This window comes from Acromyrmex echinatior, chromosome 1 (assembly GCF_024713525.1).
Source record: "Acromyrmex echinatior isolate Ae372 chromosome 1, ASM2471352v2, whole genome shotgun sequence".
In the NCBI taxonomy this organism is placed as follows: Eukaryota; Metazoa; Arthropoda; class Insecta; order Hymenoptera; family Formicidae; genus Acromyrmex; species Acromyrmex echinatior.
In genome coordinates this window covers 985,532-1,273,889 of record NC_141852.1, presented here as the reverse complement: position 1 = coordinate 1,273,889, position 288,358 = coordinate 985,532, and the positions used below count along the sequence as shown (strand labels likewise).

Genomic DNA, 288,358 nt, shown 5'->3' with positions numbered 1-288,358 from the left:
AATTGCTAAGTCTTTTGAAAAAAATAGTGTAATGTATATATGGCTTTACAGTCTTTACTGTAACCAACTCGCTTACTGTTTTACTGCTTAAATTTTTTGTGTGCCCTAATAATATGTATAAAAGTTCGTGATGCAAGAAATATTATACGATTTCTATTGTGATTGTGATTGTGATTGTTATTTCGCTTATTGCTTATGTCCTTATTGCCTTAAAGCCGGGAGCACACACTTTTGCATAACGCATTATGCAAAGGGCGTAAGAAAATTAATCAATTAGAGGCCTTTATTTCGTGTAAAGATAGGACATAAAGATTTTTTATTAGTTCGTTTGCTTTACTCTTTACTCTAAAAAATTTAAAGTATTAAAAATGAAAACAAGAATGATATTTTGAGACCTATGCCAAAAAAATATATCTCTTTAAGTCGTTAATCGGACAATCTTCGATTAATTTGGCTTAAATCAATCATCAATTAATTTATCTTTAATTGAATTCGCTCATATCAATTGTCAATTAAATAACTTCCAATTAATTTCGCTTAAATCAATCGTCAATCGAGCGATCTTCGATTAATTTGGTTTAAATCAATCGTTAATCGAATGATCTTTAACTAAATTTGTTCATATCAATTGTCAATTAAACGACTTCCGATTACTTCTGCTTAAATCAATCGTCAGACAATCTTCGATTAATTTGGCTTAAATCAATAATTAATTTAATTATCTTTAATTGGATTAATTCGCTCATGTCGACTATTAATTAAACATTAAGCGATTTTTTTTCAATTAACTCTCTTTGAGTGAATCATCAATCCAAAAATTTCAATTACATTTGCTTAAATCAATCGTAAATTGAATAATATTCTGAATTGAATTCTGTTGTATCATTTGTTAATTAGATATATGATTTAATTTGAAAAGTTATTGATTAGATCCATCCCTGAATACAGTTTTAGAACGAGTTTTAGAACTACTTCCGAAGCACCCAATAAACACATTATGCGTTTGATACATTATGCGTTTATTGAACATAAGTATGATATGAAATTGGAATTAGCATTATATAGCATATAGTTAAAAAATAGTTTATGAAACACTAACGTTTAAAATACGTGTAAAAATAGTATATAATATTTTAATTAAATAAACGTATTTTAATACGTTTATAATTTGCGAAAAACATTTTTTTAAACAATGTATTAAGAATCACTAACGTACTTAATGGTATATCGTACATATGGATTTTGTTCGGGAAATATTTGATAAACTGATGCGTATAATCTTACAAGGGAACACAACCAGTATGTTTGTATGTTTGTATGTCGTCGATTTAAATGAGCTTTTGGTATATTGTTCTACAAACAAAAATAAGAGACAAGTATTTTTTTATACGTGCTGAGTCGCATGTTAAGGGAGTGAAGAAAATCTCCTCTCCCTTGAAATCCTCCCTTGAAGAAAAATTTTTTTTTTTCGGAACAAATATTTTCGAAACTATGAGAGATAGAAAAAAATTTCTAGAATGAAAATTGAATGATTGCAAGAGTACTTTATAACTATAATAAAACAAATTTTTTTTAGTTATTTATTTATTGTATACCCCCCCCCTATACTGCTCCCTTCACTATTATTTTCAAAAATTTTTTAATTTTTTATATGACCAAAAAATTAAAGAGTATTTTACACTGAAAACAATGTGTGTATTATAACAAACGATGTGTATTTACAAATCATGTTCCGAAAAGAGATATGAACGAAAACGTCTCTATATACGCGCTCCGTACGTATTCGTCTCATATTAAGTTAGTTGCGCGAGATAGCGAGGCAACACAGTTTATCACAGTGCAGTAGTGAAATAAGTTTTGTAAATAATAATAATAATAACAATAATAATAATAACAATACCAACAGCAACAGTGACTTTGTCAACCTGCTAAAATCAGTCAAATACTTTTGAAGGTACGTTTATAAAAGAATATACAAAATATTTTGAACAATTAAAAACAAAGCATTAATAAAGAAATTAATACTTTAATAAAATTTTATTCATTTCATTTTCATCGTAGAACAGCTAATTCCATTTATATTGACATCAATAATGTATTGATAAGGCGATGTAAAAAATATGTAGATTTGCTGACATAGATAAAACAATAATTTTTGTCTGCGTATGTTAATGACATAAGTATAAAAAGGGACAAATCGTTGGAATGAATTCAGTTTCGTTTTTGATTTCGAATAAGTACTACTAATTGCTAATGTTACTGTTGGCTAATTGGCTAATAAGTATTTATTTTTTATAACTGCATTATATGTTGGTCGTACAGTAGCTAATTGCAGTGTTCAATGTTAATATGAATAATGTATTGCAAAACATTGCGTCTTATTAATCTAGACGAAAAATAGTATTCAACTGTTAGGATTTGATGAAACAATATATTTATAATTTGATAATATTTTTAAAATAAAACACTTGTAGGAAGATGTCATACATACATTGTACAAAATTGTCTTTTCCCTTGTTCAATGAATTCCTTTGAATGATAATCAAATAAGAAGATATCAAATTTATTATGAAATAGACAATAAAAACTTTTTTCTCTTTCTTTTAGTAATTATTATATTGAAAATGGACATGTAAATAATATTTATAATTTTTAGAAAATAATGCGGTTTAATCCACGAAATGTTATAATACTGCTGTTTGCAGTATTTACTGTTGTGGACTTTCCAGAAAGGTCCTATAACAACAGAAGAAGTTACGATGCAGAGAAAAATGGAAAAGATAATAAAAAAAATGTACGAAAACTACTATGAAATTGAACAAGAAGAATCGTTGGATTTTTTGAACTCATATGATGTACCAGAAGCACAAGAAATAGAACTCGTAGATGAAGAAGAAAATTATACACGCAATGTAAAAGAAATGGTTTGTGACATCGACGATATTTCAGCAGAATATAAAAAAGGAGCAGTTGAATATTGGAGAAATGATAAGTCGAGAACATGAATCTGTAAAATCAAGATTTCGGAAAGTAATGTCAGCAGACCAATTACGACATGGGAAAAGCAAATGAATGTAGGTGGTAGTAGACTTGAAAAGTTGGAACGAATTTCAGTATACACATTAGATAAATTTATTGAAGCTCGTAAAGGGGCAATGATCTATGATATTGATATTACACGATGAGCTTTGCAAGCGCAAGTAAACTTATTAGGTTTTAAAGCATCACACGAATGGGTTAGAAGATTTAAGCTCGCGCAACAAATTGTATCTAGAAAAGTTATGAAATTTATAAAAAAGCTTTAATGTCAAAGGTAGCTTTACAAGCAGACAGCAATAGGTTTATTGAAAATGTCAAATATTATATTGACCGTTATGGAATTGAAAATGTATATAATTCGGAGTGATCTTCAATTAGAATTGCATGCTGGTTGTACATTGGCACAGAAAGGTGTAAAAAAAGTAGAATCTGTAGCACAGTCAATATCTGCGATTACGCACAGTTATACAATACAACCTGTTATTTCAGCCGATGGTAGATTATTATCTCTACTTCTTATATACTTCTTAAAAGAACCTAGTGGGACATTAAGTCCTAGGATACAAGATGTTTACTGCAAATAATATTTTTATTATGTCGTCAAAATCTGGTAAACTAACATCTAATCATTTTGAAACTTGGGTAAGGGAAGTATATTATCCAAATGTTGGACCAAATTCAGTTTTATTGTTAGATTCATGGACTGATCATTGTCCGGGTATAATTCAAAGAAATAGACCAGATTCTGCACAAGATATTGTTTTATTAATTATATCGGCTGGAACAACAGGAAAAATACAACCGTTAGGATTCCGTTTAAGAAAAAATTTCATCAAGCATTTTTCAGATGTAGTCATGCTTTTAGATCTTGATGTAAAACTTCATTCTAGAAACGTTATTTTAAAATTACAGTCATTAACGCACAATCAGTTTTCATCGTCAAGATTTACTAACTTGTTTAAATACGCTTGGTACAAAAGTGGAACATAGGCCAGAATTTGACCGGTCGATTTTTGTTTTCAAAAACATTCGAAAGCAACATGCGATATTTGTGGTGAAATAGTTGTAATTATTTGCGCATGATGCAAAAAATCTCTCTGTATCTTTTTTCCATGATCATCATATTTGTAATCTGTATGAACCGTAAATATTGTAATGATTTACATGTACACATTGTAAAGAAATAATTTTAAGCAATGTCTAAAAAAAGACACATGGTGTGTGCTTTTCACGTTTTAATTATAGTAAATACAAAATAAAAACAAATATTGATTATTGACATTTTATATCAATACAAATACCATATTATATTAATAAAAACATCAAAAATTAACAATAACTTTAAAAGTATCATATCGTAGAATTGCAAATAAAGAAAGTAAAACAAATTATATATATGTATATGCTAGCCAATTTATTACAGTGATATGAAGTACAGTAATATATAATTAATTATTATAATATATAATTAATTATTAGTACTTATTTGAAATACTAATTGTAAGAGTACTGAACAACAATGCTTTTCATACTTATTGTTAAAATAAGTAATTAATTATTGTCTTTCAATATTAGTCAATATTAGATTTCTATAATACCATTACTTCTCAATTCATACTCTGTAAATATAAAAATAAATTTATGTAATTAACGTACCATATTTTTTAATGTTTTTCTCACATGCACAAATAATAGTACTTACAAATTTCCGCCTATCTACCTCAATCCTTGCAAATTCCATCGTCAGTTTTGGTAATATTTCAAAAGAATTTCCTCGACTAAAAACTTCTAATATTCGAGAAAATTCCATTGGATCTCGAGTACAAGTTCGAAATTGAGTTCCAGAGTACTTGTAAATTATTATCGGCATTCTGCGACAAATTGTTTTTTTTTCATTATTAGCTAGACGTCTCTGACATTGATTATAAAATAGGATATGCAAGTTTACACAGTTATTATAATGTTTTTTTATAAATTAATAAGTAGAAAGGAAAGTGTATTAAAAACATATATTATTAATAAATGCAATATAAATTGTTAATAATGAAGTACCTTTTTTTGTCATGAGTTCATAAGAAGTACCGCATTTACAGGTTACTTCAAATTTATATTCACAAGTTTCATAGTTGCACATTTTATCCATTTTCAATTTATATGAAGCACCGTACTTGCACGTTATTTCCATAGCAAAATCAACTGACTATGCACAATCAATGCTGCATATACTGATTTATTGCACATAGGAGCAAATCGATTTTTTGCATTAATAAGACATATCATATCAGTATCAGTGACCTCGCCCTAATAAAATAAAAGATTCAAAAAACGTCGGCATTAGTATATGGATAAAAACACAGCGATAACCAGCTAACCCTCATCTTTAAAAATACCTGCATGGAAAAAACGCTACAATCGGAAATGATAATTTTCGTTCATCAATACATTTGATTGTGATAACTGTAAAATGAACATATCATTATCATTATTTCTGGTTGTGGTAACTATAGCAATTTTTTCCGTGTGCGAAAGCATTATCAAGATGATGCCTTATAAATACATTATTGATGTCAATATTAAATAGAATTAGCTGCTCTACGATGAAAATGAAATAAAATTTTATTAAAGTATTAATTTCTTTATTAATGCTTTGTTCTTAATTGTTCAAAATATTTTGTATATTCTTTTATAAACGTACCTTCAAAAGTATTTGACTGATTTTAGCAGGTTGACAAAGTCACTGTTGCTGTTGGTATTATTATTATTATTATTGTTATTATTATTATTATTTACAAAACTTATTTCACTACTGCACTGTGATAAACTGTGTTGCCTCGTTATCTCGCGCAACTAACTTGATATGAGATGAATACGTAGGTACGGAGCGCGTATATAGAGACGTTTTCATTCATATCTCTTTTCGGAATATGATTTAAATACACATCGTTGTTTTCAGCGTAAAATACTCTTTAATTTTGATCATATAAAAAATTAAAAAATTTTTGAAAATAGGAGTGAAGAGAGCGGTATGGGGGGGGGGTATACAATAAATAAATAACTAAAAAAAATTTATTCTATTATAGTTATAAAGTATTCTTGCAATCATTCAATTTTCATTCTAGAAATTTTTTTCTATCTCTTCTATTTCTCGAAAATATTCGTTTCGAAAAAAAACCGATTTTCTTCAAGGGAGGATTCAAGAGAGAGGAGATTTTCTTTACCCCCTTAACATGCGACTCAGCACGTATAAAAAAATACATGTCTCTTATTTTTGTCTGTAGAACAATATACCAAAAGCTCATTTAAATCAGCGACATACAACTGATTGTGTTCCCTTATTAAGTTGAAAGTTTATTTGAACTATGATTTTATAAATATGAACTCGCAGATCACAACAACGATAAACATTACAATCGCGCCATATTTCTCACGCACGCACGCACGCACGCACGCACGCACGCACGCACGCACGCACGCACGCACGCACGCACGCACGCACGCACGCACGCACGCACGCACGCACGCACGCACGCACGCACGCACGCACGCACGCACGCACGCACGCACGCACGCACGCACAATACCACGTAGATCGCCCGTTTTAGCTACGCGGTGCTTGCTTCGCTGAAGTTCCTAACTCTCATCTTTCGAATCAATCAGATTCGATACCATTTTATTCGACACCATTTTCAAATTAATAGTTAAAGAAAAGAAAAAAAAACAAAGTGTTTTTAAGATATAAAATATTAAACAGATTTAATATGATATGATATCTAAATATAATACGTTAATAAAAGGTTGAGCACATATTCCCAATAAAAAAAATGGAAGTATAATACACGTAAGTACATAGAAATACAACAATATGTAATATAAATGTAATATATTAAAAGTATGACTTGATTATAACATAAATAGACAGTAAGTAGTGTAGCACGTATAGTAGAAGATTCATGATCCGGAGGTCCCAGGTTCGAGTTGCTTAAAGTAAGTACCAATAAAAAACACGATAATATTGGTATAAAGTATTTACAGAAGCAAATGTAGCACTGAGAAAAAAAATTTCCTATAAACGCGAAAAGAATTACCAAATTTAATTGTCAAATTTGTTTGATGTTTATAGTAAACTAATTTGTATATTTGATAAATATTTTGAATTTGTTGCAAATAATTTTTGTAGCGAGTGTGAATAAGAGTAAATATTTATGACACCTGCAAATAATTTGCGATCCTTATATTTGCAAATGGAATTTGCCTTTATAGCATAGGATTAGCGTTTATAGCAATTTTTATTCTCCGTGTATAATAAGTTTAACGTATATCAGTTTCATATAATTTTAGTTGCGATAACATTGCGTTTATTAAGTTCGATTTGAAATGATTAGAGAAGGACGTTAACAAAAATAATACATATAATATATGACAACGTCTATCTCAGATATTACAACTAAAATTATTATCAGAATTAATACATGTTGTATCCTTATAATGTTTAGATCTCCCGTAAATATCTAATTTAAACATATAATATATCATCTTGTTTATTGGAATCGAATTAATTCAAGAGAAAGTGTTTTTTTATCATAATTTTGTCGTATATTTTGGAACAAGATGCTATTTGATAATACATATTTTAACATAATTAATTTTTTACTGGGATTATAATGCTTTATTAAATATTTTCATAATGTTTACCACAACATTTATGATAATATTTTATAATATTTACGATAAAGCTTCATGATTTGTGCAGTCTAAATCCACAAAAATATTTGAAAAATATCTCAATATATGTTTTATAAATATTTAAATATATCTTTTAAATATTTTGTAAATATTTTACAAATATACTATATGTTGGCTGGGACATAGCTTCGACAATATTTGCTTTGAAATGTAATAGTCGATTTTTTTTTAACAAGTGTTTCAGCCATTAAAAGATCTGATAATAAAAGAAACTGAGTCTTCTATTCTTGTCTAAAAGTATTCAAATATAAACATATTCAAATTTCATCAAAATAGGAGAGGGATACTTGGGTATTTTTCGTTGTTAGTAAATGTACATTGATTGAGCTTTAGTGTTTAGTAAATTTTAGTGTAACATATATTTATAGTGTGGCATGATCTTTTAAAATATGTTTAAAAAATGAAAATGGAAATTTTAACTGTAAATAATAATTAACTGCAAATTAAACATTTACAAACAGGCGTGACATATCAAATTCATAAATGTTATATGTGATTGATGCGTACATTTACTAGCAAGAACATTCATTTTAATTTTGATGCATTTTTGTTTGTGCAATATACTTTTATTGAATCAGGTATGAAAATGTGTGCTTCTGCTAGTAAAAGTGCTAATTTGTTATTACTTCTGAATACATTTATTTATCGAATTAAAATTCACACACATTGACTGGTACATATATCCATATAAGTACTAATTCAACACTTCATGATAAAAAAAAATATTGTAATAAACTTAAAAAATTATAGAATTATATATAAAGCGATACAAAGCATATACATTCTAATAAAACAGAATTAATAAATTATTTTTAGAGCGGTTAGTAGAAATAGAATTAACGATCCGTCTTGGCGAATAAGGCCGATCGATGAGGTAAACCTCGAAATGTTGCTGCTTTCCAAGTCAAGTTAATTCATTTACTGTATCATTTAAATATTATTTTGACTCAGATTCACAACAGATATTTAACGCTTTTAATACTAAATGCAATTATTACTCTGGTGAAAATTTTTTTCATAATTTTTATACGAATTGGAACATTTTTCAAAAATATTTGGAAAGTTTATATCTTCTCTCAGAATTTCTCATACAAGTGAATTCTGAAATGTTCTGAAATTTCTCAACTCATAATTTTTAAAAAGTATTTTTAAATTTTTTAGATTTTGTAATTTCATTAGAAATTATACTTACAAAAAATCTTAAAAATCTTATGATATTTCATAATTAACATATATGAAAAATTTTGAGAAAAGATGTAGATTTTCTGAAAAATGTTCCAATTTGTATAAAAAAATGTGAGAAAGTTATAAAATTATAGAGAAATTCTGAAAAATTATATAAAAATTCTAAAAAATTATATGAAAAATTTGCGAGAAAAGTTTTCACCAGCGTAGCCTTTATTTTATTGAATTGATTAAGATCTTATCACACAATTGTTACACAAATAAATTTAAAATCAGAAGAAATATATTAAAAAATATAAGTCCTAATTTTTATAGTAATTAATAAATAGTAAGATAATTATGCAGAGACACGACCACTCCTCCGATGATCTTGATCTTGACATATGTTATCAAGGTCATCACTCCGACTGACCTTGAACATTTTAGCCATCGCTTGTCATTCGTTAAAAAATTATCGAGAAATAAAGAATCATAAATATTATATAATTTTTTGACATCCTATATGATAAAGTTATTATATTTATCATATTATGTTTACATTTCTTACTGAAATCAACTAGTGGAATGAATCAGCATAGAATAGATTATCATACAAACAACATCGAACGAATGAAAATAAAATTCTACAAGTGTCTCGCTTTAACAACAAACTACAACGAATTAATAATTATTAGTGCACCTCTTGACAGGAGGGAGGAGAAGTGGACTGAAACTCGTTTCGTGTGGAAAGTCGGACATCCCTTGGCAAGGGGAAGGTGAGGTGGATCTCTTTATGTGAAAAATCACTCCCCTGTAAGTTAAAACTTAGGACAGTATCTTTGTTCTCATTATATATAATAATAAACGATTTATTAAAACATAATATGTAAATATATAACAAGTAAAAGTTTAAAGCCTATAACGGTCGAAGTTGAATCTTAGATGCTTAAATAATATCTATGTGAATTTATATACTAAATATGTAGTTACTTGAACTACACGCCGAATTAGTTTTTCGGACTTATAAACACAATTAAACTATAGTAATATTATAAATTAACATTGACAAGCAATTTAATAATTTGATGCTTAATCAAACATTCTATTAGAAAGATGTTAATACACTGAAAAACTGTAAATAAATTTATTGCGAAAAATATTACCTCGGAAGTCCAATCTCTGGCATTCCGTGCGAGCGTCCTAAGTCTTTAGACTATACCGAGGCCTTAGTAATATTCTTGGAAATAATCGATAGATAAGAATAATAACGCATTTGTCTTAACGCATAAGGCTTAGGACGGATTGCCAAAGATCCGTTCGAACATTATTGTTATAACTTTGGTTCAATTATTTCTGTGAAAAAGCGCGCGTGAAAAGATTCATAATTTATTTCAATAATTCGTTAATAAAATTTAAGTTAAATACTTACTTAATTGTTATTTCTTTTATGATGTGGGATAGTATTCATTTTTAGCGAAGTTGTTAAAATATGCTTATAATCAGATAAAAAATTATTTAGTAAAAAGATGCTAATTTATTTTTACTTCATTTAAATATTTTTGCACAAACAATGAAACTCTAAATTCGGCTCTCACTGTTCTCTTTAGAATTTATTTCCGAATACATCTATTAAAGAAACATTCAAATCGAAATATAATAACCTGTTTTGAACAGAAAATTTACATATACATTGTCAAGCAATACGCAGCACTATCAACAGAAAGACGTAGCGAGTTCAAGGGATCCAGTATTAAAGCCGTCTGTATTACCGACTAATCATAATTTTTGTATAATAATTATTTTTTTCCCCTTTTACAAATTCAAAAATTCTTTTCCAGGATTAAAGTATACGCATTAATACGTGTCTGTAAGGTAGAGTTTATATTAAAAACGACAAAAAATATTTCTTAAGATTTTAATTTCGAAATTTTTTACTATTCTAGGAATAAATTTCACTTCACAAACACATATTAATATATATACTTTAATCCTGGAAAAAGATTTTCAAATCTGTAAAAAAAGAAGAAAGTAATTGTTATACACAAAAGACAACTTCAATTTTAGAAAATCTTTTTTGTTAGGCCTTCGATTACAATTTCATAAGCTCAAGATTATTTGTGCATATACGCTTCCGGAGAAAGTATCATTTGATACGTATAACTTATAAAATTTCTGCATTAAGGAAATTACAACCTGAGGTGATAAATGTAAGAGCTGAAATCAAGTGAATTCTTTTCTCCCGATTTTCTTGTCAAATTTAGCGTGGCCAGTTTTTTTTGCGTACTTTTATTGCGTAAAAAGATTTGGTGATCTATAAAGCCAATCCTATACATCACAGAAATATTGCAGCAACATTACAAAAATATTTCATTGCAAGATTGCAACATTGCAAAAATATTGCGAAATATTGCTGCAATATTTTAGCAACATTGCAGCAACGTAAAAATGTTTTAAAAATATTGATACGTAATGTTGCAGCAATATTACAACATAATATATATATGCAATATTAGGTTTGCGCATAGTGGAGGAATACTTGCAGTATCATTGCAGAAACATTGTAATAATGCAGCAACATTGCTGTAATATTACAACGTTACTGCAACATTTATTATAAGATTTTATACTATATAAATTTAAACATAAAAAATTAGAAGTAAGAGTTAAATGTAACTCTTACTTCTAATTTTCTCTTACTTTAATAATCATTGTATGATAATACAATGAATACAAATAAAATATAACTTTATAATTAATTATGTCTTTATATTTTATAGGCGTATTCCGATATACACTATCAGTACTGAAAATCTACAGTATACGTAACGTGAACTGTAAATTTTCAGTACTAGCTGTGCATATCGAAACATGCCTATAAAATATAAAGACATAATTAATTATGAAGTCATATTTTATTTGTATTCATTGTATGTTACATTTAACTCCTACTTCTAATTTTTTATATTATACGTCTTATATCTTATTATTATCCATTGTGCATTATATTTAATCTTTACATTTAATTGTTTTATGTCTATAAATTATAGGTACAACTCCTATAAATTATAGATATTGATTATGTTTATACCTTATGCCCGTTTCCACTAATGTAGATTAACTTTAATCTCGGTTCAACTTACTCTTCATTTTTTTCTAACATCTTTTTCTAATCTTTAGAACTAGAAAAAGACAAAGATAAGTTGAACTGAGATTAAAATTAATCTATATAGAAATGATTAATCGTTTAATAATATTCGCAGTTAGAAACTAATCATTCATTCCATTTTTCAGAGGAATATAGTTATGAGATTGGTCAGTTTCATAACTACAGATATTATGAAACCTAATTAAGTGTGCCGTGATCATTAATTCCTATTCTTCCATTATGTCCAGGTCCTTTGTTGGGTTGTACACAAATCAATATATACAAGTCTTAACACTCAAAGTGAGCTTTATAGCAGAGGCACAAATCGACACAGTGACAAGAGCCATTCTTGTTTTTGTTTTTTACTGATTTTTGAACAAGGACAAGATTACTCTTGTGTCAATTTGTGTCTCTTGCTGAAAATATTTTAAATGCTGTAACATTGCTGAAATAATATTGCAAAAAGAAGTTTTCGCAATGTTTCTCCAACATTGTATTGCAATATTGAAATGTTGCAGCAATGTTGCTACAAGTTTCTGTGCTGTATGGAATTCGGAGAAATTGACAATCTGCAATTGTCGATAATTTCTTTAGTTTAGAAATTCCCTCCTTAAATTTCTCGAATTTAAAAGACTATACAAAATAGAATAAAAGTCACAGTATAGAAAAGTTCTTAAATGTTTAAATTGTAAATAAAATAATTATTTGAAGTAAGTTCCAAGAGCTCCAAAATAAAGGTATAATATATTTTTTCAAATATGTTTACCGAGTAAATGAAATATACATTTTAAAATAATTTATTTAATATTCATACCGCTCACACACGTACGGTACTCATGGGTGCAGGCGATACAAATCGCAATTGGAGTATTCACATGAGCCTCATGTCGCCCGCACACATTCAGCACTAACACATGCGGACAATGAGAGCTTCAAATGAGGACGTGTCTGCATGATGTGTAACGATTATTACACACGCATGCGCGCACTCTACAGACATTCTGTTACTGGATACATATTACTATACTACTACATCAATATCTCCTGTATATGTATATGTAAACACATAAATTTTCGTATAACAATAACATTTTAATTAGACGTCTTCTAAGAACTCAATGTTGTTTCTTTATGCAAACTATGTACTAGCAGAGAGAAATCTAATAGTGGACATCCCGGCCTTTTTCATGTATCAAACCTCGTAAAGTAATGTTTTTATAGTTCTTTTCAATATTATTACATGGATTAGACAAAGACGAATGATCAACTTTAATTGTTCGTCCTTGTCTAATCCATAATAACATAATAGCAATAGGAAAAGAACCACGTAACAGAAAGAAAACGTAAACATTACCCAACGATGTAATTGGTTTGATACACGAAAAAAGCCGGGATGTTCTCCGGAATGACTCTCAGGTTTCTCTACTACTATAGTCTGTGGACTGTTTCGTAAGTACACATTACACAGCTTTTATATAAAGCAAATGATGTCACGATATGATAGCTCTAGAACGCCATATTGGACTCTTATAAGAAATGAAGATCTCAATTTCAAAATTTTTTCGTTCTTAACGAAAATTCCTCCTTACGAATTTAACACATATTATTGCATACACTTTAATCATGGAAAAGAATTTCCGAATTTGTAAAAGAAGGAAAAAGTAATTGTTATATTAGGTGTTGGAATTAATTCGTAGCGTTTTACAAGTGATGGGAAGTACTTTCATTAATGTATTTTTTAATGCTCATGTGAAATAAATAACATTCTTTCATTAAAAAACGCTACGAATTAATTCCAACACCTAATACAAAAATTATATAATTTAGTCAGTAATACAGACGGCTTTAGAATCCCTTTAAAATTGTACTTAAGACGGTCTTAAAATTGACTGTAAATAATTAATGTTGAAGTGTCTGATCTAATTGAATATATTGTAATAAAGAATTTAAACATTCTGTAATCATATGATTTAAGCCAGTATTCATAATCGATTTTGTATTAAGGAATGTACATCTTAAGTACAATCTGAAAATGTCATGAACTAATCAAAGGCCGGTATTCATAATTGGTTCTTATTTTAAGTATTACCATTATTAAAATATTATCAAGCGTTTATAGGTTAATTATTATATGTAAAAACGGTGCTTGAAAATAGCCAATAAGAAAACGCAACCAATAGGATATGAAAGCAACCAATAGGAAGATGTTTCGGCATTCACTCAGATAAAAACAATATGTTATAAATATAAACAAAATGTTATAAATATAAAAGCTCTAGCGCTTTTCAGTAAAAGATACAGATAATTAACACAATGTAAGACAGTGAATCATTACATCCTTGTTTGCCAATTTTAAACAAAAATAAAATGACTCAGTGTTCTATTGTGTTATCTGTAGGTGCGATCACCGACGAGATACTATTAAAGACCCTCGGCGCTTATGAAAATTCGCTTGCCTGTTAAAATTTAAGTGATTAAGGTCCGTTGTTCCAACTTTTGGTAAATTTTACCTGTTGGGTAAGTAGCAAGATTATCCAATCACATGCGCGGATTATCAGATTTACTTCACAGATAAAATATATTACTTTTAATGGTATTATTATATTACTTTTAATTGTCGACTGAGTTTTGTTCTATTGATATCGACAAAATGTGGTATCAATAATATGTCTCGAATCTATATGTACGTAAAGATTTTTATTTAAAATGCTTATACTTGTCTTTTGAAATATCGTGTACAACAGAAAAATTTGATGATATGTCCGGAAAATTTTTTTGCATGATTATTGTACTCAAATCGTACATCTGTCATTTTATTTATTTTGTTCAATTTTGTTCATAAAAATAACTTTTTAATTTTTTCTAATTCAAAATGCAATATAACAAGAGAATAAAACTATTACATAATTACACATAAGATTGATTACGTACAAGAAGATTTATTCTTCAAATAAGACGAGTCATACTTAAGGAAATCCTAAAGTCGTCTGTATTACCGACCAAACCATACAATTTTTGTACAACAATTACTTTTTTCCTTTCTTATTGATTTCAAAATTAATCCTTTTTCAGGATTAAAATATGTCTGTGAAGTGGAATCTATGCTGAGAACAACAAAAAATTTCGAAATTGAGACCTTTTTTATTATTTTTTAATTCAATAAGTTAAAAATGTCAATATCGTAACAATATTTGCTTGATAAAAAAGCTTTGCAATCTATACTTATGAAATTGAGGTCCACATACACGAGTTCACATGACAAACAACGTTGAATTCTTGGAATTAGACTTAGACGTTTTATCGCGACGAATTTATTCCTACGAAAATTGACACGAATGTGCGATTGCGTGTCATAATTTGCGTGAGATATTGATATGGTAATATATAAAGGTATGTCGATGTGTTATAAAATAGCAATGGTGACTCGTCAGAGTTCGGGCTTTACTTTAAAATTCTCTTAAAAGATCTATTCCAGATACGTTCACTTGTGCGTCAAAATAAATTTATAAACGTTAGCAATTGAGAAAAGAATATTCGATTTTTAATTATATACAGATATATGTATATACAAAAAAATACATATTTAAAAATGAGTTAATACAGCTCAATGCTGATAATTTTTATTTAAAAGAAACAATTATTTTACAAGAATAAATGCAAGTACAGTTTGCCGATAATAAGACTAATGGATTACAGTTCTTCTCGAAATAGGGAACTACTAAAGATTTTGTAGTTATTTAAACATATGACCCTCGTGCTACGAAGGATCGATATTCGCTCATAATTCAAACAGCGTGCGTATATTCCCTCCACCTCTCCTCCACTTGGCGTTGGCTCATTACGCGCACGAACTTTATTTCTTCTGCTTTAAACATTGTTTCACTATTAACCCACTTTTTGTATTTTCCATAATTATATGACTATTATTCAATTGAAAATTCTAGAAACAAACAATACGTAGCAAAATGTATCTTTGAAATTTTGAGAGGAAATCTTTTGATAAAGTGTCTTTGATAGAAAAGACGAATTAACGTCGCATAGTATAGTTAAAAAAATTTTTAATATACTACAAAGCAATATCAAGCAACTTAATGCAATCTCAAATCACCTCGTACAGTGCGCGAATAAAGTTATTTATTTTGGAATAATATAACAAACTTTGAATTAGGTGTTCTATTTACTTCTGTTTTTTTATGCACTTATTTATCGCGCTTGTATAGAATTAATCAATCATTAAAAATTATTTACGTATAACTTCTTTTTATTAAATTTTAAAATAATTTCTCTTCTTTCTCTTTTCTCTCTTTTCTATAAAAAAGAATATATATAAATTTTTTAATTTTCAATAAAAAAACTTGTTCTTCAACCATATTTTTCAGAAGTTTTAAATAGTAAAAGCTTCCTATAGCCTTGAACCGATCTATAAACATTAACATAATAAACTATTATAATTTAATAATGGATTTTATTAAATCTTATTACAAAAATAAGTATGACTTTGTACATAATTAATCTTCTAATTACTTTTAATCAATAAAAAAAGGCACAATAATCCTTTAAGAAAATTATTTTTATGTCCTTTTTAATTGCTAATGACTTTACGTACCATATATATATTTTTATGGAAGATTAATTACACACACACACACACACACACACACAGAGAGAGAGAGAGAGAGAGAGAGAGAGAGAGAGAGAGAGAGAGAGAGAGATAAAAATTCTACAATAAAAATTAAAAAGTAATCATATCTAGTAATTTTTATCCCCAATGCGATTTTTATCTCAGATATACTGTTGTATTATACAATTTGGAGAAGAAAAATTTATTAATTTATATAATTTATATGATATTAATTTATAAAAGAATTTATTTAAAATTAAATTGTAAAAAATTTGATTTAACATAAATTAATATTAAATTAATAGCTATGTTATAAGTATGCTATATGTAACAGTTATAACTGCAGCGTACTTAAAACATTTTATTTAATTCGAAAATATATTGCTGGAACAACAGAACAAAGAAGACATAAAGGTTATAATTAAATTTTATAATTATCCCGTAAACGAGAATGAAGTGAAATGGATAGAAATGAATTCATTTCAACATTTCCGAATTCACATTTCTGATCTTTTTAAGATCCTAAAGCCATCTGTATTACCGACTAAATCATATAATTTTTTATAACAAATACTTTTTTCTCTTTCACAGATTCGAAAATCCTTTTCCAGAATTAAGTATACGCATGTATGTGTTTGTGAGATAACGAAATGAAGTTTGTGTTGATAACGATCAAAAATTTCGAAATTGATTTTTTACCACTTCTTAGTGTAATATGATGTCTCAAGCTGTCAAGTCGTGACAACATTTGCTTAATACGAAAGTTTTGCAACCTATACTTACGAAATAATAATTCACATACACACAGTTTGCACGAACAAATAACGTTGAATTCTTAGAATTAGACTCAGACGCTTTATCGCGACGAATTTGTTATACGAAAATTGACATGAACTGCGTTTTTTTTTTCAATCATGACAATATAAGAAGCGATACAGCCGTTACGAACAAGCCTATTATGCAGGAACTACTTACAAGACTAATATCACTAGCACGTACTTAAAGTACATTTCCATTGCTGAAGAGAATGTAAGGTTCCCCTCATAATCACAGACTATGCGCTCATATATTAGATTATTTAGCTTATAAAGATCATAAAATTAAATTTTTTACACTTTACAGCATCGCAATAATATCGCGCAAAAAACATATAAATAAGATTGACATATAATTAGATTGTCAGCTACTGAAGCGGATTCATAAAAACTAACCCAAAACAGCAGATAGTTATGAAAAATACCTTTTCTTAATAGCTAAATATGTAATAACATAAATTGTAATAACCTAAATTAAGATACCATAAAATAAAATGACAAGTGTTACATATTGCCGTTAACTTAAATTGAATCAAATTAACATAAATAAAAGAACGAAAATTAGAACACTAGATAAACTTATTGTAATAATTGAAAATATATACTTTCGTTTGATCCGAATTGTGTTCTACAATCCTATCTCGTGATGTCACCGTAGGAAGTCAGTTTGTCAGGAAAAGCGACTGGATAATCGGAGACTTGATGAAAGCAATCTTTCACTTTGAATATTCAGCAATAATGTGATTCTTTATTCAAAGATTCACCATTTACAGTTACTTTGAGAAATGGAGAACAAGCCGTTCCGGCGCGAAAGCGGTATCGACGCGTTGATATCTTCCTGCAATAAACAATTTCGTGATACGGCTCTACCGAAATGTATTACCCATTACTGTTACTCCAGATCTGATTTTGCTCCATTGCTCCGATCTGTACGCTTGCTCTGAAGCGGCTTATTATACAATTATCGGCGCACGACAAATGCGCACGCAGAATCGATATATCAATCGATCTGTAACTACGATGATCGTTCTCGCTTTCTGACGGATCGCACAATACTTATTTCTTACATTATCATAGAGCAGATAAATGTATTTAAGATATAAATTGTATCCTTATCAATTGTATGAGGTATTCAACAGGATGAGGGAGGAGGCCTTTCGCCCTGATCAGGGCATTTTGCAATACCCGTCTCTTTCCGTAAAAGCACTACATTCTCAAAAAACATGATTTAAAGTTTCACATACGTCACATCTAACACACGATGGAGAATCCATTATGCCGAAGCGGAAAAGACTTTCTTTCAAGGATGTGTGGCCTGAACCTAATTCTATTAATAGTCGCAACTGTCCTTTTCTTTATTTTAAATTTCCTGAACCAAACATGTTTCACTCTATCAAATAGTTGTTACAATATCCTGCATCGCGAGTAAGCGACTCATTGCAAACCTACCCAAACAATTCACTGTACATCTGTTGGTTCCATAGATTTGAGAATTCAGAAACTGGGATTCCCAATTGCGTATTTCTGCCAGAGACAATAGTCTCCCTAGCCAGTCTCTGTCCGCTTGTTCGTTGCCCGAAATCCTTATATGGCTAGGAATCCATATGAGCTTGACCTCAACTCCCTTGTCTTTAGTCAAACGAAAGATGCTATCCCTAATAAAGAGAATGAGATGTGATTTATCCCAGTGATCAAATTGTGCGTTCATTGCACTAAGGACCGATTTAGAGTCCGAGAAAATAGTTAGCTTGGGCCACCCGTAGTTATATCTTAGTTCCAGAGCCGTGAGAATCGCCATTGCTTCGACACAATATGAAGAGACAAAACATACATCTTTCGGAGATAGATCGTAAGATACCACTGCAAAACCAGCATATTGCGAGTTTTCTACACATGATCCATCAGTGAAAAGACACATGGAATTAATCTCCTCGTTGAATAGTCCTAAAAAGTGACATCAGCACCATATTTACGTCTACCAAAAAATTTACCATCTTCAAAGTTAATCTCTGGACAAAAAAGCAGAGCATCGAACGACTTTGAGAAGCACAACGGACCATCATGGTTAGGAAGGTAGTGATTTTTAGCATCTACGTCTTCCTGAGCTAACACATAATCGGGGCTCGAATTAATGCAGTCGCACTGCATGGGAGCTTCTGCCAATTCTCTAAGAATTCAGCTCTTTCAAGAATTCAAAGAGATGACTTCTAGAGTTTGTTGCTAGTCTACAGGAAATTTCTCCCTAAGTATCGGAATCTAACAAGCAGGGAAATCTCCTTCGCCTCACATAGAATAATATTAATCGGAGTACTCTGTCTATAACTCATGACCAATTTAAGAGCTCGGTACTGAATTCTGTTAAGTTCAAGTAAAAGCTTATTCGAAAAATCTTGAAGCATCCCCATATTCTAGCCTAAATCTAATCAAGACGTGATAAAATAATCTAAGTAGCCTTGGATTGGCACCTCACAAAAGGCGATGCACTTTATAATTCGTAATAAACAAATACAACGACTTTAGATATAATTAACGTTAGTAGACCATTCCAAATTATATTGTAAATTCATCCCTAAGAACTTTATCTTATCAGAGTTTGCAATCACTTCTCACTGAACCCGAATCGAAAAAGATCTTCTATTATAATTAACTCCGTTATCACGCCTGACTTGAATTTTAAAAGCTTTATTATTCTTGCTAAATATCCATAATTTAATTTTCTCCGCTGGCAAGGTAAGACCAAGGTTATCTAACGCAGCAGAAATCTTGTCAGCACTTTCGATTCTATTCAAAGATTTCTCGACCGAATCCATAGCAGAAAATATGCACACGTCAGCGTACTGAATTATCTTGCACTCTTGACATTTTCCAATTCGGAGACGTAAATAGCGTATAACATAGGGCTCGATACACTGTCCTGTGGCAGCCTTTTGAAAAGCCAAAAAACTTCTTTTATTTCCCTGTATCTATACCATACTTGACACGCAGATATCAAATTGTAAATAAAGCGATAGAACATGAGGGGAATACCCAAATTCGCTGTTACTAATAATCTGTTAACTATATCAATTAAAATGTTATCATATGCTGCTTTGATATCAAGGAAAACAGTTGCCACCGGAGTATCCAAAAGCCTCTAAGAATTTCCGTATAGAGAGTTGCTAAATTATTCATGCGTGAAAGTCCTCTACGAAAATCAAACTGCGACCTAGGTAACTCATTCTCACTCTTCAATCACCAATTTAATCTATTACTTAGAATTCTTTCCATTACCTTACATAGACAGGGTGCGAGAACTATCGGCCGAAATTTCTGGCCATCTGCTTTGGTATAAATGATTAGATACTTCCTCCAAACTGACGGAAAAGATCTACTAGCAAAAATGGAATTGCAAATGCGAAGAAATATATATCTATCCATAGGAGACAGCTTGATAATGACATAATCGATACTGTCTATTCCCGGACTAGACTTAACCTTGAGATTCCTAATTACGAACAACAATTCTTCTTCCGTCAGAAGTGAGTCTAGAAACTCATTGTAGTTTCTCGCCTTCAAATGAGGGCGTCTTATTATAAACCTATCCTACCCTAAGTTCATCGATCTGTTCAAGAATTCTCTTTTGTCCGAAGAACATTCATTAGTTGTCTCCGATCGATTGTATCTGGATTGAAATCTTTTGACCGTCTTTCAAACAAAGGACGAATCCTTTCTCAAGCCTTCACAGAAATCTCTAAATTTATCTTGTTTAATTCTACGAAATTCTCGTCTCGTAATCGCTACACTTTTTTATAGATTTTTTTTTGTAGTTTATAAAGTCTTCCCTCATATCTGTCTGCTTAAACTTCTCCAAAACTTACGAAGGTGGAGTAACCTGTCACATTCGTCTGTCCACCATGGACACGGGGGAGGCATTTGACTTTGCTTCCCCTTACATTCTCGTCTCTCAGTACATCTGGATGGAGTAGCTGATAAAATCGCCTCACCAACTATGGCAGTAAATGTGAATACATGGTTTCCGTCTCCAGGTCCGTAATAAGTTTTAATTTCTCATGTATCATGTCACGAAAAAGTTCTCAGTCTGTGTCTCTAGCGTGTAGACGCAAAATTCTCCTATTCCCAATTCTGCTATCCGGCTTGCCTTGAGCCTCAATGGTAATAGGCAGGTGATCACTGCCCCATGGGTCTGGATCAACATACCAATTCAACACTAATATAAGCAAAACATTGATCACAGTCAAATCAATTACGGAATTGGTATGATAAGATGCACAGTGAAAAGTGGGGGAGCCATCGTCCAGCAATGATAAATCGCTCCCATTTATTGCCTCCACAGACTACGATATTGTGGGAGTTAAAATCTCTATCAAAAAGGACCTTATCTTGAAATTGCGAGAAAAATCTTTCCCATTCACAAGTCATAATAAAACCGGCGTTTGACGGACGGTAACACGAGATCAATATAAAGGATTCGCCCCTTACAAGGATCTCGACCGCGCAAACTTCGACTTTACCTCTACAAGTCTTCGAAATTTGTGCTCTTCTATATCTAATGTTATTCCTAATCGCAATCATTACACTTCCGCGGTCAGGTCTATCCTCTCTCACCGTATCGAATCCTCCTAATTTAAAACTTTTGTCAGGAGAGAGCCATGTGAAATTGAAATTAAATTAAAATCTTCGCAGTGTTTAGATAAGATCAGTATATTTAGACATGATGAATTTAGTGTTCCAGAATACTCAAATTACTAAAATTAAGTTTCGATTATTTGTTTGCGCCACTACAATTATCTTCTTTAACCAAACGTGTCACATTATGCAAATCTATGGTTTTTTTAATTCGCTGACACAAGACTTCCGCATCCTTATCCGTTAAAATCCGCTCAATAATACCCGACAGGATCTTTCTTGACCTTCCATTATTACTTGAGCTCAGCACCGATTTGTATGACGGAGAATTATCTGGCAGCTCCAGATAACTCCTCTAAGTTTCGTGGGCGGTAGAATCCGGAAGCCGTGAAAAGTTTCTCAGTGATTTAACTGGAGCCACTCTCAACGAATTAATGTTCTTTTTCACGAATCGTCTCGCCTCCAAAAAGAGAAGGTTATCAAAAGCCATAACCCTTACAATCTCCATGTGCTTTTTTAGTATTGGGCAGATACAGTCCGTAGTATGAGAGCCACTACAGTTAATACACTTCTTCTCTAAACCGCATGGAGCTTCTCGAGATGAACGATCAGCACAATTTAAGCAAGCCTCAGGTTTTCCTTTCACATAAATAAATATTGTTTCACAATATTTATTTATGTGACCAGTATGACCACATTTAAAGCATATCCTAACTGACTGCACATATGGAGAGACAAGTAACACCGCCTTCCAAATGATAATCTTGTCTGGTAAACTCTCGTCTCTAATTTCCAAGCACATTGCTTCTGAGTCTTCGAATTCTCTAGATCTATTGCGCCTTTTTAGTCTAAAAAGATTAGAGATCACTATGTTGGAATTCTCTTCTTCGACGGTTTTCTTTACTTCGTCCATACTCATATCTTCAGGAATCTCCTTAATCACCATTTTTCTGCTAATCTTGTATCTCAATATGATCTCCGCTTCTTCAAATAGTTTGTTTGACAGGACACTATTAGCCACAGACTTAGATAAGAATGTCACCTTCCATGTATCACGAGAGTACTTGGCAATCTGATTAAATTTAATATTGCATTCATTTAAAATGCCGGAGATTTTAATCAGCGACATTTTCTTCTTGCTAGATGCATTGTCAGATCTGGAACGCAACATGACAACATAAGATGCTCTGCTAAAAGCATCATACTTGAGCCTTTTACTGTAACTGCATTGCCAAAACTATTTTTATCTTTCTCCCTTAGGTACATCCTTATTCGTGCACTGCGTGGTAAGGTGATTCATGGCCTTCAGGTCCACAACAATTCTGAACTCCTCCATGGTATCTAGGTCAATCAGCTTTGATTTAACTTTCTTTAAGTCGCGAGGCAACTTAATCGAATGATTGTTGATGGCAGAAACATCGTCCGTCGTCGGATGACTGCGTTTCAACCGACCATGTCCACGTCTATTTCCCTATCAGATAATTCCCCACTCCATTTCTGTACCTCGAGAAGTCTTTTGCAACAAATATCTCATCAAATCCTCTCTGATTTCTTCGAATCCTGAGGAATCTACGTGCCCGCCAACCGACGGACACGTGTCTCGGAGGTTAAGCTTCAACACTTGTCCCACAAAATAGTAGGAGAGCGATAAAAAGGCCCTTCCAGAGGGCAGAAAAAAGAAGAGTAAGAGATGGAGCAAAAGTCTCGCAGTGAAATGAAATATTTCTCTAATTACCACAAGTCGTGAAAAAAATAAGCGCCTTGTCGCTAATCTCGCCCAACCGGAAGTCCGCGACTGCGTGTATTATCGCTGGAAAAATAGCGACTTCTAGTGATTTCATCAGAGTTCGAGCTTCACTTTAGGATCCTCTTAAATCTAAAAATATAATATGGACATGAATACATCCAAATTTGACGCTAATTTGATTTAAGCTCATTTCGTATTTTAATACATTTCCAAAAATTATAATATGGACATGAATATATCTAAATTCAATATGATGAATAGCACACTTCATATTTCTAGCCATTTGAATCCAAAATACTTATATCACAAATGAATTAGTCATGAATACATAAATAGAAAATTTGTTTTTTAAAACAGAGAATTTATGTTTATAAAGCAAAGAATTTGTGTAATTAAAGCAGAGAATATTTATTTTTAGGAATTAATTGATGTTACACGTGTGATTATAATGTATGCAGTATTTTATGGCAGTGACAAATTTTATAACTTGAATAATCGTCAATTTTAACGTCTTGATTAATAATTTTAATGTCTCGATTCTCAGGGCAGAGCGACACTTTTTGTTACCAGACTCTTTGGTTTTACACAAAAACGCGTCGAATGAGTCTAATTTCATAAAAATTAAAATAGATAGAGGAAAAGCGTTTTAATAAATAATTACCCTCAGATTTTATACCTTCAAATTTTATATCCTCAGATATTAATTCACTTCAGTTCATTTCAATCCGAGACTCTAAAACGCAAACTTGGATAAATTTAAATAAATTGCAATTTTCAATTCATTTTAATTCATTCTCGTTTACTGGGAGAAACGCGCGCATCATTGTCGGGTATGTTTGTATTTGTACAAGAGATTGTTGAAAATTACACATAAATAATTTTTACAATTTTTCGTAATTTTAATCTTAATTTTTATATATTATCATTTGAGTAACAAATAATGTATCTACACCGAAAAAGTCCATGTAATTTTACATAGAAATTATTTGATTACAACTAGAAAATTATTTAAATAATAACTTGAAATTTTTTTCCACATTTTTTAAAATAAAAATACATATTAATGGTAAAATATATATGAAAGCACTATTTTTATATAAAAATAATTTGTATTTTTAAAATAATACTTTTAAGCAATATTTTTACAATGTATAAACGGAAAAAAACCAGTTCAAACAATTTTATGCAAAATTACATTCACAGAAAAGATTTCTATCTTCAATGCTATTACTCCTCGATCTAAAATAAAATAAGTTCGATATAGAGCCAATCATATTTATTCTTCAGAAAAGAAAATTTTTTTCTTAAATAAAAAATTCTAAAATCTAAAAGAAAGTATTCTTAATGTTATTTCATTAATTTTCTTAATAGAAAAATTTAAGTTACATCTTTCGGCAACGAAAAACTGGACTTGGCCAGGGCTTGAGAGATCCTGAGTTCTCGTTCCACATCTCTTACCTAGCGCGCTACACCACGAGAGCTTTGTCACGACTATACTATAGCATCACATATATAACACTAGATAGACTTATTCTAAACGTATAGAATATACATGCACCGAAATTTATATATGTTATATTTATCGCAAGACAAGATGTTGATCTTATTTTATTCGAGGGAGTAAAATAAAAATTACACTAGTTTACAACAAATTTTTTTTACAATTACCTTTGACCGGATTAGTCTCTTATAAATTTTTGGATGCTGAAAACGATGCCGCAAGCAAAAAAATTCTTATACGTCAGATTTCCAAGATAATTGAGGTTTAATATTTAAAAAATAACTTTTTTTACGATATTTGACACATTTTTATAAAGAAGATTAACATTATCTTGAAATTTCGATCAGGAGTCATGAATGTATTGATCATTCCCTATAAAATGCATTTTTTTTTTAATTTCAATACTTTACTTTTTAATCATATTATGAATGATTAAAGATAGGAGCTATTTTTATGGCGTCATAAGCGCATGCGGATTAATTTCTTAGGGTCACATTTTGATAACTATATCTTAATATTTTTATACACAGAATTATGAGACTAATCCACTGGTGTAATAAAAATACCTTTCATTAGTTGTGTTACGTCCTACAGACGCCACGATTCTTTTCTTCGGCTTCAGGTCGCGACTATGGTTGGCGTCTGCGAAACTCGAGCGGAGTCTTCTGATAACGGTCCGACAGAACTGAAAAGAGGGATCGCATAAGCTCCGCGAAAACACCAATCGTAAACTCGTAAACACCAATCAACCCGGAAGGAATAACAACTTTAATGCAGGTCCAAAAAGTGACAAGATTGTAAAAGACATTATAAATGCATCGAAGTCGTGCAATAGTAAAAATCTAAGCTTTGTCGTCCCAGACTAACCAACAATTTCATCTTAGGAAAACAGGCGCCATGTCGCGCTTTAAAAAATATCATAAAACGCATGGGATAACTTCCCACGGTAGCGTTATCTAAAATCAGATTCGTGACTGACAATGGTTGCCCTGCACGCAAAACTAGTTGTGCACGGTAACCATTTGTTTACTTAGTCATATTTTCCGCGAGGATAACAGAATTCGGCATCGGTCTGGAACAATCTTGCCTCTTTAAAGAAAAACGTAAATCCTTTTCTTCTTAAAACTCCTCTAACGATGCACTTTAGATTAACAATGATAGGACGCTATAAAAATCGTAAATCTCGCGTGACATTGCAACTAACTATTGCAACCTAGACAAAGGGCACAACGCCTTTTTTTCAGAGTATAAATAGAGGTCCCGTGGAAGCGCAGAGCGTCAGTACAAAAGTCTAACTCACCGATTCACGTTAGTACAGTTCACGTCAGTGAAAAACCATGTAAGTTCACATATCTGTACTCGAATGCATCAAATCATAGTTGAGATCAACTGCTATCAGTGCGGAAATCAGACTACAAGAACCCGTGATAATCACGCCAGTTGCAAGTGCAAAGAAAAGAAAGATAAATTGTGGGCAGCAATCATCGCTGGGACCATGAGTCATTCGCCACTGCGACTGCTCTTCTAGCATTCTTCCATGGACCTCGCTCTCAGCGGTCCTCCTCGTTCATCAGCTCGCCAGCTAACGAGTAAGTCGCCCTGCCATTCCTTCCGATTCATCCACACGTCTCCCCGCATAAAAACAAACATATATATATATATATATATACACTTATACGCGCTTCTAACGAAACATATATATATTTTACACTTCGGTTATAGTGCGCGTTAGTACGTCGATTAAAAAACGGGAACGAACTTCTTACGTCAGTAGACGGAACCGTCCGCATAACCAAGTCATAACCATGCCACCACAACCGACTGGCGACCACTATCTTGAGACCTCATACTCGCCAGTCTCGGATCAGACACAACCATTAGGCCTCACCTCTCCCCCTGCCATCGATCTCCTTACCATCCAAGAAATCCTGAATTATTCCTCTCCTCCTCTCGAGGAACGATTCCCTCCCTCCCTTTTCTCGAAGAAGAATTTCTTCTCCCTCCTCTTTTAAACTCCCAACTCCTCTTCTCTATCGTATCCCGTGCCGATCGACTGGGATCGACTATTTAGACTGTATTCTTCCTCCTCCAATGAAGGGGATAGAATAGTTACAGTCCATATCCCAGGAAACCCCACCTATTACATTGTCCTATACAAGCACCTCATCCCGATGTGTTTCTGCACCATTTTCCTCGCCTCCAATAACCCTACTTCCTTTTCTCTCTCTCTCACACACACACACACATACACACACACACGCGCGCGCGCGCGCACATACACGCCCTCCATAACTAAATTCTTACTTAACCACATTAAACAAATCGATTGTAATTACACGTACAATGAGTAATAATAACGTATAAGTTTTTTCTTATTTTATGTAAAAATATGTATAAATATCTTATATAAACCTAATTTCCTTTTTTTTTTTAATATTAGTTGTACAACTTTGCTTTCGCCGTTTTTTTTTCGAAATTCGAGGCTTTATTGTAAAAAACTGATTATACATTTATGATTCAAAGTATTGTCCATCTCTGGCCACTACTTTCTCTCATCTTACGGACAGCGTCGAATCCCGCGTCGAAAAAACTGGTTATCTTTTGAGGCGATCCACGAATCGATCCAATTTTTTACTTCTTCATAAGATCGGAAGTGCTGGTCAGCCAGGCCGTGTAATATTGATCGAAACAAGTGATAGTCAGAGGGAGCAACGTCTGGAGAATACGGCGGGTAGGGTAGGACTTCCCATTTCAACGTTTCCAAGTATGTCTTGATTATTTTCGCAACATGAGGTCGAGCATTGTCATGCTGCAAAATCACTTTATCGTGTTTCTCGTTGTATTGCGGCCGTTTGTCTTTCAATGTTTTAGTCGGTTTTAACAGCTCATAATACACTACAATCACAACATCTCTCGGCTTCAACTCGTACGGCACTCAATTTTCTTGCTTCTGAATCATTTCCTGATGACTTTGAAGCATTTTGAAATGGCTTGTTGAGTCACTCCCAATGATCGTGCCAATTCTTCTTGATTTTGACACGAGTCTTGATCAAGTATGCCTCCAATTCTGCATCTTCGAAAACCTTCTCTCTTTCACCGCTATATCGGTCTTCGACGTCAAAATCACCGTTCTTGAAGCGTTGAAACCACTCACAACACGTTCTTTCACTAATAATGGCCTCACTATAAGTATTTGAGAGCATTCGATGAGCCTCAGTCGCAGATTTCTTCATATTGAAGCAGAAAATTAAAACCTCCCGCAAATGACGAGAATTTGGCTGGTAAACTGACATTTTCAATCGAGAACAACTTTATGATGCAGACACAAATCGATTAATGTTTCTATGGGGTTATGTTGACAGATGCCCAAGTTTATTGTATGTACGTCTATTTATTTCGACCACCGCTAAAGCCATCTAGGAAAACGGCGGAAGCAAAGTTGTACACCTAATAAAAGTAAGTCATTTATATTTTCCTAGCTACCATTTATTTGAATTACCTCTCGCATTGTTTTCCCTTTAAATGCCTGAGATCGTACGAGGTCCAGTCCCAGGTCAAAAAGATTAAGTTCCTTGACCCAAAAAATAGGATCGACGTTCGCACTGTTCCTCGAAACAGGTGTCATAGCGTCTCTTCGGGACATCTGTTCCATATATTGACCCATATTCCTGGACCGAAAAAGTGCGTGCGACTCACAGATGTTCGCCTCTGCGCGTATACCTGTAATATTGAGTCTAGCCGTGCTTCCATACCCTCTCCATTCTTTCTTATTGTCTCCTTCACTATTTCTAATTTAGACGTAACAGATCAAATGAATTTTTTGAGGTCTCGGAATACAAGTGCGATCTTAAGAGACAGAAATGAATACGAGAAATTCTGACAATAAATCTGAAGTAGAAAGCCTTTATAAAACCGCTATAGAAAATCTGAATAAGTTAAAGTCAAATACACAAAACACATTACACACCTCTACTTCCCTTAAATCCTCCGAACTTAAATCTGAAACGGCGGGATTCCCCTTGAATGGATCAGAAATTTCAGATAATTCTAAAATTCTTGTGTTTGACGGTTCCACCGACTCAGAGGACATAATCACTCAACTCGCGTGCGAATTCAGTGGTACATCTGAAAATAAACGTAAAACAGTTATGGCTATCCCTAAATCGAAGGAACCTGACGAAACCATGATGCACCAAAATTTGCTATCTTAAAATACACTGTCGAAGCCGTACCCTTTTTCGACGGCAAAAACATCCCTTTAAACTATTTTATCGAAGGATGCGAGAAAGCAAAATCCATATTACCGATTGAAGCTGAATCGCAATTCACAAAAATCATAAGGACAAGAATTGTGGGTAAAGCGCGCCACACTATATAAGATTAGGACTTTAATAGTATGGCACAATTAACCAAATATTTAAAACAAATTTATAGCGCTTCAAAAAATATATACCAACTCGCAAGGCAAGTTAGGCCATATTTATCAATAGAATGAGGAGGACGTAATTACATAAGCGAATCGGGTAAAAATTTTAGAAAAACAAATAATGAAAGCCCATAAAATTTCAGGAAATGCCCTTTCCAATTAAAATGTTAAACCATCTTTAAAAAAAGACATGTGTAAGTGTTTTATTGGAGAATTAAATTGAGAAATTGAGCAAAAAATAACAAGGAATCTAGGTTAAGAAACGGTAGCCGATTACGAATAGAAAGAGAACTCCATTCGATGACAGATTTGCGACAGAATCAGAAAAGTACATCGAGTAAAACGCTGAATACGAATAAACCTGAATACAAGAAACCTATCAGATTTGTTATAAAGAAGGATATTTAGCTTTAAACTGTAGAAAATTAACTTAATTTTGGAACGGAGATTTTAATATGTCAAATCTGCAAGAAACGCGGACACAGCGCTGACAAATGTCGACTTCGCGACTTCAAGCACGACAATTCATTAATATTTTACAGAAAAATAATATTATTTGTCAAATATGTTCTAGATCAAGGCATAACGCCAAAAATTGTCGAACTAATAATAACAATAGTCAGAACAAATCTTTTGTAATCTGTCAGTGGTGTGATAGGCCAGGTCATTCGGTTAATAACTGCTGGAAAAAACAGAATGAGCAACATAACGCAGTTAATAAAATAAAAATTGCTTGTCAAATCTGTAACAATTTTGGGCATAATGCTAAAAAAATTATCGATCTAAGATAGGGCAAAACGCTGTATCCTCAGATTCATTGTTCTGTCGGTATTATAAAGGCAAGGGCATCTCCTCGAAACTTGTGACTTACGAATTGCAAGCAATAACCAAAGAAAGATAAATACGAATACGTTTATGCCATTTATACGCTGGGAGAAATAATTTTACCCCTCTTTGGAGAAAAGATTACCTTTCATATTGTATCAGGTGATTTTTCAATCTTACAATCCGGAATATTAGGTAATGATTTTTTCAAACAGACTTCCTCGAAAATTGACTACGCGATGGGATATTTAGATGTATCAGAAATTAATATACCTTTCTTTTCACCAGAGACCATTGTACCATCACGATCAGAATCTTTATTTTATGTGAAAATAGGAAATCCGGAGATAAAAATAGGATATGTACCGAAATTAAAAATAGCATATGGAATTTACCTAGGAGATACAATAGTAGAAAATGTTTCTGGAAAAGCATAGTTAAACGTCATAAGCACGTTATAATAGATGAAAAAATTGAGGTACAAGTACCAACCTTGAGCCTCAAACCTCTGAATGAATTATTTGACAACGATAGTTCAAACATTGAAATGCGTGATAATCAAAATGATTGCAAATGCATAAAGTTATCTTATCCACCCAAAGGATATCCAAATTCATTTCGAAGACTTTAGTAACGATGCCAATTCAAATAATGACGGAATTACGAAGGGAGACGTTATAACAAGGACAAGAATAACAGAAAAATAAATGAAGATTTTGATGAGAATAAATTAATGAGAGGAATTAAAAAATCAAGAAAAAATTCTATTCCAAATATTCATTGAGGGGAATATTTCTATATCTCCTCTGAACCCGAAATTCTAGAATCCAAAATCCTTGGAGAGGGAAGTTACCAAACCTCTCCTAAAAATTTAAATAAGTCAGAAAATTTTAGAAAGAGACGTTATCAAACTTCTCCTGAAAATTTAAATAATCCAGAAAACTTTGGAGAGAGAAGTTACCAAACCCTTCCTGAAGAATTAAATAATTCTAGAATTGCAAAGGAAAGTTTCCATACTTCCCTGTTAAATTCTACTCCTGTCGATTGCAAGAAGGTAAATAACCAAATTTCGTTATGCAATGCGACTCAATTCTGTCAAAGAGAGCCAAAGGAAAAGAGCTCCACTCTAAAAAAAATTAAATTACCAAGGATTGGAATGCCCGCAAAAAATGATAATTATCAAAATGATGCCTCTTATATTATTATCGATAAACTTATCGATAAACTATTATCGAGAATGCAATCATGTAATCCTTATATAAATGTTCATAATTCGAAGGGAAATAAACATCTTCAAAAATCCTAGCGTCTACACAAAATCAATCTCAAGAAATGATAGACAAATTCATGCGCAAATGTAAGTCAAAATACTAGGAAAGAAAAGGAACATCGAAATGAATCTACGAAAAATATTCCACGCGAATGCTTAGTTGTATCGGAAAAGATCAGAAAGGATAGACTCACAGAAGAACTATTGCATTTGGAGTATTTGAGTTTCCAGGAAAAAACAAGTGTAATGAAACTTATAACTGACAGCCAGGACAGATTTCACATCCCTGGAGAAAAGCTGTCAGTAACGAATATATTACACCAAATATCTACAACGGATCGACCTATAAATACGCGACAATACAGATTCCCGCAAATTCATAAAGAAGAAATAATTAGACAGGTAGAAGAACTGTTAGAAGGAAGCATCGTAAAACCTTCTCAGTTACCATATAATACGCCTATATGAATAGTTCCCAAAAAAGAAGACACAAAGGGAAACAAACGATAGAGAATGGTATTAAATTTCCGAGCCTTAAACGAAAAAATTGTCGGGGACGCATACTCGTTACCTAACATTATCGACATTCTGGATCAATTAGGCGTAGCGCAATATTTCTCGGTATGCGACTTGCATCCGGATTTCATCAAATAAAGATGGATCCTGCTGACAGTCATAAAACTGCGTTTAAAACTCCTTTCAGTCATTATGAATTTGATCGAATGCCTTTCGAACTAAAGAATGCACTCGCTACTTTTCAACGATTAATGGATTTAGTATTATCAGGATTGCAAGGCGAAAAACTATTTGTGTATATGGATGACATTGTCATCTACACTGCTTCATTAGAAGAACACGAAAGGAAGTATAATTTGTTGATAGAACGTAATTACACAAAGCTGATTTAAAATTACAGCCTGACAAATGCGAATTCTTGAAAATCAAAGTCATTTATTTGGGACATGTAATTAGCAAGGATAGAGTTAAACCCGATCCGAAGAAATTAGAGGCTGTAAGGCAATTTCCAAGACCCAAAATGCCGAAAAATATCAAACAATTTCTTGGATTAATTGGATATTACCGAAGATTTATACCAAATTTTTCAAAATTAACCAAACCCTTCACCAATTTGTTAAAAAAATGATACTAAATTTGAATGGACAATAAATCAAGAAGACTCCTACCAAGCATTAAAAGAGAAATTGTGCGAACCTGTCTTACAATATTTCGATTTTTCCAAACCTTTTATTACTGATGCTTCCGGAATAGCGATTGGAGGCATCCTATCACAAGGAAAGATAAATAAAGATCGACCGATAGCATATGCTTCGCGAACTCTGACCGAAAACGAAATAAAATACGATACTTATGAGAAGGAAGCTTAAGCCATAGTGTTTTGTGTCAAGCATTTTAGACCTTATCTATATAGACGGAAATTTACTTTAGTTATGGACCAAAAACCTCTTCTCTGGTTTAAAAATGCACAGGACAAAGATGCGAATACTACGATGGAGATTAAAATTAGCTGAATACGATTACGACGTGGTATACAAAGCAGGTACAACTAATATAAATGCCGATGCATTATCACGACTTTGAAGAAGCGAACTGCAATATAATTAATCATCACAAGCCTTGAACCTTAATGACCCAAAAGATGCAGAAACGATTTCTAAAATCCTAGGAGAATCAAATGGAGGACGAAGAGGACGAAGATTCTAAATTATATTTGACTGATGACGAACTACTTGAAGACTTATTACCAGACGATCATTCACCTAAAGAGGGTACGAATTCAACATCTCTTACACAAAAGGAGACAGAAAAGTCACAAGAGTTACAAATTATGGAAAAGGTTACAACGCGCAATACTCCTCAAAATAGTAGAATGCAGACTCGAAGCCAAACAGCAAAAAAATAGGGATGCCCAGCAGGATAAGCTACCCAGAGATTTCCCACAAGAAGAATGAAACGGAAAGAATAAAATACAGAAATGACTCATTGGACGGAGAAGATGACAATGAAGAGGAAAATCAAGAAAATGAAGAATTTGAGGAAGGACATAAAATTTAGAAATTAAAAGGAAAAACGGGACCTATTATTGTTAACGACCAAATAATCAAAAATGATATTCTCGATTCTCGCGAGCTATTATTTTTGCGAAAGTTAACGTTGCATATTTTGTCGACACCAATGGGAGACTGTTGACTTAGATTCAAAAAACTATTTGAAAGAAACGAGATCCCTCGCTTAGGAGATCTCATTCTAGATAAAGCCAAAGTTGTAAAATAACAAAAAAACACTACTATTTAGCCTTGCCTATCAGCGAAGGGCAACGTGAGGGACCGACGATGATCCTCATCCAGATTTCCGCCGTAATAAAAGATTTACGGATTGTCACTGAAAAACTTAAAATTAGAGACTGTTAGCATTGCTAAAACTGATTATGTTAACAACGTTCCATGGAGCAATATCAAAATCGCATTGCAATTAGTTTTTATGGATTCAACAACCAAATTAATTATATGCAATGGACTAGTTAAATACCCATCTAAAGATCTTCGACCTTCGATAATCGGAGAAATGCATTGTTCATCGACGGGAGGACATCATGTTACAAAGACGTATAAAAGAATAAAACATAAATATCATTGGGAAAATCTAAAGTCCGATGTTCGACGATACATACAACAATGTTTACAATGTCAGTTAAAAAAACTAGTTCAAATAAAAACCTATGATAATCACCGATACATTCGTCTTTTGACAAAGTAGCCATGGATATCGTAGGATCTTTACCTAAAATCGGAAGAAATAATGAATACTAGCTTGATCAAAAAGTTTCCGGAATTCATTCAGAAAATTCAAAATACAAGTTTATTCATCAAAAGTGATATTGTCCCCTTCAAAGTACTCTCCAGCGACTGCAACGCACTTATGCCAGCGCTTGATCCAGCTCTCGAAACATTTCTGGAACTCTATTATTGGTATAGCCATCAGAGCCATCTTCGATTTTTCCATTACCTCCTTTCGGCTGTTAAAACGCGTTCCCCGCAGGTTTTTTGACTCGATCGAACAGAAAAAAATCGCAGGGAGCCATATCGGGTGAATTCGATGGCTGTTGGATGGTATTCGTTGTTACAAACTCGTTGTTGCAAATTCAACTCCATTTTTAAAACTGTAAAAAATCGAAAACACGCGCAGAGGTAGATGTACTCAAGACGGCGTAATTTTTACAAATGTCAAGCTATGGCGATAAAATTTGATGGAAATGTCAATGATAGATGTGGCAACCTAGCCAAAAAAAAGAACTCAAATCAGCTGACTCAGAGCATCACCTGGTGGTCTCTTCCGGAAACTTTTTGATCAAGCTGGTATATCTTAACCCTGCAAGACCAGTTAACTAAATTTTGCATGGGAATACCTTTACCCGGATCAGACATCAGAAACAATAGCAGAAGCTTTTGTCGATAGATTTGTTTGCGTATTAAGAGCGCTTAAAGTTATATTAACCGATCAAAAAAGAAATTTTATCAGTGAATTAATGAAGAAAATAACAAAAATATTCAGAATCCGTAAATTCCGTACAACTGCATTTCATTCTCAATCAAATGGATCCCTAGAACGATCATACCACGTATTAGGAAAATACTTGAAACACTACGCAAACGAGCAGAAACAATGGGACAGATGAATCGGCTTAGTGTTTAATTACAACACTAGCATTCATGAGGCTATGAAACATACTCCATATGAATTAGTGTTCGGTAAAATAGCAAGAGTACTGTCAAATGAATTCTTAAATCCTAAAGACAAATTAGCTAATTACAATGATTATCTAATAAATTTAGTTACACAACTCCATGCAATCCAAACAAATGCTCATGAAAACATCACAGAAGCTAAAGTTAAATAAAAAAAACATTACGATAAGAAAATTAATCCACAGAAATTCAAGCTTGGAGATCATGTATTTTTATTAAAGGGACCAAAACCCGGAAAATTTCGAGATCAATAGACCTCATGAAGTCTTGGAAATTTTAAACAAAAATAATGTTAAAATTAAGATAAAGAAAAATAGTCGCATTGTTCACCCTAACCGCTTGCAAATTTCTCACATTACGAGGCAAATCAATAAGTGCCCGTGTTAGTAATGAAGACGCAAGCTTTTCACAAAATTATTTTTTATTTTTTATCGTAATCCTCTTTTAGGAGGATACACTTTTCTCAACGATTCTGTCATTTTTTTAACCCCTCAGAAAAATACGATTTGTCGAATTCTGCAAAATAAGCCTCTGTTTTGGCGATGACCTTCTTATTCGACGTGAATTTCTTTCCACCGAGCCATTTTTTCAAGTTTGGAAACAAGAAGAAATCACAGGGAGCTAAATCCGGAGAGTACGGTGGATGCGGCAGCAATTCATAGCGCAATTCGATTTGGCTGTGGCGACTGCGGAGAAATGAGTCGATGCATTGTGAGCAATTGCGGCATCCATCGGGCCGATTTTTTCATTCCCAAGTTATTATGCAAAATATTGCCGTTCCGTACGATACGCCTCTGCTACTTTATGCACTTCGTTCGGCGATCGTACACACACACACACACACACATACACACACACACACACACACACACACACACACACACACACATACAAAGGGATATATATATATCTTTACCACTATTTTATTATTTTATTATTATTTATTTCTTCTAGTTTTATATATATATATATATATACATGTATATATTATAAAGGTTTTATACACACACACACACACACACACACACACACACACACATATATATATATATATATATATTAGGTGTACAACTTTGCTTCCGCTTTCCTATAGATGGCTTTAGCGGTAAGTGGTGGTCGAAATAAATAGATCAGATGTCATACAATAAACTTGGGCATCTGTCAACATAACCCCATAGAAACATTAATCGATTTGTGTCTGCATCATAAAGTTATTCTCGATTGAAAATCTCAGTTTACGAGCCAAATTCTCATCATTTGCGGGAGGTTTTAATTTTCTGCTTCAATATGAAGAAATCTGCGGCTGAGGCTCATCGAATGCTCTCAAATACTTATGGTGAGGCCGTTATTAGTGAAAGAACGTGTCGTGAGTGGTTTCAACACTTCAAGAACGGTGATTTTGACGTCGAAGACCGGCATAGCGGTGGAAGAGAGAAGGTTTTCAAAGATGCAGAATTGGATACTTGATCAAGACTCGTGTCAAAATCAAGAAGAATTGGCACGATCATTGAGAGTGACTCAACAAGCCATTTGAAAATGCCTCAAAGTCATCAGGGAATGATTCAAGAGCAAGGAAATTGGGTGCCGTACGAGTTGAAGCCGAGAGATGTTAAACGGCGTTTATTTGCTCGTGAATAGCTGCTTGAAAGGCAAAGACGGAAGGGATTTCTGCATCGCATTGTGACTGGGAACGAAAAATGGATTTATTACGATAACCCCAAGCGCAGAAAATCATGGGGAGTTCCCGGCCATGCTTCCACGTCGACGGCCAAACCGAATATTCACAGCTCCAAGGTCATGCTCTGTATTTGGTGGGACCAGCTCGGCGTAGTGTATTATGAACTGTTAAAACCGACTAAAACAGTCACAGGCGATCAGTATCGAACGCAATTGATGTGTTTGAGCCGATCATTGAAAGACAAACGACCGCAATACAACGAGAAACACGATAAAGTGATTTTGCAGCATGACAATGCTCGATCCCATGTTGCGAAAATAGTCAAGACATACTTGGAAACGTTGAAATGGGAAATCCTACCCCACCCGCCGTATTCTCCAGACGTTGCTCCCTCTGACTATCACCTGTTTCGGTCAATGGCACACGACCTGACTGACCAGCACTTCCGGTCTTATGAAGAAGTAAAAAATTGGATCGATTCGTAGATCGCCTCAAAAGATGACCAGTTTTTTCGACGCGGGATTCGTATGCCGAAAGATGGGAGAAAGTAGTGGCCAGCGATGGATGAAATATTTTGAATCATATATGTATAACCAGTTTTTTTACAATAAAGTCTCGAATTTTGGAAAAAAAAAGGCGGAAGCAAAGTTGTACACCTAATATATTATAATAAGGGAAGTTTCTGGGGTATAAAAAAAAATTTAGAATCACTACTGAGAAAAACTAACAAAAGATTTATACAGCTGATTCTTGCTGAAGTAAAATTAATTAAGAACAATATCTTTTCTTTATTCTTAGGCAAATTGTCCTGCTTCCCTCTTCCCTCTTAAAAGAATTTTTCTTTGTATGCAAAACTACCTGATTGTCAATCACAGTGTATAATTTGTCAGTGCACTATCACCATCTCCAGATCACTAGATCATATAAAACTCTTTGTACTCCAATTAAATGGAAAGATTAAGGTGACAGTTTCGATATTTGACCGAAACCCCAGTGCGTTACGTCACTGAAGAGACACTGGATCTGCTAAAGCATCTCGATAAAAATCTGCGACCATTGCCGCAGAAATCTCAAATAAAGGATGCTACATGGCCCTTGCCTCGTTCATAGAGAGTCTGTGGACGACTGCAAAAACTGTTCGACTTGCGATAAAATGACAATAATTGTCAAGCCGCAGAGGAATGAGTGTCGAAGCCGCATCAAAAGATTTCAGCACATCGACAAGACATTTATATCGGGAAATAAGGAGTACCTTTGATTATTGCGCGGGTCGATGCAATAAACCTTTTTTTGGGGGAGAGGGTTGGTAACTTTCAGATAATCATTCTTTTAAATATTCAAACATTCACTTGTCAATATTAAAGGAAGCACCTAAATATTTTAGTTGCATTATTGTAAATAGGCATAACAAGGAATACGAAAGAATTCTGAAAGAAATCCTATCTTTTTTTCCTACTTCTTAATGACATAAGTTATTTACGGACAGATATCAAAATTCTAATCCTCTTTATATGTAATATGCGCATATGTATACCAGGATATTGATATATATTTGTAAAATGGAAGAACGAAAGAACTGAAGAGGCGAATTTTAGAAACGTCCTATTCTTTCCTACTTCTCTAATAAACCAAAGGACGCACATGTAAGAAATAACACTTAAATGTGGGTCCGACGTTACCATGTAGTCAAACCCATCAGGTTGAGGAAAAATGAAAAGAATCGATACCTTTTCTCTCTCTCTCTCTCTCTCTCTCTCTCTTCTCCTTTTTTACAAATGTTGTGTTCTCACATCCCAACATTTGTCTAAGGCTGGGGGATGTTACGTTCTACAGACGCCATGATTCTTTTCTTCGGCTCCACGTCGCGACTATGGTTGGCGTCTGTGAGACTCGAGAGGAGTCTTCTGATAACGGTCCGACAGAACTGAAAAGAGGGATCAGACAAGCTCCGCGAAAACTCGTAAATGCCAATCAACCTGGAAAGAATAACAACCTTAATGCAGGCCCGAAAAGTGACAAGATTGCAAAAGGCATTATAAATGCACCGAAGTCACGCAATAGTAAAAATCCAAGCTTTGTCGTTCCAGACTGACCAACAATTTCATCTTAGGAAAACAGGCGCCACGCACTTAAAAAATCATAAAACGCATGGGATAACTTCCCATAGCAGCGTTATTTAAGATCAGACTCGCGACTGACAATGGTTGCCTTGCACGCAAAACTAGTTGTGCACGGTAATTATCTATTTACCTAGTCATATTTGAAGAATAAGAGAATTTGTCATCCGTCTGGAGCAATCTTGTCTCTTTAAAAAAAAACGTAAATCACTCCTTTTCTTCTCGAAATCCCTCTAACGATGCACTTTAGATTAACAACGACGCTATAAAAATCATAAATCTCGTGTGACATTGCAACTAACTATTGCATCCTAGACAAAGGGCACGCCTTTTTTTCGGGATATAAATAGAGGTCCCGCGGAAGCGCAAAGCGTTAGTACAAAAGTCAAACTCATCCGGTTCACGTTAGTACAATTCATGTTAGTGAAAAACCACGTAAATTCGCATATCTGTACTCGAGTACATCAAATCATTTGAGATCAGCTGCGGAAATCAGGCTACGAGAACCCGCGATAATTACGCCAGTTCACGTTTTTTACGCAAATGCAAAGAAAAAAAAGATAAATTGTGGGCAACAATCATCATTGGGGTCACCCAGTCATTCGCCACTGCAATTACCCTTCTGGCGCTTTTCTGTGGATAGCGGGTTCCTCGTTCATTTCAACTGATAGCTATCCGAGATCTCGTGGACTCACCAGCTAACCAGTAAGTCGCTCTGCCATTTCTTCCGGTTCATCCACACGTCTCCCCGTATAAAAACAAATATATATATATATACACACTTATACACGCTTCTAACGAAACATATATATTTTACTCTTTTGTTATAGCGCGCTAGTACGTCGATTAAAAAACAGGGACGAAGCTCTTACGTCAGTAGGCGGTAACCGTTCGCAGCCAAGTCACAACCGTGCTGCTACAACCGACCGACGACCACTATCGTGAGATCTCACTACCATACTCGTCAGTCTCGGATCAGACACAATCATTAGATCTCACCTCTCCCTCTGTCATTGATCCCGCCATCTAAGAAATCCTGAATTATTCCCCTCCTTCTCTCGAGGAATGATTCCCTCTCCCTCCTTCTCTCGAGGAATGATTTTCTTCCCCTCCTCCTCTCGAGAAACAATTCCCTCTCCCCACTCCTCTCGAAGAAGGATTTCCTCTCCCACCTCTCTTAAACCAGCTCCCAACTCCTCCCTCTCAGTCGGATCCCGTGCCGATCGATTGGAGAATCGGCTATTTAGGCTTTATGCTTCCTCCTGCAATGGAGGGAATAGAATAGTTACAGTCCATATCCCAGGAAACCCCACTTCTTACATCGTCCTATACAAGCACCTCATCTCGATGTACTCCTGCACCACTTTCCTTGCCGCCAATATCCAATAACTTTATTTCCTCTTCTCACTCACTCACTCATTCACTCACTCACTTACACACACACACACACACACACACACACACACACACACACACACACATACACACCTAACTTCTTACTCAACGACATTAAACAAATCGATTGTAATTACACATACAATGATAAGATGAAAGTTTTTTTCCTATTTTATGTAAAAATATGTATAAATATCTTATATAAATTTAATTTTCTCTTTTTTTTTTAAATAAATGTAAATCATTTATATTTTCCTAGCTGCCATTTATTTGAATCACCTCTCGCATTGTTTTCCCTTTAAACGCCTTAAACCTGAGATCGCATGAGGTCCAGTCCCGGGTCAAAAGGATTAAGTTCCTTGATCCAAAAACTAAGACGTTCACACTATCCTTCGGAACAGGTGTCATAGCTTCGGGACGTTGACCCATATTCCGGGACAAAATGCGTGCGACTCACAGAGGTGTTCACCTCTGCGCATATACCTGTGAGATTGAGTCTAGCTATCCTTCCATACTCTATCCATTCTCTCTCATTGTCTCCTTCACCGAATTTCTAAAGGTTTGGACCTAACAGTTGCTTGAGAATAAAATGCAATTTGTAATATGCAATTACATATCTTTCAAAATAACTCTTTCTCTCTCCTCTTTCTCTCTTCCCCCTTCTCTTCCCTCCCCCCTCTCTTCCACTCTCTTTCTATGTGTATGTGTATGCGTGTTGTTATTTTAAAGTGATTTTAGCGTTACTCATCCTGTATCACGCGGAGATACTTCAGCACCGAATCTATTTTCATAATGGAGGCCAGGAACAAAAAATTAAAATATGGTAATAAGTGAAATCTCTACCCAAGAAATAATAAAATAAACGTAGAACTTGGCAATTTTACAAAGAACGCAAAATAAATATATCATAATTTAATAAAAATTGAATAAAAAAATTATAATTCTTATTTTTTTATTACTTTTTTTTGTTCATCAAACGATTCTTTTCATTGATTTTCTATGAGTCGTTTTGTACATTGTGTCTCTCTTTAGATACTAACAATAGTCTACTAACATGTGTATATCCCAATAATACCTTCTCTCCATTTCTTGCAAATCCTGATAAAATCGTCCACCCTGCTCTTTGTAGAGTCTCCGAGATTTTCAGGAAACTTGTTAAAATGAGCATACAAAAAAATGAACTTTCAAACTCATTAAACATCCTAGTTCACGAAATTGAATAAGCATATGATCAACACTATTCGTTTATACTTTTTATTTTTTGTTTCCTAAAAAATTTTGAACAACGTCTTTAAAACTGAACCAAGCTTCTTTTTCCGTTGTGTTCATTGACTCGAGAAAGTTGACTCTCATCAAAAGTCTAATTTGCGTACCATCAAAGATACCTTCCTTTATTTTTGCGCTTGACAATTTTGGAAACTTACTAATTAAATACTGAAAAACTTTTATTTTCCTTGTTTAATACTTCAACAAATTGTTTCATCAAGCCGAACTTGATATGCAATGAAAACAATAAAACTTTTTTTAGATTTTTTTCAAATTATAATGTTTTATATTTTTTTCTCCAATTCCCATTTCAGTTCTTACTGGCCATTCTTTTTTGAACCAATGCAAACGTCTTGTATAACTATCCTATGCGCAAAGGTAACACAGAAATTTTGTATTCCCTAATTGCTGTCTTAAAATTACACAAAACTTTGAAATCATTACAAATCAGCCACTGATGTTCTGAATGTACTTAATTTTTTGTAGAACTTTTTTTAAACTGATATAGCTTTTCTGTATTTTTACTGAATTGGCACTGAAGCATATTTGTTGCCATTATGCAGTAAAACTGCCTTTAAACTTCTTTTCGAGTAATCAATAAACAGTCTCCATTCTTCAAGTATATTCATATATATCTAATTTTATTTCATTTATTAAACCTCTAATATTGAAACAATAAACAATAGAATCTTCTTCAGAAAAATATTTTAAAAAATTTTGTTCTCGATACCTGTAAAAAGTTATTTTAGTTTCAAAAATTACAAGATTTCTTTCTTTTAATCTTGAAGTCAACAATTCGGACACCTGTTTAGAAAGATTACAAAACGAGGAATTCCTTTATTACTTTTATTCTGTAGCTTCAAATTGGCAGCGCAATTATTGCATATCATATTAGATACCCAAAGTTTCTAAATAAATTTTGCATAAGAAAATCATAACATTTATGATAACTCTGTTTAAAATATTCAGTTATATTATTTCTATATTTCTTGACTTCGTAACAGCCATGACAAAATTTATTAACTTTATTCTTACATGAATTTTTCGGAAACATAATGCTTTATTATTAAACAATAGCTTACAAAATAAATTTTGTTTTTTGCAAAAAAATGTATATGCAATCCAGTCAATTTCTAAAGTGATGCTCATGTTCTCGCTTTATACATATTTTGCGTACTCCCACTACCATTCAATATTAGACAGCCGAGACGCCGATCCCGCATGCACATATGACGCTGCCGGAGCCTCACATTCAAAATAGCTCCTATCTTTAATCGTTCATAACATGGCTAAAAAGTAAGATATTGAAATAAAAAAAATATATTTTATAGGAAATGAACAATTCGTTACTCCTTATCAAAATTTCAAGATAACGTTAATCATTTTTATAAAAAATGTCAAATATCGCAAAAAAAGCTATTTTTTAAGTATTAAACCTCAATTATCTTGGAAATCTGACGTGCTAGAATTTTTTCGCTTGCGGCATCGTTTTCAGCATTCAAAAATTTATAAGAGACAGTCCGGTCAAAAGTAATTTTTTGCTGTAAACTAGTGTTATTGATTTAATTTTAATAAAGTCATAATTTTATACTATATACAGTTAAGCTAAAATTAAGTATGTCAAGAATTTTTTTTTTCGATATTAGAAATCCTTTTTGAAAGTGTTTATACAAAATTAAGTAAAAATGGAATTTTATATTTATTGCGATTATTACCAATCAGAAACTGTAAACTCAATGCGTCGAGAAAACAATAGGCGAAACAAAATGACTAAGTCTGGTTGCCTTTATATTTTGTATGTAAAATTCCATATTCAATGGAATCCCAAAAATACATATTGCATGTTATGTTAATATAATCTGTAATTTTTCATGTGGATTAAAACATCACATGATTATGTAAGTAAGATTGGAAAAGATTCAGTATAATCATGTAAATATTTTTCCAGCGATTATATTATAATAGAATATTATATTATAATACAATTAGCGTTCGAGTGTTAGGTTTCCACTTCAGAAATCGTAGGTTCGAATCGAGTCGATATTGTATATACGTTTTCAAAAATTATAAGACATGTGATATGTAATGTTGTAATTAATAAATTGTATTTAAAACTATAAATTAATTCTACATAATAATAATTAAAAAAGTAATGTAGATTAAAAATTAACAAACAATTTCTTTCTTATATGAATCTGAATTTAATTCTTATATAACGTTTAATTTAATTCTTATTTAACGTTGAATGTACGTATAATAATTAGTATATGAAACCATATATAGTCATACAAAATATACTTTACGTTTCTATAGATTCATATGCCTATACGAAGACGTCTGCTTAGCTGCCCTCTCCCCCTTCCCCTGCCTCCGCTTAACCACAAATCTTAATTAATAAATAATGCGCTATTTATGCGCTTTCAAAAGTCCGTAAGAAAAAATTTTTGCATTCATTTTGTTTAGCTGAAAAAAATGTTTTTCTGAAGGGGTTGAGTAGGCTGTCAGTTAGCCCCCCACGTGTTAATAACAACCAATTTGGAAAATTAAATACACATACAATTTATGCGCTATTTATGCGCTTTTTTATTCACATAATTTTAATTTTTGCGCTGCATCCCTCCCTCTTGGAGTAAACAGCCATATTCATCTCTAAATCGTTTAAATTGCAAAAATTATGTTATCTAACAAAATATTAGGTGTACAAATAAATTTTCGTCGTTTTTTATCAAAAATTAAGCATTTATTGTGAAAGAACGATACATAATGTTTTATTGATGTAAGTCAAAATATAAGTGCAAGTTCTTTTTGCGTTTGGCACGAATCTTCATTCAATAATGCTTCCAATTCCGCGTCTTCGTACACTTTCGGCCTTCCGCTATGTTCTTTGTCTTCGACGTCAAATTCACCGTTCTTAAATTTTTGAAACCATTCACGACAACTTCTCTCACTTAAGACAGCCTCACCATATGCTTCTACAAGCAATCGATGAGCCTCAGCTGCAGATTTCTTCAAATTAAAGAAGTAAATCAAAAGTTCCCGCAAATGACACTTATTCGGCTCAAAATTCGGCATTTTCGCACAAAAAAAATATATGATGCTGATACAAAATCGCTAGTATTTCAAGGTTATGTTGTTGACAGATGTCCAACCTTACGATATAATGTTTTACATCAGACAATTTTAACCATAGCTTGCTAGTGGCACCGTCTTTTGTCAAACGGCGGAAACTTATTTGTACACCTAATATTTTGTACACCTAATATATTTTTGATTTATGCGTTACTATTTTCAAGCAACTTTTGACTTTTAGCATTAATATACTTTAAAAATTGTATTCAATTGTACTAAGTCTGTGCTGCATTGTGCTCGAATATTAATATTAATATGAAGAATGCATTAAAAAATAAAAAAAAAACATTTTTTAACAGCCCCCACTTTGCGTTTTTTCCAATTTTTTAAATTGTACCAGGTTGTACTAACATTGTGCTAAAGTATTACCTTTAAACAATTATAACAACAAAAATTATGAGAAAAAATTTGTTTTCTGTTTCTATACTAGTTGCGCTAGTCCAAAAAAATGTACATTAAAGCATTTTCTGTTCCCAAAAACAAAATTCAGTGCACGAGTTCATTGAACTGGCTGCATTAGGTCTAGAATCAATGCAAGCATCAATGTACACTAGCTTCACAACCATAAAAAACAGATCTTGGTAAATAAGATAAGAGTTTACGAGATAAAATCATAAAAATGTAAATGATAGTAAGCCTATATACAAAAATATTTGTATATATATAAATATTTGTATATTTTGTACCATATCATTATCTTCAATAAAGAATATTCTTAATGGTGAAATTGTGAAACATTAGTGCTTTCATCTTCATCACACGAATCTAATACTTCCATGTAAATAATATAAGACTCCATTTTTATCTTTAAACTAGAACGTTTTTTATGCTTTGCCTGCACGCTTACTCATCAGTTCTGGATTGCAATAGTTCAGTTCAGTTCAGTTCAGTTCAATTCAGTGCAATCCTCGTACAGAAACAAAAAACAAATCTAAAAAATAATTTTTGACAAATCTAAATATAACTAACGTTCACATTCAGTTATTTAAGTGGCCTAAAACTGCATATCTTATGCTAGACTAGCACAAGTCAGCACCTTCAGATTCCTTGGTACAACAATATTAAGAGCACTTTACTCTTGCTCGCAGCCTTGGCTTTGTTGTCTATAATGCTAAGTCCACAATCTTACTTTATAAAGCCATAAGTTGTAACTTATACTTTTAGGCCGTAAAAATTAAGTTTTGCTCAATTCGTTTAAGTCTAACAATTATAAAGCCTAAAGATTGCGCAAAAACAGTTTAAAGACAGAAATTATTGTCATTTACTTTCTTTCGATTATGATTGAAGGCCTCTTAAAGCAAGTTGTGGACCGAAATTAAATTGGATTTGTAGTTACGCACTTTTAGGCGGTGGACACTCTTTGAAAAAAAATTGATTTTTCTCTTTCAAATTTTCTCTTTCAAAGTGAATATCGGAACTGTAATATTAATATAAATCGCCGGAACTGTAAAAAATAGAAAAAAATTTCCAGAATGAACATTGAATGGCTTTAAGAGTACTTTAGAATTATAATAAAAAATTTTTTTTTAGTTTTTCATTTATAATAAAAATTATTTATTTATAAAGAAAATAAATTTTTTATTATAAAGCACTCTTAATGCCATTCAATTTTCATTCTGAAAATTTTTTTCTATCTTTTATAGTTTCGGCGATATTCGCTTCGAAGGAGAAAAACCGATTTTTTTCTAAATGGTGTTTCACCCCTTAAAAGTATATATGGGCAAATATAAAAAAATATGTGTCGCTTATTTTTGTCTGAAGAATAACATACTAAATGCTCATTAAAATCGGAGAGGGACAGTCTCTCTTTTTACTTTGAGTTATGTTATCCTAGTCAGAGGAGCTGATCAAAAACTTTTTTTCCCACTTTTTAACGTAATCTTCATATTACGATTTATATTAATATTCGGGCACAATGTTACAAAATCTAACATAATTCAGCATAATTCTCAAAATATATTAATTCTAAAAGTGGGAGATTAACTTCGTATAAGCGAGTCATAAGTTTAACATACCAAAATACTGCGCGTGTTCTTAATGTAAAATGTTATTTTGTATGTAAAATTCTATATTCAATGGAATTTTGAAAATACATATTGCATATGAAATTCATGTGATCTGTAATTTTCCATGTGGACTGCAATATTACATGATTATGCTGGATCGAAAAAAAAAACAGCATAATCATATAATTTAACACAAATATTTTTTCCAATGTATGCATATACAGGGTGTCCGGAAAATCGCCCGAAATACGGGGAATGATTCGGAATCCAAAAAAAAGGAAAAAAAGCTATATAAACATAGATTCGGAAATAAATCGTTTTCGAATTACCCCCCTTTATGTTAAAAAAAAATGTAATTATGTAAGATATAGTCCACTTGGTAGCCCTATCTTTTTATTTTTTTTATTTAAAAATTTTTTTTACTGTACTAGAAGGATGCCAAGCGGGCTATGCTTCTACGTAGTGCATCTTGGGTAATGCCAAAATAGTCCGAAATGTAGTTATTTATGTTAAGGAGATGCTGGAGTGTCCTGAGTCTCCTTTTATCATTAATTATTAAAGACTCTTTTCTCTTAATTGTATTTATGGATTGAAAAATCCTTCTCCACAATTAAAGTATCGACAACAACGCAATTCGCCAGCTACTATTAAATACGAAAAACGAAAGAAAATTGAAGACTTACAGTTTTGTTATCGGTTTCTATAGTCAACTCACGTAACAATATATGCTGCGTATAAGAGTTTCAGATCTTGCATATTCATAAAAAGTAGCTGGCGAATTGTAGAAAACTTGAAAGAACAATCCTATATTTTCAGAAATGAGATAGATTTAGTATAAGAGAAACAAGTCTCCGAAAATTTTGTTTGTACAATATATTACGAGTGAAATTGACGTAAAGCCGAGCAGTAGTTTAGTTCCGCGATATTCCGACAGCGGCGCTGTCATGAAAATATACGGCCCATTCGTCCCGAGTAGAGTGGACGAAACTGAATAGAAAAGTCCTCTATCATTTTATAATGCTCGCAATAATTGACGTTTAAAGATAGCCGAATACGCGTCTGCTCGACTTACTATTGTCGAAGGTACGCGCACGACGCGCGGGCCGCGAGGAGCGGAATGGCCTAGCAGGCGCGCCGCGTCGTTTGAGTTTAGATGCTCACGACGGTAAGCCCCGCTTCTCGCGACCCGCGTGCTCGGTGGGCCGTTTCGGCAATAATAGGTCGAGAGGACGTGCATATTCTTTTCAGGCAGAAGTGGAATTCCACGACAAAAAAATGGTCTGTCTTTTGAGTCAATCCATTCAGCAATCCAATTTTCAATTTCGCTATAATTATGAAAGTGTGTATCTTCCAGAGCATGTTGCATCGATCGGAACAGATGGTAATCGCTTGGTGCTAAGCCCGGAGAATACGCTGGGTGCGAGAGATGCTGGGTGCCTCCCATTCAAGATCCAGTGTTTGTTTCACGGCAACATGCGGCCGAGCGTTATCATGGAGTAAAATCATCTTTCGATGATTTGATGCAATTGATGGTCGTTTTTGCATCAAATTATCTTTGCATTCAAACGTTCCAATTGTTGTCGATAATGCTCGGCGGTGATTGTTTCGTTCAGTTTAAGCAGCTCGTAATACACGACACCCTCCATATCCCACCAAATACAGAGCATTGCTTTGTGACCGTGGATATTTCGCTTTGGAGTCGATATTGATGGTTGGGCAGGATCAACCCATGATTTTTTGCGTTTTGGGTTGTTGAAAAAGATCCATTTTTCATCGCCGGTCACGATACACCACAAGAAACTCTTCTTGTTGTGCTTTGCAAGCAAAGAAATTGAGATGTTTAAACGGTTGGCAATGGCATTTTCGGTCAATTCATGTGGCTGCCATTTTCCTTCTTTTTGAATCTTTCCCATAGCTTGTAAACGTCGTAAAATAGTTGATTTATTCGACTTTGAGTTATTGAGACAATTCTTTGAGTGTTTGAGCTGGATTTTCTTCCAATAGAGCTTGCAGTTCTTCGAATTTTTTCGGTTGACCTGTTCGTTGTTTGTCGTGAACGTCACAATCACCACTTTTGAATCGTCGAAACCAGTCTCTACATACTGTTTCCGATGGAGCAGACTCATCATAAATTTCCGCAAGCAATCGATGAGTTTCAGCTGCTTTTTTTCAAATCAAAATAATGTAGAAGGAAAACATATCGGAAAAACAATTTATCACGTTCCATTTTAATTTAGTTATAGAAAAGCACATATATAAACAAGGATGAAGTCTGTTGATTGAATTTTAGTAGGAAATATTCACACTTCAAAATGATATAAGTAGCAGATGTCTCTGACCATAGCATACGCAGCTACTGCCATCTAAACGTGAACAGCGGCTTTTAATGCAAGTCCCTAAATGTACACATTTATAGATCAATGTATATCTTGACTAACAACAAGTTACAGTAAGTATATTTTTACTAAATGAACACTCTGACTGTGATATAGATATATCTTCGAATGCAAACATGTATTTGAAATACATGTGTATACGTGTAATATACAATAATAGTATTTTTTCCTTTATTCATAATGCCATTTTAATTTAGGATGTCAGTACATAATTACAATACACATACATTGCACATACATATGTAGCTATTTCATCTCTTTTTATTATGTTTAATAGGCCTTTTACAATAATAAACCATAAATCAATCATAAATCAGAAGTCAGACGCTAAAAATTGATTGTGATTGATCAATTTTTAGCTTCTGATTTCTGATTTGTAACTAATGGCTTATTGTAGAAGGCCAATAACAAAAAGAGATAGAAGCTACTCATACTTAGCTTTTCATGCAGATATAATATAGACATTAGTGAATACTAAAATTATATTTTATGCGCATTATGATGTACACACATTACAAAACATAAAATATATTTCTAATTCATATTCACATATGTTTAGCTACTTCATCTCTTTTTGTTACGTATAACAAAAAGGTGTACTGATGTTCTCTTTTTTCTACGTTTAAAAGGAAATATGTTTTTTTATGGTCAAATGTACAGATATTAGTGATATATGCTTTTATTTTCAATATCAGAATATACATACAACTAACATAAATCAAAGCTAATGAGAGTCAAACCTAGATGACGTAACATCTTAAAAAAAATAATCAAATTATCGAATCTCCTCTAATAAATCCTCATTTTATGTATACGCATATATACGCATTATATTAGGTATATAAATAAGTTTTAAAACGTTTTTTGTGTAACGTATAATTTCAACTTAGAATTCAAATATTTTCGCGCTCTTTTGATATGTAGTGGCGCTTAATATGTACTATTAAAAAACATAATTGACTTCACAAAATTGGAAACTTAACCTCAAAATTAAATGATTTTAAAATGGCGAGCGACAAGCAATTTATTCGACATTGCATTCGATACGAATTTCATCAAGAAAAAAGCGCTGCTAAAGCATGTGAATCAATTTGTTCTGTTCTTGGAGTCAATGTTGTATCCAAAAGTACGTGTGAGTTTTGGTTTAGGCGATTTAAAGAGGATGATTTTGACGTTAGCGATAGAGAACGTAGTGGTGCTCCTCAGAAGGTTACAAACAATGAATTGCAAACATTACTCGATCAAAACTCATGTCAAACACAAAACGAACTTGCACAGCAACTTGGAGTAACTCAACAAGATATTTCAATTCGTTTACGGCAGATGAGAAAGATTCTGAAGGAAGGAAAGTGGGTGCCGCATGCATTAAATGAAAAAAATAAAAATGATCGTCTTGAGAAGTGTTTGAATCTGTACAATAAACAGCATAGAAAATCTTTCTTGTGGAAAATCGTGACTGGTGATGAAAAGTGGATTTTTTACGATAATCCTAAAAAGAGAAAACATTATGTGGATCCAGGACAACCCACTACATCAACGCCAACATCCACAGCAGCAAAGTAATGCTATGCATCTGGTGGGACATGAAGAGTGTGCTATATTATGAACTGCTCCATCCAAATGAAACGGTTAACAGTAATCGCTACAGTCAACAATTGATCCGTTTAAATCAAGAAATCGAATGAACGAAATCGTCCATTGACTGGCAAAGGAAAACGTCCTGTGAAATTGCTTCATGACAATGCTAGGCCTCGTGTTGGTAAACCTGTAAAGGAAACGTTGCTAGCTCTTGGTTGGGAAGTTCTGCCGCACCCGGCGTATAGCCCAGACATAGCCCCTTCTGATTATCATTTATTCCGGTCAATGCAAAATGCCTTGTCCGGTGTACACTTTCGAGTATTTGAAGAAGTGCGAAAATGGGTGGATAATTTTATCGCATCGAAAGACGAAACCTTCTTCACTTCTGGAATTCGCAAGCTGCCCGAAAGATGGCTAAAGGTCATAGATAATGGAGATTATTTTGATAATTAAGTGTGTTTTCGTTTCTAAATAAATAAATATTAAATTTCATTAAAAACGCTTTAAAACTTATTTATACACCTTATATATATATATATATATATATATATATATATATATTGTACATATATATATATATATATATATATATATTCATGCAGATATTCTCTATGTCCATTTTTATGCAATATTAAAATTTTATATTATAATATATAATGTATATAATGATATAGAAAATTTAATTCTAACGTTGTATATAAAAAGACATTCATGAATACGAATTACAATTACATTTTATGTATATATTATAATGTATGTGTACACACAATGACACAAAAAATATTATTCTATTATTGACATATTAGTGAAGACATATAAACATGTTAGTGAATTAATGATATATGCAATATTAAAATTATATTTTGGGTATATTAATGTGTACATGTATATTACATATAAAATATAATTATAATTTATATTCACTAATAATGTTTTTTTATATGTTACAATAATATTAGAATTATCATAGTATAATATACATACAATTTTCTATATTGGATATACAAATCGACATATTAATAATGTAAATACTAATCTCTTTTTATTAGAGAGAGCAAAAAGAGTTACATTATGTATGTGCAATGTCATATTCATTTATTGATAATATATTATCGTAAGCTAAAATGACATTGGATGTAAGAAAAAAGTGCTACTACGTATCGATATAACTATTAATTAAAAATCTGCACTTTATGTATATTATAGACTTTTAGTACTGATGGTATATATTGAAACACGGCCTACATTGCATGTGTATATAATACAATTGTATTTCTAGCCCGATTTTACAAATATAAGATTAAATTCAATTCCAGTTTATTTTTTTCTCAATTCTAAAATTAGAAAATTTTTCAAAATAAAATAAATTTTACATTTGTGGGATTGAGCCTAATACATATTTTCGTCCTTGCTAAGATGGTAATGTAGGAAATCGAATAAAAATGTCGATAATCGATCGAATTTCCTGCATGATCATATTAACTCAGAGGGCGTAAGCATCTTATACATTGGAAATGAAAATCTGTAATATCGACCTTGATTAAATTCTGCCGACACTCCAGCATTCCCTTAACACTGAAATAAATTATGATTGAAAAATAAATTACAATTTTTTAACATATGTAAAAGTGATTATACCTCAGAAACGACTTATTTCCGGAGCTATGTTTATATAGCTTTTTTTCCTTCTTTTTAGGTCCCGAATCTCTTCTCAAAATATTGCGGGCGATTTTTCGGACATCTTGTATAATTAAGTTTCTTTTCATATATATTCTCAAAATTTTTAACTTTGTTTTCCGTAGATATTTTTCGTATTAGTGCGAATATTTAATTTTATATTGGGACTAAAAGTAATATTTTTCTGTGATTAATTGTAACATGTTACAACTTGCTCCATGTCACATCCCACAGAGCACAGCACCTTTTGCAAAACCTTCAAAAAGCGCTTCTGACTGGGTTCAATTTGAGTAGGTACTCATATGCTATAAGCTTCTTATCTTCTATCTTCTATCACTTCTAGGAGAAAGATAATGATGCTCACAGCGCGTGAGGATCCAAACTGAACGCAGCCTATGTTAATTGCGTAAACATTTTCTGAGTTTTATAAACGCTGCTGTATTATATGGACATATTCAATAACGAAAAAGTTTATTCGTAAAACAATCTAATACTAGATGAAAAATCCTTCGAGCAACTTTTTTTAAAAATTTAATTATTACTTTAATTAATAAAACATGCTTTATTAATTAAAATAACAATCAATTTAAAGAAACAAATTGTTCATTCCTTGGTTTTAATTTTTCATCTAGCATTGATTATTTTATCTTCACGAGTATGTATTATTGTTTTAGTATTATTGTTTATTCATAAAAACTAGGAAATCGGCTGTTTTTACAGACACATCTGAAGAACAAGTTCTTAAAAAATGAGCAAAAAGATATAAATAAAATGACAAACCAAATAGATAAAAAGATAAAAAGCTTAAGATGAGAAGAAACAGCCCATAAAAAGAAAAATAATAGAAGATATACATATTTGTTAAAATAGCTGACTTTTATTTTTTAATTTGTCGTCCTTCAACAATATATTAATAAGTATGTAATGTGCAATACAATATTACAATATATTATGCAATACAATTAATATTTTTGCGAAAAATAAACATTTCTTATATTATTACTACTTACCCCGATGATGTTACTTTAAATCTTAAGTTAAAAGTAATATCTAACAAAATACATAAAATCTAAAATTATGCATAGTCACAAGTAAAAATATCTTTTATATCTTTATGATATTTTAAAACTAAGAAATCGATAATTTCTTAATTTCATAATTTGAAATTAACAATTCATAATTTGAAATTAACTATTAGCAATTTGAAATTAACTTATTATATTTGAAATTAATAATTTTAAATTAATCAATATTAAACTGATAAAAAATTCGAACCTATTTTGCAAAAAATTTTACATTTAGTCTCTCTCCCACATCAAATATTGGATTTATTATTATATTGTACTAATCAACTTTCTGTTGGTTCATTAATTTTAGTACAAAATTTGTAATCAGTAACTTAAGAAATATTACGAGTTTTTGTAATATTGGATTAATTTTTTTAAATTTTGAATATAGTTTTATTATCTTAAACTTGTTGATGTTCGTACCTCAGTAACTTAAAAGATTTCTAAATTTAATGAAATAATTGAATTAAAAAATTATAGGAAAATAAATACACTATAATTTATAATTTTCTATTCATTATTTTTATAAATAGAAATAAACATAATATTACATATATTTTATCAAAGTTTTAACAATTCATTTAATTTCCAATGGAATAAAATTTTTCTATAATATATTTAATACACTATAGATAGAATAGCTTTTTTATAGTTAATAATACACTTTTTATAGTTAATAATACTTAATTTTTTAATACAATATCAAAGTTTTTAATGTGTAATCACGTGTAACATGATGGAACATTTCCAAAAGACATCTCAATGATAGTCTGACAATGAATCTAAATCATAATCGTATTTAATATTTAAAAAAAGTGCGATAAATAATTATATCTATTCTTCTTCCAAAAAGTTATTTTCTTAAATTATCAGTTCAATTCGAAAAATAAGAACAATTGAACAAATATGAATAATCGGAAACATATCTTTGAATATAAAATAGTAAAATTTTTGACTGACATATTTCTTTCATTTTTATACATTCTCGAATAATTGTCAATGAGATATAGTGAGATAAAGATATTAATAGTAAATAAATGATAACGACAAAAATTTTCTTTGTCGAGTTTTTTTACGATGAGATTAAAATATAAAATAAATAAGGTTAAACAAAAAATAAATTAAACAGATATTTGCCTATAGGTGTTTTCCAATTGCAATATCCCTAGACACTTTCGTGTACACGACGACACAAGTTGCGTTACAATTGTCCGTTATCGTCAACATTACACTACACATCTGTATTCAGTCGAAGACTGTGTAAATTTATTTTCTAGTGACAATTACATGTTACTAACTGCGGCGGCTACAAATAAGATTGGAAGACGTTGAGTGGTTGGCACTTTAACTTTTTTTGTTTAATACAGAAAAAGCTACTTAATCTAACTTTATCCGAAATGGATCTCAACCGTGCACAGCGTACACGTTCAAATTGAATCGCGTACAATGTTACATTTTGTACATTCCTGTGTACGTTTGTGTTGAGATGTTTTAAGCAATTGGAAAACACTCTTTAATACTTAAGAGGATGCTGAAGTGACCAAATTATCGAGACTTTAAAGATCGATATGAATCTCCGAATTTACTAACAAAATCAAAAATCGTTTTACAGGATTAAAATAGACACAAAATTTGATAGTGCTGCAATAGACTTTACACTAAAATCGAAAAAAAAGTTAAAAACTTACATTTTTTTCAACTCATAAAACTGTCATCTGACGTTCCCTAGACTATTGAAGAAAGAAGTTACAAATATATTTTTCGTGTAACACTAATTTACTTTTATATTTGCGAAAGTTAGTGTTATATCTCCAACAGTTACGCTAACATTTGGCAAATTACTTATTAATTATTTGTTTACATATGTCGTATTTGCATCTGCATTTAAATTCACAAAACAATTTTGTACTTACAATTCCATTCAATTGTCCAATTGGACACTTTTTACAGCATATTAAATAAAAAAACATAGCTTATGAAACTTAAATTTGTTAATGAGACATGCACTCTATATTTAAACGTGATTTTTTAGTACCGAAAAAATAAAAATTCAAGAAAAGGAGAACTAAAAATTTTAGAATTACTTTGCGAAATATTTGATTAAACTATTTGTTTCTATATTGTACAGCTATCCCTGATTTAAAAAAAAATCATGTTTCTACGTCAATTTATTGATGAAAAAATGTAAATTTAGCAAATTTTAACGCACAAAATCAGATACGCGTAAGTCGCCGAGCGGCCCGATCTTCTCCACTCGACCTCGCGCCGGCTTCCCCACTCCGGTGCGCTGCCATCCTCGCGTTCCTTACTTTTCCAATGGTTTTAAACAAACTTTTTCGGTAGCAAAAATTCGAGAATTTTTTAACAGCAAATTCAATTCTTTCTTGACAAATTGGTGCCAGAACTCTTAATCTTAAAAATTAGAGCCACAGTAATTTTTTGGAAAAAAAATTGTTATCTTGGCTCCTAATCAGAAAGTAATCTTTTATTAATAAATAAAATATAACATAATAAATTCGTAGAAAAATATCAGCTGTCGAATGCTTCATACTATTTGATATTATGCATATTAACGGAATTATTCCATTTTTTTATACGAAAAGAAGATATCCACTTTTCAAAGTCGTTTTATAATAGTTCAAACTGCAAAAAATTGTTTTGTTATTAAGTGTTACGTGATAGTGCAAAGATTTTTCTTGAAGAAGAAAAATCACCCCTATAAATTGCTATGCGATTCAAAGATAAAGGAATTAACAGGAAGTTTTCCGCAGACAGGTTTAATGAACAAATGGCTTTTTATAAAAATTAATGAACATTTCAGGGCTTGTCCGAGGCTAAATTTATTCGTCGATATGAGGGCTACATTTTTTTATGAGAATTTAAAGCTTTGCGTTTAAATCTTAATGAAAAGAGAGCCAGTGAAAAAAGGTCTTTTTCAGTGTTTAAAAATTTTTTTTCTTAATTAATAAATCGATTTTAATGTTCCACGTCTCATTTTATTGGTATTTCGAATACCTACATTTTTTTATATCGAACTTTTTTCATATAATCAATATCTTTCATCTTATAAGCGAAAAACGTGCTTTTTGCACTAATCGAGTTTTTCGCATATTTTCTTCACAAGTTTCGAGTATTAAACATACGCATTTCTTTTCTGATGGCCTTTCGAAGATTTTCATGAAGAGAAATGCTGGTTTATAATTGTTTTCGGTAAAATTTTACCTCTATTGAATTATTCTTGTTACTCGAGTTTATGAAGTAGGTATATAACGCGCATGAAAAATAGTAAACAATTAAATATCTCGTAAACTGTTACGTTTAACATGACTTATACTATTCTGGATTAATGGGAAGGGTACTACTACTACAAAAAAAAAATTAACATGTTTACATGTAAATTAAAATTTACATGTTATTTAGAATACCCCTCGTCCCTTATTGATGTCGAGGGCCACCGAGTGACCGAAATTGCCGAGAAAGCATTTTCGATTGCTTAAAACAAGCGATTAGTGTGAGAAGGAGCTCGCTGTCTCGTTCACTCTCGGCGCGCCGAAGGCGAGCACACATACAAGGAGTTGTGCTTGAATGTGTGGCTATTGATTACGCCAGACGGCCGTCTGATTCTGTGTCGCTACCGTCAACGCAGAGTTCTTGGCTGAGTAGTCAGGAGCCTTAATAAAAAAGTTTACAGCTCGTATGAACCAAACGACAGTGCAGTGCACCAAGCGTATTACGTGCACAAACAATACTGAGTTTTATGAAACAAAAGAAAGATTTATATCAATTTGCAAAGGACTGTATACGAAGATTCGGAATGATAAACAAAGTAATAATTGTGTCTAGTAGGTTCGATCTTCTAAAAGATGGCATTGTTACAAAAGGATGAATGCGTTTGAGTAAGACATAACGATATACATATAATAAATATAAGAAATGAATGAAAGATGTCACTATTATCGAAATTGAAATTAAAAAATGTACTACTCGATCAAGTTCGACCATCGCTCCAGCATCCTAAGGGCCAGTTCCATAACTCTTAACAGAGGTTCAACTTATTCATCGTCTCTTTCCAATTCTAAAATTGAAAAGAAATGAAAAACAAGTTGAACTTCGGTTAAGAGTTAACCGTGAATTGTGGAACTGGGCCTTAGAGGATTACAAAAGTGTCTATTTTATCGATTAAATACAACAATTTTCATAAAATAATATCACATTACTTCGTAATTTTTTTGCAAGATTTGAAAATCCTTTTCCAGAACTAGAATATACACATTAACATTAGTCTGTAGTGTAGAATTTGTGAACCGAAAACGATAAAACTTTTTAAGATGACCCTATACATAGTCAATAATAATACTGATCAATAATATTGAACCAATAATACTGATAATATGCATAAATATTTTCAATATTTCGGCAATCTTACATTAGAATGGATAATGTTTCACTTTAGTTTTACATGCATTTTCTATTGCACTCAGACATACTGTGACATGGATCCTAATAAAGCGATACTGATGCTTAAGAATCAAAATCTAGATCACGTCAGTATTCTATGTCAGTATTCTACATCAATCCATTGAATCAATATTAATCACACAAAATCAGTAATATTGTATCAGTACTTGTTGTCAGTATTATTGACCGTCTAGGATCACCTTTAAAATTGAGGTCCTCTTTATACATCATTCTTTAGTCCAATATAGCCGCAAAAACATCATAAAATTTTTAGAATTAGGCTTAGATATCTAATCCTATACAAAATCATTCTACAAAATTTGTATACTACTGATCAAAAAGTACCGGGACCGGTCCAATAAAATAAAACTGGGACTGATCCAATATTTTGCATTTTAATAATACGCAATTATTCTCCCAAATTTACTTTATATCTTTTAAAATAATCCTCTCCCATGCGCACACACACGCGTATGCGCACGCACGCACGCATGCACGCACACCACACGCGCGCGCGCACACAGCAATAAATTTATGCCACATTTTTTCCAATTCTCGAAGCACCTTTCATATAATCGATTTCACGTATAGCCTTCAGAATTCTCTTTAATCGAATCTATCGATTCAAAACGGGGTCCACGAAGTGGTAATTTCAGTAAAATCAAGGGAATAGGAAAAAATCACACGGTACATATTAGACAAATATGGAGCTAATGAAATAGTATTCATAGGATTTTGATAAAAAAATCACGAACAAGAAAAAATCCTGCATTTCTATACAATGCAAAATGCGACGCAGCTCATGTTCAAATTATCTTTTAAAATCGATTGACATGATTGACACTAAATGATATTCCAACATGTACAATCATATCTGGAATTGTCAATCGTCAATCATTGAGCACTATATTTTTGGAGCGCACAATTTAAATGAATCAGCGTGCGTGCGTGCGTGCGTGCGTGCGTGCGTGCGTGCGTGCGTGCGTGCGTGCGTGCGTGCGTGCGTGCGTGCGTGCGTGCGTGCGTGCGTGCGTGCGTGCGTGCGTGCGTGCGTGCGTGCGTGCGTGCGTGCGTGCGTGCGTGCGTGCGTGCGTGCGTGCGTGCGTGCGTGCGTGCGTGCGTGCGTGCGTGCGTGCGTGCGTGCGTGCGTGCGTGCGTGCGTGCGTGCGTGCGTGCGTTTCAGTAAAACAAACTCCTTAATATGTGTATTTGAATATAAAATTTCATTCAGTACATTTATACTAAAGCGTAAAACTTAAAACTTAAAACATTAAACTTTATATCAAATCAAATGTATTGAAGTAAGCAAAAGCGATTATGATACATAATTGATCAAAATCTGCGTTTTATTACTGTAATCTACAAAAGATAAATTATAAAATACATAATGTAAATGATTCAAATAATAAATTAATTAGAAATATGTTAGCCCTTCTTACATATTTCTAAAATATAAAATTAATATTAAAGAATACTGAATTGCAAATTATTAACATAAATTTTGTCTTAAAAAACATATATGTTATAACTAATTTCTTCTGATATAAACTTTGTACACGAAGTGACTCGGTTACGATATTTTCAAAATTTTTTCTCAGTGAAATAGTATACTTATATTAAGTACATTTTACTAAGTTAACTAATAAGTTTATTAATTCTGATAACTATATACATATTTTATATCTATACATATTTCATAACTTTATACATATTTCATATCTAATTATTGTCGTAATTTATGTGTGTATCGCTTTGCTAAAATACATTTTCTGACATTAAATTGATTGACTACTTTCACAATGATATTTTCAAAAATAGAGGCAATACCGATTTATTTACTGCATAAAGTATAATTAAAAAAACTATGTATTAAATTTGTTTTGATGATCATTTCAATATATTACAATATATCTTCGATCACGTTTTATATATTCGATCTTTTCGATAGAATCAGGAAAATCATTGGCATAAATAGTTAACCAGTTTTCCACTGCTTAATTATTTATTTAGTGACCTTTCGGCAAAAAAACGTGTTGTTTATCATAAATGTAATTCAAAATGAATCTTTACAAGGTCAGTAATTTTGGTAACGTAATTATGTTATTAGTAAATGCAATATGAGCTCTATATATCTCTATAAGCACACATTACATAGAAGAATATTATATATTAATATTGCACAATTTAATTCAAGGCAACATTAAGAGAATTAATGAGATACTGAATGGAGGGATTCTATTCCAAACTAATGTGATCAAATGTAAAGATATTTTCATCTCACACACACACACACACACACACACACACGTACACATCCTTTCTCTCTATCTCTCTTTCGCTCTCTAACTTCTAAATTTTATAAAAGATAATCTTGCGCCGCTACTTGTTACTTGTAAGCGAGTTTTTGGCGAACTTTCACAAAAGACTTACCGAGAGCAAACACATTTCGAAAGAGCGCAAATAGTAGATCGTTTTGTCGTGTCGCTTCTCGTAGCACTATAATTCTTTTCGTACTTTCTGTTTATAAAATTAAATCACTATTCATACGAATTCACATCAGTACTTAGAGAATGCAGATAGACAGAAATCAGATAGATATGTGAGCGGCAGACAAGTACACGCGTATGTGCACATAATACACGCACACACGTATTTTTTTGTAAACGAATGTGTGTGTGTGTGTGTGTGTGTGCGTGTGTGTGTGCGTGTGTGTGTGTGTGTGTGTGTGTGTGTGTGTGTGTGTGTGTGTGTGTGTGTGTGTGTGTGTGTGTGTGTGTGTGTGTGTGTGTGTGTGTGTGTGTGGATAAGTAGGTGGGTGCGTTTCGAGTTACGCATAAAGCGCATAATATAGGTCATTTTATCATTCTTTATTAATTGGTAAATAATAAGAACAAATGATGTATCATGCGTTTCATGCGTAATTCGAAACGCACCCTGTGTGTGTGTGTGTGTGTGTGTATGTGTGTGTGTGTGTGTGTGTATGTGTAGTAGCGCGATGACGATGGCAGCGATGATAGCTTACCACGACCTTCGCATACGTTGCGTTCCACCCGCAAGCTTACGCGGTGACTTTTGGACTGACAGAAGGGTAGTTTCGTTCGCCGCGTCGTGCCACTACATCGATGCCACCATTCGGGCATAGATGTTACTAGCCGCTACCACCGCCATCGTAGTCATCTGTTTCGCAACTACCCATCGTCTATTGTTTCGCGAAGCGATTGGCTCTCTCGTAGTACGTTTTAAAATCCGCTTGGTACACTTGTGAGTGTAAATAGAACAATATACAATTAAAAAAAAAAGAATTTTTACAATCCAAAAAATATTAATGCTTATTTTTATCAATATACATCAACTTTTAATCTGAGTTCAATATATTCACTAGTTCTAAAAATTAGAAAAAAATAAAAAATAAATTAAGAACTAAATTTAAAGTTAATCTACATTGGTAGAAACGAGCATAAAACATCTTATAAGACGTCTTATGTTTTTCTCGATTTAAGAATATTTTATAATAGATAGCATATCTATTATTACAGACAGATCATTATTGAAGTTATATAAGTATTATACATCATGATTATATCAATAACTTCCATCTCATATTCTTCCTCATGCGTTTTCATATAATTTTTATTTTTATTTTTTTATAATATACGTCTAAAAGTTATCCAAAACAAGATGTTTTAAAATGTCTTAGGTCTGATTGCACCAACGTTACTTTAATTAGCGAAGCTTAAAACTCTCTTTGTCCCTGTCTCTTTTCGATTTTAAAACGAGATAGAGAGAATTTTAAGTTTTGCTTAAAATTAAAGTAACGTTGGTGCAATTGGATCTTAAGGATGTATTATAGACGTACAATCCCTGCAAAGAAAATTAAATTTGGAAGAGGGTAAAAGCACTAGATGTAGATCAGGCACTAATTTCGGACCACTTTTTATATTTAAATAATTATAGTATTTTGCATTAAATGGTATGTACACATGACAAGATTCTTTAACATTTGTTTTATCTCTTTCAAGTGCCAATTCAATTTAATTTATTAGGAACAAAGCTACATATTTTATTGATATCGTTAACTGAATGTGCGAAGTTAACGAATAAATATATCTTTAAAAATTCATTTACAGTATAATATCATAAGAATTGCCTTATGGCTTTCCATCTGTTCCATTAAAATTCTTATTGCTAAACCTTTAATTTTCATTAATTTTTTTAATTATTGATTTTTAACTATCACTAATTTTAAATAAACTTGAATGTTTTAAAATTGTATTATGATTCACAATTGGACCGTAGAACTAGTGTCACTCTAGTGAGAGTCGAGACATACGAGGGCAAATCAATAAGTACCCATGTTAGTAATGAAAACTCAAGCTTTTCACAAAAATTTTTTTTATTTTTCAATGTCAACCCCTTTTAGGAGGATACACTTTTCCCAACGCTTCTGCCATTTTTTTAACCTCTCAGAAAAATACGATTTGTCGAACTCTGTAAAATAGGCCTCTGTTTCGGCGATGACCTCCTTATTCGACGTGAATTTCTTTCCCATTTTTTCAAGTTTGAAAACAAGAAGAAAAAAGAAGTCATAGGGGGCTAAATCCGGAGAGTACAGTGGATGCGGCAGCAATTCGTAGTGCAATTCGACCAATTTGATTGTGGCGACTGCGAACGAGTGAGCCGATGCATTGTGAGCAATCGCGGCACTCATCAGGCCGCGAGCTTTTTCATTCCCAAATTATCATGCAAAATATTGAATGCCATTCCGTACGACACGCCTACAGCCTCTGCTACTTCATGCACTTTCGTTCGATCAGCGAGAATCATGTCGTGAACTTTTTCAACGATTTCCTCAGTAATCACGTCTGCCGGGCGGCCTGGGCACTCCTTATCAAAAACAGACGAACGACCACGTTTGAATTCGTTGAACCAATATCTGACGGTTGTTATAGATGATGAAGAGTTCCCATAGACAGCATCCAACTTCGTCTTTATTTCTTCGCATGTTTTTCCATCCAAAAATAAGAAACGAATCACGGATCGATATTACTCTTTTTCCTTGTATCGGAAAACATCAAACACGCTCACTATGAATTGCTGTCAAATCAAGACTATTGTATGAATCACTCTGAAATTTTTATGGCGTCGTTTGAAAGATGATATAGTACACGATAGTAATGCCAACTTGCATCAGCAACGTCGCCTGTCTTGAAACACGAGTACTTATTGATTTGCCCTCGTAAAACAGGAAAGATGCCATCAGTTGGAAATGGTTAATAATTTTTATTTATCTTTAATAAATGACACTTGCCCTCAAAAAAATAAGAAGGGAATATGGCTAAAATTAGACTGGCGATAATTATTTTAAGATAATTAACTCAAACCGAAGCGAAAAATGTCCACCCCAGCGCGGGTGTCACCCTCTTGACAAACGTGGTATTACATCTATAAAAATTGCTCTCATTTATTTATTTACATTTACTAACACATTAACAAACTGAAACATGGTGGCACCAATCACGAAGAGGATCGCTTACATCTCAACTCTTACTAGAATGATTCTACCTAGAACTAAATGTGGATCATCAATTATAATTTTGTTATATATATATATTACGACAATTACGGTATGCATGTGCAAATCATTTTTATTATTCTTATGGAATGTAGTAACGCCATCAAAAAGAATAAAACATTTGGTGAATTAATTTGCAAATAATACATGTGGTCTAATTGTGAATAATTGTTATTATTATATTTAAATTAAATTGAAACACATAAAACAGTAATGAAATGAAATAAAATCATCCATAATGTAATCTTTATGACCAAATTTTTTTTTAAAGAGTGGTCCTCAACTAATGATTTTATTCTATGTTTAATATTTACACTTCACATAAACTATATAAATATAAAAGTTGTATGAATAAGATTATATTTTTGTTTAATAACACATTTTTGTAGTTTATTTACTTTATTTGTTATTATTTTTATTATTACAAATTAAAAATATTAAAAATGATAAAAAATATACATTTTTCTTTTACAAGTACTTAAATATTCAAAATAATTTATGTAAAGTTTCGTTGCGATTCATTGATTAGTTACAAAGATATAAAACAAACGAATATTTTGTTTATTTACTGGACAACTAGTTCATGCATCATAGTATAACTCTAAATGATCTTAAATACATAATGTATTTATACTAAAAAAAATTGAAATTTTTATCACTTATTTTATAATTTTTATTTTACAATATGTACATTTCCATATATTTTTATTAGAATACAGATTTAAATAATTTAATAATTTAATAAATTTTTTAATAATTTTGTTATCATTTTGAATATATGTATAAAAAATGCTTAAAAGATGTTTCAAATTAAAATATAAGACGTTTTATAAAGCATCTCAAAGATGTCATTCCGATAATTTTATAAAATATCTAAAAAGTTTAAGATACCTTTTGAACATTTTATAAAACGTTTTATTGTTTTGTAAGTTGTGAAAGTTATCGTTTTCTTTCTTGTTTTAGATGAAGTTCTAACAGTCCGTTGCGTCCGTAGCTCATTTTAAAGTTATTGTTTTATTATAAAAGATGAATTAAAAATTTGCAAACATGATTTTTATTAAATAGACATATTTGTTTTTATTAGATAGAGATATCGACTTTGTGAAATAAGCGTTGAATAATACTGGTAATTTTTAATATTTAAACAATGTAATACGAATTTGGACCTATAACGATAAATTGAATTATAATAATATTCAATCAAAGAGGAAATTATTGTTAGTGCTTAAATATTTCTGTGTGAATTTATGTACATATTTGATTCTTCAAATTGCACAAATTTAAAGGATAATTTAGACATAGTTTATGCTAAGACAACCAGTAAAATTTTTTATCTTCCAATTATCATTAGAACTCTTTTTTACAAAAAAGAAAAGAAATAATATTTTAACATTATAATTAGGGATGCACCGGATCAGAAAATTATCGAATATCCAAAAAAACGTATCACCGTACATCTGATATTCGGTAGAGTAATTATCCAATTCAAAACCGGATATTACCGTATACAAATTCCCCAGAATTTCAAAAACCAACCTAACAGATCAAAAACCAACCTATCACTCACGCTTTTATTCTATATAATAAAACACTAGAAATTTATGCCTTATCTTTATTTAAACACTCTGAAAGTAAGACAGGGAATATAAACTTTGCATACGCATAAAGCCTATTCTATAATTGCGTAAACATAATTATAAGTGGTTGTAGTTGTAAGAATTGACCAATCACAATCAAATATTCTTCTCATATTAGTAGTTATAATAGAGTGATTCTAACCCATGGGATTAGAGGAGAGCGCGAGGCGCGGGGGTGTACTCGCAGGCGCGGGAGGGGGCAAAGCGTGGGGAAAATTCCGGCGCTATCGCTGTTTACATAAACATAGGACTCTAGTCGATGGATTACAAACATGATGTGCGTGTGTGTGTGTGTGTATGTTCAATTTACTTTTGATTATTTTGTGTCTTAAGCAAAAAGGACAGATTCTTGCATAACGCATAATACAAAGAGCATAAGAAATTCAATCAATTAGAATTTATTATTTTATGGAAAGAAAGGAAACGAAAGAATTTGATTGCATTTTTTTGTGCATCATGTTTTAAGCTTATTCTACAATTGCGTTGGCGTGGTTGTAAGTGGTGTAGTTACGAAAATTCACCAATCACAGTCGAATATGAGTAATTATAATAGAGCGGTTCAAACACACGGCTAGAGAGGAGTGCGGGGCGCGGGGGGTAGGCGTAGGAGTACTTTTAGGTGCGAGGAAGATCCTGGCGCCTCGCTGTTTACATAAATGTAGGACCCCGGTCGATGAAATACATAAACATGATGACATTCCACTGTGCCTTTCGTACTTTTTTCGTCACCCGCCGCCGCCGCCCTCTCCAAAAATGTATCGATAACAAAGGCTTGCATACACTTGTCGCATATACACTTACCAACTCTTTCTCTCTTACGTTTCGTCATCTTTCCCGCCGCGATGTCACTCCCATTGTACCTTCTCGCACGCAAAAATATTTTATCATACGTTTTTTAATTAATGATTTAAATAGAGAGAACGCTTAATACGGTCGTGACAGTCTGTCGCAGCAGCGTTGACCGCGAAGATGCTGGCGGCGCGCGTAATATGATAGCGCTGCGATAATAAGGAAGGAATGAATAATGTCATACACCTAGATATATAGTTTAAATATGCGTTTACTTTTATATATAACGTAATTTTACAATATATAGCTCTTATTATATAATTCCTACAATATTTATAAGCAGAAACTTAATTTAATTTAATTTAATTTAATTAATTTCAAATCGAATTTTATAAGCACCTGCTTCCGATTAGCAATAAAATGTACTTTTCACACTGTTTACAATATTATCTAAAGCATAAACTATTAAATCACACTCTATATTTAACTTTTTATTATAAATTTTGCGCCAAAAATCTACAGCATTTATCGATGATACAATTTTTATATACTTAAAAGTGTTACAAAATTTTTCATTGACGATATGCATATACTGGATCAGAGTATACGTTCTCGACGCAATATTTGAGACATCACGCATTTTTACGATTTCTATCACTAGATCTTGGACCAATAATGATGAAAGTGCGATTGATTGCAAAAACCACTTAATATCCGCGCGTCTTTCAATGAAAACCTGCCACATTGCACGAGGCAAGATTATGTAGTTACTAAGGGTTGTCATCAATTACAATTTCCACAAAAGACACAGGTCCCACGACGATTCCGACATCCAGGTGTTTGTAAGTTGTAGGAATCAGTGCAAAATCTTCTTCCCAATATACAAGGTGTATGACAGGGTTTATTACAAGAAGATGCTCTGCAGAAAAAAGTAATATATATATATGTGTATATATATATATATATATATATATATATATATATATTGTATATATGTATAGAGAGAGAGAGAGAGAGAGAGAAGGAAAACAGATAAACAAACTAGAAAAAAGGTATAAAAAAATTTATAAAATAAAAACTTACTATTTATAAAACTCTTTATAAAACTATTTGTAAAACTCTTCATCTTGAATAGGAACATAAAATCTCATGAAATCATACATGCTTGGAAAGCGTTGCATCGGTCCGTCTGAATAATTGATGCAGTAACATTGCCCGAGCTCTTTCTAAGTTTCGTTTCCCCCATCACATTTCTTCAGGAATATATATGGAATTGTTCAACCAACACAAGCGAGAGCATAAAAAATGCAAGCGCCGATATGTGACAGCTTTGTTAGTATAATAAAAGATTTTTTTAAAGACATCGACGTATTAATACGACATATTTCGCGATGACATCATGAATGTAATTTTGATACATTGCAACGTTGCGTAATTGTGCGCATAATGATATATGTCTCATCCGTTATAGTCCTATACTCGTCATAGTATTCGTACTCTCTCTCTTATCCATCGTGATCCTATACTTATCATAGTATTCACACTTTCTCTTCTTCTCGTTATATTCTCTCCCAGGCTCTCTTTTCTTCTTGTTCACAATTTTATTATATATTCGTTTCACAATTTTTTTAATGATATAACTTAGCAATTATTTTAATTTAACAACTAATAATATTTCTAGTAATGTAATGTAATACAAATAACTGAGCATTCCTAATTTTTAAATCATTATAAACTATTATTGAATAGCTATCGAATACTTTGTACTACGTCGTACTATTAAACAGTATATATTATTAATTAATTCTAAATAACTATAGAGAAAGTAGATTCTTTTCCACTCGCGGTAAGGAGAAACAGGAATGTGCAGGTTTCAAAGTTACGCGACAAGCAGATGATGTCATAGAAGAGAGCGAAAAAAATATTTTAGGATTGTGGAGGAAATCCAGAAAGAAATAGAGATTAGAATTATAATTTCTTATTATTCAATTTTTATTTTAATAATTTGATTAACTTATTTGAGGAAAAATTGCACGTCTTCTTATGATATATAATTCTAAACCACTGAGAAAAAGAAGGCAGAGAAAAAGAAGACTGAAAATAATTTAAAAAATTCAATAATATATTTAAGTATCATATATACATTTTTTATAAAACATTAATTTATTTCTTATTTTAAATGTAACACAGTGTATACAATTTCATCTGAAGCGCACATTACTAATTCACACTCCATGATTGAAGTTTCATTATAAACTTCACGCAATCTTCTTGTGCACCACATTTATTGTTAATACAATTATTTTTTTAGTAGTCACAAATTGTTGATATACACAGTGCGAATGTGTTCCCACAAATATGTTCCCGGACAGGGCCTGAATCATAATTGAAACAACAATATGCATATTTTTTGGTTTTATTATTCAAAATATTCTCCTCGGGCTTCAATACACTTGTTACAGCGATTCAATAGTGATTTAAATACATGTTCTAGCTCAGTTTGCGGAATTGCCTCTAGTGCCTGTGTAGAAGCTGATTGGATGGTCGGAATGTCATCAAAAAAGCGTCCTTTCAATTTCAATTTCAATTTTGGGAATAATGAAAAGTCGCAGGGGGCCAAATCAGGTGAATACGGTGGATGGTTTAACACAGAGACACGATTTCGAGCCAAACATTGACGGACAATCAATGAAGTGTGACTCGGTGCATTATCATGCAACAAAGACCAATTTTCTAGATCACGATATTCGGGGCGAATACGATGAATTCTGCCTATCAATCGCTTTAAAACTTCGAGATAATATGCACCAGTAATTGTTTGGCCAGTTGGAACAAACTCTTTGTGGATAATACCTTTGCTATCAAAGAATGTGATGAGCATTGTCTTGATTTTTGATGGAACTTTTCGTACTTTTTTGATTGTGGTGAATTTTTTGACTTCCATTCCGCACTTTGACGCTTAGTTTCTGGATCATATTGAAAGCACCATGTTTCATCACCTGTAACAATTGATTTTAGGAAGTTTGGATTATTTTCTGCGGCTGCAACGATGTCTCTGGAATAATTGATTCTCGCTGATTTTTGATTGCTTCTTAATGTGTGTGGAACAAACTTCGCACAAACTTTCGTTTTACCCAAATCTTCATATAATATGGTTCGAATCGTTTCTCTACTCATATTTAAAGCCTCCTCCATCATTTTTAGTGATGCATTGCGATCGTTTGCAACAAAATCACGTACTTTTTCGATCATTTCGGATGTTCGAACCAAAATTGGCCGTCCTGATTTTTTGTCATCTTCAAGGATCTCTCTGCCTTCCAAAAAACGCTTATGCCACTCAAAAACAGCTGTACGACCTAGACATTAACTGCCGTAAACTTGTTGCATCGATCAGAATGTTTCTGATGCACTTTTACCAAGTTTTGTGTTAAATTTAATCACTGCTCTCTTTGTTCCATATTAAAATTTATATCTCGACCAAAATCTTGTTTAACATGAGCTGTCATATCTTCGTTATATGTCAACCAAATTGAATAAAACTTTGACAGATGATAGCAAAATGTTCAACCTTTAAAATGCATGTTTGAACGCACAGATGTCGCCACTGGTTGCTGAGATGTGGTTCGTGTCCGGGAACATATTTGTCGCACTGTGTATATTCTCTCGATTTTATTTAAAAAATATGGTATTCATTTTATGACTTTTATGATGCGATTTTACAATAAAATGATACGAGCACAATTTTAATAATATTTTAATAGTATAAGTCGATCAACCGACGCATTTTCTTATTAAGTTATTTATTTTTACGAAGATATGAAGAAGGAATAATGAAGAGATTAGGGAAAAGATAAATTTTCAAAGAAGTATGTATATTTTTTTATATAGATTTATTTATCTAATATTTAATGGAGCATGTACAATATAATTTAAACCATAGACCACAAGTTCACATTCTACAATAGAATTTTTATCATAAATTTTGTGCAAAGTGTTTACAGCATCGCGTTTATTAGTAATACAATTTTGTCTTAAAAATGATACGAAATATTTGAATTTTTCACTAACACCATGCGTACATTGATTTAGTTTATAGTATGCATGCTCGACACATTGCCCGAGTTCAAATAAGAAGAGTACGGTTTCATGTACAAGCATATATCATACAGTAACAATTTTACGTTTTTCATATAACATACTTTAACAAGTTCTACATTCAGATCTTGAATCGGTGATGATGATGATGGGACAGTATTAATTGATTGTATTAATAAATTTAAACTGAAAAATTTAAATGATTATCCAATAATATATTACCATGACAAGTAACTGATATATTATTAAAGGTGCCAGTTCAAAGTAAACATATATCAAGTGTATCCTCAAAATTTTAAACTTTTAAAAATTTAAATGATTATCTAATAATACAATATATTACCATGACAAATAACTGATATATTATTAAAGGTGCCAGTTCAAAGTGAACATACATATAAAGTTCTTAAAAATTTAAACCTTTAAAAATTATATCAGTTATTTGTCATAGTAATATATATTGTTAGATAATCATTAAAATTTTTAAAGGTTGAAATTTTTGAGGATACACTTGATGTATGTTCACTTTGAACTGGCACCTTTATTGATATATCAGTCACTTGTAATATATTATCAGATAATCATTTAAATTTTTAAAAACGTATTTAAAACTAAAAATATATTTAAAACGTACATATTGGACGTTTTGGACATATTTAAAACATCCAGATTAGATCCTTGAATATTTAAACAATGTTTTAATTAACTGTTTTGATAACACTTCTTAAAAACATCCATGTTAGGTCGCATTGGACTAAAACTGGATGGACTAATATATTAAACAAATTTTAGACCACATGATTCTTAATGAGTATTATTATTGATTAATATCTTATTCCAGAATACACATCATAAAATTATGATGAAAAGAAACATTTTTCGCTGAACTAATTTCATAATGCTTCAAAACAGTCATCCATCCATATCGCCATCCACTATCCTTGACTTCTGAAATCATATGGAAACCGCTACACTTCGATAATCCACGAATATAATCATGGATGTATAGTTATGATACATCTATTCAATATAGACCTGATAAAAATTTGTGCAGTTCAATTGAACATCCAAAGAGTCAGTTACTGTCTAATATTTAATCTTAATATTAATTATTTTCTGGTTAGGAAATCATACGCTATACTTTCACAGTATCAGTTATCATGTAAATCTCGTCTTCGACTAGAGATCGCCACAGTCTTTCTCCTGTCGATAATATACGCCGTATTGATACGGTACGGATTATGTACCATAATGTATCTAAACAGAATACAATATAGACTTTTGTGTCGTTGAAAATTTTCCACATAACACTGATGCCCTAGGGACGTTCAGAAGACGTCCGTACATACTAACAAAAATGAAATCCTCGTACGATCTTAAAAAAATTTTCACTTGTTAAGTCACCGAAAACATGTCATGAGCAGATTTAGAAAATTTTTTGCAAGAGAACATTTGTAAAATGTCTAAATGTGAACATATTTTGTACGTTGCATAACATACGTTTTTAAAACATTCATACTAAGTCCATGGATGTTCAGACTAAATAAAAACCAGATTTGGACGTCCAATAGACGTTGTCTGTCTGGGTACATAAAGTGTACATATTATCTAAATTTAATATAATATATCATAAAAAGTAACTCATATATTATTGAAAGTATGAATTCAAAACATATATATATATATATATACAAGTATAACAGATTATAATTTCATTCTAGAAAATAAGTGCGATATGTTATTCTTAGTGCATAAAACATAAAAGTTGTTATTGAGATTTGATTCGAAATTTATATTAGCCCGTACAATAAAAAATAATTGCTCGTAAGTCCAGAGTATCAATTTTTTAATGACTCGGAAAAAGAACATGGTGGCCTGCTTTTAGAAAATTTTCGATGGATGGAATATTGAAATAAAAAAGTTATGAAAATGGTTCAGATTGAAAGTTTACAATCTTTCTTCAGTAAAATTTCGAATTTTTGTATCAACTTCCTATTTTGAGTTTATACTGTACTTTCAGCGAATGATTTATTGATCAAAAAATGTTGCCTTATTGTCTGAAAAAAACGAGCAAATATAATATTAAGTAAACCCAAAATTCATAAATAAAATGTTCTCAAGTTGTTCGATAGCTGTTTATTAAAGAAATTGAGCCACGGCAGGAATCAACGCAGTATTCAACAGTTCTTTACAATTCTTTAATTGGTTAATATAAGTTACAAGAACCGGATCTAATATGCGTAAATTTTATAAATTAGAATATGATGTATGAAAAGATTGAATATAAAATTATCGTAATAAATAGGAATTGTTATTCATGAAATTAAAGGGAATATAGTCCAATGAGCTGAATCAAATGAATCAAAATTTATAATGTTACTATATACTAAGAATAATTAATAAAACTAATTCAAATTTAATAATTTAGTTTGATAAATAGTTAGATAAATAGATTCGATCTGGTTACAGAAGAGATATAATTAAAATAACATATGACAAAAAGAAACAATGCAAACATGCAAATGAGATAAACAAAATATGACATATTATACGAAGGCAAGTTAATAAGTTTTTAGAAAAACATAGTAAAACACATTTTTTTATGGTCCACAGTAAGCAAATGTGACACCCATCTTGCCTTTTTCATACCCAATTATTCGTACAAAATTGAAATCTGTGCCATGTGATATGCCTGTGGCCTCAACAAGCTCATGCACTTTCACTCGTCGATCAGTCAAAATAATATATCATGGACTTTATCGATGATTTCTGGCGTAGCAGCCTCAATTGGATGTCGACACCTGAACGAGGTGCATCACATGTGGATGTACGACCACGTTTAAATTCATTCACCCAATTGTATACAGTCGCAAATGCTAGTGCAGATGTGCTATGAACATTATCCAACTCGGCTTTGATTTCTTTCGGCGTTAAATCTTTTATACGTAGATGTTTGACTGCACTCAGCAACTGCGTTCAGCAGAAGTCAGCGCTTAAGAAGCGCTTTGTGCTGCGCTGCCAGCAGTTTGCAATTTCTGCTGAACGCACTTTAATCCTTATATATATATCAGTGTATAATCACGGTGTTGCGACTAGTGTATAAGGCGTATGACTTTGCTCATGCGGTTTTTTTCCGAAATTCGAGGCTTTATTGTAAAAAACTGGTTATACATTTATGATTCAAAGTATTGTCCATCGCTGGCCACTACTTTTTCCCATCTTTCGGGCAGCATACGAATCCCGCGTCGAAAAAACTGATTATCTTTTGAGGCGATCCACGAATCGATCCAATTTTTGACTTTTTCATAAGACCGGAAGTGCTGGTCAGCCAGGTCGTATGCCATTGATCGAAACAAGTGATAGTCAGAGGGAGCAACGTCTGGAGAATACGGCGGGTGGAGTAGGACTTCCCATTTCAACGTTTCCAAGTATGTCTTGACCACTTTCGCAACATGGGGTCGAGCATTGTCATGCTGCAAAATCACTTTATCGTGTCTCTCATTGTATTGCGGCCGTTTGTCTTTCAATGCTCGGCTCAAACGCATCAATTGCGTTCGATATTGATCGCCTGTGATTGTTTCAGTCGGTTTTAACAGCTCATAATATACTACGCCGAGCTGGTCCCACCAAATACAGAGCATGATCTTGGAGCCGTGAATATTCGGTTTGGCCGTCGACGTGGAAGCATGGCCGGGAACTCGCCATGATTTTGTGCGCTTGGGATTATCGTGAACTCATTTTTCGTCCCCAGTCACAATGCGATGCAGAAAGCCCTTCCGTCTTTGCCTTTCAAGCAGCTGTTCACAAACAAACAAACGTCGTTCAACATCTCTCGGCTTCAACTCGTACGGCACCCAATTTCCTTGCTTCTGAATCATTCCCATGGCTTTGAGACGTTTTGAAATGGCTGATTGAGTCACTCTTAATGATTGTGCCAATTCTTTTTGATTTTGACAAGAGTCTTGATCAAGTAATGCCTTCAATTCTGCATCTTCGAAAACCTTCTCTCTTCCACCGCTATGCTGGTCTTCGACGTGAAAATCATCGTTCTTGAAGTGTTGAAACCACTTATGACACGTTCTTTCACTAATAGCGGCTTCACCATAAATATTTGAAAGCATTCGATGAGTCTCAGCCGCAAATTTCTTCATATTGAAGCAGAAAATTAAAACCTTCCGCAAATGACAAGAATTTGGCTCGTAAACTGATATTTTCAATCGAGAATAACTTTATGATGCAGACACAAATCGACTAATGTTTCTTTTTGGATTATGTTGACAGATTCCCAAGTTTATTGTGTGACGTCTATGATCTATTTATTTCTATCACCACTTACCGCTAAAGTCATCTATACGAAAACCGAATGAGCAAAGTCATACACCTAATATTTTGGTGTATTTATCGGAATAATCTATGGATAATGGAAGCTATAATTTTAATAGCGATAGATGACGACTTAAATATAAACGATATAATAAATAATGTTGCGGAAGATTTAGGTCAATTATTTGATGATTTGGAGGTTAGAAGGAATGAAAGGCCATGAAACGAAAATTATTATGAAGTAATAATCCCTCAATATACTGATGTACAATTTATTGAACACTTCAGGATGTCGCGATGCACTTTTGAAGAATGTATACACATGCATATATACACATTTATTTATTTATTTATTTATTACTTAGGATGCTTTCCGTTTCACGCATGATGTATCATTTTATTTTTCTTTAATATTTGTTGAACAATAACGATACATTATGCGCATCATGCGTGAAATGAAACGCACCTTTAATCATACATTATAGAATTTTTTTACGTGAAATTACAGGAACTGCTTCATGTAACTGCTCCTCTCATAAATGATTATGAATTTGCAAATGTTAATGTAGAAAAAAAATAATGTTTACGATTTGGGTATTGGCTAAATCAGAGAGTTTTTTAGCTGTTGATGATAGGTTTAATTTGGCAAAAAGTACAGGACACGCAATATTTAAAAATGTTATAAATGCTTGGGCACAATTGATCTTAGTACGTGCAGTGGCCAAATGCAATACAACAGCAAGTATCTTATAATGTATGTTGTTAAATTTTTATATAATATTGTTAAATTTATATATATTTGACTTGAATTACTGAAAGTTTATGTTATTATAAAATTATGTTTACTACAATATAATTTTAAAATTTTAGATATTTCAAAACCGATCGCATAGATTTCCAGGAGTAATAGATGCTATAGATGGATGTCATATCCCTTGTAAACCCCCCAGGAAATGCACATGATTATTACAATAGAAAGGAATTCCATTCTATTATATTGCAAGGTAAAGAAAGATTATAAATTAAACAAAGTAATTTTTTCTCTTTTAATAGATATACATATTAAAAAATTACCTACTAAAATATAATTATAAAAATATTTATAGCAGTTTGTGATCACAAAGGAGTATTCATTGATTGTCATATTGGTATGCCAGGACGTATGCATGACGCAAGAGTCTTCAGAAATAGCTCATTATACAATCGAATAAGAAATGCAGAAATGCCTCTAATTCCAAATGATATGCATTTAATAGGAGATTCTGCATATCCTCTGATGCAGAATGTGATGGTTCCATTCAGAGATAATGGGCATTTACTACCTTCTCAAATAACATATAATGTTAAATTAAGTTCAATAAGATCCATTATTGAAATGACTTATGACCGATTAAAAATTAAGTTTAGAAGGTTAAAATATTTGGATATTGCGGATTTTTATTTAGGAAATCAAATGATTGCTGCAGCTTGTGTGCTCCATAATTTCATAATCATTGACGACAGATTGAACATAGCGGATGAAGATTATATATATGATGATGATATGGATTTACAAGAAAATAATGTAATGCATGAATATAATGAACAGGAAGCTGTACAAAAGCGTAATTTTATTGTTGATCGATTTTAAACAATTTTATTTAAAAGTTTACATTTTATGTATGCTACATATATGAATTTTCTATATAAGTACAACATATATATTCTTTGTGTAATATGAAAATAAATATTCTCTGTATAAATACAACATACATGTCTATTCCTTATGTAACATGAAAATAAATATCCTTTATGTAAATACAACATACATTCTTTGTATAATGAAAATAAATATAAAAATAATATAATGCACATATATATATTTGTACGTATGACATATAAACTCATTGTATTTTCTTTTGTAATATAACGAACAGTTTGTGTCCATAATGTTTTTTTTTTATCTTTGGATCACGAAACATATCTTTTCTTTCATAATATTTTGCTAATAAAAATTATATGCTTTGTTTCGTCCATATAAAGTGTATGTTTCCAATATTTTGACCTATATCATAATGCATATTTCTTAATATTTTTTGAATTAAAATATATTTACGTTTATGTTATGTATGAAATGTATCTGCATATATATTAGGTGTTGAAATTAATTCGTAGCGTTTTACAAGTGATGGGAAGTACTTTCATTAATGTATTTTTTAATGCTCATGTGAAATAAATAACATTCTTTCATTAAAAAACGCTACGAATTAATTCCAACACCTAATACCTTTTTCTGTTATATTGTAGATTCCGTTATACAAATTGCTTCATTTGAAGATACATGATCCTTCAAATATGTATTGCAAATTATTTAACAATAAAATAGAACGTTATATATATTGTATTTTATAGAAATTGTATTTATATACACACATCATATATGTATATATACATATATGTATGTATGTATATATCTCCATTAAGCATAATATATTAGGTATAATAAAAAGAAATCCATTATTTTTCCAATAGATGGCTTTAGTAATCCAATAGATTACTAAAGCCATCTATTGGAAAAATAATGGATTTCTTTTTACTACACCTAATACATATTAATTTAATCTATTAGAAATAACAAATATATTTTTGGATATCTACACGTACATACATCATATATAGTAAATATAGTAAATCAAGATTATATTATTATTTAACATACCATTTTGTAACCTTTCGTGTACATCACGTGGGACAACAATATTGTACAATATGTTATTGAAGGTATAATGTTGTTCAGTGTTTATATTCATGTTCAGTGTTGCCTGCTGACTAATGACTGACATAACCGTGAATAGAATTAATATTTTTATTTAGATCCATTGCAGGTTATGTTCGTTAACTCTCAACATGTTTCGCTTATTAAGCATACTTTCAGTATGCTGGAAAAAATGGTTGCCGCTTAGCAAATATGTTGGAAAAGCGCAAACCGCTAGACGGCGTTCAGCAGAGAATCTTATAACAGTTGTAAAGCTGCTTTTTCTGCTGAACACAACCAATGTGTCAGTCTAATAGCAAATCTCAAAGCAATCTTGCAATCGTCTTCGAAATGATACATATGCGGCACGATCGATAATATATACATCACGTTCCAGAACATTTCGGAGATGTGTATAGTTAGCTTACCGCTTATTGCAACTTACTGCAACTTAGCATAGTAAATTATTACACATCCTTATTCTGGCGTGTTCCATGAGAAATAACGGAAAGTGCTGAAAGGCACGTTTCAATGGCTTCCGACGTTATTCGTGAATTCTCGTGATTGCCCTATCGTCCTTCATAGGCATAATTCTGTAATTCAACGATGAGAGGATGAAATCAGGCGGCTCGGGCCTCAAGGATATCCAACAATTTTACTTCGAGGAATCAAGCGTCTCGGGCCTCAAGGTCATGCAACACTTCATTTCACTTCGTAAAATAAAGGCGACTCAGGTCTTCGTTCTTCTTACGAGTACGTAATGCTTATACACATATAATGGCGGATCTCGACGGGGGAAAGATGACACGCAAGGAGGAAGCTGTACCACAGCGCCACTCAGCGGGCCCAGCAGAGCCACACACGCTCTACATAAGCGCCACCGCCAACTGTGTGTGCCGACGAGCGCATGCAAGCGGGAAGTTTAAATAGTAGTTCGTAACACGGGTGAAGTAGAAAGAAGCTCTACAGTTAAGGGGATGCTGGAGTGTCCTGTTTTATCATTAAATTTTAAAAACGCCTTTCTCGTAACTGTGTTTTTGGATTGAAAAATCCTTCTCCACAATGAAAGTATCGACAACAACGCAAATCGCCAGCTACATTTGAATATGAAAAACGAAAGAAAATTAAAGACTTACAGTTTTGTTATTGGCTTCTGTAGTCAACACATCACAATATGTGTTGCATATAAGAGTTTCAGATCTTGCACGTTCATAAAAAGTAGCTGGCAAATTGCAGAAAACCTAAATGAACAATCTTATGCTTTTAGAAACGCGGTAGAAGTTTTAGTATAAGAGAAAGGCATATACAAAAATTTCGTTTGTATATTACGAGTGAAATTGACGTGAAGCCATGAAACTAAGCAGTATTTTAGTTCCGCGATATTCCGACAGCGGCGCTGTCATGAAAAGTGCGTCGCTGAACCATAGAAATGATCTGAATTATTGACCTACTCAGGCCCATATCAATAAACATGCCCTGGTCAAAGTTTTTTCTTTTGAGAGGAAAAATAATAAAATAAATATGATATTAGTTATTTTGTTGAAATAATTTCTTCCTAAACAAGAAACATACCATATTATTTACATATGAATACAAATGAAGATAATTATTATATTTTAATTACTATTCTGTCTTTTACATACATTTTATTTAGTAAATTATTGATGCATATATATAAAATAACACACACACACATATATATATATATGAATATGTATATGTATGCACGAATACATACGCACACGCGTGTGTATGTATGCTATTATATATACACACACACACTCGTGTGTGTGTGTGTACATATATACAACACACTTGTTTAACTTTATTTACTGAATTATTTACACATGCATATATCAAGATTCGGAACGCTATGTGTGTTCGGTTGAGCTTCCATTCTGCTCGTATGTCGGAACGACAAGCGGCGATCTTGTAGCAGACGTAGCATACAAATGGAATTTTCAAATACTCATTGCTTTTATATTAAAGCTCATAGCACGTTTCTGCGAACATAGTATTATTCTCTGAGATTTTATGTAAATCGCCAGCTACTTATTTTAAATGTGCAAGGTCTGAATTATTGTACATTTTTTATTCGACTCGGATGTCGAAATGTCGACTTAGTAAGAAGCGCCATTCCTCTTATCGCGCACAAGCGAAGTACCGCTATTTAATTACAGAAATGGATTCAATCATTGTATAAACCAGCAATATGTATATTATCGGTTGTAAAGGCGCTATAATAATAATATATTTTTATATATAGAAATATATATCAGGATCGTTGTTTAGAAAAGGAATCATGCTTGCTGCATCGGCTGATGCCAGAATCAATAGAAATCATATTCTTGAATTGCAGAACGAATTATTGAAACAGAAGTACGACAGAGTGAGATAGAGCAAAAACAAAAAAGGATAGAAACTCCGATTGTAATAGGTGAGATTCCGCACGCCGAGCTGGACTTGTCGAACGAAACAGCGAGTCTATCCTTCAGAGTCTCTCTCTCTCTCTCTCTCTCTCTCTCTCTCTCTCTCTCTCTCTCTCTCTCTCTCTCTCTCTCTCTGGTCGCTTGTTTCTAGCGACCGAAAATGCTTTCTGGAAAATTTCGGCCGCTCAATGTGTATAATTAAAAGGAGTAGGAACATTATACATAACATTTAAATTTTAATAAATTATGCTAATCCTATATCCCTCCAATTTATGTATAATAGCAAAAATAATTTCAAAACACGATAATTTACGAGAGATATTGATATTTCTATGATTTTCCATGAGCATTATATACCACGTTCATAGAAATGATTTGCAAGATCTCGGCGTGGTCTCACGCGTAAGATTCGAGATCTGTATGTTCAATTCCTCATGATCAAAGAGAGATCTCATGATCAATTCCTTTTTTCTTTTTTCATAATTTTTTTTTTTTAAATAAGTGACATTGTTAACAAACATATATTACAGGCTAAATATATTTTTATTTAATTATTGAAATTATATGTGTATTTCTAAAAGTTTTAATTTACCTTCAGAAAAAATCCAAAAAAAAATCATGTTTCAGTAATAATGTTACGTCGATCAGTACTTTCTATGAAATGTTTTTTTTTAAATTATCATCCGAATGAAAATTCTCAAAAAATGATAATCAATCAAATCGCAAAAGTGCGATTAATATAATTAATATAAGGATGATTAATATAATTATAAGGATGATGTCAATATAATTTTATAATTAACAAATCAAAAAGCCTTTATATGTGCCTTTATATGCAATATACAAATAATTTTTTATTTATCTATTAAAGTGATTCGGTATTCTTCCTATAGTTATTGGAATACATGTTAAACTTTGGGTCGACTTTTGAAGCATCGCCTTCTTTCCCCCCGCCGCCGCCGCTCAATGCTCGATGGCTGAACTGCACCGGATCGCGCGCGGATGTGTATCTCAGGAGCGTTGCACTAAGAAATATGCTCCGTATCTTCTAGCAAATTATCAATCCATTACTTTCCTTAGTCTTCTGTGATGTCTTCTTTATTGAACATGCCTTCTTTATTCACATGTTGAATAAAGAAGACATCACGGAGTTATTGAAGTTGAGTCATTCCAGTTTAAAATTACGCATCTCGTTCTGTATCGACTCTTATTAGTCTTAAATTGATATTATCAGTATTCTATATTAAAAGATATTACATTTTGTGGCACATAAGCGTGGTCAATAACTCTTTGAAAGAAAACCGAATGTATCAATGTGATGTATAAAAATAATAAAGTAAATATTTTAAAAGTACATAATATTTAGTAAAATGTATATATTTATTAATATGATGTTCAATCACTATTATTAAGAAAGTAATAATTATGTAAGAAGGAAAATATTTTTATGATAATTTTCATGCTAAAATGTTGTCATGATAATTTTCATGTTGGAAAGTATGATAGCAGCATGTTTCTTATACTGTGATGCTCCTGAGATACACGTCCGCGCGCGATCCAGCGGTTCAGCCGTCGACTGTTGAGCGGTTGTAAAGGAAAAATAGGCAGCACTTCAGAAATTGGCTCGAAATGTGTAACTAGTTCTGAGCACACTGAAGTACACATATAATTTCTATAATTCTATAAAAATATATTTGGAGTAATATGTTCATTAATAACGTTATTTGTTTAAAAAAAATTAAGAAAAAAAGGAAAAAGCAGGATTGAACATAGGATCCTGAACATTCTGATCTCGCACCTAACGCCCGAGACCACGCTGAGTTTTTGCGAATCGCCTCTATGAACACGGTACATAAAATACACGGGAAATAGTAAACTATATCTCGCCAACTATCACGTTTTGAAATCATGTTTGCTATTATACATTAATGAGAAAGGTATATGATTAACCCTTTCACTTACAATATCGTATGAGACTCGTGGTAAAGAAATCGGGCCAAACATAAGTATCATTGATGAGAGCCGTGATTTATCTATCGGGCCAAACATAAACAACACGTTCCAGATAATTATGGCACGCGCCATCGTAACTTAAATCGTAGAGTAAAGGGTTAATATAATTTAATAAAAATTATGTATTATCTAAAATATCTCTTTCTCCCTTACACGCCAAGTGGCCGAGATCGCCAAGAAAATATTTTCGGTCGCTAGAAACAAGCGACCACAGAGAGAAGGACAGAGACAGACTCATTGTTTTGCTAGACGAGCTTAGTTCGGCGTGTCCGCGCGGAGACTCACCGATTACAATCGGAGCTTTCGTTTTTGTTTTTTCTCTGTCTCGCTCTATCGAAACGACAGAAATTAAAAGAATTTTAAATCATAAACACGGTTGCCGGTTCTTCGTTTTTTTTTTTGACAGACTTCGGTTTCTTGGACTAATATTCAATACTCCAGCAAATGAAAATCTCCAATTTTTGTCATCTCTTTCTTTTTATTAAATTATATTAATCATACATTTTTCTCATATATCTTTCTATATTAATCATATATTAACGTATAATAACAAAAATGATTTCAAAACATAAACATTGATGAGATATACAATAGTTTACGACTTTCCGTGCGCTGTATGTACCGCGTTCGTCGAGGTGATCCGCAAGAACTCAATGTGGTCTCGGGCGTTGGGTGCAAGATCAGAATATTGAAGATCTTATGTTTGATCCTGTTTTTTCCTTTTTTCATAATTTTTATTTAATAAATAACATTATTAATAAACATATTACTCCAAAAATACTTTTTATAAAATTTCAGAAATTATATATGTGTATCTCAATGTGCTTGAAATTCGTTGCGCTTTTCGGGCCGATTTTTGAAATGCTGCCTTTTTCCTTCACAACCACTCGACTCTTGACGGCCGAACCACTCACGCGCAGACATATATCTCAAGAGCATCATAGTATAAGAAACATGCTGCAACCATAGCTTTCAGCAAATTGTCAAATTGAAAATATTGAAAATATTTTCCTTTCTACATAAATGTTATTTTCTTAATAATGGTGATTGAACATCATATTAATAACTTAATGCATTTTACTGAATGTAATGTACTTTTAAAATATTACTTTATTATTTTTATGATACATTCAGTTTCAAAGACTACTGATCACGTTTTTGTGCCCACAGAAAGTAATATAAAATTTTACTTTACCGCGTCATATATCTGGTCATCTAATTGTCATCTAATGGTCATCTAATGTATTTTTTTTTTAGTGGAATAAACCTGGAGAATGCACTTAAATGACGTATCAGTAATAGAACTTCAAAGATAATAGAAAGTTTTTCCAATAACATGGATTTAAATACGGTGAATGCCTTTTCTTAATTGTCGCTAAGGAGAAGATAATATGACCATAATATCGGTTAAGTATCTTTTTTCTTAGAGTGAAAAGTAAAAATTTTTTGTATGTATTAGGTGTACAACTTTGCTTCCGCCGTTTGTTTTCCGAAATTCGAGGCATTATTGTAAAAAACTGATTATACATTTATGATTCAAAGTATTGTCCATCGCTGGCCACTACTTTCTTCCATCTTTCGGGCAGCGTACGAATCCTGCGTCGAAAAAACTGATCATCTTTTGAGGCGATCCAATTTTTTACTTCTTCATAAGACCGGAAGTGCTAGTCAGCCAGGCCGTGTGCCATTGATTGAAACAAGTGATAGTCAGAAGGAGCAACGTCTGGAGAATATGGCGGGTGGGGTAGGACTTTCCATTTCAATGTTTCCAAGTATGTCTTGACCACTTTCGCAACATGGGGTCGAGCACTGTCATGCTGTAAAATCACTTTATCGTGTCTCTCGTTGTATTGCGGCTGTTTATCTTTCAGTGCTCGGCTCAAACGCATCAATTGCGTTCGATACTGATTGTCTGTGATTGTTTCAGTCGGTTTTAACAGCTCATAATACACTACGTCTAGCTGGTCCCACCAAATACAGAGCATGAACTTGGAGTCGTGAATATTCGGTTTGGTCGTCGATGTGGAAGCATGGTTTCCGGGAACTCCCCATGATTTTCTGCGCTTGGAATTATCGTAATGAACCAATTTTTCGTCCCCAGTCACAATGTGATGCAGAAATCCCTTCCGTCTTTGCCTTTCAAGCAGCTGTTCACAAACAAACAAACGCCGTTCAACATCTCTCGGTTTCAACTCGTATGGCACCCAATTTCCTTGCTTCTGAATTATTCCCATGACTTTGAGGCGTTTTGAAATGGCTTGTTGAGTCACTCCCAATGATCGTGCCAATTCTTCTTGATTTTGACACGAGTCTTGATCAAATAATGCCTCCAATTCTGCATCTTCGAAAACCTTCTCTCTTGCATCGCTATGCCGGTCTTCGACGTAAAAATCACCGTTCTTGAAGTGTTGAAACCACTCATGACACGTTCTTTCACTAATAACAGCCTCACCATAAGTATTTGAGAGCATTCGATGAGCCTCAGCGCAGATTTCTTCATATTGAAGCAGAAAATTAAAAACTCTCGCAAATGACGAGAATTTGGCTCGTAAATTGACATTTCCAATCGAGAATAACTTTATGCAGGCAAAAATCGACTAATGTTTCTATGGAATTAGTTGACAGATGCCCAAGTTTATTATATGGCGTCTGTGATCTATTTATTTCGACCATCACTTACCGCTAAAACTATCTATAGAAAAACGGCGGAAAATTGTACACCTAATATGTGTGTATATGCATACATATATCGTTTTGCGTAACGCTGTATGTGTAGAAAACAACGGCATTATACGAGTCAATCAACTGTAACCAGTATGACCCGCGTTCATAGTATCGTTACCGCAACAGTATTGTCAATTATGTAGTGTAGTAGTGTTCTACACACAACTATATATATATGTGTGTGTGTAAATATATATATAATATTTTCTATTTTGTGGACACAAAACACTATATATATATATATATATATATATATATAATGTTTTGTGTCCACAAAATAGAAATAATATAGTAGCAGAATATTGTCTTTGGTAAGAGAAAGTTATGGGTGTTTTCTAACAAGACTCACTCAATACAATACAGTATCTCATCCTTGTATTGACGAACAAGATTGTAATGATGCACCGTGTCACACTGTGTCTCTTGTTGGAAGGCACTCTATAAAGCCAGAATGGGAAAGGTTAATATCTTTATGTCATTCGTGAAAATATCACTTTTATTTATCATACAAGGGATATGGTTAAATGTTACAATAATAAATTGTGCTTTGCCTAATTATGATCCAATGTCAGAGGCATGTTTATCGTGGACTGACTATTTTTAATTTACTGCCAGAGGCGTTAATTGTGAGCTGGCTAGTTATAACAAAATGCCACAGCCGTAAAATGGCGGCGTCGAGTAGCGGTGACGGCGGCGCGCAGGGAGGGAGAAGAAGCGCTTTGTCGCCGCTCGAGTGTGTCCTACGCTGTTCGCGCGGCGCGACTTAACCGCATATTGGCTTAGACGTTTCTTTTGATAATTCGAAAACTACGAGTATCTCAAAATGGTATAAAAATTTTTTCCCTTTATCCATTCTCCACCCCCAATGTGGCCCCAATCCATCTTAAGAGACACCCTATAATATATTGGAAATACAAATTAGTTCGGTCCGTTTTTTTTTGTGTTCAAAAATGCATTTATTTCAAAACAAAATGAATGAACAGATTAATTAAAATATTGTCCATCGCTGGCTACTACTTTTACCCATCTCTCAAGCAATTTTCGAATTCCATCTCGAAAAAATGACTCGTCTTTAGAGGCGATCCAATTTTGGAGAAGTGAACCGGTGACTTGCCAAATCGTGCTGCATCTTTCGAAACAACCAATAATCAGAAGGAGCAATGTCCGGAGAATACTACGGGTGCGGTAAAACATCCCATTTGAGCGTTTCCAAATATTTTTTTACGACTTTTGCGACATGAGGCCGAGCGTTGTCATAAAGAAAAATAACTTTATCATGTTTTTGCTCGTATTCCAGTCGTTTTTCTCGCAATGCACGGCTCAAACGAATCAATTGTAGCCGATGCCGATCGCCCGTAATGGAATCGCCAGGTTTCAAGTTCAGTAAACAACATTCTTTTGGTCCTACTAGATACAGAGATGATCTTCGAATGAATGTTCGGCTTTGGTGTTGATGTTGTAGTCGATGACAAGGATTGATCGGGCTTAGCATAGTATTTTTTCTTCTTGGGATTGTCGTAGAATATCTACTTCTCATCTCCAGTCGCAATCCGAAAAAACCTTTTCTTTGTTGTCTTTGAATCAGCTGTTCAAAGAGCTGTTCGCAAGTGAAAAATCGCCTTTCAACGTCTCTCGGTTTCAGTTCATAAGGCACCCAATCCATGGCTTTCAATCGTGCAGAAACGGCTTGTTGAGTTACTCCCAATGATTCTGCAAGCTCCTCTTGCTTAGACTTTGATCTTCTTCGAATAATGCCTCTAATTCTTTGTCTTCGAATTTTTTTGACTGTCCAGAGCTTGTCTTCAACGCTGAAATCTCCATCCTTGAAATGTCGAAACCATTCCCTACATGATTTAGTTTCAGTTGGAGCAGTATCACCATAAACTTCGACAAGTATTCGATGAGCTTCAGCTGCACTTTTCTTCCAATTAAAGCAGAAAATTAGAACTTCCCGCAAATGCTGCTTGGTTAATACAAAATTCGACATTTCAAACACAGTAAAAATCAAGGTTTTTATATGAAACTCAAAGCGATATAAACTGAATATTATTAGCAAATAACCTCTAACCTCTCTCAAAATCAGCAGAATTCGCTGAAAGTTTCTGAAAAGTGAGAAACTATGAAAATTCTATCTTTAGAGACATTATTGAATTTCCGAATTTCAGTGAAATTCAGAGCCTTTCAGATACTTAAAAATAATTTTCAGTGAAATCGCTGATAATTCCTGAATTTTTTGGAGAAAGTCTTTGAATGTTACCGACGAGATACTATTAAAGATCGTTAAGGGGATGCTGGAGCGAAGGCCGAAGTTGATCAAGGTCGATATTACAGGTTTTCATTTCCAATGTATAAGCTGCTTACGCCCTCTGATTTAATATGATCATGAAGGAAATTCGATCGATTAATTATCGATATTTTTATTCCGTTTCCTACATTACCATCTTAACAGGGACGTGTATTAGGGTCGGTTCCACAATGTAAGATTTATTTTGGAAAATTTTCCAATTTTAGAATTGAAAAAAAATAAACATAATTGAAGTTAATCTTATATTTGTAGAATCGGACCTCAGAAATTTAGTTGCATTATATACATATTTAGTTGTATTATATACACATGCAATGTAGATCGTGTTCTAATATATATCACCAGTACTAAAAGCCTGTAATATACATAAAATACAGATTTTTAATTAATAGATGTATCGATACGAAGCCGTAATAGCACTTTTTTCTTACATCCAATGCCATTTTAGGTTACGATAATATATTATCATAAATAAATATCATAATATATATACATATGGATATTCATGCAGATATTCTCTATATCCATTTTTATGCAATATTAAAATTTTATATTATAATGTGTATAATGATATATAAAATGTAATTCTAGTTGTATATAAAAAGATTCATGAATACGAATTACAATTACATTTTATATATAATTATATTATAATATATGTGTATATACACAATACACAAAAAATATTATACTATTATTGAGTTATTAGTGAAGACATAAACATGTTAGTGAATTAATGATATATGCAATATTAAAATTATATTTTGTACATTATTGTGTATATGTACATTATAATACATATAAAATATAATTATAATTTATATTCACTAATAATGTTTTGTTATATGTTACAACAATGTTAGAATTATCATAGTATAATGTACATACAATTTTCTATATTAGATATATAATCGACATATTAATGTATATTGTGTATGACATATGTGTATTATATTAATGTATAAATACTATAAGTATCTATCTCTTTTTATTAGACAGAGTAAAAAGACTAACATTATGTATGTGCAATGTCGTATTCATTTATATATATATATATGAAACACGTGTCCATATATTGACAGTAATACATGTTACATCTTGACTAAACCCTAAATGATATTGATCATAGGAAAAAGTGATACTATAACTGTATTTCGATATTCACTGCGAGTACTGAAAATACGTAACTATAGATTTTCAGTATTGACAGTGTACATGGGCCTAAGCATTTTTCCTGTCGTACAATGTCATTTTAGGTCAGGATGTGATATGTATTAGCTATACATAGATATATTGTATTACATATATAATATACATAGCTATACCATTTTTTGCTATGTTTAATAAAAATATGTAGAAGTTAATCATGTTAAAATATTAGTGATGTACTTAAATATAATACACACATAGGCAATATTGTACAATATTGCATATATATATACTATAATGTGTGAATATACATACGTTGCAGATAGAAGTTATCAATGCTAAGCTGTTTATGCATTCCCTGTGTTTAAATGTGCAATATTAAAATTGTATACATATATAAAAAAAATATATATATATATATAATGCGTATATATATATATATATATATATATATATATATATATATATATATATATACACATAAAATGAGGATTTATCAGAGGATTCGTAATTTGATTTTTTTTTTTTAAGATGTTACGTCTGATCATCTGCGTTTGACTATCGTTAGCTTTGATTTATGTTAGTTGCATGTATATTCTGATATTAAAAATATAAAAGCATATATCACTAATATTTGATCATAAAAAAATATATCTCTTTTTATTAAACGTAGAAAAAAGAGGACATCAGTATCATCATCATTTGTTACACGTAACAAAAAGAGATGAAGTAGCTACACACGTATGTGAATATGAATTAGAAATATATTTTATAATGTACACATCATAATGCACATAAAATATAATTCTAATATTCACTAATGTGTCTATATTATATCTGCATGAAAAGCTAAGTATGAGTAACTTCTATCTCTTTTTATTATGGGCCTTCTATAATAACACATTAGTTACAAATCAGAAGTCAGAAGCTAAAAATTGATCAATCACAGCCAATTTTTAGCGATTTTTGACTTCTTATTTATGGCTGATTTATGGCTTATAATTGTAAAAGGCCCATTAAACATAATAAAAAGAGATGGAATAGTTACATATGTATGTGCAATGTATTTACGTACTGACGATACATGTTACATTTTAAGTTAAAATGACATTATAAAGGATTAAAGGAAAAAGTGCTATTACATTACACGTGTATACATGTATTTCAAATACATGGTTGCATCCGAAAATATATCTAAGTCACAGTCAGAGTGTTCATTTAGTAAAAATATACTTATTGTAACTTGCTGTTAGTCAACGTACATTGACCTGTAAGTGTATATATTTGCTAAAACACTTTGAATATGATATACTTACATACATTTCATAAACGTACAGCATCGTACAAAAATTATGTATGTGAGTATTGACTGTGTAATGTATGTTGTATATATATATATATATACAGGGTGATCTAAAAGTATGGAAACGGCCAAATAACTGTGGAGGAATGCACTTTGGGGAAAAAAGTTTCAGACAAAAGTCTTAGGTTTTTTTCCTGGCTATTTAATCGTGACCTGAGATTTGACCTTGACCGTGACCTTGAATGTCATTTCAAAGTCAAATTTACTTTTTTAAATAGGAATACATATTTTTGACCACAGGAATGGAAACAGCGGAAAATTTTACGTCCGCCTGTGACTTTGATCATGACTTTGACCATGCCCTTGAAGGTCAGTTCAACGTCAAGTTGACATTGTCAATGGAAATTCCTGTAAATTGGTGTCTAGGGGTTTTCGGGGTCGCTGATTACGATTTTGAAGTCGATTTTCAAAAATTCAAGATGGTGGATCCAATATGGCTGACGAAATTTGAAAAAACTATTGAATTTTTCTGCAAATTGGTATCTGGGGGTTTTCGTGGTCGCTGATTGCAAATCTGAAGTCCAGTTTCAAAAATTGAAGATGGCGGATCCAATATGGTGGACGAATTAAAAAAAAATTATTGAATTTTCCTTTAATTTGAATCTAGGAATGTTTTGTGTTGCTGATAACGTCTAGGATCTGCTATACCTGAAAAAGTAAGGTACACCCAGGATGTGCCACGGGGAAACTCCTAAGTACGATTTACATCCCATTTTTTTTTAACTTTTTTTATTTGATTGTTTTTTTTTGGTTTAAAAAATTTTTTTGTTTTTTTTGTTTTCTTTTTATTTTTTATGATGAAGTGAGCACCCAGCCAACTAAGGCAAGATGAAGTGAGCACCCAACCAACTAAGACAAGATGAAGTGAGCACCCAGCCAACTAAAGTAAGTGTTAATGTAGCGGGTTAAGATGATCTTTGAACACAAGTTTTGAAGAGAGAAATTTTAAGATGACACACTTAAAAGCTTGTGTACAAAAATCATCTTAACCCGCTACATTAACACTTACCTTAGTTGGCTAAAACCAAAAAAAAACAATAAAATAAAAAAAGTTAAAAAAAAATGGGATGTAAATCGTACTTAGGAGTCTCCCCGTGGCACATCCTGGGTGTACCTTACTTTTTCAGGTATAGCAGATCCTAGATGTTATCAGCAACACAAAACATTCCTAGATTCAAATTAACGGAAAATTCAATAATTTTTTTTTAATTCGTTCACCATATTGGATCCGCCATCTTCAATTTTTGAAACTGGACTTCAGATTTGCAATCAGCGACCACGAAAACTCCCAGATACCAATTTGCAGAAAAATTCAATAGTTTTTTCAAATTTCGTCAGCCATATTGGATCCACCATCTTGAATTTTTGAAAATCGACTTCAAAATCGTAATCAGCGACCCCGAAAACCCCTAGACACCAATTTACAGGAATTTCCATTGACAATGTCAACTTGACGTTGAACTGACCTTCAAGGGCATGGTCAAAGTCATGATCAAAGTCACAGACGGACGTAAAATTTTCCGCTGTTTCCATTCCTGTGGTCAAAAATATGTATTCCTATTTAAAAAAGTAAATTTGACTTTGAAATGACATTCAAGGTCACGGTCAAGGTCAAATCTCAGGTCACGATTAAATAGCCAGGAAAAAAACCTAAGACTTTTGTCTGAAACTTTTTTCCCCAAAGTGCATTCCTCCACAGTTATTTGGCCGTTTCCATACTTTTGGATCACCCTGTATATATATACATATATGTATAACATATATATTATATAGGATGTCCAAAAACTCCGGATTTAGGAGCTGAATATAAAGGTGACTATAACTAATCGTAAAGGAATGTGAACTTGTATCGGCATGCATAGTACGCCAAAATATAATGCGTTGCCCTATGATTCACGTTCTACGATTCAATTACGACCATCCTTGTGCTAAGGCTATTACATAACGTTTTTAGAAAAAAACGCTTCAGACAAAAGTTGTAAGATTTCAAAGAAGCTATTTACTGATATTCAGTTTTTTTTCTTCATTAGTTTTTTTGTTTCGGTTATGTCAAGCAATTAGCTTTTGATTCCATCATGACAATGCATCTATTTGCATTTCTTTAATTGCAGACGCAAAATTCTATAAATTGGATCCGTAATTGTATTTCACCAAATTTAATAATCGAAATGCTTCTGCCAATAAATTAAAAATAGTCAGTCCACGATAAACGCCTCTGACATTTATCTGTAACTAGCCAAAGCACGATTTACGGCTGTGGCATTTTGTTATAGCTAGCCAGCTCACAATTAACGCCTCTGGCAGTGAATTAAATATAGTCAACCCACGATGAACGCCTCTGACATTGGATCATAATTAGACAAAGCGCAATTTATTGTTATAACAATAAATTTAATCATATCACTTGTATGATAAATAAAAGTGATAATTTTACGAATAACATAAAGATGCTAACCTTTCTCATTCTGGCTTTATAGGGTGCCAACAAGAAACACACATCACAATAACCAATTTTGGCCTTCTAGAGTGCCTTCCAACAAGAGACACAGTGCGACACGGTGCATCATTACAATCTTGTTCGATAATACAAGGATGAGATATTGTACTGTATTGTACTGAGTCGCTTGTTATAAAGCACCCATAACCTTCTCTTATCAAAGGCAGACAATATTTTGCTACTACATTTTTTCTATTTTGTGGACAAAAAACACTATATAAATACATGTATATTTAAATATATATATATATATATATATATATATATATATACTACATGGGCTGAAAAGTCCCGGGATTTTTCAATAGGTAGTGCCACTAGAAAATGAACATGATTCATTTCGAGAGATTCATCTGTCACTAGTTTATGTATGAAGTTTCATGACATTTCGTTCATTCGTTTACAAACTACAGTCGTTTAAGTGGCGTTACTTTCGCCTTCGTAAAAAAAATTGAAAAACAGGAATATCACATCTTGATCAAACATTGTTTTTTGATGGGAAAAACTTCTGAACAATCATTGAAATGGTTGCAGAAATGTTATCCCACATCTGCTCCTTCGAGAACAACAGTTTATCGGTGGTTTACTGAATTTAAAATGGGTCGTACAAGCACCGAAGACGCACCTCGCTCTGGAAGGCCAAAAGAGGCTACGAATGCGGAAATCACAAAGCAAGTGCATCGAATCGTTTTGAGTGATCGTCAAGTGAAGTTGCGCGAGTTAACTGAGACCGTGGGCATCTCAAAAAAACGGGCGGGATACATTTTGCACGATGTTTTGGAGATGAAAAAGCTATCGGCACGATGGGTGCCGCGTTTGCTGATCATCGATCAAAAACAGCAGCGCGTTGATGATTCAACGGTCGGTTTGGCGTTGTTGCAGCGTAATCGAGCGGACTTTTTTCGACGTTTTGTGACGATGGATGAAACGTGGGTCCATTACCATATGCCTGAGTCCAATAGGCAGTCTGCAAAGTGGCTGAAAAGCCACGAAAGCTGACCAAAGCGGCGAAAAGACCAACGCTCGGCCGGGAAGGTTATGGCCTCCATTTTTTGGGATGCGCATGGCATAATCTTCATCGATTACCTGCAGAAGGGAAGAACAATTACGGGAGAATATTATGCAGCGTTATTGGACAAATTGAACGACGAAATAAAGAAAAAACGGCCCCATATGGCGAAGAAAAAAGTTCTGTATCATCACGATAACGCACCGTTACACACGTCCTTGAAAGCGATGGTCAAATTGGACCAATTACGATTCAAATTGGTTGCTCACCCACCGTCTTCTCCAGACTATTATCCCTATATAGACTATTCTCCAGACTATTAGCCCCCAGTGACTATTATCTGTTCTCAAACCTCAAGCAATGACTCCAGGGAAAGAGATTCACATCAAATGAGGAAGTCATCGCGGAAACCGAGGCGTATTTCGAAGGCTTGGACGTTTCGTACTACAGAAAGGGCATCGAAATATTGGAAAATCGCTATACCAAGTGTATCGAAGGGCAATTATGTTGAGGAATAAATATAACTTTGCACAAAAAACGCTTGTTTTCATTAAAAATCCCGAGACTTTTCAACCCATGTAGTATATATTATATATATATATATATATATATATATATATATATACATACACACACACACATATACACACATATATATATATATGGTTGTGTATAGAACGCTACTATACTACATTGACAGTACTGTTGTGCGGCAATGATACTGTGAACACGGGTCATACTGGTTACAGCTGATTGACTCATATAACGCCGTTGTTTTCTACACATACAGCGTCACGCAAAATGATATATGTATGCATATATATATACATATATATACATATATACACACATACATACAAAAAATTTTTATTTATCACTCTAAGAAAAAAGATACATAATCGATATCATGATCACATTATCTTTTCCTTAGCGACTAATTAAGAAAAGGCGTTCACCGTAATCTAAATCCACGTTATTGTAAAAAAACTCTCTATTATCTTTAAAGTTCTAAAGGGTGTCTCAAAATGAATTAACATTTTAAATTGCGCGCCATTTTTTTTGCAGTGAACGTAACGTACTAACCTCTAACAACTGGCATCAGGAAGTATTGAGGTTTAGTCATGGAGAATTACACGATCGAGCAACGCATAGAAATTGTGAAATTTCTTCAGACGAAGTTTCATGGTCGTGTTATTTCGCGCCGCGGCGTGTGAATTGGTCACCAAGATCGTGCGATTTGACGCCATTGGACTTCTTTCTTTGGGGTTTTCTGAAAGGAAAAGTGTATGCCAATGATCCACAGACCATTCCGGAGTTGAAGGAAGAAATTAGACGTACCATTAATAAAATTACTCCGCAATTATGCCAAAATGTCATTGAAAATTTTGTCAAAAGAATGAACGTTTGCAAACAGAGTCGAGGCGGCCATTTATCGGATATTGTGTTCCACATATAACCTCCATGTTTGTACTTTATATTAAACTAAAAACATGTGTACTTTTCAAATAAATAATATGTTTTATTAATACATTAAAATGTCAGGTCATTTTGAAACACCCTTTATTATTGATACGTCATTTAAGTGTATTCTCCAGGTTTATTCCACTAAAAAAAAATACAAATAGATGACCAGATGTATGATGCGGTAAAGTAAAATTTTATATTACATTCTGTGACACAAAAACGTGATCAGTAACTCTTTGAAACTGAATGTATCATAAAAATAATAAAGTAATATTTTAAAAGTACATTACATTTAGTAAAATGCATTAAGTTATTAATATGATGTTCAATCACCATTATTAAGAAAATACAATATTATGTAGGAAGGAAAATATTTTCATGACAATTTTCTGGAAGGTATGGTCGCAGCATGTTTCTTATACTATGACACTCTTGAGATACACGTCCACGCGTGAGCGGTTCGGCCGTCAAGCGTCGAGCGGTTGTGAAGGAAAAGTAGGCAGCATTTCAGAAATCGGCTCGAAATGCGCAACTAATTTCGAGCACATTGAAGTACACGTATATAATTTCTGAAATTTTATAAAAAGTATATATTTGGAGTAATATGTTTACTCATAACGTTATTTATTAAATATAAATTATGAAAAAAGGAAAAAGCAGAATCGAACATAAGATCTCCAATATTCTGATCTTACACCCAACGCCCGAGACCATGCTGAGTTCTTGCAGATCACCTCGACGAACGCGATACATATAGTGCACGGAAAGTCGTAAACTATTGTATATCTCATCAATGTTTACGTTTTGAAATCATTTTTGCATTTGCATTTTTGCTACGTTAATGAGAAAGATAGATGATTAAATAATTAATAATTTAATAAAAAGAAAATAAAAGAATTTTAATTCACAAACACGGTTGCCAGCTCTCCGTTTTTTTTTTGCCAGACTTCGGTTGTTTGGATTAATATTTAATACTCCAGCAGATGACAAAATTGGAGATTTTCACATCTGCTGGAGTATTGAATATTAGTCCAAGAAACCGGTCTGTCAAAAAAAAAACGGAGAACTGGCAACCGTGTTCGTGATTTAAAATTCATTCAATTTCTGTTATTTCGATAGAGCGAGACAGAGGAAAAACAAAAACGAAAGCTCCGATTGTAATCGGTGAGTCTTCACGCGGACATGCCGAACTGGATTCGCTAGCAAAACAAGTCTGTCTCTGTCCTTCTCTCTGTGGTCGCTTGTTTCTAGCGACCGAAAATATTTTCTCGACGATCTCGGCCGCTTGGCGTGTATCATAAGGAGGAAAGAGACATTCTAGACAATACATAATTTTTATTAAATTATATTAATCCTTTGTCCTACGATTTAAGTTACGATGGTGCGTGCCATAATTAACAACCTGGAATATATTGTTTATGTTTGGCCCGATAGACATATCACGGCTCTCATCAATGATACTTATGTTTGGCCCGATTTCTTTACCACGAGTCTCACACGATATTAGTGAAAGAGTTAATCATATACCATTCTCATTAATATATAATAGCAAAAATGATTTCAAAACGTGATAGTTAACGAGATATAGTTTACGATTTTCCGTGTATTTTATGTACCACGTTCATAGAGGCGGTTTTCTACAAAAACTCAGCGTGGTCTCGGGCATTAGGTGCGAGATCAGAATGTTGAGAATCCTATGTTCAATCCTGCTTTTTCCTTTTTTTCTTAATTTTTTTTTAAATAAATAACGTTCTTAATGAACATATTACTCCAAATATATTTTTATAAAATTATAGAAATTATATGCGTACTTTAGTGTGCTCAGAACTAGTTACATTTCGAGCCAATTTCTGAAGTGCTGCCTATTTTTCCTTTACAACCGCTCAACAGTCGACGGCTGAACCGCTGGATCGCGCGCGGACGTACATCTCAGGAGCATCACAGTATAAGAAACATGCTGCTATCATACCTTCCAACATGAAAATTATCGTGACAACATTTTAGCATGATAATTATCATAAAAATATTTTCCTTCTTACATAATTGTTATTTTCTTAATAATAATGATTGAACATCATATTAATAAATATATACATTTTACTAAATATTATGTACTTTTAAAATATTTACTTTATTATTTTTATACATCACATTGATACATTCGGTTTTCTTTCAAAGAGCTACTGACCACGCTTATGTGCCACAAAATGTAATATCTTTTAATATAGAATACTGATAATATCAATTTAAGACTAATAAGAGTCGATACAGAACGAGATGCGTAATTTTAAACTGGAATGATTCAACTTCAATAACTCCGTGATGTCTTCTTTATTCAACATGTGAATAAAGAAGGCATGTTCAATAAAGAAGACATCACAGAAGACTAAGGAAAGTAATGGATTGATAATTTGCTAGAAGATACGGAGCATATTTCTTAGTGCAACGCTCCTGAGATACACATCCGCGCGCGATCCGGTGCAGCTCAGCCGTCGAGCATTGAGCGGCGGCGGCAAAGGGAAAGAAGGCGATGCTTCAAAAACCGACCCAAAATTTAACATGTATTCCAATACTATAGGAAGAATACCGAATCACTTTAATAGATAAATAAAAAATTATTTGTATGTTGCATATAAAGGCACATATAAAGGCTTTTTGATTTGTTAATTATAAAATTATATTGACATCATCCTTATAATTATATTAATCATCCTTGTTCGAGATCGGTAATTCGAAAGAAAAGCAAGAATTCTGTCAGTCGACCGACATTAATTGTCATTGAACGCATGCATAAATTGAGCTCGTGATTTCATCTCGAGCATGATCTTAATCCTCATTAAAATCATCGAATTCGTCGTTCTTTGTTCTTTTTAAAAACAATTCGTTACACGCAAACAAGCTGTCGTTACCGGCAACGGACAATCGAAAGTTCTAGAACGATTCAATTCGCGCACGCGAGCGCCGCGCTCTGACGAATACGTCACGCGCTGTCACCAATCCCACGCACGGATTTTCTGCCGCGCATGACTGTTACGTTGAACGTCGCTAGAAAAGAATTCAAAGCGCCAATCAATTCTGTACACCTAATGCCACGTAATAATTACGATTGTGGCAAAATTTTATTGGATTTTTCCCAAAAAGGAAAGCTCAGGCCGAAAGCAATAAATGCTTCGATCTCGCCGTCCTTCTTCTTACTTCCAAAAAGTTCTTAGAGTTCTTAGAGTCATAATCTCGCTTCGTAAAATCGCCGTGCTAACCGTTTAGTGAAATCGCTATAAACCGAAACTTTCGAGAAGCGTCGAGAAAAATCGCCGAGATTTTCCATCACCGCGATTCCAAACTCAATTTGGAAAAGGTGACCGCATTTAATATTCTGTTAATCTAATCTTTAATTAATTATATCTTTTGACTTTGTAACTGAATATATTAAAGAAATTCTTTTGTTAAATTACAAAGAAACTGAGTTGATTTTACTGTCGTGCATCATACCAGCCGTGCGCCGAACTCTCACTCGAATTTTTCCGCGCGGTGCGCTCTCGCACATCCTTATAATTATATTAATCGCACTTTTGCGATTTGATTGATTATCAGAATTTTCTTTCGGATGATAATTATAAAAAAAACATTTCACAGAAAGTACTGATCGACGTAACATTATTTTTACAGAAACAAGATTTTTTTTGGATTTTTTCTAAAGATAAATTAAAACGTTTAGAAATACACATATAATTTCAATAATTAAATACAAATATATTTAGCCTGTAATATATGTTTGTTAACAATGTCACTTATTTAAAAAAAAAAAAATTATGAAAAAAGAAAAAAGGAATTGATCATGAGATCTCTAACATTCAGATCTCGCATCTTACGCGTGAGACCACACCGAGGTCTTGCAAATCATTTCTATGAATGTGGTATATAAGACTCATGGAAAATCATAGAAATATCAATATCCCGTAAATTATCGTGTTTCGAAATTATTTTTGCTATTATACATAAATTGGAGGGATATAGGATTAGCATAATTTATTAAAACTTATATGTTATCTATAATGTTCCTTCTCCTCTTAATTATACACATTGAGCGGCCGAAATTTTTTTCAGAAAGCATTTTCGATCGCTAGAAACAAGCGACCATAGAGAGATGGGGGAAGGGGAGGAGAGGAGAGGAAAGGAGAGGAGAGGAGAGGAGAGGAGAGGAGAGGTGAGGAGAGGAGAGGAGAGGAGAGGAGAGAGAGAGAGAGAGAGAGAGAGAGGAGAGGAGAGAGAGAGAGAGAGAGAGGAGAGGAGAGGAGAGAGAGAGAGAAAGAGAGAGAGGAGAGGAGAGGAGAGGAGAGGAGAGAGAGAGAGAGAGAGAGAGAGAGAGAGAGGAGAGGAGAGGAGAGGAGAGGAGAGAGAGAGAGAGAGAGAGAGAGAGAGAGAGACTCTGAAGGATAGACTCGCTGTTTCGTTCGACGAGCCCAGCTCGGCATGCGGAGTCTCACCGATTACAATCGGAGTTTCTATCCTTTTTTATTTTTTCTCTGTCTCACTCTGTCGTACTTCTGTTTCAATAATTCGTTCTGCAATTCAAGAATGTGATTTCTATAAATTCTGGCATCATCGTCGATGCAGCAAGGACGCATGATTCCTTCTCTAAACAACGATATATATTTCTATAATATATATACAAAAATATATTATTATGGCGTTTCCGGCTGATAATATATTGCTAGTTTATTTACAATGGTTCAATCCATTTCTATAGTTGAATAGCAATATTACTTCGTTTGCGCGCGACCGATAGGAGGAATGGCGCTTCTTACTAAGACTCGACATCCGAGTCGAGTCAAAAATGTGCTGTATACAATAATTTCAGACCTTGCATAAGTAGCTGGCGATTTACAGAAAACCTCAAAGAACAATACTATGCTTGCAGAAACGAGTTACGAGCTTTAATATAAGAGCAAAGTGTATTCGAAAATTTCATTTATATGCTACGTCTGCTACGAGATTGCCGCTTATCGTTCCGACATCCGAGCAGAAAGAAAGCTCAACCGAAATACATCATGTTCCGAACTTTGATATATGCATGTGTAAATAATTCAGTAAATAAAGTTTAGACATGTGTTGTATATATGTACACATGTAACATATATATATATATATATATATGTTACTTTATATATATGCATCAATAATTTACTAAATAAAATGTATGTAAAAGACAGAATAGTAATTAAAATATAATAATTATCTTCATTTGTATTCATATGTAAATAATATGGTATGTTTCTTGTTTAGGAAGAAATTATTTCAACAAAATAACTAATATCATATTTATTTTATTATTTTTCCTCTCAAAAGAAAAAACTTTGACCAGGGCATGTTTATTGATATGGGCCTGAGTAGGTCAATAATTCAGATCATTTCTATGGTTCAGCGACGCACTTTTCATGACAGCGCCGCTGTCGGAATATCGCGGAACTAAAATACTGCTTAGTTTCATGGCTTCACGTCAATTTCACTCGTAATATACAAACGAAATTTTTGTATATGCCTTTCTCTTATACTAAAACTTCTACCGCGTTTCTAAAAGCATAAGATTGTTCATTTAGGTTTTCTGCAATTTGCCAGCTACTTTTTATGAACGTGCAAGATCTGAAACTCTTATATGCAACACATATTGTGATGTGTTGACTACAGAAGCCAATAACAAAACTGTAAGTCTTTAATTTTCTTTCGTTTTTCATATTCAAATGTAGCTGGCGATTTGCGTTGTTGTCGATACTTTCATTGTGGAGAAGGATTTTTCAATCCAAAAACACAGTTACGAGAAAGGCGTTTTTAAAATTTAATGATAAAACAGGACACTCCAGCATCCCCTTAACTGTAGAGCTTCTTTCTACTTCATCCGTGTTACGAACTACTATTTAAACTTCCCGCTTGCATGCGCTCGTCGGCACACACAGTTGGCGGTGGCGCTTATGTAGAGCGTGTGTGGCTCTGCTGGGCCCGCTGAGTGGCGCTGTGGTACAGCTTCCTCCTTGCGTGTCATCTTTCCCCCGTCGAGATCCGCCATTATATGTGTATAAGCATTACGTACTCGTAAGAAGAACGAAGACCTGAGTCGCCTTTATTTTACGAAGTGAAATGAAGTGTTGCATGACCTTGAGGCCCGAGACGCTTGATTCCTCGAAGTAAAATTGTTGGATATCCTTGAGGCCCGAGCCGCCTGATTTCATCCTCTCATCGTTGAATTACAGAATTATGCCTATGAAGGACGATAGGGCAATCACGAGAATTCACGAATAACGTCGGAAGCCATTGAAACGTGCCTTTCAGCACTTTCCGTTATTTCTCATGGAACACGCCAGAATAAGGATTTGTAATAATTTACTATGCTAAGTTGCAGTAAGTTGCAATAAGCGGTAAGCTAACTATACACATCTCCGAAATGTTCTGGAACGTGATGTATATATTATCGATCGTGCCGCATATGTATCATTTCGAAGACGATTGCAAGATTGCTTTGAGATTTGCTATTAGACTGACACATTGGTTGTGTTCAGCAGAAAAAGCAGCTTTACAACTGTTATAAGATTCTCTGCTGAACGCCGTCTAGCGGTTTGCGCTTTTCCAACATATTTGCTAAGCGGCAACCATTTTTTCCAGCATACTGAAAGTATGCTTAATAAGCGAAACATGTTGAGAGTTAACGAACATAACCTGCAATGGATCTAAATAAAAATATTAATTCTATTCACGGTTATGTCAGTCATTAGTCAGCAGGCAACACTGAACATGAATATAAACACTGAACAACATTATACCTTCAATAACATATTGTACAATATTGTTATCCCACGTGATGTACACGAAAGGTTACAAAATGGTATGTTAAATAATAATATAATCTTGATTTACTATATTGATAAAACAGGACACTCTAGCATCCCTTAATGGGCCTTTTACAATTATAAGTCATAAATCAGTCATAAATAAGAAGCCAGACGCTAAAAATTGGCTGTGATTGATCAATTTTTAGCTTCTGACTTCTGATTTGTAACTAATGGCTTATTGTAGAAGGCCCATAATAAAGAGAGATAGAAGTTACTCATACTTAACTTTTCATGCAGATATAATATATATTAATGAATTATATTTTATGTGCATTATGATGTACACACATTACAAAACATAAAATATATTTCTAATTCATATTACATACGTGTGTAGCTACTTCATCTCTTTTTGTTATGTGTAACAAAAAGGTATACTGAGGTCCTCTTTTTTCTACGTTTAATAAAAAGAGGTATGTTTTTTTTATAGTCAAATATACAGATATTAGTGATAAATGCTTTTATATTTTCAATATCAGAATATACATACAACTAACATAAATCAAAGCTAACGAGAGTCAAACGCAGATGATCAAACGTAACATCTTAAAAAAAATAATCAAATTACGAATCCTCTGATAAATCCTCATTTTATGTGTACATATATACGCATTATATATATATATATATATATATATATATATATATATATATATATAATATATGTATATAATTTTAATATTGCATATTTAAACATAGGGAATGCATAAATAGCTTAGCATTGGTAATTTCTATCTGCAACGTATGTATATTTACACATTATAATATACATATATGCAATATTGTATAATATTGCCTATATGTGTATTATATTTAAGTACATACACCACTAATATTTTAACATGATTAACTTCTACATCTTTTTATTAACGTAGCAAAAAATGATATGGCTACGTATATTATATGTGTAATATATTTATGTATAGCTAATACATATCGCATCTTGACCTAAAATGATATTGTATTACAGGAAAAATACTATTAGGGCCATATGTCAATGTACACTGTCAATACTGAAAATCTATAGTTACGTATTTTCAGTATTCGCAGTCAATATCGTGTACAATCATAGTATCACTCTTTCCTATTCAATATCATTTTAGGGTTTAGTCAAAATGTAACATATATTATTGTCAATATATGGACACGTGTTTCATATATGTATGTCTATATATATAGTATAAAATATATTATATTATATATATACATATATATATATTATAATATATATATATCTATAGGATATTCATGAAAAGGACTTCATATGTAGGGCAATGTCTATTCATTTATCAATTATATTATTATTACCTAAAATGCATGGCCGTAAGGCAAAAAGTGCATACGGCTTCGTATAACTATTAAAGTTAAAAATCTGTACTTTATGTATATTACATATATATTTTTTAATACTGGTGGTATACAGGAGGGGGCTTACCGTCAATACCGTCACAAGCATCAAACGACGCGGCGCGCCTGCTAAGCCATTCCCGCTCCTCGCGGCCCGCGTGCTCGGTGGGCCGTACTTTCGGTAATAATAGGTCGAGAGGACGTGCGTATTCGGTTATCTTTAAACGTTAATATCTCGTTAATTATTGTGAGCATTACAAAATGGTAGAGGACTTTTCTACTCAGTTTAGCCCACTCTACCTGCTCGGGACGAGTGGGATCGTATATTCATGACACTCTGTATATTGGAACACGGCCTGCATGTGTACATGATACAACTGTATTTCTAAGGCCCGATTCTACAAATATAAGATTAACTTCAATTACGGTTTATTTTTTTTTCAATTCTAAAATTGGAAAATTTTCCAAAATAAATTTTATAATACATTTGTGGATCCGACCCTAATATACGTCCCTGCTAAGATGGTAATGTAGGAAACGGAATAAAAATATCGATAATTAATCGATCGAATTTCCTGCATATTAAAAGAGCATCTTATACATAGAAAATAAAAACCTGTAATATCGATCTTGATTAACTTCATCCTTCGCTCCAGCATCCCCTTAATACTGTATTTTCTCATGTAAAAATGAGAAAATGCAATACTAAAAAGTTGATAAAAAATTCTAAAAAAATTCTTAGAACTTTATGAGGAGAAAATAAATGATTTTTGTCTCTTGCAGCTTTTCTATAAAGTTGATTTGAGTAAAAAATTATTCAAGACCAATATTTGGCAATTTTTAGTAATTAATATCTTGTTAACTATTGCGAAAATTGCAAAATGGTAGAGGACTTCTCGACTCAGTCTTCTCTACTTGCCCATGAAATATTTGGCGATTATTTCCAGACACCCTGTATAATTGACATATTTTATATACAATTATATATACAATTATATATACAATTATATATACTCATATATAAAATATGTATTATACATATAGGTATTATATATATATACACATATTTATAGGCGATAATACATGTAGGTAATAATACATGTAGGCAATAGTACATGTAGGCAATAATACATGTAGGCAATAGTGCATGTAGGCAAACGTGACTTCATTTCTAAAATTTTTACTTGTGCGCAAAAGTAGATGTAGGCAATCGATCTGTAGGCAATTATTTATGTGTGCAAACTGTTGGCAAAAGTAATGTAAACAAATGGTACCGTAGGTAATCGATTTGTAGGCAAAAGCAACAATCTCATAAAGTATCATTTTATCCTTGTTGTTTGCAAAGTATTAAACAAAGATATTAGGTGTTGGAATTAATTCGTAGCGTTTTTTAATGAAAGAATGTTATTTATTTCACATGAGCATTAAAAAATACATTAATGAAAGTACTTCCCATCACTTGTAAAACGCTACGAATTAATTCCAACACCTAATAAAATAATGTAACATATTATAGGTGCAATGAAACGCAGCCTAAGTGAATATTTCGCTAATAGTTAATTCGATTGGATGCACTAGTGCACATTAAAGCTGTTACAAATTGATGTAAAAATATGTATTTAATATATTAATATAAAATTGATTAAACTGTGAAATCATCAGTACATTTTGTTGTAGATAGAACAAAATTATTTTATAATTCGAAATATTATTTTACTTTATAATCAACAAATTATTGTTCAAAAATTTTAATACATACCAGTTCTACCCATCGAATTCGCTATAAATATGAAGCAGAAATGTATATGCACACAATCAGGACCAGTAGATTGACATTAGAAGTTAACCTATAGGTTATATATAAGGGCGACAAGTTTAGAGAGGCAGCATTTTTTTTTTAATTTCTAAATAATAGTCATTTTTGCCAGACGCAAATGATTTAGAAAATTATTCTTGAACCGATGACCATTATATTTAAATCGAGGTTTTGCGATTTTTTTTTTGTCGATTTCTACCAGAGAGAAATCCGAAAAGGATTATGCCGTCTTTCTTCATATCATCGATACAAAATATACATAGAATGGAATTAGTTGGTTTGCAAATAAGTTTGCTATTAAAATAGCGCGTAAAATTGTAGTAAACAAAATGTATTGTATATAATTTTGCAACTTCTAAGTGTATATATAAAAACATTGTAATTGAGCTGAACTAGTAAAATCCTTACAAAAAATCTCTTATTTTTGTTATCGCAACTATAGGCTTGGGATATCTCAGTTCGAGAATTGAATAGGAACGGCAACGATTTAAATGCTCAAGAGCGACAGAAATCTTAATCCGACCATGCACACAATATAGATGATACAAATTCATAAGGCAACAATTTAATGTAAAAACCGATCAATTTATTCGTGATATAATAATAAAATGATAAAAATTACAAAATTTAATATATCTTCTTTATTGCAATGATATTAACTACCTTTTAGAGACAGAAAAACTAACTACACGTTCATAGGCACGTTCTGTATGAGTTACAGTTGTTGCAATGTAATAGATGCGCTATAAAATTCAATACTTTTAAATAATTCATATCTTTGAGCAGTATATCTTACTTATCATACCCCGCATAGTAAATTTACTATAGGATATTTGTAATTCTTACGTAAAATTAAAAAATGGAAAATTGATGTAACTTATTACAGTTATTTGATTATTATTAATAAGTCATTTATAATTTCTAAATGGGATAAGAAACTTAATAATAAATATTATTCCTTAATAATAAAATTATTATTAAGGAATAATATGTATTTAAACATAAACATAAACTTTCATAATCTAAGCTTTGTCCTTAAACAAAAATTTTATATATTTATTGTTTTTACAAATCTATGGAAATTTCTTTTTCATATAAAGAAACAATTACTTTTTGTGTTTGATAAAAATAATTTCAAAGTTTGTTTTTCAAATATATTGAAATGTTTCCTCTGTCACCCATAATGATTCTATATCATTTATCATTTTTACTTAAAATATATTTTAATACAAAAGTCTTTTTAGTACTGTAAGGCATAAAAGTATATTTGAAAAACTTAATAACATACAGAAAATGAAAACGTTAAATATTGGATGATTTTTAATTAATAAAATAATATTATTTTATCTAATTGCAAGGACTGGCTGGATGGTTTATTGTTCCTGACTGCAACATAATAGCTTGTACAGAAAGTGTAGATGATATAGTTGCTGCTGTCACAGCATCTGTACGATGATGGTGATGGTGATACAGCGCTGATGCGTAATACTGTTGATGATGTGCTAGATGAGGATGATGATGGTGAAGATAACTGCCCGATATTCTATGATCATTATTATTTTCATTATTACTGTTATTATTATTGTTAACAGAATTGTCATCACGACGGTTGTGATGATTATTATTGATCGTGGAGCATAATGACGAAGTTGGTGAAGAAGACGACGAATTCTGTACATTACAACTATTAGCCAGAATGTCATGTACAGTGTGAGGACTCGGCCATTGCAAAGAGTTGTTGATAGTTGTTTGATGTCCACCATTATCATGTATTGCTGGAGGAGACGATGATGACAGTTTACTCTCCGATGATGGTCCAACTAGAAATGCAATAATAACAAATAAGTAGAATGACAGCTTTTAATCCTCCAATAATGCATAGTCTTTTATGGCATATTAACTTTTTAATTGTGAATTTAAAAAAACGAATAGAGACAGGATTCGATATCGTCTTCTAAATAAACTTAGTAATGTTGAGATTGTGTACAAGAATGTCAATATCCAGTTTGTTTCGTTGCAAAGACAAATAGAAGTCTTGCCTGTATCCTCATAAGAGAACATGCTACATTGCGAAAGTGATATAAAATAACATTATTAGTAAAAGCATCACATTTACAATAAGTATTGTGTCTACTGAGTGAATCGTTCCGGAACTTTCCCGAAGATACGCTTTCGTGATACTCACGCCATGAATAACGTTTCTATAAAAAAAATTTTATTTGCAATCGATATAATCGGTCAAAAACAGTTTTCAATTCAATGAAATTCTTTCGATCGATCTTCATTTCTATTTCAATCAACTTTACCTCGTCGTTCAGCTGACAAAGCATCCGAATACGGGAAGCGCAGTCGCAACTTCCCCTACCTCTCTCGACTTGTCTCAATAACTGAGAGTTATTTTGTTCATGAATTCCCTTTCATACTGCTTTGCTCTAACCTGAACTGCTGTCACAAAATTTTGAGCAGTATATCACAAATCTTATTGAACACAGGATCTCCCAGATCTTCCACTTATGTCTTGGACTCTTGTCTCTTGAATTTTCGGGGAAAAGGAGAGGATTCAACCATTAAAAAAACAGACTCCCTAATCCTCGTCTCGGTATTTACTTAAAATTCCACGGAAAAACCGCGTATCATAAACAATCATGGGCGAAACAGTCTTCTGAGACAGATTTTCCGTTCTCAATATTCAATTTTTCCCTCTATTTTTTTCTTAAATAAAACATCATTTAAGTTTTGCTTTGCCTTCGTTCCAATGAAATGAAGATATTTTTTCCTGTATAAAACGTTACTTTTCTTTTTCGTTAACTTCACCCGTGCGTTATCTTTTTAAACTTGTTACATTTCTTCATTTGAATGTCACGTAATTATGTTCATGCGTTCCGGCAAGCTATGAGTCTCTCTCAGTAAGAAATAGAAAGCGAAGAGTTGAGCGAAGCGAACAAAGAGAATTCAGTACGGTTCCGTAGCTGAATTGAATTGATTGTAAAAATGAATCAATAATAAAGATGACATTTGTATTAGCTAGTACAGTTTTCTTTTGTCATCCCAAATTGATTCTTCGATCCGAATTCCACGTGCAGATAACGTTCAGATCTAGTATTGATCTTACCCAAACTATGAGCGGCTCTGAGTGTTTAAAATATGCTCCCGCTTTTTCCTTCTGCAAAATTACATCTAACAAGTAATTTTTGCAGAAGAATAGGTTGAAGTTAGCAAATAAGTGCTCTGATTATATGGCGCTCAGAATCAGCGCGCGCTCTTCGTTCACTTGTACTAAATTCTTGGCTAGTATTCATAAGTAATATTTTAAGTAAGATACTAATATGGCTTTGTTATGATTAGTTTACGACTGCTTAAGTATATGAAACATACAACATGTTAGGAATGGTTTTATCGATTCTTTTAAAAATTTCTTTTAAATATTTTTATAACAATTATCTATAATGTATTAAGGGCATAATTTTATAATAATTATTTATTTAAAAAAATGTAAATCTTTATTTTTTTGTACCGAAACAAATTTTATTTCTTTTTATTTCTTTTTTTAAATTTTCTTGCCTCTATAGAGATGATTGTTTTAGGTCGGTGTTTTTGCTTGAAATTGAAATGTGTCAGTATTCCATTACCGTACCTACTCCTCACTTCATTGCTGTCGTAGCGCGCGATACTCGGTCTCATGAATGACACTACTATGAAATCATAAAAAATTTTTGATCTATGTCTTTCACTATGTTTAAAAGTATTCTATTACTAATAGTATTCTATTACTTAAAGATATTATTATTCATAATATTAGGTGTACAACTTTGCTTCATTCCATTTTTTTTCCGAAATTCGAGGCTTTATTGTAAAACCTAGATATACATTTATTCAAAGTATTGTCCACCGCTGGCCATTATTTTCTCCCATCTTTCGGGCAGGGTACGAATCCCGCGTCGAAAAAACATCTTTTGAGGCGATCTACGAATCGATCCAATTTTTTCCTTCTTCATAAGATCGGAAGTGCTGGTCAGCCAGGCCGTGTGCCATTGATCGAAACAAGTGATTGTTAGAGGGAGCAACGTCTGGAGAATATGGCGGGTGGAGTAGGACTTTCCATTTCAATGTTTCCAAGTATGTCTTGACCACTTTCGCAACATGGGATCGAGCACTGTCATGCTGTAAAATCACTTTATCGTGTCTCTCGTTGTATTGCGGCTGTTTATCTTTCAGTGCTCGGCTCAAACGCATCAATTGCGTTCGATACTGATCGCCTGTGATTGTTGTTGAGTCTCCCAATGATCGTGCAATGATTCTTCTTGATTTTGAGTCTTGATCGAGTAATGCCTCCAATTCTGCATCTTCGAAAACCTTCTCTCTTCCACCGCTATGCCGGTCTTCGACGTTAAAAATCACCGTTCTTGAAACGTTGAAATCACTCACAACACGTTCTTTCACTAATAGTCTTATAAGTATTTGAGAACATTCGATGAGCCTCAGCCACAGATTTCTTCACATTGAAGCAGAAAATTAAAACCTCTCGCAAATGACGAGAATTTGGCTCGTAAACTGACATTTTCAATCGAGAATAACTTTATGATGCAGATACAATCGACTAATGTTTCTGGGGTTATGTTGACAGATGTCTAAGTTTATTGTATGACGTCTATGATCTATTTATTTCGACCACTACTTACCGCCATCTATAGGAAAACGGCGGAAGCAAAGTTATACACCTAATATATTTAACTATAGAAATATAAATAACAAAATACTTTTAAACATAGCGGAAGATACAAGTAAAAAAATTTTAACGATTTCAAACTAATATCGTCTCTGAGAGCGTCGCACGCTATGACAAAACAACAATCAAGTAAAGAGTAGGAACAATAATAGGTGTGAATACCGACACATTTCGATTTCAAAAAACATCTTGGACAGCTCTGTTTTAAGCAATACAATACGGAAGAAGATTACAATCCAGTATTCATAATTGATTTTTATAATTAAGACTGCTTTAAGCAGTAGTAAACTAATCATAACAAAATCATATTAGTATCTTAAAATATTAATTATAAATATCAGCTACGGATTACAGGTAACCGAAGAGCGCGCATCGGTCTTGAGCGCCACATAGAACGCTTACTCGCTAATTTCAGCCTGCTCTCCCGCAAAAACTACTTGTCAGACGCAATTTTGCAAAAGAAAAAAGTTGTATCTTTTAATGTAAAGTATCATGTTTTGTACTTCGGAAGCGCGAATTTTGAAATAATATGTATATTTAACAAAGATTTTTTTTCTTCGGTCAGATAATATGTCATAATACCCCTCCCCCCTTCATCCCATCGTTCTCAGCTGACCAACCGATTCTGTATCAGAATTGGTAAAAAACATGTTTTAAATATGCTTAATTGATGTTTTTAAATATGTTTTTTTTTTATAATACTGTTTTACAATGTGCTTTTTGTTCCTATTTCTTGCTTTTTGCTATTTTTTTACATCTTATCTTTTTGCTTCTTATCCGGTTTTTGTTTTATATCGTACGAGATAAATGTTAACGAACTTCGAAAGAAACAAGAAATACGTAGTAAGAAATACAATTATTGATAAAATAATTATAAAGAAGAAAAAAGCAAAAGGTAAAAAACAAGAAACTAAGAGCACATAGTAGAATAGGCTTAAGGCTAATTCTACAATATGTTCTTTGTTTCCTATTTCTTGCTGTTTGTCTCTTGCTTTTTTGATCAATAAGACAAGACACAAACAGCAAGAAACAGAAAATAAAAAGCACATTGTAGAATTAGCCTAAATCATATTTGAAACATTAAATAATATTTAAGAAAAAACATATTATGTTTTATTTAAAAAAAAAACATTAGTCTTTACCAACTCTGTTCTATTATATATAGAAGGTTCGAAATAAACTTCGCTCCGAAAATATCTGAATCGCGTCAAATACCATCGAGCATATTATCGTGCGAAAACTGGTTCGCGTGCATCGTGGGGGAAAACCGGCTATCGGAAAATAATCCAACGCCGAGAAATAAAAGACACGATCGCGTGATAAAAAGGTCTAATCTGATCCTTTTCCAGAGCACTCCAAATCTCCAAAAATCTGATCCAGATTCTACTAATAGTGAGAAAAGAAAGTAGAGCGTATTCTGTCTCCGCTGAATATTCTCAGCAATCGGCGAGTCTGACTCGTTTTCCTATCAGAGAGAAAAACAAGATAGAACATTCACTGTCTCGATCGAGCGTTCTCGGTAGCAGCATATGTTTCTACAGACTTTGACTAGAAAACAGGAGTTGAGTGTTCTCCGTCTCTACCGAGCGTTCTCAGTAGCCGCTGCCATGTATTATTAGCGCAGGAGCAGCTTAGCTACTGCACCCTGCAACCTGCACGCCTGTGCATTCGCACGAATTCGAGTTACATTATTCCATGCGCTCGTATTCTGAACTGTATACACATGCCTGCCGTGATACCACGTTTTATCAGAGCCGCACAACGTCTGACTTCATCGCGCTCGGCGAATTAGTACCATCTAGTGTAGTCGCACTCGTTTCCGCGGACCGCGATCCGATCACGCCACAAACTCAAAATCTGTGTGCGTCACCTGCAGATTAGTACTGCAGATTAGTACTTTTGTTATTATCGATTGATACACGTATACTTTACACACATATATCGCGATCTTATACATCCGACATATATATAATACAAACACGATTTATATTCTATTTCATATTTTATATTAGTGTAGCTTATTTGAGAATATTAAATAAATCCTTTTCTATATTGATATTAAACCTATATTATATTCTGTTAATATTCGCTCCACTTCTTCTCTTTTCCTCTCTCTCCCCCCCTCTCCCCTTTTCTCTCTTCCCCTCCCTCCCCCCTACGAGTCAAATCTTATTCCCAAAATCTTCCGACGAAACTAATTCGCAAATAAAATTAATGCAAATTAATTTTTCTATTTTCTTATTAATTTTAAAGCAATATTTTCGCTTCCATCCTGTTAAGTTTGATTAAGGCTTAGTTTCACAACTCTTAATCAAGATTCAACTTATCTCATTGTCTTTTTCCAATTCTAGAATTGGAAAAAAAAATTGGAGAAACAAATTGAACCTTGGTTAAGAGTTTAACGTGAATTGTGAAATTGGACTTTTACCCGAGATTCCTTCAATAAACAAAGGACACTCTGATCGAAAATATCTTTCGACATTGAGTAGGAATAATAGGCGGGTTCTAACTCAGGTCCTCTGAGGGGAGCGCGGGGCGCGGGGATACTCATAGGCGCGGGGGAGTAGGCGCGGGGAGTACTGGTAGACGCGGGGAAGGGAGGGAAGGCGCTGGAAGTCCCGGCGCTATCGATGTTTACGTCCCGGTGCTATCGATGTTTACTGATGTGTCGCCATGTGCGGTGTCACGTATTATTGGGACCGCCGCCACCCATCACCGTAGATGCTGCCGCCGCCGCGGACCCCGCGTCCACCCTAAGTGCGTTTCGAACTGTCGCCGCGGACCCCGCGTCTATCCCAAAAAACAAAAAAAAATGCGTTGCGAGATCACCACCACCACCCCAACACTCACCCCAAAAAATGCGTCCACTATAACGTGGTTTGTCTAGAAGATCGGTGGCACATCATCGATGTATCGGCTGCTACATAAAGCGCCTTCAATGAGGGATAGATGATGATAATGAAATCATACTGCGTTCTCACAATTCTTTCTTTCAAGGTCAGAAACGTTGATAATGATATTTATCTAGGAAGAACCGTGAGATCAGGTAACACATCGCTATGCGTTAAGAGAGAAACTGATAACGACATTTTTGTAAGAAGAGATCGGTGACACATCACCGATGCTGCAACTCAATAGGGAGGATAGACAAAGGGACAAAGAAGTCGCAAGTAGAATATATAATGGGTCATAAGCGCGCGGCATCTTAGTTGACGTTTTTAAAAATTACCGAATCGCAATAAGTGTAATGTGAAAAGTATGGCTGATATCATGCAGACGTTGAGGACATGGATGATGTAAATGCAGACAAGTTATTTGAAGCATTGGAAATAGAATTTGAGGACATAATGGACGATGTAGAGTTCGAGAATATCGGTAACATTGAGAACAGAGTCGACGTAGCAGAATATATTAGAAATGTGGATGAGGAACAGTTCGCGAATATTAGAGACGAAGTGTTTGATGAAGTGGAAATAGACTTTGAGAATATAATGAACCAAGAGTCGTCCGACGAAGAAATACTGTCCGACGATAGTGGATGTACTAGTGATATGAGCGAGTATGAAATGGATCGCGTAGAAAAATTCGTGTCGTCTCCAGAAATTCGTACATTGAATGCCCGTACTAAGCACTGTGTGATCCACAATTATTATACAACGGATGGTTCTTTAACCGTATGCACATCATGCATGATTCGTATAGCTGACATTAACGATGGAGGAATATATCACGTCAGGGTGCATGAGACCGGTTCTTTCGGTAGGCTAGACGGCTGGTCGTGCACCAATTGCAGACTACCTTTGTACATTATATTCTCATGCAGCATGTGTCCACTTTGCACACATTAAAAAAAAACATGGAAAACTACGAGCGAGTAGAACGCGAACTGTTGGAACAGTGCAGCCAGGTCGCTACTCTGGTGGAGTGTTTCTCATGGCTGCAACGATGCGACGAATGCATCGAGCAGCTCGAAGAACTTTGTCGTGCCAAGCGTCCGCGTCTCACCACTGGATACAGACAATCTGCGGTGACGAGAATCGCGCGACTCGCGGGTGCAAAGTTGGAATTGAAGCGACGTTTCGTGCACGTTGGTGGCGAGTACGCGAGTGGCGAGTACGCGAGTGGCGAGTACGCGACGAAAGATCTCTCGTCTGGCGAGAGATCGACGCCGCGTTTGAAAGCCGTATATCGACAAGAGCTGTGATAAACTCTAATCACATTGAGCCGCGGCGGTTTTTGGAAGACGCGAGAGAAATAGTGTACGAGACGCTGTAGAAAGACACGGTAGCGTAAAAGTGAACACCGCATTCAATAGTGAGTTCGCGACGAAGGATAAATGTGCTCATAAGAGCATAATTACAAAGAACAACGAGATATACCGATACACCGATTTGCGCGAGTGGTATGAGCAGCGTGTCATCGAGCCTATCCTAGCATCGCTCGAAGAATTCCAGGAACGTAACAGCGGATGGGCATTGTCGCGAATCCTCAATTTGATAGTGAATGTGAATAAGCATAATCCAATGCACGCGGGATGTCACATCAAAGTGCCACGAGAAATAGCGACGAAACGAGCGGTGATCAGTGTGCGTTCAACGGACAATGCGTGCTTCGCGTGGTCGGTGGTCGCCGCGCTGTATCCGGCTGAAAAGAATATGGATCGGGAATCGTCGTATCCGCATTATACGACAGTACTGAATCTCGCAAACATTGAGTTTCCAGTGACTTTAAAAGATATTTATAAATTTAAACGGTTAAACGCGGTGTCGATCAACGTGTACGGCATCGAGAATAAACAGATTCTTCCTCTGCGACTCACCAATGAAAAGAAGAAGAAACACGTCAACGTGTTGTACGTGCAAGATCCAAGCAACGGTGTTGGACCTTTTGCGTGGATAAAAAACCTATCCCGTCTCGTGAGCTCGCAGATTAGCGGGAAAAAGAACAGGAAATTTTTCTGCGATCGGTAAGTATACATGAAAAAAAAAAATTATTATAATTTTCCATCTTACTAATAAAATATGATAATAGTTATAATTTTTTCTTTTTTCAGATGCTTGCACTATTTCAGTGCCAACGAAAAATTGCAGTCGCACATAATGGACTGCGAGAAGATGAACGACTCCGCTATCCGACTGCCAAGCGAGGACGACAGGTGGCTCGAATTCGACAATTATAACAATCGAGAACGAGTGCCGTTCATCGTCTACGCCGATCTGGAATGCGTCTTACGCAAGACGAAATCTGACAAGGAAGACGCATCATCGTACGCGTATCAACAGCATGACGCGTTTAGCATAGGCTACTACGTGCGATGTGCGTACGATGACGCGTTATCGTCGTATCACTTCCATCGCGATGAAGATTGTATAGCGTGGTTCGCGCGACAACTCAACGATTTGGCGCATCTAGTGAAAAATATAGTATCCGCCAACGTACCCATGGAAACGTTATTGAAAGAACAATTGGAGGCATACCGTAGCGCGACGCGTTGTCATATTTGTGAGAAACCGTTCGCGCCGGACGATACGAGGGTCCGCGATCATTGTCATCTCACCGGTAGATATCGTGGTCCAGCGAATTCGAATTGTAATTTAAATTATAAAAATTCATTTTATATTCCGATCGTTTTTCACAATTTATCGGGCTACGACGCACATTTTATAATTAAGGAAATTGCTGCCGCGTACGATGGACGTGTAGGTATACTACGTGTAGATAACTAAAGAAAAATATATTTCATTCACTAAACATGTCGATAGCACCAAAGACGCAAATGAAAAGAATTTTCAGAAAAATTGCATAAAATTAAGATTCATTGATTCTTTCAAATTTTTAAATGCAAGCCTTGATAAATTGGCGTCGTATCTCGATAAAGATAAATTAAAAATTGTACGTTCCGAATTTCCAACATTATCGGATGAAGAATTTGAATTACTCACACGAAAAGGTGTCTTTCCGTACGAGTACATTGATTGTGTCGAAAAATTGCAGGACACGCGCTTACCACCGCACGAATTATTTTTCAGTTCGTTGACAGGCGATACACTATCCGAGAGCGATTACGCTCACGCCGCGAACATCTGGAAGCGATTCTCCATTCGAACGCTCGGCGAGTACAGTGATCTGTACTTGAAAACTGATGTCTTGTTATTAGCAGACATTTTCGAAAATTTCCGCAATAGCTGCATCGCAAGTTACTGTCTCGATCCCGCGCATTACTATACATTGCCAGGTTTCACGTGGAAAAAATTTTTTAAACAAAGGGAAAAAACGCAGTATTCGGAAAACTATGGAAATTTGCGAAACTACTTTTGATAAAAAATTAAAAAAACAAAGGACGGGGTACGCGCGGGGCCCTGCGCGAAACCGAATTTTCACAGCCCGCGTTTTTTGGGAAAAATTTTGTTGCCGTCAACCCAAAAACCGGGAAAAAAATTCCCAAAAAACCGATTCCCGTGGTATGTGCATATTTTGACAAAATCGAAAGTCTTTTTTTGTACAATTTCATCACGAGTACTTTCCCCGATAAATCCGACAAATGCAGACCCTGCCCAACCGAGGGGGATAGTCTTTTTACAAATAAATGCGACAATTTTTTCGAACATGAAACGTTTTCGCTAATTCGACCGGGCATTTTCCGGCAGTAACTGTCCCGATATCCCCTTCGGAAAAAAAAAGTACTCGGCCAAAAAAAGGGGGAAAAAAAACGGTTTAATAAAAAAAATTTTTGGTTTTAAAACAAGATTCCGGCGAGGGGGATCAAAAGGCTTAAAAAAAAAAGGGGCAAAAGATTAACGTCGAAACCGCAAACGTAAGTTCGCATTTCCGATTTTAAACGAAAGATTGAAATGACTCCCGAATCGTGTAACGCAAAATTACACGGGGTCAATTCCAATCAAAACGCTCTATTCCCCTACACAAAACAACTCGTCCCGGGCCGACGGACTTCCCAGGGGGACTGGGGGCCCTTTGTAATCAAATTTTTTTTCTATTATTTACTTTTAAACTTTACCTTTTTTTTATTTATACATATTTTTTTTTTATGTTTTACGTTATTTACTTTCATTAATACCACCCGCTTTTTTTTAAATTTTTTAAATTTCGTTTAAAATTTCTATATCTTTTTTTAGTTTTTTATCATTTTCCCCCCCTCCCAAATTTTTTCCCCAAAAAATTATAAAATTTTTTATCCCCCAAAAAACAAAGTGATATGAAAAAAAATTAAAAAAAAAAAACGTTTAAATACTTATTTTTTTTATACTTATATTGATTTTTTTTTTTTTTCCATGTAAAAAAAATTGCGAAAAAAAAATTTTATAAATCGGGTTTTGGTACCAAAATTTTGCGACCATCAACCCCAGCCACTTGACAAACCCTTTTTCTCCCTTCCTGCGCAATTTTCCCTCCACGAATCCCCGTCGGATGAGTACGCGAAAAAAACTCGTCCCGTAGAACGCCCCAGGATGGATTTCCGTAAAATAGTCTTCGAAAATGGTTAGGGGATTGGTACCTGCACTTTACGAAAAAAACCCCCTCTTTTTCCAATTTGGTGTACCCTTTTTCCCCAAAAAAATCTTTTTTTTACTTGCTCCCTTTCCCGAATCGCTCATTTAAAAATTTTTTGCTGGACCACGTTTTTTTCACGCTGTCACCAGCCCAAAACCCCCCTTTCGGCCCCCCGGGGGGAGTTACGTTGGGGGGCGCTGCCGATGTGCATGCTTCGCGCTTGTAATCTTAGAGACGGGGCCCGCTCGTCGATCCTTTGTAATTCCTTTTGAGTGAAAACCCCTTCCCCCTTCCCCTTTTTAAGCGACGAAAAAACCGCTCGCTACCCTTTTTAAAAATTTTCAAATACGGGGAATATTTTTTTAACGTGGGTTTTTTCAAGTTTTTCTGCCCCCCAAAACTTTTGAAAAACTCCTTCCCCCCCCCCTTTTAAAATTTTTTTAGGACCTTCCCTTGCAAAAATTTTTATCCCCCAAAAATCCCCCTCTCGCTTCACCCTTCCTTAAACGTAGGGGCCCACGCTTTTTTTGCTCAAAACATCGGGGGGGGGAAATAGTTTTTGGCCTCTGTTGAAATCAGTACGGAGCATCTAAACCCAATACCCCCCCCAAAAATTCGCGATCCCAACTATGCCGGGGTCTTCGGGGAAAATTTCTTCCCCCCAAAGCGGCATTCCTCGACGAGTGGGACGTCCTCCGACTTTTTTTTTCTTTTTTCCCGCTGGATTTCTTTTCTATTCACTGAATCAAAAACCAAATTTTTTTTTCCTCGCTACGCCCTCGCTGCCCCGTTTTTTTCGCCCCCTTTTTTAAATTTTTAAAAAAAACCCCGGGCTTCGCGAATTCTTCGTAATCGCACACTTTTGAGCTTTGTTCCCCCCGGGGGGTGCGAAGGTGAGAAATGTAACGACCCCCCATCTTTTGGGTGCCCGTGCCAAATCGATCGAAAAAAAAAAATTGTCTTTAATTCATTGCTTAGGTAATCCCTTTCCAAATTTCTTTCTTCTTTTTTTGGGGGGACGTTTTTAAAACGGCGCGATTACTTTTTGTACTTGATCCCCTTTCCAAAAATCGGCCTCGAAAATCTTGTGTTTGTCCCTTCGCCCCCAAGCACGCTCTTTTTTGTTCTATTTTCTTTTTTTAAAGGAGATGGGGGGGGAAAATTCCCTCTAAAAATTACTCGTAAAGAGGGTTGAACCGGCGTACGTCCCGCCCCGTTTTTTATTTTCACATCACCCACGTAAAACTTTTTTTGCCAAACTCCCCCTCCTTTGTAGTAAACCCGTATACTAATCTATACCCCTTTTCTTTTCCCGCGCCCCCCCTCGGCAGCCCGCGTACTTTCCCCCACGGACCCAAGCCGGTTTAAAACGCCTCTCGCCTTTTCCACTTTTGCAACTGATTTTGCCCCTTTTTTGGGCTACGAGTCGTCCCTTTCAAAAACTTTACCAAACCGTTTTACGTTGGAAACATCTGTACCGAGTGGGGTTTCGGTTTTACATTTCGTGCGATCGATAAAGGGGGGTTTTATCCAAATCGCGGAACGCTCAAACATCTCCCCTCTTTCCTCCTTTTTTTCCCCCCTCCCCCCTTTTCTTCCTTCCTCTCCGTTTGGGCCCGACCTGCGTCTCGTCGCGCGACTGTCTCTTTCCCGGGCACCGGGGGGTGTTAACGTTTTTTTGCAGGGGGTTTGATATAAAGGTTTAAAAAAAGTCTGCCCCTTTCCTTTCTTCCTCATTCTACCGGTTTTCAGAGGGGGGATGTTTCTTCTTCGACCGCCCCGTCCCTTTTCGATCTCTCTCCCCATTTTTTCACGCTCGCGGGAAAATTAGCCATGTTCCTCTGCAAAATATCAACAACACTTAGTCCGGGCTTTTGCGCTCGTTAAAAACCCTTTTTGTTCCCCCCGTTTTTAAGCGCAAATACCCCTTTTCCCCCTTTCTAAAATCCATATTTTTTTTTTCCCCAAAATCATGCCAACCCAAAGTGAAAAAATTTTCGTAGACATGTGGTTTCACTTTTTCTTTTTTTAAAGTTTTCAAGTTGTAAATCCTATTTAAAAAAGGAACAGCGGTTTTGCTGTCCGTATCAATGTTTTGTATCCCGCGACGCTGAAAAAGTAGAACCCACGTTCCGTGGCGCCCTCGAAAAAAATTCTCTCACCGCACCCCTTTTGTCGCATGCCACGTCCCAAAAAAAAAATAAATTTTTGGGGGCCCCCCCTTTTTGGGGGGAAAGTTCCTATTTTAAAAAAAAAAGACCCCTTTTATCGAAGATGAAATAAATTTTTGAGATATGATATTTTTGGGTGTTCAATGATTTTTGAGTAACTTACACGTTTCAAAAATCGCCATTTGGACCTCGAGCAAAATTAAAAACTTTTTTTTTACTACAATTCCCAGGGGGCCCCGAATTTCGCGCGAAGTCCCGCATTTCCCCCTGCTTACGCTTCCCCCTTTCCTCCCTCATTTGCGTTTCACTCACAGTTTGTGGGGCCTTTAAACGTCAGGGGTTTTTCGCACGTTTTTTTATGCCCACACTAAAGATTTCGCCTCTCAAACGTTATTTAAAGGTCCAAATCCGCAATCGCGCATAAAAAATGGGTCTCGCGTTGTCCCCTTCCGTATTCGAGTTTGGCCCGGCAGTTACAATATTACCAATCGTACTCTTCCCCCGTACGGTAAAAACATCGAACCTCGGGGGCAAGTTTCCCGGGGGACGTTAAAAGGGAATTCCCGGGGGTTCGAACTTATCGTCGCTGCACAACCCCAAAACCCCGGGGAAAAGGGCGCAACGCGGCCCTCCCGAATAAGGTTTTAGCGAATTCGGCGTCGGCCCCGGGGGAGTCTGCCAAAAACGAGCGAAAAACCGCTTCCTTTCGAGTTACAACCCCCCTTATGCGGCCCCGGGGCCCCGCCCTTTGAAACCCTTTTAAACCCAAAATGACGGGGGCCAAAAAAACCGCTGGACGCGGCGGGGCCCAAAAAAAACCCCAAATATTCCAAAACAACGTCTCCCCCCATAACCCGGGGGAAAAGGGGTTTGCCGATAAACGCTTGGGGCCCTCTCGCGGGTTGGGTTTTAGCGAGAAGCCGCCCAGCTGCCGCTGGGCGGACGAAAGCCCCAAAACCCAAAAATCGGCATGGGCATGAAACCAAAAGAAAACGGAAAAAAAAACGAAAAAAGCGGGTACTTCCGCGGCGAAAGAGGGGGGTTTGTTCCCCTTTCCCACCAATTTTGGGGGCAAATCTCCTTTTTTTGGCGGCAACCAGCGTGGGAAAAGGGGGAAAAAGCAACCGCGCGACGTCACTTTGGGCCCCCACGTCCCCAAACGGCGAGGAACAGGGTGCGGCTGTATCTCGCTCCCCCCCAAATATGACCGGGGGGGTACCGGCTATAAACATGGGGGGGGGGCTGCAAAAAAAAAAAAAAGGGCCCAAAAAAAATAAAATGCCCCGGGGCAACTACCAAGTACAATTGAACGACCGCGAGACTTCTGTACCATACTTTTTACTTTTCATGCGTAACGCGTTACCGACGACGGGGCGCCCCAAACGAAAACGGGGCGTGAAACTGGGCGATGCCCACGGGGCTGGGGAACCCCCGGGGACGTACCGAAAGGGGAAAAAACGCGTCATTTTTTGCTTTTTTTTAATCTTCGCCGCCTAAGGAAATGGGGGGAATTTTCAAAAGCGAAAAGGGGATAGAGTCAATCGCACGCCTTACAAAAAGTACGATCAAATTTTTTTCGGGCGATTGTCTGCGGTTTTTTTCAAACGTCGCCGTAATTTTTAAAAAAAAGACCCAGGGGTGGAAAAACTGTATTTTCGAACGCTTTTTTCATCATGTTTGAAAGCCCTTTCGCTGAGCGGAAAAAGCCCGCCCCCCGCGAATTTTTTTCCCCCCCCATGATTTGAATGACGGGGTTACGACTCGGTTTTTGGGGGTTTTTGAGACTTATCCAAAACGATACCGACGTGAACGAAACAAAAACAATTTTATTTCACCAAAAAACACGGGGAATACAAAATTTCCCGGGGGGTTTTTTTCCAAGTGCAATTAAAAGAAATTTTTTAAAAGCGCGATTTTTCGAAAACTCCGCCCCGCGACGCCTTTTAAACGTTGATGTATTTGGGGGGAAATACCAAAAACCTTATTAAAGATGAGTTTAGAATACTCGATTAGCTCCGCGCAAACTACAAAAAAAAATTTTTATTTGATGTGCGTACAGAAAAACTTTTTTAATCCAAAACATTGGGGGTGCGGGGGGGCCGTCGAAGCGGGGTACCAGCCGCGAGGTTTCACGAATCGGCGTGTCGATCAAAAAAAATAAAAAAAAACTTTTTCCCCTACAACGTGCCGCGGTTTCTACGGGACGGCAAACTGCACCGATACAAATTTCCCCCGGCTTGGGGCCGATTAGATTCAGAGGCCGACGCAAAACTTTACCGCCCCTCACCACGGAGCTACAGATTTAAAGCCTCGTCGTCAAAAGGACGAATTTTTCTCGATTTTCGAGAAGGTCCCCATTAGATTGCACTTTCGCGGGACAGAAAAAAAGTGAGCGTGAAAACCCCCTCGAAAAAAACAGCGCGCCCGGGGATAACGTACCTTTACAAGTTTGGTGACCCACAGCTCGATCGCTCGCCTCATCCCGCTCACGGGGGAAAAAAACTCAAGCACGAACGTTAAATTTTTAAAAAATTTTGGGGTTCGGTGCGCAATATTTTAGATGATGTATCTTAAACATTTAAAAAAACCGACCTTTTGATCCCTTTTTAGATTTTAACCCCCCCCCAAAACCCTTCCCAACACCACGTTTTGGGTTTTTAAACGACGAAATAAATCCCAACAGCAAAAAATCTTATACACTGCCGTACAAACTTTTTTATATGTCAGGGAAACTACGAAAAAAGCCCGTCCGGATGCTCATTTGGGGATGGCCCAAAATTGTGTCGCGTTCTATTTGAGAATTCGAAAGACCCAAAGGTGGGGATTGATCGTAATAGAATGGGGTAAAATACACGTTCAAAAAATATGTAAATGTCATCCCACAGAAGCGTGATTTTTACGAATTTCCCCGGGGGATTCGCAGACTACTGCGCCGGGTAATTTTTTTCTGGTAAAAACCCCCTAAATTTCTTTTGGGATTTTGCGAAGATTAAAACCGTGGGGATTAAAACCCCCTCAGAGTTGTTTTTTATACGGGGCCCCGAAAAAAAATTGGGCCCGGGGGAACCGGGTAACCCCAGCTCGAATTATTCAATACAGTGGCGAATGCCCTTTGTGTTATTGACGAGTTTAATCCCGTCGATGCTGCCGTTTTTAGAGCGACATATCAAACAGGGGTTTTTGCTTTTGGGTTTTGTACAATTTTCCCCTCTTGCAGAGCAAAACCCAAAGTTTTTGGGGGGGCCCTCCCAGGGGTACTCCCCGGGGAAACCGCGCAAACGTTTTTTCGCTATCAAACGGGGCAAAAAAAAATGTCCGAGGATGTAGTCGTTGGGCCTAAAATTAACCATGCAAAAATTTCAAAATTCGAATTTTTCCAACGTTTTACTTGATCTGGTTTTTTGAAAAAAAAGATTGCCATTCGGGTACAAAATTTTACGCGCTTTTTTTGAAAGGGGCACTAGGGAAATCGGTTCCGAGCCGATTTTCCCCTTTTAAACATTTTTTTTCGTAAGGGGCTTTCGGGGATCACGATTGCTCTCGACAAACGAATCAGTCAGGTGGCTCGGGGGCGTGCGTTTTAAATTTGAATGAAAAAGGATGTCCCCCCAAAATCAACACCCCATTGTCCCTCATACACGACCGCGGGGTTTTTAGTAAATCCATTGAACTGTTGTCCCGAAAAAACCCTGAGCCCTCGACCATAAAATCTCGAAGTGAAAACACCGCAATCGACCCCGTTTTCCCTCGCCTGCCGTCCCCCCGTTCGTGCCCCAAAGGGGTTCCGTTTAAAAAAAAATTTTTCATAAAAAATACCGGTTTTAAAAACAGGGCCCCTTTTCCCCTTACTTTTTACGACCCCCTGCATAAATTTTTGACAAGATCCCCAGGTTTTTCGCCCCCGGGGTTATTGCTTTCACCATGGATTGAAAGGGGACGGGCGATCCCGAAAAAAGAAAAAAAGTCTAATTCGAGGGGTGTATTTGAAAGTTGCTGTCGTGTATAAGGGACAACGGGCAAAATCGCGAAACAACGGGTTGCGATTTTTCTTTTTGAGGGGACCAAAACCCTGTAAACGAGGCCTTGGACGGGTTTTACGAAAACGGGAAAATTTTTTAATCTAATCTAATTTCAATTTTTTAAAATTTGGGGGAAAACATGTTTAAAATTGCGCGTTCCAAAAAAGTTTGAAAATATAAAAATTGGGTTCAAAAAAATTTTTTAAAAATAAAAACTTTTAAAGTTTTTTAGGGTTTCTTTTCCCTTCCTTTGTAGTATAAACGTATGAAAAAATATTAATCTGGGTGGGACTTGTATTTTTTTTTAAGTATTATAAACGTTTACGTTGTACGTGGGTACTATGTAAAACTTTTTAAAGTTTTTTAAAAATTTTGTGACAAAAAAAAATACATAAAAAAAAAAAACTTTTAAAACGTGTCGCGACGTTCCGATCAAAAGTACTCGACAACATATATGCATGTTTTGCATAAAAATTTTTAAATTTTTTTTTTTCATTCAATCGTAACTTCAGTTTGAGCGTAACCCTAGAAAGACTCGATAAAAAATGTTCAAAAGGGGTTTTTAATTTTTGAAAAAGGGGGAATTTCCCTCTCGATGCTAGATTTTATATATCGCAATTTCCCCGGGGCAATTGTCTTGCGATCTCGCTTGTACGCGATTGAAAAAGGGACAAGCCCGAAAAACCCCAAAAACCCCGAAAACGGAAGAACTGCGTAAAATGGTTTTAAAAATTCTTTGCAAAAAAACTTTTTTTTTTTTAAATTTTTTATATTTTTATACACACGGGGACGTAAGATCGTTTATTGGGGAACGTTGTCTTAAGTACGGGCTTAAAATTTTTTTGGGAAAAGGAACACGTTGTCCACCGATTTTTTGGAGGCCCCCCGGGATCATCGGGCATGAAATCCCCCCTTTTCCCCCGAAAAGGGGAAAATTTCTACGAGCAGCGATGGAATGTTTTCAAATTTTCAAAAAAATTTTAAGACAATTTATAAGTGTTGGCCCCTTAACCCCCCCGCGGGTTTCATGCTGAACGATGCTACCTCGTATCTCAAAATTTTTCGTCCCACTATGATAACCGAAAAAGCTACGCTTTTGTTTTTTTTTTACGAAAAGTTCGAGTAAAAATTTTGAAAATTAACCCCTCGTCGATACGGTTGAGTCAATTTTACCGATTCCTTTTCCCCCTCGCGTTTCCCAAAAAATAAAAACCCATAGGATTTTTTAAAAAACACCCGTCGTTGGGCTTTTCTTTTTTTTTTTTTACTAAAAAAGAAAAGAGTTTAAAATTGAATAAAAAATTTTTTTTTTTCAAAAAATTTTTTAAAATTTTTTTTAAATTTCCCTTTTTTTTCCCCCTCTATCCTCCCCCCATTTACCTTTCCGCGCGCTATAGCGATAACTTTTGTACGGGGGCCCTTTGCTAAAGTGTTTTTTTTACAAATGCCTCCCTCCCCTATAACCTAGGGAGGTCGCTTTTCAAAAACGAAAAACGATTCCAACTCTCTTTTTCTGCTTTAATTTCCCCGCGCGAGACTTTAAAACGGGGTGAAATTTTTTTTTCCCCCCCCAAAGGGGAAAAAAATCACTTTTTAGTGTTAAGAAAAATATTTTTTCCTTTTTTGTGATTAATGAAAGATATTTTTTTTTTGCGTTAAACAGCAAAAAACCCCAAAAAAATTTAGAAACTGCCTCCCCCTCCCTCCCCTCCCCTCTTTCTTAAGGTTTGAAATAAACCGTTGATCTCCCAAATAAATAAATAATTTGGAGTGTTTTCACCCCTTGCCAGGGGGGTGATACAGGGATTGGATCATAATTTTTTTTCAAAAACCCCCATCGAAAAAACTCGTAAAGGGGGGGGAAGGGGGAAAGAAAGGAAAAAAAACAAAAAAAAGTGAAAAAAAAAAGGGGGAAAAAAATAAAGAGGGGGGGCGTTTTTTCCTCCCCTCCTCCCCTCCCTTTCTCAAGGAGGGGTCCCGAGTGATATCATTAAAAAACTCACTATATCATTGAACTGTTCCATCGGTCATTGAAAAGCCGAAGGGGGCGAATTTTTTGGGTTGCGGGGGTTTAAAATTGCCTCAATACCTCTTTTTCCCAAAAACGATGAGGGTGTGGAGAAGGAAATGAAAGAAAAGAAATGGGGAAAAAATGGAAAGGGAAGGGGAAAAAAAAAGAAAAGGGGGCCCCCTCCTATTTCTTAGAGGAGATTCATGATAATATTATAATTGATCTCACTCGAATAGGCGTAGATGAATTAGAACTGTTCTATCGCCTTATCGAGGTTGCTGATGAGGCGGACGATCTCAAGCGAGTAAGCATTAATAGAATTGTGTTCAATTGTCTCATCTACAATTTCGATGAGGGTTTGGACGAAGAGGAAGAGGAATAAGAATTCAGTGGAAGATGAGGAGGAGGAGGAAGAGGAGGAGGAATAAGAGGAGGAAGAAGAGGAGGAGGAAAAGGCGGTGGAGGAAGAAGAGAAGGATGAGAAGACGGTGGAGGAAGAAGAAGAGGAAGAGGAAGAGGACTAAGAATTCAGCGGAGGATGAGGAGGAGGACGGAGAGGGAGAGGGTGTGGAAAAGATAAGAATTTTTTTTATTATATAGGTTTTTTTTTCTTCCTTTTTTTCTTTAATATTTCTTGTTCGCGTTATAATATTGCTACGCATTTAGGAATGGACTCCGCAGTGACTGCCTGAAACGCATTTTTTTTTTTGGGACGCGGGGTCTGCGGAGGCTGCGGTCCCAATAGTATATGACACCACAGCACTTTAGGATGGACGCGGGGGGTTTGTGGCGGCGACGGTCCCAATAGTACATGACCACACCACACCACACCGAAGAACGATTTTCAGCGTCAGTCTTTTGCTAAATTTGCATGTGAGTGAAAGTTTTAACGTGATAATATATAACGTGAGTGATTTTTTTTTCCCCAAAGTGTAAAAGTATTCTACTATTTACGCTAAATAGTAGAATATGTTTATTATTTATTAAGTGATAATATTGTGAATTTTTTAAAAAAATTTTTTTGTCAATTTTTTTTAGATTATTTTTCAACGATGAGCAACTTGCAAGATCTAATTCGAATTAGATACGAGTATCCCATGGAAGGAGTAAGTTGTTTTTTATCAAACATTTTAGTGATTTTTGCGCTTCATTTTAGTGATTTTGCATCTTTTTACTTTTCAGTACTTTATGGTCGACAACGAGCCGCAAGTCCGGCTACAATTACGGGATGAGGTGGGGGTGCAAATTATCCCCTCAGTAAGTATAACAAATAGATTTATTTTCTATTTTTTTCTTTTTTCCTTTTAAATTCATTTTGTTCATTTTTTTTCAGCCTGTATCTCCATCTTTTATTCAAATCAGAGGCTTCATTAACATAGCCACTTGGCGAATAAAAAGAAACAAAAGAGAATGCGACCGGGAGAATCAAATAGACATGTGGGAAGAAAGGGATTTCTTCCTAGCAGAATTATTTGGTCTCCGACCGTACGAGCCTGATCCGGAGCCGGAAGACTGGAATTGTAAGTATCATAAATTTATATGTGAATTTCTCTTCTTATATGTTACATGCTAATGTAACGCTTTTGTTTTACAGAAAAACGACGGCTATCATTTTTTTTTAATTTGGGGACGCGGCGGTGGTGGTGGCACTGGTGCCTGCGGCGGGGGTGGCGGCGTCTGCGATGATGGGTGGCGGCGGTTCCAATAATACGTGACACCGCACATGGCGACACATCAGTAACATCGATAGCACCGGCACATAAACATCGATAGCGCTGGGACTTCCAGAGCCTCCCCTCCCTTCCCCGCGTCTAGCAGTACTCCCCGCGCCTACTCCCTCGCGCCTATGAGTATCCCCGCGCCCCGCGCTCCCCTCAGAGGACCTGAGTTAGAACCCGCCTATTATTCCTACTACATTGCACTGCTAACAATTTCTCTATTTCCCTTCGCAAAAATTTAGTCTCAAAAAGTATGAATTTTTCTCAAATTTTTTTGAATTTTTAACATTCCTTCTCTGTTTCAGATTTTTCGGTAATTACAGATTATGAGACACTGTGTCGATGACCTTGATCTTGACATATGTTGTCAAGATTATAATCTTGAGTGACCTTCAGAAGGTTTTAGTTGGCAGTTACTGTTTATTAAAAAGTTATGAACAAAGAAGTTCAAAAGATAAGTATTATTTCTGCTATATATGCAATACCAAACACTATTCTACATAGGTTTTGACTTTCACACGAAGCGACTTTCACTCCCCTCTTCTCCTGCAAAAGGGCGCACGACTCTCATCCCCCCCCCTCTCTATAAAGAGATAAGAAAATCGGAGGTGAGAGTCGTGCGCTCCTGAAGGAGGGAGGAGGAGGGGGGGGTGAAAGTCGGAAGTGAGAGTCGTGCGTCCCTTTGCAGGGGAAAGGGGGAGTAAAAGTGGGAGGTGGAAGCGATTTAAAACCTATTGAAAATTTTTCAGAGTCATGACATTGATTTTAAAATTATAACTACATTTTGTGTCTTTTCTTGTTACGAATTTGTTTATAATACACGGCATGGCAGTAATATTTCAAATTAGCAAAATCTCGCGAGAGTTTTACTTTTGATTTACATTTTAGACAATCTACTTCATCTTTAAAGATACCTTTTGCAATTAAACATTCAATAAAAGCAGTATTATCGTACCAAAAACTCGTACAGACGCATGATGTGTTATCGGTGATCACAATACTACTAAATATCAACGAAAGCTTGACTGTCGATAGAAGTAAACAAAATATGTATGACGAATATTATCATCAAATCATATCCTTTTACATCGATGTTAATATTTCAGTTAATATTTATTATTCTTTCTCATTTCAAGATTGTTTTAAATAGGTAGAAATTATATTAAACTCCTATTGTTCATAATTTTTTAAAAAACAGTTACTAAAATACACATGTTTTTCAAAGTTTTTTGTTCATAACTTTTTAATAAACAGTGACCATCAACTAAAATCTTCTGAAGGTTACTCAGAATTATGACCTTGACAACATATGTTAAGGTCAAGGTCATCGGTGCGATGTCCCTTAATCTGTATAATTAATGATTTTTCTTCCGGTTCCTTTCCCGTTTGAATCTAAAATTATATTCTTGATTATTTTGTGTGAAGCTATTCCTTTGAATAATCTTTATTGTCATAGCCCTCTCAAAAAGCGTCAAAGATATTAATTGCAATATCCGTTTAATGAAACTGTAAACATAGCGATAAATTGTACACACGCAATTTTGTCTGTTATTTAGTCTAAAACAAAAGATCATTTTCGTTAATATTAATAGCCTTTTATTTAATCAATACAATTAATTGTGACGCTTTTTTCGAAACATATATATAATAGCAAAAAGAAAACGCAAAAACAAAAAATGTATATATGTGTATATATATATATAGTATATATATATATATATATATATATATATATATATATATATATTAAGCCAACAGTATATTGCCATCCTTTCTCTTAGACAAAAGTTAATATAAAATAAAATCTGACTAAAAATAGTGACTAATTTGAAATGTAAAAATACTAACTAAAACTTAATATAACAAGCTCCAAATAGTAGATATAATATGCCGGTTCTAATTCACTATGTGTTAATGTGTATACGCATATGATGTGTATGGGTGTGTGTGAGGGAGTTAGGGAGGGAGAAGTGCCTCACAGACGTTGAGAAGGGGAAAGCGCGTTCGGGGGTCCGTGTTTGGAGGAGAAAGAGAGTTTCGTTCCTTCTCTCTTTCTCTCTAACCTATTATCCTTTTTCTCCCACCCATTGTAGGATGCAGTTCTCTCTCTTCCACGGGTTGCAGTCCTATACTTATTATTTGCGCTTTCTCTTCCTCCCGTTGCGCTCTCTTTTCTTTTCTTCTTTTGAACATGATTTTATTAAATAGATATTTTTATATGATTATTTTATATGATATGTTTTATATGATTTTTTAATAATATGACTCGGCAATAATTTTAATTTAGCAACTGAAAATATGCTTAGTAATGCACGCACGCACGCACGCACGCATACTTCTCTTCTTTCCCCCCACTCCAACAAATAGCATAATATAAAAAAGAAACGGAAAAACAGCTCAGTATCAGGCTGTTCCTCGCCCAGATGAAGTAGATTGCAAGGTTCATGAAACGTTGGCATTTCCAAAAATGGATCTGGACACGGAGGTAACAAAACGCATAATCTTATAATTATTTGAAATAAATTTAAAAACTGTATAGCTAATGTTACAAATTTATCGTTGTATTTGTAAAAAGTTTGTTATTAATCACAACAATGAGACAGAACTATATTTTGCAGCAATTTAATTTTAATTCCATTTTATAACAATAAATGGTTGTCGTTATTAAACAATGATTTGGTATTATAGCAGTGAACAAAGATCGTGCAAGAGCGTTCGAAGAAATAATGTATTTATTTTTTAACAGTTTAGCCAACAATGTTGGTCTCTTATACCTTTAAAAAGAATTCATAACGTTTTTAACATTAAAGTTACATGAGTAATGAATTCTTCACGATAACTTAGATTTTGGTAACGAACGTTTGCACGATAACACTAAAACATTATATTATTCATTTTAATATTTTTATATCTACTCATATATTTAGAATTACATTTTTTTTTATTACGATTTGAAGGTGTATCATATCTGTAATATATTTAATGTAAAATTTATTAATGTTAAAATATAAACGTAACAAATTCTTCGAATTAAGTAAAAGAAACTCAGATCGCGTTGAGAAATGTCATGGTATAACTGTTTTTGCATTAATAAAAAATTACATCATATAGCTTACGTATTTATAAAGCATTAATTTAAAGAATACTTAATGTAACAATATTGTAGTAAATCTTCATTTTGTGTCTACATTCAGTAAGCGTGACAATATTCAATAACAAAGCAATATGTGCGTCATTTCTGGAATTGATTTAAAATCTCTTTGAAATATCGCTAAACACGATGACATAAGGAAAACACGTTTTTTAATGCATGCCTAATTTGATTGACTGTACAAGAATTTATCGTTGGAAGGAAATTTATCGTGAAGGAAGTGACGGTGTTTAGAAACGGAATTATTCTCTCATAACATTTTTACATGTCCCATGCCATGGAATTTCTTGATAAAATCCGAAAAGGACTGCGCTTCCTGACTTGTCATCATGGATTGCAATGGAAAGACAGGATTCCGTACAACATGGTGAAACGCCTGATTGCAATGGCTGTAATTGGTGTGGAAGAGAATAATGACAATAAGGTTCTCGTATATTTTTAAAGGATTTAAAAAACGAAGAGAATGATTGGCTGATATACTCAATAGCGACGACATTGAGATCCGGGATGCTGATTACGAAGATACAGATTCTTTTACGTAATCTGGATATTACTAATACATACTATACGATGTGGAAAACATGTTAAGAATTGTGCAATACTGAATGCGTTTAAAAAAATATACAACTGATAGTCGCAATGCCAGGAAAAAATGTATCAAATTAAAAAAATAAAGTATAAGATTGCTTTTTAAATATGTTTTGATTTCTTTTCCCAAAATTCATTTTTGAAAAGAGAATAGGAACAGACAGACTTTATTGTCGTTGGTGCCGATCTCTTAGATAAAAAAGATTCGATATCATTAGAGTGCATTCTTGTAATATGTATCTATTTGGTATCCTTCGACCACATCGCAACTGTTCTTCAAATGTATATAATGTATATAAAAAAATCTCCTACATTTTAAGTTGTGTAAAAAAAATGTGGAAGGGAACACATTGTTTCAAAGAAGAGCTCCGGACAATGTTACCGCATCAATCGTTCAGAGAGCTTCAGACAGCTATTGCGAATTATAAGTTCTCCGAGGAAATAAAATATCTCAAGCCATGAATTATTACGTTCCAATTCAACAGGATGAGGCCTGTAAGAGACAGTAAGTTTATTTAATTTTATAAAATATTTGCTTATTATGTATTTTTGTAAGATCTATTTATGTGTTTTCTTTTTTTTCACAGCGCATTTTCTTAAATATTCCAGTACATTTTCGAAACCTCGCTACATGCCTTGTATCTTGATGAGGAAATATGCATTGACATCGGCAGCAAGTTCCTGGACATTGAGATCCCATAATTAATTTTAACTTGTGCTGACAAAGGGAATGTAGTCATAGTTCTTGATACTGACAAGTCTTATTATGAGAATAAAATGTTAGCGTTTTACTTTCCGACAACAGTACATACATTTTAATAGAACGCAATCTAGTTAACAAATTGTTAAAAAACCTAAAAACATTGTTAAAAATATGGAAAGGTCATGACTTAATTTCTCAATCTATCTTTAATTTTTTAAATGCAATAGTACTAAAATTACCAAGAATTTATGGATTACCCAAGATTCATAAGCAAGGTTATCCGTTACGAATTATTGTGTCTTCCATAGGTAGTCCATTACACAACTTGGCTTCATCTTTACATAAAATATTAAATAAGAATTTAAATAAACCTAATAATTTTGTTAAAAATAGTTTTCAACTTATAAAAGAATTATCTAAGGTAACTCTATCGGATGACTCTTTCTTAGTGTCTCTAGACGTTGTTTCTCTGTTCATTAATGTCCCATTTGATCGATTTGATAGTAAAAAGTATTGATAGGTGATGACAATATATAGATAACAACATTTCATTACCAAAGGAAGAAAGCTATCCTTTAAAGCTATTATCTTGATACTTGATTCCACTTATTTTTGCTTTAACGATGGGTTTTATAAATAATCTTTTGGCGTTCCTATGGGATCTCCGTTTATCACCAATTGCAGTTGATCTTGTGATGCAAGATTTAACAGAATTTGAGGATTTATCGTTGGAAAGAAATTTATCACGAAGGAAGTGATAGTGTTGAGAAAAGGAGCTTTTCTCTCTCATTACATTTTTACATGTCCCATGTCGTGGAACTTCTTGACAAAATCTGAAAAATATTCCGCTTCCTGGCTGAGTGCTTATAACCACGAAATGGGAAGACGGGATGATATAGTATGATAAAAGTCATCTCGCGCGCGCGCGCGCGTGTGTGTGTGTGTGTGTGTGTATGTGTGTGAGGGTGTCAGAAAGGAGGAAGCGCCTCACAGACGTTGAGAAGGGGGACGCACGCACGCACGCACGCACGCACGCACGCACGCATACACTTCGTATACGTACATGCACTAATACATAGTTGGGTTAGAATCGGCATATATCTACTATATCTACTCCAAAAATATTTTTAATCTATTTAAATCAACGCTCTTGTTTTATTGAATTTTGTTTAGTAGTAGAAATAATGCAGCTCGAGTGTGTACTCATAAATTTATCCTATATGGCTTTTGTTAGAAAATCTGCTAGTTGATTTTGAACATAATAAACTGCTAGAGTATTATCATCGATTTTTTTATAAATAAAATGATACTTTACATCAATATGTTTTGTTCGTTTGTGATGTTCAGAATTTTTAATTAAGTGAATAACGCTTTGATTATAAACGTAGAATTTGGTTAGTTTCGTTACGCTTATGCCGATTTCTTGAAGGATGTTACGTAGCCATACAATCTCAGGCACTGCATTTGAAGCTACGACATACTCAATCTCTGTCGTGGATCTAGTAACGCACTTCTGTGAAATGTGTCAGGTCACAGGATCATTTCTCAATATGCTTACATAGTCGGTAAGATCTACATGTATCTCCGTCCCCAGCGAAATCAGCATCTGAATGAACAACCAACTTAACGTTTGTTTTATAAAAAATATCTATATCACTGGTGCTCTGAAGATATTTAAAAATTCTTTTAACAGCAGCTCAATATTCTAACCAGCGATTATTAAGGAATCTGCTCATCTGACCTACGGCAAACATGATATCAGGCCGAGATACTATGGCGGCGAACATTAGACTCCCAATTGCTTCGCGATATGGTTTGGTATTCATTTTTTGCTTCTCATTGACATCAATAGGATTTTGTCCATTATTGAAAGAAACTCCAGGCTTACAAAAAAAGGAACTTGATTTCGAATCTTCCATTTTAAATTTCTGAATCAAGCGACAGATGTAATTTTGTTGACTTATACGAATTTTCTTCTCTCCTTTCGATCTCCAATCCGCAGAAGTATTAGGTATAGTAAAAAGAAATCCATTATTTTTCCAATAGAAGGACCTTTAGTAATCTGTATCTCGTCTATGCGTTTATACAGATTATTAAAGCCATCTATTGGAAAAATAATGAATTTCTTTTTACTACACCTAATAATTGCCGTCTCCAATAGTAATATCGAAGATAGATCCAAGTTCTGACAATATTCTTTCCAGAATGGTGGATGGTTTACAGAGAAAAAGTCCATCATCTACATATAACGCTAACAATAAGTAGACATCCAAGTTGACGATTTTTTAGTGAAAAACGCATTTATCAGCGTTTAATTATTTGAAACGAAACATCGTGAGAAATGATATGAATTTTTCATTCCATCATCGTGATGATTGTTTGAGACCATAGATACTTTTCCATAACTTCCAGACTTGATTTGAATTTTTCGAAACAAATCCTTTGGGGTTCCATGAATACTTTTTCATCTAAATCTCCATTGAGGAAAGTACGAGGGTAAATCAATAAGTTCTTAGAAAATTTGTCAGAGGGCACTTCGCAGTGTCATGTCACATTACTTTTTGACAAGTAGCATCTTTCAGCTGATTACTGTCAAATTTTGAGCGGAATTCATCGCGTAGTTTCATTTCTGTAGACGATTAAAAGGAACAATCTTTATATTTTTTGCAAAATAGAAAAAAACGAGTTCTTGTAGTGATCAAACACCTACATATGAAAGATTTAACGTTGAAAGAAATCAAAATCGTTGGATAATGTTCATAGCACATCTGCACCAGCGTTTGCGACTAAATACAATTGGGTGAATGAATTTAAACGTGATCGCACATCCACATGTGATGCATCTTGTTCGGGACGTCCAATTGAGGTTGCTACGCCAGAAATCGATAAAGTCCACGATATTGTTTTGACTGATCGACGAGTGAAAGTGCGCGAGCTTTGTTGAGGCTACAGGCATATCACATGGCACAGTGATTTCAATTTTGCACAAACAATTGGATATGAAAAAGCTATCGGCAAGATGGATGTCGCGTTTGCTCATTGTGGACGAAATATGAATCCATTACTTCTATTACACCCGACGAAGGAACAGTCAAAATAATGGACTTCACCGAGTGAACCAGCTCCGAAGAAAGCGAAGATCGTGAAGTCGGCTGGAAAGGTGATGACCACAATTTTTTGGGATGCACGCGATATAATTCATATCGATTACCTTCCGTCGAAACAAACGATCAATGACGATTGCTACACAGTCTTATTGAATCGTTTCAACAACATTTTAAAGAAAAAATGTCCCCATTTGGCGAAGAAGAAAGTGCTCTTCCATCAAAATAATGCATGGATTCACACGTGCCCGGCCAAATTCAATAAATTCCGCTACGAATTGCTTTCCCATCCAGCATATTCGCCAGATTTAGCCCCCTGCGACTATCCTGTTTTCAAACCTGAGAAACCTGAAGAAATGGTTCGGAGGAAAGAGATTCACCATCAGAGAGCAGTTCATCGCCGAAACAGAGGCTTATTTTGAAGGGTTGGACAAATCATATTATTCGGACGGCTTGAAAAATGGAGAATCGTTGGATCAAGTGTATTGAGCTGAAAGGAGACTATGTTGAGAAATAAAAATGAATTGATAAAAAAAAATGTGTTTTACTACGTTTTTCTAAAAATTTATTGACTTGCTCGTAATTTTGATGTCGAATTATTTTGTTTTCAAGTCACGTATAACAGCGCCAAAAGAATTCTGATCGAATCGTATTGATAGGCCAAAAGATCTTCTGATAGTCAATGCTAGCCGTTTATGAGTATCCCTTGGCACATAATCTAATTTTAAATCGATCAACTGAGCCTTTTGCTTTATTCAATAGACTCATTTACAGCTAACTTGTGATTATAGAGTAATGATCACAAGATCCTAAGTTTTATTTTTCTTTAGAGAGATCATTTCTTCCTTGATGGCTTGGAGCCATTGTGATACTTCCTCGCATGCCATTGCCTTCTTCAAATGATTGTGGTTCAATTAAGATAACTGAGCAAGCGATGTAATTTGGATCTCAGAAATGAGCTGGTCGTTGAATTGTATGTCGACGTATTTTCCAAAGTATTTCCTTGCATGTTATTCCTTATTCTCTATTGCATCTTCAAATTCCTCTTTTGAGTCAATGGGTTGTTGTAATTTTAATGCATTGTTGATACTTAGTGTATCAGGCTTGAAACTAGCATAATTTTGCTCAACTTTTATACTTAACTTTGTTGAATCCTTGAATGTTACATCACGAAAAATTATTGACTATGTGGGTTGGAGAGTCTATAACTGGAGCTGTCCATTATAACTCACCATAATCAATTTTTTTTATTTGCTGTTCCATTTTAAACAAAATTGTTTTGAAGTGTGCACATACGTTATGCAATCAAGTTTTCTCAGATGCTGCAGAGATGGTATTTTATTGAACTAATTTTTTGTATGGAGTTTTATTATTCGCATTGCATGGCCGTCGATTTATATTGCGAAGTTAACAGCCTCTGCCCACATTTCCTACAGTAGATCTGAATTTAGAACAACATTGTTCGAGCATTTTCGGCAATCGATCTATTATCACGTTCAATTTGACCATTTTGTTCTAGCGTGTATGAACTTGTAGTTTCGTGTTATTCCTTTATCCTTACAATAATCTTTGAATTGTTGATTGATATATTCCGTTCCGTTGTCATTTCATATAATTTTAATCTTGTTATCTGTTTGTTTTGTTTTGCCTTTCTATTAATTGTTGAAATTCTAGAAATACAGAAAAAACATCGCTTTTGGTTTTGAGAAAATACACAAAACGGCACGAACTGCAGTCATCCTAAAGACAATATAATAGTTTGCCCCTCCGAAAAAAGGTACTGGCATTTTTCCGCTTTGATCTATATCAATGAATTCTCTTGAAATCTTGAACATAGATTTGATTTAAATGGCTTCCTACAACTTTTCCCATATTGACATGACTTGCAAAAAAGATATATCAATACTCTTTAGTTTTAATCAAGGATTAAACCATCGTCGGCCTTTTTAAAGCTGAAAAATTTATGTGGTCTAGTCTCTTGTACCAGAGTATATCAAGCATTCAATGAAGCAAGATTGACTTGTTCCATTTTTGAGAGTTTGAAAAGCATCTTGTAGCATTGATTTGTCATTTTGATATCTGCTGCTACTAAGTTTAAATTCCATTTTTTCGTCGTCGAAGTAATCTTAAGTTTTTTGCTTGTTACGTTCCGCTCCCACTGAAAATAAATTTATCTTGAATTATGGTACATTAGAATATTTGCGAGCATTTTCCATTAACCAGCGACATAACATCGATAGATCCTATTCCTTCTGCATGAACAAATAAATTGTCTCCAATTTAAATTGGAACAGTTGTCTGAACAGATTTAAATGATGTAAACTTTCTATGAAATGTCATATGCTTTGACGCAGCGCTGTCTGCTAACCATTCTTTTTCACAACTGAAAGCTGAGATATTTTTCAATTCTGCGCATAAAGCTTGATGCTCGAAATTCTTATTGATATCTGTATTATGTTTGATTTGCAATTTTCAACATTCAGACTTAAAGTGTTCTATTTGTGACAGTAATAGCATTTAAGATTACGCTTATTTACTGACTTCAAGCTTTGGTCAGTTTTTTTTATTAAAGAAGTCTTGTTGGCTAATTTTGGTTTACTGACCTTAACTGCAACTAGAGCTGTTGTCATTTCCTGAGTCTCCGCTAAACGCTGTACTTCCCTCAGAAGTCGTGCCGTTAGATTGTCAAATGTCTGTTTATCTTCGGCATATGAATCCCACGAAGTTATAAATGGATCAAATTTTGCTGGAAGTCCGCCTAAAATTTTCGCAACTTTGTCGGCATCTCCTACTGGCTCACCAATGTCAACTGGAGCTTGCATCAATGATTCCATCTTACTGATGTGCTGTATCTGTTGCAGACATTTTATAACTGAAAAATTGTTATTTAAGAACAATTTTATTTTAAAAATTGTTATTTAAGAACGATTTTATTTACTGCTGACCGTTGTTCCCCTGGTGAAAAAGTTTCGCTGAAATTATTCCACGTTTTGGAACATTTTGGAACATTCAGTGAAAGTGAATTTTTCAGTTAACATACTGAAAAATCACTGAAATCCAACCGAAATTTCTCTGAAATTTTTTGAAATTTCTTTGAAATTCTTGCTGAAATTTGTCTGAAAATTTTGTCGAAAATGAATTTTTCAGCTAAAAATCGTTGAAATTAAACTGAAATTTTTTGAAAAGTGTATCAAAACGTGAAATTTCAACATTTTTCTACTAGGATCGTGAATTATTTTGAATCGTGTCCACATATTTGCAGCATTGTCGTAAGCCATAATAGCTTGTAGCTGATAAAATTCCACAATTGAAATTAGCATTCTTTTCATCCAGGCAGTTTGATCATTATTCTGCTCTGTTGACCAAGATGTTACGCCATCAATGATACTAAGAATTCCTTCTGCTCGGAAAATTATTTCCAGTTGATACTTTCATAGCTGAAAGTTTTTACCATCAAATTTTTGAGTGTTGAAACTTTTCAACTTATCCATTTTTTCTTTTTAATTTCGATTATAAAAAGAAGAGTTATAATCTCAAAAACGAAGGCGTTACATTGCTTCTTGTTCTCAAAAAAATCTCAAAAAAAAAACAGCAGTCTTGTGATTGACTGAATCTGTTATTTAGTCCAAAATAAAGATACCACTTTTATTAATATTAATAGCCTTTTATTTATTTAATCAATAAAATTAACTATGACGCTTTTCTTAGAACACACATATAAGAGCAAGAAGAAAATGCAAAAGCAAAAGTACAATATATATATATATATATGTAATAAAAGTATAATATATATATCAAGCCATAATACAATATATTGCCAAATATACGCGATAAGCAAAAATTAGCAAGAAATAAAATCTAGTAACTAATTTGAAATGTAAAAGCACTAACTAAAATTCAATGCAACAAGCCAAATATTATTAATCTATTTAAATCAACAATCTCGCACTTTAAAAGAGACTTTCGAATTCTTTCTTTTTCTAAGCTAGATGAGACAGACGCTCAAAGGAGGACAAATCCTCCCAAATTTCTGTTTACGATTTGTACGTAAAAAGACAAAATCATATGTCCCTCTCAGAAACATAATGCGAGTCTTATTTCTAATAATAACGCAGACTCTTAAATTCCGTCATTCCGTTCAGAAGCGACAGCGTCCTTCCTCTTAAAATACAGGCAAGAGCCACGACCTTCATAGAATTATTCCAATTATTTTATTGTTGAATGGTTAGAATGAACTACGTTCAAAATTCATGGAGCGAGATGGTTCCATCATATATGTCAGATTTAAATTTATAATCTATATCCTCGTTATAATAATCATTCACGGAGACATCCTTCGCGACATTAAGATATATCTCCGAGAAATTGAGTTTGTACAGATTTTTTTGAAATTTAGATATTATGTTTAAAATAATTTTATCTACATATAGTTAAAATTTCAAAGACTCCTAGCAGTACCAAAATGGAGATATTCATCTTTAGTTTCAGTTTTTAACACGTAAACTCCTCATATCAAGCCTTTCTAAAATAACATTTTAATACTTTGAAACGAAAATCTTCTATAGATTTAAAAACAAAATAAATATAATGTAGGAATATTATAGAAATATACAAAAAAATAGGGAGGCCTAGCGGTGCTGTTTCTGAATTAGAGTAGATTAAATTTGTAATTTAATAGAATTTTCCTTCTCGCATGCTGAGCGGTGAGACAAGGACATGCTGTTGTCACATTTCAACTGTCTTCAGTGCGAATTAGTGCACACAGATACATTATGCGTGTGTGATATGTGCTCGCCTCAAAAGTTTCTCTCTTCAGAGAGCACATGTGGAGAGACATATTCGTAAGTTGTACATGATTAACTTTCTAGCGCGATTGTAGCCGGAGAAATATTTAAAAAACAGGACTATCTCGATTGAGACAATAACAATTGGACACAACAATATTTTTCAATCGGACATGGACTCGCTGGGCTATTCTGTAAAGATGCAATTTCATGCAGCGAAGGAAAGCTGGCTTTTTATCCCCATTTTACAATCAAAGCAGTGTTCAAAAGCTGTTCGCTCTTCTCTTGCTTCCTTTTCCTTATCTTCGCTGACTTTAAGTTAACGAATACACTCATTTATTTTTGCTAGCTTTTAATTCATTTTAATAAAAATGGATTACGAAAATAAGAATACATTGAGTATATAAAAGGATATATTTGTATAGTAGCAGCTACAGCTGCAGCAGAGATTCGAAGGCGACGTAAGCCTTTGCAATTGCTAATATATAATTATTAAAAAAGAAGAAATACTGAACAGCATGCATTTCCGAAAATCGCAACATGGGTTTTTTATTTTGCTCCCAAAATTAATCTTGTAAGACATACTATTCTCTCCTCTCTCCATGAACATAACATGTATTTCAGTGATGTTCGCCATTTGAACAATATTGAACTTTAAGCGCAACTGTACTATATACAAAAATTAATGGAGTAGAAGTAAAATCAGTCAGCTTTTATTAGCTATATGAAATGGTACCTTAACTCTTAACGCAAGTTTTGTTATCGTTATCGTAACATCGTTGAACAGCTTTTTTATCATGATAAATGATAAAAAAGCTGCCGATCGCACTCAATGATAATCGGACACAGACTCAATTGCACATGGACCTGATTGCACAAGGACCCGATTGCGTAGCGACCCGATTACCATTATGCACTGACCCGCATGCGCATAACTCGATTGCGCACGAACCAGATTGTGCACGACCAGATTGCATAGGGACTCAGTCACGTGTACTCGTGACTCCGTACACGATCAATTGGAACGTTATATATCAAATCATTATTGAGTGTCATCGAGTACGTGTCCAATTGGGATTGTATCCGATTGGGTCCGTGTCCAATCGAGACCATGTCTGATTGAATCTATGTTGTCGATTGAGAAATATTGTCGTGCCGATCGTTATGGTGCGCAATCGGGCCTCACTTAAAAATAGTTAAAGGAAGTGTCAAGCCAGATAATCGTGCGAGCTGATCCTCAAGGGGAAGCAGCACGGAATCTCTCTTCTGAAACTGGGAGCCTCTCGCAGCTACTGTTACAGTCTCTTTTTCAGCTGTCGTAATTCATGTGCGACAGTGAGATTATCTCTGAATGAAACGTCTGCACGTCTCGTTCTGGGAGATCTTACTAAATCAGAAAGATTAGTGTTTAATCTAATTTTGCAGAAGACACGCATCTCTCTCTCTCCCCCCTCCCTCCCTCCCCTCTCTTTCCCTCTCTCCTTTCCCCTCCCTCCTCTTCCCTCTCTTTCTCTCTTAATCTTCATTTCGCCATTTCAATCGACTTCACCTCATAATTTAGCTAATTAAACATTCGGGACACGAAGGAGCAAACGCAAGAAATGGTAAAATCTTAGGATCTTATAAATTCTGTATATTTCGACTTGAGCCGAAACATATAGGCCTCTTCGGACCCTATAATTTTTATTTGAAACAGTTTTTCAACAAAAATGCCTTATTCTGAATATATTCTGTGTCTAAATTAAAATGTAATTAAAATGTAATTAAATTAAAAACAAACATGTTCAGGCTCAAGTCGAATACAGGATTGTAAGATTTGACTTATAGGTTATATAACGTCAATTTTTTTATATCACTATTGCAATGTAGCACGTTTTCTCATTTTATTTACTATGACTGCGCCATGTAATGACATATAATTCTTGTTTATTTAGGTGTAAACAGGGATCGTATTAATAAACAAACTAGAGCAATTCAAAATCTATATATCTATATATTTAAACTTTATTAATCAGATGTACAAGAGATGGTTCTCTCCATACAAACGTCTTCTTAAATCTATTACAAAAAAAAATATTAGAAATCCGAAATACGTATATTTCCTTTTAAATAACTTTTTTAAACTTGCATTTTTTTCTGTATATCCCATAGAGGTGTGATACATAACTAGTCATGGGGAGGATGTACAGCTCATAAAAAATTTACAAATAATGCTTATATTATAAATAAGACATAAAATGACATAATAACTTATAAAGTGTGTTTACACAGTTACAGTTATTAAGAAATAAGAATGATATGTAAATAAAGTATAATATAAAATAATAGATTTTATATATATATGTACATATATATATATATACAATATATTGTGTGTATATATGTACATATATATATAAAATCTATTATTTATATATATATTAGGTGTTGGAATTAATTCGTAGCGTTTTTTAATGAAAGAATGTTATTTATTTCACATGAGCATTAAAAAATACATTAATGAAAGTACTTCCCATCACTTGTAAAACGCTACGAATTAATTCCAACATCTAATACAATTATATATATATATACAATTTATAAAATCTATTTTAAATAAAGTATATATAAAATAATAGATTTTATATATATGTATATATATATATATATATATATATATATATATATATGTATATATAATCTGTTATTTTATATTATGCTTTATTTACATTTATTATATATGCATATGTATACATATATATATATATATTATATATATACACATATGCATATATATATTATATATATATTGTAATATAAAGTAATAGATAATAATACAATCCTTTATGTTACAAGCGTTATGACACGATTACATATTTCATGTAATGCATTTATTGTGTGCACTGAATCCAGTCTACATATTTGATATGCCTTGAGCATAAATCCTATCCGCTAAAAATGCCTTATATTCCAAACAAATGGAATGTACAAGACATCAAATTGAAGAAATAATCTAAGAACTAAAACACTTTGCTATATTCCGTTCTTTATTATCCCTTTATACTTATGTACCATCAAATAACCATTAAGCCTTTTGCAATCTCTACAACACTAATATAACATAAATACAATGATTGTGTGCACATTACCTTCGCTCCATCTATTTTTTGTGATTTCTGCCGCGTAAATTTTCATGCAGCGTAAATACCGTTACCCTATATTAAAAAATTGCGTTGAGTCTGTAACGCTTATACAAGGTGTCTCATTTTAATCGATCACCTCAAACGTCTCTTGAACAGTGCATTTTAAGGAAAAATGTTTCAAACAAAAGTTTTAGAATTTTGAGAGGTACATAAGGTAGTGTCATTAGTTTGATCTTGAATGGCGTCAAGGTCAGAGCAAGGTCACTTTGAATTTTTTAAACGAAACCCCCCCCCATTTTGTATTACGTAGCTTATCTCGAGAGCTTTCCAAAACACTATAATTAAATTTATTTTCATTAAGTGCTTTTCGAGTTATAAGGCAAGTTATAGCACCGCCGACATTAGCATTAGGTGTTCGATCGACGACTAAAATCTCCTGAATGTTGTTCAGGATCATGACCTGGATAACATTTATTAAGATCAAGGTCAATGCAGATTGTTCCTCTTATTTTTATTTTTGCACTAAAAATTTATTTCTGTATAAATCAAACCTGACCTTAACGACGCCATCCAAAATCAAACCAATGGCGCCATCTTATGTCTCAAAGTCACAAAACTTTTGTCTGAAACATTATTCTTTAAAATGCACTGTTCAAGAGATGTTTGAGATAATCGAAACTGGGACACCCTGTATAACATAATACAGATATATATGTTTATTAAAGTTTCTCCACCTACGAATCATATAGCGCTATTCTTAATTAAAAATTGAGCTGAAAAATCCCTTATGGAAAATAACACTCAAAATTTGAATGTTAATACCCAATTTTGGGTGTTTACTCTTAAATTTGGATGTATATACTTCAATTGTAAATCTTTACACTGCAGATTAAATGTTTATATTCAATTGAGTGTGCGCACCTAAACATCGAGTATTTATACAGTAGAACCTGGATAATTCGAAACCTCTATAATTCGAAAAACTTCTATAAGGCGAAAATTTTGTTCATTCTCTTCTGCTCCGTTGCGGAAAACCTCTATAAATCGAAATAAAACTTATTTTAACTCGAATTATTTATTAGATATTTATATTTATCAAATTTATACTCGAATCTAAAGACCTCAGCAAATCGAAGTTTATCTCTATAAATCAAACTTTTATATCTACATAAACGTAAACATAAGACGACATTTGTCGCAGTTCTACTTCCCTGTTCTTTATAACCCTACATATCCAAGCAAGCCACGCTTTATCGTTAAGCGAAAGTACAATTTCAATTACATATTTCCGCGTCTTTAATTTCTATTTTCGCGTTTATGTTGTGCGAAATGAGCTCTAAGAGGAAACTCAACACACTATATATTTTCTGAGAAAAAAGATGTAATTGAAGCAATAAGAAATGAGACAAAAAAAGGATATCACTGTCAAATTCAGAATTCTTACTCTATCGACTATTTCAAAAAATGCGGATGAAGAGGATAGCTAGGCGAGTTTTAATCAACTATGGTTAGTACGAATACGTATATGCGATGTGTGTGTGTGTGTGTGTGTGTGTGTGTGTGTGTGTGTGTGTGTGTGTGTGTGTAGGGTCAGGGAAGGGGAAGTGCACTCAGATGCTGGGTCCGAGGGAGGGGAAGCGCGTCACCTATATTAGAGGGAAGGGGATGGTTGTTCTTTCTCTCTTTCCCATTGCATTCTAATCCGTTGTTCTCTCTGTCACGCCCATTGCGGTTGTGCACTTACCATAATATTCGCGCTCTCTCTTCCACCCGTTGCGCTCTCTCTTTCCTACGTTCTCTTTTCATCTTTTGCACACGATTTTATTAAATAGATATGATATTTGATTTTTTAATAATATGACTTGGCAATAATTTTAATTTAGCAACTGATAATATGTTTAATAATACAAATGACAAAGCATTTCTAATTATCGAATCATCATTAAAACTGTTATTGAGTAACTATCGAACACTTATTAAATACTATATACATACTGCTGAATAACTATTATTATTGATAAATTCTTAATTATTAAATTTTCTTAATTATAGAAATAGGGGAAAGAAATTAAAATGCATTTTAAAAATCTCATACTTTATTTTTTAAACTTGATATATTTTTTTCTGGCGTTGTGATCACCAGTTAGTATATCTTAAATACATTTTGTAAAGCACAATTCTTAACATGTTTTACACATCGCATAGTAACATTTAGATTATGTAAAGAATCTATATCTTCGTAATCAGCATCCAAGGTCTCAAGTTATCGAATATATCAGCCAGCCATTTTTGTTTTTCATGTCCTTTAACAAGAGCCTTATTATCGTTACTCTCTTCCGCACCAATTACAGCCATTGTAATCAGGCATTTCGGCATGCTGTACGGATCATCCGTTTTCCTATCGCAATATTTTTCTGACTTTGTCAAGAAATGACATGAGACACGTAAAAATGTAATGATGAGAGAAAATGTAATGACACGTAAAAATGTAATGATGAGAGAGAATGGCTCCTTTTTTCAACACGGCCACTTCATTCACGACAAATTTCTTTCCAACGATAAATCCTTGCAGATCTATAAATGTTAGTATAATCATGGTGAACGACTTTTCGAGACTATGCTCGATCGCAAAGAATCTTGGTTTTTATCTCTTGTATTGAAAAGAGGGGGAGGGTATTTTTTCTTTCAGTAATGATAATTTACGTAATCTTGCGTACTACGTTGGACATTGGACTATATTCGATCGCGGTCGTGTATAATGAGACAATAAGCTATAGTATTCGCGAGTACATTCTCCTTGAATTCAAATTCTTCACATAGTAGTAAAACAAGGCGAGTTCTAAAGTCCTCTGAGGGAGGTGAGGGACAGGAGAGTACGCGGGGAGGGGAGGGGGTGATGTCATTAGGCGAGGGAGAGATGTCACAGGGAAGGGGGAGGACGAAGAAAATGACGTCGCAATGGATGATGCGCGGGGATGGCGGAGCAGAAGACGAAATTACGTAGCCGGAAATTACATAGCAGACGTGTGCGGAAATTTGCATCCGTGTCGTGGAATACTTGAAATACTTACTGTTGTGCTCGACTTATGTTGAACGTATGAATACGTTCCATAGCGCTGAAGATCACTGCAAAACGAATCTGTCTGAGCAACTGATGCATCATTGCTCCAATCTCTATTTAAATCTTATCCCCTCCAATTTTTTGTGACAAAAGATTTTTAGAGACATCCAGCGATGACATTAATATAATGTGACATCGCAAATTGCAATGTCAAATTTGCAAGTTTCAATATGACTTTATCAGCGTAATATAAGAAATTTTTTCAAGGACAATTAACATGTTTCGCAATGACAATGATTAATATAATATGATTAATATAATATAATATGATGCAAATGTAACGTCATCAAATAGTGCAATATCAGCTAATATATACAACTACTTTGTCAGCGTAATACAAGAAATTTTTTCAAGGACATTAACATGTTTAGCGATGACATTGTCAATGTAATTTAATACAATACCTATAAAAATGCAACATTAGTAATTTTATCAAACTATAGCTGCTTTATTAGCGTAATTTAAGATTTTTTCAGGGCATGGGATATCTGATATGATTAATAAAAATAGTGCACATAATGATATAAAAATGACAAAATTTAGTCAAATAACATCATTAATCAATTCGACAGCGCAAGTGATATGGAGCACGAGTTGAGCAAGTTACCCTGCTTAATATAAGAGAAGAGTACAGCATGGAAATTTATAGCGATGTGACGAATTTATAGAATTATTAGAGGAGCAGAGCCATCAAAACGCCCGCGATTATCAATCGGTAATAGACAATCACTGATCGCATGTATCGCGCTCGAGAATCTGAAGGAATCTGTGCGTGGAAGATTCGCGCATGTGCGCGCCGGGTATGGACTCCGTTGACGCGTCATCGAAACGGCGTTTGAAAGCTGTATTCTAATGGACGCGGTGATAAACTCTAAACATATGCCTCGCCGATTTCTCGAAGATGCGAACGAAATTGTGTTCGAATATGTGCATAGTGTAATGCAACAATATGATTCTATAAAAATAAACAGTGTTTTTAATGACGAGTTCGTGACGGGTGATAAACACGCAAACAAAAGTATCGCCACCCAGAACTATGAACTGTATCAGTGCACCGATTTGCGCGAGTGGTACGAGTGAACGCAAACAAGCACAATCCTATGCACGTGAGATGTCATATCAAACTCCCGCGAGAAATTATGCTAAAGAAAGCGATAATCAACGTGCATACCGCGGATAATGCGTGTTTCGCATCTGTTGTTGCTCTACACCCGGCTAAAAAAAATGTCGAACGGGAATCCGTACCCACATTACATGTCGGTTCTAAATCTCGCGGGCATCGAATTTCCAATGACGTTAAGTCAAATTAAGAAATTCGAAACTTTGAATGACACATTTCCATCAACGTCTACATCAATGAGAAAGGGATTGTACCGATACTACTTGCCGACCGAAAGAGGAGCAAACACGTAAACCTCTTGTACGTGGAGGATGACAACGCGGAACACTTTGCGCTCATCAAGAATCTATCTCGATTAGTCAACTCACGACTTACCAGAAAAAAGAATAGAAAATATTTCTACGATACATATGTAATAATAATAATAATAATAATAATAAATGCGCGGTTTTTTCAGATGTCTCCACTACTTTAACTCAAGCGCTAAATTGGAGATCCACAGCGAGGATTGTGAAAAACTAAACGATTGCGCGATCAGACTACCGAGCGAGGACAGATAAGTGACTGAATTTCGACAACCACTACAGGAAGGAACACGTCCCGTTCGTTTACGCCGACGCGGAGTGTGCATTGGAAAAGACGAATGGGAATCCTGAATCAGCTACGTACACGTATCATCACAACGTGTTTTGTATCGGATATTACATGCACTGCTCGTACGAGCAGTACATAGCTCACTATCGGGCTATCGTTTTCATGTTTGATAAGGATTATAACGTGGTTCACGGAAGAACTCAATTTGGCGCACAGTGTACAGTCTATAATTTCGGTTAACGTACCCATGGCGGATTTCACACAAGACGATTGGCAAAAATATAACAACACCACACACTGCCACGTATGCGAGAAATCATTTGCACCAGATGATATACAAGTACGCGATCACTGCCACTTAACTGGGCGATACAGAGGCCCCGCGCACTCAAATTGTAATCTAAATTATAGGGATTCGCATTGCATACCCGTAGTTTTCCGTAATTATCAAACTACGACGCGCATTTCATCATTAAGAAAATTGTCACCGCGACGTTGATCTTTTATCGATAACTAAAAAAAAATATATCTCGTTTACAAAACATGATAGTACCAAAATTGATTTAAAAAATTGTGTGAAATTACGGTTTATAGATTCATACAGATTTCTCACTATTCTATTCTCACTTCTTATTTCTAGTTTAGATAAATTGGCGTCTTTTTTCAGCAAAGACAAGCTACGAATACTGCAACATCAATTTTCGAATATATCAGAAGAAAATTTTAATCTTTTGACACAAAAGGGCATCTTTCCGTATGAATACATTAACCGTTTCGAAAAGTTGAATGAGTTGTGTTTACCGCCTCGCGAATTGTTTTACAGTTCATTGACAGACGACACTGTATCTAAGAACGCTTACACGCATGCCGTCAACGTGTGGCAACGGTTCTCCATCTGGACACTCGGTGAATATAGTGACTTATATCTGAAAACGGACGTATTGTTGTTGGCCGACGTCTTTGAAAATTTTCGCGACAGTTGCGTCGCGAGTTATAGGCTCGATCCCGCGTATTATACATCTTACTGGGTTTTACGGGACGCTACGTTAAAGCACATGGGTAAGATTTGACATTGGTCATGTTTATCGAACGTATATATACGCAGTGGTCTGTGTTCGAACAAGTACGTGCGAGTCAACAATAAATACATGCGATCGTACGATCCATCGAAACCGTCATTGTACTTGATGTACTATAACGTCAACAATCTGTACGACTGGGCAATGTGCCAACCATTGCCTTACGCCAATTTTCGATGGGTCGACGACATACAAAATTTTAACTTTACGACCATCGCGTTAGATTCAGCAACAGGTTATATTCTCGAGGTGGACGCGGAGTACTAGCAACATCTTCATGATGCGCACACTGACCTACCATTCTGTCCAACGCGTGAGAAACCACCCGGCAAGCACGATGACAAGCTCCTCGCAACATTATGCGATAAACAGCGTTACGTCATGTATTATCGTAACCTGCAGCAGTGTATTCGTCACGGTCTCCGTATCACAATGGTTCACTGTATATTGCAATTTACGCAATCTCCATGGCTACGCGATTATATAGAACTAAACACAAAATTTAGAACTATGGCCAAAAATGATTTTGAAAAAAATTTATACATACTTATGAATAACGCGGTATTTGTCAAAACCATGGAGAACGTACGCGATCGCGTCGACGTAAAGTTATTAACACAATGAGAAGGCAGATATGGTGCCAAGGTAATGATCGCGAAACCAAATTTCCACAACCGTAGTCTTTTCGGAAAATTTGGTCGCGATAGAACTGCGTAAGCTCGAGGTGAAGTTTAACAAACCGATATATATGAGTATATGCATCCTCGACATATCCAAAACATGTTTGTACGAATTTTATCACGAGTACATGGCATTGCTGTTTCGCGAAAAATGCAAAAATATACATACCGATACTGATAGCCTCATATACCATATAAAATGTGACGATGTCTATGATATTATGAAATGCGATATAAGTAGATTTGACACGAACGATTACTTGAGCGACAACGCGTACAGCATTCCGCTCGCGAATAAAAAAGTTTCCTGGCCTTATGAAAGACGAGAACAACGATGCCATCATGACCAAATTCGTTGGGCTTAGAGCGAAAATGTATGCCTTGTGTGTAGAAGGAAAGAAGGATACGAAGAAGGCAAAGGGCGTCAAAAGCAACGTTATAGCGAGGTCTATAATGTTCGAGAATTACATGCGATGATTGACGCAATCAAAATTCTTTTCCTCTGTCAGTATGCAAATTTTTCTTCCATTATCTCGAATTATCTTTGCCGCCATCACATCGTTCCCGCTCTTAGCTTTAAGCGGTTCGGCTCATGCGTGCTTACTTAACACATCGATAACGGTGAGAATATAGTGGTAATCCTTGTTGAATCGTATATAAGGACGCATCTCGATCACATCCGCCTGCCACAGGTTATTGTATCTGTGTACTATGATGTGTCTCCACGGAAAATTTCTTCTCGCCGGAGCGTGCAATTCATCAATCAGTAGATGTTTCTCAGACATTATGGATAATTATTCGGCACGATGCACTTCTCGAATCATCTTTTCAAGTTCATTTAGCATAACTTGCACATTATTTTGTAAGGCTGCAATCTTCCTCTCGATTTCCTTAGACGATCTTTCAAATCTTGAACACTCTGCTGCACTGCTCGTTTGTTTGCTGCGTCAGCATCATCTACGGGTAGCGCTACTCGTCGAATCTTGTGCGACTTTGCGTCAAAATCGGTTGCGACTATACAAAGAGCACGATTATGCATTATCACGCACTTAATTTCTGAGCAATCCATGGCATTGATAGTGCGATTCCCTCCCTCTTCCTCCAAGCAATAGTTCAAACTTGTTGATCGGCATTGCGATGTCAACTGAACGATGTATGTAGAACGAAGTTAATAATCATCCAGCTTCGCGAAGCTCTTCGATAATCGATAGAATTTCGTTGTCGTGTCCATTGTGACCCGCGTGGCGCAAGGCCTCGAGCAATCGCAGACGATCCGCAGACAATTTCGTTGGAATTGTCCCAATGAATATAGTCGATCTTGTTATCGTTTAGCGTTATCGTATGCGGTAAATCCACTCTTTTGTTTATTCCTATTCCAATTTTTTTACCCGACACCAATGGTGCTATTATGTTCTTATATTTGTATCCCTTACTACACATTATTTGATTATTCGGGCTATGACCGTGCCGGTGAGCATTTGTCATCAGCAGAATGCTCTTGTAGGTCTGTACGTCATCATTCATACAAATACTTTCGTTGGGAAATTTCATGAAAATTAACTCATACAAGCCCGGTGTTCTATCGTATCTTTTCTATCTATAATTATGTCATCGTTTTTGTGCAAGGTGATACGTTTGTCACCAAGCATTCCCTCGTCGCTGAAATATACTCCATACATAACGTCAATGTTGACGGCTTTCTTACCGTTTTCAGATATTTCTATCCCAACGGACCATAGTTTGCATGCAGCTTTTCTTGCCCTTCGGATGTTTGAAGCAGGTGTCGAATAGAAGTTACGAGCGGAGATTCTCGAAAATTTCATCGATGGTGGGAGCGTGGTCATACAATAAATCGCGCGGTTGTATTATTTCAGACACTTTGTTCAAAGTGGATGGTTTTCGATTGATTCGACATTGATTTCACACAGGCATGGAAGCCTGTATAAAATTGTCATACAAAGCACTCGGTCGTTTTCTTTTGGGTTTTGATTCCTCGTCTTCTCCCGAAAAGAATGTTTCAATCATGATAGGATCCTTGGAGGATTCAACAGTGTTTCCAGCGGATCTATGATAAATTTGAAGTGCTTCTCCAATGCGATATCCTCCTCTATTTTACCAGTCTTCAAAGCACGATACTTTTTGCGAATCGAATCGCTCGTTTTCGTAATCTCCTTAACTATCTTTTCACGATCTTTGCTGTTATCAACGTATCGAGGTTAACTGATCACACCACGGTATTGCAAAGTCATTAAATCCTTTTCTGTATCGCCCATCGATAAGTTCTTGCGCACTGTCCTTGTCAATCACTAGAAATCCATACTTTTTTTTGCTGCCAACATTTACGACATAAATCGCAGAAATCCTCATAGGACATATCGGTATTTACGTGATTGTTATACACGTGTTTCAGATTGGTACTATCCTGTTTGAACAGGATCAACAGATTTGCATTATCGCGTATAAGATTCTTCGATATCTTTGCGTACGTCTGACAGAGATAGAAACAGTCGATGTCCGCGTGTCGTCCCATTGCAAAGTATTTTCTTATCGCGTCCTGCTTGTCGCATGCCACGTCGTCAAAGATAAAAATGGAATTTGGAAGCGCCTCGCTCGATGGAATGATGTCGCTGTTATTGGAGAATGTAAAATAACTAATTTCCTTGATCGGTGCTAACAAATTTGCCAGGAATCGATATTTCAGTTGCGATTTCGAGTATACACTTTCTCGAATCGTCCGCCGTGCGGACTTTCGAACAGGTTTATCAACATGTTCGTCTTGCCTCAATTTGATGGTTCGCAAATAACACACATATAGATATATATGCCGGTAGCATGTCGTCATACTTGCGCGTCTCTTTATCGGTTTGCACTTTGTCGTCAAGATTCATCACTTTGATCGTCTGCGACTGGCGCACGAACTGCATATTTTCTTTTTCCACAAAATATTGAAAATATTATCGCGAGCGGGCCTATTTATAGAGCTGCGTAAAGCGAAATCTAATCAAAATTCTCGTCGTATCGGATAATCTACACAGTAACCTCAAAAGAATTGGAATACATACCGAAAATTGTACTGCTGCGGGAGTTTGAAAATTGCATAGATCTGTTGTGGGACAGATTACCAGAGCATATATGAACAGATTCGGAGGTACGACGATCGGTGCTTGAAGCATTATAATTTATCGAGTCATCAAACGCATATCGACGGTTCAGCGCCTTTGATAAAGAATTGCAGCGAATGTCGTCGAGAGGCTTGTTAAATCGCACATAAACGAGCTTCCATTCGAACATATTCCTGAATCAGTTTTGTAGTTCAGGAACGCGTTTAGAGAAGCGATTGACTAGAGGTGATCAAGGAAATTAATTCATTGGATGCTACGTGTTGCGAGCACGACTTAGCGTATTTGCACAGCAACAATCTCGCTGAACGACATGCGGCTGACAATATACTCGCCGAAAAGAAATGCATTACCGCGAGTGATTCGACTCTCAGAGAGAGAACTGCAGTCACAACAGTTTGGGCAGCTATGAAGCCAAAACAAAGATTGGTATAGATTTGAAAAAGAAAGAAGAAAAAGAGCAAGCGGATACTTCCGATAGCGAAACGCGGCGGCGTCCTGCCAGTTCTACCGCTGCTCGGCATTCTTGGGTCATTGGTCGGTAGCGCGGCGAGAGTCGCCAAGGCAGTAAACGATAACAAAGCGGCGCAGCGTCAGTTGGAAGAACTGCAACGTTATAATCGCGCCATGGAAAGCCGCGACGTTTATCTCGCTACAAGCGCGGACAAGGTATCGCGCGTAGAAAAAAAAAAACATCAATGAAAATAATTAAAAATGCCGAGAAGAGTAACTATCGATGTGCAATTGCAACAACTTGCAAACCGTATGCGCATTCCATATTTTAGAGGCATCTTTATGCGTACTTACATTACTGATCGAAGGAGTACGTCAAAATGAGAGCGGTATCGTAAATCTAGACAATACCGAGGGACCTGGTACGTATTGGATAGCGTATGCGAAAAGAGGAAATCGCGTCCTGTACTTTGACAGTTTTGACAATCTTCAACCGCTGAAGGAACTTGAATAGTATCTGATAGTGTAAGTAAATAGTGTAAGTAAATGCTAATATGAGATGCTTGAACGAACAGTCGAAACAGACGAGATATACATCTGGAAAGACTACACCTGGAAAGAAACTCACTGCATCCAACATTGCATTCTTAAAGTCATTGGATTTCATCGTACGAAATGATATCCTAAATATTACCGGTGAGCCGATCTTTAATGACTGCATCGTCAAGATTGAGACTTACACGTACAATCCGTACGCCAACACTACGTTTGGACATAGTGACGAAATACGGATATCCATACAGCAGCAGGATTTGTACGTTGCCGTGCGACAGTTTTCTCTACATTGAAGGAAGATTGATTGTGAAGAAGAAAAACAATCAAATGTCGACGACGCTTGAAAATAATTGCGATCATATTTGATGAAATTCGACGGTGTGGAGATTGACTGCAATAGAAACATTAGAATTACCAGTACTATCAAGAACTATGCATCAATGACGTACGACAAAGCTTTGATTGTCTTGAATGCAAGATAGAACTGTAGATCCGACACGGAGGAAGGATACTTTAATTTTTGCGTGCCGCTCAACATGCTGTTGGGCTTTTGCAAGGTTTACAAACGCGTGATCGTCAACGCTCGCCACGAATTAATTTGGATATGATCGCACTACGATTACAATTGCTTGGTGGAAAATCCTGTAACGGAGCCTGAGATTGAATTATTCAAAGTGCAGTGGCGGATGCCTCACGTTGCGTTAAACGAGATCAATAAATTGGCAATGCTGCGAGCATTGGAAAGCGTTGTTATTTGAGCATTAGTTTTCCTTGTAGGATCTGTACGAGTATCCTCTGTTACAGAATACCAAGCATGAACTGTAAAAATGGTGACTCAACTTGAGAAGCCGTGATATATTATCTTTGCTCTAGACCAGTCAAAAGAAAATCATGTCACGAGATGTTAACATGTTCGACGATTGTAATTTAAGTAACGTGAAAGTATTTAAATTCAGAATTTTATCCGTATGACAATTTAAATCTGGATTTTGTCAAAAAGAGATACGCCGTCCGATATGTACGCGCATTTTCGTAAAGCATATTATGGAATCAATTGCTTCGAAACACTGCTCAACGTGCTCTCGTTTATCAAGAAAGGACCTTTTGCGGTCATTGATTGCTCGCGACAAAACGAATCCGTCAAGAGCACCACTGTAGACGTACGCACAGAATTTAACTGCAAGGAGAATGTGCCTTAATACTATCGCCTATTGCCTCATCATACACGATCGTGTAATCGAGTACTGTCCGTTGTCCAACGTAGTGCGCAAGATTATGTAAATTGCAAGGTCAGTAAGTATTTGGAACTTTAAAAAGAAGAGAAAAACCTGAGTGAAGCACAGTCTTGAAGAATTGCTCGTTATGGTCATACCAATGTTTGTGGATCTGCAAGGATTCGTTAATAAGAAATTAATCGTTAAAGAAGTAGCGATGCTAAAACAGGGGACCATCCTCACACATTACATTTTTACGTGTCCCGTGCCGTAGAAATTTTTGACAAGATCCGACAGGTGTCTTGCGCTTCCTGGTTGAATGTTTATCATCATGGATTGCGATAGGAGAACGAAATGGTCCCGTTTAGCGAGGCAAAATGCCTGATCACGGCTGCGGTATTTGAAGATAATGCGTACGTCAAGGAACGTGAGAAACAAACGTGGCTGTGGAACTTGTTTCTAGACGATGAGCGAAAATGCATTTACATCGAGACCTTGGATGTAATTTACGAAGACATAGAATTTTTAACTAATCTGGATGATTGTAATACTATACGATGTGAAAAATATGCAAAGAATTATGCTTTGCAAAATGTATTTAAAATATTTAACTGATGATTGCGACACCAGGAAGAATTGTAAGATTATTAAATAAAATGTATGTTATCGCAATAAGATGTTTTTATTTCCGCTACCCTTACCAGTAGACATGTAAATAAATATATATATACATATATATATTATATATATTATATATATAAAAAGAACAAAGAGCTACGAGCCTAAAACAATCAACATAAAATAACAATTTGTATTAAATAGTTAAAAAATGAAATAAAACATGTCATGAAATTAAAAAACGTAAAATTTAATTTGACAGCAAGTGAACAAAAACAAACTTTTCGATCCCTGTTGGATCATTTTCAATGTGACAATAAGATAATAATAGAAATGTTACGTAGATAAAATATATAAAAATTAAATAAAAAATTCGCTTTCAGATGCAGTATCAACTATAAAACACACTCCAAATTGAAAGAAAGCCAAACAAACAATTGTAGTTGACAATAATGTGTTCCTCCGAATTGTGTGTGTGTGTGTGTGTACAAGGACGAACATGTTTCTTATTATGTGTGTCAAAATGATGTATTATCGATTAGACAATACGATGGGAATCAAAATTGATCATCTCTCTAAGAAGAGATAAAGTAAAGTACAACATATAAAGACAGACAGATTGAAATGGAAAACTAAAAAGGAAGGGGAACATAAGGAGAAAATAAAGTAGAGGGGAGAGAAAGTAGGGAGAGAAGAGATGGATAGGAAAGGAAAGCAGTTAAGAAGGAGAAAGAGATTGGATGATCTGTGAATAGATTTCAAGTAAAGATTCGATATCATTTTGTCTATTAAGATCCTGTTTCTGTCTTTTAATATGAATCATTTCAGACGTCAATCTCTTATTATAAGAAGATTTGTAGTCTAAAATTTTCATATCGTTCCACTTAAAATTATGATCAAAATTAATTCGATGATCAGTTATGACAGTAGGAGAACCCGTATTCTTTCTAATGTCAGAGATATGTTCGCGTAATCTCTCAATTTTCTTTTTGTCTGATGAACATAACTCGCCTCACAATCATCGCGGGAGATCTTATAAACAATATTCTTTGGATTGGATAGGATCAAGCTTATCTTTTCCTCTCTTTATAAAGCGTTTTAATGTGTTGAGAATAGAAAAGGCTAATTTACAATGAAACATATTAGAGATGGGAAGGAAACTTTCAGAAATAGATTTGACATAAGGAATCGTAAAATATTTGTCTTTCTCACATGAATAATGTGTAATATATTTATTATGTATATGAAACTTTAATCTACGATCAATTGTAGAGAAAATAAAGAAAAGAGGATAACAGTTAGTTATTTAAAGTTATTTAAAAAAGATAGTATAAAAGAAGGGCAAAGAGCCAATAACGTAGAAAAGAATTGTAATTTAAATAAGCAAAACTAATACAAAACAATTAAAATAAAATAAAACAAACGTTTCAATTCCAATCGAGTCATTTTCAATGCAATTTTACAATAATATAAATATCGTTCTAAATTAAAAATTTGTACCTAATCTTACAATATTCTTACAAATCCTTAATATAAAATTTCTTCTTTCTATGTAATACGCTGCGAGTCATTTTTATCAAGAATTAACAAAGTCATAAGAAAATTCTGGAAAAGTAAATAAAAAGAATTAATATTAATCACATAAAAATTAATAATATGATAATGTATCTTAGTAAATCTGTTAAGAGTCCAATAATACACAACGAGAAAAAAATGTAAAATGTAGTCCATTTCGTGGTACAATAAAATAGTCTTTTTAATTTAATAAGTTATTATAAGCAAATTAGCAAAGGTAACAAGCATCTGACTTACACGATGTCAAAAAACGAAATGTCAAGCAGAAAAACATTATCGAGAACGGAAAACGGAAAAATAGGGGGAAAAAGAAAGAAGATGTTAGAAAAGAGAAAGAGAATGTATAATGTCAGAATACAAATCCGGCAAAGACTACGTGTCATTTTGTCTATTAATCCCATGCTTCTGTTTTTTAATATGGACCATTCCAGATATCAACCTTTCAGACGTTTCAGATATCAACCTTTTATTATATGAAGGCTCTACATCTAATATTTTCACTTTATCCCATTTAAAGTTATGATTCTCCTCAATATGATGGTTGGAAATCACTGATGGAGATTTTGAACTTATATTGATATCAGAAACATATTCATGCAATCTGGTCTTTAATTGTCTTTTAGTTTGATCAACGTAACTGGCATCACAATCCTCGCAAGATATTCTGTAGATCACATTTTGATTCTGAACGTGTTCTAAATCATCCTTTCCTTTCCTTATGAAATTTCTTAATGTGTTAGGGATAGTAAAAGCCAATTTACAATTAAACATATTAACAATAGGTATAAATCTTTCGGATATCGTATTAACATATGGAATCATAAAAAACTTCTTCTCAATGTCATCCTTATTCTTATTCAAATTATTAATCTTATTAATGTGATATTTGATTCTATTATGAATAGTCAAAAAAATAAAACGTAACGGATACCCATTCTGTAAAAAAATCTTAATAGTGTCAATCAAATTATTTTGTTGGAATTTCGGATGACACAAACAAAAAATCTTATCCACGACTCCATAAATTACACCTCTTTTATGACAAAGTGGATGGTGTGAATGGAAATTAAGAAATCTGCCGGAAAAGGTTGCTTTACGCTATATATCAAAAATGAGATTCTGTTCTTCAATAATCAACATCGTATCTAAAAAACTTATTTGTCCATCAAGGCCAATCTCCATGATGAACTGCAATCTAGTGTGTAACGAATTAAAAATATTCAAAATATCACAAACACTCTCAGACGGAGCGGCTAAGATAATATCATCAACGTATCGATAATAAAATAGCAGTCGACAAGGCAGCATTCCAATAGCCATTTTTTCAAAGTCCTGCATAACAATATTTGCAACAACAGGTGACAAAGGTGAACCCATGGGGGGTTCCAAATATCTGCTTGTATATTTTTTTATTAAAAATAAAAACCGTCGAATTTAGAACCATCCGAAAGGCAATCAAAAACTCGTCCAAAAGAATTTTAGTCTTCTTGGATATAGCATCTCACTTTACAACCACACTATCAGATGCTAAATCTAGGTATATTAGTAAATAGAGATACCACATTCAAGGAAACCAAAACAGAATCTGGTTCCAGTTTAACATTCTTAAGTTTATTAATCAAGTCAAAGCTATTTTTTATGAAACTAGAAGTCTCTGGTATAGAATCTATAATAACGTTATGCAAAAACAATGATAGATTATATAATGGGCTATTTAAAGATGAGACAATGATTCTCAGAGAATAGTTTTGTTTATGTATCTTCGTCAAACCATAAGCTCTAGGAATGATCCCATCAGTCGTACGCAACCTCCGATATGTCAAGTCATCTATTAACCCTTTTCCTTTCCACCTACTAAGCAAATTACGTAAATCAACCGTAAGTTTTTTTGTAGGATCTTTAGTTATTAACTCATATGTATTTTTATCCGAAAGTATCAATTCCATCTTGGATATGTAATCTAATTTATTTTGAGCAACGGTGACATTATCCTTATCAGCTTTGGAAATTAATATTTCAGGATGATCTTTTACAAATAATTTCGTTGTCTTAAACCAATCGAATAATAACTTGTCATTCGAGCTGGAAAATCATTCCGAAACTTATCCATAATTGAAACACTATTATTTCTAACAAAATTAACATTCTCTTTCTCCTTTCTAACATCTTCTTTCTTTTTCCCCCTATTTTTCCGTTTTCCGTTCTCGATAATGTTTTTCTGCTTTTGCTGACATTTCGTTTTTTGACATCGTGTAAGGCAGATGCTTGTTATCTTTGCGAATTTGCTTATAATAACTTATTAAATTAAAAAGACTATTTTATTGTACCACGAAATGGACCACATTTTATATTTTTTTCTCGATGTGTATTATTGGACTCTTAACAAATTTATTAAGGTACATTATCATATTATTAATTTTTATGTGATTAATATTAATTCTTTTTAACTAATCTGTGCTTCGCAGGTTTTCTCCATGTCTTGGTCCATTCTTGATGTGCCAACGTTTCGTGGGCCTTGCAGTCCACTTCATCAGGGCGAGGAGCAGCCTGATACTGATAGAGTATCGCTCCTCGCCCTGATGAAGTGGACTGCAAGGCCCACGAAACGTTGGCACATCAAGAATGGACCAAGACATGGAGAAAACCTGCGAAGCACAGATTAGTTATATAGAAAGCACCCATGGAAGCATCAAGAAGATTATTAATTCTTTTTGTTTACGGTTACTTTTCCAGAATTTTCTTATGACTTTGTTAATTCTTGATAAAAATGACTCGCAGAATATTACATAGAAAGAAGAAATTTTATATTAAGGATTTGTAAGAATATTGTAAGATTAGGTACAAATTTTTAATTTAGAACGATATTTATATTATTGTAAGATTGCATTGAAAATGACTCGATTGGAGTTGAAACGTTTGTTTTATTTTATTTTAATTGTTTTGTATTAGTTTTGCTTATTTAAATTACAATTCTTTTATACGTTATTGGCTTTTTGCCCTTCTTTTATACTATCATTTGTTTATAAGTACAGAGCCTTTTTTATTACTTTTTATTTTAAAAAGTATGAATAGCCTTTATCAAATTTTTTTGTTGGAACCGTGGATGTGATAATAGGATAATTTTGTCAATGAAACTGATGTAAAGGCAATTATGCGATTGGAGTTAAGAGATGCTTACTGCCATTTATATTTAACCAGAAACGATATTTTCTTCCTTTCTCTGACATTTTACCATTCTCTGTAGTTGATCAATTTTTTAAATATTTGGATCATGTCATCAATTCTCACTTTTCTAAACAAATGTTCAGAATCAATGAAAAAATAGATTGGTTGCGACAAAAAAATTTTAAATTATCAAAATCTAAAATGAGACCAATTTCTTATTATTTCTAACGACACGAATGATTACTCTTCAAATATTCAATTTGTCGATAAGTTCTCGCATAATATCCATTCTAAGTTTGAAAGAATTAATATTAATCCCGATAATTTTAATGAGGCGCCTCCTTTGGATACTTTACATGGAAAATGGTTTATCAACTTGAGTGGCATTGACATTCTCTTAGAGGTTCGGTACTTGTTACAACTCGGTGAAAAATTTGGGCTTCCTATCAATAAATATAATAAAAACAGTACCTTGATCGAATTTATAAAATATATTGAAAATAATATAATTGGTCGCCTAATAATAATTAACTTTGTTAAGAATAATTCTTTTCCAATATTCAATAGATTCCATAACAATTTTCCTTCTCCTACTTTTATTGACAAACTGATTTTGGAATGATTACGTATAACAAAAAGATTTATTAATAACCATCCCAATATACTTATCACAAACGCCGATGATAAGGGTAGTGTTACTGTTGCTCTGGACAAGGATGCCTACGTATCAAAAATGGAGGAGATTCTCTCAGACACTAACATTTACGCTACTGTTAATAAAGATCCAAGTAAAAAATTGATTCAGGATTTACGCACTTTGTTGATGAGATGGAAGCGGGATCATTTTATTGACGAACAAACATATCGTAGATTGTTTACAACTGATGGTGTTATACCTAGAGCTTACGATTTGACTAAAATACATAAGGATGGTAACCCGTTGTGTCATCTGTTAATAGTCCGTTATATTATTTTTTTCTTTTTTTGCATAATTTAATTAGTAACAGTATACCAAAAGCTCCTAGTTACATTAAAGACAGTCTTCATTTGGTTGAGCATTTAAATAGTACTGTTTTTGATCCTGAATATGTTTTGGCTTCGTTGGATGTAGTATCTTTTTACTAATAATCCTATTGAGCTAGCATTAAATAGCATCGATAGGAGATGGGTTTACATCTCAGCGAAGACAAGCATCTCAAAAAACGAGTTTATTATTGCTGTTAGATTTATTTTAGATTCTATCTTTTTTACCTTTAATAATAGAACTTACAGACAGGCACTTTGATGGGTTCACCGTTATCTCCGATAATCGCCGACATTGTAATGCAAGATCTAGAAGAAACAGCACTTAAAAAATTGTCAGTACAACCTTTATTTTATTTTAGATATGTAGACGATATTCTTCTCGCGCTTCCATCTGATACTATCAATGACACTTTAAATATTTTTAACTCTTTACATACGAGATTGCAGTTTACTTTGGAGGTTGGTACAAGTGGCAGATTAAGTTTTCTTGATACAATGCTTGTTATAGATAATCAGAGAATTATATTTGACATTTATTATGAAAAGACGTTTTTCGGAAGGTTCCTCAATTTCCATTCAAATCATCCTCTTTGCCAAAAAAAAGGTACTATCATCAGTTTCATTGACAAAATTATCCTATTATCACATCCACGGTTCCAACAAAAAATTTGATAGAGGCTATTCATACTTTTTTAAATAATTGTTATCCTCTTCCCTTTATTTTCTCTACAATTGATCATAGATTAAAGTTTCATATACATAATAAATATATTACACATTATTCACGTGAGAAAGGCAAATATTTTACGATTCTTTATGTCAAATCTATTTCTGAAAGTTTCCTTTCCATCTCTAGTATGTTTCACTGTAAATTAGCCTTTTCTATTCCCAACACATTAAAAAGCTTTATAAAGAGAGGAAAAGATAAGCTTGATCCTATCCAATCCAAAGAATATTGTTTATAAGATCTCCCGCGATGATTGTGAGGCGAGTTATGTTCATCAGACAAAAAGAAAATTGAGAGATTACGCGAATATATCTCTGACATTAGAAAGAATACGGGTTCTCCTACTGTCATAACTGATCATCGAATTAATTTTGATCATAATTTTAAATAGAACGATGTGAAAATTTTAGATTGTGAATCTTCTTATAATAAGAGATTGGTGTCTGAAATGATTCATATTAAAAGACAGAAACAGGGTTTTAATAGACAAAATGATATCGAATCTTTACCTGAAACCTATTCACAGATCATCCAATCTCTTTCTTCTTCTTAACGGCTTTCCTTTCCTATCCATCTCTTCTCTCTCTCTCCTCTACTTTATTTTCTCCTTATGTTCCCCTTCCTTTTTAGTTTTCCATTTCAACTTGCCTGTCTTTATATGTTGTACTTTACTTTATCTCTTAGCTTCTTAGAGAGATGATCAATTTTGATTCCCATCGCATTGTCTAATCGATAACACATCATTTTGACACACATAAGAAACATGTTCGGCCTTGTTCACACACACACACACACACAATTCGGAGGAACACATTGTTGTCAACTACAATTGTTTGTTTGGCTTTCTTTCAATTTGGAGTGAGTTTTATAGTTGATACTGCGTCCGAAAGCGAATTTTTTATTTAATTTTTATATATTTTATCTACGTAACATTTCTATTATTATCTTGTCGTCACATTGAAAATGATCCAACAGGAATCGAAACGTTTATTTTTGTTCACTTGCTGACTATCAAATTAAATTTTATGTTTTTTAATTTCACATGTTTTATTTCGTTTTTTAACTATTTAATATAAATTGTTATTTTATGTTGATTGTTTTAACAAGGGCTCGTAGCCCTTTGTTCTTTTCATTTATTTTAATTTATTGAGTCTTATTATCTTTAAAATATATATATATATATAGAGAGAAAGAGAGAGAGAGAGAGAGAGAGAGAGAGAGAGAGAGAGAGAGAGAGAGAGAGAGAGAGAGAGAGAGCAAATGGAGTTGAAAATGGACTAGTAATGGTCTGATATCAGTCTGATAGCTGTTTATAGCTATTAAATATTTGTCTGATTAGCTGTTCATAGCTTTTAAATATCAGTCTAATAGCTGTTAAATATCAGTCCGATAGCTGTTAAGTATCAGTCCGATAGCTATTCAATAGATATACGTTTAATTGCGCTTCAATGCGAAGTACTGCAAGCAACAAAAATGCTGAGGTGGAATCTTTCGAGCATGACGTCTTCTCGTATATTTTTGGCTGAGGCATACGCTTTTATTCGAGGCACTATACTTTTTATCGCTGATATATTGATTATGACGATCTAATAACTGATGATCTAATTATAATTGATAAATGCTGAAATTTATTCGTGGAATCGTTCGAATTCGTAATATATTTTTTAGCTGAGGTATAAACTTTTGCTCGGGACGTTATACTTTTCTTTGTATTAAGCAGGCTATCTTGTTCAACCAAATCGTGCTCTATGTTGTCACTTGCGCTGTCGAATTGCCTAATGATGTTATTTCACTAAATCTTGTCATTTTTATATCATTATGTACATTATTTTTATTAATGATATTAGACATTTCATGTATTCTGAACAAATTTCAAATTACGCTAACAATGCAGCTATGATATACTTTGATGAAATTGCAAATGTCGCATTTTACAGGTGTTGTATCAAATTACATTGATGATAATGTCATCGCCAAAACATGTTAATGTTCTTGAAAAAATTTCATATATTACGCTGACAGAGCAGTTGTACATTAGCTGATATTGCACTATTTGGCAACATCACATTTGTATCAAATTATATTCATGATCATTCTTGAGGAATCTTATTAGGTGTACAAATAAGTTTTAAAGCTTTTTTTGTGTAACGTATAATTTAAACTTAGAATTCAAATATTTTCGCGTTCTTTTGATATGTAGTGACGCTTAATGTGTACTATTAAAAAACATAATTGACTTCACAAAATTGAAAACTTAACCTCAAAATTAAATGGTTTTAAAATGGCGAGCAATTTATTCGACACTGCATTCGATACGAATTTCATTAAGGAAAAAGCGCTGCTAAAGCATGTGAATCAATTTGTTCCGTTCTTGGAGCCAATGTTGTATCCAAAAGTACGTGTGAGTTTTGGTTTAGGCGATTTAAAGAAGATGATTTTGATGTTAGCGAACGTAGTGGTGCTCCTCAGAAGGTTACAAACAAATTGCAAGCATTATTCGATCAAAACTCATGTCAAACACAAAACGAACTTGCACAGCAACTTGGAGTAACTCAAGATATTTCAATTCGTTTACGGCAGATGGAAAAGATTCTGAAGGAAGGAAAGTGGGTGCCGCATGCATTAAGTGAAAAAAACAAAAATGATGAGTCTTGAGAAGTGTTTGAATCTGTACAATAAACAACGTAGAAAATCTTTCTTGTGAAAAATCATGACTGGTGATGAAAAGTGGATTTTTTACGATAATCCTAAAAAGAGAAAACATTATGTGAATCCAGGACAACCCACTACATCAACGCCAAAACACAACATCCACAGCAGCAAAGTTATGCTATGCATCTGGTGGGACATGAAGAGTGTGCTATATTATGAACTGCTCCATCCGAATGAAACGGTTAACAGTGATCGCTGCAGTCAACAATTGATCCGTTTAAATCAAGAAATCAAACGAAATCGTCCATTTACTGGCAAAGGAAAACGTCCTGTGAAATTGCTTCATGCTAGGCCTCATGTTGGTGACCTGTAAAGGAACCGTTGCTAGCTTTTGGTTGGGAAATTCTGCCGTACCCGGCGTATAGCCCAGACATAGCCCCTTCTGATTATCATTTATTCCGGTCAATGCAAAACGCCTTGTCCGCTGTACACTTTCGAGCATTTGAGGAAGTGCGAAAATGGATGGATAATTTTATCGCATTGAAAGATGAAACCTTTTTCGCTTCTGGAATTCGCAAGCTGCCCGAAAGATGGCTAAAGGTCATAGATAATGATGCAGATTATTTTGATAATTAAGTGTGTTTTTGTTTCTAAATAAATAAATATTAAATTTCATTAAAAACTCTTTAAAACTTATTTGTACACCTAATAAATTACGCTGACAAGACCATATTGAAAATGGCTTGCAAATTTGCTGACATTGCAATTTGCGATGTCAGATTACATTTATGTCATCATATATTTATGTCATCGGATGTCAGTGACCTGTTTGAATGAATACTGAGTTGAAAGAACGCGATGTCAATTCTTAAATTGATCATCAACCGTCTGTAAAAACTGTAGACACAGTTGTTCACAGTTATTTTGATCTTAACGTTGATAAGGTGTATGATTATACTCGATTTGTGTTACATCCAAATATCGCACCAATTCCTTCGGTGATTGAAGATTGCTATAAAGTAAGCAGCACGATATGTTATAAGTAATAGCCCTGCTTCACGTACACCACCCAATGAGTACCTAGTCCATCAGCATTATCCAAATTTACGATACCGCTCTCGTTTCAATACATTCTCTCTGTTGATAAGATATTAGTACGCATAAAAATCTAAAATATGGAATACGCATACGTTTAGCCAATTGTTGCAGTTGACCGTTGGTAGTTACATTCTTCGGCATTTTTGACAATTGCTTTCTTTTTCTTAATTTTTAAAATTTTTTTCCGTTGTGACTCCTCATCCGCTTGTACTGAGCAAAATAAATTCCATGATCTTCCATGACGCGGTTATAACGTTTCAGTTCTTCCAACTGACGTTGCGCGGCTTTATTATCGTTTATAGCTTTTGAGACTCCTGCCACGCCGTTAACCAACGAGCCGAAGACTCCCAACAGCGGTAGAATAGATAAGATACCACTGTGTTTGCCACCGGTAGTATTCGTTTTTTGGTTAGCTTTTTCTTCTTCGTTTTCAAGCCCATACCAATTTTCGTTTTGGCTTTCAGCCGCCCAAACATCTGTGGCAGCAGCTCTCTCTCTTTCTCTAAGAGTCGAATCTTTTACGATAATTCATTTCTACGCCTTCTTAGCGAGTATTTTGTCAGCTACGTGTCGTTCTGTAAGATCTTTGCTCCGCGAATAAGCTATGCCATGTTTTGCGACACACCGCGTCCAATGGATTAATGCCTCTAGCCAATCGCTTTTCTAAATGCGTACCTAGATCACAAAATTGATATTCGGAAATATGCAACTCGATCGAAAATGCATTTATCGCGTGATTTAAAAAACCACAATCTTTTGTTGTTGACATTTGCTACAATTTCTTATGAACAGCGCTGGATCATCAATATGCGATTGATGGCAGGGCAAATATATTATAATGTTTCAAGCATTGACGATGTTACTGAAACTCTGAATTTATATGATAAATCGGATAATCTGTCCCACAATTGATCTATGTAATTCTTGAACTCTCGTAGCAAAATAATTTTCGGTATATATTCCAACTCTTTGGCGATTATACTATGTATATCACAGTTGTCCAACACGATAAGAAGCATTTTAAAAACTGAGCGGTTTCGCTTTACGCATTACTAAATACATCCGCTCTCGATTTTTCAATTATCAGTGTCATGAATGAAGAAGATATGAAGTTCGTACGACAATCATAGACGATCAAAGTGACTAATGTCGACAATAAAGTACAGACTGAAAAAGAAATACGCAAGCTTAGAAACATGCTGCCGATTTCTATACGCGGAATCATCTGCGATTCATCGAACTACGGCAAAACAAATGTGTTGATAAATTTATTGGAAAGTCCATGGCATATGTTTCGAGAACGTGTATGTGTACTCGAAATCATTGCAACAGCAAAATACAGATACTTAGAGAATTTATTATCACCAATTGAAGAAAATGATTATTCTACATTTTCCAATAATCACGTAGTACCATCGAACGAAGCCCTTCGAAATTCCATTTTTGTCTTCGATGACCTGGCATGCGACAAGCAAGACGCGATTAGAGAGTTTGTGATAGGTCGACACGCGGACGTCGACTGTTCTATCTGTGTCAGATGTACGCAAAGATACCGAAGCATCTTATACGCGATAATGCAAATCTGTTGATCCTGTTCAAACAGGGCGATACCAATCTGAAACATGTATACAATGATCATGTAAACACCGACATGTCTTACGAGAATTTCTGCAAACTGTGTCGTTGTTGTTGACAACAGAAGTATGGATTCGTAGTTATAGACAAAAACAGTGCGCTTACGAATGGACGATACAGAAAAGGTAATTAATGAGTATGCGATACCTTAACGTGATTAGTCGCTGTCAATAGGTCAACTACACAACATTTCCTTTCGAGTGCAACATGAATAACAGTAAAGAGCTCAAGAATCACAAGAGGATAGCGAAACAAATTGCGAAAACTAGTGACTTGATTCATAAAAAGTATCGTGCTTTAAAAACCGTCAAAATAGAGGAAAATATAACATTGGAGAAACATTTTAACCCTATTGTCCAACTTCTAAAACAGATTGTCGAGAACCGCTAATGATGAATCAACCAATTAAGAAAGAAGTCAACATTGTAAAGAATAAAAATATTAAGAAAAAAAACCTAAAAATAATGAAGATGTTCATGATGAAAATGATAATGATAGTGATAGCTTCTACATGAATAATTCATGGCTTCGATTAATATCGTTGTCTAAAAAGCAACGTACAAAAGAATCAAATGTTATGTCAAATTCCAATTATGCATCGCCTGAACCACGCGAATTATCGTACGAACGTTCGCACGTTCCCTCAGTCGAAAACATTTATGCAAACATTTATGAAAATTAATGAAGTGCTTGAAATGTTAGTTAAACAATCTTTGCAAACGCGACAAGTTCGTGAGAAGTTGCATAATCAATTGGGGACACTTGGACAAAGATACGTAAATGCTTCTCGGTGGTGACAGAGAAAAGGCGATCGATCACGTATACCTTCAGCGAAAACGGAACTCGGTAACAAATTTTTCGATGAAAACACGAATGACTTTGTGATCGTAAATGGAATACAGTACAAAGGTCTGGTTTGTATGAATTAATTTTCAAAAGAATCCCCGATGACACTATTTACACAAAGGATGATAAACTAGCATATAAAAGTATACTGTTGGCAACGAATGCTCATAGACATAGCGGATAATCCAATATTGGGTAACAAAGGATACAAATATAAGAATATAATAACACCCTTAATATTAGGTAAGATACAAGTTTGAACAAGTATACCACGCGCTAGGAATCTAAACAACAAGTCAGATAAAAGAATCGGAAAATGTGTAATACTACGCACCATAATCCTAAATAACAATAAAATCGATTATGTTCATTGGGACGATCCTAACGAGCTAATGGATCGTCTTCGATTGCTTGAGGCTTCGCACGCAGGTCGCAACGCCCACGATAACGAAATATTGTCTATTATCGAGAAGCTTCATGAAGCTAGCTTTATTATAAATTGAAACGGAATACACACTCATTTTAGTTGACATCAAAATGCCGATGAACAACGTTTGCGTAAGAACGTACGAATTTACTTTGTAATATTTTACACATTATATAGCAATAATTATAACATAACGTAACATATCTGAGAAGAAAAGCCTCGAAAAGTGGCGACCGGTGGAAGAACTGCACGCTCCGACGAGAAAAAAATGTTCACGTGTCATAGTTTATGAATATAATGACCTGTGGTAGGCTGATGTGGTCGAGATGCGTCCTTACATACAATTCAACAAAAGTTACCACTATACATTCTCATTGTTATCGATGTGTTGAGTAAGCACGCATGGGCCGTACCGCTCAAAATCAAGAGTGGAAATGAGATGGCTATAGCGATAGCAAAGATAATTCGAGACGACGGAAAATGTCCGAAAAATTTGCAAATCGATATGGGAAAAGATTTTTACAAATACTCTTGAAAAAACATAATATAAATCATTATTCAACGTATTTTATAATGAAAGCATCAATTTTCGAACAGTTCAATCGCATGTTGAAAAACGATATATGGAAACAATTACACACAATGGAAATTACAAATGGATCGACTTGCTACCGCATCGGAATACAACGCACGAAAGCATCGAACTATCCGGTATGCGGCCCATCGATGTGACTCCTACGATCGCCGACAAATTCTTAAACACGGTGTACAGTAGCGTAAAGGTCGCATTCCCGCGATTCAATGTGGGTGACTTGCTACGTATGAGCAAATTCAAAACGATCTTTGAGAAAGGTTACACACCAAATTGGACCATGGAGGTGTTTAGAATCAAGGTACAGAAAATTAATTCTGTGACGTATCTTCTGGAAAATTATCCCGGAAAACCAGTCGCTAGAGGATTCTCTGAATATGAGCTGCATCGCGTCGCTAATCCCAACATATATCTAGTTGAAAAGGTGTTGCGTAAAAAAGAAGACAAAGTTTACGTGAAATGGCTTGAATTTAATAATTCACACAACTCTTGGATACACAAGGATAATGTGTTATAAAAAATAAAATTTATTACAAAATTTATTACAAATTGTATAATTCTTTTTTCCCATGTAAATTATATATATATTAATTATATATATATATATATATATATATATTAAATATTATATTAAAAATTATTATATATATATTAATTATATATATATATATATATATATATATATATTAAATATAAATATATTATACATATTATACACATTACACATATTATATTATACATGCATATGTATACACGCACATACATGCGTACGTATATATAATATTCATAATATTCATATTAAACACATATTATACACTATATACAAATGTGTTTTATTTAAAAAATATATAAATACGAAAAAAAGAAATGAATTTATAATAATATTTTATAATATCTCCATGGCAGCGTATCGGTAGAATCTGATACAATATACTGCTTATCAACATAAGAACTTGGAGCGATTTTCGTTTCGGATACTGTATACACATCATGCAATTTAGATCTTATAGAGAGATTGCTGTCACTTCATTTCGATTTCGTTATGTAGACATTGCGTGTAATCATCGAACGTTATTGATTTCACTATAACGTTATATTTAACACCTTTTGCCTTCTTCGTATCCTTCTTCCCATAAACGCATAAATACATTTTCGCTTTAAGTCCGACGAATTCAGTCATGATCGCGCCATTGTGTTCGTCTTTCATCAAGCCCGGAACTTTTTTATTTACTAGAATGTTATAAGCATTGTCGATCGCGTAATCGTTTGTATCGAATCGATTGATATAGTGCTTCATATGTCGTCGCATTTGATATGATAAATTAAATTGTCCTTGTCAATGTACATAACTTTTCGCGAAACAGCGGTGTCATATACTCGTGGTGAAACCACGTACAAACACATTTGAGATATATCAAGGATGCATATACCCACGTATATCGGTTTGTCGAATTTCACCTCGAGTTTCCGCATTTCTATCGCAACCATGTTCTCGGAAAAAACGCTTCTATCGTGAAAATTTGATTTCGCGATCATTGCCTCTACATCGTATCTCCCGTCCCAACGGGTTACGAGTCAATATGGTTACGCACATTCTCCATGGTCTTTCCGAAAACCGCGTTGTTCATTAATTTGAATAAGTTTTTTTCGAACTCATTCTTTGCTAAAGTTTTAAAATTTGCATTGAGTTGGATGTAACTCGCGAAGCTACGGAATTGTGCGAATTGTATTGCGATGGATCTTTGTAATGCAGAGACCGTGATGAGTACATTGCTGCAGATTGATAATGTATGATGTAATGTATGACACTTTTTATTATACAATGTCGCGAGGAACTTCTCCTTTCACTTGCCGGATGGTTTCTCGTGCGTTGGACAAAACGGTAGATTGGAATGCGTATCATAGAGATATCGCGGATACTCCAAGTCCACCTCGAGAACGTAACCCGTCGGTGAATCGCAATGGTCGTAACGTCAAAACTGTCTACGTTGTCGACCCAGCGAAAATCAGCGTATGGCAATGGTTGACACATTGTCCAATCAGATTGTTAATACCAAAGTACATCAGGTACATTGACGGTTTTAATGGATCGTACAACTATATGTACTTGTTGTTGGCCTGCGCATACCTGTTCGAACATTGACTCAGATCGCCACGGATACCACGTTCAATGAATAAAATCATATCAATGTCGGTAAGAAGTTCGAAATTGATACGTAAATATATTTCAACATCGCGTCTCATGTAAAACCCGGTAGTATATAATAATAATGAAATCATCAACTATACTTTTTATGCTTGAACTTGACCGATGAACATGTGTATTCCTATTTATATTATTGTATGAATAGTGTAAGAGATAAATTCAAATATTTCATGACTTATTTACATCAAAATTGCATTATATTACGAATAAATTTGTAGTAAATATTTTGCGCAAGATTTATGATAGAAATTCTAATGTCAAATGTGAATTGATAGCATATGCTTCAGATCATATTGTATGACGTGCATTATATGAAAAATGAGAATATTAAATAAATGAATATTAAAATTATATTACTCTTTGTAATATAATTTAAAATTATTAAATTCTTTGTCTCTCAATCATTCCTTCTTTATATCTCTATATTGAATTATTTGATAAGAAAGCATGCTTGACCATTTGTATTATTAAAAATACAATATTATCAGTTGTTAAATTAAAATTATTGCCGAATCATATTATTAAAAAATTGTAAAAAACTATAATACTATATCTATTTAATAAAATCGTGTGCGAAAGAAGAAAAGAGAACGTAGAAATTGGAGAGAGAGATAAAGAGCGCAACGAGTAGAAGAGAGAGCGCGAATACTATGGTAAATGCACAATCGCAACGGGCAGGACAGAGTGGATAACAGGTTAAGAGAGAGAGAAAGAACTATTATCCGAGCCGGCGAGCGCCACGTCACGCTCTGGCTCAGGAGCATCTCTGTAGTTTAAACGTGCAGAGATAGTACTTTACGTTATTAAAGAATATTTTTCTTGCAAAATAATTTTTATGTTCTTAAAAAAATTAAATACTAAATTTTCTAAAACATTTTGTCATAATAATTCTTGCCTACCAGAAACTATTCAATGTTATAAATTTACATCGAGAAGTTTCTATAACAGACTTGCGAAGATTGAAGTTAGGAAATACGTGAATCTGGAAATTCCATATTTTCGAACTATTGAGAAGAACTACTATTAAATTATTGAGAAAACTAATCAAATAATTATTGGAAAAATTAATTAATTCAGTTTATTACCAAAATAAATATTAATGTTTAGCATCATATTCCAAAATACACAAGACAAAATTATGATTAAAAAAAGATTTCGCCCTGAACTTGCGACCTAATTTCATGCTGCTCTCAAGCTGTCATCTATCTAAAGCTGTATGTCATCTAGTGTTGCTTGACCTCTGCGATCGTATGGGAACAGCTTCGACCAACAAATTCTTAATGTTTATAAATGTATAACTGTGACACATTTGCTCAATAGATATTATCAAAAAGTTCACGTATAGTTAAAATATACGTGAATATTTAATTTCATAAACAAGTCTAAAAAAATTTTAGTTATATGTCCAACAAATAGTTTGACTTCAAGGATGATTATTGCAAATACTTTGATCACTGATATGGCATTATAGTATCTTGATTATAGGCATAATGAATTAGACGCAGTTTATTTAAATAGTCACTATTATGGATAGTTTTAACTACTGAAAACTAGTAATAATCATTTATATATATATAACTATTATAGTGCGCTGTAGTGATCATTACGAATAATCTGATTAGAAAATCAATAATCACTCTAAAAACTATTAGGGAGTGATTATTGTGAACAATCCGATTATTGGACAATAAATAATAATTATTAAAGAACGGATAATCACTATTAAAATCCAATAGTTCATTTTTGTAAGAGAAGGCGATGATGACTACGACGTATCTTAAATTGTATATTGTAGATTATAAATTTTAGGTTCGGTATTTGCGTCGCGATATCTTCGTCGTAAAGGACTTAGAAAAAAAATAAAAACATTTATTATATCTTTCTTATGAAAGATATGAGCGTACATAGAACTTAATCGCCTTTTCAGCCTTTATTGTGATTTGATAATGTTAAGCCCAATTTGATAATGTTAAGGCGCAGAATTTCGCAGATCGCAAAACTAGAAATTAACCTAATGTATTGTAATTATAATAGGACGCAAAACGTAGAATGTAAAAAATTGAGTGATTTCAACTTTTGCGTCCTGCATCTGGCTTCCCACGTATTGCGATCTGCAATCTATTGCAATCTGAAATACGTTTCATTTGCGACCTACATTTTGCGTCTTATGTAGATCGGACTGTAGTTTCTCGCAACTTTCGGCGGTTCGTGTAAAGTACAGTCTCGCGCTGTATGACACCATTGCGCTTGTCAATTATTAGCGCCGCTATCATATCTCCTAATAAAGTTCATTTTTTATCATTTTTTAAGGAAATTAATTAAAGTAATAATCTTTTAACTTTACTTTGTCTACAATTCTTTCAATGAAGTGAAATGTGTTTTATAATACTTTTGAAGTTTTCAAGGATATTTTTTCTTCAAAAATACCAGAAGCTTTGTGGGTTATCAACATATTTATTCATTGCTAATATCAACGTTTCGTGAAGCTTGCTGTTCACTTCATCAGGGCGAGGAGTTCACTGTACAATATATTGAAAAAGTGTACTCCTCGCCTTGATGAAGTGAACAATAAAATTCACAAACGTTGACATCAGTAATGGATCACGGCGATAATTTACAAACTTTCTAATGTCTTTGGAATGTATTTTAACTATTTTATTTGGAAGAAGCCTATTACATCTATTAAATATCATACTAACTAATGCTGCATTAATAAATATTACAATTTATCTGAAGATTAATGCGTTTCGCGAATTTCCTCCGTGTCCAGATCCATTTTTGGAATGCCAACGTTTCGTGAACCTGGAAGTCCACTTCATCAGGGCGAGGAGTAGCCTGTATGTAAGTATCAGCCTTGATAAAGTGGACAGCAAGGTTCACGAAACGTTGGCATTCCAAGAATAGATCTGGACACGGAGGAAACCCGCGAAACGCATAATCTTTATATAGAAAGCAGTGAAAGTCTCAAGAATATTATAATTAATCATTTAATAAATAAATATTATATACAAAATATATTTGTTAGACTTACATTGTTGAATAAGAAATAATAATATTAATGTAACATTATTGTTAGTTAAGGTTCATTAGATATTTTTAAAATCATTTATTTATTCTGAACATTACTTTATTTTGTATTTATAAAGTAACCACCTGTTGATATGGAAGGAATTCTATTCGAATACTCAAAGAATGTCTAATTGTAAAAAATACTTAGGAATTTTAAACATAGTGCATGTAAATTTTTTAGATACTTTCAATATGTTTTCCTATAAATTCCTAAGGAATTATCATTCAGAAAAAGAGAAAATTTAAAGAATATTTTGTGAATGTATTGTGTTATCTGAATTGTTGTACGGAAGGTCCCTGAAAGATTATTTTCTTTGGTAAAAATTTCCAAATTTGAAAATAATCAGAAATAGTTAGGAACAAATAGGACTTCTAACGGGTTTTCACGGATTTCTGTTCGTTTATAATTATAAGCTTGAAGAGAAGATTCAACCTCCTATCCGTTTCTATAAGCATTACTGTATCTAAAAATGCAGACAGAAAATGTAATGATATGTAACTATATCTAATGGAGATCTATCGAAGTATCTATAATCTTTTGCAATAAAAAAATTTACCTATTTCCATCTGCAATCTGTATACAATGGATGCTTACGATATTTATTCGCAAATATGGATACCGTGTTTATCTGCAACTGTATATGTCGACCTGCAATAATTTGTCTGCACTCTGGTAAAAAAGTTTCGCTGAAATTATTCCACGTTTTGAAATATTTCAGCGAAATTGTTGAAAATTTGCTGAAACTTCACTGAAAGTGAATTTTTCATCTAACATACTAAAAAATCACTGAAATCCAATCGAAATTTTTCTGAAATTTTCTGAAATTTCTCTAAAATTTTTGCTGAAATTTGTCTAAAAATTTTATTGAAAATTTTTTGAAATTTTGTCGAAAATGAATTTTTCAGCTTAAAATCATTGAAATTAAACTGAAATTTTCTTGAAATGCTGAAATTTTATTGAAAAGTGTTCCAAAACGTGGAATAATTTTAGCAACATTTTTCTACCAGGGCAACTACGAATAAGATTTTTATTTGTTTCTGTCTGAATTATATATTATAGATACAACTATAAATTATAGGAATCCGTTTGCTGTGCATAGTATGTAGTGCTGCTATCACGAGAAGAACACGTTTCTCATAAAAAGAAAAAAACGCCATGACGAGCGTCTTATAAAAGATCGTATGCAAATCAAACTTTTCATATTCCGTAAGCTCTTTCTAACTGCTTTTCTATGCGTTTCTTTTCGCAATAATTACATACAAAAGCAAACGAAAGATAAAAGAGGTTTTAAGTAGCGGTCACTGTGTTTTTATTGATAAATTATTAACAAATAAAGTCTAAAAAATATCTCATTTCTGCTATACTGACAGACATATGACTTTTCACACGAAGGGAAATCCACCCACCTCCTCTTCTGCCATAGGGCTTTCCAAGTGAAGCGACTTAAGTTCCACCCCCCCCCCCCTCGGAACATTAGATTTTAGACTCACGCGAAGTGAGTTCTGTTAGATTACGCGGGCTCCACTATGACGACTCGTGATCCGACTAGAGGCACTCATCCGTGTTCTTTCTCTGTGCTGTTATCGACACTTCACTGTATTATTATTATTGCCGGTCTTCTCTCTATGCACTGAGTATCGTGCTCGCGGTTTTTATTCGTCTTTACAATAAACGTGTGTAATCGTTTTTCGTATACGCTTGATTACCATTTCACATCCGCTCATAGGTTATGGCCCTAGGTATCGCGGGTTGATATAAGCAGTAAAAAAGAAATAACGAAAAGTTTCAGTTAGTCACGCCACGTATCTCAAGGAAAACGAAGAGTATACACTGCTGTAATTTACGAAGATGAATGCGTCATACTTCACTCGTATTGAAACTCTCAGCCGAGATAATTACGACACGTGAAAGCTTCAAAAATAGTGCTCATGAAAAACGATGCATGGGAATATGTAAGCGGCGAGTGCGTGAACTCACACTGATACCCGACAACGCGGCTTCGGCAGAGGCTCTTAGAAGATGGATAAAGAACAACAGCAAAACAACATCGGACATTATATTGTCGATAAAGCCATCTGAACTGAAGTAGATAAAAGGATGCGCTACGTCTCGCGAAATATGATTAAAGCTCGAAGACACGTATCAATCCAAAGGACCAGCGAGGAAAGCCACGCTGTTGAAACAGCTCACGCTGCAATGCATGGAAGAAGGAGACGACGTACGTAAATACGTTCGTAAGTTCCACGACACGACAAATTGGTCGAAATGAGCATAGACATGAACCCTGAATTGCTCGCGATTATGCTACTATACAGTCTATCACCTTCGAGAACTTTCGGTGCGCTATCAAGTCTCGCGATGAGCTTCCATCATCAGAAATGCTGCGCATTAAGATCATAGAAGAAAGTGACGCTCGCAAAAATGATACCCGCTGTTTGGCGTTGCCCAAAATATATCTTCACAATATTTGCCAAGGAAAATCGCCGCAAATTCGAAGGGTTATCGTGTGTGGAAGAAATGCTTGAAGAAAAGAGGATCAGTAGATCGCGAAATTTCTGGAAGATCGCGAAAGTTCACCCGTCGCAGTCCTTAAGAACTTCGCCGCAAATGTTCCTGTTCAGAAAGAGAATAACTCGTATGTGCTTAATATCTTCCCTGGAGAAGCCGAAATTGAGGTCAATTCAATTGATAACGATCGAAACTGTCTCTCGGACAACGATGCGGTCGTTCTGGATAATGCAGACGATGAAGACAATTACGTCAATGTCGATATCACTCCAAGAAGAGAACCCGACAGACCAAAATTATTGCGAACGAGAGGCAGACCTAGGAAATTGTTATCAGAACCTCTCAATATGACAAATATCGTCTCCGCGAAATTCGCTCATGCTGCTGAAGGGCCTATTATAGAAACCAAATCAGGTCCAAATGCCGAGGATTGGTATCGCGCCATGGCGGACGAGGTAGTGTTCATTTTGAGGAACGATACTTGGCAACTCGTCGAACGACTAGAAGACCAAGAGATCATTGGCAGTCGCATGATTTTGTGAAACAAGTACAAACCTGAAGGTACGCTGAAAAGAAAAAAGGCTAGGATCGTCTCTCAAGGATTCGCGCAACGTCCCGGCATTCACTTCAATCAGACATTCCTCCTGTAGCTCGATTAAGCTCTATTCATCTACTAGTGGCTTTGGTTTCGAACTGCGGAATGACCTTGAGGCAGTTTGATGTAGTCACAGCATACCTAAACGGTACAATCGAAGAGGAAATTTTCATGGAACCGCTACAAGGGCTAGCTTCATCTTTGGATTGCATCATCAAAACCGAAAGCCAAACCGAAAACCTTGACAAATGACACGAGACTTGACTTGATGAATAAGTTAAGGAAAGGAGACCGTGTCTGTCTTCTAAAGAAGTCGCTGTATGAATTGTATTAGGCTGGAAGAAATTGATACGATAAATGATATACTTCATAAGTTTGACGTTGTTTCCTCCAAGTTAGATCCCTACTTTTATTCTGTTGGTGGAGGGGAAGAGTTCTTTCTCCTCATTGCAATTTATGTGGACGACATATTTATTGCATCTCGAAACGACAAAATCATGAAGTTTAAGCGACATCTCTCGCAGGAGCTTGAAATCAGAGATCTCGGTGAGCCGAAGTCATGTTTAGATACCAAATTTATCCGGAACAGAAATAGAATCGCTCTATATTAAAAGGAGTATATCACAGGCCTTCAGGAACGGCATGAGCGATTGCAGACCGGTGAACTCTCCTATGGATATTAATGTAAAATTCTCAGAACTAGCTGAAGAACCAAAAGACGACGAAAAGAACCTGCTCTATCGCGAACTTGTTAGGGCGCTGATGTATCTGGCCGTCTCTACTAAACCGGACATCGCTCACGCTGTGACCTCATTAGTCAGTTTAACAATCGATGCGGGCATAATCATTGGACAGCAACAAAACGCGTCTTGCGTTATCTTAAAGGAATGGCCGACCTTGGGATCATCTACGAATCGGCGAAGAAATCATTAACTGGTTACGTAGATGTGGATTGGACCGGCTGCCCGGTGGATCGATGATCTTACACAGATTATGCTTTCACGCTGAACGGCATCTCCTGGAATTCTAAGAAGCAGGAGACCATCGTCTTGTCTTCGACCGAAGCCGAGTACATGGGTCTAACGGAAGCGGCCAAAAAATTCATGTACCTTTGCGAGTTTCTCAGACAGGGTTCGAGAAACTCACATCCATCAAGATTTTCAATGACAATATGGGTGCTCTTAGGCTAACTGAAAATCATATCTTTCATGCTAGAAGTAAGCACATCGATTTGAGGCATCACTTTCTTCAGAATGCCATATGCAACCATCTTCTCGAAAACGAGCATATTCTTTCTGAAGACATAATGGCTATGTGCTAACCAAAGATTTGTCGGGACTTAAACATCGATGTTGTTTGCATGATTTCAGCCCTGCTGTACATCCTGGGACGACCACGAGACGAGTATTAGATTACGCGGGCTCCGCTATCATGGATGATTCGTCCGATTAGAGGCGCTCATTCGTGTTCTTTTTACTCTGCGCATTTATCGCGTGGCACTTCACTGTATTATTATTACTTCTTCTCTCGTACTAAGTATTGTGCTCGCGGTTTATATTCGTCTTTACAATAAACGTGTGTAATCGCTTTTCATATACGCTTTATTACCATTTCCTCGCATTTTATTAACATTCCCTCACAAGTTCCACCCCATCTCTCTCTGCCACAGGACGTATGGCTTTCCATGCGAAGTAAGGTCCACTTCATTCTCCGATCTAGGAAAAAGTCAGTTGCCCCTTGGTTAAAAGAAGATGGAATGAACCTCGTTTCGCGCGTGGAAAGTCACAATCCGAGACAGGGGGAGATGGAATGGACTTCTCTTTGTGTGGAAAATCAAACACCCTTATATAGGAAAAATATAGAGTAATTTTTAATATTGTATATGGTAAAAATAAGATATTATTTTTTAAACTTTATTTGTTAATAACTTCTGAACAAACAGTGACCGCCTAAAACCTTTTGAAAATTACTTAGAGTCATGACCTTGACAACATATATCAAGGTCAAGATCATCGAAGAGATCCTCTAATGTAAAGGTTTATCACATTAATTAAGAAATCCTTGTAATTCTTGAAATTATCAGGATTTAATAAAGTGTATATGTTAAACTGTAATAATATAATGGCAACTGATCCGTATTAAAGAGAAATGTTTTGCAAAGCGTTTTTTAAATACTTTGCATTAAAATAATTTATAATGTACTTGGTAATTTTTATTATGTAGTAAGTAGTTCATAAAATATTTTTTGTATATTTTAAAAATTCCTATGTTTACGATAATATTATTAAGCTGCCAAACTGCCCCATGTTTATCACTAAACATGATAAAAATAACAAATTTTGCGGTAAAATATTATAAAAAATTCTCTCCGTATAGATTTTATGTATTTTTTGAAAATTATGTATAAAAATGGCCAAAATTATAACCTAGAACGGACATCTTTAAAATCTATACAGTTGTCATTTTCGAAGTCCGCATATTCATGAAAAAAAGTTTATTTGGTAATTATATAGATTAAGGGAGACTGCGCCGATAACCTTGACCTTGACATATGTTGTAATCCTGAGTGACTTTCAGAAGGTTTTAGTTGACGGTCACTGTTTATTAAAAAGTTATGAACAAAAAAAGTTCAAAAGATAAGCATTATTTCTGCATTATTTATGCTATATATGCAATATCAAACACTATTCTACATAGGTTTTGACTTTCAACACGAAGCGACTTTCACTCCCCTCTCCCCCTGTTTCAAGAGCGCACGACTCTCATCCCTCCTCCTCCCTGCTTGAGAGGCGCACGACTCTCACTTCCGACTCTCTCTCACCTCCTCCCCTCCCCTCTGCAAAGAGATAAGAGAGAGTCAGAGATAAGAATCGTGCGCCCCTTTGCAGGGGAAAAAGGGAATAAGAATGGGAGGTGAAAGCCACTTAAAACCTGTTGAAGGTCTTTCAGAGTCATGACACTGATTTTAAAATTACACCACATTTTGCGTTTTTTCTTGTTATGAATTTGTTTATAATATACGGCATGGCAGTAATATTTCAAACTAGCAAAATCTCGCGTGAGATTTACTTTTGATTTACATATTGGATAAACTACTTCATCTTTAAAGATATCTTTTGCAATCAAAAATTCAATAAGAGCAGTATTATCGTTACAAATTGTCAAAAATTTGTACAGACGCATGATGTGTTATCAATGATGATCACAATACTACTGAATGTCAGCGAAAGCTTGACTGTCGATAGAAGTAAACAAAATATGTATGACGAATACTATCAAAAATCATGTCCTTCTACATCGATGTTAATATTTCAGTTAATATTCATTATTCCTTTTCATTTCAAGATTGTTTTAAGTAGGTGCAAATTATATTAAACTCCTATTGCTCATAATTTTTTAAAAAGCAGTTACTGAAATACGCATATTTTTCAAAGTTTTTTGTTCATAACTTTTTAATAAACAGTGACCGTCAACTAAAACCTTCTGAAGGTCACTCAGGATTATGATCTTGACAACATATGTCAATCAAAGTCATCGGTGCGATGTCCCTTAATCTGTATAATTACCGTTTATTTATTCAGTAAGGCTTGGGAAACCTTCCAAAAATAATAAAATAGGTCGTTTAAACGTTCTGCAAAAAAACTTATTTGTCTAATGAATGATGATAGATTTCGAAATTAATGATATGTCTACATTTAACACGAGTTGGAAATATTACAAAAATAAACTAAAAGAAAGATCAATAAATATATATATATATATATATATATATATATATATATATATATTGTGTGTGTGTGTGTGTGTGTATATATATATATATATATATATATATATATACATATACATATATATTATATATATATATATGAGGTCTGTTCAAAAACTATCGCGAATTTTGTGTTTTTTCAAAAATTATTTATTTATTCATGAATATCTATTTTGTCCCCTTCAAAGTAATCCCCATCAGATATTATACACTTGTGCCAACGTTTTTTCCAATCCTCGAAGCACTTCAAAAAATCATTTTTTGTGATCTTGTTCAGCTCCTCCTTCGATGCCGTCTTTATCTCCTCAATCGTAGCGTAGCGTCGTCCTTTCATGGGCCTCTTCAGTTTCGGGAACAAGAAAACCACAGAGGGCCAGATCTGGGGAATACGATGGCTACGGCATCATTAGTGTATTGTTTTTGGCCATTAATGCGATGCTGTTTTTGGTCGAAATTGCGCAATTTTGGTATGAATTTCGCGGCGACCCGTCTCATGCCCAAATTATTGGTAAAAATCGAATAGCATGAGCCAATCGATATGTTTAGGTCCTCAGCAACTTCTCTAACGGTGATTCGACGATTGGCCAATACTATTTTCTTCACTTCATCAATGTTTTCGTCTGTTGTTGACGTGCTCGGGCGTCCGGCACGCTCTTCGTCGTTCACATCTTCTCGGCCCTCTGAGAACATTTTGTACCACCGATAAACGTTGCTTCGGTCCAAGGTAGCTTCACTATATGCCACAGTCAACATTCGGAATGCGTCCGCGCATTTAATTTTGTTTTTCACACAAAATTTGATACAGATTCTTTGACCCATTTTTTGGAATAGACAAAAATCGAAGACGAGCCAAAACACGTGCAAGCAAAGCAGCTGTCAAAAATTAACTGAACATTCAAAATGGCCGAACTTGTCAGCATAAGTGAGAGACATGAGTACTAACATAACGCCACAAAAAAATCGAAAATCGAATATACGTAACCCGCGGAAATTCAAAATTCGCGATACTTTTTGAACAGACCTCGTATATATATATATATATATATATATATATATATATATATATATATACACAGGGTGTCTCTTAAGTAAGATCCGCATTGCGGGCGTGAATGAGTCAAGGGGAACGAAAAAGTTATATCATTTTGAAATATCCGCTGGCTCAGGCGTTTTTTTTTTAATTCGAAAATTACAGCAGATATTTCAAAATGGTATAAGACTTTTTCATTCCTCTTGATTTATTCTACGCAATGCAGCCCGGACCTTACTTAAGGGACTTGAAAATATTATATTAGAGGTTTTAGTCGAATATCTTGCGTAATGCTATTGCAGGCGATACTGTTTCAAATTTTATAACTCGAAAAGTACTTAACAAAAATAACTTTATTACAGTAGAGTCTCTCTAAATTTGGCCCATGGGGGGTAAGAGTGGAATGCCAAAATTATAGCCCTCTCTACACGAGTCTACTAATCACCACGTACTTGCGCGAATGCAATTGCGCATGCTAACCTGTCAAAGTGCACTACAGTGTATATAACCTTAGCAGAACAAGTCATATGTACATATATAGCACATATTATATATCACAAAAGAATACATTACACAAATAGTTATACATAATCTGTCTATGGAATTACATTGCATACATTGTGAGAATCTAGTACAATTAGCAGATGCGCGCGTAATGTCCAATCTACTATGATATGGAAGGGGCATGATATTATGTAAAAATATGTTTGAGGAATGCAAAGATTAGAGTCAGAGAGACTAAAGATTACAGAAGTCAAATTTAGAGAGACTCTACTGTATAGTGTTTTAAAAAATTCTTGCCAGCTATTAGATTTCATAAAAAAATAGAATATTCTATTTAAAATAATCAATTTGACCTTGACGTGACTTTGGCGACGTTACCCAAGGTCAAGCGAATGTAATCAATAAATAGATCTTTTTAAAGTGCACAACTTTTGTCTGAAATATTTTTTTCAAAAATGCTTTGCTTTTGAAATATTTGACCATTTCCAGACTTTTGATACACCCTTACACATATATATATAGTTTTTCTGGATAAATAAGCATTCTTTCATAAATGTACTGACTTCCAAAATGACAACTGCATAGATTTTAAAGGTGTCCATTCAGAGCCAATTTTGGCCATTTTTACACATCTTTCTTTGATTTTAAGTACAAATTATAAATATGTGTAATGTTAAAAAGATGAGTTACAAATTACTTTAATATTTTCATAAAAGAAAATTAATTCTAATTTGCATTAAATATTTCCTAAATGTAATGTTCTTAAATAGTAATGCTGCAGTAATGTGATACCTTGCACATGTAAATATAATTAATTTTTAATAATTTTATGTTTCAGAATATAAGATTTATTTATTTTCAAACATTTTATTACGATACGTAATGGAGTGATACATCAAATTATTTTATGTGAATTGAACATTTGGACTATAAATTATACATAGAGTCTTTATCAAAATTGATAAGAAAGAAATTAATAAAAACGTAGAAAAAGAAGAAAAAATAGAAAGAAAAGCCTCTCATTCCTATATTTAATTTTTATATTTAAATTACCAAAAGTTACATAAAGTACTAACCTTGATGATGATGATGATGTGGAATGGAAGGCGGCGCTGTCGGATGATAAGATGTCGGTGGATACGGCACTGGACAAAGAGCTGCACCAGCCGCTGCTGCAGCTGCATAAAAATGATGATGATGATGATGATGATGATGAGCTGAATGATGTGAATGATGATGCATAGTTGTCGTTGTGCCAACTTTATTTCTTAATATTCTTGATATACTGGATACTGATGGGACATTATATTTGTCGCAAACGCCATCAGACAATAATCGATCTCTGATCTCCCATGCAAAAATTCCTGGATCTTTTAATTTCAATTGCTTTATGTATTGCACAACTTTTGGTGTAGTCACACGTGGCTTGCTGCCACCAATTGCGCCTGGTAGAATACTACCCGTTTCATGATAGCGTGCCAATATTTTACTGACACATCCGTGACTAACACGTAATTGGCGTGAGATATCACATGGTCTGATACCCAATTGTGCAAGCTCGACTATTCTCAATCTGACTGCATTGGGAAGTGGTCTTCCATTAACGAATACACCGCCTAATTGATTTACTTCTCCATATTGTTGTTGATGTTGTTGCTGTTGGTGCAGTTGTGGTTGTTCCCCAATTTCAATGCTAGTGTTTTCTGTAACATAATTAATTAATATTTTATTACACAGATTATAAATTATTAGTAAGCATAAATAAAAATAAAGACCTTATTTTAAAAGGTTGGTAAACACTAAAACAATTCTGGAAGAATCGATTACAATTTTTTTCTTGTTTAACACATAAATAAAAAAATAGATATATATATATATATATATATATATATATATATCTAAAAATTGTAATTGATTCTTCCAGAATTGTTTTAGTGTTTTCAAGCAATGTAAATATAATCCAAGAAGAAATATGCTCTTATATGCTCATATAAGAAGCAATCTTATTTGTTCATGTATAAATTTTAGCTTGATAAGAGTTTATATGTGGTTATATATATGATTATACAAGACTATATTAGGTCATATTTGGATATAGTGTATTTAAATAAGTTTAAACTTTTTAAATCTTATTTTTAGACTGTATATGTGAGAACATCAATAAGAACTAGAAGTTAAATTCTTATTACGGTCGAAGTTGGATCATTAATGCTTAAATAATTTAATGTGAATTATGTACATACTATATATGTACATGCATGTACACTATATATGTATTCATTCGAACTGTGCACCGAATTGGTTTTTCGGACTCATAAACGCAATTAAACTACTACAATATCACAAATTAAATTAAATTGACAAGCAAATTTTAATAATTTTGATGTTCAATTCGGTATCATATTTGAAAGATATGTTAATATGTTGAAAAATTGTAAATTAATTTATTGCGGAAAATATTACCTCAACCGGAAGTCAAACCCGGATCTCTTGTATTTCGTACGAGCGTCTTGAGCCTTTAAATTACCGAGACCTTGTAATATTCTTTGCAATAATCGATACATGTATGAAAACAATGTCTTTCTTTCAGACCTCAGTAATCTAAAAGCTTAGAACGCTCACACAGAATGTAAAAGATCCAGGTTTAACTCTGCCAATATTTTTCCTTGTAATATTTTTGCAATAAATTTATTTATAGTTTTTCAATACATTAACATTTTTTTAATATTGCCTGATTGAGTATCAAATTATTAATTGCTTGCCTATTTTATTTAATTTCTGCTATCATTACTGTAATTTAATTATGTTTACAAGTCCGAAAAATTCAATTCGGTGCAATTCGAACTACACATATGGTATTATATGCATGATACATATATATGTATATGATACATACACATGTGTATATATTATACAGGGTGGTTCACTTAAATCAATAATCTGAAATATTTCGCTTATTTTTGATGATATAAAAAAATGTTTCAAATAAAAGTGGAAAGATTTCGAGATGGACATATTTTGATCTTTTTTTTTTTAAGTGGAGGCGTCAAAAAGATAAAAGGTTACCTCTACTTTTTTAAATGGAATTGTATGATTTTTTTTACACAATATGATATATTCTTCTAATTATTCTGCATATAAAAGTATTAAGGTAGTAATATAAAAAAACCAATAATTTACGAGATATTTTACATTTTAATCTGACACATATTGACATAAAATGTTAAATAACTCGTAAATTATTGATTTTTTGATGTCACTACCTTAATACTTTTATATGCAAAATAATTAGAGGAATATATAATATTATATTGTGTAAACAAAATCATACAATTCCATTTAAAAAAGTAAAGGTGACTCTATCTAGAAAAAAAAAACAACATGACCAAAATACGTCTCCCTCGAAACCATTCCATTTTCGTTTGAAACATTTTTTTGTATCATCAAAAATATTTTAAATATTCAAGATGTTCGATTTAAGTGGACCACCTTGTATACTCAATTCACATTGAATTATTTAAGCATTAAAGATTCAGTTTGGACCGTATAGGTATTTATAATATCTAATTCTTAGTTAATTATGTTTAGAAGTATAATATCATGATCCGATTATACAAGTATGTACACTTAATTTCATATGATTATATAAGTTTATATGTAATTAGTAATATATATATTTAAAGTTTAAATTAAAATGTATATTTACAAAAAAATGTAATTTATAGAAAATTGGCCTTATGTGGCCAACTTAAGAGGACCAGGTAATAAAAAAATTGATTTTTTTAAATTTAATTTTTCGAAAGTTTCATCTTTCTTAAATAAAATGCCTCTTACAATTAGTAGATGTCGCAATTTGCGAAATTATCGACTTGGCAGTTGAAAAGATCGAGCGACTAACAAATTCTATTTTATCTATTTACAGATAGTTAAAAAAAATTGAAAAAAGGAACGGATACAAAAAGGACTGCCGCTCACTTAATCGTATAGTATGTATGATAATAGCAACAGACTATGTCTTAGAAATATCTTATTACTCTTCCAGAGATGCGTATTAGTAATTGTTTGAAATCTTTCAAAACTTACGCATTTTTCGCGAAATTTCTTTTTCTCTTAGTTCTATCCTGGTAACGAATAGACAGAAGTATATACAAATCGATTTAAAAAAAATTCTAAGTATAGAACACGTATCATTTCCCGTCAAATTTCCAATATTATATAATCTACAAAAATTCGAGTTTTTCTTAAAAAAATTTAAATATTGCCTTTTAACCGTCATCATAATAATTTTATTCCAATTTTTTTTTTATTTAGAAATTACTAATCTGATGAACAATATTCCGCACAAAAAATGTTGGTATTTCACTTTTTAAACTTTGTATCGCAACAAGGATAAAAGGTTTTTTCAAATTCCTATATGGTCATACTATAACTAATTAACGACAACAGAGAAAAATATCAAGGCGCTCCTCGTCTCGATCCCAGGCCTGTTCTCTCCTCCGAGTTGATAGACTTTCGCTCTGCCACTGAGCCACACAGCCCTGACGTTGTTGATATCTCTATTGTGTGTATATACCTAGTGAATTTCTTACAATGCTATTATCACGATATTCTTAAAATATACAGTGGATGCAAAAAAGTATTTATATAGAGAAAATATATTTTTTTTTAAATCTTTATTATAAAAAATATATATAAAATATATTTTTTTAAAAATCTTTATTTTTAAAAAGTAAATATATTATCCAGCGAAAAACGAATCATCGAATTGATGTCGAATCCGCTCCTCTTCTCTCCAGTAGGATCATAAATTTAAAATCTTCAAGGGTTTGGATTAGAATTCTAATATCGATATTAATGGCTCAGAATGTTGTCAGCCTTTTTTTATGACAAAAATATTCATGAAGTGGAGCCGTCCATTCTCTTCTACGTTCATGGTAAACCAAATACTGGGATGTTGATTGTTGAAAAGGTTTAGGTATTTATGTTATACTTCTACCATGAACAAGAATAGAAATAACTCGTTATATATACTGGTAATGAAGTTATAATTACAAGTTACTTTTTTTTGGTAACTTATTGATAACTGCGTTACTATTCTTTTTTAGTAACTGTAATGGTAATGTAATTACATTATTTTGGTAATAGTAATGCATTTTATAGATACTTTTACGGTTATTTTTTGTATTTTGAACCTATATATTTATGACATAATTTTCATTTATTCAATTTGCAGTTTTTAGATAGTATTCATATGTTCTGATTTCAAGACCGTTTTAATCTTAAGATGTTAAAACGTCTGTGTGATTATTTAGTATTTTTACAAAATTTTTCAGAATTTTTTATCAACTTTTTAGCACAGTATTTTCTCATTTTTACCAACATGAGAAAATACGGTATTAAAAAATTGTGAAAAAATTCTTAGAATTCTATGAGAAGAAAATAAACAATTTTTTTCTCTTGCAGTTTTTCTGTAAAGTTGATAAAGTAAAGAAGATAAAGTTGATTTGAATAAAAAATTATTGAAGACAATTTTCGCAATTTTTAGCAATTAATATCTTGTTAATTATTACGAAAATTGCAAAATGGTAGAAGACTTTTCTTCTCAGTTTAGTCCATTCTGTCCCTGTGCGAAAGACTTATCACTAATTTCCAAACATCCTGTATACATAAAATTCTTTAAACTGCGCACCAATTAAATTTTCTGTCTTAAAATACAATCCTAATTAAAACTGGAAGCAATATAACAAATTAAATTTACAGGTAATTTAATCACACACACTACACCACGCGCGCGCGGTGGTACAAATGAGCCTAGGAGCGCGTCGATCTTGAGCGCTTCATAGAATAGAGCGCTAATTCATTAACTTCAACCTACTCTCCTGCAAAAACAATCGGACGCAATTTTGCTAAAAGAAAAAGTTGTTTTTTTTTTAGCATAAAGTATTATGTCTTGTACTCCGCGAATGCGAATTTATGGACACACTGTATATTGTATAACGTTTTTGACACAAGGATCGTCGGACCTGATCAGAATAACGTGACATTTACCTCTTAGATCTTCTCGCCTCGGGAGAACGAACATATCTGCACTTATCGAGATTTTGAGCAACTATTTTTGTTAATTTCCGCATATTATTGTCGTTTGCGAGTTCTCTCTGGGATAATTGGCGGTTTCTAAGTACGGTTAACTAGAGTGACCAAATTGTCGAGACTTGCAGATCAATATAAATTTCCGAATTCACTGAACGGAATAAAAAATTCTTTCACAGGATTAAAGTAGTAACGCAAAAATTTGATTTTTTGATGCTACAGTGAACTTTATATTAAAATAAAAAAAAAGTTAGAAACTTACATTTTTTTCAACTTATGAGAGCATTTGATGTAGATTTTTAATACAAAAGTATTTTTTTAATACAAAAGTTTTATAGCTCCTATGGATAAAACAATAAATTAACACCCAGCGCTTTACGTGCACAAACAATACTGAGTTTATGAAACTAAAATTAAAAGCTTAAAGAGAAAAATTTATATCGATCTGCAAATGATGTATATACGAACGCTAAGCGAAGACTCGAAATAGTAAACAAAGCAATAATTGTCTAGTAGTTGATATTCGATCTTGCAAGAAATGGCGTTGCAATATATTAGATAAGACCAGATGTATGCATTGAGTGAAATAGAACGATAATCTAAGAAATGAACTAAAAATGTCATTATTATCGACCTTTTTAATTTAAAATTTCAAAAATCTGTACTATCAACATCAATCAAGTTCGATGATCACTTCAGTATCCTGAGCTAGGTGACATTTAAAATAGTTTCATTTTATATATGTATTTAAAATGAAAACGTTATTTTGTATTTTCTATTTTAAATAGTTTTTGAAAAACCATTTCCATTTTACATTTGAAATGGAAATTATGTTTATGTATTTTATTACGCATAATGTATTTGTATTAGTTTGGTAATATTATACTGTAATATGTAATATTTCTGATATATTAAAATATTACTGTAATATACATATTATTGAATATTACTTGCTATATGTAATTATATTAGGTGCGCAACTAAGTTCTCGCTATTATTTTGATGAAAATGCAACTTTATTATGAAAAAATGGCTTGGAAATGGCTTGGCGGGTAACTCCTAATACTGAAGCAAGCTCTTCTTGCGTTTGGCACGGATCCTCATCGAGCAATGCCTCCAATTCAGCGTCTTCGAAGGTTTTTGGCCTTCCTTCACGCGGACGGTCGTCAACATCGAAATCACCGTTTGAAGCGACGGAACCAATCTCGGCACGTTGTTTCACTTAGAGCAGCATCTCCGTAAATTTTTTGGAACTCTCTATGCGCTCTCTAGCCGCCGTTTTCTTCGAATGAAAGAAGAAAATCAATACTTCCCGCATATGACGATTATTTGGCACAAAATCAGACATTTTCACACAACCAAAAGAATATGACGTAAAAACAAAATCACTAATGTTTCAAAGCGATTTGTTTACCATATGTCTAAGCTTGGTTCATGACGTTTAGGTTATGTCAGAATCGACCAGCACTTACTGCTGGAGCCATCTGTTGACAAACAGCGGGAACTTAGTTGCGCACCTAATAATATATGAAATATGTCTAAACATCCTTTTTTTAATATTACTTTTTAGAATAATAAATATAATAATAGTAAAAAAACATAAAAAATAATTTTAAAAATAATTTTTGAATTATATGTTCGAAAAAAATCAAATTTAAAGAAAAAAAACATTCATATATAATTATATATACAATAATTAGAGTAAAAAATCATTCATATATAATTTTTTATATCTACATAAAATTATACATAATTATGTGTGAACAATTTTTTTTACATTTCATTAAACTTTATTTTTCCTAAAATCAATGCGAAATATCCCATTTTTATGTTTTATTATTATTATTTGCATTACATTAAAAAATAATTTTACAAAAGTAAGAAGGATTTATTGTTTACGAATATTTATGCGTGTATATTTATACACATTTATATACATATATTCATGAAAATTTTTTTACGGGATGTTGTACACAATCAAACTAATTACATATTATATTAAAGAAATTTAATCTTAAACATAGAGGTGTTCCTGGTTGTACCTTTAACCATTTGAATGTATAAAAAAATCTATTAAATATTTGTAAAAGTAAAAATATGTAGTTTGTAGAATATGTATTAGAGATATTTCATAACTTATAATTATAATAATGCAGGAAATTATACTCCTATATGAAAAATCATTTATTGTTTTCAAGCATTCGAATAAAATAATTTCAAGATGTTTTTTAATCTCATAAAATTTTATTGAATATATATTCTGTCTTATGTTGAAATTGTCTAAAATGTTAAATAGATATTCAGAAAAAATTATTTAAAACTTAATACTGTCAATTTACTTAATCTATAATTTATAAAAGTAATAATAAATAGAAAGTGAGCAAGCGTTATATCTTTAACCAGTAACTGATAGTGTACCTTTAATAAGTCAATACGATGTCGGATAATCATTTAGTTTAGCTATTTTACCTCCAATATTAATAAAATTATACTCATTAGCGATTTTAAATAAAATTAATGAAGGACACTATTTTTGTCAGATTCAATCGGTTCGTACAAAAACGAAAATCGAGTCTTTGTATGATAAAATTTATTTTTATATATTATATATATATAATTATATGTGGTGTAAAAAAACGAAGAAAATTAAAAATATAAGAATATAAAGAAAATTAAACTTTTGTTAATATCTTTTTATATATACATTTTATACATATTGGTTAAAGATATAACATTCCCTGGACACATGGGTGTTGTACCTCTGACTATTGTACTTTTGACCAAAATTCAATTTTTTTCTAATGTAAAAAGATAACAATTTAAATCTATAAAAAATATATATTAGTATCAATAAATCAAAAAATATTTTTGAATTTTTTTGAATTTTTAAATATCAAAATACAACAAAGCACAAAAAAAAAGTCAAAATTAGTCAAAGGTACATCTTCACCTACTCTACATATCTTGTTTACACAACACACGCAAGAAATTAAAAGGAGAAAAGAGTTAAAAAAGGTCGATTTTTGCTCATAAATGTGAAAGTAAAAGGAATAGCGTTTTTTATAGATTTTGACTTCTTTAACGATAATGTTAATAAAAAGTTCGGGGTCGATAGTGAACATTTTGAAAATTGAGCATAAACATGATATATTTGAACAAATTTCAATATTCTTACTTACTTTTCAAGGTGTTCTCCAAATACCACGAACTTTTTAATAATTTCATCATATTCAAGAGATCAAAAAATCTACAAAAAACACTATTTCTTTTACTTAGAATAAAGTCGATACGACATACCACATAATTTTTAGACAATATTTCTTAAACAACAAGTAAAAATAAAACTTTAAAAACATAAATACAAACTAAAAAATGTCTTCTATGAGATAATATAAGCAGTTTTTGTAATACTGTTTACAATTTTGCAATAATTAATTTTTTCGTAAGATAAGCAAAAATGTACGTCTGACAAAATGGGTTCCAAAACTGACATAATAGGCAGTAATACTATGTATTCTTATTCTTTTTCTTTTACAAGAATTAAAGTACCTGTAAAGTATACTGTATACTGTAAAGTATACTATAAAATACCTATAAATGAATGTACATAAAATTTTCCAGAATTTGTTTACTTCATTATAAAACATTTTTATTGAATCATGTATATATATTTATTTTATGCTGTTCATGATATAAATATGTAACGCGAGAGTTTTTCAAGAATTTTTCTATATATGCACGATTGTCTTCAGCTCTAATAGAACTATTTGATACTATAAAGCAATATTATAAACATTAAATTATAGTCTGTTTTACAGACAGATGTGACAGTTTATCCCAATCTTAAATTTAAAATCATATTATCAAAAAATTAAGAGAAAAAATAATATAAATAAAACTGATTTAAGAAAATAAAACAACATAATATTATCAATAATATAGTCACTATTACTTAAACTACGCAATTTGCAAAGAAAAATCGTAAGAATTTTTATTTTCGCATTTGTAGAATTCGTTTTTAACTAATTTAATATATAAATATACGAATTATGAATTTGTACTTTTTTAATTAGCTAAAGATCATAATTTTATTAGTATTAACTCTTATGCTACAAGTGGGGATCACTAATGACCAAGCGATTCCTGTTCGTGCAAGTTTCTCGCAACCTCGATAAATTCGGCGCTTGTTATCTCCCTGTAAAAAAAGTTTGTGGTGGGGGAGATCTGTGCGCGGCGGGACGATCCCGGTCGTCAATCTGACTATGACTGGCGTGCAATTCAAGTTGACGTGAGCCGCTAGTGACTCCCATAAGTATACAAAGTGCTTTTTGTGAAAAATATAATAAAAATTGTATCAAAATCATTATAAATATTTTCACTCTAAATTAACGTGAATGTTTGTTTTCATTAAAAAAAATTTTTTTTTTTAATTTATTTTTTAAACAAAATAGAGCTGGAGAGTCGAGTCACACTTTCTTTACATATTTATTTAAATATGTATTTACATTTTATATTTTTTTTTATTAAAAAATATATTATTTTACAGAATAAAAAATGCATATTTTAACTCGATTTTTCCTATTTATTGAAAATCCCTTGTTGAAAATTATTCATATTTATATGCTCAAATAATTCAACTTTTTGTAGAATTCAAAGTCCTAGTACTTTTTTTCCAAAACTTCATATCTAAACTATAAAACCATCAGAGTCATTTTTTTATATTCATTTATTATGTAAAGTTATAATTTTAAATCAAATGTCATTTTTTTCCCTTATCTTTTAGTAATTATAAATTATATTACATTTTATTATTTTCTAAAATAGTTTCAATATTTATTATAGAAGTTGAAAGTATGTTAGTGAATTTTTAGAGATTTTTTTAATCATTTTGAATAGATGAAAAAACGAACAAATTCTAGTGATTCCCATTTGTATGGATGAGACACCAAATTGTAGCTTGTACGAGGATAAAGTGTAATAGTTACTTTTTGAGAAATAAGAAGATGCCGCTTTAGAAGATCTATGTATCGGCAACTTTTCCTTACATTTTTTTGAGCAAAAATCTACCTTTTTTTGGAGGATATTAAAAAAGGTCCGATTTTTGTCTAAAAGAATATAAGTAAAAGAAGTAGTTTTTTATAGATTTTGATTTCCTGAATATGATAAAATTATTAAAAAGTTCGTGACACTTGGGGAACATCTCGAAAAGTAAGTAAGAATATGGAAATTTATTCAAATATGTCATGTTCATGCTCAAGTTTCAAGGTGTTCCCTGTCGATCCCGAAATTTTTATTAACGTATTTAAAAAATCAAAATCTAAAAAACGCTTCCTTTTACTTATATTATGGACAAAAATCGACCTCTCTTAAACATCCTCTTTTCTCTGAAATTTTGTTCAGTGTGGTTTTTTTCAGTAAAAAATTCTCGGTAACATTTTCTATACTGCAAGCAATGTACAACACTTGAAGTGGGGAAAACGGCATCGAGATGACAAATATTATAGTGAAAAATATAATCTAATCAGTGTTTTGAGGTGCAGTATTACTCGCTTTTGATGTCATTTGGAATTAAGTTTATAAATAAATTATTAAAGCATAATTGATTTTATAAGGATGCGAATAAGGATTTTATTCACTTTATTTTAATGTATCAATTTTTTCTTAAATTTAGCGTTATTATAATAATTATTTTCGATTTTTATGAAGTTTTCTTATGTATCTTTCTACATAAGAAAATATAGAAATAAAACGATCTCCGAGCGATTACAAAATCCTTGAAAATTTCTATCCTCCTTTGTACTGTTATGTATATCCATGTCACATATATGATATACATGTACAAGGTCTGAACATGTAAATTATTAGATTTTTTTTTCAGCAATGATAAATGGTCGAGATCAAAGGTTCCGACATGTGCAGTCATTTTACACGCGTGTAACACACATATCTAGCGAAGAAGAGACGACTACACATAGTCTGCGTATTGGTGACGATGTACGCAAGTATAAATATATGTGCGAGACAGCGAACTGTTCCAGCTAACTGGTACGAGGGTGAAGACATTTCGGCTCTTTCCCAAAGCAGAGAAAGAACATCGTGTGTTTCTAATTCTATAATTCTAAATATAATTTGTAATATTAACTTTATTATTGTAAACGCTTCTTAAAATTTTTATTTCATATAATAAAGCTTATACTAGGAAACAAATTTTCCATATATAACTATAAATGGAAAAAATATAATTATTATATTTAACCATTATAACATAGCCGTACATAATTATATTAGGTGTTGGAATTAATTCGTAGCGTTTTTTAATGAAAGAATGTTATTTATTTCACATGAGCATTAAAAAATACATTAATGAAAGTACTTCCCATCACTTGTAAAACGCTACGAATTAATTCCAACACCTAATATATAACTGATGAGAAAAATGAAAGTTGTAATATTAATTAATCCAATTTTATTGCTAAAATAAGTATTATTGATTAGCATTATATTCCAAAATGCACATAATTAATACTAAAAAAATGTATTTTCATGAATACAGAAATTAATTTCATTGTGTTCAGTTTCATTCCAATCAGTAATCTATTCCAAGCTTTATTCTATCTAGTATTGCTTGACCTATACGATCGTATGGAAGTTGCTACTCAATAATATATGAACCTTGAGTGTCGATAGATTTATGATATATACATCTAGTTAACAGATGTCATTCTAACAATATTATAGCAATATTGCAACGATTCAATAATATTGCTGTAACGTTGCAACAATATTATATTGTATAAATATCTTAATAATTCTGCTTTTTATAATTATATATGAAAAGTTATGTGTGAAAAAAGCTTCACATAAAATTACTACGTACAAAAAATTAAATTATATTCATGTATAGTCTCTTTAATAGATGCCTATTGAGCATCAAAATTTAATTGCGATATTACTAATTGTGATTTAATTGTGATTTGATTTAATTGTGATTAATAGTAGTTTCTAAGTCCAAAATTAAATTAATTCAGTAGTTCAAATGACTACAAATATAGTGCATAAGTATGTACATATAGTAATTAACATGAAATTATTTAAGTATTATAAAGATCCAGCTTTAATCATTATAGGTCGTTATTTCCTATTTCGTATTTATTGTATTTTCACATGTGCGATCCAATAAAATTCTCATTGTTTATATTACACCTGAAATAAAGACACTGTTTCCATATACTAATTTTTCCGAAGAATATTACCAAGGCCTCGATTTTAATAGATATCTATATTGAACATCAAAATTTAATTGTGATATTACTATAGAAGTTTAGCTGCGTTTCTAAGTCCACAAAAATTAATTCAACGTGTTCAAATGATTACTAATATACTACATGGGCTGAAAAGTCCCGGGATTTTTAATGAAAACAAGCGTTTTTTGTGCAAAGTTATATTTATTCCTCAACATAGTTGCCTTCGAGGGCGATACACTTGATATAGCGATTTTCCAACATTTCGATGCCCTTTCTGTAGTACGAAACGTCCAAGCCTTCGAAATACGCCTCGGTTTCCGCGATGACTTCCTCATTCGATGTGAATCTCTTTTCCTGGAGGCACCGCTTGAGGTTTGGGAACAAATAATAGTTGCTGGGGGCCAAGTCTGGAGAATACGGTGGGTGAGCAACCAATTCGAATCGTAATTGGTCCAATTTGACCATCGCTTTCAAGGACGTGTGTGACGGTGCGTTATCGTGATGATACAGAACTTTTTTCTTCGCCATATGGGGCGTTTTTTTCTTTATTTCGTCGTTCAGTTTGTCCAATAATGCTGCATAATACTCTCCCGTAATTGTTCTTCCCTTCTGCAGGTAATCGATGAAGATTATGTCATGCGCATCCCAAAAAACGGAAACCATAACCTTCCCGGCCGAGCGTTAGTCTTTTGGCCGCTTTGGTCGGCTTTCGTGGCTTTCCAGCCACTCTGCAGACTGCCTATTGGACTCACGCGTATGGTAATAGACCCACGTTTCATTCATCGTCACAAAACGTCGAAAAAAGTCCGCTCGATTACGCTGCAACAACGCCAAACCGACCGTTGAATCATCAACGCGCTGCTGTTTTTGGTCGATGGTCAGCAAACGCGGCACCCATCATGCCGATAGCTTTTTCATCTCCAAAACATCGTGCAAAATGTATCCCGCCCATTCTTTTGAGATGCCCACGGCCTCAGTTAACTAGCGCAACTTCACTTTACGATCACTCAAAACGATTCGATGCACTTGCTTTGCGATTTCCGCATTCGTAGCCTCTTTTGGCCTTCCAGAGTGAGGTGCGTCTTCGGTGCTTGTACGACCCATTTTAAATTCACTAAACCACCAATAAACTGTTGTTCTCGAAGGAGCAGATGTGGGATAACATTTCTGCAACCATTTCAATGATTGTTCAGAAGTTTTTCCCATCAAAAAATAATGTTTGATCAAGATGCGATATTCCTGTTTTTCCATTTTTTTTTCACGAAGGTGAAAGTAACGCCACTTAAATGACTGTAGCTTGTAAACGAATGAACAAAATGTCATGAAACTTCATACAACTAACTAAACTAGTGATGAATCTCTCGAAATGAATCATGTTCATTTTCTAGTGGCACCACCTGAAAAATCGGGACTTTTCAGCCCACGTAGTAGTATATACAATAAGTCAAAAAGTATTTATACAAGAAAAATATTTTTTTAAAAATCTTATTTATTCATAAAAAGTTATTCATAAAAAAAGAAATGGATTACATATTTCTCAAAAATATATACTAAAAAAATGTGCATTAATTGTAGACAGTACATCATATTAAAAAATGAGCGAAAAAATTGTATTGTTTGGACGTTCAAAAAGTATTCGACGTTCAATATCGGACGTTCAATAAGTATAGTCGAAAAATTTAACTTATCAAATCAGGAATATACATGAAGCTTGTTTGTTTATGTTAGAACAGAATGTATTCATTGTAGGAAATTGCTAATTAATGTTTATTTTCTATATATAAAACTTTTTTATAACAAATTTCCTTGTAAAAATGTTTTGCACTCACTGTATGTTATGTACACATATAACACATACAAATTCATATGAAATTATTTAAGTAATAAATTATTTTTCTTCAAATTTCGTTGCTATCTTCTAACTATTAATTTCAATTATTCCATTTTAATTATCATGTTTCCGTTTTCGATAATTTTCATTAATAAATCTGTAAAAATATTGAATTTTTCGTTCCCACTTCATTACTTTTAGATATTTTTATTATATTAATTTTTCTCAGAATTTATAAGATTTCAGCATATTTCATGTACAATAATCTGTAAAAGTATTATATATATTGTATTTTGGATTACCTTTTTAGGTATTTTCAATAATTATCCTTAGAATTATGATATTTCAATATGATTCAGTATTCAATATGTCTAAATAAATTAAATATATTTTATTATTTTTTGCATTAGTTTTCATTACTCGTCACTAATTTCCATTAATTACACAAGCCTAAAAAAAAATCTTTTTTTATCCAGAAACGGCAGATGTAATCCCGAAGGTTTTTGACATGCTAAAACCAAATCCATAGCCAAAATTGCTCCATTACATCAGGTTTACGAGATATTTAATCTAAAAATGCTCAAAATAAGTTTGGCACTTTGGGATTAGAAATATCTTTGAAATCTGACGTGATGAAGCAATTTTGGCTATGGATTTTTTTTAGCATACCAAAAACCTTCAGGACTACATACTGTCATTTCTGAGTCAAATATCGGCCTGTGATATCATTAAAGTTCATAATATTTCAATATTAAAAATATTATTTATGCTGAGATATTTTTCACAATATTTCAGCGATTTCCATTTCTCATTTTAATTAACGATTTTGATTTTAACAATTTCAGCGACTTTTTTCACCAGAGCATGGTTGCAGTAATGGGAAACAGAATCATATTCTGCAATAATTCAATTTTTTTTATACTATTATAAATGATTATTATCTATTAAGCCATAGTTTTGATATATCATAGCAATGAACTTAAACCAAGCGTTCGAAAAAATAAAGTATTTATTTTTAACAGTTTAGATTGAACAACAATATTGATTTTTTTAATTAAAAAAAATTGTTATGATGTTTTAATATCATATACATAAGTAACAAATCCTTTTCAAACTATTAGGGTAATATAGATTTCGATGGCGATCGTTTATAAACATATTAATCGACATTTTTAACATTTTATATTAAATTTCAAATTCGATTTTTGTTACCATTTAAAAATATATTATGATTGTAGAATTTAATGTAAATATTATTAATGTTAAAAATGTAACAGATTCTTTAAATTAAACAATAAGGAATAGGAGTAATGACCCTAATGGTCAAAGTTAGATCTTTAATGCTTAAATCTTAAATAATTCAATCTGAATTACTACACTAAAAAATAGAAACCTATTTAGTTGAATCAATTAATTTCTTGTTTGGATATGGGTAAACAAATCCTTGATTGATTCAACTAAATAGATTTCTTAATGTATATACTATACATAAATGTACATGCACATATACGAAAGGCTGAACTTTTGCATCAGTTTATCTTTTTTTTTCTTCTTTCCTCCTGGAGAGAAAAGAAAAAAGATGAACTGATGCAAAAGTTCAGCCAAAAAAACAAATCTTATATTATAGTCATTCGCACTGCGCACCGAATTGATTTTCAGAATTTATAAACGCAATTAAACTACTGTAGTAATATCATGAATTAAATTGACAAGCTATTTTAATAATTTGATGCTTAATCAAACATTTTTTTAAAAAGATGTTAATATGCTGAAAAACTGTAAATAAAAATTTATTGAAAAAAATATGTATTACCTTGACCGAATCCGGATCTTTTGTATTCCATATGTCTTTAGATTAACTTAGAAAAACTTAGGTTGCGATGAGAGATATCATGATATAACCATTTTCGCATTTAATAATAAACATTTATATTATAACTTAAATTAATATTTTTATATGTAAATCAAGTCCCCTTCTTGACTGTATATGCTGAAATGTAGTGAATTTTATTCTATTCTATTATAGCTTATAAGGCTTATATATTTATAAAACATTAATTTAAAGAATTTTTAATGTAATAATATTTTAAGTAAATCTTTTTTTTTCTATTTATATTTCTGTATGCATGATAATATTCGATATCAAGGGATATGTATGTCATCTTGAAGTATTGTTAAATATGATGATCTAAACAAACCATTTTTTTAATGCATGGCTATTTATTTTAAAAGTTTGAGGTATGACACAACACATCTCAAAGATAATGCTTATATTTAATTTTTAAATAATGGTAAAATATACATATAAACATGGTAAAATATACATATAAAAAATGTTTTAGAATCAGAACTTTTTACATACTTTATAATGTGTATTTAAATTTTTCAAAAATCTTGTTTTTTTTGAAAATACTCGATTATTATTTTTATGGAAGCATATTTCTTCTATGAGTGAAAATTAAAGGTAATTTTATAATACATCCATATATTCGAATTATTTTGCATTATTATACATATATCGCGTTACAAGGGTAAGACTTCCGTGTATCAAGTCCGACTTCGATGAAATTTTATAGGTATGTAGTACTTTTACAGGCATGTAGTACTTTTATAGATATGTAGTATTAAATGTAAAATTCATAAATGCGAATTTGCAGTAATGCTTAGTTTTCGAAATATTTAAAATTTATTTAATCGACTTAATTAACTAAATTTATTATTTGGTAAAACTTTCCCTTTAGATATTCAGCTCTAAATGACCTTCAACTTGAAGGTCATTTAATCTTGACCTTGACCCAAGAAGATCACTGACCTTTTCCGTCGCAATATATTAACATAAAATTATCTAGTCAACAAAATAAATAATTTTTAATTTAATTTAATTCTAATTATTTCTTCATGTCAAAATCTTTAAAAACGTTAATTAAATCAATAAAATTTGAATAGTTCAAAAATTAAACATTTTCGCAATTGCGCGTTTATGGATTTGGCTACATTTAGTTAGAACTGCATCCCTATAAAATTTCATCGAAATCGAGCTTGGATACGGAAGTTGAACTAATACAAGTCTTACGCTTCCTGGCTGAGTGTTTATCACCATGAATTGCAAGGAGAAAACGGGATGATCTGAATGTACGGCAAAACATCTGATTGCAATGGTTGTAACCGATGTGAAAGAAAACGATGACAATAAGGCTCTCGTTTACATTAAAGAATGTCAAAAACGCAAATAGCGCATATACTCAATACCGACGACTTGACCACTGAGATGGATGCTGATTATAGAATTTTTAAATAATCTAGATACTATGGCAAACATATTAAGAATAGTGCGCCACAGAAATGTATTTAAAATATATAACTAATGGTCGCAACGTGAAACTCACCAAAAAGAATTGTATCGATTTTAAAAAATAAAATGTGTTCTTTCTACATATATACCTTTTAATTTTTTCCCTCTTTTCCAATCTATAATTAAGAATCAATCAATAATGATTATAGTAATAAATAGATATAGTTCAATGAATGTTCGATAGCTATTGAATAATAATTTAATGATAGTTTAATAATGGTTCGATAATTAGGAATCCTCGACTTTTTGTGTGTGTTTTATACCCAGTCTTATACTATTAAAAATCTTAAAATTGCACTCGTTTTATATTATAATTCTATTGTTAAATTACATCATAAAAAATACTATAAAATAAATATTATGACTATATAATATTTTAATAAAATATCTTTAACGCGTGCGAAAAGGGAGAACGTAAAATTGACCAGAGTCCACCGGCCAAACTAGGGGACCAACAACGACCTCCTTTTGCTAAAAGCAACAAGGCGGATAAGAAAGACAAATAAAATCCGTCAAACCAAAACGGCAGCAATGATGCTGACCATGCCGAAGGGGAGGTCAGCTGAAACAATATCCGTGGTTAGGGGTAAATTAGTCTGGCTGAGCTCAGCATCATCAAGCTGAGAGCGAGACGAACAGTAACGACTGCCCTGATATTAGAAGTTAAGAACGGCAATGCTCACGCAAACACCTTGGCAAGCTGCATGAAAGAGTCCTTAAGGACAAAGAAGGGATGAGGGTATGGAGATCCCTAAAAAAAGCGGAGCTTTGCGTGGTAAGCCTTAATGACTCTACTATCCCACAGGATGTCGCACTAGTATGCACTCGGGTGGTTGCTTAATAGCCAACGTCAGGATTGAACATGGTTTGACCAGAAACCTAATGATCTGCCCGGCGATGTCGGTAAAAAAGATTGCCGGCGCGAGCAAGGTCCGGATGGGCTGGATCGCCGCGCGCATTGTCCTATTGTCCTCACGTCTCCTGCAATGTTTTTACTGCCTGGAGCTGGAGCACATGAGGACGAATCGTAACAGCCAGATCGACAGGTCTGGCTGCTGTTACCAATTAGCAGAGACACACTGCACGCGAATGTAACTCTCCTGCCCATTGCCCGGTATGAGCGGCAGCCGGCAAGCCGCGTTGGAGTTAGTTGGAGTAGCAAAAAGAAAGGAGATAGAGCAGCGTGAAAAGCGGACCTAAGACTGAGGATGCGCTCCTCCTCCTCCCCCCACCAAGTGCAGCCACCGATGCTGGATGTTAGTGGGGAAGTTCCCGCCCCCCCGCCAGCAGTCAGGAGTGAGCGCAGCCAGGAACGAATATGGCGGCTGCAGGAATACCTTCGAAAGAGACACCCACATGGAAATGTGCCTGGAGGAGGCCGCTGAATACAGCTACGTAGGGCACTATTTATATTTTGAGCCTAAAAATAAAAAAACAGTAATTTGTCATTGAAAATGACTTTATTGTTTTTCAAAATATTCTCCTTTATGATCTATACACTTCTGCATGCGTTCGAACCACTTGTCAAAGCATTTTTTCCATTCCGCTTCAAACACCTCCAAAACATGGTTTTTGAATGCGTCAACGGCTTCTTCTGCCGACGAAAATCGTTGTCCACGCAATTTATTCTTGACGTTCGGGAACAAAAAGAAGTCATTTGGTGCCAAATCAGGACTGTACGGCGGATGACCCATTAATTTGATTTTTTGAATGCTCAAATAGTCGGTTGTTAGACGAGATGTGTGACAACTGGCATTGTCTTGATGAAGAATGATCCGGCGGCGCTTGTTTGTTTTTCTTATTTCACCGAAGACTTCCGGCAAACAAATGGTTGTGTACCATTCAGAATTGACCGTTCTACGTTCCTCTAAAGGTACTGTTGCCACATGACCAGTTTTTCCGAAAAAACAGGCGACCATTTGTTTCGAAGTGCTTCGAGCGCGAACAACTTTTGTTGGATTTGGTTCATCTTGAAACACCCATACAGTCGACTGCTATTTAGTTTCCGGCTCATACGCATAGATCCATGATTCGTCACCTGTTACAATCTTATACACGTCTTTTGAAGTACCGCCATTGTATTTCTTAAGCATTTGTTTGCACCAATCGACACGAGCATCTTTTTGAGATTTCATCAGATTATGTGGGATCCAACGAGAACAAACCTTTTTCACGGCTAAATGATCATGCAATATTTTATATATGCTGGTGGAACTAATGCCTAAGGTTGTCTCAATCTCGCAGTATGTCACATGATAATCTTGCATTATTAGTTTTTGCACAGCATCAATGTTTTCTGACACAACACTTTGGATGACCTTCACGACTTTCGTCGGTGAGCGAACAGCGACCACGATTAAATTCGTTATACCAGCGTTTCACAGTGGCAAAGGATGGGGCTTTATCGCCAAAAGTGGAAGTAAGTTGATCGATGCACTCCTGTCTTGATAATCCACGTCGAAAGTTGTAATAAATCATTGCACGAAAATTTTCACGAGTTAATTCCATTTTTTCGCTGAGACGCAATTTTCAAGTAACTGTAAACAATACAAATCGCGCTCAAATAACAAAACGTTCTGAAGAAGGTTGTGGTCAAAAATATCAAACTTTGTAATGAAAACGTCAGATGGCACCTGACAACACTCAGTGTTGCCAAGGCTCAAAATATAAGTAGTGCCCCTCGTAATATAGCCACAAGGCTCCTCCAGGTAAATCAAAATCACTCTTCGGCGCGGCAGGAGCTGTTCCTGCACTACCTCGCCAAGATGATTCAGGACTTGGAGTGTTGACAGACCCTTACCGCATCCCTACGAACAATCCGTGCTGGGTGGGTGGCGTTGGAAGATCTGTGACGGTTGTCTGTAGACCATCTGCTGGCTTCCCTCCCATCTCGCTTGTGGAGAGGGAAGAGACCTTCATTGTGATCAAGTAGGGGGTTATTGATGTTCTGGCCTACTATCTAAGGCCGGCTGCATTATTATGCAGCTAGTAACAATTGCTAGTAACAATTGCAACTCGGAGGCTGCGGGTCAAGGACAGATGCCAACCGAGATAGTCCTTGTAAAGATTCAATACCGACGGTCTCCAGGCATACTTTATCGTTCCCGATTGGGTCCAACGAGGACTCTCGAGGACGTTGAGGTGGAGGCGAGGTAACTCCTGGGGGAAATGACTGGCGTATGTAACGTCTCCATGCCTCGGAGCCATCCCTCGTCAGTCCGTGTATTGGTGGTTACCGGAGATTGCCGACCTGAGAAGGTCAGTAGGCTCCACCTTATGAGGGTCAGAAAAAGACGCGAGGGAGAGTCAGTGATGCGCTCTCATGAGAATAAAATGACGCATGCGTGTCACTAATCAAATGCTATGGCTGCTCAGTATGTATCTTGGTAATATCTAAGGTATCGTTAAGCTCCTAGCGAGGAAAATATGAAAGGAGTTACAGAAAGAAAAAGTTCCTTTAAACAAATAATTAATACAAATGGTAATGAAGAAATGTATTTGTTTATTATTTTTTACATCTGCAACCGATTTATTAAATAAATACAAATATTCGTTGCAAGGGTAAGGAAAACTGCAGAAAACCTTACCAGTATTCCAATAAAACATCGTACATAAAATATATAAAATATGTGAACATATAATACTTAAATATTAGGACAATATACTTATATACGTAAATATTAATATACTTACAGTTTACTTAAGTAATTACAAGAAATACATTTATAAATAACATTTTTTCTTAATATAAAACATACAATTACAAAATATTATATATTAGGTGTTGGAATTAATTCGTAGCGTTTTTTAATGAAAGAATGTTATTTATTTCACATGAGCATTAAAAAATACATTAATGAAAGTACTTCCCATCACTTGTAAAACGCTACGAATTAATTCCAACACCTAATACATATTAATACATTTTAAAAAATATAACATTTATTATATATATAGGAAAATGTTTACATTGCCACAATCTGATGAAATGGAAGCATTTCCAAGAAGTTACTAAAACAAAATAATTTACTGGTCAATAATAGACACATATGACAAGTTTGCCTTCACAAATAAAAAATAAAAATTCTGATGCAATTAACAATAAATAATGCAATATTTTAAAAAACATGAAAACAAACATAAAATCTAAATATTACACTCAGATGCATATACATGTGTCGTATCACAAAAAAAAATAAAGAAAAGAAAAAATATGTCTAAGGGAAAGAAAGTCCAAAGATTCTTGCATTGCATTAAGACATTAATACTGTCGCATTAAAATAAAATCAATAATGTAAAAATATAATTAATATTGGAATAAAAAGAGGAAGTGCATGTTAAATAATATAATATATGGTAAAATATATGTCACGGAAACAAAGAAAAGATTTCCAGAAATATTATTATATTAATATATGTGAATATTAATAAAATATTTAAAAACGAAGTTAAATTATACTAACAATACAAACGAAAATTATAATAAAAACATGCATAAGTTTATAAATGTTCTATTGTTCTTTATGTTGACTGGTGTAAGAATTAGAAGAAAATAAATTCTTATAATTGTGCAGTTCTAAATGTGTAGAATCTACTTGGAAAGTGCGACAATCAATGTTATTAGCTTGGAAACTCGATCGTACTTCACATACTGCGTCTAAACTGGTTACATCTATCCGATTCCTCTTTTTATTCTTCACATTTGACAATAAAAAAAATTCTCTCTGCTTTGGCATTAGAATGTGGAAGTGACATAACTGCATTTACTAAATTTTCTAAATTTGAAAAAAACGATTCTTTATTGAGTTTCTTTTTTTGAAAAATAATCTTCCACATTTCATCAATTTCTAAATTAGCCAAAAGAGTTTTATTCGCGTCATCAAATACAATACAAGGCAACATTCTTCATTCATAGGCTAAGACCGTAATACCAGAAATTTTAAAATGTCTTGCTGTATTTCTCAAGTCTGAAAAGGTGAGTCTACTTTCTTCTTGCAAAGCTACAGCAAGATCTAAAAATTTGAATTCTTGAAAAATGTGATCATTATAAAGCAATCGTTATAGCATTCCTTCTAATGCAATTATATAAAAAGATAAGCAGGTGGTTTTTACTTCCATTACAAATTTTGAGATTCTGATTGTAACAAAGATTCACATTCTGAATTAACATAAATTGAATGTAAAGGTAAACAATTCTGAGGAATAATAATGTCCATAGAAATGTTTTATAATGCTGTAGGCAACAAGAAATTGTATTCCATCTAATTTATCAAATGCTCACTAGTTTATGAATTTTATGAAAGCTAATTTATGAATTAAAATTTGTCTTCCTTAAAACAAAGCATTAAATTCATTAAAAGATTTCAAGGTATATTTTAAAAATAACATATGAGCTCTAATTTTATTGTCATTTAAAGTATTAAAAATAGTTATTGCCGAGTTATTTTCAATTGTTTCTAGGTGGAAGTAATGTTTCAAAACTTCCCAGTTATCGAGAAGTCTAGTAATATACTTCTGCAAGACAAGCCATCTTGTACCTGATAATTTCAAGATTTTACGTGATTTGACTCCAAAGTTCTAGAATTTACACAGGATAGCCGATTTTTTTGCACTTATCGAGAAATACACAGTGCGACAAATATGTTCCCGAACAAGACCTGAAAATCATAATTGAAATAACAAATATGCATATTTTTTGGTTTTATTATTCAAAATATTCTCCTCTGGCTTCAATACACTTGTTACAGCGATTCAATAGTGATTCAAATGCATGTTCTAGCTCAGTTTGCGGAATTGCCTCTAGTGCCTGTGTAGAAGCTGATTGGAGGGTCGGAATGTCATCAAAAAAGCGTCCTTTCAATTTCAATTTCAATTTTGGGAATAATGAGAAGTCGCAGGAGGCCAAATCAGGTGAATACGGTGGATGGTTTAACACAGAGACACGATTTTGAGCCAAACATTGACGGACAATCAATGAAGTGTGACTCGGTGCATTATCATGCAACAAAGACCAATTTTCTGGATCACGATATTCGGGGCGAATACGATGAATTCTACTCATCAATCGCTTTAAAACTTCGAAATAATATGTATCATAATTGTTTGGCCAGTTGGAACAAACTCTTTGTGGATAATACTATCAAAGAATGTGATGAGCATTGTCTTGATTTTTTATGGAACTTTTCGTACTTTTTTTGCTTGTGGTGAATTTTTTTACTTCCATTCCGCACTTTGACGCTTAGTTTCTGGATCATATTGAAAGCACCATGTTTCATCACCCATAACAATTGATTTTAGAAAGTTTGGATTATTTTTTGCGGCTGCAACGATGTCTCTGAAATAATTGATTCTCGCTGATTTTTGATCGCTTCTTAATGTGTGTGGAACAAACTTCGCATAAACCTTCGTTTTACCCAAATCTTCATGATATGGTAATATGGTTCGAATCGTTTCTCTACTGATATTTAAAGCCTCCTCCATCATTTTTAGTGATGCATTGCGATCGTTTGCAACAAAATCACGTACTTTTTCGATCATTTCGGGTGTTTCGAACCAAAATTGGCCGTCCTGATTTTTTGTCATCTTCAAGGATCTCTCTGCCTTCCAAAAAACGCTTATGCCACTCAAAAACAGCTGAACTATCTAGACATTGACTGCCGTAAACTTGTTGCATCGATCGGAATGTTTCTGATGCACTTTTACCAGTTTTCAAGTTTTGCGTTAAATTTAATCACTACTCTTTGTTCCATATTAAAATTTCTACCTCGACCAAAATCTTGTTTAACATGAACTGTCATATTTTCGTTATATATCAACCAAAATGAATGAAACTTTGACAGATAATAGCAAAATGTTCAACCTTTAAAATGCATGTTTGAACGCACAGACGTCGCCACTGGTTGCTGAGATGTGGTTCGTGTCCGGGAACATATTTGTCGCACTGTGTATGTTGCAACTTCGTGTAAAACATTTTCACTTGCATCCGACAATTTCAAACAAGCTTTGCTCACAATAAAAGCTAAGGAATAGCAAATACAATTTAATACAACAAGGGCCAGTACCTCATTTTTTAATCTAGTTACAAAAGAATTTCGAACACCTATCATTACCGAAGCATTATCATATGCCATTCAAATGTTTGATAAAGATATTCCTTTACTTTTTAAACAGTTTTCAAATGCAGAATATAATTTGTCTGCAGTACAATCTGTTGCATCTAAGGGAACTAATTTTAATAATTGAGTTATATTTTATTAGTTTACATACTTAGTCATTTTTTAGTGATACATACTTAGTCATACACTCTAATGATACATACTTTATTAAGATACAAAGCAACTTATCATTACACATAGTGCTTTCATTAATTAAAATTGAAAATTTCTGACTTTTTAAATTTATAATTAGTTTCTTTTTTCACGTTTCCCTAAAACATTCTTTATTAGGTGTACATTTTTTTCTTTATAATTTGAGATCGTTAATTACCTGTAGATCAGAACAAGTTGCTTTTAGTAAAGGGATTATGTGATCTACAGTCTGGAAAGCTATATTAAAAAACCCGTTCCGCGTAAAAAGCTGCTATTTTTATTTCGACGGTTTTAATATTCTTAACATGGTCCTTATCCTTAATATTACTTTTGAGCTTATGTGATAAAGCAGATGGTGATATTACGGTTTGTATTCATATTCTTTATATGTAATTTAGTTTTGGAATGTTTTATTAGATCTGACTTGTCACATAAAAGAACTTTATTGCAAGCCGAGCAAAGAGCTTTTTCATTATTATCATGTGGCATTAATCCTTACAAATATCTATATTTAATCAAGAGTTCTCGAAAACTTTCGATGTTGATCTTCTTTTTTCTTCTTGATGCCACTTATTGACGGTTGATCTGGTAACTTCATCTCTCTTTCCATTGTTAAATTCATAATTATTATTCAATATTGATAGTTATACAAATATCTAAAATAATAAAATATCTACACAATATAACACATTCATTAAAAATTCCAAATTGTAAGATTCCCAACAATTAAAAACAAAAAGCAAAAATATGAGAATCAGTGCGATAAATAATGTGCAATAGAAACCTAGACAACACACAATATTTATAAAATAAAGAACTGAAAATACGGCAGTAAGAGTCAAGATAATACATCTATGAAGTGTGAAACTTTTTTATTCACTAAAACGCGCTTACATATTTCGGTTCGCTTTTGAGCCTTCCTCAGAGACAACATAAACTAACATATACAAAAACTGTGAATAAAAATTATTCTGTCATGGTGAGTTCCCCTACATCGAGAATTTAAATGTCGGAATTAAAACCAAAAAGAGTAAAAGAAAAAGAAAAAGAAAAGAAAAAAAATTAGGAAATATTGTAAAATAGAATATGAAGAACTAATTTATCAAACAATTTTAAGATTATAATTAATTATTCAGCAAATATAAGGACGCTCACCATGCTCACAGAGTACTATATCACAAACATTACTATAAAAATAATTCAAGAATCGGCTCCTGATAATGTTGGTCAGTCAGTATTAGACAGTGAGTCTCTTTTTGTTTTTTAGTTAGTAATTTTCCGAGATAACAAATGGAAAAATGTATCATTAAAGCGTTAATCAAATAATTTCCAAGAACAAGAAAGTTAGAAAGTCAACACGCCAGAAAGACTTATTGTACTGCGTACGAATGACACTGACCGACTAGATGTGACAACAACTCAAGCCTTTATAGCTTGTCTATGATCGGAAAGTAGGCCTTGAGAAGTCCTTCCATATCCGTCTGCAGATTGAATCCATATGTGAATCTGTCTCCTAATAAATATCATCTCTGAAATCAATTTCTTCCTGTAGGCTCCTCGTCCAGTATTGTAACGTTGTCCCAATCGAAATCATGGCCTTCTTATAATCGATGCTCCGTTACGAGTAGAGATGTTCCATCGGATGTGGTTCTTATGCTCCGTAATTCTTGACTTCAGCTGTCTATACGTCTGTCCCACATAACTTGCATCGCAACTCTTACACAAGATCTTAACAACGATAAACAACATTCGACTTCTTGTCACGTGGTAAAGGATCCTTATGCAATCTCTAATGAATTCTCGCAATTTATTAGTACTATAAAACGATACTCTCATACGTTCGCTCTATTCAATCTACTAAACTTCTCAGTAATACCACGAACGAAAGGAACAGTGAATCACGAAGGCACTTCTTCAATCCTATTATCTTTAACAACATTCTTTTTATTGCTAACCATAATAATTTTCTTCAAACGATTATTAATATTCTCAAATATAAAGTTCAATGGATAATCATTCTCTAACAATACTTTGATAATGGAACATTTATTGTACGCAGGCTGTAAATATATGTCTACCTCAATATTCTTTTTTTTTTTTCAATTTATTTATTCCGTTTTTGAATCGGAAACAGTTAGATTACTAAAGTGTCATGGATTAGGTCACGTATTTGTTTAACTAAAAGTCTTTTACACGCTAGATTCATAAAATATTATATTGCAAACAATATTATCCTACTTCACTTGCATCGGCTATATAGTTTTAAATTGGAATTGTTTGGGAATAGTTCAGTTAAAAAATTTGAATATATTAGACATGTTCTATACGTCAATATTGTGAATATCTTGAAGTTAGAATTGAATGATACTTATAGGAAAATAGATTTCATTCGGATACAGCTTTTTTCCGATTTGCACGTGCTATTTCCCGTTGCCTTCCTATTTATATTTGCGATGCCTTTTTTGATAAACAAGAGAAATCTTCATACTTTTTCTTCTTGCGCGAAAGAAGTAGAATTGATTCGAAGTATTGCTGACTATTGTTGAAACAGAGGGAAGAATTACTAAATAATAATATTAAAAATATCAGGCCTATTCGTTATTATCAGAAAACAGTGTCCGCTGTTGACGTTGATCATGGTAGGATGGAGTGTTGGAGAATAGTGTTAGTGTTAGGTTGTCGTTGTATCCTAACATACAGAATCCAAATGTTGAGACAGTTAGAAAAATATAGATTGATCCTCAGCCCTTTCTTTCTCTTTCATTTACTCTCACAAAGAAATGGCTGGTTCGTGAATCTATCAACTCCATACCTCCTAATATACAGAACTTTTTACAATTGGGAGATAACTTTGCTTTACTTTTGAACAATAGATTAAATTTAACGGTCGATCTTATTAAGTGTATTGAAAGTAATATTTACAAATTACTTATTCATTGCATGAGCGAATCTCGATCTGAAACCACTTATTTTCTGTATTAAAAAAACTTAGCTTCTTGTTCCCTACTTTGTACGGAGGTAGATAGGAGTTTGTCACAACTAGCAAAAGATACTACAGTTTTTTTTAAAGGATATGAATGATAGGATTATTTTTAAATGCGGATAAGGGGAATGTGATGGTAGCATTGGATAGACAGGTGTACATTTCCAGGGTAAATGAGATGCTTCAGGATGTGAATACTTATGAAGTAGTTGAAAGAGATCTCACGAGGAGGATGGTAACGCTTACGCGCTTTATTAGTTAGTTGGAAGCAAAAAAAGGATATAGCTAATTCCACATACAGAAGTTTGTAATGAAGGGATACTTCCGAGAGCTTACGCTCTTCCGAAGATACATAAGCAGGATTGTCCCTTTCGTATAATAGTTTTTTTTCGATAAATAGCCCTTTGTATTCGTTAGCAGTGTTTCTTTATAATATTATCATAAAAACAATTCCTAAGGCGGATAGTCATATCAAAAATAGTTTTAAACTTATTAAGGAACTTGATGATAGAGACGTTTGAGTGATGAATTTCAGTTAATGTCACTGGATGTTATGAACCTCTTCACTAGCGTCCCCATTGACTATGCAATGGACTGTATTAAAAACCATTGACGATTTATTTCTAGAAATTGTTTACTGGAGGAGGAATTCATCAAAGCGGTTTGTTTTAGATTCTACTTTCTTTGTTTTTGATAGTGTTTTATATATAGGCAGAATTACAGGACTCCTGGGCTTTCCATTATCTTCTGTCATCGCAGATCTAGTTATGCGAAAGCTGGAGGTTAAAGCTTTGTCTTTGATTCAGTTTCCGTTGCCGTTTAACTGTAGGTTTGTTGACGATATATTATTGACGGCACCTGCGTTTTCGGTTAGTTCCATTCTTGATATTTTTAACTCTCAGCATCCTAGGCTTCAGTTCACTATAGAAGTAGGGGGTGCTAAATTGAATTTTTTGGATGTTACAGTAATGAGTTGATAAAGTCCAATTGATACCACAAGCCGACTTTTCGGATAAATGTTTGAATTTTTGGTCACAGCATCCAGTTTCTCAAAAAATAGGTACACTCGCGGAATTAGTTGATAGGGTAGTTTTGCTTTCGAATCCTAAATTTCACCTTGATAATTTATGTTTCATTATCCATTGAACTTTATATTTGAGAACATTAACAATCGTTTGAAGAAAATTATTATGATTAGTTATAGAAAGAGTTATTAAAGATAATAAGGTTGAAGCAGTGCAGCCTTCGTGGTTCACTGTTCTTTTCGTTCGTGATCACTGTGAAATTTAGTAGATTGAATAGCGAGCGTATGAAGGTTTTATAGTACTAATAAATTGCGAGAATTCATTAGGGTGCATAACGACCCTATACCGCGTGACAAGAAGTTGAATGTTGTTTATAAGATCCCGTGTAAGAGTTGCGATGCAAGTTATGTGCGACATGTAGATAGCTGAGGTCAAGAATCACGGAGCATAAGGACCACATCCAATGGAACCTCTACTCGTAATGTCATAATGGAGCATCAGTTACAAGAAGGCTATGATTTCGATTGGAACAACGTTACAATACTGGACGAGGAGCCTACAGGAAGAAATTGATTTCAGAGATGATATTTATTAGGAGACAGATTCACATATGGATTCAACCTGCAGACGGATATGGAAGGACTTCTCAAGGCCTACTTTCCGATCATAGACAAGCTAAAAGGCTTGAATTGTTGTCACATCTAGTCGGTCAGTGTCATTCGTACGCAGTACAATAAGTCTTTCTGGCGTGTTGACTTTCTAACTTTCTTGGAATTGATTAACGCTTTAATGATACATTTTTCCATTTGTTATCTCGGAAAATTACTAACTAAAAAACAAAAAGAGACTCACTGTCTAATACTGACTGACCAACATTATCAGGAGCCGATTCTTGAATTATTTTTATAGTAATGTTTGTGATATGGTACTCTGTGAGCCTGGTGAGCGTCCTTATATTTGCTGGATAATTAATTATAATCTTAAAATTGTTTGATAAATTAGTTCTTCATATTCTATTTTACAATATTTCCTAATTTCTGTTTTTCTTTTCTTTTCCTTTTTCTTTTAGTCTTTTTTAGTTTTAATTCCGATATTTAAATTCTCGATGTAGGGGAACTTACCATGAATAATAAGAATAATTTTTATTCATAGTTTATATATATATTGGTTTATGTTCTTTCTGAGGAAGGCTTAAAAATAAAACATGTAAGCGCGTTTTAGTGAATAAAGAAGTTTGACACTTCATAGATATATTATTTGTGCGACGTTTTCTGCGTTTGATTCCTACTGTCCGTATCCTTTCCAGTTCTTTGATTTATATGGAGTTTTGGTTAGTTTGACCATATAAAACAAAAATATATGGGGGGAATTTATAAAATATTTACAAAATATTTATAAATATTTATAAGATTTATTTTAAATATTTTGTAAATATTTTTGTGGTCTTAGATTGCACAGATCATAAACATTTATTTTAAATATTATAAAATATTTATTTTAAATGTCATAGTAAATGATGTGAAAATACTTAATGAGACATTATAATCCAAGTAAAAAATACTTATTAGAAATATTTATTTATATTTATCATTAATATTACATAAAATATTTATTTCTATATTTTAATAATATTTTGAATAAAGCTTTATATAAAATATGTATGAAATATCTATATAACATTTCACAAAATAAATATTAATAAATATTTATCATAAATATTCTGTGCTGTCTGAGAAATTATTAGGTGTTGGAATTAATTCGTAGCGTTTTTTAATGAAAGAATGTTATTTATTTCACATGAGCATTAAAAAATACATTAATGAAAGTACTTCCCATCACTTGTAAAACGCTACGAATTAATTCCAACACCTAATATGATAATATAATTTGTTCGCGTCATATGCTCCAATGTATCTGAATTTGTTTCAACATGCTTATATTATCATAATTTTCTATTGCGCATTGTTTACTGAGTTGATCTCATTTGTTTCTTTTTACTTTTTGTTACACATTGATTACTTACCTCTCGCAAAAAATGCATGAAAATTCATAAAGACTCGAGCCCTTTACGGATCACGGCCGGCACGATGGGACCTAACAGCAAATGTCACTCAGATACGTCCGTGAAAGCTGCCGACATGTGACTGTGACGTCAGCTTACGCATGCACACAAACATTCCCGTGTGAGAATAATTCCTACGATAGCGTATCAATGGAGAGAGTCTGCACTGATGGCGGCGCAGGAGTACTTTCAAGCAACTCGAAGAACCTGCGCATTGCCACCAGGAAAGCCAAAGCCCAATTCTGGAGGGACCTGGTCTTAGTGAATTCTTATAAAATCGTGTTGCGCAACACACATCCGTGGACGCCTCCAATAACGAAATGTCTTAATTCCTAGTTTCTCAGTACGGTGATAGATACCCTTTTCCCGACGAGAGAGAGACCTCTCTGCTGCCGTACGCGGGATGGAGCAAGAAGCTGGAAATCTCCGAGATCGAGATAGTGCACGTGTTCAGTCGGCTAAGGGGCAAGTCTAAGATGCCCGACAAGATTGACGGGCATTTGAGCTTTGGTCGCGGACGAGCTTGGTGATCGCTTCAGGCAACTTTACACGTTACCTTAGCCTAGGAAAATTCTCCCTTCCCTCATGGTAAAGGGTCAGGCTGGTCTTCGTTTCCAAGGAGGCCAGCGGAAGCCAGCGGAGAGCTCTTCTGCATCAGGCCGATATTCCTATTAGATGATATTGACAAGATGTTTTAGCGGCCGCATTATCCAACACCTATTTTGGGCATCGGTGGTCAGACGCCTTGTGTTCAACTCGTGACCTATTGTTCCGAGTTCGAATTTGCCGGCGCCCCATATAGAGCTGACTATGTCTTGTTCCGATAAGGCAGGAGGAAATCTAATTACTTGATTGTCTCAGCATTATGTACAAACCAATATCCAATCCTAATCCTAATCCCTATCCAATTCCTATCCTTATCCTTCTAGAGTGTGCGGCTGCAGACGAGACGCAAATGAGTAGGTCTCCTCGTGGTTCCCCGAGAGCTCAAAACGCTTCGAGGATTCGAGGAGTGTCGCGGCGAAACTGCTCATTCCTGCAGAAACGCCCAGCGCTGCTGAATTTTTCCATTGGATTTGCTGGGTTTTGTCCTTCTCGGGGCAGTTTTGTTGGATGGTGGATGGTAGTCTGTCATATATCTGTGCGATGGCACGTTCGCCCCGTCTTCGGGACGGGGCCGACTAACATTAACTGTCCAATACCTATGCCGGAAAGATCTCAATTTACAACCAAGGCGATATGGCTTCTGTGAAGAGCGATCCATCGTCGACGCCATTCGGCAGGTTAAGGCTCTCACAAAGACCATGGTAGCGGAGAGAGAGTGGGAATAACAGTGTCGCTCGACATTGTCAACACATTTACCCTCTCCTGGAACCAGGTGCTGACGGCACTAACCTACTGTCATATACAGTGCCGTCATACCTGACCGCCATCGTGATGAATTATTTCCGGCACAGGTGGCTGAAGTACCACGACCAGAGTGGACTCCAATGCAGAAGGAATGTGGCGTCCCGCAGGAGTCCGTGCTAGACCCTCTGCTATGACATGTTGCGTTCGACACGCTGTTCCGCAGCCCACTGGTGTGTCACGTGATCTGTTACACAGATCTGACACCCTAGTCCTAGCGGGAGGGGGAGAGGAGGAACGGGACTGAAGGGAAGCAGTCACAACAGCTAACATAGCCTTTTGCGGCGTGGTCAGCTCAATCCGGGATCTGAGCTTGGGAGTGGCGCCCCAGAAGATTGAAGTCCTGTTTATATACAACAGGTCTCTGGGGTGCCTGGCTCCGGCGCAAATCCGAGTGGTACAGCTTCCCTAAAGGTGGAGTTCACGATTAAATACCTGGGTCTCACCTGGGATGGTGGGGAGTTTGTTCACTTTGAAACCTTAACCCCAAAGATGAGCAGACAAGCTCTTGCCGCCCTACTGCCCAACCTTCATCCAGCGTTGTGATACGGCGTACCTATATGAATACCTTCCTAGCAGGGCTCCTATAAAAGGAGTCCTCGTATAAAAGGAGGCGTGCAGCTAAGCCGGCATGCGATAATCGTTATATCGAATGTAGCGGCGTCTTGCAAATTTGCAGGGTATACAGGACGGTGTTGCATACCGCTGCCACAGTCTTAGCAGGGATCCCCCCCATCCGGACCTGCTGGTGTCGAGACTCGCCGATAATTATTAAGACGTGTAATTATTCCGCATGTAGAAGGAATACCCTTCCCTGTGAGCCGTGGACGCGATGCGGAAGAGGACGCGGCTGCGGGTCTTTGACACCTAGCGCGATAGTTCGCCGAGAACCAGACCGTACTTCATCAGCCCTTGTCTACTCCAATGAACAGACAGGGAGGATTATTCTACCGGGCATGATTGCTTCGGTGAGTAACCGCACAGGATCAGTAAAGAGCCGACCGCCGACAGTTCCATCACTGTGCTGCCAACCGAGATACCGTGCAACACACTCTCGCGGAGTGTTCCGCGTGAAGCATGGAGCGCTATGTCCTGGTGGACGAATGCAGTGATGGACGACAATCTCTTGCTGTCGGCGCTAGTACGTCATACTCGACAGCAAGAGGTCATTGGCACCCGTCTCCTCCTTTTGTGAAAACGTCATACTCCGAAAGGAGGAGGCGGAGAGGGAACACGAGCGAATGTGAGGTCCGTTCAGAAAAGTAGAAGAGGACGCCCGCGCGGTAGAGCCTAGCCACTACAAGTTGCCACGTCTGTCGCGATCCTCCTCTCATCAGGAACTGAGAGATGGCGTCATCGCTGCCTTGGTGACGGTGACGCTTGCCGCGAATCACTGGGGGGGAGGGGCAAAGTCAGGCCTCCACTAGCAACCCGCTACGAGAATCGCACGGAATATAAGAGATCCGGGTTCGACTTCTGGCCAAGGTAATATTTTTCGCAATAAGAATTAATTATTTACAGATTTTAATATATTCAACATTATTAAAATCATTTCGAAGATGCGAATAAGCATCAAAAATTTGTTAAATTGCTAGTCAACTTAACTCGTGATATAATTACAGTAGTTTGGTAAAGTTAAAGTTTTCAAGACTGAAAAATCATTTCGGCGTGCGTTTCTGGGGATTACATACTATGTAATGTATAAATTCACACAAGAATCATACAAGCATTTAAGATCCAGCTAGACCGTTTAAGACTTTGATTTCTATAGTTTAAATTTATAAATATTTATGCGGCGTTCGTTCGTCGCACACACACTGACAAGTATTACTACATACAAGTTAGTGTGTATGCGTGCGTGCGTGCGTGCGTGCGTGCGTGCGTGCGTGCGTGCGTGCGTGTGTGTGTGTGTGTATGTGTGTGTGTGTGTGTGTATGTGTGTGACGATCATCAACTCTTGCTGACGGACGACATATTTGGGACGCCGTGCACAAATATTCGAATCATATTTTATCCTAAAACTAAAACAAAGCTGAAAAATACATATTTCAGCCAATTTTCAACTTATTTCTCGCTCCTTACTTCACTATTCCGCGCATAGTCTGAATGTCGATCGGCATTTAGTCTATGCGCGGGTAGATAAAGACAGTAGATAAGAGACAGAAACCATTGAAAATCGGCCAAAATGTGCGAATATTTCTTAGAGTACCTATCATGATACATGTTGGAATAGATTCCGATGGGAATCATTCCGTTTTTTCTAGAAAACATAATAGAAATCTAAGAAATAATTGAATAATTCCGAATCCATTCCAACTTGTTCCCTATATATATAATAATAGACACCCTGGACTAAAATGATTAAAATTCAGTTATAAAAATCACATATTACAATCCATAGTATATAATATAATAACAATATATAATAGTATAAATAATATATAATAATACTATATAATAAGTAATATATAATATAAGTAATATATAATAATTTATAATAAATATAAAGTAATAAAGTAATGAAATTTATTTTTTCGTCGTTTTTATTATTTGATAATAAAAACAATAATTTAATTAGTTGCTAAACATTAATTTATAACACAATAATACTCATCAACTTAAAAATATTCTTTCTTGTCATAAAACACTATTAAAATCTGATTGACATTACTAATATACATTTTTTCGGATCATATTGACCCGAACATTATGTATTATATATAACAATTAAAACTTTTTAAAAAAGAATAAAAAAATTATTAAATTATTAATTCTCTTAAAAGTCAAATTAATGTGTTTAAGTTATAAAACGAAATCGTGAAAAAACAGAACGTTCACTCATTGAATAAAAATGTAATAGAGCAATAAAAATAATTTTGGGTCAAATGAATCCGAACAGAACATGAAGGATAAGATAATAAACTTTTAAAATGTATTTGGCTTACGTTTTTGTTTTAAATATTTATAATTCTTTGAGTACTAAGAAGCGCGATCACGTTTCTCATAAGATTTCTCACAAGTATGAATAAATGCTACAAGCGCGATAGCGGATAAAATTGTTAGAAAAATTTTTATAATACTGAAAAATTAAACAATAATTACGTTTACCACAAGTATTATAATGCTTATTGACATTTGACATATAATTAAGTCTAACAAGTATTTCAGTACGTTGAATTATAAGAAACGCCTTTAGAATTCGATATAGAGGAGACCGGAGACAAAAATAACATTTTGACTTTGAAGTATTATTACAGTTAAAATATAATATTTACATTAAAAAAATATATATCTTTAGATTTACAATTTATTTGGTTACAAAATTTTCTTCAATTTAATTTTTTTATGTAACTAGAAAAAAAGTTGTAAATTTATTACAGTTTTTTAAGATTAAATTTGAGAAATTTGGGGGATTATTAATATTTCAGATTGATGGCGTTGAAAATCCGACAACCACATCGGCACGCAATTCTAATTTCTGAAATTTATTCATTTAAATGAATATATAACAGTTCAACATCTTAACATTCAGACCGTAGTAGTGCTTCGTATTTAAAGTAATGAAAAAATGTTTAAAGACTATGAGGAATTTTGTTACAACCGTCCCAATTCCCGGGGGCAATAGTATGATTACAATAGTAGAGGGAGATAATTTTATCAAATTTGCTAGAGACACATAATACAACTACATAAGTTATACTCTTTCTTACAGCTGCACGAATGTATAATTTGTCCTTTATAACTTCTTTAAATGTCTGTATAAAGACATTTCTTTTATAGTTTTTTTCTTATCTGTCTTGTGTTTTCTTGTTAATGGGATTTTTTGAAGAAAAATACAAATAACATTGTACAAAATAATACAAAAATAAAATCAAATAAGTTTGAAGATAATTGTAATGTTACAACTGACCTTAGGCATTGTTACTATTATCTCCTAATGATATTTTATGATTTATAGTAAATTTTTTAAATAAAAACTTGGATAAAAATCAACTCAAATGTGCAAACCATCAACGCAGATAATCGTGAAACATATTATAATACATTATACCTTCATTATAAAAGAAGAAAAATATTTTAGATTTTGTGGAATAAAGCTTATTTGATGCATGAAAAAAGGAATTTTTGCTTCTGCACTTGTGCACTTGTTTTCGCACGTTCTGCGAAAACTAGTATATATAACGGAAAATTCAATGCCGATCTGTTTACAGAATTTTATCATGCAGCCGCATATCTATTATACACATATCTATTATAATTTTAAAAATATTAACGATGTTACTATATTGTCCCTTGTTACTTTTGTCTCCGATCTCACCTACTGAAATAATTATTTGTCAATTGTGTGTCAATAATAGTCTTATAATGCTTATCGCACGTAATTATTGTCCAGATTCGCTCTTTTATGACATTTATCTAACAATTTCCATGTATTGTAATTAAAAAACAATCCGAACTTAAAGGATTCAATATTCATTATAATTTCATCATTCTAATTTATAATTTAACGAATAAATTATAATTAGTTAAATTATAGTTTAGCATATTTAAAATACGTAAAAGAGATGGTAAAGGGGAAAGGTAAGAAAGAACGTGTTTGTATGAACGTGTAAATGCATCCGGTCAGTGTGCGCCCCACGCGTAAAGCGCCCTCACGTCTAACCATGAGCGCTGTTCCTGCCCGTCTTCTTTAATCTACGCGACTTGTGATACGAGGTGTGGCTATTAAATAACGAGACTGACGCTATAAAACATTTTATTTTGATTTCATACATATTTACTTATTATCACCTTCAATATACAGCCCTCCTCTATCCCTACAACGCTCCATGCGAATCTTCCATTGTTTGAAACAGTGCTGAAAGTCTTCTTCTGTCAGCTTCTTCAGGACGCGTGCCGCTTTCTCTTTCACAGCTTCAACGGACTCAAATCTTGTTCCTTTTAATTTTATGTTATTTTAATTTAATGTTATTATCCTTTCCAATAAGTTTGGATCATTTTCAATGACATTCAAAGTGTCAGTACAAAGATTTTTGCGAGCTTCTTGTTGTTCAAACGTGAGAATTTTAGATACCATTTTGGCACACACTTTTTTCATGTTAAAATTGTTATGTAAAATTTGCTGTACACATTCTTTGTCAATTCCTACAGTTTCACCAATCGCACGAATACTTAACCGACGGTCGGATCGAACTAGATTACCGATTGTTTCGATATTGTCATCCGTTTTTGACATGGAAGGGCGACCCGGGCGTGAATCATCTTCAACGTCTTCTCGACCGTCTTGGAAACGCTTAAACCACTCAAAAACACGTGCACGCGATAAACATTCATGGCCATACACTTCTTTCAATAAATTATAAGTTTCGATTATTATAAGTAGCGGTTTTTCCAAGTTTCACGTGAAATTTCACAACAATTCGTTGCTCTATTGTTACACTTATCATTTTTCCGGCGAAACAAAAAAACAACTCTAATGCGAAAGAAGGCTACGGATATACGGATTTGTTTACAGAAGCGAGAGGTACTGCATTCGAAAGAGAAGGCTTTACGCTAAACGGCTGTCGGTCGCTGACATTTGGCACATGCGTACTTCTTCTGTAGCAGCGTCAGTCTCGTTATTTAATAGCCATACCTCTATGCTATTTCTTCTTGTAATTTGAAAATTAAGTTTCAGACAAAATTTTCGTAAAGGAAAAATCATCTTAGAATTGGGTCAAGAATATGTCTCTTCAAGAATACCTGAGTTGTTTCAAATCATAATGTATCTTTTTCTTATTAATATGAGAAAACGTTGTTTTTGTCGATTCAAAATATTTAGTCAAATACTATTAATGAAAGAATACTATTAACGAAGACAACAATTAAGATTGGCTAAACTCATCTCAACGGTCAACGAACAAGCAAAAGGGCAGAGAAGAGACGCTTACACTGAGCATACTATGGCTACGTTTCACTTAACGCTCACACGTTCGTGGAATCATTTCATCCTTGTCGTTTATCAAATGTTAAACAAGAACAAATGATGCTCGCAAGCGTTGCAAGCGTTAAGTAGAACGCAGCTCATGTAATCCTTCTACCATAGGTAAATCTCGCTTTGCGTGGAAAGTCGTATGCCGTTGGACAGGAGAAGGATGTGGATTTCATTTCGTATGAAGTCATTACAAATTTTCTAAACATTTTAAAAACAAATTCTCTGCAAAATATCAAAACGATCAATAGACGAGCAAATAAAATATTTAAACAAGCAGATCAATTTTAACCATTTAATAACATAGGAAATATAATATAAATATGTTTCGGCTTACAGAATTTTCATTAGTTTATGATTAACATAAATATTGAAACTTACAAATCATACAAGTCATACATTTTAAATCTAACTATAAAGTAACAATGAGAGGCCAAGTTAGTAAACCAGAATTTTCTTTCTGTATATAATATGGTAATTGAAGATATAAGAACGTACTATGTCCAATAATAAATTAATTAATTAATGAGTAGTTAATGTCAAGATGTAAAATCCAATAACAAATTCATCATTTGACAGAAAATCACGTTAAATCCAATATAGAGTATGTAGTTAATATTGTAAAATTATCTAGACAGTTAAAATTAACTCAATAAAAAATTTTTAACAAGAAACAAGAATGTTAATGAATTTAAACTTATGCTGGTGTAAGGTAAAGCGTTCGAATTAAAATTTAGAATTGATTTTAGTTTATCTCTTATTGTTATCAAATCCCAAGATTGAGTGAAAGACATTTGCGCATAAAAATATATGTAAAAATATATATAACATAAGAATGTAAAATATCATATACATGATTATTTAAAGTAAAGTATCATATACATGAATATGTATATGATAAATTTAAAAAATAATTGAATGTTGATGGGCTTATTATTGGTTATCTATTAGAGAGTTCTCGTAAAATGTCAAAACATGAACCATCCAATAATTCAGTATTATTTTTACAATTTATATCATTTTTTTTTATAAATCATTTCCATAATAAGTTTTTTATTTAATTATGTTCGAAATCTAAAATTTTTCATTTTCTCAGTCAAAAATATCGTATTTTTCTTTATCATGTATTCAGATATAACTGAATGTTTAGACGAATTCTCTCTATTAGATGGTTCTAATTTTATATTGTTCATGAGTGTTTTTTTTTACTCTGACTTGCAATATCCCTTCGTTGTCTTACGTATAAAGCATCGCAATTAATAATTTTATAGATTAAATGATTATTATGCAAATTAATTCAGTTTTATCTTGTGTACTTTTATAATTTCATTTAATTTGTTAAGAGTACGAGAGTCTATTGTAGTTGTAGATTTATTTATTATCAATAATGTTAAGTCTAAAACCGGTTTAAAATATGGCAAAATCATAAATTCTTTTTTATTATTGGAATCACTTTTTCATCCTCTATAATTTAGTCATTTAACATTCTTGATTTATTAATAAATAAGCTTTTAATTTTTTATGACGTTAAAAATAAAATTAAGAAGATAACCGTAATGTAACAATAATAAATACACGGAAAAAAAAGAATAGCTGCCACAGTTAAGAATTAGGTATAGCAGCTAAATTCACTAGTATTATACGTTGTATTTGCGAGGTCTAATTTCCATTAGGCCTAAATATTATCATTGTAACAGACAAGCATTTTACTAATATGTCGATGTGATCATTGTAGCAAACATTTTCTGTGTAGCAGACAATTTGATAGCAAGTACAGTTTCAGCAAACCATATTTAATTGTGGTAGAGACAATTTTCTTTTACACGGACATATACGATAACTATGACGACTTACTAAATAAATTGACTATAACAGACGTGCATATTTTGCTATCACGTCCTTATATTAGCTACAGCAACCAATTTTTTGTATGTATTAGCAAATTTTATAGCTAATGCGATTTCAGCTAACCAAATTAGCTGTGATCAGAAATTTTTTTACCGTGTGTTTAATTCATAGCTCAATGTTTTTCCGTGTATTTAATTCATAACTCAATGTTTTTTTTTATAGAATGAAGGATAAATAAAAAAAAATTGAACAATCTACTAAATTGTAAATAGTTTCTGTTTTATGGCATTCTGGCTGGTTTTGAAAAAAATGATAAATGCGTCTAGAAAAGTTCTTTATGATACCAATCCATTATAATTTTGTTACTTTTTACAATTAATGAAATATTCAAAAAGTTAAGACAATGATTTTCTTGTAATTCAACAATAAATTTTAGTCGATCATGGTAACCATTAAATTTTTTTAGAATGCCACTCAATTTATTCTTGGGAATTACAAACAAGATATCATCGACATAACGAAAATATATGGATAACTCTAACATGCTCAAAACTCTTTCTTCCAAATCTTGCATAACAATATTTACAATAATAATTAATGAGGGGGAACCATGGGGATAAATATTTGATAAATAATATTTGATAAATAATTGTTAAATACAAAATAAATAGATATTAATACAGATTGCAGATATGAATTCTTTTGGAAGTTTAGTATATTTTTTTATAAATTCTCATCTTTTCGATATCATCAATAAAAAGATATGTAATATTAAAGGAAACAAGCACATCAGAATTATCGAGCTCAAAGTCAGAAAGTTTATTATAGATTTGAAAACTATTATTTAAGTCCTTTTTTGGGATACTATCTGAAATGATTCTCTGTAAAAATTTAGCTAATTAGTATAAAACTTATAACTTTTATTAAAGAAACTATAATTCTGAACGGAACATTTTATATATTTTTAGGAAGGGAGTATGTTTTAGAAAGGAGAGTATTATTAAAACGTAGGAAAATAACTCTTTACTAGAAATGTATTCCTTTTTTTTCCTATTTTTTTAACTTGTCCTCATTCACCTTTCCTTCCAAATTCTTAACTGGATTTTTCTTAACAATTGAATATGTACTTTCATCTTTCAATAAATTTTCAGTTTTTCTTATATATAAATCCTTCTAAAACAACAGTTTCATTATCCTTATTTGCTCGAGTGAAAATGATATTCGGATAGTTTGGAAAAATTTTTCTGTAGATTTATAAAGAGACATTATTCTTTTATCTAGCAAGTTTTTTTGATTATTTTTATGTAAAAAAATAATAGAAATGGGAGGAAATGATAACATTACGAATCTTAAGTAAATATGTTGATATTATATATATGGCGATTTTTATTACCATTAATATCTTTAATAAGTTGGTAGATAGCTGTTTTTTTGTTTAAATTAATCGGAAAACTAAAATTGTCCCCTAACTGTAACAATGAATAAACTTTTGAAGAAATATCAATGTTGGTTAGTAAATTCTCGAACTATTTTTTATTTTAAAATATTTTTTATTATGAAAAGTAACCTCTCTCGTTAACTCCATAATAAAATTTAATTTAAAATTTTATCTTCTTAATATTTTTGTAAAAAGATTTTTTTATTAGCTAGTAGAATTTTTTTCTATGTTATAAGAACAATCTACGGTTAAATTGTTCAAAGCAATAAGCATGATGAGAGAAAATCTTATTCTAAATAAATAATCGGGAAAGAGTTAGATAGATTGAGAGAAATGGAAATTAATTTTTTCTGAAGGGGCTCAATGGTGTAGATCAATTGTGTGTAGATCAAAATTTTTAATATTAAACAATTTCTTTTTAAATGAGAATAATAATTTCTCAAGTTTTAACTCATGTCAGATTTTAGATGTCTTAAAATCTATTATCGTAAAGATGACAATATAACAGACAAATATAACAGAAATATATCATTGGCTTTATAATAGTTTAAAAATTGTTTGACAAGGCCTTAATCCAGTACTGGGATTTATTTCATCGGCCCGGAACTATTTACTCACCCCGTATTAAATCCATCATTTTAAAATGTACTTCTGACCTCGGATTCGTATTCAGCGACAAAAGAAAATAGATAGACCAAATTGTATTGAAATTTAAATATTTTTTTCGATTTTGACGTATGTATTCAAGAAATGTATAAATACTAATTTTAAAGTCGAGGAGCAACTTGAAAAAATATTAATCGATTTCGACGAAATTTTACCTAAATCATATTGCGGTTCATAGCTAACTTCTGGGAGATATTGCTGATTAATTTCCAGAAATTTTTTTTTTCGGCCCACCCTAATATTAGGTGTACAAATAAGTTTCCGTTTGACAAAAGACGGCGCCATTAGCAAGCTATGGTTAAAATTGTCTGATGTAAAACATTATATCCTAAGGTTAGACACTTGTTAACAACATAACCTTGAAATACTAGCGATTTTGTATCAGCATCATATATTTTTTTTGTGCGAAAATGCCGAGTTTTGAGCCAAATAAGCGTCATTTGCGGGAACTTTTGATTTACTTCTTTAATTTGAAGAAATCTGCAGCTGAGGCTCATCGATTGCTTGTAGAAGCATAAGGTGAGGCTGCCTTAAGTGAGAGAAGTTGTCGTGAATGGTTTCAAAAATTTAAGAACGATGAATTTGATGTCGAAGACAAAGAACGTAGCGGAAGGCTGAAAGTGTACAAAGACGCGGAATTGGAAGCATTATTGAATGAAGATTCGTGCCAAACGCAAAAAGAACTTGCACTTACATTTTGACTTACATCAATAAAACATTATGTATCGTTCTTTCACAATAAATGCTTAATTTTTTATAAAAAACGGCGGAAACTTATTTGTACACCTAATATATATATATTAGGGTGGTATATTTTATATATATATATATATATATATATATATATATATATAAAAGAATTAATTGTAGGAAAATATATTTAAGTCAAAAACTTCTTGATAATAATGTATATTGCATAATTTTTATGAACAATACTAAAGAATTTTAACAAAATTATTTCGTTAACGTTATTTCATTAGAGAAAATTTTTGTAAAAGAAATAAATGACGTAGCAATCGAAAAATTTTGCTGATAAATTTTTGATAAATTATTCCCAAGATGTTTTTTTTAATAGTACAAATATTAAATTGTTGAGGAAAATTAGCATTCACAATAAATTTTAATTTTTTTTATATTAGCATATATTACTTTAATTAAATCTTAACTTTAAAAAAATCTAAATGTGAAAATTGAATAAAAATTTTATTATATATTCGCGAGCGTTTGCAATTGCAAGGAACTTATTTCTGAATAAATTTTTTATTTTAAATGTTAAATTAAAAATTATTAAAGTTTTTGTATGTTAATAAAATATAAATTCCGAATTGAATAAAAGAATTTTAGTACAAAGTACAAATTAATAGATAGAAATACTATATAAAATTTATTATTATTAAATCAAATTATTAAATAATTAAATAAAATTATATATTGTTTTACTGTGTATGTATCTATAACAACTATATGTTACTTTAATTAAATTGCAGAAAAAAATAACAAAACCAATTTATTTCAGAATGACAAAATCTATGAATAATATGTAAACATAATACTTAATTAGCAATACATGGAAATTTATGAGAAATAATATTATGTTACACGGAACATGTATATTGTATGTATGATGTTCTTGTATAAAACAAATACAAATTTAAGAAACCATGAAAAAGGAAAATTAAAAAGTAAACATCTCTACGTGGCTCAAAGTGGGCGTGTTCAAACGCATGATGAATGTCACTGTCACTCTGGAAACACATGTTTCGCTTACGTAGGTACTGAAACGCAACCAATGTTTGTCTACCAACCAACCCGCTAATTATCGGCACCGTTGTCGCTGCCTTTGTCGGCTCCGACACTTTATAAAAATGTGGATCTTTGATTTAATTTCCACAGGCATATGATTTCCAAGAAGCATATGTTGTACATTATGTTTCTCTTTACTGAAGAGACAGACAGACTTCTAAATTGTCTTTAAAAACAGTAAACTTATTGTATTACAATAACAATAAATTCGTTAATTTGTATCAATAATAAGAATTAATATAATAGGAACATAAATTAGTAATCTTAAACAGTCTAGCTCTTAAATACTTGTATGATTCTGTGTGAATTTATATACTACGTATATGTATTTCTTTGTAACGCGCGCCGAAATGATTTTTCGATCTTGAAACAATAATTCTACTAAACTACCGCAGTAATATCATGAGTTAAATTGACTAGCAATTTAACAATTTGATGCTTTTTTCGCATCTTCGAACGATCTTAATAATGCAGAGTGACATATTAAAATCTGTAAAACATTAATTCTTGTCGAAAAATATTACCTCGCCGGGAATCAAACCATCTCTTGATTTCAGGACGAGCGTTCTAAGCCTTTAGACCAGCGAGGCTTTAGTAATATTCTTTGCAATAATTGGCATATAAAGAAACATCTATTTAGGCGACGTAAATAAACAATATAATATATGATAGGATCATACATATGCCGTGATAACACAAACTATAGAAATCAATGCCTTAAATGGTCTACAAAAAACGTTTTTTGATCTCAGAAATTCTTCATATTAAAAAACAAGATAACAGTCTCAATTTTCAAACAGATACAGATGGTGTACACAAAGCATATATATACCTATTATAAACAGAATTTGATTTTGTGGCACTATTATTTACCATTTATTACCTTGTTATCAGTTATACTTTGAACAATCATAACAATCACACATGACTAATGTCAAACTATCTTTCTTTTATATGCATCATATGTGAGACAAACTCATAGATTATTGAAAACTGGAATTTCTGAACACAAAAACCATATAAATCGGAACATAAATCAACAATCTGTGATTACAGACCATAGACTTGACTACTCGCATGATTTCGACTGGGATAATGTGATAATCTTGGACGAGGAAAAAAATTATAATAGATGCTTGATTGCTGAAGCAATTCATATTAAGCAACAGATTAACAGGGCTAAATCTACAAATAGAATCAGATTTTCTTGAACCCGTTATTATGATATTGTTAAGAAAAATCATATTGCTTCTTGACCTATTATTAGTATAAGAACATTTGTTTATATATTGTCTTTTCGTCGTCATTATCGCTTTAACTCTCAACCGACATAGTCACAAAATTTTCGCTTCAATATAATTTTCATTTGTCACAGCAGCATTAAAAAATCTCCCCATATCATTCTCATGTAAGTTAAAATATTGTATAACACTATTACTCGATTCCTACGATATAAATTTGCACTGTATTATTTTTTCGATATAATTCAATTCTTTATATTTCGCATTATTCAATTTTAATTTGCATATTATATTCAGCTAACGTATATTAAAAGGTCACATCGTTCTAAATTAAAAATCTGTACATAGTCTTACAATATTCTTACAATTCCTTAATATAAAATTTTTCTTTCTGTGTAATACACTGCGAGTCATTTTTATCAAGAATTAACAAAATCATAAGAAAATTCTTAATAAATCTGTTAAGAATCCAATAATACACAACGAGAAAAAAATGTAGACTATGGTCCATTTGTGATACAATATAATAGTCTTTTTATTTTATAAGTTATTATAAGCAAATTCGCAAAGATAACAAGCATCTGACTTACATGATGTCAAATAACGAAAAATTTTTAATTTAGAACGAATGTTTATATTATTGTAAGATTGAAAATGACTCGATTGGAGTTGAAACGTTTGTTTATTTTAATTATTTTGTATTAATTTTGCTTATTTAAATTAAAATTCTTTTATACGTTATTGGCTCTTTGCCTTTCTTTTATACTACCTTTTGTTATAAATACAGAGTCTTTTTAATACTTTTAACGTATATTATATATTTCATCTCTTGTATAATATATTACATTATGTATATTTAACACAATGCTATTTTTTATATTTTTCATAATTTATATCTTTCATATTATATCTTTCAAAAAATTTTTTATCATCTTTTTTTATATCTTGTATATTACATTATGTACTTTTAATACAATGCTATTTTATATTAAGTACTATGTAGCATTTGTTTTTCATACTGTTCTGACAAATGTAGATTAATATTAGATGGCTTATCAGATGACGACACAGATGTTTGGAAGGCATTTTAATTATATATGACTGTCATTTATACATTGGTTTATCTAACAACCGACCATAAATTAGGACAAAAGTCCATAAATTAGGAGTATTATAACATTGTTATAATACTCCTAATTTATGGACTTTTTCTTGTTCTCAACTTTAATTTCTGCAATAATTAGAAGATGATCATTAGGCAAGACATCATGCGCTGTTCACTCGTAATTATAAGACATTCACTGTCATTCGATATATTCATGTATTATTAATAGCTTATAATTATAATTTGCATTGATAAGGATCTAAATAATTGGTCGAAACGTACGTATATATATTTATTAAATATTAATAAAAATTTCTTTGCGCACCATTAACCGCGTTGGATCTGAAGTAGTCTTTGTTTCCTATCTTTCTTTTATTTTAAATAACTTGAAAACTAATTTTATTTTAACTTGACAATTACCATAATTATCACTTTAATTTTATAACGTTTGACATATTTATTTGGCTACAATACTTGACTACTAATTTTGCATTGGAGTGATAATATGCTAACGATTACGACCTTTGACCTCACAGATGAGTTTTTTATCAGAGTAGCGATTTTACTTACTTAATTAATGTTTTCAAATGACTTTAACAAATTAATTGTTACATTAGAATATCCAGATGCTCTCTTTCACGATCTTTCAACCGTTTGAACAACTTTTAATACTCTGGGAAAATTTTCATCTTCGACCTCTCAAGATCTTCTGATAATTTTCGACTATAACTTTTACTGCGTTTTACATTATTCTCCAAAGAATTATTAATTTTTCATACATCTAAGGATGGCTCAATCTAATAACCGAAACATGATATGCGAATTTTTGTAATGTGAATTTTTGTAATGGGAAGATTTTAATTCGAATATTTGTAAAGTATAAAATAATTTTTTTTTTCTTTAATATATGTACAAGGGCAAGTCAATAAGTTCTTAGAAAATCTGTCAAAGGGCACTCGCAGTGCCCTCATGTCACATTACCCTCATGTCACATTACTTTTTGACAAGTAGCATCTCTCAGCTGATTATTGTCAAATTTTAAGCGGAATTCATCATGTGGTTTCATTTCCGTAGACGATTAAAGCGAACAACCTTTGTATTTTTTGCAAAATGGAAAAAAATGAGTTTCGTGCAGTGATCAAACATCTACGTATGAAAGATTTAACACCGAAAGAAATCAAAGCCAAGTTAAATAATGTTCATAGCACATCTGCATCAGCGTTTGCGACTGTATACAATTGGATGAATAAATTTAAACGTAGTCGTACATCCACATGTGATGCATCTCGTTCGGGACGTCCAATTGAGGTTGTTACACCAGAAATCATCGATAAAATCCACGATATTGTTTTGACTGATCGACGAGTGAAAATGCGCGAGCTTATTGAGGTCACAGGCATATCACATGGCACAGTGATTTCAATTTTGCACGAATTGGGTATGAAAAAGCTATCGGCAAGATGGATACCGCATTTGCTCACTGTGGACTATAAGCGCGACCGTGTAACGATTTCAAAACAATGTTTGGAGATGTTTCAACGTAATCCAGATGAATTTCTGCGTCGATTCATTACTGTGGACGAAACATGGATCCATTACTTCACACCCGAGACGAAGAAACAATCAAAACAATAGACTTCATCGAATGAACCAGCTCCGAAGAAGGCAAAGACCGTGAAGTCGACCGGAAAGGTGATGACCACAGTTTTTTGGAATGCACGCGGTATAATTCATATCGATTATCTTCCGTTGAAGCGATCAATGGCGATTACTAAGCAACCTTATTGGATCGTTTCAACAACATTTTAAAGAAAAAATGTCCCCATTTGGCGAAAAAGAAAGTGCTCTTCCATCAAGACAATGCACGGGTTTACACGTGCCCGGCCGATGGCCAAATTCAATGAATTCCGCTACGAATTGCTTCCCCAGCATATTCGCCAGATTTAGCCCCCTGCGACTATTTCCTGTTTCCAAACCTCAAGAAATGGTTCGGAGGAAAAAGATTCATCACCAGAGAGCAGCTCATCGCCGAAAGAGAGGCTTATTTTGAAGGGTTGGACAAATCATATATCATATTATTCGGACGACTTGAAAAAGTTGAAGAATCCTTGGATCAAGTGTATCGAGCTGAAAGGAGACTATGTTGAGAAATAAAAATGAATTGATAAAAAAAAATGTGTTTTACTATGTTTTTCTAAAAACTTATTTATTTTAATCGTAACTTTTTTATTTTAATTTGATAATTATTTGACTCTTATTGCCCTATCAGTATATTAACTTTGTCTGTTATTAAAAATCATAGAATTGAATTAAATCGATTTTGATTGGGAAAATGTCCAAATCCTGGATTATGAGAGATCTCTAAATAAACAATTAATGAAAAAGCGCATATACACATGCAAAAGAATGGTTTGAATTTATGATTTAATACTGATAGATTACATCATACTTATGCTACAATGAGAAACAAATTGACCAATTAACTCGCTTCTTAAATTTTTTGCTTATACATATTGTATTTCATAACTTTACTCTTACTTACTACTATATTTTATGTTTTAAGTATACATCTTGTAAATTGTATTGTTAATAGAACATGTAATTGTTTGGTTTTGCGGAGTGTCTTTTTTTCAATTAAAAATCGTTCGTTAGACGCTTCAGACTATCTGAACAATACGATTGGAAATTCTATTCTTTATTATTAGGTGTACAACTTTGCTTCCGCCGTTATCCTACACATGGCTTTAGCGGTAAGTGATGGTCGAAATAAATAGATCATAGACGTTATACAATAAACTTGGACATCTCTCAACATAACCCATAGAAACATTAGTTGATTTGTGTCTGCATCATAAAGTTATTCTCGATTGAAAATGTCAGTTTACGAGCCAAATTCTCGTCATTTGCGGGAGGTTTTAATTTCCTGCTTCAATATGAAGAAATCTGCGACTGAGGCTCATCGAATGCTCTCAAATACTTATGGTGAGACCGCTATTAGTGAAAGAACGTGTCGTGAGTGGTTTCAACGCTTCAAGAACGGTGATTTTGACGTCAAAGACCGGCGTAGCGGTGGAAGAGAGAAGGTTTTTGATGCAGAATTGGAGGCATTACTTGATCAAGACTCGTGTCAAAATCAAGAAGAATTGGCATGATCATTGGAAGTGACTCAACAAGTCATTTCAAAACGCCTCAAAGTCATGGGAATGATTCAGAAGCAAGGAAATTGGGTGCTGTACGAGTTGAAGCCGAGAGATGTTGAATGGCATTTGTTTGCTTGTGAACAGCTACTTGAAAAGCAAAGACGGAAGGGATTTCTGCATCACATTGTGATTGGGGATGAAAAATGGGTTCATTACAATAACCCCAAGCGCAGAAAATCATGGGGAGTTCCCGGCTCTGTATTTGGTCATGCTCTGTATTTGGTGGGACTAGCTTGGCGTAGTGTATTATGAGTTGTTAAAACCAACTGAAACAATCAGAGGCGATCAGTATCAAACGCAATTGATGCGTTTGAGCCGAGCATTGAAAGACAAACGATCGCAATAAAACAAGAGACACGATAAAGTGATTTTGCAGCATGACAATGCTCGACCCCATGTTGCGAAAGTGATCAAGACATACTTGGAAACGTTGAAATGGGAAGTCCTACCCCACCCGCCGTATTCTCCACGTTGCTCCCTCTGACTATCACTTGTTTCGATCAATGGCACACGGCCTGGCTGACCAGCACTTCCGATCTTATGAAGAAATAAAAAATTGGATCGATTCGTGGATCGCCTCAAAAGATGATCAGTTTTTTCGACGCAGGATTCGTATGCTGCCCGAAAGATGGGAGAAAGTAATAGCCAGCGATGGACAATACTTTGAATCATAAATGTATAACCAATTTTTTACAATAATGCCTCGAATTTCGGAAAAAAAACGGCGGAAGCAAAGTTGTACACCTAATAATATGGCTAAAATGGTGAAAATTGTTAAAATATTAAAAAATTAGTTTGTTAATCTTTATTTGTCTAAACTTCTAAAGCTTCATTGACATGTTGAACTTCTCGTTTGAGTTACCTTGATATGGTTTTCTTGAGTTTGACTCGTTGCTAACTTGATATATTGCATATCAGAATCCACTGCAGTTGGGAATCTGATAGTGATTCACGTTTGACGGAAGGTTCAATGAAAATACGATGTTTGTTTGACTTAAGAGTGAAATACCCCTCAATGTTATTAAACCCGATTAAGGGTGATGTAAATCAGCTCTCTCTAGTTTGAGCTCCGAGGCTAAAACACAAAGCCGTCGACATAAAAAAATTCAATGTGGGTAAAATTTCGAGAGTTGTAAAGTGATAAGAATCACTCACAAGATGTGTATCAACAATTTACAGTCTCCGAAATCTTATGCACATTGAATTTTTTTGCATCGATGGCTTTGCATTTTAGCTCCAAAGTTGTCTTAAATTGGACAAACCTGATGTAAACGTAGATCTTGTTACACAATAGGGCTGCAAACCGTAAGCCGTAAGAAATTAATCAATTATAATCGATTATTTTTATCATATTCAACTGTAATCAATTTCTTATGGATTACGATTTGTAACTCTATTGTATAACAGGCCATAGTCATTGAGTCGGTAGCATCAACATATAGTACTGGACGAAATATAGTATCAAAATCATTTCGACAGACTTAGAAAAAGATAGAATGTTTGGGTAGTAGAGTGAATCATGTAATCAAGGGTTCTGAGGCATTAAAAAAAATATCTCTCAGGATCTTTAGGAAAACTGTGAGACATTTATCATGTTTATAAATAATATAAATATAACCATAATTGTTAATCTCGCTTTTCATATGCTGCATATAACTACAGGGTGGGCCATCTATTGGTACGTTTTTGAATTTCGTCGTATGGCAACACCGAACGAGCTACAGACCCGAAATTTTGACAGTTTATTAGTCATACCGTCCGCGGCACGAAACAACATGTTTTCTCTTGAAGAGCGTTTTGAAATTTTAAAAACTTATTTTCAAAGTCAGTGCTGTGTCGCCGAAACTGTACGAATTTTGAAAAGAAATATGGGTCGTGATAGAGCACCCACCGAAGGAGCTATACGCAAATTGGTGAGGAAAGTTCGTGAGAAAGGGATGTTAGTGGATGACAGAAGTGGTCCCAGAGCTCGGACAGTGCACACACTCGAGAATATTGAGGCTGTGGCCCAAAGTATGAGACAGAATCCGACGACTTCAACTCGACGCCGATCGCAGCAACTGAGCATTAGTCGCACCAGCCTGAGGAGAATACTGCACAAAGACCTCGGATTCCTCTTATTCGCCTACAAGATCCAGATGACTCAGGAGTTGAAAGCAAATGACCATCCGCTTCGATATCAGTTTGCTGTGTGGGCTATAGACCAGCTCAATAATGACGTCGATTTTGGTCGAAAAATCATCTTTTCGGACGAAGCTCATTTCCATCTCGGCGGATATGTGAACAAGCAAAATTGCCGGATTTGGGGCTCGGAACAGCCACACACAATCGTAGAGAGACCAATGCATCCTCCAAGAGTCACAGTTTGGTGTGGATTTTGGAGTGGTGGCATAATTGGCCCATTTTTCTTCGAAAATGATGCTGGAAACGCCGTTACCGTCAATGGCGAACGCTACAGAGCCATGTTGACCAACTTTTTATGGCCTCAAATCGACACTATGAATGTGGACGACCTTTGGTTTCAACAAGATGGCGCCACATGCCATACAAGCCGACTTACCATCGACCTTCTGCGCACCAAGTTCAACAACCGCATAATCAGCCGTTCAGGAGATGTCAATTGGCCTGCGCGTAGCTGCGATTTGACACCGCTGGACTTTTTCCTGTGGGGTGCCGTTAAAGACCGATGTTATGCGGATAATCCAGAGACAATTCCAGCTTTGAAAAACAATATTACGACTGTTTTGAGTGAAATTGGCGCCGAGGTAGTCCAAAATGTCATTAATAATTGGGGTGACCGAATGGCATACTGTAAGGCCAGTAGAGGGAGCCACATGAACGAAATCGTTTTTCATTCTTGACGCGGATACTTTTAGCTTCACAACAAAAAAAAAATTAATAAAAAATATCAATGTATGCTCATTTGATCGCATTTTTAAAAACGTACCAATAGATGGCCCACCCTGTATAAACATTAATTTTACTTACGAATAAGTTGATACATCTGTACTCAGAGTGTTAGTTTTACATAAATAATCTACACATAGAAATATTTCTTAATTTTATTTTGTATCTAATATAATATAAATGTGTAATTCCGATTTTAATGTGCACTGTATTTACTGCATTAATACCTCTGTGATGATTCTTGACTTTAAAAAATACACTACTGTTCTTCTCCTGAAATATAATTTAACCAATAGGACAATAGAAAGAGAGTTCCATTCCCAAACATTTACCTTGCTCTTTCTAGATCCGTTAAAATGATCCTAAAGCCTCCTGTTTTACCGATTAAATCATGTAATTTTTGTAAACAAATACTTTTTTCCTCCTTCACCGATTCGAAAATCTTTTTCCAGGATTAAAGTATACGCATTAATACATGTCTAGAAAGTGGAGTCTATACCGAGAACGATCAAAAATTTCAAAATTGATATATTTTTTTATCATTTCTTAGTAACATGACGTCTCAGCTGTTAAGTCATGACAATATTTGCTTGATATGAAAGCTTTGAAACCTGTACGTACGAAATAGTAATATCCAGACACGTAGCTTATGCGAACAAACAATTGTCGAATTCTTAAAATTAGTCTTACAATTAGACGCTTTATCGCGACGAATTTCTTATACAAAAATTGACTGCACGTATCATAGATTGCGTGAAATATTGCTGTGGTAGTACAAAAGAACATGTCGATATGCGGCGCACAGCGCGACCTCTGGTGATTTCGTCGGAGTACGAGCTTTGCTTTAAGATCTCCTTAAGATGAAAGATCAAAGAGATTTCGCCGTATGCTCCAGTACTATATGTTGATGAATCGGAAGCAAGGACAGTCGGTAAGTCGAGGTTGGTCGAAATCAATGAATCGGTAAGAGTTGGCATCGATGCCAACAGCATCGACGAGATAATTATTATAATTAAAGACGACCGATCTTATATCCATATCAGACTACAGATCGATGATTACGATTGACGAGTCCATCGTGATTGGCTGAAATAGAATCGGGCAACTGTCAATCGTAATCGACAACCAGTAGTCTTATATCTCTTTTACGGACGTTCGCATAACTTTAATTAAAATTTAAGTGATTAATTATTTAAGTTTTAAGTGATTAACAATTGTTATTTAATATAAACGGTCTTGTTTCCTATCTTATTGTTTATAAACGCGCGCTGAAATAATGCGTTACTTTCGATACATATCGGTTATTGCGAAAAATTATTGCTAAGGTCTCGGTAGTCTAAAGGCTCAGGACGCTCGCACGGAATGCAAGAGATCCGGGTTCGACTCCCGGCCGAGGCAATATTTTTTCGCAATAAGTTTATCATAGTTTTTTAAGATTAATTTGGGGAATTTTGGGGGGATTATTACATTTCAGATTAATTGCGTTAATGTCGACAACCATATCGACACATAATTATTATTTCTGAAATTAATTCATTCGTTTGAATAATATATATATTAGTTCAACATCTTAATACTTAGACCGTAGTGGCGCTTAGGATGATAATGTCGCTATGTTTATTTAATATAAACGGTCTTGTTTCCTATCTTATTGTAAATTAACTTTAATTTCGGTTCAACTTACTCTTCGTATTTTTCTAATTCTAAAGATTAGAAAAAGATAAAGAGTAAGTTGAATCGAGATTAAAGTTAATCTACATTGATAGAAATGGGCATGAGAGTAGATTGATAATATAGTACCTACTAATTTTATTATTTATTAATTTTGTAAACATGTATAGACATGTAGATATATTTGAAAGTATTAAAACTCAACAATACTCGATTTTTATTTAAAAGTGTGATTTTAATGATATCGTCCAAGTTTGATTATTAATAGAAATGGTAACTATAGAAAAAAAATTATAATTTTGCGGCAATATATAAGATATTATATTTAGAAAGAATATATGATAATAACATAAAGAACCAGCAATAGGAACTGATTATCAATTAGCGCAATTCTTCTTAATATTAAATATATAAATCTTGACTTTAAATGTTTCCACTCATAGTTTGAGTCTTCATCAGCAATCTTTCCCCCTAACGCAACGGTTGGAATATTTCATCACAAAATAATATCTCCAATGTTTTTCCTCTCAAAAAATTAAACCGTTAACTGTTGTGAGGTAAGTCATATACTCACAAAATTAAAAAGCTGAGTGGCAATGAAATCAAGCTCACAGTCGACGTCTCTACATTGAACAATAAATATATCGTATGCAATATTTTGTACATTGTTAATATGTTAAAAATTTTCGTCAAAATTTTAAAATAATAACTAAGAGAACAATTTGTGTCTTACCATTTCGACAGTCGATCAATATTTAAAATCAAGGTTTGTATATTTAATATTAAGAAGAATTGCGCTAATTGATAACCAGCATTGATTCCTATTGCCTATACTTTATGTTATTATCATATATTCTAAATTATTTCAATTAAAAAAGTCTATAAAAAACTTATTAGTTCTTTGTTATAAAAATATAAATATTAATCGGGCTTCCAAAATTAAAAAATACAATACAATACATGGATAATAAGAGCATATACACAGCGCAGATATTGGTGTGCGAATTTCTATATAATTAACAAATATTTCTATGTAGGATATAAATGTACAATAATTGTCTGTACCATATTATTTGTACACTTCAGTTTTCTTCAAATCATCATCATATCCATAAATACAGTCGTAGATATTTTGACAATGTTCTTATGACAATGTTGTTCAAATCTATGTAAGACTAAAGATGGCTATTCCCCAGAAAATAGGAAAATACTCATCCTCAGTCTTACATAGATTTGAATTCCAACATTGTTATAAGAACATTGTTAAGACATCTACGACTGTATTTATGGATTCGCTAATGATGGTTTGAAGAAAACCGAAATATACGAATAATATGGTTCAGAATTATTATACATTTATATGTAGATCTTATGTAGATCCTATATATCCTGTGTATATGCTCTTATTGTCCATATATTGTATTGTAAATTTTTTGTTAGTTTGTAATTTCTCATATCTACTAATGATATTGTGAAATAGGTAGATATATTTTTATATATTTTTGGCCTGGCTGATTATCGCTATCTGAGTCACAAAGATTGTTATCAATATTGCACCCAAAAAATGTCGAAATTCGGAAAAGGCCTTATTACCGAACATAATTTTATTAATATTGGAACCACTAAATTGAAAAATTATTAAACTAATTTTGTCCAGTTGTTATACATAATATTTTTGTATATTGAATGAAATTAGAAATATTAGATAATTAGATAATAACTATATTAGATATTCAATAAAACTGCTTAAATTTTTATCAGATTTATTTCCAAAAACATAAAATCTTTAATTATATCTTTAATTATCTTTGTACATTCTTGGAATAAGAATAACTTCGTTTGAATTCTGTGTCACGAATTAAAATGAATTCATTATCCAAGAAATTTTTTCGATTGAAAAGTATAAGATACTCACTTTCTTTGAATCCCGGATGAATTTGAGGTTTTCAGATCTTTTTTGGATTAAAAAAATAGCAATTACGTCATTTTACTTATCATAGATTAAAATGGACAAATGAAACTTTTTTTCAATTGAAAGAGTAGGAATCCCATTAATTTCAATCCCACGTCACGGATTAAAATGGATTCAAAGAATCCTTAAATTTTAATTGAATTAGAATAAATTTAAAAAGTCAAAGATTTGGATTCAGTGATGACCACACGAATCCATTTCTATCGCTTTTCGAATACTGAGTCATTATTAGGTGCTTTCCAGCAAGGACACATCCAGCAAACGAAAATGGATTAAAATGGATTAAAATTTTATAATCGTACTTTAAATCCATGAAAATAAATTGAGTGGAAAATTTAACTACTTTAAATTGGTATTAAAAAACGCACCTTAGTGGGATTCGAACGCACCTTAGTGGGATCTCTGGATTATGAATCTTCTATGTTATTCGCTACACCACTTCTTGAATTGGTAAATGTGTTATTCACTCTCTACTTCAATTACAACCAGCTAAACTAGTAACAAAATTATATAGATATAATAAAAATATCATCATTTAACAGATATAATAAAATATAAACAATTTACATTACTATGAGACAACATTGGGTGTCAGATAATTTAATCTCGCTTGAGCAATGTCGATTAATCTAATATTCGGGTTGTTTGACTTGGTTTGTGATGTTCACATCGATCATTCATTTTACTTCTAATCAAAGAGAAACAAAAGAACATAGCTCAATTATTTTTACGTTACAACTTTTTTGAACTTAATTGGATTAAAACGAAAAATTTCCTACTTATAATTTTGAATAATTTAAGTAGCATTTATGGTTCATTTCTAAATAAAAATTTTTTTTATTCAATTAGATTGAAAAACTGCATTTTATATTCAGAATATTGAATCAAGCAGTATTCACGTTGCACAGAAATTGCTGATGTTATTTTTTAATTCAACCGAATTAAAAAAAAACTTCCTATTAAACTGTACCTCCTATTCACAATTCTGAATTGAGTAGTATTCACGATGTGCACAGAAAATGTTAATATTATTTTTAGATTGAAAGGCATAGAGATATGCTCTATGCAATTCCTGTAAATGAATAAAAATGCATTCAGGATTGAAAAGGATTCATTTTAACATTCATGAAAAATATTTCTGTATTTCTGAAAAATCTGAATCCATTTTAATCCATTCTCGTTTGCTGGGCAGTCAGACACTGTGTAACACAGTGAATCCTTGTTTACATAGGCAAACAACAAGGATGTAATGATTTACTGTGATGTTACACTGTGTCTGACCTAATGAGAAATGACAATGGAATCGACGTCAATTTGACGTTAATTTCAATGTCGAAGATATCAATTCGATGTCGATTCCATTGTCATTTCTCATTGGGAATTGTGTCTCCCTTGCTAGATAGTACCCATTGATGTCCGACGTACGATTGAAGATCCAACTTAAGATCGAGTTGAGTTTCACAGGGTCATTCTGTGTCTTTCTAAGTCATAGACGGGAAGTATGGACACTGTTACACAGTGTTACCTGTGTTCCTCGTTGAAAAGTACTCATTACCTGTTATTACTGGTTATTGAAAAAAGTAACTCGTTTCTTTATTCATTAATAATGAATTAACAACGAGTTAAAATAAAGCGTTATTTTCTATCTCTAAAAATTATTTTATTTTGACGGAAAAGAACACGTTATAATTATGATGTTCAATATGTATGATTCAAAGACGCATCGCTCATATGCAGCCATGGCGAGTAGTAAACAATTCCTCGTAGCAACCTCTCGTAGCACTCGTAGCAACCTATGACCTTGGTCGGCCACATCTTGCCGCGCATTTGTATTTGACTAGTAGGCCGGACTAATAATAGATGATTTTTAATAGTTAATAACTCGTAAACTATTGCGAAAATTGCAATGTGGTACAGGATTTTTCGACTCATTGTCAGTAATCTGCTCTATACCTGTCCACAAAGAATTATGAGATTATTATCGGACACTCTATATATTTCTGTTATTTGTTATTTACATTTACAACATATTATAAATATTAAGTATACTAATATAAGTATATAAGTATACTAATATAATAAGTATATAAATATATTCTAAGTATAATACTAAATATAAGTATAATACTAAGTATAAGTATATTCAAACTTATAACGGTCAAAGCTAGATCTTCTAAATGCCTAAATAATTCACAGTGAATTATCTATATCTTATATATGTACATGCATATATACCATATTTTTGTAATTATTCAAACTGCGTGCCGAAATTTTTCCGGACTTATAATGTATCTATTATTTGTTATCTTATACATTATATTCGATTATGTTAAGCTTCATATTTTTTAGTTGTACTTTTTTCTTGTAAAAAAAAGTTTGAAAATAAAGACATTATTATATGGGTCATATCCCAAATAGCAGACAATGTTTTTAAAAATATTTTGAAAAACATTTAAAAAACATTTTTCAAAACATTTTTCTAAATGTTGAAAATAATGGGTTAAGTCTTCCTTTTTCATTAAAAGGGCGTTTATGTAAAGGCGTTTATTTAAAAAGTTTTTTTTTAGATTTAAGTATTTTTTTTTTTACGTTAGAAAAATTCTTTTCATCATTTGAAGAAAATTTGAACAAAATTGGAAATGTACATTGTTAAACATTTTCTTTAATTATTTTTTTTTTATTAGTGTTATCACCTAAACCTTAAACAACTTTATTAATTGTGTAAATGTGATACTAGGGTATATAAGCAATAGCTAGATTACAGTTGCGAAAACATAATATTTCAAATAACATCAAATAAAATAAAAATACGTTTCGACTAGAACATTCGATCATTATCAATGTTGATATCATAAATATAAAAGTACATCTTAAACGGTTACAAACGCAAATTATATTAAACTGTAATTACATATAATTAATTCAGTTGTCAAAATTAAAATGATGGTACGCAATCTAATGTACAAAATCTACATCATCTCTCTGTTATCGTAAATGTTCAACTGTAAGCACATTGAAAGCAAGGTAATATAATGTGCTCGCAACTCCAAAAAGACTATCTGATTGCATTAATTATCCTACTCATGATATATTCACAAGAATCTTTATAATAAATACATTAGTGTGAAATATAAATAAGTACATAATAAACAATAAAGATGTAAAAATTCTTATGAGATCCATAGATACAATAATGAAATTATTATATTAAAAAAAGAAAAATATGTCAAATTAAATAAAAGAATAATTAATAAAAATTATCTTCTAATTTTATGAATCAGGAATGTCTAATTGCAATCTGATGAAAGTTATAGAATACATGGAAAGCTCAGACTAGTTATTGTTTAAAGATTTTGTGTCGACGTTATACTTAAAAATGCTTGCCAACAAATGACTAACAACCAAAGAGACGTGACACAAGGAGGAAGGGGAAGATTCAACATATTCATTTGTCGGAGAGGGAAAAGAAAATTTTAGGATGAGGAAAGTAAAATGCGATATATTTCCGGTAGGGATTCCGTATCATTTTGTTTATTTAAAGCGTTTTTTTTTTCTCTTAATAAAAACCATTTCCGAAATCAACCTCTTATTGTTCACTATCCAAAATTTTTACATCCTTCCAATCAAAGTTATGATCCAAATTAATTCTATGATTGGAGATAACGGACGATGAATCCGTCTTTTTATTAATATCCTTCATATATTCAGAAACTTTTGGTTTCCAATTGCCAGTCTGGTCGATATACGAAACGTCACAATCATGACATGAAATTTTATAAACCGTCCTGACATGACATTTTTTCCAGAGAATCCTAACCCGTGGTGATAAACTTATTTAATTTATTCGGAATAGCAGATTTGAAGTTAGCCTCTTTAGCAATATGTGAGAAAGACTCGAAAATAATCTTGATATAGTAAATAATGCGTCTTATCGTTACGCTGAATATTCTTATGATTAATGTTCTGATTAATATGGAATTTAATACGTGTATGGATAGTTAAAAATATGAACGTAAGAGGATATCCATTCGAGATGTTGATCATGTCTATAATATTTTTTAGATAAAATCTAGGATAAGATAATAGTAAAATTCTACCGAATAATCCATAGATCACACCTTTTTTATAGCATATAGGATGTTGAGATCGAAAATTTAAATATCTTTCCGAGAAAATAGGTTTCTTATAACAATCAAAAATGATTTTCTATTCGTCAGTAATAATAGTTACGTCGAGGAAATTCAATCTATTATTCTCACTAATTTCTAACATGAATTGCAGACATTCTTAAAAAGAATTAAAAGTTTGAAAAAAGAATTAAAACTATTGAATCAAAATGTTCGGAAGGTGCCGCTAATAAAATGTTATTGACATATCTGTAATAAAAAAACAATTGGCACGGTTGGATGGCAATTTCCTCGAGATCTTCCAATACAATCTGCTACAATCGGAGAGAGAGGAGAACTCATAGGAGAATCAAATATACAAACCAAATACCTGTTTATAAAATTTTTGAAAAAAGGTAGAATTAAAAATCAAATTAATAGCTATAAGAAACTCGTTTTTGGGCATACGAATCTTGTTAGAAATAATGGTCCTATCTTTTACAAATACTATCTATTATCAAATTAGATAGAACATTGATAAAAAGAGAGATAACATCTAACGAAGCTAATTTAAAATTAGTCATTTGTTGGCAAGCATTTTTAAGTATAACGTCGATACAAAATCTTTAAACAATAATCAGTCTGAACTGTCCATGTATTCTGTAACTTTTATCAGATTGCAATTAAATATTCCTGATTCACAAAAATAGAAAGTAATTTTTATTGACTTATTCTTTTATTTAACTTGACGTATTTTTCTTTTTTTAATATGATAATTTCATTATATATCTATGGATCTCATAAGAATTTTTACACCTTTATTGTTTATTATGTATAGATTTCACACTAATGTATTATTTGTGAAGATTTTTATGAATATACCATGAGTAGGATGACCAATGCAATCAGATAATCTTTTTGGAGTTGCGAACTTATTGTACTACCTTGCTTTCAATAATGTATCTTACAGCTATGAACATTTGCGATAACAGAGAGATGATGCAGGTTGTGTATATTAAATTGCGTACCATCATTTTAATTTTGACAACTGAATTAATTATATGTAATTACAGTTGTTTAATATAATTTGCGTTTATAACCGTTTAGGATGTACTCGTATATTTATGATATATCAACATTGATAATGACCGAATGTTCTGGTCGTATGTTTTTATTTTATTTGAAGTTATTTGAAATATTATGTTTTAGCAACTGTAATCTAGCTATTGCTCATATATCCTAGTATCACATTATATTGTTTAGTTACAAGTGAGTGTTATATATTTAGTTTTATTTATTAATGTAATTTTTAATCACATTTTAATCTTTTTTACTTATGAGAATTTGAACGGGGACATTAAAGTTAGAAATCCGTATTTTATCCGTTATGTCACTTACAATGAAAAATATTGAGGTACACGAATCTTATCAACAGACACGGTAGTATGTCGTGCCAAGTGTAACTAGCGCGAGACCGCCTGTGTCTTTACATGAGCCGGCGAGTTGCATCTCAGATTATCGGATTGTCTATAGTCTATACGTAGTACATTTCAAGTAATTTATATTGTGATAATGTCTCCTATATAATGATTTCTTTAGTCTAACCTATTTTTTATTAATTCGAATTTTAATAAAAAAAAAATATTAAATCTTAATAATATACATTAAATAAACAAACTTTCAAAATGCGTTTTGTTTAAAATTTCATTTTTTTAAATTAGAGATGGTGTAGTGTTCAGTATTGAAAAACTCATACATATTATAAATTATACTCCGAAATGTTCGGAAAGTATTTTTTCATTATTTACCTACATACTGAAAAAATATAAACATTTCGAAGTGCATTATGTTTTTTAATTAGAGATAAATAAAATGCATTTGTTTAACATTTTTAGCAATTTTATTTAATAATGCGTCCTACAAATTGATATATCTAAGCAAAACAACAAGTTATTATGATATCAAAATAATGTCAAAATAACTTCAAAATGATCATTAAAATTCATTTTTCAATCATTTCCGATTCACTTTAATGTCATATTGACATTATCGTGACTTATTCTGCCTGAGTATTGTTATTCTGTGTAAAATGCGTAATTTTCTTGTGTGTCGTTTTCTGAAAATTACAAATTTTAAATGTTTGTTTAACATTATTTGAGAGGAGCAACCTTTCAAAATACATTTTGAAAAATTGCTCCTCTCAAATAATGTTAAACAAACATTTAAAAAACCTTCTTTAAACTATATAATCCGAACTATCAATTGAAATAAATGTTAAATAAATGTTCTATTAATCGCATTTCAAATAAATAAATAATGTAAAACAAACATTTAATAAATGTTAAATAAAGGTTAAAAAAAGATTTTCTTAAATCATTTTAAATGAATAATTAATGTAAAATAAACATTTAATAAGCGTAAAATAAACATTAAAAGAATGTTTACTAAAATAATTTTCTCACATAAATAATTCATGAAAACTAAATATTTAAAAAATAATAAATATACTGTTAACGTTTTCTAAAAATTGTTATTTAATGAAAAAATATTATTTAATGAAAATAAATGTTAAATAAATATTTTTTTCAGAAATGAGTTAAGGAAAATATATATAATTAATAAAAAAAGACATTAAAGAAACATTTAAAGAACATTGTCTGTTAGAACATTATTCTCTTAATTTTTAATCGTTTCCATTCTTATTTTTTTAAACATATCTTTAATATATTTCTTAGTCGTGTCTGTTGTCTGGAATAAAGATAAGCAATGTTATTCTCTGATAACTTTCTATATTATAAGAAATAAATAAAAGTAACTTTGCTTTGTTAGCAACATAAATTTGCAGAATTATATAAGAGAGAAATAAATAAACATAAAGAAATATAATAAAAATGGAGTCAATGAAAATTATTATAATATTTCATTAGATTTATGCTTACCAAATACAAAAATAAAAAAATATTGGAAAGTTTTTCTTTTATTATATGCTTATTAATGTTTATTTACTTTTCTGGAAAAGTTTTTTAAAATTATTTTGCTAATAAAACAAAGTTATTTTTATAGCAAAGTTATTTCGCTCATAGAGCCAAATGTAAATTAGCAAACCGTTAATTTAGCAAACACGTCTTGCTATAATAACAAATTTGATTTGATCACGCAGTTTAAATAAATTATTCGTTAAACGAAACCATTTTGCTAATTTTGCAAATAAGCTTTGCTAATGTAGCAAATTGTATCGCTAATGCAATAAAAAAGCTTAGTTAATTAAACAAAAATTAATTTGTTCTTACAGCAAAATAATTTGCAGTTTTAGCTAAATTATATCCATCAAATAGCAATCAGTACTTTAAACGAATGTTTTTGCTATTCATATATTGACAGATTTTGTTACTGCAGCATAAAATCTACTGTGCTAGTAAATTATTTTTCTTCGTGTAACAAGCATCTGGACGTTTCATTAGCGTTCAATTAGTACTATTTGTTTCAGTTAAATAATGAGTGCATTTTCTACGAATATTATTGAAATAGGATAATGGCTCAGTTGACAGAGGACTCTACAAACAACAGCACCAGTTGCTGAATTTTCTTTTGACTACTTATTAAGAATCCATATATTTGAAACTAAACTAAAAGATGTATTAAATGTCTATAATAAAAAAGTCTATAATAAAAATATATTTGGAGACAATAAGCAAAATGTTGTACAGACTTTAATTTTAAATTTCTGTATCATATGTACAAATTTGACGAAGTTTCTTTTCTATTTTATTAGCTAAGATAATAGTACAAATCGCATTCTATAAAAGAATATTAATGAATTATCAATGTGAAGTCTTATCCTTAAGAAATATATAAGTGAAGATGAATAACAGTCGTCAATTTTTGTCTTTAACTGGAAAATAAAATATATATGTTTTTCTATAGTTTTCAGACTGCAGAATCACGTAGTATAATTAGTTTTTCATAAACATGTAATAAAAATGTGAAAGAAATATGAATAAACATGAACTAGGAAATATGTAAATAAACATGAACATGCAATAAAAACGAGATACACAATGAGCTTTTTTAACATTTTATCCATCGAGAATCAACAAATTTATGAGTGATAGAGTAAAAATCTATTTTTATTGTGATAGAGTAAAAATAGAGAAAGAAACAAACACACGAAAATTCGAAAAGTGTAAGACAAAAATTAGATACTCGTGCTTTGCACATCATCTTCCCGCCTTTTTGAATTCCACATTCTTAAATCCCAGACTCAAAACCTGAGACAGTTAGTACCGAAACTTTCAAGCCCCATGTCTTTAAACTTTTTACTCATAAACTCTAAAATCTTTAAAACTTATCTGTAGATTTTTAAACTTCAGACTTTTAAATCTTAGTGTGAAAACCTAAACATTTCAATGTCATACATAAATTCTAGATTTATAAGTATCAGATACTTAATGACAATTTAATCATTAATATTATTATGATTGACCTTTTATGTCAATTCTGCTCATACTGTTGTTATCAGTTACCTGATGTGCATCACAGGAAGATGGCACGATCAAAGTTTGCATATAATTTAACCTTGAAAAGAACCAATTCTAATAATAAAATTCATATTTTGAGAACGGCGATTACATGTATGCAATTATGTGTGTGCTCCTGTTTTGCGCGCGCGATGCATGCGTGCGTGCGTGTGTGTGATTTTAGTAGGACCGAATGTGTATGCTTTCTTATGCCATATTAAGAATTTATATGATTTTGAGAATTTTTATTGTCGTTTTCAGAATTGAACAAATAATTGAACTAAAAATGTTCAGATTGTATACAAATAAAATTTGATGGCTTTTGTAAGTTAGAACATTTAAAAAAGGCGTTATATATCTCAATTTTATGGCACATCTGTACTTCTTTATTCTTCACATATTTACATATTTTTTTCTTTATGTTTATGGAAAACTAATTGCATCATGTGATTCTGGAACCTAAAAACTATAAAGAAGCATATAAATTTAACTTCGGTTGGGGATAAAAATCGATGACTTTTACACACATCCTACCTTACATAGTACACTTTATCTTAGAGATGTTTTTGCGAACGTTTTCAGAATGTTGAGATTCTCAAGATATTCTTCAGAACCTCTTGAATATCTGTGCTATATGCTTTTCATTAATCTATTCTTTATCGATGAACTTTTTGAACTAGTGCACATCAGTGCAACAAATTGAAATAAAACAAGTAGAGTTTGTTTCAGTTCAACATAGATTTCACTCCAAGAAATTTAGAGAGTATTATACGTTATTTTTTTTCTAACACATTAAAAATGGTAATAAATTTAAATAGAATTAACCATTTAGCTTAATATTTACTCTGATTTTGCTGCATCCAATTGACATCTTAAAGTATTTTTTGCGTCATACAATATGTATTCCTTAGTTTCACTTTGTATATTTCAATTCCGTACCATTTTGATAGCTGTCATAATCTCTCGTTACTTGCATTTATAGATATTGAATAGTACTCTGAAAATTTTTTCCATGTTCTGAAAACAATTTAAAAAAAGGTGTCACAACCTCTGTGTCGACGATTGAACTAGTGTCTTCTCACCGCACATGCGCATAGATTCAATAAAATTTTTAAAAGATTCTGATAACCCATATCGCTAAATTGGCCAATTTAAAATAAAATATTCTCATTGATAAAGCAGTAAAAAGTTACTATGCACCCCGGCCAATGTGAATAGATATATGTGCTATCGCATCATGAGCTACAGAAAATCCCCTCCCGAATTTTTGGCAGTTACAAATTTTAAAAAATCCTTATAAAATTTCTTATGTATATTTGAGACAAGTTAGTGATGTAATGTATATTTAGACGTCTGTTCCTATGATAATTTTAAATATGTTCTCTTAGATGGAAACTCATAATGCAAGAAATGATGGTGTATTCTTGCGCATATCTATTTTATTGCTATAGCCATTTAGAGCTTGGCCTTCCATTCGTCCATTACTTATAATTGTAATTCAAATAGAATAAATATTATTTTGCATCAATGCTATGCCAATAAAACTCAATTTCACATGTAATAGATATTTGAACTTTTATAATAATTCTTTTTATAATTTTTCTTACTTTTATATGTTGTCTAATAGTGTTATGTTCATAAACAAATTCAAAGCCTAGTAACTAAACTGCAAATTTTATCCTTAGTTTTATTTCTGTTGATAAAATTTTATAAATTTTATAACTATACCATGTTTCATGATATCACATAGAATTTTCTAACTATATTTTTCTGGGAATGATCCGTTTTTCGATTTTTCGAATTCTTTCGGTTTCTTTCACCCTCTAAAATAGTTCCAATCCATAAAAAAATATAATTCCTGTAAAATTTTAAATAAAATATTGAGGGATTGCGCCCCTCAATATTGAGGGCTTGAGGGAATTTGCTGTTTTAGGAAATTGAAAAAATGGTGATTTTTTGTAATCTTTTTCAAAAGAAAAACTAATTTATCGTTTTAAAACTTTAATCGTTTTAAAACTTTTGCATGTTTTAATATAACTATTGTAGAATATGTACAAATTCTTATGTGAAAAAAAGTATTATATAAATAATAAAAATATAAACATTTAGTTCGACGCCACGACGCACAGTCAAAAAGACAGAAAAAGTGGTCATAAAGCAACTTCGTAATTTTGGAATCATAATTTTTCTCATATAAATACATCATAGCAAATCTAGAAAAATTATTATGGCTCTTAAGATTCAAATGCTTTTACAAGTAGTTGAATACGAAAACAAATTGTGTAACAATTGCATGGATATGATGGTTTATTATGTTATAAATATGTATTATGAATTTCACCGATGCAAATCCAAATTTAAAATGGTTTTATTGTTATTAATGGTCATAAGTATAATGAAAAAGATCAAAATTTTGCAAAATTAATCCATTTTTCGGTTATCTTTTAGTAAGACCTTTCGGTATTTAAGATCCTTTTTCAAATTTTAGAATGTCCACAATTTTAAACAATTCCTGATATCAAAATTTTCAAGTTATCATTGCATTTGTAAATCATTAACGAGTAATCCACCTACCTTTTTGCGCTTTTTCATCTAAATTTTTTATCAACTAAACTGTTAATAATCATATTTATACAGGGTGATTCATTTTAATTGATATAATCGATTTTTTTAAAAACTAAAAAAGACACAAAAAAATGTTAAAACAAGCCTTTGATAGTTTAAAAGAGGAGCAGAAAAGGATTACATCAATTTAAATTAATTATTGCGTCTTCCTCGCAGAGAGTACATGTCCATAGTGGACAAAAAGACGGAAAAAGTGGCCAAAATACAAAATGCGCTCCAATCGAGGACAAGTATGATATTAAAGGGTATTCGGTATCATTAATTCCAAATTCGGACTCAAAATTCAATTCCGATAATTAATAAAGGACTTCATAAAAATACTTCTTACAGAGTTAAATTGAAGTTAATTTAAAGAAATTTTTTTTCTATTCGCAATGGGTTCAAAAAAATTCATTTTTGGCTTAGTCACAATATAGGTATTTGTTATGTACAAAATTATTCCCGTTACAAGCGATCTACTGTCATTAGAATTGTACTATGTTTGAGTGATTACTGCGAGCGTAATAAAAATTATTGTAGTTTTTGCAATAGCATTTTATATACATATATACAAAAAATGCACATACAAAATAAATTACATATAAAAATTATGCGTTTTGCGGGTTTCCTCCGTGTTCAGATCCATTCTTGGAATGCCAACGTTTCGTGAACCTCGCAGTCCACTTCATCAGGACGAGAAGCAACCTGATACTGAACTGTTCCTCCGGGCCATTCCTTTTTATATTACGCTACTTGTTGGGTAAGAAGAGAATTGTGGGTGGGGGGAGGAAGGTGGAAATCGGTCAGTCTTCAATAACTGGGAAAATGGTTTTCCATATTTTATTTACATTGTAGCCATTATCTCTATTTAAATTGTTAGGGTGTTTTTGTATCTCGATGGTTTCACTATACCTTCTTGGAAAGTATGATGTAATGTTAGCTATTGTGGTCGTTTTGTCAAACAGTATTTGATGTCCTGTTTCGATGTTGTGTTTTGACAATGCTGACTGCGTGACGTGTTTTAGCTTGACATCACGTTGATGTCCTTTCATCCATAGGTTGACCATTCTCCAATGTATACTTGCTCGCAGAAACAAGGTATTTTGTATCAACTCCTGCGGAGCTGAGTGGAGGTCTTTGATCTTTAGGATTTCTTAAGATTTATGTGTATTGGTTTTCTATACACTTAATGAACATAATAAAGGCCTCACATGAAGTTCCCTCCGACCTCATTCCGCTAAGAGAGCAATGCTTAACGACCACTTACTTCTCCTATAACAACTAATTTTATGAATAAACTTCAGGAGCGGCAATAGGCTCTCCTATTTCTCCTGTAATCGTCAACATCTTCATGGAGCATTTTTGAAAAAGAGGCCCTCAGAAAAACACTCAAAAAACCAGAAATTTGATTCCGTTATATAGACGATATATTCGTGATATGGAGACACAGCCGAACTAAATTCCTTATTTCCCAACAATCAACATCCATCCAAATATTCACTTCACTATAGACATAGAGGAAAACGAAAAACTCCTCTTTCTAGATGTTCTGATGTCTAAGAAAGCTGATGGTACCTTAGGCCATCAAGTGAACAGAAAACCAACACACACAGATAGATACCTACATGTCGAGTCGCATCACCATCCAGCACAAAAACAGTCTGCAATCAATTCACTTGTACATATGGTAGAGCTTTCGTTATCTCTGACAAAGAACATCTACAGACAGAACTCAATCACTTAAAATTAGCCTTACAGAAAAACGAACACGACAAAAAAGACATAATCAAAATAATCAATAAAGATGTAAACAAGACAACGATCTCTGACACACAATCAAAAAAAGGATAGATCCCCCCTGACTATATCTTATCCCATTCTCCCATATGTCAAAGAAACAACAGATCGGATTAGCAGGATATTAAACAAACACAATATCCGAACTACTTTAAACCATCCAAAAAGATAGAACAAATATATAATTAAAAATAGAACAAATCTTAAGAAACCCTAAAGATCAAAGACCTCCACTCAGCTTCGCAGGAATATACGAAATATCTTGTTCCTGCGGGCAAGTATATATTGGAGAAACCGGGAGAATAGTCAACCTATGGATAAAAGAACACCAACATGATGTCAGGCTAAAACACGTCACACAATCAGCATTATCAGAAACATCGAAATAGGACATCAAATACTGTTTTGTTGACAAAACAACCACAATAGCCAACATTACATCATACTTTCCAAGAAAATATAGAGAAACCATAGAGATACAAAAACACCCTAACAATCTAAATAGAGATAATGGCTGCAACATAAATAAAATATGGAAAACCATTCTCCCAGTTATTGAAGACTGATCGATTTCCCCACCTCTCCCCCCCCCCTCCACCACCAACACAATTCTCATCTTTCCCCCCCCACCATTCCAACAAGTAGTGTAATATAAAAAGAAACGGCCCGGAGAAACAGCTCCGTATCAGGCTGTTCCTCGCCCTGATGAAGTGAACTGCATGGTTCACGAAACATTGGCATTCCAAGACTATATCTGATCACGGAGGAAACCCGCGAATCACAATCTTTATATAGAAAGCACCCGTGGAAGGCTCAAGGATATTATCAAATATATATTACACACATACACACACACACACATATATATATATATAATATATATATATATATATATATATATGCATACATAATCATACGTATTTAAATATAATAGTAAAATTTAATTCGAATAAAAAATGAAGTGACTTATTTTTATACAAAATTAAGAAATATAAATTAATAAAAATATGACAATACAAAAAAGCATACAATATATATGATTTTAACAATTGATTTATATTTTCAAATATTTTCTTTGTTAAAATATTTTTGTCGCAAAATATATTTTAATTAATTTTTGTTTCATATTTCGGAGCATTCCAATAATCACAACCTATTTAACTTTCCGATTCCAGAAAGAACATAAAATGAATAGTTTTAAAACTCTATTAGAATACTATCTAAAAGTTATTTCGATTTCATTGCGAATTTATTTAGACTAAAAAAAGGGCTGCTTTTAAATTCGAAAAAGAATTCACAATTAATGATATAAAAGTGAATTCTTTTGGGATCCTTAGAAATACTTTTAAAACAGAAATGGGATAGAAAAAGAGAAATCGAGAATGAAAAAAAAGAATTTTTTCGAGAATTTTTTGTAAATCGATACTTTGTAAAAGAATTCTTTTTGGATTCTTTGTGCTATCTGGGATGATAATAAACAAATATCAGAAAAAACACGCCTTTCTTTTGCTATCAATTTGAATTCATCACAAAACAAGAATATTTTTATGCTATAAAAATTTTGCTATCTACCTCACATGATGAATAGCAAAAGCATACAATATTGTAATATAAAAACATACAATATTCATGAATTGTTAGAAAAAGATATTGAAATTTTTTTAACTGCAAAAACACTATCTTCTTAAACAGATTCAATATAAATCGAGATTTCATGCAGACTAATCCGTCAACTTTGTCAGAAAACGATGATTTTAAAAAAGTTTTCAAGTAGTAATTAAAAGTTTCCTGATCTTTTCAGCGCTTTTATTATAATTTTGTTTAAACGTTAAGTGCAATATAGGCGACTTCCTCCTATTATAATATAAATATATAATAAATATTTAATAAATTAATCACTGAAAATGAAGAATAAAAACAGTATTTATTACAAATTAATAAAGACTATCGTTTTCGGATTCGAAAAAAAAACTTTGTTACAATAATTATTGTACACAACCAATAGAAGATAAATTCCAATTAAAATTCTAATGTGATCTTAAATGCTTGTAATAATTTTGTATGAATTTATACACTACGTGTGTAGTCCTTTAAATTTCGCAACAAAATAATTTTTCAATTTTGAAACGCAAACTCCACTAAACTACCACAGTAATATCACAAGTTAAATTGACTATACTGAAAAAAAATATAATCAATTTTAATAAATATTTAGTTGAATACTACCAATTAAATATTTATTAAATAGAAAGCTATATGTTTATTTGATACAAGAAATGTTAATTTGATTTAATAATCTTTTTTTTACTGAACAAAATATTTGTTTACTGTAAGTAAATGTTTAGTTGACAGTATTGAACTAAATATTTATTAAAATTGACTATATTTTTTTCTCAGTGTAGCAATTTAACAATTTAATATATAAGTATCTTAGAACAATCTTAATAATAATAATAATAATGTTGAGTAACATATTAAAATCTGTAAATAAATAATTTTATTGTGAAAAATATTACCTCGGCTGAGAGTCGAATCCAGATTTCTAGCATTCCGTGCGAGTGTCCTAGGCTTTTAGACTACCAAGGCTTTAGTAATATTCTTCTCAATAACTAGTAAATATAGGAACATCTTATTTTAAGCAACGTAAATAAAGAATGTTAAACTCTCTAGTGAAAAAATTTCACTAAAATTATTTTACGTTTTGGAATATTTTTTAGTAAAATTTCAACATTTCAGAAAAATTTCAGTTTAATTTTAGTGATTTTAGCTAAAAAAAATTCATTTTCAGTAAAATTTCAAAGAAATTTCAATTCAATTTTAGCGATTTTTTAATATGTTATCCGAAAAATTCACATTCAATAAATGAAATTTCAACAAATTTTCAACAATTACGTTAAAATGTTTCAAAAAATACATAAAATAATTTCAGCGAAATTTTTTCATCAGGGCTAAGAATCTTATAGGACCATACATGTGAGTACACAACCAATAGGAAATAAATGCCATTAATGATTTAACTAGATATAAAGTACTTATATAATATTATGTGAATTTATTACTACATATGTAGTCTTTTAATTCGGCACTACGTGCCGAAATGATTTCGGTCTTTAAATTCGGTCGCAATAATTATTACATTATTATATTTAACATTGTTTTATTATATGTATAATATTATTTTATTATGTGTAATATTGATAAAAATTTAGTTTTTTAATAAAAACATTAAATCCTTTAATTTGATTCTTCTCTTGACTCGAAACATACTACAATTCTTTTTAGCCCAGAGATCACATTTTCCAGCTCAAAAAGTGTAATACAATATATATTTATTTTTTTATTCGTTTACCTAATTATTTAAAGGAGACATATAAGATCTCAAATGATGTAGAAAAACAAAACATACACGCTAAAAGAAAGAAAAGTCCTCTAAGCCGATTTTTGTGAGAAATATGTTTTAATAATCAATGCTGATATAACTCTAATGTTTAATGAGCCGAAGGCACGTGTTCCTAATATCCGAGCTAAAATTTTACAGAAATTGTTTGGTAAATTGGAATTTAAGAGAAAAATTCAAAAAATAACAACAATCTTAATATATATAGATTCTGTTTTGAGAAGAAGAGAGAGAAAAATCATAGCTCAGAGCGGAGGTCTAACATCACGAGTCGCTAGTGCGTAGTCATTGGCTGCGTTCAACAAAGAAAACTAATCAGTTAGCGCTTAGTAATTCTTTAATACGATTGATTCTTGTCTTTAGTTTTTTCACTGGATGTAATTGTAATAAGTTTAGAAACTAATCATATCATAGAATCACTATCCATTAAATACTTGTTGATATCTTATACGTTTATTAAATATAAGTAGGTATAAAATTGATATAGGTATATATCATATTATAAGATAGTTCATGAATTTCACCATTTATAATAAATATAAAAATACACACGTTAATAAAATTATAGCATAGGTAAATTTATATATCAAAATTTCGCATAAATTTAAATAAGCGTAACTCCCCAAAAAATGATCGCATTTAAAAGTTTTTTTTTCATTTTCAAGGGTGAAGTCTGTACTTTATGAAGCTGTTATAAAAATGAATTTTCAGTGCAAAAATAAAAATAAGAGGTATAACCCTCAATGATCTCGATCTTTACAAATGTTATCCAGGACGTGATCCTGAACAATATTCAAGAAGTTTTAATTGTCGGTCGGACACCTCGAATAATGCCGACGGTATTGTAATTTTCAAGCTTAACTTGAAATATATTCATGAAAAAATATTTTATTATAGTATTTTGTAAAGCTCTCGAAGTAAGCTACAAGAATATATAATGAAAAATGGGGGATTCCATTTAAAAAATTCAACGTAACTTTGCCTTGATCTTAACAATGCCACCTAAGGTCTAACCAATAATATTATGTCCTCTTTGAAGTCGAAAAACTTTTGTCTGAAACATTTTTCAAAAAAATATGTATTTTTCAAAAAATTAGCCTAGTACGGTCATTCTGTTGCATCTGGTATATACGTACATATATATACATATATATATATATATGTATATATATGTACATATATATATATATATATATATATATATGTACATATATATATATATATATTGTGTGCGTGCGTGTATACAGTCACGAAACTAATTGTCCAGACATAGATATTGCAAGTTTATATATATATATATATATATATATATATATATATATATATATATAATTATTAAATATATATATATAGTTATTATCATTTTGGAATCGTGTTCTCTGAAGATGAATCAAAGATTAAATTGTTTGAATCTGATGGAAAGAAAAAAGTATTGTAAAATCAGAAAAGCTTTTAAAATCCGAAATCTAATTCCTACTGTAAAATATGATGGAAAAATCTCTTCTGGGAATCTATGGTAGCTTTTAGAGTAGGAAAATTTAAATTTATCCATGATACAATGAATTAACATATGTACGTATAAATTTTAAAGCGTGATTTAAAAGATTTCACTCATATAGCTCATATAAAAATCGAATGATATTTTATCATACAGCAAGATAACCACCCCAAGCATACCTCTCATCGATCATAGAAATTTTTTAAAATAAATAAGATGCTTGAACTTTCCAGAGCCTAGACTTGAACCTATTGAGCATTTATAGGAAGTTCTCAAATCAGAAGTCCGAAAATGAAATCGGAATCATAAGAAATTAGAAAAAGTCATCTTGGAAGCTTGGGAAAATATTAATCCTGATGTTACCCGAAAAACTTGTGGAAACACTTGAAGAAAGCAGACTAAATGCTGTTAGTGAAGCTAAGGGTGGTCCCACGCGCTATTAAAACTCAATATTATTTAATATATTTATATTTTAATATATTTATATTTTCTTCAATATTATTTTTGTTTGTCCGATCAATTAATTTCGCGATTATTTTTATAGTTTTGTTGATTAAGTCTATATGTATCTAAAAATATAATTTTGATTAATATTAGAGATGAAAGTAAATCACTGGAGAGAATTCTTACTTCTAAATACTATTATTCTTTAAAAATTATATTATTTATTTGATGATACTGTACTAAAAAATATACTTACAATATCTATGTTCGGACAATTAGTTTCGTAACTTTATGTGTGTGTGTGTGTGTGTGTGTGTGTGTGTGTGTGTGTGTGTGTGTGTGTGTGTGTGTGTGTGTGTGTGTGTGAGGGGAGAAGGTGAAGATATGTGGGGGTACATTTGTTCTTCAAAATTGTGTATTTCCACCTCGTCTTCGGATGACCTCTTGTAAATGTGCACGTATATTGATGCAAGCTCTAATTGAGGAATTTCCCATCATATTCGATGCTTCCAGTTACTGCAGATTTGTTGACTGTTCCTCTAATCTTCATAGGCTTCTTCCCATCATATCTCATACATGTTGAATGAGATTCAAATCCGCGCTCATTGATAGTAGTCTCGATATTTTATCCTAATAGACGATCCTAATATAACGCTCACCGTCAGAATTAAATTCCTTGAAGAAAATAATATCGAGATGCCACTACATTCAATAAGCGTTATCATAACATTTACAAAAAAAATTTACTACACTCCATAGAAATGTGTTAAACTACGCAAATTTTTTTAAAAAAAGAACATCCTTATTTTTAAAAAGATGTCAAGGAATAAGGATAGATTCGAAATCCCTTGAAAGCTTTGTAAAGTACAGACTTTACCCTTGAAAATAAGAAAATTTTTAAATGCGATCATTTTTCACGAAGTTACATTTGAATTTATACGAAATTTTGATATAAATTTGTCTATGCAATAATTTTGTTGAAGAGTATATTAAATTTATAATATATAACTTATATTATACGATTGGTTATAGTTTTCTGTGTAATATGTACATTATTTTTCGTGTAAATATAGAGTAAATGGAGTAAGTATGTCACATTTAAGTGAAATTAGATTTTTAAATAATTATTTGTTCAATTCGAATTTGATATGTAATTTTACATATTAATCTTTTTCTTCCATCCTTTATCTATTATTTGTATATGATTGAAATCAAATATTTTTATTTTTTATTATTAAAAATATAGAAATACAAAAATGCTGAAAAATGGATAATATGCCACCATGCAGGTAATATATAAAAAAATGCTAACATTTGTTTCTTTCATTGCAAGAACACATTAATGATTTTTATGATGAAAATGAACATTTATAACACAATATAAACAATATAAATAATAACTTTGATAGATTAAGTTATACAACATGTAAAATAAACTTTGAGAAGCGTTTTTAACAACATAAATTTATCTTTCTACGAACAGTCCTCATGAATCCATCTACAGCAACAATTAGATATTATCCAATTACATTTTGGACCAATTTTAAATGTAAAAGTATATAATGTGTAAGTATGAAATGTATAAATAAATATTTATTTTACTTTATATTTATTATAATGTTACAAGTAGTCTAAGTTCCAAAAATCAAGAAAATTCAATCCATTAAAAATGGATTTAAAAAACTGTATTCTCTATTCAGAATTTTGAATTGAGCAGTAAATTAATATAATACAATAAGCAAATAAATAAACATTTAAGTTTATTTATTAGGTATTTGTCAATATGAATATCCTGTTACGATGGAATTATGCGGCAAAACATTTGTTTAGTGCCCTAACCTATATATTAGAGAAAATGACTACTGGCATTTTACCTTAATAAAAGTAGTGTCATATTGCCCCAATACGCCATTTTATCTTATGATGAGCCTGTGCAATACGGTTGTTAAGAAAATGAATCAACGATTTATTGAATATTTTCATTTTAATCTACACTAATAGATTAACAAGCTAATCAAGCTAAAAATTGTATTATATAATGTTGAAATAATAACTTAAAGTATTATAAAAGTTATTAAATAATAACTTAAAATACTATTAGGTGTTGGAATTAATTCGTAGCGTTTTTAATGAAAGAATGTTATTTATTTCACATGAGCATTAAAAAATACATTAATGAAAGTACTTCCCATCACTTGTAAAACGCTACGAATTAATTCCAACACCTAATATAAAAGTTATAAGAAGCATTTTCATATACTATGCCGTCATATTTACCTCATAAAAACAATACTGTTGCCAGAAAATTCTTGATACTTATGCAACACGTTAAACATACAATTGTAAATAATTTTATAGCACAAACACTATTAATCATTATCATTGTTAAACACGAGTGATATGTCCCTCACTGGACATTCCCACACTGGACATTTCCCACACTGACGTATGTATTATCCGCAGTTACTCTATATAAATTATTTTTATTTGAACTAATGAAAATTTCAGCGGATATAATTTTATATATCTTAATTACAAATAATCAAACAAAAACACTGGAGCATTCTGAAAATAAGGATAAGATAACGATAATGATTCTGACGATAATGATGACGATTCTGAGCGTGGTGATAATGATTCTATTAAAAATATAAACTTTTACGAAAAAAACTTATTGAGTATTACACTATTGTACTATTAGTATAGTAATAAATTCGACTATTGCACCACTGCATTGCTACACTATTGTATTATAGCACTAATGTTAAATAATGCCACTATCGCGAATTCCGCTGAAATTTCAAAAAAATAAAATTAATTAATCCTGTTTTATTTTTAAAATAAGTATTACTGATTAGTATCATATTTCAGAAGACATATGATCAAATTATGATTAAAAAAAACGTTTCTCCCTAAAAAATTCAATAATTATTTTCATGGTATGCTCCTCCCAAGCTCACCCATCCTAAGTTATATCCCAATATAGCGTGCTTGATTTCTGCGATTATACGGAAATTTTTCTTTCGATGATCCACAAACACCTATTATGCTAATAGACCTATAATTGTAACATATCAAAGATGTGAAAAAGATGAAACTCATTTGGAAAAATATAATTAATCTTAAATTGTATAATATAATGTATAATTGCATAATGTATATCTAATATAATGTATAATACTAATGAGAACATACTTAATGCATATTTGTCATTATATATATGTTAAAACTATTTATGTAAAAAATTAATGTATAAAAACTAATTTTCATGTATTTATAACAATTTTGCAATACTTTTAACGAAAAATTAAATAATATTTAATATATTTTTAGAGAAATATTATACAATTTTTGAAAAGATTTTTAACAAATTTGGAAAAATTTTAATTCCATACCAACAATTTAGTACTTTTGAAAAAAATCACTTTCAGGAAAGTTTAAATCAAATTCAGGGAAATTTCGACCTTTAACAAAATTTTCAGAACAGTTTCGGTTTGAATTTAGCGATTTTTCTTTTTGCAAAAAAAAATCACTTTCAAAAATTTCAGAGAAATTTTAGACTTTCAGAGAAAGAACGATGGCAATTTAGCGCCAAAATTTGACTGTGATTGAAACGCATGAAATTGGTCAATCTTTATAGATTTGGACATGCTAACTTGAATATGAAGCTTAAAATTGTCCAAAGTCCTTTGTGAAAATGCAAATTTTCTGCACGAAAATGTTTCTTAATAAACAAATATGATAACGGTGAAAAAAAGAAGCGTTCTTTTATTGATATTTTTCAGAAGAAGAAAGAAAAGTGTTATAATATCTTTTATTTTCACCGAAATTACACATTTTTATACTTTATAAGTTTAGGCTGCATTTCCTATCCTGTTTTATACATATAATAAAGATGTATATAAGGCGAAGATATATGTAAGGATTCTTTCGTCGTAAAGTTACAAAAATGTATGATACGTTTCTCGCACATAGCCGCAACGCACAATATAAAAATTATAAATAATAAAAATTATAACGACGGCATATCTTAATATATGTACAGATTCGGACTTGAATCGCAATATCTCTACTCGTAGAGCAAAAAAAAATCAATGCACTCTTATTATACAATCCAAGTGCAAGCTATCGATTAAGCATAAAATTTTATTGATTTAGCCCTCTGTTCATTAAAAAATATTTTGCTGCAAAACGATGCTTTCATACAGAAAAATTGCATTTTCACAAAGTTCCCCGAACTTTTAAGCTTCATATTCGAGTTCAATGTCCAAATCTGTAAAAATTGACCGATTTCAATCCAAACTGTCACCATTTTTTCAACAAATTTTTATGAGATTTTCGGACAAACTTGCGGAAGAATTTCAGTTCAATTTCGATAATTGTTTTAGTATTTTTGTTGAAAAATTCATTTTCAGAGAAATTTCAGCGAAATATATCAACAAATTTTCAGTATTTTCGTTGAAATGTCAATTTCAGCAAAATTTTTCTATCAAGGAATGAATTTATATAATTGTAATATTTAATAAATATAAAAAATCATTGCAGTAAAAAATACATATATTCATAGAGCAATTAATATTGTTATTTTAGTATGTAGGAATAATATTATTAAAAACGAATTATTATCATAAAAATTTCATACTTAGAGGAAAGCCCCCTATTATGAAATAGATATCTAATATGAGATAGCAGCGTTTCTGTTAAACTAATAAATGCTATCTATTGGTTCCATCGTGAATTTATTGCTCTTGGATTAAAAACTATTTAGTAGAAAATTCATTACTAGATCATGCCTGTAGTCATTGTACAACAAGATTTGAGAATTTGGATGTCTTCAAGTTTCATTGAGATGAGCCTTTAAACCTTGTATATTATTTAATAAAAATAAATATTTGGCAATAAATTCTTCATGTAATGATAGAGTAAGGTCATACTAATAGAAAAATACGGGATATGTTGAATTGTTTAATTACAGAAGTTAGATTTGATGATCGTAAAATCATAAGGCATGGAAATATGAGATATCTAGGATATTTCTAATAAAATAACCCATGCTCCTATGTTATAATGAAAATCGTTGCTAAAGTATAAATGTTATTGTACAATAATAAAAAAGAACCGGAATGAACGTCGAATGCCTATTTCTGCGATGCTTGATTCCAACTACCTGACGAGTTCTGGGTACAATCTCTCGCATGCTCACTTGTTGCACACGCTGGCTGTGTTTGTATTTTAGAAACATTAAATAAAGTTTTTTAATGGCAATACTGATACTTTGCGTTTTACTATCGATTTCTTGAGACATCTCATATTAGGAATACAATTTTTTTATTTTGCGATTGCTCACTTTTTACATTTCTTTAATTTTCAAAAAAAAAAGGGATTTAAATTAAATTTTATATAACGTTATCTTAAAGCTTATTAAATTCCCTTCAAAATGATCTATTATTTTTTTAAATTCTGCCTATAGACCTTCTAACATTTACCCAAAATGAACTCGATATCTCATAATAGGGGCCTTTCCTCTATGTATACCGCTATGTACAAGTAGTACACAGCGCTTACAAAGCGTTAAGGCGTTCGTTGCACGCATGAGATATCATATTCTTTTTGTTTACAGAATGTCAAACAAGGATAAAATGATACCTCATGCGTATTATGCTTGGAACGGAATGCAGCTCAAAGCGCTAAAAAAACGCATATAATCGCTTTTTAGCACTTTGCAAACTGATGTGCTTAGGTATACAATAAGCATGAAATTTGTATATTTAAGATATCCATATGTACTTTTTACATATGTACTTTTTACTATGAGTATATAATAAGAATACTGCAGTGGCGAACACAAGTAGTACTTATGGTACGGAAAAAGTATTGCAATACCTATTGTAATAGTACCTATTGTAATAGTGCTGAATACTGCACTAGTACCTCAGGTGGATCGAATAGTGTTGAAAATTACTACAGCAGTAACACTACTGAATCTAATAGTGTATATACTAACCAGGGGTGGCAGTATTTGAAAAATATGTATTTCAAATACGTACTTAAATACATTTTTGTATTTTGTATGTCGTATGTATTTGAATACTTTTTTGAGAGTATTTTGTTTTTTGTATTTAAATACTTTTTTTATTTTGAATTTATAAATACTAAATACATTTTTAAATTATGTAAAAATGTTTTCAATTAAAGTTAAAATCGCACCATTGTTGACTCAATCTAAAATTCTATTTCACGCATGATGTGCATAATGTATTATTTATCCTTGTTTACATTTTGTGAACAATGACCTCTAGCATTGTGTCTCAGCCAAGAGTGGACAGTATTTGAAATATGAATTTTAAATACGTATTTAAATATATTTTAATTTTATTGAGAGTATTTTGTATGTTGCATTTGAATACTTTTTTGGAAGTAGGAGAGACCGGTATTAATTGACTATAGAGGTAAGTAGATTAATCAAGGCTACATTAAAAACAAAACACGCGAGACACATGTAAATGTATCTAGGCACGCAACAGCGACTGCCTCTAAGTTTGCTGTAACATCTTGTTGGAAACACGTCTATGATAGAAGTTATGCCACAATTTTTAAAAATCGTACATTTAAGTAAATATTTTTATTCTTAAAGTTTTTGTTTTACAATCATATATAATTGCCTGAGATGTTTGATTTCTGCTTGGATAAATGTAATTCTTACTTAAAGTCCAATAGATTTTTTTTTGTTTACATGGTTTTGTTATCGTATATTGTTAATGTAATTTTAAAAAATTAACGGATGAGGAGGAGATAATAAACTAACCACAGCATGAAACTGTATGATTTATTTAATGACGACTCTTATAGTACTTACTCAAAATTTTATTTCTTTAAAGAGATTTTCCTCAGTGATAAATGTTATAAGTTTAGTTCCCTCATGTCTAATCTCGAAAACTATACATTACTATGCACTAGCAATTTTTTTCCATAAAGAAAAATAATGATAAAATTGATAAACCAATAAACAAATTAAGTGAGAAAAATTCAAAACATATAGATACTACCGTATCTCCAGATAGTTCGGGAGCCAGTGATTTTTTGCGTGTCATTTCAGAAAACTTGGTTTATCAAAACAATATTTTAAAGAACATACACCACTACGCAAGATATTAGAAGCAAATAATATTTATCAAATTATTATACAAGACAATTCTACATAAAATATAAAAACCATTTCGGTCTTAATTAGATCATCTTCAGTATATAAATATATAAAATTTTTTTTCTCAAAGTGCTATTTTCGCAATTTACAAATTAATAACGTCTTAGTCACAGTTATGTAAACATCGAATCTTAAATTAATTACAAAAAACACTCATTAGAATATAAATTGTTGAAAGTAATGTTATAAATAGAGAAAGTAATGTTTTAGGAGATGTTATCTTTAATATAGTATCTTTTTTGTGAAACAGATTAGCAAGATGCTCGACGCACAATTTCCAGATTCTGCATTGAAATAAAATGCCATAGAATCAGATTTGGTGGAATGAAAGAAAGATTATCTTAAATACTTTCGATTTATACTGAAGTTGGTCTAATTAAGACCGAAATCTAGACTCAGAAATATCATACTAAAAGAATGATATCAAAGATGATACACACAAAGAAACAAGATTTAGAATTAAATAAGCAAAGCACATTACGCTTTCCTGATATGTTTATGCCTATAATTAAAAAATAGTTCCCTCTTCACTAATATATCATTCTCTCCTAGCAATTTCTCTCTCCTTTTCTCTCAATATATATAAATACCGTCTCAATGCTGACAATGTCACTGTAACTACATGAACTTTCTTACATAATATATTCGTACCATCATAATTCTTCCGTGAATATTCTTCCAAATAACGCCTCATTGTAACAGTATGATTGATCGTTGTAAAAATACAGGTAAGTTTTTAGAATTAATTCACTTAATAAACTAAATTAAAGATAACTTATATTAATTTGTTTTGTCAGAATCTTGACAATCCCGTATTTAACATACAGCGATCAAGAAATAAGATTTAATCTCATCATATTAAAAAGATCGAGGAAACAAAATAATTTTCGGATTTGATTTTCATTTCGATATCTCATTGGTCTTTATTATTTAATTTCTCGCATTCTTTTATTTGTATTGATGATCAAGACTCGACCGAAACGTTTATATTTTTTAATTTTAAATATATGACTTTTGCAAAAAACATCTTGCGTATGTGGCTATATACTCCTTCTTATTTATGTTTTAAGTATATTATTATATACAAAATTCTTTCTGTGTTTGAAAAAAAGAAAACCATTGATAATTAATACACATCGGTTTCTAAATCATATTATGTACTGAATTCTGTAATTTCTTGATATTAAATTCAACATTTTTAATGAATTCTAATATTATTATTTTTTCTCCCCTGTTGATCGGAAAAGAGAATTTTTCGCCTAGTAACAAAAAACATTGAATGCTTTTTGGAATGGAAACCGATTAAACAAATTAATAAATTATTTGTCTCTAATGATTGTTAACAGAGAGTTACATTTTGATTTCAAAATATCATCTAAAACAATATTGACATTGCCTGTATCACGACCGATGTTTGGAAATGGTATATTATTAAGATTGAAACGTTCCAACTTTTTGTATTAATTTATTATTAAAATTATTACGTTTACCAGTGTTAACTCCTATAGTCTTCACATTTATATTTATTATATTTGTTTTTCAATATTATTAATTTTAAAAATTGTAAATAATATAAAATTGATCCTTATCAAACTTTTAAAAATATTTCCTGATTGAATAAATAAAATAAAATATATAATAGTATGTAAATACCCACTAAATTTATTAAAACTTCTCATTTAAAGTAACAAAATTAGAGCATATGTCTATATATGATTATATATCTATTCATGATGACTTTGGAATGTTCGAATGTTTTATCTCTTTTACGTTTCAAATATATCGCATTACATATCAAGGTCTTGAACTGTACTAACAAGCAGCAGTTATGAATGTATTGGTGTCATTGACTTCGAATATTATTAACGTATTTAAATAAAAATTGAAGCAGATAATAACAGTATTTTCAAATGCATTTAGTATTAGTATTTTTCAGTTATACACTACTAAATTATTGTTAATTTATTTCTTTTTGCACTATTCTAATTGCATTATTACATGAGTAATTATTATATTCTAATTCGCATTATTACAATAAGTATTTTATTAGTTATGATGAGATCTCTAACAAAGAATTTCAGTAACAAATATCAAATATGATCCAATATTTTGATGGATTAATGATAAACTGTATATCTTGCATTACTAAAAAGTATTTTTTGTTACTGCAAAGATGTATATATTTCACTCGAATTTCATATAATTTGAGTTATTTCAAATTATTAAATTTAATTAATATAACATATTGTTATGAAATCTTTTCCAGTATATATTACCAAAAAAATTTCTATTATACTGCCTGTTAAATATATGAATGCAGTATTTTGCTCGAATCGATCGTTATTTTATTTGTGTTTCAATTCTTCTTTATATATACAAGATTGTCAAGGTCAAGACAAGGTCACTTTGAATTTTTTAAATGGAACTCTCAATTTTTCATTGCATATTCTTGCACAACACTTTTCGATTTAACGCAGTGTTTCTGAGATATTTGAGTGGATCTTTTAAAATGAGACACCCTGTATACATCAATGACTCAATTCGACAAATACTACTTTTAAGTAAATGTATAAATACTACTTTTAAGTAAATGTATATATACATTTATTTAAAAGTATTTGTCGAATTGAATCATTGATATATACAAGGTGTCTTATTTTAAAAGATCTACTCAAATATCTCAGAAACACTGCGTTAAATCGAAAAGTGTTGTGCAGGAATATGCAATATATATATATATATATATATATATATATATATATATATATATACATATATACCTATTGTATGATCCTTACAATCATATTTATTTTTGTTTTCGCATTACTTTAAAGAGATCCTGAAATCGTTTATTTTACTGATTGTTCGCAATAATTTTTATAGAAGATATCGCATATGGTATTTTTACACAAATTTGAGAATCCTTCTCCACAATTGAAGTATACGCATTAGTATGTATCTACAACTTGGAATTAACAGAGAAAGACAAAAAACTTTAAAATTGTAATCTTTTTTACCATTTCTTGGTCTAAAATAGCGTCTAAAACTGTTAAATCATGATAATATTCGCTTGACACAAAAGTTCGGTAATACATACTTACAAAATTGAAGACTACAAACTAGTAGGTTACATAAAGAAATAATGTAGAGATCTTAGAATTAAACTTAAACGTCTAATTAAAACGTTACAGTTCTATAAAAATTTATGTGTATGTGTGTGCGGGATATTAATGTAGTAATATATAAGGATGTGTCAATGTATATATCGCATTTTATTAATAAAATTCCAATTCCGTCAGAACGAGACCAGATTCATAGATGTTGTAAGTATTAATTTAATTATCTTGGGATCGAATAATTAACATGATACTTAACTCTCTATTGATGAATTCTTTTCATGTATAAGAATATAAAAAAAACATATAGTTCCGTTTAAAAAAACAATTTAACTTCGACTTTTTGTAAAAAAAAATGAATATTTTTGAAATTTTTCTTACACAATTAATTCTTTATTAAAGACTAACGAATTTTTGTTAGAAATATCCTGTTATCTAATCGGGAGCATCTCAAAAATTGTGGCGATCGATTTACGAAACAACCTCTATGTAATAGATTTTGTGTAAAATAAAAAAAATAAGCAATTTAACAATGTTTAAATATATACATTGTTTAAATAAATATTAAATATATATATATATATTATTTCAATGGTAAAATTACACAGTTGTAATTGATTTTTAAATTATATTAGGTGTTGGAATTAATTCGTAGCGTTTTACAAGTGATGGGAAGTACTTTCATTAATGTATTTTTTAATGCTCATGTGAAATAAATAACATTCTTTCATTAAAAAACGCTACGAATTAATTCCAACACCTAATATATCACATATGCAGTGTCAAAAACCGTTATTAAAATATAAATTTAGATATTTATCAATTGTATTCTTTTTTTATTCTATGTTTGTGTCTGTTTGTGTGTGTGTTTATAACATATGTACACATAAGATGTTTCTTAAAAATTGTACATATTTTAGGAGTTATAAATATAAAATAGTCTTATATAAATATATACTCTCAACTCTTCATTTCAGAAATTCAAAATTAAAATTTTAATTAAAAATAAAAATTCTGTAAAATTATTTTTTTTTTCTTAATATATCTTAACTTAATAACTCTAAATAATAACAGATTTTACAAATGTATATGTATATACATATGTGCGCATGTGTACTATCTACAATATATACATACATAAGCGTATAAATACAACATAAAAAATATATAATAAATAATTTTCCACGATTTTACACGACTATATACACATAATATAAAAAAATTAATTATTTTCATAACGATATACATAACACTTTACTTTTAATTAATTAGAAAATTCTAGATTTTTAATAAACATTATTTAAATATTATTTTTTTTTATCAATATTTGAAGTTACAATACAAATCGTCACATAATAATACATACTTATATGTAATATGTATACATATATATAAAGAAAAAATTTTATCATAGAAATCCAAAATTTCTTGATAAATTAGAATTTAAATATAAAATCTTTACGCTATATAAAACTAATAAAAATAAGTTCTACAAACGTACAGATTTGATTTGTTAAATTGATAATTGTTGCGCAATATAGCATCCAGCGCAGACTCCTAACGCCTAGATCAATTTCGCTGTTATAAGTTCTACAATTTTATACATAATTAAAATATAATTATAAACATATAACTTTATTACAATTTGGATCGTATCTGTTCTTATTAAATTGTAGTAAATGAATGATTTCGCATAAAACATTCTATGAAAACGTACTTTTATCTCGTCCCTCTTTCTCCTATTTCCTCAAATTTTTGATATTAACTGCAAAATTAAAATAATTATTAATACTCATTTTTTCTTTCTCTTTGCTTTATACCAAATTCTCTAATGACAATTATTATCGGATAAAAAAGGACAAACTTTCTCAAAGATAAGAGCGCGTCTGGGACGCAATAAGAAGGTCAAAGGTTTCTGCTGGAAATGAATACAGCATACTTTCTATGAATGAACCGTATATAATTATCGTATCGAATATAATTTTATCAATTCATGCTAACATTTTAAATAACTTCGCTACAAAAATAATATAATATTTATTTTATAAAATACAAGTAATACAGATAATACTTCTAGAATATTATAGACATTTAAAATAATTGTTATAAAAACAAGAAATAATTTATATATAAAATGATAAAGTATTTATAAATACGCAGAAAAAATAAAGGATTCTTTAAAGATTAAATTCTAAAATAACAACAAATTCTTTGAGGATAAATAAAATCCCACGGAATCTTTATGAAAATGGCTTTCAGTCTTTTCTGAAAATGTGCTATATGATAATTCTTGATGTGTAGATTAAAAGTGTCAATAGACTCAAAGTCTAAAAAATTATAGTTTTTGAGTAACAATCGTTTGAAGTTAAATGAACTAAACTGAGTCGAAAAGTCTTCTACGATTTTGCGATTTTCGCAATGGTTAACAAGATATTAATTTATGAAATAGCCAAATTCGCCCTATCGCCAAATGCAAGCGAGCAGCGAAATTCTACCCAGTGAGGTCTGTCGTTTGCCGTCGCTAGGCATGTTAATGTCAATGTTGCTTGTAAACAATGTGCCTAGCGATGAATTACATCTCTCCGAGTGATCTTATTTCGCCGCGCGTTTACATTTGGCGGTAGGCCGACTTGACCTGACCTTGGTGATATCACTCAAGGTCAAACTGAGATAAGCTCAATAAATAGATCTTTTTAAACCCTACAACTTTTGTCTGAAACATTTTTCTGTAAAACTTATATTTGTCAAGATATTCATGTATCTCAATCTTTTTAGGATACCCTGTATATGTATATACATTACACAGTAGCGCTCAAAAGTATTTTGTAAGTGACATTTCGATTCATATCTGCATAACATAAGCCGAAACATAGATGGCATTGTTGTTAAAAAAAGAATAACAATTCATTTATGCAACTAAAACCGTACAATGAAATTCTTTATTTATTGATAAATCTATAATCTATACAATGAATCAAAAATACTTTGTTGATTGAAATAATAGTTGGTTGAAATAATAATAATTGTTGGTTGAAATAAAGCAAATACTAGTTTACAATATAAAAAATATTGAAATAATTATGAAACAAGTGTAAGAGTGTATAAGTGTACTTAATATTTTGTTCCGAATGATCCCTGCTCGCGATTGATCTGAAATTTTACATATAAGTTGTTTTCGATATAAGAAATAAAAAACCTATAGTCTCAATTTCGGAAAAAGAAAAAATTTTTTTTTATATGACAATATTTATCGAATCGATTAAGGAAATACGACTTCCATTCGAAGCGACTCCCACCCTACCTATCCCCTGCTTAAGGGCGCGACTTCCACGCAAAACTACTCCAACTCCACTTCCTCTCCCCCCCCCCTCCCTGTCAAGGGGCACACGACTTTCCACGCTAAGCAGAATTTACATGAATGAAAAATAAAATTAAAAAATTCTTTTTCATTTACTGAAGTTGAAACTATGTATTTTTTATTGAGTTAAGTGAACAAATATGTAATCAAATATCTTTAGTTTATATAATCATAGACCATTAATTTCTACGTTGGCAATATCACTAGTTTTTATTTTAGGTTGGCAATTCTGTTACTATCCATTTCTGTTCCTTCTTCGCTTGCTATGTTCTTTAGTTTTGTGTACTGGCGTCTTTATTGTTCTCTTATAAAAATAAAATTATGTGCATGTTTGCTTAAGGGTTGTAATTATTATTCACGCCCAACATGTTTTATTTTTCATATTGAGTAAAATTTATGTGCAAAATTTCAAGTTAATCGTGAGCGGAGATTCATTTGAAATTACATCCATATTTTGTAACAAAACCTTGTGATTTTACAATCACGGCGCATAAATGGAGCATTAAGTCTACTTTTTTATACGATTCTTCTGTGACCATTCTTTTTGCAAAACAACGTGTAATTCCCGCCTATTCGAAAAATTTTGACATAGTGTCAAAATGCATAGTGTCCGTGTGTTACTTTCTGCCCAAAGATGTTTTATGGAATTAGAATCCGGACTTTAGCTAGGTCACTCTAAACGTTAATTTTATTTTGTTTAAACAATCCTTTTCAAGTTGAGAAGAAGGCTGTGAATCATTATCTTGTTGAAACATTCATCTTTTGGGCACTTTTTTTATTATGAAGCACTAATTTGCTTATTAAGACATAAGGAACGTATTAATTTATAGTAAAAGGAACGTATTACTTTATAGTAAAAAGTATTTTACTTCATATTAAAAAAAAATAGCAACCTGTCTCATTTCAGGAAAAGCATCCTCAGAGTATTTCGCTACCTTCGCTATGCTTTACTATGGGTACTTGATATCGAACATTTCTTTTATTTTTAGGACAGCGGACATATTCGATATAATCAGAGGAAAAGAAATTGAACTTGCTCTCATCACTCGTACATCACTCCATAAGACATTAATTTAATCGTCTTTCGTTCATGCCAAATGTTTCTTTGCAAACACAACCCTAGCCTTTCGATTTTTTAATAATCATTCACTTCTTAAAAAAACAGGATCTTTCTATTTAAATTTACAGCTGCCAAGCGATGTTTTACAGTTGGAACATGTAGCTTGCAAAATATAAATCATTCCTTATTTCCTTAATTTGTGTGGATTAGCACTAGATCTCATTCAAATGATTTTGTCCATTTTTTTTGTCTTACGTGGTTTGCTGTTTACATTTCCAGTTAACCTCTCTTTTTTATATCAGTCATTTACAAGTTACTGAGACAAAATAAAACGCTTTGCAGTTGCACAAACTGAATTTTCTTGGTATATAGCTTTTAAAACATACTTTTTCAATTCTATTGGATACTCTGCATTCTTGAACTTATGTAAATAAATGCCTACATAAACTAACATAAAATATATAAACATTTTAATTACATAATCGTATATTTGCTATTTATACTATTAGCAATAAATACTTATAATTCATCATATTATAAATATTTGTTGAAAAATAAGGAACTAATCCTTTAATACACAATTTCAATAACACAAATCAAATGTTACTCTTTCCCGTGACAAAAACGCCACCTATGTTTGCATCAGATTAATGTACACTAATATATTAGTAGAAATGTCACTTCCAAAATACTTTTAAGCGCTACTGTGTGTGTGTGTATATATATATATATATATATATATATATATATACATGTATTCATTTACATGTATATGTATACCCAGATAACACTTATGTTACATAAGATATCTAAAAGACGTTTTTTACATATCTTATGCAACATAAATGTTATCTGAGTATTTATACCTTCACATATTATTATATACTGATATATCTTATATTAATGTTCACTCAGAGCCGTATAAAGAAGGAGGGATTTACACCATGTACCGCATCAGAGCCCCCAGTGCTAAGCGGTTTCGAAGTTTTAAACACTAGACATAATGCAAGGGAATAGATAGCTATAGAAACGATTTCACATCCAAAATAAAATATTCTACTGTTTAGCGGTTTTCCATGTTAATATCAGAAGATTTTTCATTTATAAGCAACCTCAAGAAAATACTCTATACAAAATAAAGGAATTTCGTATAAAGTGCTATATTTAAGATTGCAATCCTCATAATGCTAGAAAAATATCTTGCATGTACTGATATGCACGCGTAATTGTGATAGCACGTAAATGACAAACATCTTCTAACAAATAAGCATGCCGCTAGTATCTTGTATATTCTCTTGTTTTAGAAGGTTATTCGATTTATTATAATAGAATTTTCTATAAAGGAATTTATTTTTGATCATAGCTCATGTATTCTCATTTTTATAGATGCCTCATATTATGCCCCATTTACCTTTGTAGTAGGACCCCAAAAACTCTTTGCACGGTCCTGTGTTTACTTCTTTGCGCACGTGCGCGTGTGTCAAGTGCGTGTACGTGTGTTCCGTATATTCAATGTATTCACTTAATTTGCAAATTAAAAATGTCGATGTAAAAGTTATTGATGATTTAAAAAAAGGATTATCAATAAAATAACATGCGACAATAACAGATCTCGTAACTATAAATTTAATACTTCACGGAGAAACGCAAATTTCTCCTCAAATCTTACATACTTGCAAAAAAATTTGAAGCATTTGTTATTGTCGTTACAAAACCATATCGTTTTATCATTTAATTTCGCAATAAATTACATTTATAATGCTGTTTATATATTTATATGGGTACTAATCCCATTATTATTATATCAACTGCAATAATTATGCATTTGAAGATAAGATAACGTATTATAAACTGTCACGTAACACTTATTTCAATCATACCTTAATTGCATTAAATGATTTAATAATCAAATGATTATATACTTAAATATGTAAATAAAAAAATGTAAAGAATAAACTAAATAATGAATTATTTATGCGTAAACTTATAATTGCATGAAAGTAGATATATACACGCATAATCATTCAATACAAAACATTATTTCTCATTTTAAATTATAGCAAAGTACATTATTATTATACTTTATCATATTGTCCAGAATAAATATGTATCATTTTTTTGTATGGTGACAACAATGATAATCATTGTGAAGTTGTCGATTTAAAAAATACTGTTTTTTTATTTTACAACAAAAATTTTAATAAAAATAATCTGATGCATACACATGTAACCTAAGTGTCTGGAGCATATAGAAAAATATAACGCAATAAGACATAAGCAGTAAGTAAATCGGCCAATTACAGTAGAAAGCGGAAATCAATAAGCAATAGCAAATCCGAAGTGTTGATTTACTTACTGCTTATATCTAACTGTTTACATTTTTTGTGTGCCTTGATTTATGTAAGTAGGAGAAACAGCCCAATTCATTTTATGATCCTAAATAATGTTCTCGCGTCAGAAATGACTGAGTTTTATTAAAATATAAGTCAGAGAAAAGAACGTACGCCAGTGTAATAAAGGAAGAGACATGTAGTAACATTGCGTTACCGTATTGAACTGTTAGAGAAGGTCTAAATATGGGAACAAACAAAGTTTCAGTTCCTTATGGCACTGTAATTTGATAACAAGCATATAGATAATTTTGTTGCTTTCGAAGCAATGTATTACGAGTTACACATAACTATTAGTTTTTCGATGGATGAAAATTTACGCAAACATGTAATTTTTTTTTTAATGTACTTATAATTTTTAATAAAATTGTTTATAACCTGTAAACAGTATAAGTGTGAATGAAAGGCTATATTAAATTAAAGTGGAAAAACATTATGTTCCTTATTGAAACTTAATGATTGAATTATTTAAGCATTAAAGATCCAGCTTCGACTGTTATAGGCATTTAATTTCTAGTATTGATTGTGTTCTCACATGCGATCTAAAATAAAGATTCTAAAATATTATTTATATTACATCGCGAAAAACGTTGTTTCTTTACTTGTACCAATTATTGCGAAGAATATTACTAAGGTCTTGGTAGTTAAAGCTTAGGACGCTCGTCGGAATACAAGAGATCCGGGTTCGATTCCCGGCCGAAGTAATATTTTTCGCGATAAATTTATTAACAGTATTTTCAACATATGAACATCTTTATAATATGATGCCTGATTGAGTACCAAATTATTAAAATTGCTTGTCAATTTAATTTGCAATTACTAAAGTAATTTAATTGCATTTATAGTGCGAAAAAACAATTCGGCGTGCAATTCGAATGACTACAAATATGATATATATGCTTGCATATATATCATATTTGTAGTCATTCGAATTGCGCGCTAAAAGCTAGAGTCCACTTAATATTATAAATGATTCTAAGCATTTTTTTATTTGTCAATTAGTAAAATTCTTTCTCCTGATTAGTTAATCAAATGCTTTGAAGCATTTATAGCGCCAAGTAGACAGCACCTTGCAAAAATTTCATGAACATTACAATTTATTTGATCAAGGGCAAGGAGCATCCGATTCAATATCCTGATACAGTATCCTGATATAGACTGCTCCGCGCCCTGATGAACTACAATGTTTATTAAACATTTGCATATTAATAATGGATCTGGACGCAGAGATAACCAGCAAAATGCACACTTTTTATACAGAAGTATCAGAGTTAGTTACGCATAATATCTTACGTTTTATGCGTGAAATTTTGTGCGCAGCTAACTAATCGAAATTTTCTGTTGCATAAAACTCCTTTCATACAGAAAACATCGCTTAAGATTATATGTATATAACTTTATTTTATTAGCAAAAAATGATAAAGCTAAAAGGAAGAGAGAAGAAAGAAATCCGTAAGGATCTATCTAATCTTCTCAATTTTTATTATTTTTAAATTCATTATGTTGTAAACTCATTAATCAAATTTCGTGCTCTATTTCAGTGAAAAGTACCTAAAACGCATGCGCATGTGACTAGAGCATAAATGTAATCAGTTTTCACTATTATATTTTATAACCGTTGTGCATATAAGACAAAGTACATTTGTCCATGATCATGAAACACATGAAATTATGAATCTCGTTCTTCATCGCTCATATTTTAATTTTTTTGTATCTATAGATGGTACTCACATACATAATCCGTTCTTATTTTAAGACCATCATAAAGCGTAATCACACTACAAGTTGCTCCATTGCGATTGAGGTTACGGTTTAATGTTGGAAACCAACCAATCAGAGCGAAGCAGTTCACCGGTTAGGTTGCAGGTTAAAATTTAAACGTGAGTCTATTTTTCAACTTTCTCATAATAATCATAGCCAATAAGATGATTGCAAGAATTATTAAGTTTTTGACAGATTATTTATTGTGCATTAACTGTGATTCTCCTATTTGTATCGCAATGTCTTCCAAATTGAATATAATTTTTTTAACAAAAGGTATAATTTTATTAACAAGATATTCAAAGGTGTTCATGCGTAGATATTTATAAATATAAAGTATTATTATTTTAAAATAAAACTCATTCTTGTACTTACTCTTTTAAGAGCATTTAATATATTGATTAATTAATCAATAAGAACTGTATTTTACTCTCGAAATCGGTTCGGATTTTCAAGTGATAGTTCCAGAAATAGGTTATGATACCACTAGACTGCCTTCGCAAAAAATATGGCTTAGTCCACACAGAACTTTAATTTACATTTTTTCTGATTAGTTGCTATAAGAAATAATAGACACGCATACACAAAGTATAAATATTCAATTTATAATGTGATTGATCGATCTACAACTGTTAACACAACCGGTAGTGATTACGATATACTTTAAATAATGTCTTAAGATGCTAATGCAGCCCTCTGATTGGCTTATGACATCTTAAGATTTTACTTAAACAGTCTCAAATATAAGACTCGACTATGAATAATATCGGCCTATACGTATACATGTATATAGATATTAATAAAACTCATTCAAAAGCGACGAATAGGACTGTAGCCCAATTATAAGTTATTTTAGATTAGAATGGACACGTTTCATAAGTTTGCTGCGTATTCTACACGTTTCTACACGTTTTTTGCATTTTATACATATTATGTGTAGCATTGTGCATAATATCTCTCTTATCGCGCAGATTACCTAATCCTGAGAAGTACCCGTGGAAGTCTCAAAAACAATACAGTATTATTATTATTATTATACTTCAGCTATCAAATTTAAATAATGTTTATTTATATAGTAATTATAAAAAAGCCAATATAATTCTTGTATTTCAATATTTGTAATTTGTACTTTATAATTTCATTCTCGAATTACACATAAATTATATAATAAAATATAATATTATACTTATAGCAAATTCGATTGGAAGGACTAATGCGCATTGGTGCATGTTAAAGCTGTCCTACACTGATTTAATTATTTGAGCATAAAAGTGAAATGCAAATAATTTGAATTATAAAATACATATTTTCCTAATAGTTAAAATGCATTAAAATGTTTCAGGATTTAATTGATTTCTATGTTTTTCTATATTTATGTATAAACATATCTTTACGTTATTTTGTATGTGATGGCTTTAATGTGCACCAGTGCGCACTAAGTGCATTCAATCGAATTTATTATTAAAATTATTATATATGCGTATGATATTGGGTGGATCCATATATTCGTTCGGTTTTTGAAGGTAAAATGAAATAAGTTTTTTTCATATAAAGAATGAATTTTAATCAATGATATGATTCTCCGTTTTTGCACTACTAACAAAAACCGAACGAATATATGGATCCACCCAATATATAGAGGAAAGGCCCCTATTATGAGATATCGAGTTCATTTTGGGTATAGTCTATGGGCTTGCTAGAAGTCTATGGGCAGAATTTTAGAAAATAATAAGTCATTTTGAAGAGAATTTAATAAGATTTAAGATAATATTATATAAAATTTAATTGAAATTCTATTTTTTTTTAAATTAAAGAAATATAAAAAGTGAGCAAATCACAAAGTCAAAAAATTGTGCTCCTAATATGAGATGCCCCGAGAAATCGATAGTAAAACATAAACTATAGGGTAACTCCGATATATATTGGGTAATTTAAAAAGTATCCGCGGTTTTTTCATTCAAAAATTGAACAAAAAACCGCGGATGCTTTTTAAATGACCTAATATATACGCCGCACCTATCAAAAATTTAATTTATTATTTACTATGTTTAAAGTAAACGAACTATACATCATAAAAACTTTGCTCATCATGTAACTCTGCGTTTTAAGAATATTGTGAATTTACTGAAGATGGTCAGATTGTGGTCGAAACGTCTAATGTTTTTATTAATGTAATGATAATTAAATATCGCAAACTATATGTGCGATGATTTTTTATGCTCTTCTTTTCATACGTAAACGAACTATATCAGTAAAAACTTTGTACTGTCTACTATAATGAAAAAAAATATTAAAAATTCGAAATATTTATATTTCGTATTAAAAAATGAACTTTTTTGAACCCTTGTATTTTTATTGTATATATCCTATCCTATAGGAGAGTGGGATAGGGAGAGGGGAGATATATACGGTTCATGAAAAATTTACAAATAATACATATAAATAAATCGTAAAATGACACAATAACTTATAAAATGCATTTATAACATTTTATTAAGGAATAAGAATGTATACGAAATATGTATACGTAAATGTATACGTAATATGTATAAGTAAATATGTATACGAAATAATAAATAATAATTACAATCTTTTCACATGTATTACAAATGTTATGACATGAGGTACATATTTCATATAATGCGTTTATTGCACTTAGTGCACTGAATTCAATCTATCCACTTTATATTATGGCTTTAGTAATCTGTATCTCGTCTATGCGTCTACTAAAGCCATCTATTGGAAAAATAATGGATTTCTTTTTACTACACCTAATATATTTTGGACATACATCCCACCCGCTAAAAATGCCATATATCCCAAACAAGTGGAATATACAAGACAATAAACTAAACAAAGAATACAAGAGCAAAGTACTTGTATTTTGTTATACAACATGCTTTACTATTCCTCTACACTCATGTATCACGAAATAACCACTAAGTCTTTTGCACGTACTACAGTAATCATTTTATGTAAATTGTAATTTATGATGGCACTATTCAACACAGTGACAAATCGATTCAACTCACAATAATTTCATTAATATTAACAGTAAAAAACTGAAATCATAATACAATACTAATATAACATAAAGGTATGTAACAGAGCAGTTGCGGGAAAATTACCCACATTCTTTCTATTTTTTCTGACTTCTGCGGCGTAAATCCCAGCGCAGCGTATTTGCTGGAATTATCCTATCAGTATTGCAACTAAAAAACTTTATTTAATGTTTCTTAAATACAAACACAACCAGCGTGCACAAAAAGTGAGTATACATTATATCCAGAACTCGACTTCAGGTAATTGAAATCAAGCAGAAATAGGCACTCGACGTTCATTCCGGTTGTCCTTTTTATTATTGTACAATAACATTTATACTTTAGCAGCGATTTTCACTATGACATGGGAGCATGAGTTATTTCATATTAGAAATACCCTGAATATCCTCATATTATGATTCCATGCCTTACGATTTTACGATCAAATTTAACTTCTGTAATTAAGCAATTCAACATATTCCGTATTTTTCTATTAGTACGACCTTACTCTATCACTACAAAAAAAATGTATTGCCAATATTTATTTATTAAATAATAAACAAGGTTTAAAGGCTCATCTCAATAACTTGAAGACATCCGATTTCTAAAATCTTTTTTTACAATGACTACAGATATGATCTAATAATGAATTTTTTTTTCTACTATAATAATTTTCTATCCAACAGTAATAAATTTATGGTGGAACCAATAGCGTTTATTAGTTTAATAGAAACGCCACTATCTCATATTAGGCGCCTATCTCAATAAGGGCATAATAAGGGCCTTTCCTCTACATATATATATAATATTTTATGTAATTATATATGGTATATGCATAATAAAATATATTGCTTTATAATTTAAAATTAAAGAAATATCGGCATATTTATGTTGCATATACACATATAATTTTTTCGTTAGACGTGTAAAATTTTCAAAAATTGAAATATGATTGTAGTAGCCCGTATAGTATAATTATATAAAATTACATAAAATTATATATATAATTGACATATTTTATGTACAACTATATACATAAAATGGCCATATATATATATATATATATATATATATATAAAATATTTTTTTCGCGGGAGTATATAAAAAAAACAAAAATCAAATTTTATTTATGGCATTTATATTTTTATTATGCAAATACAAAATAACTAAATATTGTAGATATAATGGATAGATTGTTTTATATACAGGATGTATAAAAAGTACTGACAATAGGAATCTTATTGGACCGTAAAATTTGAAACTCATCAAATAGAAAATAGAAAATCCTGGCCTTAACAGTCTAAGCTGGAATCTTTTTAATGCTTAACTAATTTAAAGTGAATTAATGTTTCCTACTTGATGAGTTAAAAAGTACTGAAACTACTCAAAATAATAAAAAAAGTAAGCATTATATCTATAAAAAAAGTTTCAAACAAAAGTTGTAGGGATTAAAAATAAAATCTATTAATGATCTTATCAATTCGATCTTGAATGGCGTTGCTCAGTAAGTCAAGGTAACATCGACTTTTTTTTTTTTAAAAAACCTTAATTTTTCATTGCATATTATTCTACCTTATCTCGAGTTTTTTAAAGTACTATAAAAAAATATTTTTTTGTTAAGTACTTTTGGAGTTATAAGGATTGGAATGTTATAGTACCCCTAATATTAGGTGTTGGAATTAATTCGTAGCGTTTTACAAGTGATGGGAAGTACTTTCATTAATGTATTTTTTAATGCTCATGTGAAATAAATAACATTCTTTCATTAAAAAACGCTACGAATTAATTCCAACACCTAATATTAACATTATCTAAAATATCCAACTGATTGTTAAAATCTTTTGACCCTCAACTATATGTCCCGTTTTACAATCTTAATTTTCATATCTGGGTCCAAGTCATTTTTTACTGGCTCTGTAATTATTACAAATCTCATTGAAAAAAATTTTTTTGAATAAAATTCCAGAATGTTTACAATCAAAATATCAAAACATAAATAGGTTAATAATAATTGAAGAAATTATATAATTATTGAAAAAGTTAGCCAAAAAATATTGAAGAACAATTTATGAAAAGAATCAAAAATCAGTTTTTTTTTTCAAAAAAATCATATCTTTATGATAAAAAAAGGTACAGACAAATAATAAATAATATTTTGAAAAAAGAAAAATGTGAACTTTAAAAAAAATATATTATATTGATTTATTCCAAAAAGTATAATTATTTGCACAAATGAAGTGAGAAATGATCGGAGGTATGTCGGATATTTTCTACTTAAAAAAAAATGCAATGAAAATGTTTTATATTAAATATAATGATTTCGATTTCGATATTATTTACTCACGATTTTATAACTCCGAGAAAATAAAACAATCGCCAAGACGCCTCTCTCGCAAAAATGCTTTTTCTGACAACGAATATATGTTTTAAGTATAAGAAAATGGCACATATACTTAAATATAGCACTAATAAACAGGCACTTTCTAAAAAGGAATTTTTACTACGAATTTTTATAGAAGCTGTCGAATTTACATTTGACGGGTACAAGTCACTCAAGTCAAACTTTTATTGCATTACAATTAACGTTAAAATAACAACGAAACAATTGCATCACAGCGATTGAAAGAGAGAAAGGTTCCCAGTTTTTTTTCCTCCCCCCCTCCTTCACTTCAACTCTGCAATATTAATCATACAAAAATAGCGATCGATTAAAAGTTTCATTCGGGTCGAAATGACTCACTCATGTAGTTGAGAATTAAATGTTGATTGTTGTTCAGAGTTATGATCTTGATAACTATAAAAATTATATGTTTTTACTTTTAATATAATAATGAGAATAAAAGAAACAACTTTAAAGATTTTGATCTTAACATGTATAATGTTAAGATAACTCTGTGAACAATATTTAAAAGGTTTCAACTATTAGTTGAACATACAGATAATGCTAATACATGAGATACTAAAGTAATTTTCAAATCCCATAGCTCAAAAAGTTCTTAACAAAAAAATATTTGATTGCGATTTTGAAAAGCTCTCGAGATGAATATGAAATAAAAAATTAGGATTTGTCTGAAAAAATTTCACCGAAATTATTCATTATTGGTTTGGAACATTTCAGCGAAATTGTTGAAAATTTGCTGAAATTTCACTGAAAATAAATTTTTTTACTTTCAGTAACATACTAAAAAATCGTTGAAATTAAAATTACTTTAAAATTTCTTTGAAATTTTGCTGAAATTTTGCTGAAATTTTGCTAAAAATAAATTTTTCAGCTAAAAATCGCTAAAATTTTTCTAAAATGCTGCCGAAAAGTGTTCCAAAACGTGAAATAATTTCAATAAAATTTTTTCACCAAGATTCTGGTTAAAAAAAAATTTGTATAATCTGACCTAGACGCTAACCAAGATAAAATTGATAAAATCATTAAATAGATCTTTTTATACCATATAACTTTTGTTTAAAACATTTTTTTTATAAAACTTATATTTTTTGAGATATTCAGGGGTTCCGGTTTTTATACACCCTGTATAATCTGTAGGTATATACATATAAAATTGTATATTATGAACATTGCGGGTAATACATATGAGCATGCTTTATTTCTTATTATTTCTGTGAGTTAATAGTGTCATTTAGTAGTATATCATTTGCTAGGAAAGATGCATCTTCGCAACATGTCCGTATGTGTTACGAGATTTAAATTAAATTTATTTATTTAATCAAATTAAGCCTCCAACGGCATATGAGTCATTCGTATCCATGTCATTTCTAACAGTTCTTAATACTTGCGTAATTTTTATAACTTTTCCAACTTCTTTTTAATATCTAAAGAACATGTGTAAATTTTTACAGACTTTTTAAGCACTTTAAGAGCTTTAAAATTGGATTGAGCACAAATAACCCATGTGTGCCGCTCTAAAGTGATGAAAATAAATATGCCATTGCAGAGTTAAATAAGCAGATACGTTATTTTCTTATTTCTTACGTTTTGCCTTTAATTTCATAAGTTTTTAATCATTGAGATAGAATATCTTGCTCTATATGTCTGTTTTCATAAAATAAACAGTATTAAGCTCATAATCTCATAAATTCCCGAGACCAATATTGGTTTATATTTTTTTAATATGATGCATGATCGTCTATTATGCTCATAAGTCTAATCAACTTCTGCAAATTGAAATTAAGATATAAGTCGTTTTTAGTCGTTATTCCAATTATTGTTTTAAACTTACGACATACAATTTTAATTCAAAAAAAATTAAACATTATACTACAATAGTTAAAAAAGACTTTAATTGTAAAGTATATGTTCAGGTATTATGAGCAGATTTTGATGTTATGTGAACAAATAAATATATGATAATAACCTGATAATTTCATTTTTAGGAGGCCAAAAAACTGCATGTATAAAAAACACGACTTTTTATTTCTGTATTGGGTGGATAATAGGAGTACCCTTCATCATTTTAACATTTGCATTAAAATAATCTATTTCAATATATTGTATATCAAAATACATAAAACATCAACGAACTTATCAAATGATATGAACAAGATTTTCAAATTCTTAGTCTGAAGAGAAATCAAAATGTTTTCTTGAGGTGTTCGTGATAGCCATTCCTTTATACTCTACATACATATTCACGTGCACACATAAAGGCCATCACTTTATTTGTGCGTTTTTGTTGTATGACAAATTTTTCAAGTCTGTTGATTGGCTATAGGATAAAGAGATCCGAGGGCCTTTCTGTTCTGCATACATTTGTCGCACAAATAAAATAGCACTCAAATGCGTACGTGCCTGCATATGTGTGTGTGTGTGTGTGCGTGCGTGTGCGTGTGTGTGTGTGCGTGCGTGTGCGTGCGTGTGTGTGCGTGCGTGTGCATGCGTGTGTGTGCGTGCGTGCGTGCGTGTGTGCGTGTGTGTGTGTGTGTGTGTGTGTGTGTGTGTGTGTGTGTGTGTTTAATAGAATCTTTAATATTTCAATTCGCCAAGAATAAAATATTAATCAATAAAGGAAAAAAGAAGAATAATCAATTTCTCCAAATAATTAAGTAATCATATTTTTAAAGTAGAAACATGGATAATTATGATAAAAAATAAATAAAATTAAACTTAAATAACTTTGTAATTGATTAATTTGAAAAATATTTTTTGTAAATGTTATAGAAATCTTATATCTTAAATGCAAATTAATCAGATAATATAGTCAATTTGAATTAAATATGAAAAAATTGTTAATCTGTAATTTGTCACGATTACCCTATGATCATTGTGACAATATATGGGGAAACTATGACAAAAATAAAGCCAGCTTATAAATAACGATAACCATTAAAGCACAATCTAATAAACATTTCAAAATGTTCATAAATATTTAGTTTCTTTAAAATACTATTATTAATATTTGTCATATACTTATATGAAAAAGAACTGTCTATATTTTCACTATGCTTGGAAACAAAAAAATCATTAAATATCAAAATGAATCAAAATGCATTTTAAAGCTAAAAGTTGATACTTTAATGGCATTAATAAAATTAAGTATAAAAACTAACTGTCAGTGTTGTAATATGTTGGATATCAGCTAAAAATCATCATTTTTTTACTTTCTCTTCGTTATTTTCCAAAAATTGTGACAGGATAGCCAATTTTTTTGTTAACGGTTCGTGATCAGGACGCAAAAATATATTGGAAACAACTATTCATATTCATATTGTAAAATGTTTCAAGGTGTAATGATTGAATTTAATGATTAAAGATTATTGTTGCCTTTAAATTTTAGGAAAAATAATACAGAATACGTATTGATAAAAATATAGAGCTTATTTAAATAATGGAATTAAATTTTTCATGTCTGAATTATTATTATATTATATTTATTATTACAAGTAGATTTTTTTCTAGATATCACTTTTACAAGTAAGTTGAAGGATATTAATACTTTTCATTTAATATTCAAAAAAGAAATATTGAATATAACTTTTGTTGCAGATTATTCTTAATGAAGCACTTATAATTTCTAAATATGATAAGGAACTTATAATTAGTTAATAGTGAAATTATTAAAAAATGAATTTTAAACATAAGTATACAAACTTCCGGAAGTTGTTGACAGCTTTGTTTGTAAACAAAAATTTTGTTTTACAAACACACTTATAATTTTTTACAAATCCATAAAAATTTCTTCTATACAAAGGAGCATTATTTTTTATTTGTTTGGTAAAAATAACCATAAGAGAATGTTAAAAAGGAGAGATTTTTACCCGAAAAGATAAGTAAAAGGAATAGTTATTTTTTGTAAATTTCCTGGATATAAAAATTATTAAAAAGTTCATAATATTTGGAGACCACTTTGAAAATTAGACAATAATATTAAAATTTGGGTAAATACATTATTCCTTCTCAATCTTTGAAGAGTTCCCCAAACTTTTTAATAATTATATCGTACAGATATACAGAAGTCAAAATCTATTAAAAAAAACACTATTCTCTTTATTTACAGCCTTTTGGCAAGAAATTTGGCAGAAATCGACTCTTTTTTAACATCCTCCTTTGTTTTTCATTCAAATATGTCATGATGTCACTCTATTGTCACAATCAACAATAATGATCGTAAATAAAATTTATGTTTATTATGTAATATTTTGTAAATGAAATAGAAACAAAAATTAAAATAAAATTTAGCAATGCTTTTCATTTTTTCCATTTTATCTTTGTAAATTCTGAATTGCTATTTATATAGAAGATTTATGTTACATTTTCTATAATGCAATATAGTTATTATTTAAAGTTGTTTAAATATTTAATGAGCTATTTTAAATATTTGTTTAAAATAGTGAATATTAATTAAAAATATTTTAAAATATTGTCTGACGTTTTTACATTTATAAAAATTGAATTCTTTTAAATCAAATGATTGACTATTTCATTTTTTTTATCCCAATGTAATAAATACGTGATAAATATTGATACGTGTGCTAATAATATATTTACATAAATATTGCATTAACATAATTTAATATTTTTATTAGCATCAGTTAAATTATTTTTACCTGATATAATTGGATCCATTGGAAAAAGACGATTGTAATCCAGCAGCCGTCGGTTACATACAAGGCAATAACTCTGAAGTTGTAATGTTCCGTCTGTTTTCAAAATGCGCTCAAGAGAAAAAGAAGCTAGTTTCGTTAGTAATCCTATCGTCGTTAAGCTTTTTTAAATGCAATTTTAATGTCGTACAGTGTTCACAATCCGTATAATGTACAAAAACAATTTATGCATTATAAACAATTTAATGTAAAAAGTATTATAAATATATAAATAATGTTTGATGATGAAAAAATTTTTTCGTATTTCGGATAGAATTGCAAATTCTATCTAAATTATAAATTCTTATTTGTTAATTATATATACATTAAGAAGATATTTATTAAGAAAGACGGTATTTATAATCGATTATTAATTTTGATAATATAAGTAACACTATTATCTACAAATTTAATGTCAAATTTAATTCAATTAAAAATATATCCTATTTAACATACGATATATATATATATATATATATATATATATATATATACACACATACTTATTTAAATCTTCTAACTTACAAATATTTTTTAAATTGCCCACGTAATTTTATGAAAAAGTGTATTATCAAAAAGATTTCAATAAACATATGTTTAATATAAATGTCGTATCTGCAATAAATCCGAAGGAAATCCTAATCATGGTAATTTAGTAATTACTAAGCTACAGAGTATATACGTTATATTAAATAGGAATAATCATTAAGTTTAATTTTTTTATATTATCAAATCTGCAAGTGCAGAATATGTGATAATAATGATGTACAATATCTAATAAAAGATATAACAAAGTACACGAGCATAAAAAAAAACAGATTCGCGAACTGTTATACCGCACCGTCTTGCTTATGTACCACAAATCGTAATATTGGCAGCTGAGTAGACGAAAAAAGCAGCAGGGAGACGGTCAACGGCGCGCAGCTTGCCCTTCGCTGCCTCACTGACTGGAGCGACAGATTTACCAGAGCAGAAATAAGAAAATCCCTCTACCCCTCTTAGAGTATACACAATCCCAGCCGTCTTAGTATAACGTTCTACATATACATATATTCGCACTTATAATAATGTGGTTTACTTATATGTGTATTTAAATGAATCGATTGAATTTAAAGAACGTTCACAAATAAATTAAGTTTTGCTTTTAGTGTGCATTATATGTTCACTATGATATATTTATACGTGTATGTAAAATAATTAAGAAGAAGAAGAAATAGCAGAAAAAAAGAGCAATATAAGAAAGAGTAGAATTTAGCTTGAAAAGACTATAAGTAATTGACTACCGATTGACTGTGGATGTGATTACACAAAATGCATTCTAAACGCTCTTGTGTGCTTAGAGCATATTCACTTACACGTGCGTATAAACATTCGTGCGCACGCTCGACTAAGCACAACTGAACGATAAAGTCGGTGGGTTGAGGGAGGAGGCTGGCTACGTCAAGAGGCGGAGTCTCATTCGCATGGACCATTGACAGCAGCGCACTGTGAGCAAACAAGGTTTACGCCTCTTCACTATGCCTACCTGATTCTAGTCACATTTCGTTTGGTACTAACATAAGCATTTGGCTCGTCAAACTGATGCGTAATAGCACGCACGCGTGTATAAACTATTAGCGCTCTATCTGGAACATCAAATAAAATATACTATAAAGAATAATATAAA

At 32.5% G+C, this 288,358-nt stretch overlaps 5 protein-coding genes and 3 pseudogenes across 34 annotated transcripts in view; 4 read left to right on the top strand and 4 right to left on the bottom strand.

The window, feature by feature from the left end:
• The window catches only part of LOC147910785 (uncharacterized), a 6,643-nt pseudogene extending 1,987 nt beyond the window's left edge, over positions 1–4,656 (top strand).
• Positions 1–61,596, bottom strand: part of pHCl-1 (pH-sensitive chloride channel 1) — a 673,866-nt gene extending 612,270 nt beyond the window's left edge. For 10 of the 28 annotated variants that reach the window (XM_087405385.1, XM_087405990.1, XM_087406180.1 and 7 more), the window contains exons 1-2: positions 61,476–61,596; positions 60,884–61,015 (exon numbers count right to left, since the gene is read on the bottom strand). The gene's annotated coding sequence lies outside the window, so the exon portion shown is untranslated. Of the gene's footprint in view, positions 1–9,646; positions 9,758–12,905; positions 13,085–23,888; positions 24,030–25,967; positions 26,087–26,701; positions 29,527–60,883; positions 61,016–61,475 lie in introns of those variants that run through there. The other 18 variants (XM_087406040.1, XM_087406069.1, XM_087406100.1 and 15 more) reach the window with 11 other exon arrangements.
• Positions 22,284–23,324, bottom strand: LOC147910784 (uncharacterized). The gene has a single exon (XM_087406863.1). It carries the CDS (start codon positions 23,322–23,324, stop codon positions 22,509–22,511), a length of 816 nt encoding a protein of 271 aa, XP_087262989.1. The 3' UTR covers positions 22,284–22,508.
• Positions 61,597–103,212: 41,616 nt separating the features above from the next.
• Positions 103,213–287,669, bottom strand: LOC105146070 (uncharacterized). 3 transcript variants are annotated; one of them, XM_087411462.1, is made up of 4 exons: positions 287,550–287,669; positions 286,657–286,782; positions 183,261–183,887; positions 103,213–106,420 (listed from the first exon to the last, which is right to left on the bottom strand). In XM_087411462.1, exons 2-4 carry the CDS (start codon positions 286,673–286,675, stop codon positions 105,948–105,950), a joined length of 1,119 nt encoding a protein of 372 aa, XP_087267588.1. In that variant the 5' UTR covers positions 286,676–286,782; positions 287,550–287,669; the 3' UTR covers positions 103,213–105,947. The 3 variants fall into 3 exon arrangements, with proteins under 3 accessions (XP_087267588.1, XP_087267589.1, XP_087267590.1); XM_087411463.1 differs by having other exon boundaries at positions 286,657–286,749; XM_087411464.1 differs by lacking the exons at positions 286,657–286,782; positions 287,550–287,669 and adding an exon at positions 248,775–252,441.
• LOC147910783 (uncharacterized) lies at positions 111,494–114,296 on the top strand (annotated as a pseudogene).
• On the top strand, positions 114,295–115,275 carry LOC147910782 (uncharacterized). The gene has a single exon (XM_087411500.1). It carries the CDS (start codon positions 114,348–114,350, stop codon positions 115,050–115,052), a length of 705 nt encoding a protein of 234 aa, XP_087267626.1. The 5' UTR covers positions 114,295–114,347; the 3' UTR covers positions 115,053–115,275.
• On the bottom strand, positions 149,682–151,013 carry LOC147910781 (uncharacterized; annotated as a pseudogene).
• LOC147910780 (protein GVQW3-like) lies at positions 228,104–234,288 on the top strand. Its single transcript, XM_087406151.1, has one exon. The coding sequence runs from the start codon at positions 230,668–230,670 to the stop codon at positions 231,190–231,192; it is 525 nt and encodes a 174-aa protein (XP_087262277.1). The 5' UTR covers positions 228,104–230,667; the 3' UTR covers positions 231,193–234,288.
• Positions 287,670–288,358: the final 689 nt, after the last annotated feature.

Bases quoted from the DNA above. Each gene is read 5' to 3' on its own strand.
- LOC105146070 (XM_087411462.1), bottom strand. The intron at 106,421-183,260 runs GTTAGTACTTTA...TTGCATTTCTAG, and splicing joins ACATCATCATCATCATCAAG to TTGGACCATCATCGGAGAGT.
- LOC147910780 (XM_087406151.1), top strand. From the start codon at position 230,668: ATGGAAAAAAATGAGTTTCGTGCAGTGATCAAACATCTACGTATGAAA.
- LOC147910782 (XM_087411500.1), top strand. From the start codon at position 114,348: ATGATAATAGTTATAATTTTTTCTTTTTTCAGATGCTTGCACTATTTC.
- LOC147910784 (XM_087406863.1), bottom strand. From the start codon at position 23,324: ATGTTGCGTTCCAGATCTGACAATGCATCTAGCAAGAAGAAAATGTCG.